A 288,358-nucleotide genomic window follows, 5' to 3' on the forward strand; every position below is an offset into this window, starting at 1 on the left:
GGACCCACGGCTTTGAGAGTAAAAAAAACCCATACACAGACAAAACCAAATTAAACCCAGCGGCTCGTGGCGATACATTGAGGTATTAAGACATGAAACAATTGGTCTGTCATACAGCGACTAGCTGTAGTTTCCAGTCACGTGTAAGTAGTTAATCTGTTTTCTCAGCTCTATTTTCTTTTTAGGTAGTGTGAAGTAACCAAACGCAAAATGAATCTGTTTTACATTTCAGGCATCATTTCTCTCAAGCGAACCGATTCATTTGAGTCAGTTGATTCATTGAAAAGTGTTCACAGAAAGTTTTCTTTTTATACTATAAATTATGATTAGTTAAACACATCTTTTTTTTTTTTTTATACTGTAAATTAAGTTTAAGTTTATTTGTTTACAGGGGCAATGCACATTAATAAACATCACTGTAAATGTGCCAGAATTAGCCAAAAAGGCTATTTTACGTCTGTAGACCCTTGACAGAATGTTAAAAGGTCATCCTAAAAACAAAGACACAGCATCATTACACATATACACAACATATGGAGAGAAAAATAAATAAATAAAAAATTACAGAAACATAAAAAAAAAAATTGCTACTAAAATACAACATATAAGTGAATTATCTAGACAAAGTAAACATACGAGGGAAAGGAGAGAGAGAGAAGGCAACAAAGCCAAGAGCAATTAGTACAAGGAAGTCTATTGTCAAGAATACAATACTAATGTTGACAGTGCCGAGTTGTCAATAACCGTTTTTTGAGATGAGACTGAAAAGAACCAAAAGTATCTTCTAATTGTTGATGGGATGGAGTTCCATTCCTTTGCAGCTTTGACTGAAAATACAGACTGACTGAATTTACTTCTTTTGAGAGGAATAATACAGTCCCCTCTTCCCCCACCCCTTGTAGATCGGTGAGCAGTTGTTCTAATATTCACAAACTGTTTTAGTGGTAAACAGTAAGTAATATGAGAAATAATCATGGAATGCATATACATCAAAGCGGCCTCAGACGACATATAGTCACAAATAAATATAAAATTTGCTAGACTAAATCTGACCCGGTTACAGATCTTTACAGAACCTGCACCTTATATGAAAGTTTGGAATCAATCAGAACACCGAGGTACTTACTGTATATTCAGATATAACTTGTAATCTTTCCCCTGATACAAATACATCTGGCACTACACTTAAACTATTAGTTTTGGTAACGGACATACACACTGTTCTAGAGATGTTTAACTGTAAGCAGGATTGTTCTAGCCAAGCTGTAACATGAACCAGGGATTCAAGTGACAAACTACTTGCGTGTATATAAATAACAGTGTCATCTGCATGCATTTGAATGTTAGTGTTAGGACGGACGAATGGAAGATCATTGATGTACAACGTAAAAAGTAAAGGACCCAGAATAGATCCTTGTGGAACACCAGTGGATATACTTAGGGGAGCTGACTTATAATTCTGTATACTAACATACTGTGTGCGACCTGACAAGTATGATTCAATCCATCTTAAAGTATGTGGAGAGAAATTAAAACTTAATAATTTAGACATAAGAATTCTGTGGTTTACAGTGTCAAAGGTCTTCCTGAGGTCAAGAAACTCAGTGCCGACGACCCTCCTTTATCTAATAGAGACTTGACTTTTTCAGTGAAGTAGCAATTTGCCATCTCGGTTGAATAGTTTGCTCTGAAGCCAAACTGCATTGGATGTAAAACAAAAGAACTATTGTTTAAATAATTAGTGATTTGTGCAGCCATCAATTTCTCTGCAACCTTTGAGACTATAGGTAAAATACTAATAGGTCTGTAATTACTAGCAGAGTGAGGATCGCCACTTTTGAATATAGGCACAATAACAGATGACTTCCAAGCACATGGGAACATCCCCTGAAAAACTGAAAGATTGATCATTTTAGTGATAGGATTAACTAACGACTCACTAAGCTCTTTAAGCATTACCACATCCATACCAAATATATCCTTTGCTCTGGATGGTTTAAGAGATGTAATTGTTCTTCTGACGTCTAATTCAGAGACTGCCCTTAGAATCAGGGCTTGTTCCACTGTATTAACTGGATAAACTTCTGTATATGTAGGGGAGAAACATTGTGCAATTGTGACTGACGAGTCAACAAAGTAATAATTAAGTGCTTCGGCTACATCAGCTGAATTGTTAGTCAGCTTCCCGTTTACCATCAATTCAAGTGATGACCTATCTTTCCTTTAATCACCTTTTAAGTAGTTCAGCTGATTCCAGCTTGATTTAGATTTATCTCTTGCCTCATTAATTATTCTCAGGAAAAAATCAGCCTTTGCTTTTCTCAGGGTCTTTACCTTGTTCTGTAACGTAACAAAATGTTGTCTATCATGACTAAACTTTGATCTATTTGCAGTTTTTAAAGCAAGATTCCGTTTTTTCATTAGTTCTAAAATATCTGAATTCATCCAAGAATGTTTTTATTTTTAGGATTAAATTTACAACTGAAATCTTTAATAGTACTCTCTAATTTTTTGGAGAATATATCTTCCTCCTGATCTTTTCCAGTTAATAAATCATCCCATTTAATCTGATGGACCGCCCTTCTGAAGTCATCTAGTTTGCGTTTTTGAATGCCATAAGAATCATATTTCCTTACAAATGAACTGAATCTCTTACTAGATCATTTTCTGGCCACTTAAATCAAATTGTGGTCAGAAAGGCCTGTTAACATATTAAAAGTTTTTAAAATTCTCTCTGCTTGGTTACTAAAAAATAAATCAATTTGAGACCTTGTTGAATTAGTTATTCTTGTAGGCCCATTAATCATTTGCTTCAGATCGAAGTGATCAGTTATCTGTTTGAGATTCTTTCTAAATGTTTCATCGTCCCAATTAATATTAAAATCTCCCATAATAATAATAACTTCTTTGTTGAACTCACACTGTTTCAGTAATTGTTTCAAGTTTTCATAAAAACTAATATTTGAAGATGGTGGACGATACATTACAATTAATACAAAAGACATCTGTGATGATAGTATAAGGTTCAGAATGTATTAATGCTTGATGTTTGATGCTTTCACCTATGAATTTTGTGCCGGATAAATACTGCTCTAATTATTCAATTTGATTATGTAATCAGATACTTATATAACAACATATAGACAAACCTTTACTAGCGACCCCATGATTAATATATATATATATATATATATATATATATATACTTTTAAATGTATTTCAAAATATACAAAAAGTGACCAAAAATATATTTATGTAAATATACATTTTGTCTGAAATAAAAAAAAAGTAAATATTGTTTTTAAAAAACATTTAAAAATATATTTTCCCTCCATATATTTCAATTCAAGTAAATGTATTCACATATGTCACATTTGAAGAAAAAGTATGATTTTAAATTTATTTTCTTGCCTCTGAAATACAGTTTGAAATATATTTTGGTATATAAAGGTTTAAACTAAATATATTTTCAATTTCAAAAATATATTTTATTGGGCTGGAATATTTACAGCATATATTTAGCATGTATTTAAAATATAGTTTGTTTGTTTATTTATTTATTGCTGACTGTATGGAATGGAGGACCAAAATAATGAGTGTTTCTACACAGTACTACTTGTTTTCTCTTTCAAGGTTCAGGTGATTGATTATAGTTACTTAGTTATCATGACTAGCTTGTGTAGTTGTGACTATAATCTTATGATTTATGACTATAATCTTGTTTTTTCTTCACCAGAGTCATTGATGGAAACAGAGCGATGACGTCTTCATGGACACAAAAGACAGGCTGTGTCTGGAATAGCATACTACTGTACTGTTCGTACTGTTTCTGCAGTATATATTATGCATACTGAGCGCAGTGTGTGAATTTTATATATGCATGAATTATAAGAATGACTTGATCTTCATCCATTTGCAGTGTGACGAATGAACTGTAAATAATATCGACTGTACTTTCAACTTCTTTCATGACTCATTATTTAACCAGGCAACCAAAAATAACTAAGCACAAACTGAATTAAACATACAATATAATGAGGTCATGTAACAGAATGTACTGTAGCATAATAAAACTTATTGCATCATGTGTTGTTTCACATATATTTCAAAAGACTGAACTGCACAATATATGTATATGCTAGTTTTCTATTGTGAACACAGCCAGAAAACTAGATCATCAGATCTCTGGGACCTTCAGGACGAGAGAAAATCACAGGTACACTTTTTTATTGTCCTTTAACTTTTATAAACGAGCTTCAGAAGAATGTGCGCTTGTGTTTATGTTCTGCCACAAACTGCGAGTAACTGGATTGAGCCGCTGCTGATTTCTGCTGTTATTGTGGGATTTTCTCTAGAGCCTGTGATGATTTTACAACAATATCTATCTTTACTGAGAAGCTTGTGCTGAAATTGATCGCTTTATCAAAAAACAACAGTTTCTGCTTTAAGAAACACACCTAGAGTTCACATTTGTCATAGTCATACATTTATAGAGTACAGAGCTATTAAATTAATGAAGAGAGTGGCTCGGATAATTCGTTCTTGAGAGAATGTGATGAGAAATGTTTTAGTTCATATCAGGGTTATTATAGTTAACTAAAACCATAAAAAGGATATTTGTTACTTGAAATAAAGTTATCATTTATAACATAAAATAAAATAAATGCATTTTATTTCAGCTCATTATCAAAGCAACATTTCAAGCAAGTTTAGCTTGATGTGCTAAAATCAAAACCATAAAAAAGATTGTTGTTACTTGAAATAAAATAAACGTTAATAAAAACAAAATAAAATGTAAAATAAAATATATAGAAAATGTTTTTCATTTCAGCTTGTCAAAAAGATAAAAAGATGTTTGTTACTTGAAATAAAATAGACATTAATAAAATATATAGAAAACTTATTTTATTTCAGTTTGTTGCCAGATCAACATTTCCCAAAAAGATGTTGTTTGTTACTTGAAATAAACGTTAATAAAATGCAGTAATATTTTTTTCAAACTTATTAAAATTTATTATAAAACATATTTTATCTCAGCTCATTACCAAAGCATCATTTCTCATTTAGTTTATACTTGTACTAAAATTAAAACCATATTAAAAGATTTTTGTTACTTGAAATAAAATAGACATTAATAAAATAAAATAAAATAAAATAAAATATAAATATAAATATAAATATAAATATAAATATAAATATAAATATAAATATAAATATAAATATAAATATAAATAAATATTTCAGCTCATTGCCAAAGTAAAATTTCTCATTTAGTTTAGCTTGATGTACTAAAATTAAAACCATAAAAAAATTGTTGTTACTTGAAATAAAGTAAACGTTAATAAAAACAAAATAAAATGTAAAATAAAATAATAAAATATATAGAAAACTTATTTTATTTCAGCTTGTAAAAAGATTTGAAATAAAATAAATGTTAATAAAATAAAAATATATAAAATAAAATGTAATAAACTTATTAAAATTTATTATAAAACTTTTTACTTCAGCTCATTACCAAAGCAACATTTCTCATTTTTTTAGTTTAACTTGATGAACTAAAATAACTAAAACTGAAATAAAAATAAAAAATAAACATATGACACACAAACAAACAAACACACAAACAAAACAAATAAAATGACAAAAACACAAAAATAAACATAGAAATTTTCTAAAACTTTAACTAAAATAAAATTAAATGAAATAAAATGAAACACTGACAAATCTGAGAACAGTTTGAGACATTGTTGAGATCTCCTCTGAAATTCTAAACAAGACACGTGAGATTACTGTGGGGTTTTTCCTCAGGACGTGAAGATAGTTCAGTGTTTTTTTTTTTTTTTTCTGTGTGCAAAGTCACATTTTTGTTAGTGCACTTTAGGTTTTGTTGCTGCATGCATGTAATTCTTCAATAATGAATTTTTGTTCAAAGGACCTTGAACTTTGCATTTGTTTGGTGTGCGGATTCCTTTTTCTTGTTGTATTTTTTCCTCAGGACAGACATCTGAGACTTTAGCGGAACTTAATTTGTTCTCCATTTAATCTCACATGCTGTCTAGAAGAAGAAATTGACATTTCATTGGTGGTATTTGCTCTCTGTGAGACGTGTGACCCTGACGTATCAAAACGTCCAAATGCATTTCGTGATATTCGTCAGGTTTAAAACTCAGTTTGTCAGAGATTGCTTGAGGTTTTGCTGAGTAAAAGTCCACCTGCTGAAGAAAATCACCCAGTTGTCAGATCTTAAAAGGTTAGAAGGTCCATAAACAGCCTCAAATCTGTCCGTCACATTTCTGCAGCTCTGACTTTTACATGCACGCTTAAAATCACTACTACAAAGCTTTCGTGAAAGCAGCTTTTGGGTCTGTTTGAGAACTTTATAATCTTTTATTGTTTATCTAAGAAAAACACTGCAGGTGATTCAGGTTTATGTGTGCTTCTAGAGGAATGAAAATGCATTTGAGAGAGCATTATAAAACATGTTTGTTGCATGAATTCAATCACAATATTAATAAGCAGTATATTAAAAAATGTAATCTATTATGCTCACTAAGGCTTTTATTTTTCATTTTTATGTTTTTTTTTATTTTTCATAAAAATAAAATAATATAAATATAAAACAAATATGTGAATATGAACAGTATATTGAAAGTCTATTATGCTTACCAAGGATTTTATTTATTGCATTTATCATCAAAAATAGCATAAATATACAATAATAGAAATATAAAACAGATATGTGAATATAAACCATATATTGAATAAAAAATAAGTCTCTTATGCTCACTAAGGCTTTTATTTTTCATTTTTATGTTTTTTTTTATCATTAAAAATAGCAATCTAAATATGAAACAAATATGTGAATTGATAAACTTTTATCAATTAAAATACTCTAAATAATATTATTACATTGATAATACAGTATGTATTCACTTATTTGTTTGATATTTATATTATTTATAATAATAATAATAATAATATACAAATAAAATTGTAAAATATTTTTAAAATATATTACATGTAATAGTGTAAATATATATTATATAATATTACAATATAAAATACTATTTTTGTTTGTAATCAGCAAGATTTTTAATGTTTTTGAAAGAAGTCTATTCTGCTCATCAAGGCTGTGTTTCTTTGATTAAAAATACAGTAAAAACTGTAAAAATCTCAAATATTATTACAATTTAAAATAGCTGATTTCTATGTGAACATATGTTAAAATATAATTTATTCTTGTGATCAAAGCATCATTACTGCAGTCTTCAGTGTCACATGATCTTCAGAAATCATTCTAATATGCTGATTTGCTGCTCAAGAAACATTTCTGATTATTATCAATGCTGAAAACAGCCGTGCTATTCTTTAAAGGTGCAAAAGTGGAAGGAGGTGAGCTGCTGCTCCTCAGATTGATGTTCTTCGGGTGTTTCACACATTCAGGAATCCGGTCAGAAGAACAGCGGCTTGTGTTCCTCGAGCTCCAGAAACAGGTGCGATGCGAAGCAACACGCGTCACGCCTCCAGAAACGTGTCATCAGCACATCAGTAAACACACACTCCATCTGTCACACGCAGAACAGAACAGGAAGCGGCTGAGCTCCTCACTTCCTGTGGCCAAACACACAGCTGCCTGACCACACACACTGAAGTGAATGCAGGGGATTTTCTGTACGATATACGCTGACAGAGCGTGTTTGCAGAGATAATACTGGCCTCTGACTAGATGTGTGTGTGTGTGTGTGTGTGTGTTTCTGTGCAGTTGCATTTACAGCATAGTGCCATTAGGAGGCAGAGCAGAACAACAGATGACTTTCAACACACACACACACACACACACACACACACACACAAAGAGGAGTGTATATCTGCTTTTATCTTTATTTTTCTTATTTACATCTGTGATAGATAGATAGTCTGAATATAATTAAATAATATAATGTATAATAATATAAATATAAAACAAATATAAGAGTGTGAATATATTACACATTTAAATATATTGTATTTTAAAATAGAATAAATATAATAGTGTGAAAATATTATGCATAAATATTATACATTTAAAATATTTAATGTTCTAATAGAATAAATGTAATAGTGTGAATTTAATAATATAAATTAAATAATAGGCCTATTGTAATGTATAATAATATAAATATAATGCAAAAATAATAGCTTGAAAATATTACAAACGACATAAATATTATACATTTAAAAATGTTATAATATTTTAATATAGAATAGATATAATTGTGTTGACACATAATAAATTAAATAATATTATGATATATTATAAAATAAACACTTTTTGTGTAGCGTTCACAATTTCTGATTATTATGTTTTATGTTGAAAACAGCTGCTTCATATTTTTGTGGAAACTGTGATGCATTTTATTTTTCAGGATTCACAGATGAATAGAATTATTTGAAATAGAAATCTTTTGTAACATTATAAGTGTCTTCACTGTCACTTTAATGCATCCTGCATGACCCCAAACTTTTGAATGGTATTGTAAATATAAATATCATTATCAAGCAGATGATTTAATATTTTAATATTTTCATGCATGTCTGTTGTTGTCCTCCTCCGTTCTCCTGTTTGATTTTTGTTGTTGTTCATAGACAGCATTATTAGTGTTTGCATCAGCGTTATGAGCAGCTGACGGCCCACCAGTGGCTTCTCTTTGCATTCATAAAATAAAGCAATAACAAAGCGGAAATGAACTTGATGAAAACGGCGTGTTACAGAAGTCAGCACATGTTTAACTGAGTGCAGTTTGGTGCTGTGAAGGACAAATATTTGCCACTCTGTTATTTAAACACAATTATGATTCTGAGACGCGATAAAAGCTGAGAACACCAGGGAGTTTTCGCATAAAAGAAAACATGAAACGTTAGATTGCAGCTGAGAGTGGATGTGGAGGAGATGTAGGTGATTTAAAAGCCGGTCGGTGTGCTGTTTAACAGCGGGTGAATGTGCTCGCTCATATGGAGTTATGAATGATTCGTCTCAGCCGTGAGGTCAAAGCAGGATAGAGGAGAGCATATAACAGTAAAGCTTGTTTAACCCTTGTGCTGCTGAAAATCTTTGATGCTCTTGGTAAAAAAAAAAAAGGCTTTTAAAAATTGCTTGTAAATTTCTCATTATGCTATACATGTATTATCACTAAATCCTGGATTCTATCTTTTTGTCAACTTGTTTTCTTTCAATTAGCACAGGTTTTGTATTTCTTTTTCAGCTCATGCACATCAGTTTTTGAGTGATTATTTGAGCATTATTTGAAATTGTGGACAATTTTGGCAACGTTCGCTCATAAAATAAATTGCATTTTGTGATTTTCAAAAAAAAAAAAAATAATAATTATGCATACGTAAACAAATAACAATGAAATGTAAAATCCAATATAACAAAATAATAATTTAAAAAATAAATAAATAAAGGTTAGGTCAGTTAAATAAGCACTTTTTTTGTACATTTTTTCACCGGATATAAAATGTAAAATACCTCATGCTTAAAATATACCAAAAAAAAAAAAAAAAACATTTTTCATTTTTTTACAATTTTGTTTAAAATCATAAAAAAGTTATGTTACTTGAAAATAAATAAATAAATGCATACATACATATACAGACACACAGACAGACATGCATGCATGCATACATAAAAAAAAAATACATAAACAAATAAAAGTAAAATATCAAATAAAATATTACAATTTTAATTCAAAAACTGAGGTGCAGATCTGTTAAATCCAGTGCTTGGCAATAATATAATGAGAAATGTATTAGCATTTTATTTGTAATTGTTGACCAGATATAAAACGTAAAATACTTAATATTTACACAAGTGAAAAAGGGGGAAAAAATCTTAAAAAGTACAGAAAGTATCCTATTTTTCATTATCAGTAAGATTTAGTCCAATCACGCAATAACATTAACTAGCATTTTCAAATGACCAGAATATAGGGTTAACATAGACAATTATTCAAATATAATAATTCTGCTTCTGATTCCATTAGTGCTTGTTTTAGTACTTTTAAGGAAGTTGTGTGAATTAGTTTCTTTAGGTTTTAGGTTCTCGTAATGGAGGAAAAACTGTCCGACTACTTTATTTAATGAGATGTTATAGGAATAAAATATGATTTTGATTCTGAATGATTGTGTGTTTGTGATCTAGAGTGAGAACTTTTTGTTTCTGTGTGTTTATGGAGTCTGCAGCAGCTGTGATAGTCTTTGTTGGCCATCAGCAGGTTTCAATGATAACCCTCTAAAGCACGTAATGAAACACGCAGCTCACCTCGCTGTCTGGCCTGAATGCTATTTTCTGTCTTCAAAACTAGGACAGAAGCGCACTGATAGACCCACGGAGGGCCGTATTCACAGAAGCTCTCCTTATTCCTGCAGTTGTTCAGATTGTGTTCGCTTGATTACGTGGCGGAGGGATTTGCTCCTGATTCTCCGTGACTCGGAGGCCCGAGTTCATCTCCGTCTGGGTGAAATGAAGTGGGATTTTCGTACAAGTGCTGTTTGCCACACAGAAAATAATTACTGTGAGTGAGCCATCCAGGAAAACACTGAAAATATATGTGATATGACTTGAAATGATCCAGAAATAAAGCAGAGCAGCAACAGGAGGCCAATGCAAACACACTGTACGGATGTGTTACGGCCGCTTTAATGTAAAAACTTGCATTCTAAATGGACCTTGACATATTGATATGATTATATCAATGTTATACATGTTATTTATGTTAAAGGAATAGTTCAGCCAAAAATGAATATTCACTGAAAATGTGCTCACCCTCAGGCCGTCCAAGATTAAGATGAGTTTGTTTCTTCATCAGGTTTGTAGAAATGTGTCTCAGCAATGGATGCTCTGCAGTGAATGGGTGCCGTCAGAATGAGAGTCTGATAAAAACATCACAATAATACACATCACTCCAGTCCATCAGTTAACATCTGTAGAAGACAAAAGCTGAAACAAATCCAGCATTGAGACTTTTTTATCTAAAATACCATAGAGTCCATAATCCATATTAACGCTTCCTCCAGTGAAAAAGTGTTCTGGTCTGAATCAGGAGAGAAATCTGCACAGATCAAAAAAATGTCTAGATGGATTTGTTTCAGCTTTTGTCTTCTCCAGATGTTAACTGATGGACTGGAGTGGTGTGGATTATTGTGATGTTTTTATCAGCTGTTTGTATTTATTTATTTTTTGCACTAGGCTACAGAGAAATATAACTTTAACTTCATGTTTTGGACGAGGTTCTTGCTTATTTTGGACGATTCCTCTGCATCTGTCTCTAACGTGATTTGTTCAAATCCACAATGCAACCCAGTATAAGAAAGCAAGTTATTGTTATGAGAAATTAGAGAAAGAAAAAAAAAGCAACACAAAGATGGAAAGGAAAACAGTTTAATTTTTTGACTATTTTAACCAGACATTGATAAACAAAAGGACATTGTTTTCCCCCCGCAGGGACAAGAAAACAAAGAATGGACTCTAACAAGGCTGTAATTTTTCCCCTTCGTTGCAATTGCGAAGCTGATTTCTGAAGAGCTGTTGTGTCACACATTGTCTGTGCGAGTTTCGGCGTATCAGAACAAAACACATCATCGAGTCTGAAATCCCGCACGAGTCTGCCAGGCTTTTATTTGCGCGGCGGCGATTGACAGGCTGTCTTTGGGACTTGGCAGCGGCGCTCGATTGTCTAGGCCGGGCGATCCGGGCGAGGAGGAGGCGGCTCGAGGCGTTTTCCCATTACACCTTTGCATTAGATGACAGGCAAAAAAGCCTGTCAGATTGCAACCCTCCCACATGGAGCAAAAAGTGCTGAATTAAAGCAGACGGGGCATTGACAGACGGGGCTCGCTGTCTCTCTCTCTCTCTCATCCCCAAATCAATCCGCTGATCTGATGCTGAGATGGGACTGCAGCTCACTATTGAATCCAGAGGTCAGTGGATAAGACCGCTGAGCAAAGTCCCTTATCGTATCTGCCCAAGGACTTTGCTGTGACCTTCACAAACATTCATACAGGAGCGGATGGCTTTAAACTCCACTGTAGGTCAGGCAGACGGCGGACAGACCAGACAAACGCTGCCGAGGCTCATTGTGCCTCCTGTTTGTTGTGTTAGACAATAGAATTCTGGTAGCTGTCAGTTATTGTTTGGTAGTTTTGTGTTGTGAAAGCATGTTCAGCACGTGTTGTATTGCATTGTAGTGCATCTGATTCTTTCTCAGAAAATGATGTCCTTTATGTGCTTTTAATGTATTTAACAAAATACTGAGTCAGGGTTATTATAGTTAATACCATAAAAACAGTTTTGTTATTTAAAATAATATAAATGTTAACTGAAATACAAAAAAAAAAAAAAAAAAAAATATATATATATATATATATATATATATATCTTTCTAATTAATTTTCTGCATCATGTTTTTTCAGCGTTCTAAAATAACTAAAACTGAAGTAAAAATTTATAAAATCAAATAGACATAAAAAAATTTGAATACAGAAACAACAAAATAACTAAAACTTTTATTAAATTAAATGTTAAATTAAACTAATAAAATTTTTAAATTACATTACAAATGGAAAGTACAAAAATGAAAACTAATTCAAAATATAAAAAAACTACAGTAATATATCAGTGATACTAAAATAACATTTACTTTTATTTGATAGATTTAATTCTGTTCAGTGTGTAATGCATTGCATTCAATTTATTTGAAATTTTAAAAAGAAAGAAAGAAAAATAAATAAATAAATGAGGAATTAAAAATAATAATTTTCCTGGTATTCAAATAGCACAATTTCATGAGAATGACCAATCCACATTTGTGAATATGAAATCTTATCATCTTAAGACAACTGCAATCTTATTTTAAGTGCATGAATTCATGTACATTCATTAAAATGTTGATATAAACCAAAAAATAATGAACTAGAACCAAATAACCTGCTACATTTGACATTTTCTGTAGAATATTTGAGGGGTTTCGCTCATGCAATAATCACAACTTGTTTGGTAAAGTGTTGTGGATGGTTGCTAGAGCGTTTCTATGCAGGTGTTTTGACTTTTTGTTCATTGCTAAGTGGTTGCTATGCATTTCTAGATGGTTTCTAGGTAGTCTGTACTAAAACTACAGTGGAAAACAATATATAGATCATGTGAAGTCTTCAAGTGTCAAATGAGTCACAGATAAATGATGAAGAGCTTTGAGCTGGATAAATGCATCGGTCTGGAGCAGCAGGAGGCACAGACCGCTGTGTTTGCGCGCTCGCGTCCGCTGATGCGCGGGTTTGAGCCGCTTTGACTGGCAGCAGCAGGTGGATCTGACGGTTTGCAGGCTTCTTTCCTTTGGCTGTTGGAGCTCTTTTTTTTGATGACAATTACAGACGTGGACTTCATCCCATTTGGAGCGGCATGTCAGAGCTGTCCACCTGTCCTCCTGCACAAAGAGCTTTACAGTGCCATACGCAGACGCTGAATGTTGGCCGCCGATGCTGATGGAAACAGCAGGCATGACAGGACTATCCGAATAAAACCAGCGCCTCTTCATTTTATTACATACAAATGAACACCGTCTGTCGCTCGCACTGCTTTTAGGGTTTATGTACTGTGCGCTTTTGTCTTAGTGCTAAACTTAAAGCGTTAGCTCCAAAAAAAGAGTTTTCTTGTGTGGCTTTACTAGACTAATTAAAAGGGTGCCATTTTTGTATTTTTTTCCATTTAAATCTGGAAATAAACAGTTACTTATATATAAGTAAGTTGAGAAAAAAAGATTCTGTCCTATTTCTTGTGTAACTAATCAATCGTGGTGTTATTTTAGTATCGCTGACATAGCCTACTATTATAGTTTTTAAATAAATATTTTTTAATAAAAGTTTTTATTTTTATATTTTCTTTTTTCATTGTCAGTTTAGTTAGTTTTATTGATTTTGTTGTCATTTTATTAGTTTTTTATAAATACATCTATATAGTATTTATAAATATAAATAAATGTAATTTTTTTCTATTTTCATTTTAGTTACTTTTTGTAATATTGTTGTGTTTACATCAGTTATTAGTTTATTTAAATATATCTATGTAGTTTTAATTAATATTTAAAATAAATTTTTTCTTAATTTTCTGTTTTCATTATAATTTTAAAGTTTTAGTAATTTTGTTTTGTTTTTACTATTTTTATATACATATATAGTTTATATTACCATTTTAAATTAATTTTTACATTTTATTTATATTTTCTGTTTTAATTTTAAAGTTTTAGAAATGTTTTAATTTTTTCTTTTCTTAAAAAATATGTAGTTTTTATTAATATTATTTCAGTTTTAGTTACTTTAGCACATCAAGTTAAACTAAATAAAAATGGTGCCTGCGACCTAGCTGAAATATATATATATATATATGTGTGTGTGTGTGTGTGTGTGTATATATTTATTTATTTATTTTTTTACATTTTATTTTAGTTAAGGTTTATTTTAGTTCAAGTAACACTTTTTTGTAAGTTAATGTCATTTATCATGTTACTATTTGTACAGATGGTCAGTTTTTTTTGCTTTCACTGAAGCATTAAATTAAAATAGAATCGGTAATCTAATAAAATACCTATAATAATAAATATTGCAAAATCTCAGCACCTTCACTAATGCTTTCAGACTTTGATGTTCATGGTGATTTCTCCTGGGTTTCTTCCATTGACTGTAGTTCTCAAGTCACTAAATGAGAGAACGGTATCCCATGTTGCACTTCTTCTTCTCCATAAATCAATGCCGAATGTGCTGCAGCTCTCAGCATGACGTGTGTGTTTGCGTTGCAGATCATCAATATCCAAACTAATCAATGCTTTTCTTTCTCCTTATTCTCGTGGTCATCGGAGACATTTAGCAGTGCCTTCTTGTTTGGAGATGAGTTTCAGGTTGTGCAATGTGTAGTTGTAATGCAAATATTGTTACAGAAACAGCCAGGAATTCATATGATCTGGCTGAACTCAGCAGCTGAGTCATTAAAGCTCTGCTATTATTACTGCGGTGCAACATCTGTTTACCGCGGTTCTTTAGATGTGTGTATCAGCAGAAGGATCATTATGGCCAGTGTTGTTTTCAAGCCACATTTACTCGCTCTCAGGTCATTCAAAGCTGTGTGATTTTCTTTCTAGCCGAATGTCCAGGCTGCTCTTCTCCGCCAAATGAGAGTGACGGCATGTTATTGGTTTTTGTGACCGATCATGACCCTTATGTTTTGAACATGCACCAGTGTGTCTTTTTGTGCTGCAGAAGAAAGAAAATCATCTTTTGAGTGAAAAAAAAAAAATTATGTATCTTATCAAAATGATGTTGCTGTGCTGTTCATTCTGTCGTTGAAACAAACTATTCAAGTTACATTAAGCACTAATGTTCAAAGAAACGGCTTTTTAAGAAAGAAATTAACAGTTTTGTTCATCAAGGATGTTTTAAATTGATCTAAAGTGACAGTAAAGACATTAATAACGTTACAAAAGATTTCGAATTCAAATAAATGTTGTTCTTTTCAACTTTCTATTCATCAGATAATCCTGAAAAATAAAATGGATCAGTTTACACAAAAAATATGAACAGTTTTCAGCATTGATAATAATCAGAAATGTTTGTTGAGCAGCAAATCAGCATATTAGAATGATTTCTGAAGATCATGTGACACTGAAGACTGCAGTAATGATGCTGAAAATACAGCTGCGCATCACAGAAATAAATTACAGTTTAACAGATATTCACATAGAAAACAGCTGTTCTGAATTCTATAATATTTTACATTTTTACTGTATTTTAAATCAAATAAATGCTGTGTTGGTGAGCAGAAGAGACTTCTTACAAAAACATTACAAACATACTTTTGAACAGCGGTGTATAAAACACAAATATATATTAAAAATACATTTATATCAGGTGTGCCTGATTGTTTTTGAAGGCTTTGTAAAAGTAGTTACATTAACCCAACTACTGGTTACTCTTATATTACTAGGTCCAAAAACAACTACAACTGAAATTGATTATTTTTATTTTTTTAAATAAATATGTTTAAATATTTCACAGTATTAGCAAAAACATCTGGTTTACCACTCTAAATATTTCTAAAAATATTTCCAAAACATGTTCACTGTAAAATTTTTTACAGATTTCTTTTTAGTGATGAGAAGCAAATTGCATAAGATATTAAACCTTGTTTCCAGAGAATGTCTCTTATAAGTGTAACCTGTCATGTTTCAAACATAAACCTTAAACAGCATTAAACTCTCTCTCTAACCGTTGTACGGTAGTGTAAATGCAATAGTAGTTTTAATGCATTAGTTGTAAACATGAGCTGTCTGTGCATAAGACTTTCCATCAGTGTGTGAAACACAAAGCTAAACGCAGTATGACAGCGAGCCGTCTCACATTACAGTATTAGAAAGCTCCGTGCTCTCGGGTTTGGCTGAATCATCTGCTGGTCATTTATCACCTCGGCGGGACCCTCTCCTGGCCCCGATTCACATCTAAATCACCACGGCCGACTGCTCTCATCACCAGCATATGTGAGCCGCTCCTCCTGACTGGCAAATTCAGCTGTGATTGAGGAGATTTGCTTTACCCCTGCGGTGTTAAGTAGTTCTCTGCGGCGATATGACACCGGGCTGACCCTCAGCCAACATTAGAACGACCTTGAAGAGCTTCTCGGGACTGAGAAGATAAGGCATCATCAGATTCAAGTATGAAAGAGACTTTACTCCCGGCATGAAAATGCTCACGAACACAAATAATAGTATGGATATCAGCACAAAACACCAGGAAAAAAATCTTTGACAGATGCCTCTCTGTGGATATTTATTTGTTTAATTTAGACGATGTAACTTAAGAAGACTTGAATGAACATCATGATGTAATGTCTATTACTTCATAATGTAGTAATTATTATGAAGTAATAATTATATATATATATGCATATGTATGTATGTATGTGTATATATATATATATATATATATTTGATTTAAAACATATATTTTATTTAATTTTTTAAAGATATTTTTTATATGTGTAGCCTGACTGTAAGTCGCTTTGGATAAAAGTGTCTGCTAAATGCATAAATGTAATAAGTTGTAGTCATTTTGTTGTGATTTTACACAGTAAAGTAGTGAATATTAGTTAATGCACTATGAAATAACATGAATAAACAATGAACAATTGTATTTTCATTAATTAACGTTAACAAAGATTAATAAAGATGAATAAATAGTGTAATAAATGCATTGTTCATTGTTTGTTCATGTTAGTTAATACATTAACTAATGTTAACAAATTACACATTGTAAAGTGTTACTGTTTTTTTTATATATCTTTTTAAATATCTTGTTATATATTTTTTATTTTAATATATCAAGTTAAACTAAATAAAAGTGAGATTTATTTATTTATTTATTTACATTTTATGTATTTTATTTCAAGTAACTTTTTTTTTTTGGTTTTAGTTAACTATAATAGCCCTGATCAAATATAAGGAAATGAGCATCTTTGGTCATGTGACTTTTTGTGACAGATTTTATTTTATTTTATTTTATTTTTGCATCCATTCAAGCATTAAATTCAAATTAATTTTTTTATTTTTTATTTTTATTATTTAGAGTTAATAATATAAATAAAAATAAACAAATGTGAGTTGCAGAATGATACTAAAGCTCTTGGGCCTAAACAGTGTTTGCAATTGACTGCTATTGTTTAGGAGGAGTTTCATAAACGATATAATGCTGAACGTAATAATACAACTCATTTTCAGTAAAAACAGTCCATCACCTGTTGTCTCTCACATCAAAATCCAGCCACATATTTGTTTAGAGCTGTTTTGGCTTGTAAACGCTGCTTAATCTGTGCAGATTTCTCTCCTGATTCAGACCAGACCACTTTTTCACTGGAGGAAGCATTATTATGGATTATGGACTGGTTAAAAACCTCTCAATGCTGGATTTGTTTCAGCTTTTGTCTTCTCCAGATGTTAACTGATGGACTGGAGTGGTGTGGATTATTGTGATGTTTTTATCAGCTCTCATTCTGACGGCACCCATTCACTGCAGAGCATCCATTGCTGAGACACTGATGCAGAGAAACATTTATACAAACCTGATGAAGAAACAAACTCATCTTGCACGGCCTGAGGGTCCTTTAAGAGAGTATGGCATCGTTATCTTACCCTTTTGGAGTCAATGAGGAGCGTGAGGAGTGCTGTTTACTGTATGCACGTGACTTTAAAGCCTATGTAGAATGAACAATCACTTATGAGGTTAGATTTCAGTGAGAATGCTGCCTCTGTAGACAGCAGGGTTTGGAACAGAGCTCCAGTGAGGCTGGATCGGTCCAGCTCTGTCCCTCATCCGTTGTCAGGGAAACGTCCCCTGGATGGCACACTGCTTCATCCTGATGAGGAGATTGAACGGCTCCGATAAGCAGCGATCCAGACCAGGACCAGAGCACTGGAACCAATTCAATGACAGTCCTGCGTCAGCTGAAATGATGCTGTAATCCTGATAAAATCATTTCTGTTGGACTCACTTCTGAAATAAGAGAGATTTAATGTCACGCTGCATCTGGAATGAGAACAGATGAACACCAGAGTATTCAAATCACTGAACAATATCATAAAGGGTGACAATTTACAATAAGGCCTTATTAGTGAATTAGCTGACATGAACTAACAATAAACAATGCTACTTTTACATCATTTATTAATTGTTGTTAATTACACTGAACAAAATTATAAACGCAACACTTTTGTTTTTGCCCCCATTTATTCACGAGCTGAACTCAAAGATCTAAGACTTTTTCTATGTACACAAAAGGCCTATTTCTCTCAAATATTGTTCACAAATCTGTCTAAATCTGTGTTAGTGAGCACTTCTTTGCCGAGATACTCCATCCACCTCACAGGTGTGGCATATCAAGATGCTGATTAGACAGCATGATTATTGCACAGGTGTGCCTTAGGCTGGCCACAATAAAAGGCCACTCTAAAATGTGCAGTTTTACTGTATTGGGGGAGTCTGACCACCATTTGCCTCACGCAGTGCAACACATCTCCTTCGCATAGAGTTGATCAGGTGGTTGATTGTGGCCTGTTGAATGTTGGTCCACTCCTCTTCAATGGCTGTGTGAAGTTGCTGGATATTGGCAGGAACTGGAGCACGCTGTCGTATATACCAATCCAGAGCATCCCAAACATGCTCAATGGGTGACATGTCCAGTGAGTATGCTGGCCATGCAAGAACTGGGATGTTTTCAGCTTCCAGGAATTGTGTACAGATCCTTGCAACATGGGGCCATGCATTATCATGCAGCAACATGAGGTGATGGTCGTGGATGAATGGCACAGCAATGGGCCTCAGGATTTCGTCACGGTATCTCTGTGCATTCAAAATGCCATCAATAAAATGCACCTGCGTTCGTTGTCCATAACATACGCCTGCCCATACCATAACCCCACCGCCACCATGGGCCACTCGATCCACAACGTTGACATCAGCAAAGCGCTCACCCACACGGCGCCATACACGCTGTCTGCCATCTGCCCTGTACAGTGAAAACCAGGATTAATCCGTGAAGAGAACACCTCTCCAAAGTGCCAGACACCATCGAATGTGAGCATTTGCCCACTCAAGTCGGTTACTACGACGAACTGCAGTCAGGTCAAGACCCCGATGAGGATGACGAGCATGCAGATGAGCTTCCCTGAGACGGTTTCTGACAGTTTTGGAGATGGCTTATGGTAGAGAAATGAACATTCAATTCACGGTGGACATTCCTGCAGTTAGCATACCAATTGCACGCTCCCTCAAAACTTGCGACATCTGTGGCATTGAGCTGTGTGATAAAACTGCACATTTTAGAGTGGCCTTTTATTGTGGACAGCCTAAGGCACACCTGTGCAATAATCATGCTGTCTAATCAGCATCTTGATATGCCACACCTGTGAGGTGGATGGAGTATCTCGGCAAAGAAGTGCTCACTAACACAGATTTAGACAGATTTGTGAACAATATTTGAGAGAAATAGGCCTTTTGTGTACATAGAAAAAGGCTTAGGGCATCAGGGTTTTTATAGTTAATGAAAACTGAAACTAAAACTAAAACCATAAAACACATTTTTATTACTTGAAATAAAGTAAATGTTAACTGAAATATAATATAAAAAGCAGCATTTCTCATTTTCATTTAGTTTAACTTGATGTACTAAAATGAAAAGAAAAAACTATAAAAAACTATATGGACATATTTTTAAAAACAAAAATGCTAAATATGTACATTGTGAAAAAAAAATCTATAACTAAAATTAAAATTAAACAAAATAAAATGGAAAAATAAAAATCATCAATCAACAATATTAATATAAAGAACTTTTGATTTTAAAAAAGTATTATTAAATGTTAAAATTAACTGACAAAGATTATTACATACTGTTACATACTGTACATATTGTTGTTAGTTCTCTGTAATTAATCATTATATCACTTGTTTTTCTCACCAGTTTTGTAGTATGGTTGTAGGATGGAGATACTATTATAGTTTTTTTATATTTTGAGTCAGTTTAAATTTTTTTTATTTTATACTTTCTTTTTAGCTTTAGTAATTTTGTTTTAGTCATTTTAGTATATATATATATATATATATATATATATATATATATATTTTTTTTTATTAATTAATTTTATTTCAGTCTTAGTTTTAGTTATTTTAAAAATAACTACAAAGTTATATAACAAAAAAAAAAAGAAGAAGTTAGAAATGGAAATGTTACCTTGGCAACTAGCTGAAATAAATATTTTTTTATTAATATTTTTTAATATTTTATTTTATTTTATTTCAGTTTACGTTTATTTTGCTTCAAGTAACCAAAATTTAAATTTTTTTGGTTTTAGGTTTATTATCAGTTTTAGGTTTTAGTTAACCCTGTTTCTCACAATTTACTTTGAAGAATCATTCACAAACACCGCATATAGACTTACTGTTAGAGATTTGATCAAACTAACCCTAATATGAGCGATAATTGTATTATTTAATTTCTAAAATGTACCCTATTTATTGTCTCATAACATTTTCTAATAGGATATGAAGTAAAGCAGCAGAGGTTATTCTCTCAGCCTACTTCACTCGCATGAACGGAAATTCATGTGAATTCACTTGTATACCATCGAGGGTCATCAGAGTGAATTGAAACGGCCGGGCCATTGTCATGTCTGACCGCTTGTATTATATTCCCAGGAACAAAGACCTCCAGCAGTGCCGTACCGTGTTTTGTACAGTAAATGAATTGATTGGACATTCCCACATCGCCGGGCCGAGTGCAAACAAAAGCCTGTGTCCTGAAGTAGTTCCTGCGTCCCGGTGCTGCTCTGCATTCATGCGACGCTCGAGAGCTCAACAGGCCAATTACAGCAGATGGGAAGGAGATTGTGTTCGAACTGGAGACTGTAAATTCACTAAAGCTTCCCGGAGTCTCTGCCGCCAGTCTATACTGAGACAAATACTCGATTTTACTCTCACACACAAAATAGTAAATCCAGTGGTCGCATTTACTGCATACAAACTCAGTCTTTGTTTGTTTGGAATAGGGCTGGTTTAACACAGCGGACCTCAGCTGATCTTGTCATAACCACTTTTTGGGTTGTATTTTCCTTTACCTTGTGTAGTTTTTGAGGATGAGGGCATCAGACAAATCTGTTCATGTTGCATTTTTTTTTCTTTTTATGAGATTCAACCAAGAGCTTTACTAATCTGAGTTTGATTAAACACATGAATTTTAATATCAACAACAAGCACTTTCTCCTGGCTTGGTAAATTTGCTCAGTCTATTTATTGGTAAAACTGCAGTGAGGTTCCATTTGTTAACGATAGTTAATATAAACAATAAAAATGCTTCTTAAACAATTATCATTCTTGGTTGATGTTCATTTCAACCAGGGTTATTATAGTAAAACTAAAATTGAAACTAAAATAAAAAACATTTTTGTTACTTCAAATAAAATAGACATTAACTGAAATGAAAAATAAATAAATAAATTCATTCAGCTAGTTGCCAAGGCAACATGTCTCATTTTAACTTGATGTATGAAAATAAAAATCTAAAAAATAATATATATATATATATAGACTTAAAACAAACAAACAAAAACTACTAAAAAAATGGCAAAACTGCATAACAAAATAAAATTAAAATTAAATGAAGATATGAACAATTATGTAGTTAGTTGCATTTTATTATTTGTATTTGACTGCTGTCAGATCAGACCAGCTGACCACTTATTTATTTCGCAGATGTTTTTAACACAATATCAGAGGTCTAACACTGTTATGTAACTGTTATTGTACCATAATTGTTCATTTTTAGTCCATAAATATTCATGGATGCAAACAGGGAGGTTCAGAAGGCAAACAGCCCTAATGAGTTACTGCAGTGTTTTACCCTGATCTCAAAGCCACAATTAAACTAATTACAGGGCAGAAAGCAGCATAATATTAAGTCTATTTTAGGCGATTATCGAATTATTCATTAGACGCCTCCAAAGTGCACAGAGGAGTTCGATTCAAGGAGTTAATGCAGTAATGCTCCAGAAAATCACATGCAGATCCTGATTTGATTCGTTTATAGCAGATTGTTTTATTCGCCCACTTTTTCAGCAGCTTTTGTTCTGCATTGTTTCTGTTAATTTTCTCCATTGGGATTTAAAAAAAATAAAGCAATAATAATAATAATGATATAAAAATAAATCCCCAATAAAGCCTTCAACCAAACCAACCAGCTCTAAACAGGCTGAGAGTAAAACCATAAATACTATAAAACCACTGGGGAAAAATTGTCAGTTAAAATAAAATAAATGTCAAATGAAAATAATAAATAATAATAACAACAACAACAACAACATCAAAATCTCATTACCAAGGCAACATTTATCAGTTCTTATTTCTATTTAGTTTAACTTGATAGACTAAAATAACTAGAACGAAAATAAAAATGTATAAAAACTATATAGACATATTAATAATAATAATAATAATAATAATGACAAAACATTAACCTTTAACTAAAATGAAAATGAAAATAGCAAATAAAAAAAACAAAACAACATAATTTAAAATCTTAGTGAAAACTAAAAACTAACTAATATTATAATAATGTATTTAAAATTTTCAGTTATAGTTTAGGTATTTTATTACATCAAGTTCAACAAAATTAGTATAATAATATATTCTTATTTTTAATCTATGAATAAATTTAATAATATTTAATATAAAATATACATTTTGTATAACATATTTTTAAAGAATTCATTGCAAATATATTATTACATTTATTGAACATTTTTAAACAGTGTATAGTGAGAAAATAGACAGGATTTTTTCTTTTTTCTTTTTTTTTTCTGGACATGGGAAACAAAAGCAATATTTTATTTAATTAAATTCCACTCTGTATACTCTCTGCTCCTTATGATTGCAGACACAGTAACCCATGACACAAACACATGAAAATACTCTCTGAGATCTTTCCTGTGAATTTCTGTTTTACGATAATCTGTTTCTGTTCAAATAAAGAACTAAATTATTCATCTCTACTGCCTTCAGCGCCGTGATGAATGTGACGTCACGCTTAGTAGCAGGGCTTTTAACAAAAATTTCCTGTGGAAATGAAGGACAGATGGTTACTTGATTATGAGGCCAGTAGAATAATGACATTAAGGCATTATTTACTCATCCTCATGTTACTATGGGTTACTTTTATGCTGCTTTTATAGCTTTTGATTTGAATTTATTCTTGTGTGCTCCACAGAACAGCATATGGGTTTGCAGCAGCATGAATTCAGCTGAACTTCAGTCAAATTGTCCTGCGAGGTCAGTTCATTTCATATGTGAGACTTTTTACTGCATCAGTGCATCATAATGCAGAGCTTTCATGACCTGTATTACATGTAAACATAATCAAGCTTACAAAAATCAAGTACTCGTAAATAGATTACATTATATTACACTTTAAAATTCTCTTAATTAGGTTACAGTTACTTTTTTATGGATTACTTGATTGCATATTATTCACACAATGGCAGTAAATGATAATTTCCCTTATTTTTATTTTATTTTTCGTGTTTGTTCATGTAATGCAGGGATTTACAAACCTTTTTTTCAACCAATAAAATATTTACTTAAAATATCCCTGAGGAAGTTAATATTTAAAAAATGTATCAAGCAATGTTGGGGAAAGTTACTTTTAAAAGTTATGCATTATATTGCGTTACTCCCTAAAAAAGTAACGGATTACCTTATTTAGTTACTTTTTATAAAAAGTAATGCGTTAAGTTACTTTTGCTTAACTTTTTAAATCTGGGCAGTGCTTGTTTGTTTTTTAATACAAAACATTATATTTTTGGCAAATGTAAAAGCGCTTTCACACCAAAAGTGAAATGAATAAGCGTCAGGCTGAAGCAAATGTAAATTCACTTCTGTACAGTAGAGGGTGCAGCTCAAACCAACCCTAATCTAAAAAGTAGTCAGAATACATTACCTTAAAATGAGTAACCTAGATTACATTACTAACTACAATTTTCAACTGTAATCAGTAACAGATTACAATTTGTAAGTAATCTACCCAGCAGTGGCTGTATTCAGAGGATCTGCTCTGTTGTGACGGCATGCGTTTAACGACGTCTTAAAGTCTCACTTAGCCTGTGATCGCTCCATCTGTCCTGTTATGTCATATGCAGCGAACGCCGATGGACCCAAAATGTGATTTCATACAAATTTGCTCCTCTCAGGCAGGTCAGTGCCAGGGTCCAGAAATAAATTGCTTCTGAAAGCTGTGTTTGCAGATGGAGGCCGTCTTGCTCAGCATCGCAGGGGTTCTGATCGGTTTTCTAGCTTGGGTTCTGGTCGGTAGCGACCCGACGGCCACTGTCTGATTGACCACAGGTGCAACGGTCGATTTACAGTCTCACCGGCCCACATTACCCCACAGATCTGCGCTGAAATAGTTATCACTGATGACACCCAATGTAATAGCTAATTACACGCCTCGGCAAACACGTTTTCTCCCTCTCCACCCTCTTCTCTTCTGTTTTCTGAGGCGAAATCTTCAAGGGTTATTTATTTCTCCCTTTTGGATTCTGAGACTTGTGTCATTTGGAAATAAAAGCGTCTGTAATTTCTCTCAATGTAAAACACTCTCCCAGTTTGAGCAAATTCAATTTCCAACTTGATAAATGTGGGAATGTCGTGCAGCTTTTGGTGGAAATATGAATTCATTGCAGCTGCTGGGAGAAAATATTGTGTAAGTGGAGTTGGCAAGACTGTGATCATAATTGTGGTGTGTTGAAACAAATCAATGTATTTTATTATATCTAGGGGTTTGTATCTCAGTATGAGAGTATAAAATTATCCCCACACGAACATGTTTTTAAAGGATTGAGTTAGCAAGAAAATTAATGTTTCATAAGTGGAAAAAATAAATACATGTGTAGGAGTTTTGTATATGAGGCATGCATTTTAATGGATTTATTTAATTAAAAGTTAAAGGTTAATCATGTTCTGTGATTGTTAATATTCTTGATAAACAAGAACAGTCTGATAATTAGCAGATTGCACTCGTTAAATAAAGAATACTGACTTCAAAATATAATATGGCTTTAATTTGCCATTTTACCCTATGAAATCACTAAAACTTTCCATTTAATAGAGTTTTATGTGATATGGCCTTGATCATAATTAGCATTGGATTGAACAGAAAAGTGGTATTGTCCATCCCCCAAAAGGGAATAAAATTTTATAAAATATTTAATAGGGAATATTCAATGATTTCAAAGATGAATATGTGCAGTTTTTATTGATTGGGCTTATATTAATTTAGAAACCTGAAGTTCTTCTGCACTTTCTATTCATCTGTGAATCCTGAAAAATAAAATGTATCACGGTTTTCAGCATTGATAATAATCAGAAATGTTTCTTGAGCAGCAAATCAGCATATTAGAATGATTTCTGAAGGATCATGTGACTCTGAAGACTGGAGTAATGATGCTGAAAATTCAGCTGCGCATCACAGAAATAAATTACATCTCAACAGATATTCACATAGAAAACAGTTGTTTTGAATTGTAATAATATATTGCAATATTTCTGTTTTTACTGCATTTTTAATAAAACAAATGTAGCCTTGGTGAGCCGAAGAGACTATCAAAAACATTAAAATTTAGTTCATTCAGTTCATAAGTATATGCAAACTTGTATAGCACTAAAAAAAGTCAAGGTAAGATGCTTCAGTTTACTTGACTCTATCATTAACTGCTTTATGAATATTCAGTAATTGAGATTCTGAAGTTTATCTTAACAATTACTTTGAACGATGACTTTTATAATTGCCTTAATATTCAAGATATTAATATCTTAATATCTCCCACATTGCCAAGTTGAAATGACACATAATTAGATTCATAATGAAAGTGAAAATGCCACTGGTTAATTAAGCACAAAGGGACGTGAGAAAGGTAACATGTATCTGTAAACAAGCGCAGCCGTGATAAACTCTTCACTGTTGATTAATCTGCTGGAAAATTACTTTAAGATGCAGATCTCAGAAAGGTCGGCGTTCACGTTACACACGGATATTAACTTGAAATTCATTTCCAGTCCCATTTGGTCTGAAAGTAAAAGCCTGTATATTGATTATTTTTGGCGTTTAAAACATCTTATTATGTGCGTCACTTTGCAACTTCATAAATGTCTTTGACGAATTTAATGCATCCTTGCTAAATAAAAATCTGAATTTCTTGCAAAAAAGGTATCACCTTAACACCCTAGTAGGCACCATGCAGCTATCTCGTTACCACTCTAAACACCTTAGAAACTCCTTAGCAACCACTCTAAACACCATAGCAACTGCCTAGCAACCACTCCAAACACCATAGCAACTCCCTAGCAACTACCCTGAAAAACTGAGCGAATGATCACCTGACAACTCCCTACCAACAACTCCAAACACCATAGCAACTCCCTAGAAACCACTCTAAACACCATAGCAACTGCCTAGCAACCACTCCAAACACCATAGCAACTCCCTAGCAACTACCCTGAAAACCTGAGTGAATGATCACCTGAGCAACTCCCTGCCAACAACTCCAAACACCATATCAACTCCCTAGTAACCACTCTAAACACCATAGCAACTCCCTAGCAACTATGGAAAAACTGAGCGAATGATCATCTGAGCAACTCCCCACTAACAGCTCCAAACACCATAGCAACTCCCTAGCAACTACTCTGAAAAACTGAGCGAATGATCACCTGAGCAACTCCCTACCAACCACTTCAAACACCAAATGCAACTCCCTAGCAACCACTCCAAACACCATAAGAACTCTCTAACAACTGTTTTGAATAACTGAGCAACGAATGTCTGAGCAACTCCCTAGCAACAACTACAAACACCATAGCAACTCCTTAGCAACCACTATGAATGCCTTAGCAGCTCCCTAGCAACCAGTCTGAACAACAGAACAATTACCTGCAAACTACTGTGCTCTGAATAACTGAGCAACTGAATACCTGAGCAACTCCCTAGCAACCATTCCAAACACATTAACAACTCCCCAGCAATGTATCCGTAAACAAACACAGCCGTGATAAACGCATTGACTCCCTCAAGCTTCACTGTTGATTAATCTGCTGGAAAATGACTTCAAGATGCAGATCTCAGAAAGGTCAGCATTCACGTTACATACGGATAAGAACATGATATTCACAATGCAGTCCAGTCCCATTTGGGCTGTGAGTAAATGCCTATATATTGATTATTTTGGCGTTTGAAACATCTTATATGTGCATTTAATATCACAATTGGGGTTTGTTTTACAGATCACATTGTAATCTTTAACTTTTCAACACATCTGGAAGAGGAAGAAAGTCTCAATGCTATATTTACGGGAAGTCTGGATGTGTTTATACTGGGTGTGTTTGCTATTATCTTTACGCTTGGTTTCAGTCTGCAGGGCGTCACGGGTGGGTCATTCTCAAGGTCAAAGGTCGGTGGCAGACGAACTTGTCACAGTGGCAGAGAGAGGGTGAACACGAGGTCTTCTCCCGTGGATGATTCTTCTGAGACGGGTGCAGACAGACGGCTGGTCCTCGGGGGTTTTTGCGTGGATGTGTCTGGCAGATGTTGTGCTCTTCTGGGGCAGCCGGGTTCTTCCTCCCTCCCGGATCGTCTCCTGTGACCTGTGATGCTCCTCCTGGACCACCATCATGCGGCCTGTGAAGACAGGCTTGCATTATGGATGAGGTATGTAATAGTTTAAAGGGATAGTTCACCCAAAAATGAATATTTGCTGCTAATTTACTCATCCTCGGGCCATTCAAGATGTAGGTGACTTTTTTTCTTCAATAGAGCAGTAAAGAAGATTTTTAGCTAAAACCATGAAAAAGCATATCAATGAACACTAAATTAATCCCCATGGCCTCTGATGATATATTGAGGTTTTATGAAGTGTGATGAATGGTCTGTGCAAGTAACTGAAAATTATTTACAACATTATTACAAGGGCTGCCCCCTAATAGTCGACTAACCGTTAGTCGACCAGAAAAGGCTTGGTCAACAAAAATGTATTAGTTGCTTAGTGGAAGAAAAAAAAGAATAATAAATCTTTCGAATCTGTAAAGACTCAACGTTTATTTGTGTGCACTCTCAATAACAACAAAACATTGCGCTTTTGTAAAATAATGAAAGCAAACAGGATGCGCTTTCTGCCGTCTCGGTCTCCGTGAGCTTAGGTGCAAAACTTAGGGTGCGTCCGAAATCGCATACTTCCCTACTATATAGTATGCGAAAAACAGTACGCGAGGCGAGTAGTATGTCCGAATTCATAGTATTAGAAAAACGGCAGGCGAGAAGTACCCGGATGATCTACTGCTTCTGCCTGAATTCTGTAGTAGGCAAACGATGGACACTTTACTATTCCATGAGGCCGCGGGAGAGGCGGCGTCATATTCGAAAAAATGTCGGAAAGCCGCGACGCGGCTGTCTTCAAGTGTAAGTACCTCAGGGAAAAACATTGTTGATGCTCATTGTGGTTAACTTGTACTTGTTTAACATCATCCAAGTAAATGACTGACTTGTTGAGGGTTTAACAAACAGATGAAACGATTTTGTGAATTGGGTGTAAAAAGATCTCTAATCATTACCGGTTAGATGGAGTTACGTTAACCTCAATGTAGTACATCAGCTTGTTAACGCTGCTTTCTTTAAATAGACGGTTCGTTAAGCGGTAAGAATTTAAATCATTAACGATGTTCACGCAGTGAAGTGGGCTCTTTAAATTTTCGCGCTGTTGTGAAGACGCATGACACGTGACAACATCAAGATGGCGGATGCAGTATGTCCGAATTCCATTCATACTACCCTCATTCATACTATATAGAACGTACTTTTTTAACAGTCAAGTAGTACGTTCGAATTCAAATGAAGTACCTACACAAGTAGTATGTGATTTCGGACGCAGCCTTAGTGTATACTTGCCTTACAGATATGAAAAACATATCTATAGAGAGCGAAATGTCTACTTTCAAATAAACCAATTCAAATGGAAAACAAATATTCTCAGATCATGTAATCCGTATGAAACATGCATACAGGCGCATCCACTACTGCGGAGACGACGAGTTGCAGACTTCATCTCTTATGCTGAAAACAAAGAAAGCACTAGTGTATCAATACATTATTAAAATGTTAATGCAGCCTCCTTAATGTTTTTCCCTGACACATTCATAATCATTAGCTTCTGCAGTGCGCCATGGCAAGCTTTATGTGTGTGTTTGAGCGCTTATAGGCTATGTAGGCAATTAAAGGCTCATTATAATGATTTAAATGGTTTATAATAAATGTGCGATTAGTCGACTAATGCTTAAAATGAACGACTACTAGTCGACCAGAAAAATCTTTAGTCGAGGGCAGCCCTAATTATTACCTGTAATCCAGAGCCTCAGGTAAACGGGCCAGAGTGCTGTTCGGTTCTTGAATGAATCATCTTGAACCGTTTCTTTTTGTAAACTGGATGAATATGTTCATCAAATCGGACTGAAGCATCTGAATCCGTTTGCGGCTCGAGCAGAACAGCCCTTCCCCTCGGCCGTTAGACTTTTAAACAGGTAGCCAGTGGACACAGACTAGTCTCATCTATCTCATAGAATAGTTGGACTGAATTGCTACAGCTCAATTTGCACATTGTTAATGTTACTGCTGCTATTATTATCATAAGTTGCACTCAATTTGCTACGTTACTGTACTGTTGTTTTGCACATAAGTCAATATTGCACACTCGCACATACAGATGTACATAGTCTATATTTCTATATCTACATAGTCTATATTTTTACATCTGCAACATAGATTTACTTTTACTGTGTGTGTGTGTGTGTGTGTGTGTGTGTTTTTTTTTTTACATAGTTTGCACTTGTCTTGACATTCACTGTGGACACAAAAGAAAGAATTTCATTGTACAGGGAAACTTATTTTCCTCACTGTGCACATGACAATAAATGCTTTGAATCCTGAATCCTTGAATCAAAACTCAATTTCAGAAGCGTGACAGTCACGCCAACTCAAAATGAGCCAAAATAGAAGCATATCTGATCCTATGATGAACTCATTCAGTACTCCAGTTCCTACAACAGTCACTGAACTGAGGAAACAGTTCAACTCGGACCAAAGAGCTTCTGATATGCGCATGCGTGAACCGAGAACTGGAATCATGTGGTGAAATGCTCCTTTTTATGGGTTTTCATTGTTTATGTAAAAGGTGAGCTGATAAAGACTAGTTTATTCACTTTATATTCATTAGACATATAATCCATGCAAGTATCACATCATTATTGTGTGCTTTAATAAAATAATTGCATATATGTTAAATCATTGAGATGATTACGTAAACGAACTAGTGAATTGAACCAGTTAATTGAAACAAACTGTCTGAAAGAATCAGTTCACAGAAAAGAATCAGATTTCCTCATTTGCCTGAGGCTCTGGATTACATGTACAAATGCTGTAAATAATGTTCAGTTTCTTGCACAGACCAATCATTTCGCTTCATAAGACCTCAATATATTGTCAAGAGCCACAGGTATTAATTTTGCGTTCCTTCATACAGTATGCTTTTTTATTCTCAAAAACGGGCAGCTGCTGACATGCACTTTGTGAATCACCAAGGATTACGGTTTCAGCTAAAACTCTTCTACATCTTGGCCTGTGGGTGTGTAAATTAACAGCAAATGTTCATTTTTGGGTGAACTATCCCTTTAATACAGCTTTGGGAACACCATGCATTTTCATTTGAATACGAAGGCAAGTGAAAATGTATCTGCAGACTCTCTTTGTCTTTCCCATGACAGTTTGGTTCAGTTTTTGTTGGGAAAGAGTTTTAGTTTTATAAGAATTGATGTGTGTGTCTTTGTACAGCGATTACATTCCTGCACTGTTGATCTATGATCGCTTGATAAAACCGTCACATGGAGTTCTGTTCAATAAGAGAGATACTGAAAAACACAAGCGAATCATTTAGAGGATTCCTGTCACAGAAATGGATGAGATGCTGAAAATCATTGCGTTCGCTTGCCAAAGTACTGTTATGTTTCTGTTATATGACTATTTATCTACACTGCTGTTTGAAAGTTTGGGCTTGGTTTATTTTTTTAATGTTCTTGATGTCTCTTCTGCTCAGCAGTGCTGCGTTTATTTGTTAAAAAATACAGTAAAATTGTGAAATATTCTTACAATTTCAAATAGCTGTTTTCTATGTAAATATATATTAAAATGCAATTTATTGCTGTGATCAAAGCTGAATTTTCAGCATCATTACTCCAGTCTTCAGTGTCACATGATCGTTCAGAAATCATTCTAATATGATGATTTGCAGCTCAAGAAACATTCTGATTATTATCAATGTTAAACCAGCTGGGCTTTGTCAAGCCAAGATTCAGAGCTGACAGACTTTCCTTTTCTAGTTTTCTTTGCTGATCCACCTCAAGTGATTTTATGTCACATTTGAAGTGAAATGAGATTTAGCTTTTTCAGTGATATGAAGCGATTGAAGTTTTTGGATGCGATTGTTCCAAGTGGCACTTTGTCAGTCATTTCTCACATTAGTAAATCCCAGATCATCCTAATGTGCCAGCTAACACACGTTCCTGCTCAGACACTGATGCAATGAATATGTATGATGAGCTACAGCAGACCATGAAACTTCAATGTGCATTAGCAATGAAAGAAGGAAGGTTGGATTAAACCGCTTTTGAATATGCATATTTCTCTCGTCATTAAAGCAGCCTGATGTTGGTGTTTGCTTATGAGGGATTAGATCTGAGTCCGATCATTATATGTGGAGCTCAATAATGTATATGCAGCGAGAACACTGTGATGTATTAAACCCGTCCGATACATGCATGTCGTTATAGAAGCAGAAACGGATGAACCCGCGAGGACGTGCAATAAGTCACCGGCTTACATGAAAAACTCGTTTTGAATTATTTAACTGCGGCTCATTATTGCAAAGTCTACAAATCTTAGAGGTGCAGCTTTAAAAAAGATGACAGTAGCCATTATCCTATTTACACAGCTGCAGGGAGCCATACATTATAACTGTGACACAAACTCATTCGTTTTACTCTTTCATCAGGTTATCAAACCATCAGACCTCTTTGTGCCCTGGATTTGTGGTGCTGGACGGAGAAGAATCCTCACTGAATTCATATTGCGCTTCATCATTTCTTTAAGCAGAAACCACCTCCACATAAGTGGGATTTGCTCTTATTTTCCCAGGGAATATTCTGCACGGATAGGGCCTGCTTGGGAAAACCGAGCAAGCGGTGCAGTTCAGGTGGGAAGGAAGGGAGATCTGTCTTGGGAAGGCCTTGGCAGATCCTCCCGATCGGATGGAGCATGTTTGGTTCACGTGCAGCGACTGAATGCCTTCCAATGTTTGCAGACACTGATGGATGAGAACATAACGACGTGCCGACGGACAGACCACATCTCTGAGAAAAAAAACTGTGAATATGGCAATTAATCTTGAAGCTGGAAAGCTTGGAAGCGGTTGGAGCTGCAGTGTTGGGCGTCTGAAACGCACAAATGTTTGGTTTCGGTTTACACTTGAGTTTTTTTGCGTTTCCGCTCACTGTCGTTTCATCTGTGAGAGCAGTTTGCTGTTCTCTGTTTTATTTAAGAGCTTATAAGATTACAGTTCTGCTCGGTTTCTGCTTTTTCTCAAGGATTTTGCGACGGGCAACAGTGATGATGGTTTTATGACCGAGTTTAGTGAGGTTTATGCATGAAACACGACAGGTTGTAAGATACTGTACATTCTGTGAAAACAAGATTTAATATTAAATGCAATTTGCTTCTCGGGTAAATGTAGGCCTGTCACGTTTTAGAAACATTTCGAGTGGTGAATAAGAACAAAATACAGGATTTTTTCTTTGCTGTGAACTGATGCTTATATGTTTTGAACATATTTGTATTTTAGTTGTAGCTGGTTAGTTTAACAGTAAAAAAAAAACACTATAATGTTGAAAAATGCTCACCAAAGCTGCATTTATTTTTACAAAAATGTGAAATATTAATAGCGGTTTCCTTTGTGAATATATGCTAAAATATAATTTATTGCTGTGATCAAAGCTGAATTTTCAGCATCATTACTCCAGTCTTCAGTGTCACATGATCCTTCAGAAATCATTCTAATATACTGATTTGCTGCTCAAGAAACATTTCTGATTATTATCAATGCTGAAAATGGTTCAAATTTTGTGTAAACCATGATACATTTTATTTTTCAGGATTATTTGATGAATAGAAAGTTAAAAAAAACAGCATTTATTTGAAATGCCTTTACTGTTACTATTGATCAATTTAATGCATACTTAATGGATAAAAGTATTAACTTCTTCTCTAAACCGTGACCCTGAAAACAACATGCGACCTATGACCCTTGGGCAGTATAATATATTGGGCCATCAAGGTTCAAGTTCTTATCATCTGAAACAAAACTTCATTTCAAACTTGCAGAAAAATCTTCATGAACTCCTGGCAGCTTGACGGCGCGTCCGGTTGATTTACACTGATTATGACAGTAAATATTCTGCGCACAATCAGCAGAGCAAAGCTGTAATGTATGTGTGTATGTAGAGGAGCTGGCAGACTCATGAATCACGGCTGTTGATTTGGGTGTAATGATGCCGCAGCAGAGATGAGTCTGACAGAGATGGAGACGCCGAGACCTTATTTACACCAACTGCACGAATCATTAAATGTTCACCGATTCGTCTCTGAGCTATTGTATGAATCATTCCTTTGACTCGGCTGGAATATGAACTCTGATCAGAGATTTCAGTGAAGAAAAAACATGATGATTTATGTGACTTGAGCAGCGCTTGTCACTGCCATCGCTTCAGTTTATTTCTGTTGCTACCGATGCTGGGCAATTTGGATTCATTTCTGTTTGGAACTAATTATGAACATTACAGATGGTCTGTAATAGTTTTTCCAGAATCTGCTGTGTGCGTTTGCCAGCGAACAGTGTAATGTGCTAGTGTTTTCTTTGGGCTGAAAACAGCAGAACTCTAGCAGCGTAGTGTTTGAAGAACATGCTGCCGTCAATAAAGCAAGAGAGACATCATCAAGTTAATAAAAAAGTATAATTAAAAATCTTAATTGTTATGCTAATAATATAATTTTTAATGAAAAAAAAAAAACATTAGAAAAATGCCAATTTGATGCATGGACCTCTGCAGTCTATTAAAATAAATGTAAACAGACCTCAGCTAACAGGAAACGTTCTTAGAATGTTCTGGCAAGGTTCTCTCAAAGTTATAAACAAACATTCTTCCAGTAACATGCATAGAACATGTTTCAGAAAACTAAAAAAAAGTATCTTTCCCATGATTTTCCATTTAAAAAAAAAAAAAAAAAAAAAAGGTTTTAAAACATTTTAAAAACAGGATGGTTTTCTCATGCTTATGAGCAAACATTCTTCCAGTAACGTTAATAGAATGTTCATTTAGAGTTTTTGGTCTTTAACGATGTTCAAGACATTACCAAAAAAAAAAAAATATATATATATATTTTATATATATATATATATATATATATATATATTTTTTTTTTTTTTTTTTAATGTTACTAGTTTCAGAAAATTCAGAAAAGATTCAAAAGTAACATTACCATAATGTTTACAAAAATATAAAATGATTGCATAAGCCCCCCCCCCCCCAATTTTCTTTTTTAAAACACTGAAAAAACTGGATAGTTTTCTCAAAGCTGTAATCAAATGTTCTTCTAGCAATGTTAATAGAACATTAATTGAGACTTATGTGGTCTTTAATAATGTTTAGCGCAAAACCAAAAAAATAAATAAATAAATAACTTTTTATTTCTGAAATATTTAATTTGTTTTTTTAAATGTTACTACTTGTTTCAGAATGTTTGGAGATAACGTAAAAAAATAATGTTTCCATAAAATTAGCAAAATTGTAAAATAGAATGTTCCATTAATGTTCACATAACCGAAAAAGTTTTAAATAATTTTTAAAAACTAGATGGTTCTCTCAAGCTTATGATCAAATGTTCTTCTAGGCACAAAAAAAGTACTTTTTATTTCACAAATATCTTATTTGGATGGTTGTCTAACATTTTTAAATGTTACAACATGTTTCAAACAACTTTCAAGGAACATTCAAAAGTAACATTCTCATAATGTTTTCAAAAATGAAATGTCTGCGTAACCAATTCTTTAAAAAACTAAAAAAACAACGTTCCCATAATGTTTCCAAAATAGAGTGTTCACTTAGCATTCGCATATATTGGGGAAAAAATAAGTTTTTAGATCGTTTTAAACACTGGATGTTTTGAACATTTAGAGAACATTCAGAAATAACATTTTCATCACTTATTTGGAACACTAGCGAAACGTTCTTAGAATATATGTTTGTTCGCTGGGATCCTCCTGTCTGTGTTATTCGACTCGCATCCATGGCACAGGAAGGGAATTGTACAAAAAGCCTTTTCTCACTCTTGAGGAAAAACATTACACGGAAAGTTAAGTTACCCTGCGCTGTGAAATGATTCCTGTTCTTGCTCACACACGCGCTCGTCTGTCAGAAAGAGGCCAATTTCGGAGAGGTAAAATGAAGACGGCCGAGTGCCGCGTCTGTACGCTGCCAGGTCAATTGAAATTGTGTACTTACCCTTGTGGTGCTGGAAAAAATGAACTACTGCTGCACGTCTGGGGACGTGAAGGACTCGGGTTAATGGGGAGACTTGGCTCGCCGTCCACATGACTGATGCCGCCTTCTGTGACAATGTTGTTTTCCAGTGAAATGTATGACATTATAAAGATGAGGGAGTTGGATGGAGATATTGGAATCTGGCCAGGTCAATTTCAGACATCTCTCTCTCTCTCTCTCTCTCTGTCTCTCTCGAGACGATCGCTGATGATGATTTCTGTGACATTTCGGTGGAGAGCCACGCTGTAACATTAAAGTACCTCGCTGAGACGGATCTGTGCAGCCGCTGGGCCAAATTCCATTTTGTTCAGAGAGAATGACAGTCATTCCCGGAAGACTGACGCTTGAGTTGGACTCGGGTTAGAGAAACTGACAGGAGTGTTTCCAAAAAAGTGATTTCAGGAGTGTATGTTGGTCTCTCCGCCTCGATAGAGTTATCAGAAACGTCCAAAGCGTTTCTCAGCAGCGTTTCTGCTCTCTGTCCTGAGTTTCAGTCCTGGCTCTGCTGAGAGGCCATTAGTAAAACCTGAGAATTCAAATGATTTTCTTCATGGGCTGCTTGAGAAATCTGGGAGAGATCTTGCTTTCCTTGACCTTTTCACACACAAAAATGACGTTATGTGTTTTGGCCACGTACAGTGGTAATATCATGGCATGTTTAAATGCTTTGATGTTGGACCGTGATGCTTTAAACAGCAAAGTCCCAATTCATAAAATGTTGATTAAAAATAATAATAATAAATCAGAGCTGCATTTTCAGCATCATTACTGCAGTCTTCAGTGTCACATGAACGTTGTGCTGCTAAATATTTTTGGTTGAAACTGTGATTTTTAGTTTTCAGGATTCACAGGTAAGCATTTATTTGAAATAGAAGTATTCATTTCTTAAATATATATATATATATATATATTAATGATCTCAAATGTATTTAGTTTATATATTAAACATAAAGAATATCCATTTAAAATAAATCCAAATTACTATCTATCTATCTATTGTTCTATCTATTTATTTATTGTTCTATTGTTTTACAGTATCTGTCTGTCTCTGAGGCCTATAAACCTTCAAGCTTTTAAATGTTTTTCAAAACTTTCAGGTTGTGTCTAGTCCATGTGTAAAGTTTGTCTTGACTTGCATTTCCTGATAACAAAAAGATAGTTATATGAATTCCTTTGAATTCCAGTTCACTTTAATTCTACATTTACAGTTTTTCTCAGTCGCTTCGGTGCATTTCTCGAATCGTCCTTAATATTTGCAAAGAAGTATGTGCATTTCTCAAAACAATTCATACAAACAGCACCGCACACAATGGATTTCCTGCAAAAGCCTGCAACTTACTCAAAATCTTTAGCTCATCTCTCAAAAGTAAGTATTTATGTCAAGGAACATATCAGTGCCATCAGAATGAAAAGTCCTTGTGTCATTGTTCACAAACAAGTCAAAATGCTTAGTCATATTGTCAATATAACAGTGCACTCTGTTAGTGTTACCTGATGTAAACTATGACAACAGTTTGGATGACAGTCACTGTGCTGAAATGCAGAAGCCTGTGCTTCTTATGTATGCCATATATATCCATTTCAAAAGTACAAATTTACACATTACTGTATGTTGGATATTGATAGAAAGAGACTGTTTCGAAATGTTTGAATTATGGAGGATATAGTTGATCTCCCAATATTTATCTGCACCCTTCAGCCATTGTAAGGCCATTGATACATGGTCCACAACAGTGGCCATTATTTAATCTGATATGCGCCTCTGTCCTTGGACTCTTCCTCTGTTTTGCCTCTGTACCCTTCCATCATGCATTCTCACTCCTCTTCTTCCTCTCGGCTGTTGACCCTGATCATTTTCTGGATGTTCATCCATCGTCAGAATTTGTAACTCTTGTGTTGTCCTCTGTTTATATAATCTTTCCAATTGAAGGTTCATGAGATGCACCTTTGAGCTATTTCAGAGAACTGGTTTGTCATTGGTTGATCTATATTCTCTTCATTAGTGAAAGTCAAGAATCACTTGCACAGTTCATGGCAAATTTACAAAAAGTCTAATAGAAATGTGTAGAGAATATGTTTATGAAAACTAGATCAATCATTTTGTATTTAATGACTTATACGATGAACTAATGACTAGATGTTTCGAGGGGTAAGACTATAGCACAGAGAACTAGATAATACATTTTGAGCAACATGACAATAGCAGCTGATAATGTAGGAAACTGCAGACAAATGTGCATAATCAGTTGCATGAATACCAAAGCAATCGCAACTTGTTCAAAAGAATGAGAAACTGCTTTTATGATGTGCACAAGTGACTATGTGGGGGTTGAACAAGTAGTTTTGAGAATTTCATTTCTGATCTGAGAAATGCACCAAAGCGACTGAGAAAAACTGTAAATTCAAATTGCAATTCTGCATCTAATTCATTTAAATGCAGGACTTCTCAGTTTGATTCTGAATGGTGATGTAAATGCTGTGAGTGTGTACGACTGTGTTCTCCTCTCAGGTGACACCCGATCAGACGTCTGGAGCACATGTGTCTCGTTGAGGTAGATATTGTGGCCGCTGAAGGCTAAACAGGATATCTTTATACTTGTCTCTTTCTTCCCCGGGGCCGAATAGTGGATGTCAATCACAAACTCCACCAACCAAATCCTGTGAACCGCACATGTCACCGGGGGCCATTCAGGAGCTCCGGCTCTTATTGGCTTTTCTTATCTCTGCAGTCCAGTGAGGAATCACCTTTCATTTGTCGTGGGGTTTTTCCCCCCTCCTGAATGCAGTAAGCAGCTGATACAGTTTCTGCTTGGTAATGACGATCCAAACACATCACATGTGTTGCACGGGTGGAGGAAATGGAAATAAATGAAATTATGTTGATGAATTCTGACACACACGCAGCAATCAGTCTTCATTTGGTCACCAGATACGAGTTTTCTTGGTTCTCCTGAGTGAAATCTCCATGATGATGATGATGATGATGATGATGTGCAGGACTCTCCCAAACATCTCGTCATCTCCAGCGATGGATATCAGGGGATCGGATATCCTACAGGCCCATTTGCCGAAGAAGCCTGAACATTGCATTCTTAATTTCCTTAAATTCTTACTCGTGATAAATGTGGGTCATATTTCTGGTGTTTCATGTCCTCTCTGGACGCATAAACTAGATTTCGGCAGAAACCCGATGCTGGACTCTGAGGAACCCGATAGGAAATTCTCCAGGATATTGATGAGTTGAATTGGATGCTCGCATCTGAAGGCATCAGTCCTGATTACAGGCTCCAGGACTCTCATTACGGCTCGTGTGAACGGATGCTGGAGGCTACAGCCATTAATCCCGATGTATTCGAAAATGGTGTTTTCTTTTTTCTAAATCGCTCATCATCCGCAATAGCACTTTCCAAAAGTTGCTCATTCACACTGAAACATCTGAAAACAATTCGACTATGAAAGTGACAACAATGCCCGGTATAACCATAGATGTCTATGGGTAAATGTGCAACTCGTAATTAACATGATATGCCATTGCTTTTGAATACCTCCATTTTCACAGTCCACAAAAAAAGCATTTTCATATTTACTAGGGGTAGGTTTGATTTTGCCCATCCAACTACCCCAGCATTTTTGCATTTATCATAGACTTTATTTACAGCTATAGTAGCCAACATATTCATAATTCATAAAGAGAGCTTTTTATTTTAGCATATTCATCAGACAATAATACACAATAAAATATAAATATATAAAGTCAGTCATTGAAGTGAGTTGCTGTTTTTGTCTCTTCTGAGGAAGATTCATTCACTTGTTTTGGCAATGAACCTACACAGAGAATTTCTGGTCAGATTTTTTAATGTTCATCTGATCTCATTTTGTAAGTGACTTTTCTTTCCATTTTAGACATGTTTTCTTTGGATTGTTTGAGTACTCGAAAGAGAATATAGGAAAATATAACTTAATTAATTTGTGTTTCCTGCTAGCTAAATTTCAATTTCATTTCATACTTAAACACAAATCTGTCTCTAAATCTCTCTTTTCTTTACTCAAAGTTGATCTAGACAAGTACACGGGAACTATCTTAATCCTAATTCAGTGAAAACTGCATCTCTATATTTATTCTGTGTCCTCTTAAGGTGTACATTTATTTATTTATTTGTTAACCTGGCAACATCCCTTATGAAAATAAAAGGGATAGATGTCGAGATCACGAGAAAAATAAGTTGTGATAACGAGAAAACAACTTTTATTATGTCGAGATCACAAGAAAGTTAAATTGTGATACGAGAAAACAATTTTTGTTATGTTGAGATCACAAGAAAGTTAAGTTGTGATAACGAGAAAACAATTTTTATTATGTCGAGATCATGAAAAAAAAAGTTGTGATATCGAGAAAATTATTTTTGTTATGTCGAGATCACAAGAAAGTTAAATTGTGATAACGAGAAAACAATTTTTATGTCAAGATCATGAGAAAATTAAGTTGTGATGATGAGAAAACAATTTTTATTATGTTGAGATCACAAGAAAGTTAAGTTGTGATAACGAAAACAATTTTTATTATGTTGAGATCACAACAAAATTAAGTTGTGATAACGAGAAAACAATTTTTATTATGTCGAGATCACAAGAAACTTAAGTTGTGATAACGAGAAAACAATGTTTGTTATGTTGAGATCACTAGAAAGTTAAGTTGTGATAACGAGAAAACTATTTTTTTATGTTGAGATCACAAAAAAATTAAGTTGTGATAACGAGAAAACAATTTTTGTTATGTCGAGATCACAAGAAAGTTAAGTTGTGATAACGAGAAAACAATTTTTATGTCAAGATCATGAGAAAATTAAGATGTGATGACGAGAAAACAATTTTTATTATGTCGAGATCACAAAAAATTAAGTTGTGATAACGAGAAAACAATTTTTATGATGTCGAGATCACAAGAAAGTTAAATTGTGATAACGAGAAAACAATTTTTATGTCAAGATTACGAGAAAATTTATTTGTGATAACGGGAAAACAACTTTTTTTAAGTCGAAATCACAAGAAAATTAAGTTGTGATAACGAGAAAACTATTTTTATGTCAAGATCATGAGAAAATGAAGTTGTGATAACGAGAAAACTATTTTTATGTCAAGATCACGAGAAAATTAAGTTGTGATAACGAGAAAACAACTTTTTTATGTCGAGATCACAACAAAAATAAGTTGTGATAACGAGAAAACAATTTTTATTATGTCGAGATCACAAGAAAGTTAAGTTGTGATAACGAGAAAACAATTTTTATTATGTTGAGATCACGAGAAAATTAAGTCTTGATAACGAGAAAACAGTTCTTGTTATGTCAAGATCATGAGAAAACAAGAAGGAAAAAAAATACATGGTCTCTTAGAACTTTCGTATTCATTAATGTCAGCGAGCTGTTTCTCTCAGGCTACATCCACATTAATCCGGATAAATCTGAAAGTGCATCTTTTTCTCTACGTTTTCGGGTCCTTTATTACATGTGTTTACTGAGTTTGGTCTTTTAAAAACAATGTCTTAACGCATTAAGCCACGTTAGTGTTGTCCGTATGGTATTCTATGGGAGGAAAATGCTTAACGTGGAATTAAACGCGTTGCACTCTTATTATGGGCTCATCTTCTTGTCTGTACATAGTATGAATTACTAATAATGTGTATACTGAGTTTGGTCTTTTAAAAACACTCTCAATTAACGAATTAAGCCAAGTTAAGCATCTTAGAATGTCTTAGGTTGCGTTCGTTACTACAGCAACAGTAGACTCACGATGCACTGTGTTATAAAAATCAAATAATCTTTGTTATGTCGAAATCACGAGAAAACAACTCCTGTTAGGCTATGTCGAGAAAATTAAGTCATGATCACGAGAAAACAAAAAACAATAATGCATGACCTCTTAGAACTTGCATGAATGAACCTGCACAAAGTGCCAAATAAAGGCTTTGTGCACTCCAAAATGAAAATTGCCCTCATTTACTCGTCCTTTTGTCGTTTTAAACCCCTTTGACTTTCACAAACACAAAGTGTTCAGCAGAATGTTTCCATTTTCATATGATGAAAGCAGACAGTGTGAAAGGGTCGTCAAGCTCAAAAAGCACATAAAATCAGTGTCATACGGGCGTGAAACAACATGAGGGAGACTAAATGATGACGGTTTTCAGTTTTGCCTGAACTATTCCTGTAAATTGCGCTGGAAAAATCAACAACTCTCAACATGTGATGGTTTGCTGTAATTATTCCCATATTCTGAAGCTTTCAGATCTTCTTTCAGATGCGAGTTCTTCAGTGACGGCTTGTTGTTTTCTATATCTGGGAGGTTTCTGACGCTCTTATCTCACAGATTGTGTTTTTGGCAGCTTGAGCTTTTCTGAAGACTTTAAAAGCGCTTTGTGTTCGGGTCTGTGTTGATTTATAGTTTGGAGATCTCCATTCGAAGCAGGATGTGTTATCAAAGACGAGAAGGCCGTCGACATTCTGATATTCCTGTCTGTCCAAGATAAACATTCTGCTGATTGAGCCGCTAAGATCTAATTGGCTGAATAATATTTGTGCTTTTGAAAGGCAGCATGTGAACCGGCTCGTCTCGGATGGGGGTCTGTGACCCGCTTCGGGTTCCTCACGTAAGATCCATTTATCAGCACAAACAATAGTCTGCAGTGAAGACGCTCTGTCTCGATCCCGATGCATATTCTACAGCTGTTCTCAAACCGCGTGACCTCCTTCGTCTCCGTGTGCCAAATGCCCACGTCCAGGTTCAGCATCTGAATGTGTGCCAGGACCTGGAGCACAAACCAGAGGGAAACAGATAACAGAGCTCTGCTACCATGACATTTACAAAGTGTTCTTGAACTAGAGTCTAGATATGAGACGAGCTGTGAGAGAAGCGAATCAAAACAAGCACTCAGTTGCTATCATTTTACATTTGGCTTTTCCTCGAGTAAAACTAACACTAAATGTTTCCACTTGGACACACACACACTCACATTTATTATTTATTTATTTATTTATCTATCTATTTATTTATTTATTTATTTTTTGCTATTAATCTTCAATATATACGTTTCTACCAAAACTTGAAATTGATAAAGCTCTTGAAATAATTAATATTGTTAATTCAAAATTCATGTTGTTTAATAAAAACATGCACACACACACACACGCACAAATATGTATTATGTATTAAATATTAATTAAATATGAAATGTTAATTAATCACACACACACTAATTTACTTATTGCTATTAATATTCAATATACCAAAATTTGACATACTGTAGATAAAGCTGTTGAAATAAAATATTGTTTACTTAAAATTCATCTTGTTCAATGAAAAAAAAAAAACTAAAAAAAAAAAAAAAAAATATATATATATATATATATATATATATATATATATATATTCATTGCATTTAATTATAGACTGATATCCACAGTAACTTTAAAGTTTTACTTTTAAGTAATCAGAAATCATTGTAGTGCTGTATGACAAAGTTATACTTGTTATATATTTAGATACACACACACACACACACACACACACAGATATTTAGTTATTACATTTATGCTATATATATATATATATATATATATATATATAATAGCATAAATGTAATAATTTACTTGTACTAATGCTGGCTTAATGTTAAATCCTGAATCTTGCCTAACTCTGCTCGTGGAGCCATTCTGATGCCGTGATTTAATTTAAATGCTTCTGAATTGAATCAAACGACTCCTGCAGGTCACTGATCTGCGTCTGCTCTGTGGATTCTAGCTGAAAATGTTCTCTTGATCCCAACATTTCATTTGCAATCCAGCATTATAATGTGATTTATATGAACAATATCAGATAGCAAATGCAGGAGATTGAAAACAAAAAAATAACAAACAGCCCCAAACACCTTAATCAGCATGCTGGAGGAAACACATGCTCCTGGAGGAAGCGCAGCGTTTCATTGCCAGCGGCGGAGAGGTTTGTGACGGCGCTCGGACCACCAACAGAGACGCTGACATTGTTAGCAGAAGCTGAGCGGTGTTTACTGCATCCAGACACATGAAGTCATGAGCCAGATGAAGAAGAAACCAACTGTTCCTAATGAAGCTTGAGACGCTGGACGGCACGAGGGAGACTGCGCTCGCTTCCTCTGGAAGGTCAAAGCCATAAATGACTCTGGTGGATTTAAGCTCTTTCATTTGGCTTTTTCCCCACATCTCTTTCAAGTTTTTAATACATTTATCAAAGCATAACAATCGTGTCCTTGAAACCGTGTGTTGCAGCACACATGGGTAGTTTTGAATAAGGCACATTACTCACTGAACTCTTTGATTTGTTTTTGATTTATTCTGTGCATAAAAATGTTTAACAGCTCTTTGCCTTCATTTATGATCGGTTCAAGGGAAAGCTTATGGGAATTTCCCAGGTGACAAATGAAGGTTATAAAAACGTTGTGGGAATGTTGTTTTGAGATGTTTCTAAAATGCTGAAATGTCCACTTGTTGTTATTGGAACATTATTTAAAGGTTACAAAAATGTTTCTTACAACATTCCGCAAATGTTATTTTTACCCCCAAAACAATGTTATTTGAATGTTTATTTTTAATATTTTAAGAATTTTAAGATGTCCAAGTTTCTTGTCATGATTAGAACATTATTTAAAGGTGACTAAAACTTTCTCAAATGTTCTGTCAGTTTTATTTTTCACCCAAAAATATATTGTTATTTGAACGTTTATTTTTAATGTTCTAACATGCATAGAAAACAGTTATTTGAAATTGTAATAATATGTGACAATGGACCACAAAAAAATAAAAAATATTGAGAAAATCACGTTTAAAGTTGTCCAAAGGAAGTTCTTAGCAATGCATATTACTAATCAAAAATTAAGTTTTTATATATTTACGGTAGGAAATTTACAAAATATCTTCATGGAATATGATCTTTATTTAATATCCTAATGATTTTTGGCATAAAAGAAAAATCGATGATTTTAACCCATTCAATGTATTGTTGGCTATTGCTACAAATATACCTGTGCTGCTTATGACTGCTTTTGTGCTCCAGAGTCACATATTTCAGAATATTCCTGTTTATTAAATGTGGTTAAACAAAATGAGGAAAATTATTACTTCTGCAGAACTACACTTGAATTGCTAGTAAATTTCATAATTTAAAAAAAAAAATGGCAAGTAACATTGAAATAAATACAAAATTAGAAAGACTTAAATAGTATTTTCCTGTAAAACACAGATTTTTACAGTGTATTTGCAGAAATGTAATATCAAGATTGTACAACACAAGATTTATGTATAAACATGAACAGTATGTTTATTTTTAAAATGTAAAAATGTCCAGTTTTCTTGTCACGATTATAGCTTCGTTTAAAGATTACTAAATCATTTCTTAGACGTTTGTTTTTCACCCAAAATATAACGTAATTTGAAAGTTAAGTTTTAATATTCTGTTACAATATCCAGTTTTCTTGTGATTATAACTAAACGTTTCTTACATTCTACTGTTTTCACCCAAAATATAATGTTATTTGAACATTTAATTTTAATATTCTAAAAACGTTAAAATTAGGGTTAGGGTTAACGCTTCTTAGAATGTTTATCAAGCATAAATAACATTCATGAGAACGTTTTCTCTCGACGTTAAAAGAACGTTCATCATGTAAAAATAACATCATGAGAACATTCCAAGAATGTTGTTTTAAGAACATTTTCTCTCAATGTTATGAGAATGTATATCAAATATTAATAAAGTTTTAAGAACATTCCATAAACCTTAAGAACATTTTGTCTTATAATTTAAAAAACAACATTAGTAAAACTTGTGAGATTGTTCCCTGATAGCTAGGTTCCCGAAAGCGTGAAGGTCCTGTAAAGGTCAGCGTCATCCAGCATATACTGCAGATTATTGATGTTCCTGTAGAAGTGCTGCTTTGCTCCTTACTCATTCAGAAAGTGCTGTTTATATCTGAAGTGTCACACTGTGCTAAGCTCTGCGAGTGTGGAAGCTGTTTGCAGGCAGACGCCGGCCGCAGCGGGACACAGATGAAAGCATCAGCACTGCTGGCGTCTGGGTCAGCAGTCCTGTCACAGCGGGTCACGGTGACTGGACATCCCGGCCTGATTTCAGACCAAAAGCTGCAAGCCTGCATTCACGTCCTTCTCCAGGGAAAAATCGTTTGAGGGAAAATGTCACCAAATACCGAGCAAACACGTCAGATATCAGCTACTGGTAAACACTGAAACATTCAGAGGTTCTTGACTTCATTCGATCAAATCATATTTGCGTTTGCTACCGTGTTCAGAGGTTTGGGGATGGTGAGATTTGAATATGTTTACATATTAAACTGATCAAAAGTGACAGTGAAGACATTTATAATGCTACAAAAGATTTCTGTTTCAAATAAATGCTCTTCTTTTGAACTGTCTATTCATCTGTGAATCCTGAAAAATAAAATGTTTCCACAAAAATATTGAATTTTATTGATTTTTAATCAGATCATGCTAGTGAATTTCACAATTAATTTCAAAGAAATGGCAAGTAGTAATATTGAATTAAATGTGAAATTTTGAATTAGAAAGACTTAAGTAGTATTTTCTTGTAAAAAGTAGTCCAGCAATCTTTGTTTACTTTTATTTATATTGTGTATATATAAATACTTTTATGTACAACGTTGAGTTTTATTATTATTTTTATTGTTATTTTTTTAACAGTGTATTTATAGGAATTTAATATCAATATTGAACATGAATAGCAGGCACAACAATGCTGGTACAATATATATTTATTGAATATATAAAATATTTAATCATTTAAATTGTGAAAATAAATTTATATATATATATATATATATATATATACGTTGCCGCTCAAAAGTCTTACTGATCCCAAACTTTTGAGCGGCAGTGTATATATTCATCATTTTAATTGTTAAATATATTACATATTCAATAAGTATATATTGTCTCAGCATTGCTTTTATATATATATATATATATATATATATATATATATATATATACACAGTTGTGCACAAAACTATTCATACCCTTGGTAAATATGATCAAAGAAGGCTGTGAAAATAAGTCTGCATTGTTTATCCATTTGATCTTTCATTTAAAAATTTAAAAACCTTTAATTGAAGTAAATAAATGATTCTCCTCACTCATCCAAAAACAAACTCCAGCATATTCAGTTATCAGACACGACTGGAACTTCAAATGGGACTGGCTTCTATGGTCAGATCAAACTAAAAAATGAGCTTTTTAGCAGCAAACACTCAAGATGGGTTTGGTGAACACAGGGATAAAAAGTACCCCATGTGTACAATGAAATATACTGATGTATTTTTGATGTTGTGGGCCTATATTTCTGCTGGAGGTCCTGGACATCTTGTTTAGACGCATGGCATCATGGATTCTATCAAATACCAACAGATAAAAACCAATAAGTGACTGACTCTGTTAGAAATCTTATAATGGGTCATGTTTGGATCTTCCAACCGTACAATAATCCAAACACAAACCTCAAAAACAATACAAAGATGGGTCACTGAGCACAAAACCAAGCTTCTGCTGGTCATTCCAGTCCTCTGACCTGAACCCTGTAGAACATGAGTGACCTGAAGAGAAGAAGCTGTGAATCTAAAGGGTCTGGAGTGATTCTGGATGAAGGAATGGTCTCTGATCTCTTGTCAGGTGTCTCTAACCTCATCAGGCATTATAGGAGAACATTTAGAGCTGTTAAACTGGCAAATGGAGGTTTCAAAAAGTATTGAATAAAAGGGTGCCGTTAATTGTGGCCAATGTGTATTAGAGAAAAACATTTATTTCATAATGAAATTTCTCTCCCATTTTAAATTCTTATTATCCAATGAAATGTAAATGTAAATTTTTTAAATAAAATATCAAAAGGATTAATGATACAGATTTATTTTCACAGCTGCCTTTGATCATATTTACCATGGGTATGAATAATTATGGGGCTTCTATATTTTATACTTTTATATTTATCTCTTGCACATTAAACATTGAGTCAAAATCCTCTGAACTCAGGCCTGTGAACTTACTGTAAAGATCAAATTGACAGGCCTTCGAGGTGTTTCCCGTGACGTGACGTTCTGTATATTTCTCTAGTGTCCCAGGTCTCAACACAGCAGAGGAAACGAAGGCCGTAATGAACGAGCTGTTTAACAGGCTGTCATCAGATCTGGAATCAGCGGCCGTGAACCCGTCACCTTCACGTCTACAGCAAACGGTCGCGGGAACGGCGTCAGTGTTTTGCTTCCATATGTCTAAACACCTACAGCTGGCCATATCACGCCTCTCAGTCCTGCTTCAGCGCTGGATTCAGACGGAGCAGATGGTGATGTGAAGAGCAGAATTGGACCAGCCTGCCCAAATATGCAGCACCTCATGTACTTTCATTTAGAGCGGGTCATAATTTGCTGTTTCAGGCATCCGGGCGTTTGTAAACATGCCGTCGCGGATGAGACAGACTGATGTTATTCTACACATGACATGCTTTCCATCCGGCATGAACCTCTGACCTTCATGTGTTTATTCACGAGAGCATTTGGACAGCAGGAATGAGGCTTAATTGGGCAGATGTGTTTGCTTTCAGCGAGTATCCAACATGCACACGAGAGAACCGCTTCCCAGCTATCAGGAAACGTTCTCACAACTTTCACTAATGTTTTTTAAGTTACATAAATGTTAGGACAAAACGTTCTTTAAATCATGTTTGTTCTTATGACTATTAATATTTGACGTTTTCATAACGTTCTTAGAACAACATTCTCAAAACGTCCTTATTTTGATGTTTATTGTATCTCATTAATGTTCTTAGAAACGTTTATGTAACCTTTAAATAACGTTCTAATCACGACAAGGAAACTGGACATTTTAACATACTTAGAATATATTTTGAGTGAAAACAAAGTAAGTAGAACATTAAAGAAATGTTTTTGTAACCTTTAAATAACATTCTAACGCAACAAGGAAACTGAAAATTTTGACGTTTTTAGAATTTTTAAAATAAACATTAAAAATGTTACATTTTGGGTGAAAATAAAATTAGTACAATATTGTTTAAAAAGTTTGTTGTTATCTAACGACAAGAAAACTGGGCATTTTAATGTGAATATTAGAAATAAACGTTAAAAGCATGTTATATTTTGGGTAAAAATAATGTTAGTAGAATGAAACGTTTTTGTAACCTTTAAATAACGTTATAAATAATCGACAAGAAAATTTGACATTTCAACATTCTTAGAATATTAAAAAATAAATGTTCAAATGATGTTATATTTTGGGTGAAAGTTTGTAGAATGTTGTAAGAGACGTTTTTGTAACCTTCAAATATCATGACAAGGAAACTGAAAAATGTTACATTCTTAAAATTAAAAAAAAAAAAAAAAAAGTTAAAGAAAACTTTTTATTTTAGGTAAAAATGAAGTCAGTAGAATGTTGTAAAAATGTTTTTTTTTTTTGTAGAATTTAGATAACATTCTAGTCATGACAAGAAAATTGGACATTTTAAAATTCTTAGAATATGAGAAATAAACTGTAAAAATGTTACAAATGTTACAAAGTAAATTTAGCAGAATGTTGTAAAAAAAAAAAAAATAAAAAATTGTAACCTTTAAATAATGTTATGAAATAATGTAAATTTCAACATTTTAGAAACATTTCTAAACAATGTTTCCACAACATTTTTCTAACCAAAATTTGTTAGCTGGTTCTGACTTGGTTTGACTGAACTCTGCAGTTCTGAGTTTGATGCAAACACGTAAACAAACAGACTTTTGTTTACTAACATCTCTTTGCGTTCACAGACGTGTGGCACATGAAGGGCATCTGTTTTCATAACAAGGTGCTCCTCGTAAAGTGTGCACTAAACATTTTCAATCATACAGATGTGTGTTTACAGCACAGTATAAACGCGTTTATCTGACTGGACGCCACCAGCAGCCTGCGGACTTCAGACAGCAGTGAAAATGAGCCTCCCACTGAATGTTACTTAATATGGGATGCTGGTGTTTTCTGATAAGAAAATACATTCAAACCACGCAGTCTGTTGAAATAAACATGCTGATTCAATTACCTGCATTGCATTGCATCGTCTTACAGCAGGGTTTCCCAGATAGGGGTTTGTGAGTTGATCTCTTGAATTGTAATTTAAAACAATAATTTATTTCTGTACTTTGTTTAATTCCAATAATAGTGCTAATAATAATAATAATTATTAGGATTAGTATTAATATCACATACGATTCATACTACTACTACTACTACTACTAATAATAATAATAATAATAAATATTGTATAATTGGTATTATTATTAATAATATTAATGATTAGCATTATTATTATTATTAATAACAATTACATACTATTCATTCCAATAATAGTAGTAATAATAATAATAATAATAATTATTATTATTATTATTATTAATAATATCACATACTATTCATACTACTACTACTACTACTAATAAAAATAATAAACTTTGTATAATTGGTATTATTATTATTACTACTACTACTACTAATAATAATAATAATAATTATTATTATTATTAATAACAATTACATACTATTCATTACAATAATAGTAATAATAATAGTAATAATAATAATAATAGTATTTATTAATACCACATACTATTCATACTACTACTACTACTACTACTACTACTAATAATAATAATAATAATAATAATATGGTTTAATTGGTATTAATAATAATAATAATAATAATTATTATTATTATTATTACTATTATTATTCAATTTGATTGGGTTCCTTAAACACCAGTGAGAAAGTAATGTGGACTGTGGCACTTTCACAAAGTCAAAATAAAAAAAAATATATTTTTGTATACGATTTTTAATCTATTTATTTATATACTTTACTACTAACTCAGATTAACTTTTGCCTGATTATCTTAGTTTTGTTTTCTGTAGTTTTAATAGTAGTCTTTGACATGTTCATTCATTTAATTTGTTTTATTGTTTATTATATTGTTTATATTTATTTATTTATTTTTATTTTATTTATTCATTCATTTATTTAGTTAGTTAGTTTAGTTATTTAATTTTATTCTTATATTCTTTTCCCTGTGTAAAGCGACTTGAGAAGCTGCTTTTAAATGTCTTAGATAAAACAAAGTTTATTGTTGTTGTTATTATTATTATTATTATTATTAAAATCTTAGGGGGACTTATATTTTATGTCTAAGGGCTTCAACTGACAAAAAAGTTTGGGAACTCCTGTCTTATAATATGTGTTTTTAACTTATAATATGTGTTTTGTTCATGGATTGGATCTGTTTATTGAGGAATGTCTATAAATCCTTATGTAGAAAAAATCAGAAAGGACATATACATCCAAACCCAGAGCTGTAAATGTGCGCAGCTGAGCTTTACTGAGGTGACATTAGCACTGCTTCGGCTGTTTCCCCTCCATTCTCTCATTTTTCACCGCAAAGAAATAAGCTATAAATAAGAAACAAATTAAAGGAGAGAAAATCAATAGGAGGACATTAGAGCTCTAATTTGGTGTCTTAAAGGGGTGTCCTCTCGCTGAATGTATTGAGAAATTGGCTAAAGCGCTGATTCATGGAGGATGAGTCCACTGCTTGAAGACATCACCATAAAGATGCGCACATTAAAAAGCATTAACAAGCCATTCAGAATGAATAAAGATCATCCTAGACCTGCTCTTAATAACCCTCAAACATGCTGATTTGAGCTCAAATAAAAGCATTCCTCAGGCCTCACACACACAGGACGATGTTTAATGCTGTTAGATGAAGGATTTAGGACGCTTGTTTAATGCAGAAGCTCTTAAAATACAGAGCCAACGCAGAACAGCATGTGCACTGATTGGTAAGATTAATAGAAATAAAAGAGTAAACTCTCTCAAGAACTCAAGTCTGCCTCAGCCCAAAATCAAGATGCAGAATTCAAAGTAATATTATATATATATATATATATATATATATATATATATATATATATATATATATATTATTCATCACACTAATATTTACTTTAATTTATGCTGATTTAATTACTTATTCTCTTAAGAATTCAAGAAAAAATAAGCAAGCAAATAAACAAACAAATAAATAAATTTCTTAAAAATGTAAAAACAATTTTTAATCGATTGACAGCACTAATATATATTAGAATGCATATGTGTACTTATATTTATACGTCATGCTAATGTTTACTTTAATTTATACTGATTTAATTACACATTCTCTCAAGAACACAAGCCTGCCTCAAAACCAAGAAAATAAAAATCTAAATTATATTTAAAATAAATTTTATGACCTTATTAATTAATTAATTTTTATTTATTTATTTATTTATTTATTTATTTATTTATTTATTTATTTATTTATTTATTTATTTATTTATTTATTTATTTATTTGTTTGTTTGTTTGTTTGTTTGTTTGTTTGTTTGTTTGTTTGTTTGTTTGTTTATAGTTATTGCCAATGTTTTAGTTAAAACATTGTTTTTATGACCATTATTAATTATAAAAATAAGAAGAATTATTTAATTAATTATTATTTAATTATTTAATAAATTATTAAATAATAAATAATTATTTATATAATAATTAAATAATATATAATATTATATATTATATAATAATTAAATAATAAATAATTATTTAATTAATTATTTAATTAATTAATAATGAATTAATTAATTTGTATTTATTTATTTATAGTTATTGCCAATGTTTTAGTTAAAACATTGTTTTCATGACCATTATGAATTATAAAAATAAGAAGAATGATTTATATTCTAAAGCAGAATAATATTGCTAATAGTATTGTTGTTGCTTTTTCATGCTGATTTATGCTAATTTAATTAAAAAGTCATTGAATTACAGTACTGAGACTCTAATGAAAATGACCTTTGAGAATAATGAAAAATGAAAATGTCTGGATGCATCAAACTAATGAGAATATGAGATCATGCTTATTTGTTTAATTGTCAAATGCAAAAACTATTAAAGGTCCTAAACAGGCTGAATTTTATTTGGCCAAAATATATATTTTTCCCTTTATTTTGCAGTCAAATACAGCTGCTGAATAGAAACAACTGCATTGAAAGGTGATGAGTATTTCTTGGGATGCACCGATTTATTCTGGCGTGGTGTTTTCAAGGTCATTTTTCAGGACTGATGAGCAGCTTCTGTATGTTCATAATGAAACCAGCTCTGACTTTCTGAAAGGTGCTTCTCCATCCGTGAGAGACTCACTGAGACAAAACCTCTTAGTAAAGATGTAGGCAGAAACAAAGGTCACTTCTGTGATGTTAAAGCCACATTTGTTGGACTAACGACATAAATTCTGCTCATTAAGGCCTTTAGCATTTGTCTTAATCACAATCATTTGTAGCTCAGTATAATAAAGAGCCGTTTTTTGGCAGGAACACAGAGAGTTGATAAACGTGTGGCTCGCTCCCTCATTTTATCATTATTATCATTTCATGCCACAGTGAAAAACAAACTCATTTCAGCGGTACAATAATAACAAATGAGTTTAATGTGGACTTTTCATTTTGCGGTTTCAGGCTTTTTGTTTGATTGCCGTAAAAACTTGAGGAAACATTAGGAAACGCTTGAATATGAGTTTTAGACGGGTCATGTTAAACATTTAAGCAAACTGTATTCTTTTTTATTTAGCAAAATATATTACTTCCTTACGTGGAGGACCAAACCTACAAAACTGAAAAATAAGAAAGTAAGTATAATAAATAAATAACTTGATAAAAATGTAATTAATTTTTTTAAAGGTATTGCTTTTTTTCCTCACTTTTATTGATTTTTCCTTTATTAATTATTTCCAGTTTTTTATTGATTGATTGATTGCAGGTTAGGTCCTCCATACCTTCACTTACTATTTTGATTTGATCAAAATAGCCATAAATTAATATTTGCATATATTTAAATGTGGAAGGAAGTATGTATTAAATTCTTAAACTGATCAAAAGTTTCAAATAAATATTGATCTTTTAAACTTCCTATTATTTCTATTCCAAATAATCACTTTTTCCACTAAAATTTGAACTGTTTTCAACAATAATAAGAAAGATAACAACATGCGAATCAGCATATTAGAATGATTTCTGAAGGTAATGATGCTGAAAATTCAGCTTTGATCGCAGAAATAAATTACATTTTAACATAAATTACAATAGAAAACTGTTATATTAAATTGTAATAATATTTTTTTAAAAATCAATATTTTTGATCAAATAAATGCAGCCTTGATTAGCATAAAAACCGACCCTAAATGTTTAAACAGTGAGATATAAATATATTTACAGTCAAATGTGCTGTTTTTAATTTAGCTTTCTGCTGCTTTGCACGGCTCTATCACAGTCCTTCATTATTCAATTAGACACACTTTAATTTGTTCATGGGGCCAAGGCTCTTAGAGTTTAGTGGCTTATTAACTGTTCTACATGCTCCTTTATGCCTCTGATGCAGCCTCCATCCATCAGCAGTATATAAAATTACATTTGTTGCTATCGTTTCTATCAGACATAACTTACCGACCACAACTCCTTCCCCACAGCCGTATTATCTGATGTCTTTCCAAAAGCATGCTTTGTAAGCAGTCGCTGTGGCAGGAATCGGGATCAAATGTATTTCAGACATTCGAGTCCATGAGCGATTGCATTATGAAACATAATTCACCTTTGTGACAGTGTTAGTCCATTCCTGCCATGGGTTTGTGTTTTGTTCTTCTTATCTCTCTGGTCTGAAGCAAAATAAAGAAAGCACTTTACCCAGCTAACAAATTTAGGCTAGAAAAACATGTGGGAACTTTGTTTTGAAATGTTTTCTTGTTGTGATTATAACTTTAAAGGTTACAAAAGTGTTTCTTACAATGTTCCACTAACTTTATTTTCACTCAAAACATAACGATACTTGAATGTTTATTTCAATATTCTTAAAACGTTAAAATGTCCAGTTTTCTTCTTGTGATTGGAATATTATTTAAAGGTTAAAAAAGCGTTTCTTAAACATTTTACCATTTTTTTTTTTTTTTACTCAAAATATAACATTATTGGAATATTTATTTTTAATATTCTAAGAATGTTAAAATGCTGTTTTCTTCTTGTGATTAGAATGTTATTTAAAAGTTACAAAAACATTTCTTTAATGTTCTACTGTTATTTTGACCCAAAAATAATGTTATTTGATATATATATATATAACAGTAAAAAATCCAGTTTTCTTATTGTGATTAGAACGTTATTTAAATGTTACAAAAACGTTTCTTAAACGTTCTACAATTTATTTATTTATTTATTTTACTGAAACTATAATGTGATTTGAACATTTGTTTTAAATATTCTAAGATTGTTTTCTTGTCAAGATTAGAACATTATTTAAAGGTTACAAAAACCTTTCTTACAAGATTCTACCAAAAAAAAAAAACATTATTTGAATGTTCATTTTAGAACATTAAAATGTCCAGTTTTCTTGTCGCAAATAGAACGTTATTTAAATGTTACAAAAAACTCAAACATTTCTTAGAACATTCAACAAATAACATCATGAAGACGTTCTGAGAATGTTTTCTCTCAACGTTATGAGAACGCATCTCATATATTAATACAGTTCAAAGAACATTCCATAAACATTACTAATATTTATATAACTTTTAAAGTGAAAGTTGTGGGAGCGTTTCCTGACAGCTGGGTAAAAATCCCAGGTATTTTTTGTGAAACGTCAGCTTTGATTTATAACCTCCAGCGCGTTTCCGTTCCTCTACAGGACGGGAAATAGTTTGGCTGAGAAGCCGGCCAAAAATCCTGGCTGTCATAGCGTATAGAAATATGATATTAAAATGTAGTAGTGCTCTTTAGAAAGACAACACGCTTGACCGGACACTTCAACCTGGGCTTATGCACGCATGAACATGTTGAACTGGGTGTCATCCATTTACAGCAAGGACTAAAAGTTAGGGATTTATATGAAAAGCAATAAGATAAATGTCCACCCTCAGTAGGGTGCAAACATCTCCCCTCCTCTAGGGGGCGCCGAAGTGCTCTGAAAATACAGGAAGCTCAAAACTGAACCAAACAAACCATTGCATCCATCCAAACATCACTGGAAACTGATGGAAAGATGACCTTCTGTTAACAAATGCCAGTATCAACAGGTGTGTTTTGTCGAGTTGCACAAAATAATGTCCTTGACTTGGATGGAGAGAGTTACCGACCGCAGCATATATTTCAGTCCCTCAGTGGTCAAAAGCAACAAATCTGATCTTAAAATAATGAAGGAGTTTATGTTTTCAGCCTGAGGAACAGCAGGACCCCTGGATGTCTTGTTTTTCATGGAAACACCTTGGAATAACATATTTCTTTTGCTCTGTTTTTCTTCTCGTGTGTCTTCTGCTTCCCGTTCACATTTGTGCGCTGATGTTTGTAATGATCAGGAGGTCAGACGCTCTCGGTGTGATGGATGAGGAGGCCTGTCTTCCGCCTCGGCCGTTATCAGTGTGTGTAAAGCACATCGCTCTGGCACTGATGCTGCATTTTTACTCACCGTCGACCTTCTCACTATCGGCGCTGAGCTCTAATGTGACTTTATAGAGAAAGAGAGAGACGGCGATCTTGCAGTTTGACAGGAGTGTTAGAGAAAAGCATCTTTTGACGGTTTTTTTAACTGCGCTTTTGGATCTAAGAACATATTCAGGGTTGCTTTGGTGAGAATGAAAGCTGATTTTCCAAACAAATTAATTTTGCATGCTTCCATTCGAGCACATATGAAAAGATGCTGAAAATGAAATGAGCTTTGAAAACGTTTTCACACAGAAATGGCTAGTAGATTTTACAAATAGCAATTACAGCAAGTAACATTCAATTAAACCTGAAGCTGTTGAGTAGAAAGACTGAAATAGTATTTTCTTGTAAAGCATCTTTATTTACAGGATTTATTTTTAAATCATTTTCACTCAGAAATTGCTACATTTTACAAATAATTACACAGAAACTGCATGGAATGCATTGAATTAAACATGAAATTTTGAAGTAGAAAGACTATTATATATATTTTTTTTTTTTTTTTTTTTGTAAAATGTACTCTAATAATCTATTTACAACTTCAAAAAATCAATTTTTTTGTCAGATTTTTTAAATATAGTTTTCACTCAAAAATTGCTAGTAAATTTCACAAATAACTACAAACAAATGTTAAATTCGGAAGTAGAAAAATTGTAATAGTATTTTATACTAGACAATCTTTATTTTATTTACAATTTCGAAAAATAATTTTGTACTGTGTTGGATTTACCTTTAAACATTTTGGATTCAGAATTTTGTAGTAAATTTCATAAATATTCTGTTCGATAGAAACAGCATAACATGAGATTTTTAAGTAAAATGACTGAAATAATATTTTACAGTGTAGGATTTACTTTGAAACTATTTTCGCTTACAAGTAAATTACTAGTTTAGTAATTTGACTAATTACTAGTAAATTAAAAACAAACAAAAAAACACACAAAAATAAAGCAAGGCAAGTAACATTATATATAAGAATTACATGTGAGATTTTGAAGTAAAACGAATAAAATAGTATTTTCTTGAAAAACATACCTCAGTAATCTTACAGCTTCAAAAAATATGTTTTTACTGTCTAACTAGAAATGATTTGGCACAGTTAAAGTGTTTTAGTTTTTCTGTTTGCATGACCTTTTCAAAGCATAATTAATCAAAATTAATTATGCAGTCCTGGAGAAACAGAGTTTCATAGAAATCACTCACAATATATTTATCATAAAATCATTCATATAGCATATGAACACACTGTGTCTTAGACTTGAGGCTTTTTTCTTGAGGCTTCAGGTGAAAAAGAAAAAGAATGGGAATTAGGTCAACCCTGCAAAAAATTATATTTCCGTCATGTTTTCCAGTACAAATAATTTGAGAGGCAAAATGACTTAAGAAGTCTTGTTTCTGAGAAATTCATTAGAATGAAGTGAGATTTCAAAAGAATGAATATCTGCCAATGGAGTCAGAAAAAAATGAATTCAAAGCAAAAACTCGCTTCATTTTGATACATTCTTTAGAAAACAAGACTTAATATCTTTAGTCGTTTTACTGCTTAAGTAAACATCTCTTGATTTAAGAATGTTTATATATTTGTACTGGAAAACAAGACAAAAATGCAAAGTTTGAACATATATATATATATATATATTATTATTTATTTATTTTTTTTGCAGTGATATTCTGCCCGATTCGTCAGTCAGTATAATAATGAGATTGTCCTAAATCTCCTGTTGACACACTGAGCAGTGAAGGATCTCATATTGCATACAGTAATCCCCTCATTATTGAACAGATACGCGCGATCCTTTAAAACAGCTTCAAGGGCACAAACACACACTGGCACGATTGTTTCTGCTGGCCAGAACATCTACTGTACCTGCAGCTGAACTTTCTCCAGCCTAGTGTGGAAATCTCAATTCTACACAGCTGTTTCAGCTCAGAGTTTCTGAGGCCGCCTCACGATAACAGAGCGGCTCGAATACGCTGGGACTGGATCCACGGCCAGATGTGTTGCGACTCTGCTAATGAAAATTTGTCGTTTAGATCAGGTCTGTGGTTTTGGACGGTCGATGGGCTGCTCCTGAAGGCACACGGGAGTTTAGTGCAAGCAAACTGTCAGTGTTTTGCTGTGTCCAGATTTATAATGGTTCAACTTGCACTATCATGCTTAACATTTACAGTGCATTCAGGCTATACATTTTTATTTATCAGTATGTGTGTTCCCTGGGAATTGAACCCACAACCTTTTGCGCTGCTAATGCAATGCTCTACCACTAAGCCACAGGAACACAGGAGCGCTTTAAAGGAGTAGTTCATCCAAAAATGGAAATTTGCTGAAAATGCCTCAGGCAACCCAAGATTAGGATGAGTTTGTTTCTTCATCAGATTTGGAGAAATGTAGGATTGCATCAGTGTCTCAGTAATGGATGCTCTGCAGTGAATGGGTGCCGTCAGAATGAGAGTCCAAACAGCTGATAAAAACATCACAATAATCTGTTGCTTCATAATCCATAATTTAGCTTCCTCCAGTGAAAAAGTCCATCTGCTGTTGTTTCTCACATCAAAATTCATCCATATATTTGTTTAGAGCTGTTTTGGCTTGTAAACACTGCTTGATCTGTGCAGATTTCTCTCCTGATTCAGACCAGACCCCTTTTTAACGGGAGGAAGCGTTATTATGGATTATGGACTCCTATTTGAATTATTTAGCACATTTATTTTATTTTATTTTTTTACATGCAATAAGCCATATTTTGCTATTTCATTTGTTACCACTTGGGGCAATGACACGCTTTATCTTTAACTCAGTGTTGCTTCTGTTTGCTTTTTTTTTTTTCTTCCATACAGCAATAGAAAGAATTATCATAGTTGCTCTCAATAATTAACACCTCATAATTCATGCACATTTCAATTGTAGATTAAATGAACCATGACAGGGTTTCTGTGGGGCTTAAAAAGTCTTAATTTGCCTTTACACAAATTAAGGTCTTAAATCAGAGCAAGTCATGGCATTACATGTTCCAGTATAAATATCTAAACATCCTTAAATTGAGACACATTTACTTGAGATGTAAATTGAAGATATGAAGTCTGATTTTCTGAGAAACTGAACAAAATGAAATGAGCTTATGTTTAAAACAAGAGCAAATATGTGGGGAGTGAAAACTTGTTTTCCTTTTGAATTAAGTAGATTTTTGAGACCATTGGCAGATATTTGTTATTGTTTTAATCATGCTTTAATCAAGTCTTCATATTTTGTCATTTTGCTTTTCAAGGAAATGTGTCTTGATTTAAGAATCTGGAAACATTTGCACTGGAAACAAGACAAAAATACTGATGAAGAACATGCACTAATGCACTATTTTTAGGATTCATATATATATATATATACAGTTTATATCAAATGTTTTTCTTAATATTTTGAATCTGACTTTATTATTGTATGATGTGTTTTAATTTTAATTTAAGTTGTATTTTGTGTTTTTGCCATTTTTATTTATTTTATTCTTTTTTAAATCTATATCTATGTAAGTTTTAGTTTTAGTTATTTTAGTGCTTCAATTTGAACTAAATGAAAAAGGAAAATGTTGAAATAAAGCATTACATTTTTTTATATCGGTTAATGTTAATTTGATTTTTTTTATTATTATTTGTTTTTTTGGTAAAAATGTTGTATTTTCAAACTTGAAAGTGTTGCAAGACATTTACATTTAGAGACCATATTGACACATTGTATCCCACTCAATTGATTCCCTACATTGACATTACTTGGTCTGAATAAGCTCTTTAAAAATTGTACCATCACAAAAGCTGCAGAAAGCCAGCACGATAAAAACATGAACCTGCTGAATGTGATTTCCATGTGGTTCCTGTGATCCTCCCATTGTCATTCCAACAAGGTAACGCAAATGCCAGAAGAACACAAACTAAATCCATCAAACAGCGAATGAATAAATGCTTCATATCTTACTGGATTCACATGTCTGTGGTTATTTTTAGCCAGCGGCACCGCAGGGCAATGCAGATGTCTTGGCCAATGACCCGAGTCTTCATTAATATGTATGTTGACAATGGGCCCAAGAATAAAAACCTCTCTCCTCTATTTTTCCTCTCCTGTCCCAGTGGGCCACTGATTACCCACAATCCCTCCCCTCAATGCAGCGAATGTGCTGAGTGTTTTAAACAAGTGCATCTCTTCTGTTTTAATGCTCCATAGTATAAATGTGATGGACGGATGCGTTGAAAGATCAGACGATCGCTCTAATGTGTAGAGACGCCCTCTCTCTTCCTGTATCTTACTCGTTAGCCTCTTTAATTAAGAGCGCATTGTTCTGTGGGAAAGAATTGAGCAGGAAAAGCTTCCTGACTCTCTGCCAAGTTAGATTGGGTTTCTCTGTTAAGCTCTGGGCCAGTAATGGAAGCAAGTCAAGCTTGTCAACAGATGCTGTGCTGCAGGATACGTGTCTTGTCTGTTGAAGCACAAAAGCCATTTCCTGTGGCTTATGGAGGATAAGGTAAAGATACAGGCTTTTTTTTTTTTTTTTTTAGGAACATATGCTTGGGTGCACGAACAAATCTGGAAATTAGCTATTAATTTGGGGAAATGTATTAAAATAGAGCAATGCACGGTGAAAAATAATAAAAGTTAAAAGTTTTTTTTTTTTTAAATCAAATTTTCCATTAAAATGATCTAAACATGACTTTACTTGATAAGCAACACTAGATAAGATTTTACGATTTCAAATATTGTATTTTTATATTTTATATGTAGTTTTTCTCACTGTACTAGCAGTACCCAGTAAGTAAAAGTAAAACGAGTGCAAATTCAGTGCAATAAGACAAAGTATATCTATATTCAATGTATTATTTTTCTGTGAAAACAAGATCTTTTTATTTATAGATGTTTTAACTGGAGGTTAAAATTGCTATTTTAGTATCTTTGATACTGCTATAGTAATATTTTGAACTGAATTTTAGAATTTTATTTTTATATTTTATATTTTCCTTTTAATTTTAGTAAAAGTTTTAGTAATTTTGTCGTGCATTTTTATTATTTATTTATTTTTAAAGAATATGTCTATATTTTTTACTATAAAATTTTTGTATTTTAGTACTTAAACTTGAAATAAATGCAAATTAAATAAATGAAAATGCTGCCCTGGCAAATAGTCGACGTAAAATAAGTTTAAGTATTTTTTTAGTCTATATCAGTTAATGTTAATTTTATTTCAAGTTTTTTTTTTTTTTTTTTTGTTAACGCTGTAGTTTTAGTTAACACTAATAATGCTGGTTATAAAGACTAAATAAAAACTCAAGTAATTTTTTTTTTTTTTTTCATAAAAACTATATACAGTATACATATATATATTCGTATATATTTCTTTGAATCTCGGAATTTAGCAACAGGATGTAACATAATTGCAGGAAATAGAGATTTTGTAACTTGTTAAATCTGTTTAAGTGAATTACTGTGTGTTATAGAGGAGCTGCTGGGATGAGAATGACTTCATGTTTTCCTTTTCATTTCACTCACTGTCCAAAAATGTTCACCAGGCGCAGTTTCTAGGCCCAGTGTGTCAATTTGCACCATAGAAGCTCTATATGGAAGGTTTTGATCATGGCAGAATTACCTCACAGCCTGAACCTGGACTCCAGTCCTGCCCTCATTAGATGTTGTGTGTCTTTGCGGTGGGTTTCATGGAGGCTCCGATGGGAATAGCTCATGTTCACCATTAAGATCCAGCGAGCCAAAGGTGTCGCCTCCCCTCACCTTTACTCTATTAATCATGGGTCGCACTGAGCCCCACACAGATGTCCTTCCTCCCTGAGCGCTCGAGAGCCTCTCGTCATCCTCTCGCCCAGACGGTGCTGGATAAGAGCATCTGGAGATCCGGTTTCTCACTGAGCTGAATGGGAGACCCAGACTAATGAAGGTGTGGTACGAGGTCTGTTTTGATGTGTTTCTCAGAATAAAAACCTCAAAAAATGTCCCGGAAACAATAGCACCTCCTCACTGAACCCCAGCTGCACTTCATTATTTGTGCTCTTTCCATATTTAGATCCGTCCCGATCCGAAAAGCAGCTCACCGCATATTTGTGGCTCGCCAGTCATAGTGCACTTCTTAAGGACTTCCTGTGCCATTTTTCAAGTGCACTAAAAAATTGGACACAGATCCTGCAGATGAGGGGAAAATCCATTGTATTAAGTAGGTGTCATGAAAGATTTTTCCAGCCCAATGCTAATGGCTAGATATTTTCTGTGCTGTGAGATCAAGCGGTTGAGCTCGGATCTGACTGCTTGTTATATATTAGTAATGAAAGGTTTAAATATGGTCGAATGTGCTACTTTAATGTAATTGGATGCTACCTGTTTTATATGGAAGCTTGTTTCCACCACAGGATGAAAAAATAAAAAGGCAATTGAGAGTTTATCGCACAATAAACTATTGTGAGATCCAATTCCAGAATTATGAGATATCAACTCCAAATTGTGAGATAAAGTCTGAACTGCTCAGAATTGCGAGATACTCTGAATTATGGGAAATAAACTCTGAATTGCAAGTTATAAACTCTGAATTGTGAGATATAAACTTGCAATTCTAAAAAAAAGTTGGAATTGTGAGATTTAAACTCCAAATTGCAAGATATAAACTCTGAATGGCAAGGTATAATCTTGCAATTTTGAAGATATTCTGCAATTGTGAGATATAAACTTGCAATTCTGAGAAAAAGAAAAATTTTAATTGCGATTTATAAATTTAGAATTGCAAGATATAAACTTGTAATTTTTTTTTTTAAGTTGGAATTGTGAGATATAAACTAAGAATTGCGATATAAACTCTGAACTGCAAGAAATAACTCAGAATTTTGAGAAAAAAAAATTAAATTGCGAGATACAAACTCCAAATTGCAAAAAAAGTCTGAACTATGAGGTCTAATTGTGAGATATAAACTTACATTTTTGAGAAAAAAGTTGGAATTGTGAGATAAAAACTCTGAATTGCAAGATATAAACGCCAATGTTCTGTGAAATGTTTGTTCCATTTTTGTAAGCTGTTCTTTGATTCCTTTAAGAGGTTCGTATGTGACATCTTGTGTTCTGCGTTTTGGATGCACGTTATTGTTTGCCGTCTAATCCTTGGAGTAGATACGACCGTATATTAGAGATTTTAGAGATTTGTTTAGAGATTGATGTTTGATTCTGAAACTGGCACAAGCTAACGGCTAACATGCTAACGGAGCTGTGCAATCCCTTTTAATGCAAGCGAACATTGTTAATATACATTGGTTGTTTATTAGGACATTTGAATGCCTAAGCAAATGTTTATGTATGTGAAAATTTTGACAATACTTTGTGAATCTCTTAATGTACTTTGTATTTTGTGTGTGTGTGTGTTTAGTTTCTTAGTTAGATATAAACTCAGAATTGAGATATAAACTCACAATTCTGAGAAGTCACGATTACCTTTTTAATATTTTTATTCCTTGGTGGAAACAAGCAAACAAGATAAAACAAAAACAAAGAAAAACAATTATAAACTCATGAGATGAAAACTCAGAATTCTGATAAAAAAGGTGCAATTACCTTTTTATTTTATTTATTTATTTTTTTATCTCGTGTTGGAAACAAGCTTCCATTGTTGTGCCCTACTTTTAATGCTGTCTGAAACTCAACAGTGAGTTTTTAGGCTGAAAATGTATTTGCTAAATGTTAAACAACTGCTGCCATGAACGTGGAAAACTTGGCATTTATCTAATGAAATATTTATGAGAGGACTGACATTTATAAGAGCTCTAATGGTGCATAAAATATAGCATATTTGCAATTTTATAATGTGAATTAAGTTGATCGTTCACACATTTAAGTGCCTTAATGACAGCTTGGTATGATCTGTCTATAAATGCAAATGATGGGATCCATCCATCTGTGGTTCCAAATCATCAATGAAAGTCATTAGCCTCAAATACACTGTAAAAAAATGACAAAATTTTATGAATAAATGCAAAGATGCAAAGCCGGAATGGAGTTTTGGCTTCTATATTGGAGCTTTATCCAAATCCACGTGTTTGTGTCCAGGCTACTGTCCAAAAATCCATGGAAATCAAGCAGTATTATTTGTCTTAATGTTCACCTCCAGAATCATGACTAGTTTGTTCCTTTGCATGGCCTAATATTCAGCAGAAATCAGCTAGAATGATTACTGTGATGGCAGGTCATGTAGTTTGTGTTATTAATAGGCATCAGTCTCAGCGGAAACACACTTTGCTTCAGTCCGCTCTGTTCTTTCTCATTGTTGGAAAAGGAAAGTAATCACTCATAGGACTGTTTGCTTTGTTTCAGAAGTCTTGGATCTGTGTGCTGGTACTGTATTGTTCTGCTTGAACCTTGGGTTGGAAAGATGCTCTAATTTGTCCCGCTGCTTTGGCACCGTTGCCTGGATACCGCATCCACCTGGAGCAGCATATGGCCACAGCATGTTGTGCTCCGTGAGAAATGAGCGGAACGCCAAAACATCCCAGTGTGGTGATGTAATGCGCCTTACAAGAGTTTTGCAAGGTGAGATTCAGTCTACTGTGTCTCTTCACAGACGCCGCAGGAGAGCACGACAAATGAGCGGCTACGAGCGAGACAAAGACATCATCAAACGCCACTGTGTTCCAACAGCAGTGAGAAACGTTTGGTGAAAACTTGTTTTCTCGTTTAGTTACTTTTATTTATGTAATGCATTTAAGCATCAAAAGCCAAACGTCACACTTAAAAATGTCATTGCATTAGATAACAAAATGTCAAAGCAAATGACATTTATTTGAAAGACGCCACAAACACTCTTGAAAAGTGATGCAAAACTTTGTTCGATGTGAAAAGATAAACCGGCTTTATACTTATGCATTCAGCAGACACTTCTGTCGAAAGTGAGTTACATTGCATTCAAGGTTTATATTTGATCAGTTCATGCTTGCTCTGGGAATCGAACCCATGACCTTGGTGTTGCAAGTGCGGTGCTCACACTGAAAGTAGCTCAAAATAATTATGCAAATTTTATTTCACACACACAACACTGTATATAGTATGGCATGCGGTGAAATTCTTTTATCAACTCTGCACACACAGAATATATATATATATATATATATATATATATACACACACACACACACATATATGTGTGTGTGTGTGTGTGTGTGAAAATAACTTATTTTAAGTGAAATTAGTAAAACTAAAATGAAAATAAAAATAAATTTAAGCTAAATAGGAGTATTTGCAAAAAAAAACAAAAACGAATAAAAATGTCAAAAATACATAAATTAAAAAATAATTCAATTCAATTCGATTCAAGTTTATTTGTATATCACTTTTCACGACACAAATTGTTGCAAAGCAGCTTTACAGAAAATTTATAATTCTACAATATATTAGTAGTAGCTTCTCAGTGGTGACTAAGTCAAGTTGATGTACATATGGCAGAAATGTACAGTAAAAATCAGTTAATGACGTAATCAAACAGACGATGAACACTATTAACAGCAAGGATTATATGTTGCAATCAAACTTATGGCAATATTTGGTAGTTCTATGTGTTGTTTCAGGGTTGGCATCATCTCTTCTCAGGTGTTCTGGATCCAGACTGAAGCTTGTGTAATTCCTAGTTACCACGGGATGTCAATGATGATCCCATGGCAGAAACAGAAACAAATAGAGACAAAATTAGCGTAGCTGCTATTCCAACCAAGCAAAAAATTATTTGTTCAACCCAAGCTAAAGAATAATAATGTGTAGTTGATCAGATATAAATGCAGTACAAGATTATGAGATGCATTATGTGAATGCTTGGCTAAAGAGATGTGCCTTTAATCTAGATTTAAACAGAGAGAGTGTGTCTGAACCCCGAACGTTATCAGGAAGGCTATTCCAGAGTTTGGGAGCCAAGTGTGAAAAAGCTGTACCTCCTTTAGTGGACTTTGCTATCCTAGGTACTACCAAAAGTCCAGAGTTTTGTGACCTTAGGGAGCGTGATGGATCGTAGCGTGATAGAAGACTAGTTAGGTACGCAGGAGATAAACCATTAAGGGCCTTATAGGTAAGTAGTAATATTTTGTAACTGATATGGAACTTAATAGGTAGCCAGTGCAGAGACTGTAAAATTGGGGTAATATGATCATATTTTCTTGACCTGGTAAGGACTCTAGCTGCTGCATTTTGGACTACCTGTAACTTGTTTATTGAAGATGCAGGACAACCACCTAGCAGTGCATTACAATAGTCCAGTCTAGAGGTCATGAATGCATAAACTAGCTTTTCTGCATCGGAACCAGGTAAAATGTTTCGGAGCTTGGCAATGTTTCTAAGGTGAAATAATGCTGTTTTTGTAAAATGGGAAATATGATTTTCAAAAGACAAGTTGCTGTTTAATATAACACCCAGATTTTTTGCTGTAGAGGAAGTAACAGTACATCCGTCTAGTTGCAAATTGTAATCCAAGAGATTCTGTGTACTGTTTTTTAGTCCAATAAGTAATATCTCTGTCTTACCTGAATTTAATAGAAGAAAATTATTGGTCATCCAATCTTTTACATTTATAACACACTCTGTTAGATAATTTAGAAGTTTCATCTGGTCTTGTTGAGATATATAGTTGAATATCATCAGCATAACAATGGAAACTAATCCCGTATTTTCTAATAATATTACCAAGGGGCAACATGTATATTGAAAATAGCAGAGGACCTAGGACAGAACCTTGTGGCACTCCATACTTTACTGGTGAAATTGAGATTACTCCCCGTTTAAATAAACAAAGTGGTACCAATCGGACAGGTAGTATCTAAACCATCTTAAAGCCTGCCCTTGAATACCCGTATAGTTTTGTAATCGATCTATGAGTATGTCATGGTCTATAGTGTCGAACACAGCACTAAGATCAAGTAAAACTAGCAATGAGATGCAGCCTTGGTCTGATGCAAGAAGCAAGTCATTTGTAATCTTAACAAGTGCAGTTTCTGTGCTATGGTGGGGCCTGAAACCTGATTGAAATTCTTCATAGATATCATTTTTTTGCAAGAAGGAGCACAATTGAGCAGACACAACATAAGAACAGACATAAACTGAAGATTTTAAATGGGTCTGTGATTTGCCAGTTCACTAGGATCTAGTTGTGGTTTCTTAATAAGAGGCTTAATAACTGCCAGATTGAATGGTTTTGAGACGTGACCAAAAGATAACGATGAGTTAATAATATTGAGAAGCGCTTCTTCTGCTACAGGTAACAACTCTTTGTAGTTTAGTGGGTACAGGATCTAATAAACATGTTGTTGGTTTAGATGCAGTGATAAGTTTATTTAGCTCTTCCTGTCCTATAGTTGTAAAGCACTGCAGTTTTTCTTCGGGTGCGATGAGTGAAGCAGAAGTGCTAGACAGAATCTACATTTGTTATTGTATTTCTGATGCTGTCTATTTTATCAGTGAAGAAATTCATAAAGTCATTACTATTAAACTGTGAGGGAATATTTAGATCCAGCGGCGTCTGGTTATTTGTTAATCTACAATTACTATATTAATAATTACTAATTACTAAAGCTTAAAAAAAAAAATGGGAAAGTGGAAATATAAAAATAACAGCTAATTCAAATTATTATTAAATGCTATAATAGTATATAAATAATAATAAAATAACACAAGAAACAGCAGCTCTTGAAAGGCAGCAAAAACATAGCAGTCGGTCAAACAGATTGTCCCAAACTCACTCACATTGGTCAGACAAACAGATCAGTGTTTCTACACCTGTGTTTCCACTGCTGGGACACTGTGAACTTGACTTCAGGAAAACTGATTTTACATTTATGCATTTAGCAGATGCTTTTATCCAAAGAGACTTAAATTACATTTAACACGAGCATATATTAATAGTAGATCTGATGTAAATCTACACTCATTTAATTAGTGCCAGCATCATGCCGACTGCAAACCCTGGTGTATTCTTCGCTCTCTTGCCCCGTGGCAGGTCGTTTGGTGTGAAAGCGAGGTCAGGGATGAGTGTGTTCCCAGCATTCATCCATCAGCCGGCCTCTCGTGGGTCACAGCCTCGCACAACGGTCCTGTGGTCAGAGCCTCCCTTCTGAAAACAGTGTCATATTTCCTAATAAATCTTCCAAAAGACCACCTGGGTTATTCTGTCATAGACGCTCACTTTTGCTATTTAATTATTTATTCATTTAGTTTATTTTAAAATTAATTTGATTCTCTGCTTTGGCTGCAAGTAAGTTGATTTGAGCTTTATCATCCAAACACATGGGATCTGGTTCTCAGGAGTGTTTGCTATGGTTTTCTGCTTCTGTTTCCAAAAACAGACAGCAGTTTCTAAAATAACAACTGACAAGATGACAAAGTCTTTCTGAAGATGAGGATGTTCAGATCTGTTTCTGGTGTGTCAGTTTCGTGTTTAGAGACACTGGTAGTTTAATCATGACTCTGATTATATTTTCGGTTTAAATATGTTTATTTTTAGTAATTTTATGGGCTTTTGTCATTTGTGACACTGGACCACAAAACCAGTCTTAATTGTCAATTTTTCGAAATTGAGATTTATACATCATCTGAAAGCTGAATAAATACTTTCCATTGATGTTTGGTTTGTCAGGATAGAACAATATTTGTCTGAGATGCAACTATTTGAAAATCTGGAATCTGAGGGTGCAGAAAAATCAAAATATTGAGAAAATCGCCTTTAAAGTTGTTCAAATGAAGTTCTTAGCAATGCATATTACTAATCAAAAATGTTTTGTTTTCAAAAATGTTTAAAAAGTTTTGATATATTTACGGTAAGAAATTGACAAAATATCTTCATGGAACATGATCTTTACTTAATATCCTAATTATTTTTGGCATAAAAGAAAAATCAATAATTTTGACCCATACAATGTATTTTGGCTATTGCTACAAATATACCCCAGCGACTTAAGACTGGTTTTGTGGTCCAGGGTCACATTTTTACTTTACATTTTAAATATTTCTATTTAGCTTGAAATTATTTTAGTAATATTTTAGTAATTTTAGTACTTCCATATTTCAATTGCAGCAGTTTCAAATTTGTATTTTTTTTAAACATTAGCTTTTAATAAAAAAAACCAAACATAAAATATATAATAAAATAAATATAATGTATAAAAATATCATGTATATTATAATGTAATATAGCCTAAATTGAAACTATGTAATGAAATGAATAAAACATATTATTTCAGCTTTATTTCAATTACTGAAAATGCTTTTTAATTATTTTTACTTTTATTTTTGTATTCATTATTTTTATTTTTTATTTAATTCTTTGATCATTTTTTTCAGTACTTCTATAAGATGAATATATAGTTATTTTAGTTATAGGATATATAGTTCTGTGTGTGTGTGTGTGTGCTGGTTTTTGTGGTTTACGGGGACAAAATTTGTATAATAACATGGGTATGACAGAGGTATTACAATTTGAAGGTGGTTTATGAGGACACTGCCTATGTCCCCGTTAAACAAAAGGCTTAAAAAACATACTAAATGGTGTTTTTTGTTTTTTTTAATCTAAAAATGCAGACAGTCTCCTGTAAGGGGTAGGTTTAGGTGTAGGGTTGGTGTAGGGCAATAGCACATACAGTAAGTACAGTATAAAAACCATTACGCCTATGGAGAGTCCCCGTAAACCATTAAAACAAACATGAGCGTGTGTGTGTGTGTGTGTGTGTGTGTGTGTGCAATAACACACACTGGACTGTTTCCTTCTGGAAATGCAAATCTAGTTATTTTCTGTAATTCTGTTTAGGTGACACTTGAAACTTCATCTTTAAGGTCAACTCTGCTTTTATCTTTCAAAGTTTTGCTCTCTCTTGCCTCAGACTTTCCTCATCTTCGTCCCAGACAGGCGTCTTCAATCAAAGCACTCTCATTTAAGTCTTGGCCTCTGAGGTAAAATGAGCTTATAAAAAATAGACACTCACAAACAAACACTTCTTGGCCCCTGAAAACACTGATTCATTCCCTGATCACTTTGTGAACCCGGCGTAAGTTCGTTTGAAGGGTGATGCGTGCATCAGAATTCAGAGAACATGACGTCTCATCTGGATTCGACCTCGCTAAATGAGCTGGAAAGCTCTCAATTCAATTCTGTCACGGATCACTCAAGACTTGATGCGTCGTCTATTTGAGTTGAAGGATGAACTCGTGACAGGCTAAATAGATGCTCAACCTCGGGTTATTTAATATGAGGATAGGGATTGGTTACCTGAGGTTGGCTTTGAGTTTGCATGCCAGTGTTTGAATGTTGTTTCTTGTAAATGCATGAGACTGTTGACCCTCAGACGTAAGACTCTCTCATGTGTGTTTTCTCTGTAGATAGTCATGTTCGTTAGACTTGCATCGCTGATCTCACAGTCTCCTGGGCTTCAGATGTCCTTATGATGGAACAACGCATTTCTCATACTCAACTGGAGTAATTAGTGCTAAAATTAGAGTAGCTGCAATTAGCTAATTGTATGAGAGTGGCACAGTTAGCTCTAAAAACAAATGCAACATCAGCCGACTGTCACTCAGCCTTCAACTCGTGTATAAACAAAGGATTAGCCTATATATATATATATATCATTTTTCTTTTCATTATTTGAAAATAAAAACATTAAATTAAATAAATTATATAAAACTTTCAGCTTGTTGCCAAGGCAACAGTTCTAATTTTCGTTTAGTTTACATTGAAGTACTACAATAACTAAAACTAAATAAACTAAAACTAATAATGAAAACTTGATTAAAATGATATAGACATATTTAAAAAGCAAACAGACAATGACAAGAACAAGCAGCAAAATTACAAGCCGACATTTCTCATTGTTTAAGTTGAAGTATTAAAGTAACTAAAACTTAATAAAAACAATATAGACATTAAAACAAACAAAGACATACAATAAAAATGACAAAAACTTATTTTATTTCAGCTAATTGCCAAGGCAACATTACTCATTTCTGTTACTAAGTACTAAAATAACTAAAACAAAATAAACTAAAATGTAATAAAACTATATAGACATATTTAAAATTTTAAATATATTTTTAAAAACTAATAAAAATATAACAAAATTACAAAACCTCAATTTCACATTTTTTGTTTAGTTTAAGATGAGATAAATACAAAAACTGAAAATTGAAATATATAAACGAAATATTAACAAAAATATAACAAATCTAATTCAAAATATTAACAAAACCTATAATAGTGTTTATAAAACGGTTAGTTCCAGTCATTCATTCTGATTGGTCAACAGCTGTGTTTAAAAACTAAAGACGGAAAACAGCCGTTTTCTAGTGCTGAGAGATAAGCAGATGTATGTGTGTGAGAGAATTTCATAAAATCACTATCAAACTATAAATAACATTAAAAGAACATGACAAGTGTTTTCTCAGCTATTTTTCGGAATCGATATCTTAAGATCCTTATGACAAGATAAATTCACCTGTAATTTGTCTTGTTGCACTGGTGGATTTCTCCACAAGACTAAATGCATTTACACAGTATATTTTCTTTGAAAATAAGCGTCTTGTCTGATGCCGTTTAAACTTTCAGCTCAATTTGTCTTGTTTTAAGGATGTGTGGATGTTTTTTCTGGCAAACAAGATAAATATACTCTTTGAGAATGATATTTTTACACTGTTTACACATCAAGCGAAGCTCAATAAACCTTCTGTCTGCCCGCCGCACAATTAGACATAATTACGCCCAGAAAATGGATTAAACAATTGTCTTTGCATGAATAATGTAAATCGAAGCTCTTTCTGTGGCAGTCTTCTCGTATCGATTTCTGTCTCGTCCTGACCGCTGCCTCTCGTGTCTCAGATCGCCAGCTTCCTGTCATGTATCCATTTCCTCTTCACTGGTCTGTCCTGTTCACTCTCAGCTTCGCTCCATCAGCGCAACCATCAAGACCTCAATATTTATCACCTCAAAGTTCAGAATTGCAAAGTATTATCGTGGGCGTTTCCTTGTGCTTCACTGTCGAAAAGGAAGTTCTTATTCAGTATTTTTGTTTTGAAATATCTAAATATGGTAACACTTTATTTTAAGGTGTCCTTGTTACATATGTTACATGTACTTAGTATTATAATAACAATAAATTATGCGTAATTACATGCAAGTAACCCTAAACCAAACCCTAACCATATATGTGACCCTGGAGCACAAAACCAGTCTTAAGTATTAGTCACCGGGGTATATTTGTAGCAATAGCCAAAAATGCATTGTGTGGGTCAAAATTATTGATTTTTCTTTTATGCCAAAAATCATTAGGACGTTAAGATCATGTTCCATGAAGATATTTTGTAAATTTCTTATCATAAATATATCAAAACTTGATTTTTGATTAGTAATATGCATTGCTAAGAACTTCATTTGGACAACTTTAAAGGTGATTTTCTCAATATTTAGATTTTTTTGCTCCCTCAGATTCCAGATTTTCAAATAGTTGTATCTCAGCCAAATATTGTCCGATCCTAACAAACCATACATCAATGGAAAGCTTATTTATCCAACTTTCAGGTGATGTAGAAATCTCAATTTAAAAAAATTGACCCTTATGACTGGTCTTGTGGTCCAGGGTCATATATTAAGTACATGTAGTTAATTAATATCACTCAGTACCTAAATGTATAATTACACTGTAACACGGACACCTTAAAATAAAGTATAACCAAAGAGTTTTTGCATAAAACAAGAAAATAACTCCTTAATCTTGTTTTCCCTTTGAATTGTTTATTTTTTTTACCCCATTGGCAGATTTTATTTTTTATTTTTTCATGTTTTAGGCTTAAACTCACTTCATTTTGATGCAATTTTCAGAAACAAGACTAAATGTAAATTTGCTTCTCAAGTAAATGTATCTTGATTAGATAATTGTATTGGAAAACAAGGCAAAATTGCTTAGCAAGAGTATATTTTGCAGTGCAAATGAAAGCAAAGTGTATGCTTAATGTCATATGAGTTTCGGTTATGAGACGTACACATTTAACATTTGCATTTCTGTGCTTAACAACCACTTTCTTACAGAAGCAGAAATGGTGTGTTGACTGAGAATGCATGACATATGAACCTAAAGGCCTCAAACAGCAAGAAGAACCACAGCAATTGGAAGGATCTGGAATTACAGCAGAGGAGGGTTGTTAAAACAAAAGGTTTGCGGGTCTTTTGTATTATAAGTTTCAACAGCTCATGTTTAATGACTAAAAATAATTGTGAGTTTGGAGGTCATGTTACAATTTTGGGGTTAATAAGAATGTTTTTCAAAGAAGTGCGCCAAGGTTTCATTTATTTGATGTTATTAATGTGTGTGTATAATCAATTTTATAATATTTTATTAATATTTTATATTTTATAATAATAGTGTGAATTTATTATAAATTAAATAATATTTTATAAGATACTTATAAGATTCATACTCAGGTTTTATTTATTTATTAATTTTTTGCTCACCATGGCGGCATTTATTTGATGGAAAATACAGTAAAATCAGTAAAATTGTGAAATATTATTACAATTTCAAACAACCATTTTCTATATGAATATATAGTCAAATATAATTTATTTCTGTGATGCAGTGCTGTATTTTCAGCATCATTACTCCAGTCTTCAGTGTCACATGATTCTTCAGAAATCATTCTAATATACCGATTTGCTGCTCAAGAAACATTTCTGATTATTATCAATGTTGAAAACAGTTGTGCTGCACAAAATTTTTGTGAAAACCGTGATGCATTTTGTTCTTCAGGATTCACAGATGAATAGAAAGTTCAAAAGAGCAGCATTTATCTGAAATTGAAACCTTTTTATAACTTTATTAATGTCTTTACTGTCACTTTACTCCAATTTAATGCATCCTTGCTGCATAAAAGCATTTATTTCTTTCAAAAAAATAAATAAAAAATACTGATCCCCAAACTCTGTCTATTTTAAGAAAATGAAATTCATAACAAAACGTGTAGCCTGTACTACTAACATCAGCCACCAGGGGCCCTGCCTAAACACAACATAGTTTCAGTCCTGGCTTCTGATTGGTCGATGCAGTATGACAGAAAGACAAGGCGCTAAATGAACCAGTGGAAGTACAAATGATTATAATACTCTGCCTTAATCTGATTTCCATGTAATGTGCGAGTTCTCAAATTCACATCTGTGTTCATTCTGACGCTTTTAGCCGCTCTGAGATGAATCTGCCGTGTATCAGATTCTCTGCTCATTATTCCTCTCTCTCTCTGTGTTCACTTTGGCTCTCGTTTTGAATTCAAACAGTATGGCAGATAAATATATTCATGCGAGGAAGCCAAACATCTGGATTTCCTCTTTCCTACTAGAACGCCATCCCGTCTCATTCCTGCCACATGTTGAATGATATGAGGTTGGGAACATATTACCATCTCCTTTATTAATATGAGGCTGTAGATGTTATGAACTTCACCTTAAATGTCTGTTATCCACACAGCCTGTGTAGTTGCATAAAGAAAAAGAGCAGCTCGAGACACAAGGACAAACTGTTGGGAGAGAAAATTGTATGTATTTAGAGGCTGAGTGAAACAGAAATGGCAACAGTTTCACAATCGATGTTGTTTGCACACTTTAGACTGTGACTTTATGAATGTTTGTGACATGAAGCAAAGAAACAGACAGTAAAATACAGTGTTTGCTCCACTGTAATCTGTGGTTAACCTGTTGGGGACGTTGGAGGGGAAGAAAATGATTTCTGAGATAGTAATAGCGGTTATTTGTTGCTAGGTTACTGCATCGTGACAAAAGCCCCTCTTGAGATTAATCAAGATCAGCGCTCTGGTTGGTTGAGTTCGGAGACGGACACACAAATGACTGAGATTGTCTAGGATCAATTTTGATAATGTTGCTTGTTTTCTTGCACAGAACAGGCACAGGATGTACACGAGCCCATAAAAATGCCAAAAACATTAGTCAGAATTAAAGTCTGGGAAATGCATGTAATATTAAGGTTAATCTTAAACCTGTAAAGCCTGATATAGGAAATAATAGACAAAATATAAAAAGAAATCTAAAAAAGGTTTGAATATGTGATCAATCAGGCTTTAATGGCTCATATAATCTGATAGAGTGAGGACAAAAACAGAGACAGAGACAATTTGCTGCAGATGCTTATATTTATATATGGACAAAAAGTAAATTCTGATTGTATGAATGTACATCAATGAGATTTTTATAACAGTATAGCAGATACTTGCATAAAATGATATAAATATCAGTTGTCACTTTATATCTCCAATAATATTTATTTGTAAGATGATATTTAAATGCTTACACTGCAAAATATGATTTTCTTATTTAATATTTTTGTCTTGTTTTCTAGTACAAATATCTAAACATTTCTAAATCAAATTTACTTGAGAAGGAAAATGACTTGAAAATGTATCTATATATTGTTTTTGCTTTAAATAAGAGAAAATATCTTTCGATTAGGTCAGAAAAAAAAAAAAAAGAAATTTCAAGCAAAAACTCAATTAAAATTATGTAAGTCATTTTGCTTATGAATGTTTAGATAATTAGTACTGGTAAACAAGACTAAAAGGCTAAGTAAGAAAATCATTTTTTGCAGTATGATCAAAGCTCTGCAATTTCAAAACATATAATGCAATGCAATGCTGATTGAGAGATGAAGAAATAAACGCTCCTCAGAAGATGTGAGATGAAGATCATTCCTCCGCTGAGGAACAGTGAAAGTAAAGCTTCTGGAAACAAACGCTCCTCAGAAGATCCTGATGATCAGATTTGAGACGCACTGATTTTACTAAAAAATGATTGACGGAGAATCAAGTAAAGCTGAGCCGCTTCAGTCCAGCAATAACTGCAGTTATTCTGACGTTTACTCGATAAAAATCAGTCAAGATTTGACACGAGAAGCTGAAGCTGGACGCTTGTACAATTACACTAAACAAGCTTTTACTGGATAAACACTCTACACTATCAATCAGACGACAGAAGACATACAGTAGATTGTGTGTGACAGCAAAGTTTTGATCATGTCGATCATTTAGAGGCCCGAAATTTGTGCATCATATAATGAGGCAGTAATATTTTCCATTGCAGCATCATTAATTAGTTTTAATTGGTCTCAAAGGATCAGTGCAGTGCATCCTCCTTAAAACAAAACTTGAGCAACTTGTAATAAAAGTGTGCTAGGTGTATTTGCATGTAAAGCAGCACATGGAGGGAATCATCAGGGCGGAGCTGATATGTGCTGCGCAGTGATTTACTGTGTTCTTACAATGCATTAGCATGATCACCACCGCAGCGTAAATCTCACTCTGCTGATGCAGATGCGCGAATGCATTTGTGTGATTCATGGACGGCATCTCCACACGCAGGTCTGCAAATCATTAGCGTGCAGACGTCATATTTCTGCGGTGGAAATGACAGCTCTAATGCATCTCGGGGAAGGGAAGCATGCAGTTTCTGTGGAGAACAAACGGATGCAGCTTATTACTGCTGTAAGTGGCCACAGACTGCCACATAAAGCTCAACCTTTACAGCTACAGGGGTCTGAATGTGGAGAAACTACTACCGTGAATTTACACTGATGCACACGCTGCTCTTTTAGACCAATCATCTTTATGGCTTTGTAGGGTTGTGTTTGTTGCTTTAGGGGAAATCCCAGCTAACGGAACGTTGTCACGATGTTTTTTTAAAAGTTATATAAATGTTATAACAAAAAGTTCTTAAAGTAATGTTTATGGAACATCCTTACAACTTTATTAATATTTTATTTAAGTTAGGACAACAGTCTTGAAATGTCCTTATGATGTTAATTGTACACTGTAAAAAACGATCGTGATTTAACGGTAAAAAACTGTGAAAATGCTACAGTAAAAACCTGTTAAATGGTTAACGGTAAGTTCCTGTAAAATTTACAGGGAAAAACCGCAAACTGACCCCTCTCGCGTTGCATTTCAAATTGTTTGAATTTGATGTGTTTTCTTTGAAATAACTGTTTCTTCTTAGTTTTTTCTTATCAGTTATGTTTATTAGGGTTGTATGTTACATCTAATGTTGTTAAATTAATGTTTATTGCATATTTCAGTTTAATGAGTCTCACCGTGATATTGTTTAGTGTTTGTGTGAATGACACTGTGCACCTTCTATATATGTTATTATTTTAAAGCTGTTTGTGATGGGTTTTGGTTCATCGTGTGACTTTCTCATCAACACCTGCATTTGGTGGTTATCAGTGTACTTCAAAGGTACAAAACAGATTTCAGTACTGTAGGTTGGTATATTAACATTATATCAGTTAATGAAATTACGGTATTTAACTGTAAATTTAAGTTAAAACCGAAAAACCTAAAATATTTTTACCAAATTTTTTACGGTAGAATTCCGGCAACCACAGCTGCCGGTTTTTACCGTAAATTTTATGGAATTTGGAACAGTGTACTTGGTAAATGTTCTCATAATGTTGGGAAAACCTTTTAAGAATATTTAAAATAAACGTTCAAATAACATTAGTAGAACATTTAAGAAACGTTTTTGTAACATTCTAATCAAGACAAGAAAAATTGGGCATATTTTTAAGATATTAAAATAACATTTTATTTTGAGTGAAAATAAAGTTAGCAGGATACTTTTTTGCAAACTTTAAACAATTTTAGAATCACAAGACATTTTAATGTAACTAATTAGGGTATTAAAAATAAATGTTTAAATTACATTTGATTTTGTGTAAAAATAAAGTTAATAGAATGTATGAACATTTGTTTAACCTTTAAATAAAGTTAGAATCGCAACAAGAAAACTGGCCATGTCAACGTTTTACAAACATTTTAAAATAATGTTTCCACAGCATTTTTATAACCTAAATTTGTTACCTGAGATTGAGGAAAGGTTCTTTAGGAACGGCAGACAATCTGAAAAATATCTGCAGTTTTATATTTAGTTCTTAGGTTCTTCATGTTTTTTTTTTTTTTAATATTAAGAACTTTTAAGGAACTTTCACAGGTCAATGCATATTTGAATTTTTAATTAATTGAAGTTCTGGAATTCAGATAACGTTCATATGCAAACACAACCTTACGTGACATGAAAGTTCACTACCATTCAAAAAAGCAAGATTTATTTGTTTTTATTTGTTTATTTGTTATTTGTTTTTGCTCACCAAGGCTGCATTTATTTGATCAAAAAAAATGCAGTAAAAATGTGAAATATTAATAGCTGTTTTCTATGTAAATATCTGTTAAAATGTCATTTATTTCTGTGATGCAGTGCTGAATTTTGTGTGGGACACTTTTTTTTTTCAGGATTCACAGATGAATAGAAAAGTTCAAAAGAACAGCATTTTTTTAATAGAAATTTTTTGTTACATTATAAATGTCTTTACTGTCACTTTTCATCAGTTTAAGGCATCCTTGATGAATAAAAGTATTAATTAAAAATAAATAAATAAATCTTACCGAACCCAAACTTTGGAACAGTAATGAAAGTCTTATGAAGTTAGTGTGATTTGGGATGCTGTGAATGTTGTCATGAGTTGAATCACCTTCATTTCATGTCCTTCTGCATCAAACACAACTTTACAATTCCAGCATTGGGACAAAAGGTTAATTACAGATGTAAATCAATCGTCCCGTTATGATGAAAATCTCATCAGAGTTGTGGAGCTCATTAGAGAAATAACGTGATTTGTGTTGCTGCTTTCAGATCTCTGCATTTATTCGGTGACTATGGAAATCAAACCAATTTTCATCCATTGTATTTATATTTGCATAAATATTGTTTCAATGTAATTAAGGATAACTTTTCTACAGTTCTAATTGGAAGCAGATAATTTTTCTGTTTAGCTTTTTCCAATGATAAAAAGGCATAAATCACTTTTTGTTTGTCCTTGATCCTTCGATAACTGGAATATGAAAGTTTTATTAGAAGTTGGTTTGTTTTCTCGGCTAAATTCTATCATCTAATTCAATACAGAATCTTGTCACAAGGAATTTTCCATTTCTGCCTTCTCATCTGCAGCACAGAGGTTTTTACTGAACGCTTCATATTTCAGCGGATGATTTAAAACATTTTCCTCTGCATCTGCCGTTATAGACTGGAATGAAATCAAGTTGCCAAACTCTTGCGGCCTGTTTTAAACGAATGACTAGTGTCATTAGATTCGTTCACACAGTCGGTGATTTACAAGGTAATTACAGTCATCTGCAAAAATACGGATCATCTGCATAATCAGACATTAGGGTAATTATTACCGTGCACTTACTTAAAATGATGATTAAATAACGATAAACATAATGGCGCTAATCTCGACTAATGCTACTATAAACTTTCTCTCAGATTCACGCTGCGTCTGAAGCTCTTGGCAGAGCTGATCCTGATTCTGCAGGCCGTGACAGACTCCTGAGGACAAATATATCGATCAGAAGTTACTCAGATGACTGAGTGTTCCTGCAGCTGATATATTTTCTTAATCTCAGAGCTCAGCCTGTCTTAAAATGATCTGAGATAAAAAAAAAAATAAAAAAAACCCCGATCTTCAGAGATAAGAGTTCATTGTACTATGAAACATGCTGTAACTTCATAATCTACCCAGCGAACAGGGAACGTTCTCAGAACAAACGTTCTTCTAATAACAATAATAAAATTAGCTTATCTGTCTTTAACGTTCTCAAAATGTTAGCACAAAAACATTATTTGTAAATCTTTCAGTTGGACACTTTTCTAATGTTGTTTAAATGTTACTCTTTGATTTAGAATGTTCAGAGAATATTCAAAAGTAACGCTCTCATAAAGTTAGCAAAATTCTAAAATGGAATGTTCCCCTAACATTCATGTAACCAAAAAAAATAATAAAAATGTTTTGAATGTTTTGAATCGGAACATAGCATTGTTGTCATTCTCTATGAGACCCATAAACCATCAAACTATAGGGCTTTTTAATTTTTTTCAGAACAACATTTAGAATTTGTCTTGACAGACTTTGCTTTTCTTGTTTTTTTTTTTTGTTTTTTTTGTTTTTCAAATTTCTTTTTCATTTTACTTCCTTACATTCAAATTCAAATTACAATTCTGCATCCTCAGTTGAAAATAATTTGTTTTCAGGAATCAATGTGGCATTTTAATTGAGAATCAACAAGATAAGACTTTATAGATTGATTTGACATCAGTTTTCACACTCTGTTTTCTATGAATCTGATCATATTCTGCAAAGAAAAATTTCTTACTCAGTGTTATTGTCTTGTTTTCCATTACAAACATTCTTAAATCAAGTTACAAGCTAAATTACATAAGATAATAACGTTTATTTTTTCTGACCCCATCGACCCCATTTTTATTCTTTTAATCATGAACTCAATTTTTATTAAAAATAAAAAAATAAATAAATAAAAAAAATAAAAATTGAGTTCATGATTAAAAGAATAAAAATATTTTTTTCCAGAAAACAAGATTTTATATATTTTGCCATTTTTCTTTTTAAGTTGAAGTATCTTGATTTAAGGATATATAGATATTTAAGATAATTTATTTATTTATTTTTTTTTTTTAAAACCTGTCAGTCTAACAGACCTGATTTCACTCATAACTTTGACTTGAGTGTGTATTTACTGTCTTTTGTTTTTAAATGAAATACTAGTTCAGTCTAATATAATCATGTCTGTCAATGTATTAAATATACAGAGCTGCTAATAAAACCTATTTTAGAGTACAGTACAGGTTCTCTAGATAGAGCATCTCTGGCCTGTGATATCATGTAATATCTGAAAGACCCTCAGCATCTGCTCTCTCGGTTGTTTCCACTCTCTCAGAAAACAATCACATCTCTGTTGTTCTGCTCTGGAGAGGCTCCTTGAGCCGCGTGTCGCAGCATTCGCTGATTGCTCTCTTATGCTGCTTTATGTCAAATCTAATATTTCGAGGCTCATTGGAATGATCCTGCATCTGATATCACACAGCATAATAAGCCAAAGATGAGATGGCCAGTCTGAGGACATGCAACTCATCTCTTTAAATTGGATTTGGCATTATTAATATGAACACGCTGATTGTGAGTTTATTGGCCAATTGTGTTGCAGAATCACACAAGCTATTATCATAAATCTATTCATCCAGTGTCACACTCTGAGTCTGTACTTCATGCAGAATGTTAGTATTTGTTCCGTTTATTTGTTTAATACTTTTACTTATGTCTTTGACGTCGATATTTGACGTTGATGTTGGCTTTTCTCGTCAGTTCATGGCAGCCGCAAAGCATTCTTTGGGAAATATGATTCTGAAAATCATCGTGAGATACTGCCAGACGAAAGAGGTTTGGCTGTCCAGACAAGAGCCAGCCATTCCAAAATACACAGCTTTTCAGAAAACTAAAAGCTGAACATGAGAAGGAATTAGTCTTTTCAGAACCATGATTTTAGAACTGAAGTTCTTTTAGGAATAAGTATTTACAGGAAAACTATCAAAACACATACAGTATTCTGGGCATCTTTTTGATGCATTGTTAAAAGACATAAAGACACAAATAGCATAATGGTAAAACTATAGATTGCTTGGAAATCTCTTACGATATTATCAGCAAATCTTAGATTCAATATTTTAGCAACTTGTTTTCAGTTTTTGTTTTTTTGTTTCTGTTTGACTCTGATTGATCGTAGGCCTCTTTGATCTTGGTTTATGAGTGTACGTAGCCAAAATTATCCACAGACAATGTTTTTTCATTCAAAAACTGAGGCCTGACCAGAGTCAAAAAGAGATGCAAAACCTGTGCTAAGTTGACAAAAAGATTGAATCCAAGATTTGCTGATAATATAGCATAAAAAAGCTATTTTTTTATAAGCTTGTTATTTATTTATTTATTTATTATTGGTAAGATTAATTGGTTCCAGGGCCAATACTCAAATATGTTGAAATTAGTTAAAATATATTCTTTTTTTTCTTTTCTTTTTTGAGTAATGAATTTAAAAATTAGTTTATGCATGAAATTAAGTACATTGTAGTTTGTTGGTTGAAGATCATTATAAGTAACTCAAAAAGATTTATATAAATTGTTATTTATTTATTTTTATTATTTTTATTTATTTATTTTCATTTATTATTTATTAGAGCCACAACATTTGTTTTTAGGCTGTTTTAACCCTTTTGCATGAACAAATATCGGATTGTTATCAAAAAAGTTTCAAAATTTTAGTCAATTGTTCAATTCTGAATTTTGCGCAACCCCCGTATCTGTGTGTTTTTTGTTTGAGGATATTATTAACGTTTTCTACAGGTCAAATTTAGCATTCGCATTACAAAAACAAATCTAGTTCTTGCTCAGTATTTCTTAGTCTTGTTTTCCTGTACAAATATCTATACATTCCTAAATCAAGATACATTTCCTTAAGAAGCAAAGTGACGTAAGATATTAATTTTGGTTTTTTGAAAAATGTATCAAGCTAAATTATCCTTAAAATAATATATATATTTTTTTTAATATTTCAGAAAAATAAATTTCCCCTTTGAATTGTTTCTTTTTCTGACCCAATTAGCAATTTTTTTTTTTTTTTTTGCAAGCATAAATTTGATTTTGATAAATTTTTCAGAAAACATAACTTAATATTAGAAGTCATTTTGCTTCTCAAATAAATGTATGTTGATTTAAGGATGCTTAGATATTTTTACTGGAAAACTAGACAAAAATATTGAGCAGGACTATAATTTTTGCAATGCATACTGTACATTTTCTGAACTAAACTAATACTTCATGTGGAGTTTGTGAACTAAACTAATCTTCTGTTGGCATGTTTCCACAGCTGAGCGTCTCGCTCACAGCAGCGTCCCTGTGCCAGGTGAACAGAATGGGCTTGGGTGGGTTTGTGTCGATCTGCCAGCTTCCTCCTCGCCATCGCGCTGAAAGCAACAGAATGCTGCAGAATCTGCTGTGATGATTAGCGCTGCGTCTCACACAGGCTTCAGATCGCCGCAGACGTGACAGGTACACTAACGGAACCAACCTCAAACTCATTTGCTTTACTGCTTCATTAAAAGTCAAGCTGGAGGTGTCATGTTTTAATATCGTTTACCAGCTGTTTTCTTGTAAGCGGTGTTGGAAACTGCTTTGAGACGTACTGTACCTTGTCTGCTCATAATAGCAACAAGCTACTCATAATTAGTTTTTAAGTTGGTTTGCTGAAGTACGAGTTACTAACAAAACAGAGTTACGTATTTTTAAGCTACACTGAAACGTTTTAATTTAATTAATTTAAGTTTACGAGAAGTTAGCAGCAGTTAGTTTAAAGTGTAGGATTTACTTTAAAATAGATTTCGCTCAGAAATTGCTAGTAAATTTCACTAATATTGACAAAGAATCAGCAAGTAACACGGAATTAAACGTTAAGTTTAATCTTTGTTTTATTTACTACTTCAAAACTTTTTTTTTTTTACATTATACTTATGACATTATCTTTTTAAATAGATAACTTTATTTATCATTTAATTACGGACATATTTTCTGGCACAAAACGATTTTGAATTAATAAATCTCAGTTAGGGTGACAGCATTAAACTTGAGCAGATAAATTAAACTAACTAAATTAACTAACTAAAATGCAGCTTTTAAGTGAATATTTTCTTAAAAGTGGCATACATACTGAATCAGTGAATCTGTTCATTGACATGAACCATACAAATGAACTGATTCACTGAACTGGTGACAGCAATAAACTTGAGCAGATCAATTAAACTATATTAAAAAACTAAAGCAATTAGAATATGTCCTTTTTTTTTAAAGCAAGGTAAAACAGCAGTGTTTCATTAAATATTTGTTATAAAAAAAGCCCTAAAAGTGTGAAGTATTGAATTGAATCGGTGAATCTGTTCATTCACGTGAACCATCCAAACGAACTAACTCAATGAACTTATTTTTCAAAGATTTTTTTTTAAATTCTGAAAAAAATATTTTAACACATACTGTTGATGTTCTTTGGCTAACGTTCTGGCAAGGTTCTCTCAAAGTTCTGAACAAACGTTCTTCCAGTAATTTCATTAATACAATGTTCATTCAAAGTTATATGGTCTTTTACAATGTTCTCAAAACGTTAAACCAAAAACATTGTTTCATCATTCATTGAACGTTTTTCTTCTAAAATGTTTTAGTTGGGTTTTAAATGTAGTAGCATTTAAAAAATGTAGTAACTTTTTTTTTTAAACATTTAAGCTTATCAAACATTCTTCCAGTAACATTAATAGAATTTGTTCAGAGTTATCTGGTTTTTAGTAATGTTCTCAAAATGTTAGCACAAAAAATTAATGAAGAAAAGGAACTTTTTAATTCGGAAATATTTTATTTGGTCGTCTGTATAATATTTTTAAATATAACTACATGTTTCAAAACATTCAAAGAACATTAAAGGGATAGTTCACCCAAAAATGAAATATCTGTCATCATTTACTCACTCAATTTGGTTCAAACCTGTTTGTTTCAGCTGTTGAACACAAAAGTAGGTATTTTGGAGAATGTTGGTAGCCAAACGGTTCAAGATAACCATTGACTTCCATTGTATATGGAAAAAAAAAAAAAAAAAACTATGGAAGTCAATGGCTACCGTCAACATTTTCAACATTCTTTAAAATATCTTCTTTTGTGTTCATTTTTCATTTTGGGGTGAACTGTCCCTTTAAAAAGTAACATTTCCATATTGATTCCGAAATGATAAAAAGTAATGTCCCCTAAACATTCCAACAACAACAAAAAAAAAAAAACATTTTAAAAACTGGACTTCAGAGAACATACAGAAATAACGTTTTCATAACTTGTATTCATAAGAATGGGAATGTTCTTATAAGGGAGCTGGGATTGTCCCACGTGTGCAGCGTTTCTCATCACCTCGTGTTGATTCAGTATACAGTGTATTTCTGAGTTTTCTGAAGAGCTGCACCTTCTACTCTCTCGTTTCTTTGCGCCTGAGGTTTTGGCTTCCCTCCATCAATTTTACCGCCAAACCCTTCTGTAGATCACTTCAGCTGCGGTGGAAATAATGAGTCCTAAAGGAAACCATACTGTCGACGGTTTCAGGCCAAAAGATAATTACGAAAAGAATTAAGATTTTCCAAACGCTTATAATCCTCTCGTCTTGTCATTACAGCATGGCTGAAAGTCACAGCATCAAAGAAAGCGATATTAATGCTGAAGGTCAGAACATCAATTCAGGCTGTTCTGCAAAATTCCCAGTGAAGGACAGAGGCGCGGGTGTGTGTCAGGTGAACGGGATCGTGTTCTTAATGAAAGACTCAGAAGACGCACTGCAGGGAGAGTGTGCTCGCTTTCTAGGTCATTACTCAAACCCGACGTGAGATCAGTTCACTCTTAAAGTAGCTGTGTTCACGCTGAAGTATCACGTAATCCTGTTTCAAGGCCCATTTACAAGAAACGACTTTATGAATGAAAAAAAAAATCACATATGCACTAGTGTTCAAAGGCTTGGGGTCAGTGAGATTTTTGGAAAAAAGTCTCTTCTGCTCACTGAGACTGCATTTATTTAACTAAAAATACAATAAAAATTGTGAAATATTATTAGAATTTAAAATAGTGGGTTTCAATGTGAATATCTGTTAAACTGTAATTTATTTCTGTGATCAAAGCTGAATTTTCAGCATCATTACTCCAGTCTTCAGTGTCACATGATCTTCAGAAATCATTCTAAGATGCTGATTTGCAGCTCAAGAAACATTTCTGATTATCATCAGTGATTATCAAACTACGCAAGCCCATTTACTTCATGGAAAAACAATTTAAAAAGGTAATTGCAACTTTTTATTTCACAATTCTGATAGAAAAAATTATATATTGTGAGATATAAACTTGGTAATGTGAGAAAGGTCAGAATTGTGGGAGAAAAATTGCAATTACCTTTTTATTTTTTATTCTGAGGTGGAAACAAAGAAACTGAATTGGGAGAAATAAAGTCGGAATTCTAGGTTTGCATATCGCAATTCTGAAATTTTTACCCTCAGAATTGCAAGTTTATATCAGAATTGCGAAGAAAGTTCCAAATTGCGAGATAAAAACTCAACTGAATTGTGAGATTAAACTATATTGAGATGTAACCTCAGAATTGCGAGAAAAAGTCCAAATTGTTGGATATAAGTTCAGAATTAAGAGACAAAAAAAAAAAAGTCTGAATTTTGAGATATAAACTCACAATTGAAGCCTGAACCTTGAGATAAAAAGTCGCAATTACCTTTTTTTAAGTTTTAGGAAACATATTTCTTAATATTTTTGTGGAAACTGTGATTTTTTTTGTTTGTTTGTTTCAGGATTTTTTGATGGATAGAAAATTCGAAAGATGTGACTTTAATGCATCTTTGCTGAATAAATCTATTATTAATCTGTCAAACGATTAATCGCGATTAATCATGTCCAAAATAAAAGTTTTTTTTACATAATATATGTGTGTGTACTGTGTATATTTATTATGTATATATAAATACACACACATACAGTATTTATCTTGAAAATATCTACATGTATTTACATTTATATTATTTATATTACAGATAAATATATTTAATATATAAACATAACATATTTTTCTTAAATACTGTATATGTGTATTTATATAGACATAATAAATATACACAGCACACACACATATATTATGTAAACAAAACTTTTCTTTTGGATGCGATTAATCGCGATTAATCGTTTGACAGCATTAAAATCTATTAATTTTTTGAAAAAAATAAAAATCTTTTAAACAGTAGTGTGTAACTGGAAGGTTTTCACGCCAGTAACCACGATGTTTACCTGCCTGTGTTTGCATTTACTCAAGCAACATTAGAAATTAACACATGGGCTTTGGGTCATTTGCGAGTCCCTGAGTCAAACAGAAAAAGCGCAAATGGAAGAACCAGCGGTCTGATACAGAACTCAACACCTTAATGAGCACAAAAGCTGTGCATCCCAAGCCTACGAGCTTTTGTCTGGGATCAAGATCACAGCCGACCCTCGAGTCTCCCATCTCATTCCATTACAACCGTGATTCAGCAAGCTTCTGGCACAGACCGGCGGACCAAAGTTAGGCCGGTTTTGAAAGAACGCGGTCTGGGGTTTGAGACCAACTGTCTTTCTTGGCCCGGATGCCATCTGTAATATTCAGCACATTTCATACACGGTTAATTTCAGCTGGACAGCTTCGGTGCCAATGAAAATACATTCATTCTCTTTGCCTTCGACACTGGGAGCGATCCAGGCCTCCCTCTCGATTCATGGAAAGTGCACAGGAAGAGAAGGAGAGAAAGATTTAATTGCAAAGTGAGCCATTCATTTAAAATCGTGGAAAGACAGCATCTAACCTTTCGGTGTTATAAATCACAGGATTGATGAGGGGAATGGCTGGGAAAGGCTGAATCTATTGTCCATATATGTTGGCTTCAGGAATATGGAGTCTTGCTTTACAGACGACTGTTATTTGATGACTCAATGGAACCGAGGAACATTTTTTGCTTTGAGCGAAAGAATTATGACGGGGGAAAACAACCGCATACTCAGATAAAACACTCTGCCAGGGACTTTTATGAATACCGTTATATCTCCTGCTTGATTTATACGTCTGCTTTCCTGAGACCAAATCATGCATTTTCTCAAGGTAACATCCTAATTAAGCCAAATCAAGAGAACTAAAGTGTCATTCGTGTTTTATAATAAACGATTTCAATTGAGCGCGCCCTGTTTATATTGCAATCGAAATCTGTTCCGAAAAAATGTATCTGAATTTGCATGAATTAAAATCGTCAAATAAAGTTATAGAAGAGAACAAGAAAACACAGTCTGGTTTTGATCAATGTTAAAATCACGGCCAGGCAAAATAAATTACGCTGGCATCATTGGTTGATTTCTCTTGAATTATTTACCGTAACATTTTCTCATTCTGGAAAGCTTTGTTCTTGGAATAATACTTTGTTTAATAATATTTATTTATTTGGAATTCACTTTGTTTTTAATATTCACTGCATTTATTTATTTGTTTATTTATTTATTAGCTATTCAGCTCATTTATTTCTTTATTAGGCATCATTCATTTTTTTTTTTTTTTTTTTTTTACATTAACTGCATTTATTTATTTGCTTGCCTGTTTTGTTACATTTATTTATTTATTTGGCATTCACTGCATTATTTATTTTAGGCATTCTGTGCATTTGTTTATTTGGAATTCATTCATTTAGTATTCAGTACATTATTTATTTATTTATTTATTAGGCATTATGTGCATTTATTTATCATTATTATTTTTTGAATATTGTAAATTTTATTTATTTAGATTTATTTTCTGACCAGTAAGTGGACGCAGTCATCTTCCGTCTTTCATTTGTTAGGCATTCTGTGCATTTATTTATTTGGAATTCACTTTTCAGTATATCAATTTATCAGTTCAATTTATTTATTTATTTTTTATTTATTTGTTTGTTTGTTGTTTTTAGTTTGCTTTTTAAATCATTCATGGATTTTTTTTTACAATTTTTTTTCCCCCAAAAGCAGTTAAAGAAGAGACCAATTAATTATTTTTTTTTTTTTATTCTACATTTTATTAGATTTATTTTCTGACCAGTAGGTGGCGCAGTCATCATCCATCTTTTCCCGACCCCTAAATAGTCCTGATTAAATGAAGAGGTACATGTCCTCGGGATCATACTGTAGTTTCTTCCGATGATAGAAATCTTTCACTGGATCTCCACAGCCGTTCTGAAGTTTAGTTTTGCACCAGAGACCGAAGCAGGTTTCAATCCCTCATCCGCTGTTAATGACGATTGACATATTCTGGGAAAGTATGAGGCTGAAGTGGAAAAAAATTTCTGCAAAAACCCCCAGTAATGTCTAGGGATCACAGACCTCCTTTTCTTGCTGTCCAGTTTCCATGAGTTCATGTCCTGTCCTGCCCACAGCGTACCATGCTGCTGTCAGCTCACATTCAGTCCTGTCTCACTTCTTGCCATCCTGCTGGATATTTTGTAAGGCAATGAATGTGAGACGCATAAACATTATGATAGATAGAACAGACTTTTCACTTGTTGATAAGGAATCAAAAAGCATATTTTGCTCATTCTGGAAGGCATATAAATTTGTACAGTCCCCTGCGAACAAAATGGCATCAATATATAACGTATCATTAGCATTCACATTTGAGGAGAACTTTGTAAGAAAATGCTTCTTCATCTTAAGGAGATGCACTGAATGAATGACTCACTTGAACTTCATTGACTCTGTGACCCTCGACACGTGTGAACAGACTGCCCTCGTCTCACTCCAAATGCATTTGTGCCCATATCCACTTTCAGACTTTTAAAACGTCCACTTGAGACGTCTTGTGACACATCCATTCCCCTGTTACTCTGAACCCCAGGCCTTTGCCAAATAACCTGCACTACACAAGCTGAAGGCATCTTATTTCTCTGAGTGGTTGCTGTGGTTTGGGAGGTGCAGTATTATCTATAATGAATAACACATTTCAACAATTAGGCTCTGCTGAAAAACATGACGTGGGTGGCGAGTCTCTGGGCATGTACTTGTTAACTGTCAAACACACTTTATTCCCAACCAGAACGTCATTGTAGGAGTTTTTCTGCATTTTGAAACAAAAGCTTATTTGTCTACGACTTGGCATCGGAGGAAAGAAAATATAATAAAAGAGAAAATAATTATGGCAAGTAATTTGTTTGAATAAAAACATTAAAGTGAGTCAACATTAAAGGAATAGTTCACCTAAAAAATTGTATTTGCTGAAAATGTATTCAGTCTTAGGCCAACCATTATGTAGATGAGTTTGTTTCTTCATCAGGTTTGTAGAAATGCATCGCTGCATCAGTGTCTCAGCAATGGATGCTCTGCAGTGAATGGGTGCCGTCAGAATGAGAGTCTGATAAAAGCATCACAATAATACACATCACTCCAGTCCATCAGTTAACATCTGGAGAAGACAAAAGCTGAAACTAATCCAGCATTAAGACGTTTATAACTAAAATACATCAGTATAAGTAAATATTAAAGTGTTAGTAACGGCTTCCACATACCACAGTCAGCGCAAGTGAGAAAAAAAAAGGGTTAATTACGTTTGAAATATGGATTTTTTTTTTTTTAATTTTAAATGCATGGATTCGCTATAGGAGGGCTTTATTCATGCCCTGGAGCCGTGTGAGGCATGTTTTATTACGGATGCGTGCGCTTTATTTAACGTCTCTTGGACTGCAATGATAGAGCTTGGAAGAGCCAGGACAATTTTGAATATAACTCCGATTGGATTCGTCTGAAAGAAGAAAGTCATGTACACCTTGAGGGTGAGTAAAACACAGGCTATTTTAAATTTTTGGGTGAACTAACCCTTTAAGTCCATAACCAATAATAACGCTTCCTCCAGTGAAAAAGTGTTCTGGTCTGAATCAGGAGAGAAATCTGCACAGATCAAAACAGCTCTAAACAAATATGTGGCTGGATTTTGATGTGAGAGATGACAAGAGATGCACTTTTTCACAGGAGGAAGCGTTATTATGGATTATAGACTCGTATATTTTATAACAACGGTTTGAGATTAATATATCTTAATGCTGGATTTGTTTCAGCTATTGTCTTCTCCAGATGTTAACTGTGTGGATTATTGTGATGTTTTTATCAGCTGTTTGGACTCTCATTCTGACGGCACCCATTCACTGCAGAGCATCCATTGCTGAGACACTGATGCAATCCTACATTTTTCCAAATGTGACCCTGGACCACAAAACCAGTCATAAGTGTCAATTCTTTCAAAATTCATGAATAAGCTGAATAAATAAGCTTTCCATTGATGTATGGTTTGTTGGACAATATTTGTCTGAGATACAACTATTTGAAAATCTGGAATCTGAGGCTGCAAAAAAATCTAAATACTGAGAAAATCACCTTTAAAGTTGTCAAATGAAGTTCTTAGCAATGCATATTACTGATCAAATATAAAGTTTTGATATATTTACGATAGGAAATTCACTACATATCTTCATGGAACATTAATGATTTTTGGCATAAAATAAAAATGGATAATTTTGACCCATACAATGCATTTTTGGCTATTGCTACAAATATACCCCAGCGACTTAAGACTGGTTTTGTGCTCCAGGGTCACAAATCTGATGAAGAAACAAACTCAAATCTCAAATCGATCTTTATTTGCTGTTATTGCCGCAATCTTTTTAGCCTTAACCAGCATTAAATTATTGCATTACCTATTGGCAAGATTCACAAAAGACTGTAGTATCTACAACAGTGGTTTAAAACAACTAAACAGATACAGTATTTGACTAGATTGGGTTACTCTGGTTTCATTGCTTCTGTTGATCACTACAAGATGACAACAAAGTTAAAACAAATCTAATATCTAATATCAGATCAAGTAAAAATAGTCGCATAAATCACATTTTCACTTTTTACAGTCTACATTTTTTCTGTTTCATAAGCCATTTCTTCCAGAGAGCAAAACCATATTCCTTATGTTTTACTCTATGACAACACTATCCATTTCCACTTCTGGAGGAAATTGAAAAATTGCATTTCACAGTTTCAATTACTCACGTTTGACCACCTGCAGCAATGTCACACAATCCCTCCATAATCAGACGAGTTCACCTTGATTGCACTTATAAAACCAAACATCTGTAGGCCTGAGGACATTATTCTTCTGAGACGAATCCATTCCAGGCATTAATGTCGCTTTAATATGTGAAATGTGACAAAGTGTATTTGTCGAGAAACGGACGTCTCTGAAATACAGGTTATAGAGCTGGACGTGCAGTCATCGGACATGTTAAAGAGCCTGTGAAATCTGAAATACAGATGTCTGGAGCTTGGAGCTCATCTGTGTGCTAGTGGATGGATGGATACGATTGAGAAAGAAAGAAAGAAAGAAAGAATGAATGCAGTGGATGTCTAATAAAACAAATTAAGTAATAATTTTAATTAATTAATGAACACGTTGGATACCAAATAAATGAATACAATAAATGCCTAATAAATAAACACAATAACTGCTTGATAAATATATTAATAAATATTAATAAAATAAAAATAAAGTGATTGCCAAATAAATAAATGAATGCTTAAAACAAAAATAAATAAAATAAATGAATATACTTCCTTAAATTTATATTTCTTTAACAATAACAACAGTATTTATTATTTTATTATATTTTATATTATCTTATTCTTGCATAAAAAAACATGAGGCCTATTTGTAGGTCCGTTAAAACTTTTGAGTTGCATTTTTAAGCAAATTATTATTTTAATTGAGAAATAAAACCTTGATTACCATGAAACTATTATGAAAATGTTCTTGTTTGTTAATTATGAAAATAATATCAAACTTAAGCAAAAAAACTTAATTCTGAAATATACTTTTATTTTCTTTATGAATGAATGAATGAAAGAAATAATTGTTTTCTTTTAATTTGGAAAAAAGTGAAATTGATTTTTTTTTTAGATTCACTAATTTATTTTGTACTATAAAACATTCACCATAAAATGCCAGCAGCACAAGATAAAACCGAACTGTTGATGAATGCATCTGATAATCAGCACATCTACATTCTGTAATTAGAGTTTTTCCTGGAAATCAGAGAGCATTGCTTCCTTCCGTGCTGTTCTGTCCAAAAACAGACAGAAAAATTAGGAAGTTTGAGAGGAAGTTAACCATGTACAAGATAAGAAACCCATTGAGAGCTAACTGCTTAAATGATGCAGTCTGTGACTTTAGTTTTAAGTCTATTTGTGGATGCAGGATTCTGTTATTTCATCTCTCTTATTCAGCTAAATTGTTGAAATGTATATGTAAATGACAATAATTGGATTAGATCCCCTCAACCCACAACATCATGACATTTGCAGCGAGCGCTGAATTGGCAGAACTGCTAATCAAGAGGAAAGGCCATCTAGCTGGACGTGTATCGCAGGTGTCCGGTCCAGCCAACACCTGATCAAACTAATTACATCGCCGCTCTGGCTCCAGGCATTGATTCATCATGGACGGAGTGTAATGCATTCCTACAAATTTAAATACAGAGCTGATGAATGAGTGGGAGTGTTTGCTGCACATCTCGTTATGATCGCTAGAAAAACATCGAGTCATTTTATAATGAGATTTCAATTTTAACAGTAACTTCTGCCATGTCTGTGCTGTTGTGCAAAATTTAATCCACACTTTCCGTCGGATTGATAGTTTAGACTTTAGTTTTAAAACACATTTAAATTTCTTAAACGTTCCCTGAACATTTAAAGCATCCAGTTTTTAAATGTTTCTAGATTATACAAACATTCCATTTTAGTGTTTTGCACCCTAGTAAAAAAAAAAAAATTATAATAAAAACTAAAAAAATATTTAAAATACAGTAGTCAACATTTGCAGTGGAAGTGTTAGTTGTCTTAAGACGAAAAAACATTTTAGTTTTAGGACAACTTTGATGAAAGGTTTTGATCCACTTCAAATGTTGACTGTGCATTTATTTCATGCCAGGTATAGTTCAAATCTATTAACGTTTACTGATATATTGCTTCACTGTAAAAAGTGAAAGTTGACTTAACTTAAAAAAATTGAGGAAACCCGTTGCCTTAAAATTATTAAGTACATAATAATTAAAAAAAAAAAAAAAGTTAAGTGAACTTGACAATTCAATTAACTTATTTTTTAAATTATCATTTACTTAAAAATTTTAAGGCAACGGGTTTCCTCAATTTTTTTAAGTTAAGTCAACTTATCACTTTTTACAGTGTTGAGACTTACTGATATAAAAATGATAATTAAACTTTATTTAGAGCACTACTTGTGCACGATGCACATTTCTTAATATTAAGCCTGTGTGTTTTAATGTCGAGGATTGTATGATCTTTGAATAATATCGGTCTTTAAATGCAAGATATTTAAAGTATACTTGCAATAGTTCCACGTTAGCACAATCAAATATACTTCAATATGTCTTTAATTGGACTTCAGCACTACTTTCACACAATTAAAGTGCATTAAGTACAAAATTAGTTGTTCCAGTTTAGCAGATTTTTAAGTATACCAGTTTAATATACTAAAAGTACAATTGCAGGGTATTTGTACATGAATATGTAAATATATTTGTAGTATACTTAGCATGAAATAAATGTATTTCAAATACATTTTAGTAAATGTATTTTTCACTAGGGCAAACTTTATGGTCTGTAAACCATCTTAGATGAACATCAAACTAAAAACATTCCATGCTCACTGTAAAAAAAAATTGTTCCAAAAAGTTGTTTCAACTTAAAATAATTTGTTACCCCGCTGACTTAAAATTTTTAGTTTAGTCAACTTGAAATTTTAAGTTACTCAATGTTAATTTAAGGGACAACTGGAATATTTTAGTTGCATAAACTAAAAATTTTAAGTCAGCAGGGTAGCAAATTATTTTAAGTTGAAACAACTATTTTATAAATAATGTTTTTTGCTAATGTTTTGAGAATGATACTTTGAATTAATGCTTTATTAACGTTACTGGAAGAACCTTTGTAACCTTAATAACTTTGAGAGAACCTTGCTAGAACGTTATAAGAACGTTTCTTGTTTGTGGGATATATGAGCCATAAAAGCCTGCATGCATCAAATATGACCAGCAAAAAACACATATGCGTACGTCTGAAGGTTCAATAAACTGTTCCATTTCAAAAAATGTGATTTTATATGTCAGGCTTTATGTGGTTGAAACTTTTTGGACACTGAATCGGTGACACACGTGACTCTGAAATGCAATTAGCAGCAGCTTCGTGTGAGAAAGCGGCATAAATCGTGAGTCGGTGTCTCTCGCTCGGTTCTCCAGTGTTTCTGGAGAGGGTTTGTTGGCACTGACTGTTTTTCCAGCTCTGCAGTCATTTGTATTCACTCTCTCTGTGTGTCCTTTAAGTCTGGCTGCCTGTTCTGGCCCCTTTATAGTGTGTTGTCTCCTTTATCAATTCCTTCTTGTTCCTTCTGCCCCGAGGGTCTTTTCCCTCAGTGCGTTGGGCGTCTTTTGAAGTTGACCCGTGTTGCGCTGGGGGCCGGCGAGAGTGTGTGAAGAATGGTGTGTAAGATGTTGTGTGGAAGCCAGCGGAATGAGACTCGGACTCAAACCTCAAAACACCAAATTGGCTGTTTAGTGAAGACGGATGAAGGGAGAGGAGAGGCTCTTATAAAGACCCATGAATAAAGAACAAAAGGAGAGTTTCTGCAGAGTTTCACATGTTCTCAAAGGCCTTGCACAGCTACTCGTGTTTACTAGTCGCCTCGCTAGTGTTTATTATGCACATGCAAATGTAACATCAGAGGTCTTTGCTTTTTTTGGCAGGTCCGGACAGTGTGTGAGTGGAGAAACGTCCATGTTGAGATGAAGCTTCATGTTTCCAGATTCATGTGACCATAAACAGTGCAAAAACTGTTTTGATAAGCCTCTGGATTACTTTCAGAGCAAGTTTTGTGGATTGGACAGTATGTAAACACTTTGTGATGTTTTGTGGGAGGTTGCCATAGCGTTGCTATGTGGTTGCTCGAATGTTACTAAGATGGAAAGGTGTTCTAAAAATATTGTAGTGTGTTGCTATGGTGTTGTTGGTGGTTACTAGGTGATGTATTGCTGCCTGTTTGTTACTGTCTCAAGTTTATAAAATATTTATAAGGTGCTGGCCAAAACTATTAGAACAGTAGTATTTTCAGCAGCTAAAAAATGGTTTTAAGTCAGTTATTTTTATCTTTTGCTGTAGTGTGTCAGTAGGAAATATCAGTTTACATTTCCAAACATTCATTTTGCCATTAATTGTAATAATCCAGTGAGATTATATGTTTGCACTCCACACAGAGACCTGATCTGATCATTATCAGTCTGTCTGGAATGACATGAAGAAACAGAACAAACTGAGACTAAATCCAGAAGAACTGTGGCAACGTCAGCATTGATAATAATCAGAAATGTTTCTTGAGCAGCAAATCAGCATCAGGGTTATTAAATAGTTAAGTAAAACCATAAAAATCCTAATTTACTTAAAAATAAAACTTAAAGAAAAAAAACTTCTTTAAAAAGCTAAAACAGAAATAAAAATTCATATATACCCATGTAACAAATATTTTTTATTAAAAAACTCATTATTTAAACATTGTAGACACATTGTTTTGAAATGTTTCTAAAATATTAAATCCTGGTTTTTAGTTGTTGTTTTTGTGTGATTAAAACATTATTTAAAGATTACAAAAACATTTCTTATGTTATTCTAGTGAGTTTATTTTTGAATGAATTGTTATGATTTTATGAGAATGTGGTTCTAAGAACATTTTATCAATGTTATGAGAATGTACTGTATATATCAAATGTTAATACAGTTATAAGAACATTCCATATACTATAAGACAGTTTTGTCCTAAAATATATATAACTTAAAAAAACAAACAAACAAACAAAAACTTGCTGGGTAAACATTACAAACACAATAAAATGACTGTGTGTGTGTGTGTGTGTGTGTGTGTGTGTGTGTGTGTGTGTGTGTGTGTGTGTGTGTGTGTGTGTGTGTGTGTGTGTGTGTGTGTGTGTGTGTGTGTGTGTGTGTGTGTGTGTGTGTGTGTGTGTGTGTGTGTGTGTGTGTGTGTGTGTGTGTGTGTGTGTGTGTGTGTGTGTGTGTGTGTGTGTGTGTGTGTGTGTGTGTGTGTGTGTGTGTGTGTGTGTGTGTGTGTGTGTGTGTGTGTGTGTGTGTGTGTGTGTGTGTGTGTGTGTGTGTGTGTGTGTGTGTGTGTGTGTGTGTGTGTGTGTGTGTGTGTGTGTGTGTGTGTGTGTGTGTGTGTGTGTGTGTGTTTGTTTGTGTGTGTGTGTGTGTGTGTGTGTGTGTGTGTGTGTGTGTGTGTGTGTGTGTGTGTGTGTGTGTGTGAAAACAAATACATAATAGAGTATCTCAGTGATACTAAAATAATGCTGTTCAGCATATTAGAATGATTTCTGAAGATCATGTGACACTGAAGACTGCAGTAATGATGCTGAAAATTCAGCTGCGCATCACAGAAATAAATTACAGTTTAACAGATATTCACATAGAAAAGAGCCATTTTAAATTGTAATAATATTTCACAATTTTTTACTGATCAATTTTTTTCACAATTTTTAATCAAATAAATACAGCCTTGGTGAGCAGCAGAGACTTCACTACAACATTAAAAACCCTACTGACCCCCAAACCTTTGAGGGTTGAACCTGCACAAATACTACAGTATCACTAGTAATAGTGTTGTCTACTTAAGAAAACACTTCCAGATCTTTACATTTTTATTGGTTTTAGGAATACAGTTCACTGTGATGTTGCGACTACAGGTTCTCACTGGCTTTGATTTTGCCCTGAAGCTCCATCGGCTGTGAGATGAAGTGGATGGAAATCTTTTCCCTGCACTCCACAGGTACATGCACAGATGAAAGGAGGGAAACTATTTAAAAAACACTCTAAAATTCATTAGCAGCCATTCAGAGAGCTCAGCGGAGAGCGAGCGCACAAGAGCACCTTAAGTGCTTCACCTCGTGCTGCAATAATAAGACATGAGAGACATTAGGAGCTCCAGGACACAACAATATGTTTTCTGACCACTGAATCATGTGGAATAGAGAAAAGCACATTCCTATTCATTATAGCTCGGGCCGTCGGTAATCAGACACACATTACTGCCATGACAACAGATGAACAAATAGCTGGAAAGGGTGGGCTCTGAATTTACTGCCATTCATGTGGCCTGTCAGAGCTTTTTCATTATCTAATGGAAGATTTGGTCAGGAAAATGCTCTGTTTTTTCCTCTTTCCTTTGCTTTTCCTTCTTTCTTATCTGATGAAGTCGAGTCGCCCTTTGGGAGCGTTAGTGTGTTGATCCCATGCCATTCGTCTAGTTACACTGCAAAAAAATGACGTTTCTCGTATTTTTGTCTTTTTTTTTTAGTTAACTATAATAACCCTGGTGTCAATATACATATACACTGCAAGTTATTTCTTACTTTGTATTTTTGTCTTGTTTTGTCTTTACAAAATGATGTAATATAATAAAACTGGTCAAAATTAAGTGAGTTTATACTTAAAACAACTTTTTTATGAAAAAAATATTATTTAAAAAATAATTGTTACTTTATGCTTAAATCAATAACAAAAATCTGCCAGTGGGGTCAGGAAAACTTTTTGTTTGTTTGTTTATCTTTCTAAGACTTTTTAAGTATAAAATTACTTCATTTTGATCATTTTTTCCTCAGAAAATGAGACTTAATACTTTAATTTTGCATCTCAACTAAATGTGTCTTGTTTTAAGAATATTAAAATATTTGCACTTTAAAACAAGTAAAAATTGAGTCATAAATTCACAAATTCTTCAGAAAACAAGATCTAATATATCTGCCTAATATCATTTTGCATCTGAAGTAAATGTGTCTTGGTTTAAGAATGTTTAGACATTTGTGCTGGAAAACAAGACAAAAATATGAAATAAGAAAGTATTTTTTGCAAACAACAACAACTCTTCTGAAACTACAGGACATTTACTCTGTGCTTCAGTCTGTTCACGTGTTAGTTCGCATACTGAAATAACTCTATACTGCAGACGAGCATTTAATTGCATTAAACAGCGCACAAATAAAGTGTTGAAAAAGAGAAGGAGCTGTGTTTGCATTAATTGCAGTGAGATCCAGCAGTGAATGAAGGTGACCCAGAGCTGCTGGTCAGTTAAACCCATGCAGGTCACAGCTCTGTCTCATTGCCAAGAGTCGCTGCTGCTCACGTCGCCTGCGATCACCAGCTCGCTCTGAAAATGAACGAGCGTTTCACACTGACAGCCATTTACAGTGACAAAGCGACTGGAAGTCATTCATTTTCAATCAGAGCTGGAGATTTCAGGAGGCGGCTGGTGGCAGTGCAGCCAAGTTGCAAAAAAAAGTAGGTAACATAGTGTTATAGTGTTACATGAACAAATCATTAACAAACATTATATAATGCTTAACAGATCATTAGTTAACACAAATTAAAATGCTTACAAATTTCACTATAAAACACCATAAAAAACATTTGGATTGAATTTGATGTACTGAAATAACTAAAACTGAATAGACATAACTATATAGACATAAAAAACCTAATAAAAATTACCCCCCAAAAAATAATTCTATTAAAAATGTTATAGATTACAGGGTTATTATAACTAATAATAGCCCTGTAATCTATAACATTTTTTAATATAATTATTTTTTTTCTATAACACTAAAATTAAATTAAATTAAAATAATAAATAATAATAAAAAAGTTTTGTTATTTAAAATAAAATTAAACTGAAATAAAATCTAAAAAACCTTAATCTTATTTTAGCTAGTTGCCAACATTTCTCATTTTTATTGTTTAACGTTATGCAGTAACGAAAACAAAACATAATTTTTTTAACTAAAAGTTTAAAAAATAAAATGACAATAGAATATACAAAAATGAAAATTCATTCAAAATTAATTTTATTCAGTTATACTAAAATAACTCTGTTAGATTCATTTAATGAATTTTAATTCATTTTTAATTTCATTCTGTTTTTCTTAGCATTGAGCATTGAATCTATGTGCGTTTATTACAATCCCCAACAATCAGAGGTTTTTTGTTTATTGCATTTTTTAAAGTGACATGCAGTCATTTTGAATTAAAATTCAAATTAATTAATTAAAAATAATTGCATATCACTTTTTTAATGCAATCATTTCAATAAACACATAATTGCAATAAACTGAATATTTGGGATTGGAATTAACGCAGAGCGACTGAATATTCAGTGCTGAGAAAAATGGAGAAACATAAAAAACTCTTTATAAGGTACTCTAATGGTTTCCAGTCATTTTTCTATTTCTCTTGTATTCATTGTGGATTAGGACTCTGTAAATGGAGGCTGTTTTTCATTATACCACACACAGCTCATGCTCCAGCACTCAATGAAAAATCATCGTCACCCGCCGCAGCCTTCAGTAAAACATCACGACTCGTGTTTTATCAGGATTTGCTGGATTCGTCGTCTCGTGAGAAGGCAGTGTGTGTTTCAGGCCTCACGCTGGCAAAGCAGACAAACTTTACGCAGTTACAGACGTGCGCTAGTGACTGATGAGCAGTTCGGTGCTTTACAATTAGTGGGTCTGATTTTAGAAGATGTTTAATGACTGTGCCACATTTATAATGACTGTCGAGCTTCATTCTGATCATGGACAAGAGTGTAGGTTAGAGACGTATGGATGGAAAACACCACCGTTTTTCTCTTTGTTTAAGAGGGCAGCACAAAAACTAGAGGAGAAACATTCAGTTTGAATGATGACTTTACAAAGCCTTGTCTAATGGGTTATTTAGATGTTATGTAATCTGAAAACGTGCAGTTTGAAGAGAGATTCATAGTTGCTTATGAGTTATACTATATGATGGAGTAAAAACAAAAATGAAATAAAATAAAATAAAATAAAATATAAAACTTTTTATTTCAGCTTGTTGCCAAAGCAACATTTTCTCATTTATTTGAAATTAATTGATTTGAATAAATTTTAGGTTTGGAAGCTATAGTTGCTATAGATGTGTGTATATTGTTTGTTTATATCAGGGTTATTATAGTAACTAAAACAATAAAATAAAAAATAATAAAAGATATATATATATATATATATATTATATGAAATAAAATAAATGTTAACTAAACTAAGTAAAAACAAAAAAAATATATATGTATTTTATATATATATAAATAGTTAGTTGACAAAGCAGCATTTAAACAACCAAAATACAATAAAATAAAATGAAATAGAAATAAAATAAAGTAAAATAAAAATAAAACATACTTTTTCAGCTAGATGCCAAAATAACATTTGTACAATTAAAATACAATAAAATAAAAGAATGAAGTGAAATATAAATAAAATCAAATGAATGAGTAAAATAACAAATAAGATAAAATAAAAAATATATTACACTATTTTGTTCAGTTAGTGGCAATAAAACAGCATCTACAGGATTATTTGGAGAATTCTGCAGGTAATTCATTTGTAGGAAAATAGAACTGACCCAAAAATGTGTTATTAAGGTCATGATTAAACTCTAATCGCTATTCCAGATCTTTTTCCCTACGCTTTCCTGTAAAGCCTCGAGACATTTCGATTTCATTGATGGCATTTCATAGGATTTGGAAAAACCTGAAAAGCCTTCCCAAGATTTGATTTCTATAAATTAAGAAATCCGTACGTCCGCGCCAGACACAAGTATGAGCACAAGTCAGGGTGGAAAGTTTCATGTAAAATTTGGTTTGATGCCTTGATATGATGATATGCTTGATAAGGGTGTTTGAGATGGAGTTGCTCTTTGAAAAAGTAAAGCTAATAAATGTTGTAATCTGCTGTAATCTCCCGAAGCCTTTCGCAGCAGCTCACCGATGCTTTAGTCACACAATTATGCTTTTATCTCACATTAGTTCTTGAAGGGCTCTCCTTGTATCCTGAAGGTGAAATTCAAAACCGCAGACTCGCTGAATCAGCAGGACACTTCAATCTTCACCTCACCGCTGCTGTCATCCGTGACCTTCTGAACCTCTGACCTCTCCGAGGTCGGTCACAAATAAGGTATGTGGCACAAAAACATTTTAGAAACTTCCTAGCACTTGGTTTTAAAGGGATAGTTCACCCCAAAATGAAAACTCACCCTCATGATGTTCCAAACCCGTAAGACCTTCGTTCATCTTCGGAACACAAATTAAGATATTTTTGATTAAATCTGAGAGCTTTCTGACCCTGCATAGACAGCAACGCAACTGAAATGTTCCCAGAAACGTAAATCAGTAAAACAGTCCATGTGACATCAATGGCTCAACTTCAATTTCACGAAGCTACGAGAATACTTTTTGTGCGCAAAGAAAACAAAAATAACATAATTTATTCAACAATTCTTCTCCCTGAGTTACGGAGAGTACCACTCAGAACGTAATCAGCGTTGTTTATGTTTGATGCTACAGTAATCTAATAAATATTGGCTGCTTTTGTAAACCCAATTATTAATTAATTTCATGTTTGCATATGTGTTTTATTGGAAGTTGTGTACAGTAATTAACAGTATTGCTTTGCACTTTAATTGTATCGATTTGCATTAGCTTATTTGCCTTTATATTTTACCTTGTGTGTATGTTTGGACTTGTCTTTCTTTTTAGTCCATATATGTTTAATGATGTAAATAAATAATAAAAGAACTATAAATAACCTTTATCGTTGTTTGTTGTACATTGTTGTTGTATTTCATTTGATGATTTGTTAATGCTTTGAGGGGTCCTAACTCATTATTAGCTACACATAAACTAACATCTACTAATGGATTGTGAATGCATTATTTTGTCATGACTTTACTTGAGAGGGCCCATAATAATTAACTCGTGATTAACTACCCATTAACTAACATCTACTAATGGCTTGTTAAAGGGATAGTTCACCCAAAAATGAAAATTCTGTCATTTAATTATTCACCCTCATGTTGTTCAAACCCGTAAGACCTTCGTTAATCTTCTGAACACTAAGATATTTTTGATGAAATCCGAGAGCTCTCTGACCCTCTATAGACAGCAAGGGTATTAACACAATCAAGGCTCAGAAACGCAGCAAGGACATCGGTAAAATAGTCCAAAGCGATATTCTTTCTAAAAGTTAAGACTCGTCCATGCCTTCCTTAAAAAACCTCCTCTAAAGATGCCCCATATATCTACATCACCACAAAGAAAAATGGCCTAACTTTTATTCTTGCTGTAGTATTGTTGTCATGGAGACGCTGTGTGCTTCCAAATACGGTAAGGGGCGTAACATTTACATCACCGCTTGAGGTGTTCGGCCAATCACAACGCACTGAATAGCTGGCCAATCAGAGCACAGTGCGCTTGAGCTTGAACAATGAGCTTTGTAAAAATCGACACGTTTCAGAAAGGCGGGGCAATAATAGAAACAATAATGTACAGTATGTGGAAAATAATGTTTTTTAACCTTAAACCACGTAAACACATTGCATTACACCAAATACACAAAATTTTTATTTTTAGCATCGTCATATGACCCCTTTAAACACTTTTTATATGATAGAAAATAATGGGGAATTCATACTGATAAATGAAATAAAAATATTTATTTGTAATTTTTAATTTATTTTTTAATGTGTCATATTACAAAAGTACAGACTCTGGCTCTCAATTAAGTTTAATAGTACATTTGTATTGTCAAAGCATTTGCAAGATCAGAAAAAAAAAACTAATAATAATAAAATATCACCAAGAAACAAGAGAAAATACAAGAAAAATAAAAATTAAGTAATAAATCAGTTCTCTGTTCTCATCTTTTCATTACAGTGAAACTCCTGGCTGGTGTTTTCTTATGCTCCCAACACAGAAGAAGGAGAACCACTCCATGTGACAGACTTTTGGGTAAGATTCACGTTACGTAAAATCCCCGCCATAACTCACATCTCTCCATCTGCGCTGAATTTGTGCTGATGAAAGCGGCCAAGATCAGCTGGCGTTTGATGAACCGCTCGCATTGCTGCTTTATTTGCCCGAATGATCTAATCTCAGCATTAACATTACTGCTTTTGTCTCCATAAAGGTTTATGTTTCACCATGATATTGTGTGTTGCTGTTGTTGAGTTGTTTAGCTCCAGAAGTGTAGTGTTGGTGTAGTCATGTTCAGTATTGTTACAGCTTGTTACGAACTCTATTAAACCCACTTACAAAATGATGTTACAACCAGGGTTATTTTTAGTATCATTGATACTATTATAGGTCTTAATTAATATTTTATTAATACAGTTTTTATTTTTACATTTTGTGTTTTCATTTTAGCTGCTTTTGTCTTTTTATCAGCATTTGTCTAATATAGCTTTTATTCATTTTTATTTTAGTTATTTAAAGTTAAACAAAATGACAATGAGAAATGTTGCCTTGGCCTATTTTATTTATTTATTTATTTATTTATTTATTTTTATTATTATTATTTCAGTTAAAGATTATTTTATTACAAAAATTGTTTTATGGTTTACATAACTATAATAACCCTGGGTACAACAATATTAAAAAAGTCTCAACGTCTAAAGTATAATTTCACAAATTATGGATTTGTATGATTGTGATTTTGGGAACAAAATTAGTTCTGTTGACATGATTGCATTATTTAATTTATTTTTACATAAAGTTAATAATTTTAAATGAGAGGTCATTTAGACAATTATCTAATTAATTTTTAAAATATGACGGTGAAGGTTCGAGGCTCGGTATAAAATATAACAAGCCTAAGAATATGATTAAGGTTATGAAGGGCTCATGAATAATTCAAACATTTATTTCACAGGAAACCAACTATAAAACATATTTCTCTCAATACGTTCTGCTCCGCCATATATTCCTCATATATATCTCCACAATGCTGACGGATAGCGTTATAAAATAAACTAATTAAATCTGAAAAATGAATTGTGCCAATATTTCATTCCCCGCATCATTACGGAGTGGAGTTAAACTATTTTTGCCATCAAAGTATTAAAGGCATAAATCAATGGTCAAATAAAAGCGTGTGCTGGAGAGTTATTGTTTGAATGGAATGACAAAATCATTAGAATCAAATTTATGACCCGCGGTCATAGAGCCCGAGAGACGCTCACGCTCGCCTCGCTACCTAATGATGTCTTCAGACTAAACTGATAAACCCTGTTCATCTTTACCAGTCCATCAGCATTAACCTTCTCAAGTGTCCAGTGTGTATGTTGACTGCTGATGCATTACTTTAGGGAATAGAGCTAAAAACACATGCCGATGGGTCATTCTGTGTCAACTCAACCAGAAGGCCCCGGCTCAAATTTTTGATTTTGCTAATATTTATTCTGAAGAAAGATAAACATGTATAGTGATGAAAGCCAAAATATTAAATGTCGTGGATGAATATTTACTGAGTTATCCACTATTTTGTAGAGGGGGGTCAAAATGGCAATTTTCACCTGAGATTCAAAGCCAAATTACAGGGGGTTTAAAATGACTTCAGAAAGATGGCAGCATCATAATGTTATTTTTACACCGAGATTGGTAGCTCTATTAGTAAAATCTGTTGACTTTAGCAATCTTTGTTGCATTATGTGCCAATGGTGACCATTCAAAAATGGGGAAAGAGCACTTTTCAAGTTTTTTCACCAAAGTTTGCAGGCCTGTTACTCAAAAAGTATTAAAGATATCTTAATGCCCTTTTAGATGTTGGGTCTTAACAAACTTCTCTTTTGGCATCTTCATTTTTAAGGCCTTAAATGGTTCAGTTCCAGAGATAATGGAATTTCAATATGGCTTCAGGATTAAATACACATTTTCAGTGGTCAAAAACCAAATGTGGGTCACTTTGTATACAAGTATTTAAAGTGGAATGTGTGAAGAATAAGTAATGTTGAAACTAGAAACGCATCTTGTTTCCCTCTTAGTATAGGACATACCTGCACTATACAAATGTACTATGCTTCATCACATTGAAAGATTAATGAGCAGCAGCAAACTATCTCTTCTGAACATGCAAAATTCAGCATAGCATTTTCTCTATCAAACATGTTAAGGTGAAACACCCCAGGTGAAAACTTTCAGTTAATGAGATTACATTTTTGTATTACAAGTTTTTCTGAAATGTTGTTTAAATGCAAATAAGGCGTTATCTAATTAAATATGCCAAGATGAATGAATGATATATGAACAAACCCTTCTGTAAAAATCTTTGTAAATTTTGGTGTATGTAAGTGCTGCTGAAGTGGAGAAACAAACTCATTTTGAGAAAGGGACGTTTAATGTAATTGAAATCTATAGACGCAAATAGATAAAGTGCATTGAAATAGATTTATAAATGTGTCTTTTGGATGTTTTCTTTCCCCTAGTCTGAAACATGTTATGAAAAGCCAAATAGCTCAACATTTCAAAACTGACCAATGCATGAAAAAAAACTTTTTGCCTTAAATATAGCATTAGATGGTATGTGGCTTTATCAACTTTGCAGCGGCCTGATGATTGCAATGTATCAATTTATTATTGAATTTTTAAAGAACAAATCTTTTTTATAACTATGTACCTTTTATACTATGAATTGTTTAATCACTTTTATGTAATGCACTTTGAATGATCTTTGTGCTATATGAATGCAATTGCCTTGCCTACTTTAATACCTTTTGTGTGTACCATAATAACTTTAACAAAGCATGAATTTATTTGTAGCTTTTTTTTTTTTCTTGAAATTTCGGACATTTTCATGTCCCCATTATTACATTTTAATGAGCTTCAGTAAAATCAGTTCTACTTTATTTTGCTTTTGTTAAAATCAATATGCATGCTTACTTTGCAGTTTTTCTTCATGCTTTTGACTAAATGATTCCAGCGGGAGCATTTCTTTTTGTCTTTATCAGTACCCATTGTTCACATTGTATACAGGCCTCATCAAAATGAACTCACGATTCATTTTAAAATGGTTCAACTTTTCAAATGAAATGAGAAAATGTTTAAAAAAGACATTTACTTGAAAGCGTGGCATATATGGAGCATGAACCAAATAGTCTATCTTGCATGTCATGAAAAGTATTGAGAACGTATTTAGACAATTCAGAGCTTTCATTCATATAATCCATTAATAAGATGATTTGTGATCTTTTCATTGAGCTGAAGTGACTCAAAGTGAATCACTTGAATCTGTCAGTCAGTCTAAGTGTCCTAATGGAGATCATTATAGCACTCTTTATGTTATATATAGCACTCCTGCTTTGAGTACTTCAAGTCCTGCTTTGCTATTTTATACATTTCATTGATAGATAGTTTTATGTCACTCCACTGAGGTCAATGTATTTTTTCATGGTCATTAATGTAATACAAATATTCAAAAGCTAGTTTGTAGTCAACATTTTAATGTTTGTGTCTACACCAAAAATATAAACAATTATAAATCTACCCTGAGAAATATTCATAGGAGTGTGACAACTTGCCCCGACTAAACAAGCACAATAAACCAGCCAAGCAATGCATTTTTTTTTTTTCTTTAATTATTATTTATAGTTGTTCAGACACGTGTATATACAAATACAGACCTTAGATTTTTTTCTTTCTTTTTTCCCAAAAGTTTGTTCCTGTTTGTACAGTGGGGAAAATCAAGTACAGCACCCAGAGATGCAGAAGAGAAAATGGAAAGAGCAGAACCAGTGTCATCAGAAGTACAGGAGTGAGTGAGATCTGAATCAACACACACACACACTCACACACACACACACACACCGGGAGGATCTCTTGTGTTCGTTAGGAGTGTGTTGACTAAGGCATGTGTAAAACTCCATCACTAAGACTAGAATGACTGTAGTCTGTAGAGAGTCGAGCAGAATTCAGAATAGAAGTGGAACTGAGCTGCAAACAGGACGATGAATTAACATTTAAAGCAAAAAAAAAAAAAATTAAGTACATTTTAAAGTAAATAATACACTTCATTTTTCAATATGAATTACCCATACACATTTTATATTATAGAAAACGTATACAACAAAAATATATTTGGATGTATTAATAAAATGTTATTAAAATCATTAAAAATAATTGCATGGTATGAGCTACAAATTTGTGTATTAATAATAAGCAGAAAACATGATGCATTGATTTTAAACGGCATTGATCCATTTCATGGTTCATAAAAGTAAAAAAAATAAAACTACTATAAAACGCTATAAAATACTGGACTATATTTTAAAACTAAATGTAACTATGAATCAAATATTACAATAAACATTATCTAAAGTTTGAATTTTTTGTAGTTTTATGGACCATAAAATGAATTAAAGCCAGTTTTCTGACACAAGCGTATTATTAGTACACAAGGTTGTAGCTCATCCCATACAAATTTCAAATTTTATTAACAGATCTTACCAAAAAAAGGGTGTTTTTTTTGTTGTTGTTGTTGTTTTTTAGTGGAATTCAGAAATGTCCTCCTCCGGTGATTAAAATTTCAATTCAACATCCTGTTTCAGTTCAGCTCAAATTCCCACACAAACTGAACAGATTCCCACTCTTAAACTCTGAATGTTTTTCGACGCTGACAGATGATTGATGATTTATTCTCAAAATCGTTGAAAACAAACAAATAAACAAACACCTCTAGAAACATTCTAAAGCAGTGCCGGACGCTGTTAGCCGAAGCGCTTTGTGCAAAACTACAGCACTCTCCTGCGTAACCTTCTCATTTCAGTGGAACTACAGCACACACAAACGTGTCGAGAAAAGAAGAGGTGAAAACAGCCAAAAGAACACTTTATTTAACATGTTTTTTCATTATCAAGTCCATGCACATGCCACGTTATGAAACCAGCAAGTTCCTTCCGTTAAAATCACAGACAGTCCGGCAAACACAGCATCATCTGAACAAACGTTGCACCTTTGAACTCCATCCATCTGATCCGTCGGATCCTCATGAAAAACCCAAAACCTTTCAAAACGGATGAAGCGTTCCTATTGGCTCAGGGCTTCAGACTTTCAGTTCAAAGGTGGCCTCTGATTGGCTGTGTATGTTTGTCATATGCAAACATCCCAACGTTTCATTTTTTGCACTCATTTAAATTTTTTTTTTTTTTTTTAGAAAAGACATGTGAATCAAATTAATACCTTAATATCAAACATTATGTACAACACATTTTGATCATAACATTTAATGTGGTATCCATAATAACAAATAACAGTGATGCTGAATTATAATAATTAATGTTTTATGACGTGTCTATTTTTCCTCGTCCTCCAGAAAGGTACAAAAAACAAGTATTATTCTAACACTATAATGTTATATTTTTGACTACTTTAGGATACACAGTATCCATTTAATAAGCTGATTCTGTTTCCCAGTTCAAAGTGTGTACAAAGCGTGGTATTAATGGTAATAATTGGAGTACAAATGATACAAATACTACTGAAGCTGATTTTTTCAAAAGTTTCTCTCATGGTTTCTAATGTAAACCATGAAACGGAGCACATATGGTGTGTTTCCTCGAGTCCTGATGTGGTAAAGCCGAGCTTCTGACAAAAACAAACAGGACTAGCAGAACCAAACAGGCTTATGAGAGTCAGAAAGGCAGAAACGATTATCCAATTTGCAACTGTTTGAAAGTCCACAGTATTGTTTATTTTCAGGAATAAGACTTCTCCCGTCAGAAATCTTCTGTCTCTCGACGCGAGCTCGTGTTGAAGCTCATTACGGCTCTTGAACGGAAACAGTGACGGAGCGAGTAACCAGGCAAACTACAGTTTGGGTGAATCTCACAAAAACACGTCCGGATCGCATTTCGCTGCACAAAATTATATTTTCAGAAAGAAAATGAAGCCTTTTGCATGTTTTGTTCTGTAATTTCCATTATCCTTAACGTACTTTACTTTACAATCAGGGTTGCATTTATTAACAATCACTTACAGTATAAATGTGTCTGCTAAATGAAGAAATATAAATGTCTTCGATAATGTTCATTTCAACATAACTTGACCTAATATGAACATAACTAACACGAACAACTGTATTTAACATTAACAGATTTATAAATGCTGTAAGAAATGCAATGCATTGTATTTTTTGTTAGCTCTTTTTAGCCAACATTAACGAATGAGACGTTATTGTAACCGATTTACTGATATTTTTATATCTTTAAAAGGTAATGCAACTGATACTATGATAAATAAATACATCATTTAATGGTGAAGTGTGTGATTTTGTGACACTGAACAAAATTTTAATTTAAAATGTAATCATTTAAAGATGTAATGTAATCGTTTTATATATATATATATATATATATATATATATATATACTTCATATGTAATTATATATTACATTTTTAAAAATTATTACATCACATTTTTAAATTATTATTATGTACACACAATGCATTATGTATTTATTTTGCATAATATACTTTTTTGACACGCACACATAATTCCTGTATGTTATGTCTAATCATATCCCTAGCTGTATCACAATTAATGGCTGAGAGACGTAGCAATGATTAAAATAAAATAGAACAGAATAGAAAAACATTCTATTTACATTATAATTACAAACATTTAAAATTGAATTTTATATATATTTATATATATAAACAATGCAAAAAAAAAATTAGCACATTAGTTCTAAAATATGCTTCATTTTGTTTGTGCAAAATATAAAATCTTTTTTTTTTTTTCTGTGATTCTATGGTGAAATGCGAGTCAGGTTTGGTGAGATTCACCCATCGGTTCCTCTATCGTATAAGGCTTCGGGAGGAGAAAAATGCCCATGTTCTAATGTCTTGCGTATGTCGCATCAGCATATTAAACGAGTCAGAACTGCACCGATTAACAGCTACAGAACAAACAAATGCATTAATGAAATCAACAAATGAAACTAAACTTTATTTCCCCGATGGAAATGCTGAACTCGAAGCACTTCCAGGAGATATTAGTATAGTGTACAGTATAAGGCCTATTCAAACAAACGCTTATTTTGTCCACCCATGTAAAAGGGGGAAACATCATGCGGAGCCCCTTTCCTTATTTGGTTCCTAATAGAGTCGGACACACAGTTATGACAAGAAAAGAATTTCCATGATCCGTTAATGTTGATATCTCATATCAATTGATAAAAGGTCATAGGAAAAATATAGATATTTATGTTGCAGTTAAGTTTATCTTACAAAATACAAAATCATTGTTTTTAGTGGTGTGGTCTACTAAGACAAGTCCCTCGAATTGCAGTAGAGAATCAAATCCAAATTCTGACTAACCAAGACTAACCAACGTCTTCCTGCGATTGGGAAAGATCCTGCGGCGAGACGCATTACAGACCGTTTCCTCTGATGGATTCTGCAATTTGTTAAGGGAAGGCAGACGAAGGACGAAAGGCAAGAGTCTTTGTGTGTGTATATATAGTATCGCTAACAGCAGAGTTGATGTTTATGTCTGTTTTATGTGAAACCCACCTAAAAACCTTCAGTTCTCACAGAGCGTTTCTTAACGCATTCTCTAATTACCCACAAAAGAGCAACTCGCTCCCAATGGACCCAAATCAAATTGGAGACTCCGCCCCCTTCCTCCCAGCAGCCAATCCCCAGCGACCAGCCGCCAGTCGATTGGTTAAACAGGCGATCTGCATTTCTTCATTGCACGGCTAATCGACTTTTCTTAATCAAAGACAGCAAAGGACCACTTAAATATTGGAAAACAAAACAAAAGCGCAGCAGAAGTGTTCCTGGTGGATCTCAAGACGCGTGGGGTTTCCCGAGGGCTGCTTGAGGGGCCGGTGAGGGGCTATAAGGTGAGGAACACAGAGATGCAGAGCAGCAGCAGGGCCAGCAGGGGCCCCGACGTTTGGTGCCGCAGGCCTGAAGTCGACACGTCGCTCCGGGACGGTTCGGCCTCGTGACTGGTGTCATCTGGAAGTGAGGAGACCAAAAAAACATTAGCCACTTCTATATAGAATTTTGGAAATTTTTGGAAATGATTTCAACATTAACATTTTTCCCCTTTATATTTTCATTTTTATGGATTGCATTTCTTCCCCCTATTAATATGTAACATTTTATATACCGTATTGACCCGAATATAAGACGATGTTTTTTTCTTGGAAATACATCTGAAAAAACACGGTCGTCTTATATTCAGGGTCTAGACTTTGACATGACAATAATACACCCACAACAATAGGTGGCGCCAAAAACACATTAAACGAGTGTGCCATGAAATATATATTGTAATGTGTGTTGTAAAGATCGCGAGTGAAAACAAAAGAAAAAGAAAAGCTTACAGCAGCATGAGTCGTGACTGTCATGTTAGCCTGATGGGACCAAACTTCCTCTGTAAGTGATTTTAAACAAGACTGTACCCAGATTTGAAGACTACAATAATATTTCATGATAATACAATTTTGGTAGGCTACTATGATGGATAGACTAAATGTTATATAATTCAGATGGGCTACCTGTTATTTTTATGGTATATCAAAAAGTCTATATTTTTCAATGTCATTGTTGGTACATTTTACCAGTATTTACCATACTTTCAAAACAAAAATTAAAATAGGAAAAACATGCAATATGAAAATAATTTAAGAAAAAATGTGTTTTACAGAGAGAGAGAAAAAAAACAAAACAAGATTTGGTTTTCAAAAAGCCTTTTTCCAAAAGGTACATCTGGAAAGGGGGGGGGGGGGGGTCATCTTATATTCGGATCAATACGGTATTACATTTTTAAAAATGATTACGTTATTACATTATTACAATTATTATATATAAAATAATTGATTAATGTTAATGATCAAAATCATGTATAATCAATTGAATTCATAAAACATTTAACAATAATGGTGTCAAAAGTGTTTAACTAAAACCATAAAAAACATGAAATGCTTGAAATAAAATAAACTTTAAACGTTTATTTCAGCTAGTTGAAAGGCAACATTTCTCATTTTCATTTAGTTTAACTTGATGTGTTAATTTTATAAAAATTAAAATGACAAAAATGTGTAAAAACTACATAGACATTAAAAAAAAAAAAATACTAAAACTTTAACTAAAAATTTAAATGAAAACATGAAAATATAAAATAATACAAACTGTAACAGTAACAGTGGTGATACTAAAATAATGTTTTGTAGAGCAGGTTGTAGGGCCCTAAGCCCTACTTTACCCATTTTAAATTTATTATTGTTTTCCATTTAATTCTTTATGGATTGCATTTTAATGGTTTAATTAAAATTTAATTACAATAATAATGCCAAATTTGTGTTTTTTTTTTTTTTTCAGTTTCAGTTTTTCAATTTTCAGTTTTTTTTTTTTTTAGTTAGTACATTGTGACCACAGTTTACAAATGAATAAGAATGAATTATTTAAATATTTTTAAAAACATTATATATATATATATATATATATATATATATAACACATTTTCCCCAGACTGTAATTTGAAGGACTTCATACATTTATAATCAAAAACCATGGTAATTTATAGTTTAAAAAAATAAAAAAATAAATAATAAAAATGTCAAAAACACAACAAAATTACTAAAATGAAAACTGAAACTCAAAATATTAATAAAAACTATAATATCAAAGATACTAAAATAACACTAGTGCCATCTAAACTTAAAGCAGCAAATAACCCCAGAATCCTCAGTAATAACGGAGGCAGGGCTGTTTGGAGTCTCAGTTCAGTTCTGCTGGTTTATTGGTGCAGACACACAGACTGCAGTTATCATCAGTGAGCGTGATATGGCTTTGGAAAGCACGGCATCTCTCGGAGGACGTCAGCGGGGAAACGGACAGGTGTGGCGCTAAAGGAGACAGATAAATATGCTTGGGAGGGGAGGACAGAGCAGTTTGCTGGCTCATTCAGGCGGGCAGACAGACACCTCCAGCCTCTCAGTGGGGAGCTGGACTAATAAATCAATGCCTCCATCATGACACGGCGCCTGCCAGGAACCCAGGCCTGGGTGGGTGTGTGTTGGCGAGGTGAAAATGCATGAGAAAACAATACTGTGTTCAGCTACACTGACACTATCTGCAGTGTTAATTGATATAAGCGTGCGTTTTCAACAGCTTTTCACCATGATCGCCCACTGAACTGAAACTGCCTATGCACTTGGTTTTCTGAATATGTGAAATGTTAACACTTTTCTATAGTTCACTTCAGACATTCTACTAACTAGAGCTGCACGATTAATCGAATGCGAAAGCCGGTTCTGTAATCAGTAGTAAATCTCCATCACATGCTTTCAGATGGAGAAAAAAGTGCAAATAAGTTACTTATAGTTTGTAGAATGTCTAAAGCAGACTATAGAAATAAAGTGTAACCTGTGAAATAATCTGTCAATCTACAGGTTAGAAAGTCTAGCTGGTGGTAGGTTCTTATGAAACGTGTTTTATTTTTTTTCCCAAATTCTGTTAATATTTAATTTAATTTAATTTAATTTAATTTAATTTAATTTAATTTAATTTAATTTAATTTAATTTCATTTCATTTCATTTCATTTCATTTCATTTCATAGTTTAATTATATTGTAATAATCAAAAAGCATGTTTAATAAATTGAATTAATAAAAATGTAATTTATTTAAATTGTAACAATAATAAAATAATAAAATAATTAAATGCTGATTTCCCCCCCCCCACCCCAAAAAAAATTTGTTGTTGTCTTTTTAAATTATTCTGTGATTTATTCTGCATAATTTTCATTCTTTATGATTTAATACAAATTTATCATCATAAACTGGTATTTAAATCAATGGAAAAAAAAACCTTTTTTTAAAGAATTAATCTTTAACAAAAATAAATTGAACAATTGCTTTTATTTTCTGTCAAACAGTGTTTTCCATTTTAATTTAATATTTAATTAAATTTTAATAATTAAAAAGCATATCTAATGAATTGAATTCATAAAACTTTAATAAGATAAATGTCTATTTTTCCAGAAATGTTGTTGTCTGTTCTTAATTGTTCTGTTTTATGATTTATTACAAATTTATTGTCAAAAATTGTATTCAAATTAATGCATACGACTTTAACAATTTAATTCATATTTTAAAAATGCATACAAATTAAATTTCAACAATTCCTTTAATCTTTTGGCAAACAAAGTGCTGCAAAAGGTTTACACTTTAAATTAAAATGTGAATGAAAAAATTGAGATATTCCTTAAAATATCTCAATTGCCATTACTGTTATTACCATTATTATTTTGAGGAGAACATTTTGTTGTACAGAAGTAATATGTTTCTGTCATAATTTCTTCAAGTTTAAACGAACTTTTAACCAGAGTAATTTTGGCTGTGTGTATTTTAAGAGTTTTCTTAAATTAAATGGTGAATTGCTGACAAAGTGACAGTCAGAATTCTTAATTTAATAGTCTTTTTGTGTTTTAATATACTATTCCAAATTGTGATTTTATTAAATGTACAGCACTACTTTCCAAATTGTGCCATATTTGTGACATTCTACATTTTTTATGACTGGATTCATATGGTTATGGACAGATTTGCCGTTAAACGCCACATAAAACAAAGCAAACAGTGGTTGGTCACGGTCAGACGGTCATTTCATGTCACAGTGGGTGGTTGAGATTTTAGACCAATAGTCAACATTCAGATTTTTCCCTTTGTCTATTTCATTACATCTTGAATTTGAATGCAGCACCAATGTTTGATCATGACACCATGAAAGTCAAAGCTGGCGTGACAGAAATGGCAATAAATATTTCGAGCCGAGAGTGGTGCATATGTTAGTAAGTGCCATGTGTTTGGATGTAATAGGTTTCATCAGGGAGAAGCCAAAGCAAGCTTGGCATCGTCCCACGTGACACTGCTAATTTGGCACAAAACCTTCATGCATATCCAAGTTTTGGATCTCAGTTCTTCCCGCAGTCAACGTGCATGCATATATTGTGAGTATAATCCATGCATTTCAGCTGGAAGGCACGATAGACACTGACTGACTGAAGCTTTTGGCTCGCTGAAAGGTCACATGGCTAATTTCTGGTCACTTAATTGCTTGTGCACAGGGTGGAGATGTTGACAGACAGCCCTCAGCTATTACAAGAGAATGCATTATTAATACGATGTGTACCTCATGCATAAATAAAACAGTCTTTGTGGTTCGAAGTGTCAGAGAAGCCGCAGGCGCAACTCAATTCGAGGTGCATTAATACACAAGCACAGAGTGATTAGAGGAACTAAAGCACACAGACTGAACAAAGCGAAGGTGATTTCAAGCCATACTGACCTCTTGGTTCTAATGCATTGTCTACTTTGTCATCGACAAAAACGCGGTCATGAACGCCTATGGTTTTCTCGCAGCCATCTACAAAAACAGAAGAAATGAAAAAGATACTGTAAGCCAATCATGTTAGTGGTAATTCAGCAGCCCGACCCACCTGCCAATCAGAGGAAAGCACACAGAAGCAGTCACCTGTCGTTAATGTCCATTAAAGTGTGTTGCATTGAAAGGCATGGGAGTTTCCAAACCAAATGTCTCCGACAGAATCATACGTGTGTGTTTTGTAATCAGTGACACTTACTTGGTGGTCTCACGAATACTTTCAGCTTGAGACACGACCTTCTCCCGGTTTCTGTGATCATGGATGCTGTAAAACACAAAGAAGAGATAAGAGAAGGTGAGTACACAAATGCACAAACACCTGAGAAAGATATCGTCTTGGTCTCACACCACACACACACACACACACACTATCCTATAAAGCTGCGGCTTGCGGGTGTATTTTGTGGTCCGAAGTAGGAAATTGCTCCTTTCCTGTGGAATCTAAAGGGCGTGTGCACACACACACACACACACACGCACAAACACACGGCGCCTGCGGGGTGAAGAGAGGAACGTCACGCTGTCATTTGTGGTTTTCTGTCACTAGCAGTCTGCTGGTTTATCAGCCGCTTTGGGCCCCGAGAGTTTTGAACACAAATACACTGGACGAAATTCAAAAGTGGAAAATCGCAGCTGAAATTATAGAGTGACTTCATCTCAAGTTTATTTTTAGGCAAAGTATGACATGTGCTTCTTGAATGCGACATTTAAGGTCCAGTAGGGAAGACAATTCACACAAAGATCTCCCTAGAATCTCAATTGTTTCTGCTAGACAGAAACAGAATTAAATGGAGATCTGACTGAAGTATCCTACGGAGCCTCTAAAAAGACAAGGTGTTGAAAAAATTATATTTAAGTGCTTTTTCTAAGAGAAACCATGTTTGCTCACACAAAACCTGCTGTGTTCCAAAACTTTTCCAAATGCATTGCAAGCAAAAACATTTCTCAGAGAACGCTTGAGAATTTTTCAAGCGAGCACAATTGTTTTGCAAGTGAACAGTTTCTCGGGAAATACCAAAATTTTGCAACCGAACACAAATGTTTTACAAGCGAAAACAAAGTTTCTTGGGGAACGCAATAATTTTGCAAGCAAACAAATGCTTTGCAAGTGAAAACAACATTTCTCAGAGAACACAAAACTTTTGTGAGAGAATACAAATGTTTTGCAAGTGAACAGTTTCTCGGAAATACCAAAATTTTGCAAGCGAACAAATGTTTTGCAAGTGAAAGTTTCTTGTGGAATGCAAAATTTTGCAAGCAAATAAATGTTTTATAAGTAAAAAAAAAAAAGGTTTTGCAAGTGAAAAAGTTTCTCAAGGAATAAAACTTTTGGAAGCAAACATGTTTTGCAAGTAAAAAAAAAAATGTTTTGCAAGTGAAAGTTTCTTGTGGAATGCAAAAATTTTGCAAGCAAACATGTTTTGTGAGTGAACAGTTTCTGAGGGAACACAAATGTTTTGCAAGTAAACAAATGTTTTGCAAGCAAAAACAGTTTCTCGAGCAAAAACATTTCTTGGGTAATGCAAAAATTTTGCAAGCGAAAACAACATTTCTCAGGGAACAAAAATTCCGGGAGCAAACAAATGTTTTGCAGGCGAAAACAATCTTTCTCTGTGAATGCACAATTTTTACAAGCAAACAAATATTTTGTAAGTCAACAGTTTCTCGGGGAATGCAAAATTTTTTGCAAGCGAACAAATGTTTTGCAAATAAATGTTTTGCAAGTGAAAACAAAATTTCTCAGAAAATGCAAATATTTTGCAAGTGAACAAACGCAAAGCTCCTCAGTGGAATGCAAACATTTAAAGAGAGAATTACAATTGTTTTGTAAATTAAAGCAAAAGTTTCCTGGGGAGTGCAATAGTTTTGCAAGCAAACGTAAAGTTTCTCGGTGGAAAGCAAAAGTATTTTTCTTTTGGAAAAAAAGAAGAAGAATTGAACAGTGTCTGAGAAATTAGCCAACATGCCAAAGATCTCAGTATGAACTCAAAACACAACTCTCCCAAGACTAAATGATCTGTGCTTTGCATCTGTCAACATTTGACTTATTAATGTCTATTTTTACTTAGCAATTTTAGGAGAAACGGCAAGCAATCAGCTCTTTCAATGAGTCATAAATGTGAAGTTTCTTAAGCCGTGAAAGAGAAAACTCTGAGGAATTCTATGTTCATTTGAGGTTATTCTGTGAGCTTTATTAAGACGGACAGCACAGTGCAAGTTCAACGCTTAGACTAATTAAGGCTAATTACTCTCAACAGGGGATTTTATTCTGTGATCTTTGGTGGGAATGTGCTGTGGTGTGTGTGGGATGTGTAGAGTTCCTATATTATAATCCACACTGTCTTTTAACACTTCAGAGTCAACAATCACAAGCCGTTTACCTCCATAATGTGATGCATTCTGAATGAAACAGATGGACAATAAATGTAGGCCAGGACTTGATTTTATCTATAGGGAATTGATTTCAGAGACAGCCACAATGACACCATTATGAAAGTAAATAGGGTCAGTTTTGATTTCCATGCATCAAAATTGCATCAGTATACTGATGTTTCACTTAAAATGTGATTATTATTTCTCATGCTTTTAAATGCAAAATGTTACACCGATATCTAACGGTGGCTCAAAATCGTTCATTTAGCATTTCAATCTGCTATGAAACATACTGAATATCTTAAAATCATCACATATTGACAGTTTAATAGTGACATCTGTATGTGTAATGCACATTTATGAAGTGAAACACAATCCTGATCAGTATTCTGTGCCGCTCGAGTTTATTAATGGAATAAAACAAACACCTGAAGCATGTCATGAATCCAAATGATAGTTTCACAAAGCAAGAGCCAAATAAACCCAACAAACAGAAACACATAACTGTCAGTGTATTCCTGCTTGCTAAACTGGATTGCATTTGCGGCAACATGTTATGGTACATCACTTACAGAAAGTTTTTGGACTTTGTAATACCATGTTTCTCTTTTTTTAACCATGGTATTCTTTGAAGAACATTTAATTATATTTTAGATATTTATAATAAATGTTTTTTTGGTTTGAGGTCAGTATTTTTTTTTTTAAATAAATGCTCATCGAGGATGTATTAAATTGATCAAAAGTGACAATAAAGACATTTATAATGTTACAAAAGATTTGTATTTCAAATAAATGCTGTTCTTTTGAACTTTCAATTCATCTGTGAATCCTGAAAGATAAAATGTATCACAGTTTCCACAAAAATATTGGGCAGCACAAGAATGATTTCTGAAGATCATGTGACACTGAAGACTGGAGTAATGATGCTGAAAATTCAGCTTTGATCACAGAAATAAATTACATTTTGTAGAAATATTTCATATTATTACTGTTTTTACTATATTTTTAAACAAATAACTGCAGCCTTGATGAGCATATGAGAATTCTTTCAAAAACATAACTTTTTTTTTTTTACTGGCCCCAAACCTTTAAGCACCAACTACCCGAACAATGTACAATTTGTAGACAGAAACAAGTTTGCCACGTGTGCTGTAATGAGATGAACACATTTCCAGGAACTCTGCCTCCTGCACTTCTCCTGAATGCGGCTTAATAATCAAACAAATTTTCCGATTGGAAATCTGGCAAGCGTGTGCTCCTGTCAGAGTCAGCCCACCCTTTGGGCAAGTATGCTAATCAGCATTTATTTCATTTGACAAAGACAACATACGAATGCAGAACTATTAAATATACAGCGCTCTCTTTTGAGCACCGTAGCCAGCGGCAGAGCTTTCTCAATTTGTCCTCATGCATAAAGAGCCTCGACTAATAGCATCAGCAGAGATGAAGAGTATTTCTCACAGCCCTCATCTGACTCTCCGCTTTAGTGCTGCTGTCTCTCTCATCATGTACATGCAAATGAAAGACAAAGAGAAAGAGTGTGTGTGTGTGTGAGAGAGAGAGCGAGAGAGAGAGAGAGAGCAAGAGAGAGATTGAAGTGTTACAGGTTCACAGGTGTATGTACACACCTGTGATCCCTATATAAGACAAAACATCATACATAATATGCAATTCACTTGTGTAACCTAAAGTTCAATGAAAATATAAAAAATTTTGACACATATAAAATAAGTTGCTAAAAAGGCAATTACAAAGACATGCATAGCAACACCCTGGTAACCACTCAGAATAACTTAGCATCTGCAGAGCAATAGCCTAGCAACAATAGCACCCTGGAAACTACACAGAACACCCTTGCAACCACATAGCAACAACCCGGTAACCACACAGAATACTCTAGCATCTGTAGAGCAATACCCTAGCAACTGAAACACCCTTGCAACCCCTTGGCAACTACACACCCTAGCAATCCCATAGCAACACCCTGACAACCACACAAAACACCCTAGCAATCACATAGTAACACTCTGGCAACCACACCCTAACAACCACAATGTAACACCCTAGTAACTTCATAGCAAGACCTTGCTAACCAGCCAGAACACCCTAGAAACCACAATAGGAACACCTTGACTACCACACAGAACATTCTAGCAATCACATAGAAACACCCTGGCAACCAAACAAAGAAACTGTATAGCAACATCTTAGTAACTGCATAGCAACATCTTGGCAACCACCCAGAACATCCTTGCAACAACCAACCAAACTAAATAGAACACCCTAGAAACGGTATAGCAACACCTTGGCATCCACCTTGAATCCTCTAGTTAGTTTAGCGAGTTTTGCATTACTCACATTCATCAATGTAAAAAACTAGTTATTGAAATAGTGCCTGAAAAGTGTGAAACTGAATAAGGGATGTTGACATATTTCCATCTCTCTGCCATCTCAGTATGATAGTAAGACTTTCAGAGGAGACGACACAGACTCATTCACACCATGCAGTGGATCAGCAGCAGGTGCTCATCATGTGTTTAAACATGTTCTCATTACTGCCAATTCAGCTCAACTGCACTGTTAATCTGGAGGGAACACATTGTAATTTAATGTGCTTTTAATTTCTACAAGACACCAGAGACTTCCATCATTGTGGCAATAACACAAATTCACAATTTTAAAAGCCTCCAAAAACATCTCCTGTAATATAATGAAATATTAGCAATACACATGTTGCAAAAGATATTTTCCCAATCAGAATACACTGATATTTAAAGGCCATCAATGGAAAAAGAGGGCCATGAAACAAATATTACAGATGGACCTCAGACAGGTCTTCTACACTGAAGAGTCTCTTCCTGCTGTAAACATGTTATTACTGATACATCTGCGTTCACATTCATCAGAAGATTTGCAGGCAGGAAACATGGATTCCACTTCATACAGACCATACAGAACACCCTAGCAACCACATAGCAACACCTTGGCAACCACTGTAAAGATGGTTTTTTTACCAATGCATAGCAACACCCTAGCAACTGCAACCTCCTGGAAACACACATGCAGGCAACTAAACAGAACACCCTAGCAACTGCAAAGCAACACCCTGGCAACTGCTACCCCCTGGAAATACCCAGGCAACTAGACAGAACACCCTAGCAACTGCATAGAACACCCTAGCTTCTGCATAGCAACACCCGAACAACTGCAAAACCTGCCAACACCCTGGCAACTAGACAAAACACCCTAGCTATCACAAGGCAACAGTCTGGCAACCACTGTAAACATGTTTTTTACTAATGCATAGCAACAACCTAGCAACTGCAACCCCCTTTTAAGACTCAGGCAATAGACCAATTTCCTGTTAGTAAACATTGTGACGTTTTTCTGTGGGCGGAGCTTCGGTGATGGCAGAAAGATCCCCCTGACCTGGTCTGTTAGCTTGTTTTTTTAACAATAACTTGAGAAATTCCGATTTTACCTGCATATGTAAGGGCTGCATACCTGCATACTGTACGGGACTGCGTTATTTGAAAAGGTTAACTTTAACGGACGAAATTGGCCGACCTGTACTCACTCAAAGCATGGACGATCTGACAGGATTACCTCCGCTTGAGTGATCACAACTAACGTGTATCGTAAAGACAAACTCACCGTGTATCTATGAAGATGTAATATATATTTCAATTTCAGCAGGCAACTATTTTTACAGCTACATTATTATTCCAGCCACAATTACTCATAACAATGTATATACAATTACACATGATTAAGCATATAAATCGTCAGTTTGTTGTTTTACTCACATGCACGCAGACATTATTTCATACACGACATAGTACTGAGATCCATAAGAAATCTTTAGATGCGCTCATAACAACAAAAGACAATACTTTATTGAATCTTTTCCGATAAGAAATGTGCGCCTGCAAACGTGAGCTTTTCTGATGATTGTTTCTGTCCAGTCCGCTCTTTATCTCGTTTATCCACAGCTGTCGTCGTTTATTTATTTTTTTTATTTATTATTTATTTTTTTATTTTGTCTGGCAGTGGCAGCAGCGTTCAAATTTAAATTTCAATATTTCAAAATTCTGACTTTATTCTTGCAATTCCGAGATTATATCGCGCAAGTCTGATAAGAAAAATCAACTGGTCATTCTCTCTTTTGAGTTATATCCCACACATCTGGCTTTTTTCCCCTCAGAATGGACAAACTCGCTATTGTTGAGTTAAATTGAGTTATAAAGTCCGAAATACGAAATATAAAGTTGAAAAAAAAAAAGTCTCAAAAAGAATTGTGGGATAAAATAGGTAACGTGATGTAAATTGGTATAGGTTTAAATACTATTTCATGCTGTAAATGTAGGACAAATATAATATATTCCCTATGAACTGTATATGTGAATATTATGTTGACCAATTGTTTAAATCAAATTTATGCTTTAAAAGTAGAGTAATCATAGCAGGTTTCATTCATTAGTCTGTCCGTTTAAACGTCTGCGTTTAGCTTCAAATGGGGTTTTTGACGACAGTATTCTATAAAAAATTATTTGCATTCCGATTCTGACATCCAAAGGCACAACAGTACATTTTATCTCTTATTTATCTCTTATTCTCTTATTCGGATTTTCCCCGTTTCACTCCGCTTGTTACCATGTGTTTCTGCCACCACAATGCGCGCGCAGCTGTGACTGACGTAACTGTGACGTCTACATGAAATTGGTCTATTAGACAGAACACCCTAGCATCTGTACTGTATAACAACATCCTAACAACTCCAAAATCCTGGCAACAAGACAAAACACCCTAGCAACTGCAAAGCAACACCCTGACAACAGCAACACCTTGGCAACTAGGCAGAACACTCTAGAAATCACACAGAACACCCTAGAAACTGCACAGCAACACCCTGACAACCACTGTAAATGTTTTTTTTTTTTTAACTGATGCATAACGACACACTAACTGCAAACTCCTGGAAACACCCAGGCAACCAGACAGAACACCCTAGCAATCACATGGCAATACCCTGGCAACCACTGTAAACATGGTATTTACTAATGCGTAGCAACACCCTAACAACTGTAAAACCCTATCAACACCCTGGCACCTAAACAGAATGCACAGAATTTTAGTACTTTTAAATCTTATTTAAAATAAGCAGTTTTTTAGGTCATCTTTTTCTTCAATTTTTCTAAAATGTTATAATCTAGTCTGTTCTTTTAATTTGCTTTTTTCCCCCCTGGATGTGTTGCATTTTTACCTGTTTGTTTTATTATGTGAAGTGCCTTGAGAAGCTGCTTTAAAGGCGCTACATAAAAATAAAGTTCATTATTATTATAGTTTATTAGACAGAACATCCTAGCAACCACATTGCAACACCCTAGCAACTAAAACCCCTTGGAAACAACCAGGCAAACAAGCAGAACAACCTAGCTATTGCATAGCAACGCCATGGAAACCACTGTAAACACCTGTTTTACTGAGGCATAGCAACACCCTAACAACTGCAACCCCTTGGAAACACCCAGGCAACTAGGCAGAACACCCTAGCCATCACATAGAACACACTAGCAACTGCAAAGAAACACCCTGGCAACCACTGTAAACATGTATTTTTTTCTTTTGTTTACTGATGCATAGCAACCCCCTTACAACTGCAACCCCTTGGAAACATCCAGGCAACTAGGCAGAACACCCTAGCAATCACATAGCAACACCATGGAAACCACAGTAGACACGTTTTTTTTACTGAGGCATAGCGCCACCCTAAAAACTGCAACCCCTTGGAAACACCCAGGCAATAGGCAGAACACCTTAGCAATCACATAGAACACACTAGCAACTGCAAAGAAACACCTTGGCAACCACTCTAAACATGTTTTTTAATTTTTTTTACTGATGCATAGCAACACCCTAACAACTGCAACCCCTTGGAAACACAGAGGCAACTAGGCAGAACACCCTAGCAACTGCAAAGCAACACCCTGGCAATTAGGCAGAACATCACACAGAACACCCAATCAACTGCATAGCAACACACTGGCAACAACAGTAAACATGTTATTTACTGATGCAGTTCATATTCATTTACAGATCTGCAGGCACACGGATCGCACTTCAATCTAAAGTGAAAACACATTGGGAGAATTCATACAGATGCCATTCACAGACATGGTCTCCGGAAGTGCATAGCCTCTGGCGAGCGAGTGTGTGTGTGTGTGTGTGTGTGTGTGAGTGTGTGATGATCCGCTCACAGACGCTCTTTGGCAGCGTCTTTCAGTAAGTGTAAGATGCTGTCTGGCAGGCGGGCAGGCAGGTCCGGGCTGTGTGCCACCGAATGTTACAGTCACACACACAGGAAGAGGAAAACAGCAGGACGCCGGGAAGTGTTGCGACCCAGAGGATGCAGAAGGGAATCAGACGAAACAAAACAAAGAGAAGGAGAAGGTTCCATTCATCAAAGGCATGATAATGGCTGACGTGCTCCTTCACACCGCAGGAGAGGCGATGAAACGCCAGGAGTCTTCATGAACGTGAGAGATGTGCTGGCTCCGTCTGCGGCTCATGCACAGAAATATAATAAACTGAGTTTGTCTGTCATTAAACTGATCTACATCACTGCGCTCATGCAAATGGCTCACCGTTACCATGACAACCAGGGTCAGGCAAAATACAGAATTTAAGAATGGGCTTCCTTTGTGTGAGTTTAAATTGAATTGACCACAACATGCAGGATGCTGAATTGGAATGAAAGGAAGAGGAAATTACTGAATTGCACATTTGGATTAATTACTTATTAATTTAAAATAATGTTACAAATAAAAATTACACTTATAATATTAACAAATAAATTCAGCCTTGGTAAGCAGAAAAGTACTGACCCCAAATGTTTGAATTATATATATATATATATATATATCGGAATCCTGTTCATTGTTCTTATTCAAATCCAGCAATTTAAAAGTCACTACAATTGTAATTCTGAACGGCACCAACTCTGATAGCGACTGCATCCCTTACAGCATTTATCAAACCTGCGGCAGTTGCTAGACAGTCGCCAGAGAGGGTAAAGCGTGATTTAATATGCGTCCGTGAGGTCATAAACCCCCCGCGCCGTTCCTGACACTCCAAACTGCATCAAGATTTTCCAATTCCACTCGTGTCAGACAAAAAATGTGATTCATTCTCCTCTCATCCACTGACTCCCTCCTGTAATATTGGATTTGGAGACCTTGAGAGATTAAAATCCATCCTTAACAATATTCACAATATTAGAAAAAGATGCTGTCTCAAGCATTTCGAGGTGGGGGGGTCAGCAGTGCGCCCTGACCTTTGACCTCAGAGGGACATGCTCACATGGCTCACACTGTATTCAGCTCAATAGGCTGCAGATGTGAACGTCACTAAACAGCTTCCTGCATTTTCCATTTTCAGCATCACTTTCTACAGCAGCGCAGAAAGAAAAACAGCGTTTGTCTCAGATAAGAAATCCCTCCTGATGGACACCGTCTCCTCTCTGAGACAAAAAACATGATGAATTACATCCTTGTTTGATTTCACCTCATGTCTCGATTAACCTGCTCAACTGGATAACAGCATAAAAACACAAAACCTCACTGACCGCACTGAAAGAACACAAGACGGGGACTTTTTCATCTTGCAAACAGCAATTTGTCATTTTAATCCACATTTCAAATAAGCTGTAATACCGTGATCACAATACAAATCTCTGACTAATGAAAATCACAGGCACATTTGTAAAACAACACACTGCTGCTGAACGCATGCCCACATGTGTCACAGCGAGCTGTTTTATTGATGTAGAAAAAAGAATTGGAGCTTTTGATGTTATATTGTTTGCAGACTGTGTTACACACACTGGTATTACTGGCACCCTTAAACATAAAACAACCTAGCAACCCTATATCAACACCCCTGTGACCACACAGAACACCTAAGCAACTGCATAGCAACACCATGGTGACTGCACAGAACACACTAACAAACAGCAAAACCATGGCAACCATACACAACACCCTGGTAACCACACAGACATAGCACCACATAGCAACACCCAGGTGACCACACAGAATGCCCTAGCAATCACAAAGCAACACCGTAGCAAATGCATAGCAACACCTTGGTGAAAAACACCCACCCCCCACACCCTAGCCAACACATACAATAGCATCAACCTGGCAACCACACAGAACAAGCTAGCAACTGTATAGCATCAACACAGAACACCCTAGCAACTGCTTAGCAACACCCTGGTGATCACACAGAACATCCTAGCTATCACATAGCAACAGCCTGGAAACCACACAGACCAACCTAGCAAACACATAAAGTAGCAGCACCCTGGAAACCACAGAGAACACTCCAGCAACTGCATAGCAACACCCAGGTGACCACACAGAACACCCTAGAAATCACATATTAACATCTTAGCAACTGCATAGCTACACCCTGGAAACCACACAGAACACTCTATCAACTGCATAGCAACACCCTGGTGACTGCACAGAACACATTAACAATCAAACAGCAACAACATGGCAACCATACACAACACCCTAACAACTACATACAGTAGCAACACCCTGGCAACCAAACAGGCCACCCTAGCGACCACAAAGCAACACCCTGCAAACCACACAGAACACTCTAGCAATACCTAGGTGACCACACAGAACACCCTAGCAATCACATAGCAACACCCTGGCAACCATACAGAACACCCTAGCAATCACATATTAACACCTTAGCAACTGCATAGCTACACCCTGGAAACCACACAGAACACCCTAGCAACCACATAGCAACACCTTGGCAACCATACAGAATACCCTAGCAATCACATATTAATACCTTAGCAACTGCATAGCAACACCCAAAAGCTGGTTTCTTTACCATCTACATCTACCATCTTTGCTTCTCAGGTAAATTTATCTTGATTTAAGAATCTTTAGATATTTTTAATGGAAAACAAGACAAAAATACAAAATACTATTTTTTTTTTTTTTTTTGCAGTGTATAAACAGGTAAGAGTGCCATTAAAAATCCGGCAGACTTTTCTCAGCTGCTGCTATTAGAGAGAGACGTGACAGTCTGGAGTGATAATGTCAGTCAGTGAGGAACAGACGCAATCAGAGCGAGCGATAACATTTCTACTGAGCGCCACCTTCACGACTGCTCCAGACGCGCCGTGTCTCTTCAAACATTGATTTAGAGAAATGTCACGGATAACCACCATCTGAAAGCATCAGTAACGACACTATAATGATCTTCTGTAGTTCACGTGAAAATTCAATCAACAACAATCCATGAAAACAGACATTTAAAATTTGCTAAGCTAGCGAGCTGTGATCAACACTATAAAAATTTAACATCACATAAATACTGGGTAAAACGTAGTTAGACTGAACTAGTGTCCATACCTTTTGTTATTGCATGACTGATGAACTTGACACTGTTATTGAACTGAATTGAATCAACACTGAACTGATTTGAGCTGAATAATGACACAGCTTTATAGTTGAAAAGACATTTAAAATATTATGGAATTTTGCAACATTCACACTATTTTTCCGTTTATTACTGTGAAGCTGCTTTGAAACAATCTGTGTTGTATGAAGCACAATCTAAATAAATTGTATAAATGCAATTTACATAAATAATAAATATTAATAAATAACTTGACCAACTATTTTGCAAATCCTGAGCCTGAAAAAAAACAATTAATTAATTAATAATAAAAAAAAAGCCAAAATATAACATAATTAAAAAAAAGAGTGAAATAGAATACAAATAAAACAATTATAACATAATTAATAATATAATTCATATAAAATTAAATTAAATTTAAAAAAAAATTATAAAAATAAACACTGGCTAAGTATTTACAATATTTTCTTACAAATTTAATAAGTATAATATTTCTATTTTGCTTACAACATATACATTTTGAATGTCTGTCAATGGAGAAAGATGCGTTTCGCAGTCTAACCAGCTAACCACTAGTTCGGTCTAGTTTTAGTCTCTGACCTTAAAGGTCAAGGTCACCGTCGGCAGATATGACCAAATAAACATTCAGTGAACATCAGCATAATCAATCAGTTGAATAATATAATTAAGAAATGTGCAATGATATGGACGTCAGCATGATATAAAACGCTATTAAAAAGGAGTTTGACAGTTTTCATTATACTTGAAATGAAGGCTTGACGGATGAACTAGAAAGGAAGTTTTAATTGAACATTTGCTTAAATATTCCTGCCAGAGAAAGCTGACGTCTTTAACCGTCCCTAATTGCGAAATCATCTTTCTTAATACAGATATTAATAATACCGTCGACTCTTTCAGTGTCTGCGAAACGAGTCGTTGTAAAATATGGCAGCTAAAAATGGGACTTCAGCTTCAGCTCTGACTTTCTGTTTGGAATTATGTTCAACATGATTGTCGTGATGTATATTAATTATGATGTTCGCCAGAGAGACAGAAGCTGCCAAGATCTATCTGGCAGGAGCTGAATAAAGACTGCGGCGCGAGACGTACGGATCCGTGCAGTGAGACAGAACAATCAGTCAGAGAGGGCAAACGTATTTCACAGATGTTCGCTTTAGACCGCGAGCGAGGATGATGGGACTCGTGAGAAGAGCGATATGCTGGATGATTTTCCTGTCCTCAGCAGCACCAGCTAGTCAAGCACATAATAACGACTCTCCGTGTAACGATATGAAGGTCCTGCAGGAGGCCGCGCTCCACATTATGAATGAAAACTAATGAGGTTTGCCTGTGTTTTCATCTCAGCTTGTCGACAGGTGTCCTTCAGCGAAACCCTCGAATCACATTTTCTTCCCAAAGAATATTGATTCATATTGATTTCTGCCCTGCCTGGATTTCATATGCGTTCGTCCTTGGGAGCGAATCTCAAAATTTACAGCCTCGACCCAGTGAGAGAAAACATTGCATTTTCTTATAGTCTCCATGCAGTTGAGAATTATGTGCAAATGGCTTTGTCACTGACATACAGTGAGGGAAATAAACTTTTATTACGCTTGAAATGAAACAACCTGCGGCCCTAAACACATCAAACTCCATCAGAAATGAGAGAAGTTGAAAAAAACAAAACACACCTGGATGAACTGGTATTTCTGGTTTCTGACTGATATTTCACCTAATAATGAAACTCTACAGTATGACGTCATGTTTATATCTCATTTAGCTTGCTTAAACAAGCCAATCTTATAACAAACTTTAAAATCTACCCTCATGGTATTTACATTTATGCATTTGGCAGTTGCTTTTATGCAAAGAAATTTACACTGCATAGATGTTGTACATATATATATATATATATATATATATATATATATAAACGATAAAATAATAATAATAAAATTAATATTACTATATATATATATATATATATATATGAGACTATATGTACATAATTTGAAACCTATAAATAATAATTTTAATACAGTTTTAATAATCATAAGTTCTTATGTTTTTTAATTGTATATAATGTTAAAGGTTTACTGTTTTTCTGTATGTTTGTTTTTTACAGTCTGATTTTTGGAGAATTACATTGAACCCACCCCATAACAATCATACCCTGAATACGAACAACCATGAGTTAATGATGAGTATGTTATAAAAAAAATATTAAAATATACCTGCATCCATCCATCCTTTCTCCTTCACTTATCTGCAGTGGTTGCTATTGTACGTTACTAAATAAATAAATCTAAAATAAATCAAATATAAATCTATATTTATTTATTTAATAGTTTTAATACAGTTTATATGTTCTTTATTTTATTTTTAAATAATTGGTAAAGGTTTACTGTGTTAACTCTTAAAATGCCAAACTGCTATATTCTCTCTATTTAAAGATGCAACCATAACTTCATGACTGACATGTTTGATTTTAAAGGGGTCATCGGATGCAAAATTCACTTTTACATGTTGTTTGAACATAAATGTGTGTTGGCAGTGTTTGTACACAACCACCCTATAATGATAAAAGTCCACCCAGTGTTTTTTTAAAATCCCGATATATAATAACCCCTTTCTCAAATCAAGCCGTTCTGAAGATGCAGTGGATTAGCTTTGTTTTCGAAGGGAATGCACCCCCCGATCTACCTAAATGCGTTTATGTTTGCTCGTGATTCAGCTTCACCTACAGAAGAAGTCAGTATAAGTTATATGAAACTAATAACATGCAAGTTCCTCGACGAATGCTGCTAAAGTTTACAGTCTCATGAGAACTGCTCGAGCCCATGGAAGAGAGCAGAGCTCATTAGCATTTAAAGGGACATGCACCAAAACAGCTCGCTGTGAACAGACAGGGTAAAAGGGGTGTTGTTTTACACTACCATTGAGAAATTTTAAACAAAGTATGATATACACTTTTAATTAAGACCCTAAAGAATCATATCAACTTGTGAAAAATGGGCATCCGATGACCCCTTTAAATCGGCCTATGGTCTTTAGTCGGACTTCTCCTGTAAAGCTGATCTGCGCTCTCATACTCACAGATGTAGTAATACTCTCGGCCCGGCCGGAACTCGAAGCCCAGCGAGAAAGGTGTGAAGAGCTGGAACTTCTCGGAGAACTTGAGCGGGCCGTTGGGCGAGTGCGGCCGGTTGCACTCCCAGCGCTTGAAGCCTTTGGCCGTGTGGTCACACGTGCTGTAGCCGTCGTAGTTGACCATGTAGAGCACATAGCGCTCAGTTCTCTCCTCAGGGACCGAGTCCTCATAGTGCGGACAGTACACATCCAGGTAGTCGTTTATACAGACGTCGATGTGATAGTCTCCACGGTGAAACCTGCAGGATACAGAGAGCCAGATGCATTAGAAAACAATCCTACGCTTCTCCTACCGAGTGCTTCATGCATCCGAAAGACTGTTCGATTCCAGAGAGAAATGTGTGATGGATTGCACAAGCAAATATTTGCTTAATTTTTCAAAGCGACGGGAACACGAGACTGAAACCGCTTCTTTGCTTTGAAATGAATGCTCTTCTAAGCCAAAACGATCTTCCAGTAAATATGAGATGATGCTCTTAAATCACTCAGTATTTTGAGGCAGTGAGTTTTAGTATCACTGATATACTATTTCAGTTTTTTTTATATTTTGAATTATATTTGAATTTAAATTTTTGCTTTTATTTTAATTTGTTGTCATTTTTATTAATATATCTACACAGTTTTTATCAAATTTATTAGTTGTAGTTGTAACATTTTAGAATAAGGTTCCATTTGTTACCATTAGGTAATTATATTAGTTAATATGAACTAACAATAAAAAATACTTCTAAAGTATTTATTAACCTTAGTTAATGTGAATTTCAACATTTCCTTATAGAGTATTTATCTATTAATATCAGTGAACAGTTGTATTTTTATAAACTAAGGCTAACAAAGATTAATAAATATTTTAACTAATATATTGCGCATTGTTAGCTAATGTTAGTTACTAAAGTATTACTGTTTTAGTTCATTTAGTTAGCGACTGAAGTACTTTGAGTTAATCTAAACGAAAACGAGAAATTTTCCCTTTGCAACTATCTGAAATAAAATAAGATTTATTCAAAATATAATAATTTTATTCATTTTATATTTTATTTTAGTTTAGTTTTATTAAATTTTTAAAATTTTTAAAATGTAATTTTATTCTGTTTTTATTTTATTTATATTTAATTTTAGTTTACTTTTGTAAGTTAAAAAAAAGTATTTTATGTTAGTTACATTGACTAATGGAAACTTATTGTAAAGTGTTACCATTTTATTTTATTTAGTCTTAGTGATTGTAGTACTTCAAGTTAAACTAAATGAAAATGAGAAATGTTGAAATAAACAAGCTGAAATAAAATGTTCAAATTAAAAAATATATATATATATATTTTGTTTTTTTTTATTTTAGTATATTAAAAATATATCTTTTGTATTTATATATATATATATACTGTATTTTTTTTTTTAAATTAACATTCATTTTGTTTATTTATTTATTTTTAGTTTGTTACCGCTAATAACCTTAGGTTGAGATACGATACATATTACTGAGATGAGTGCTGGTTTGCTTCCAAACTCTCCTCTGACTTGTTTGCCAAGCATCTTGAAACAACTCCAACGTGCAACACAAGGAATGATCTCATTAATCACAAAAGAGACTAACATGTCCAAATGCGTGCCTGATGTGTTTACGGATGGCAAGCGAATCTGCTATCATCTCACCGATGAAATGCATAATGTGCCCTTATTTGGTTCTCAAAACATTACAAAGTATGTGAAAATGAGCAGCGGTAAGCGTTAAAGAGAATGACCTCTGACTGACTCTAAACGAATGTTCGTCAAAGTGACAGTATTTCTCCCTTTGGGCCGCTGACCCTCGTGTACATGCATCACCTGTAAATACTCTCCACCTCGTTCTCTAAACTTTCAACGAATGACTAAACAACCTCATTCCTGTCGCTAAACAGCCATTTCTCAGGCAGGTCAAAGTTTTAATTGAGAATCAGTTAGAGAAATGGCCTGACAGAAGCTTGTGGAAACTTTTAATTGAAATTCTCCATCCTTGAATTCCACCGAAACAGAGTTAAAAACCATTCTATAGCTGCTTTAAATCAGAAATCAAAGCGTGCTGCGAACAGCGATGCTGCTGACAGTCTAGAGCTAAAATAAATCACAGGGTCAAATGGGCAGAGAGCGATCCAGGCCAAATATATTCAAGAGCACACAGAAAACCTCTCTTCGTTCAATCTGCATCCGCACACACAGTCAACTCAATTAACAAAGTTAATAATCCTCTTCTCAATGATGGCACGCTTCATTAGCGCCCCTCTCTCACCCGCAGCAGGAGCCGCTGATGTTCTGGAGGTGTAAACAGCGAGGACAGACAATTAACACACACCACAGTTCATCAACACCAGACCGTCAGAGTATTCACATCTGGAATAAATACATTCTATATGCAAGAAACTGAAAAGTGATTAATGCATATCCAGCTAATGGTTATTAAGGTTCTGACAAGGTTCTTTCAATGTTATAAACAAACGTCTTCCGATAATGTTTATAGAACGTTCATTAAACGTTATCTGGTAACATTACCAAAATGTTACTTTACGTTGTTCATGGAACGTTCAGCTTTTAAAAGTTGTATCTAATAATTTTATTTAATGGACCTGAGTTGATATGAACTAACAAACTAATAAATACTAAAAAACACTGTGACACATAACTTGCTCATTGTTAGTTAATGTTAGTTACTAAAATTAACTTTGTAACCATGTTACATAGTAAAATGTTACCATTTGTTACAAACGGTAAATGGTATGTTACAGCTGTAAAATCTTTTTGTGGATTTGGTTTTAGCGATTTAGTATTTCAAGCTAAACTAATCAAAAATTAGAAATGTTGCTTTGTTAACTGGCTGAAGAAAAAAAATGATTTAAAACTTTTTATTTTATTTTTATAAGATTTAAAATATATATTTTTATTTTTTTTATTTTTATATATTCTTTATTTATATATTGATCATGGAACATTTTTGTGAATCATTTCAGTTATTTTTTTTTAACTACTTACTATTTATTTCAGATGGTTAACTTTTTTATTAACTTGATATGAGCAAAATGTTCTTAGCACTTTATTTAAGCGCATATTGCATCTTCAATACAAACATGAGCTATAAAGTCTCTAAATAGTCTACTTTTCTAGATGGTTTTATCATATCAGTCCAAATAATAATAACAATAATAATAACAACAACAATAATAATAATAATAATAATAATAATAATAATATACTTATTTATTTATTTAAACAATTATTCTGTATAATTTATATAGTAATAATAAAACAAATATATATATATATTTTGCAATATATAAATATTTTATTATACACACACACATTATATATTATATATTCCTATAATATTAGCAAAATTATAAAATTGAAAATTTCCTTAATGGTTTCTCTAACATTCACATAATCAAGAAAACCTTTTTTCTTTTTTTTTTTTATGTTAAAAAAAAAAAAAAAAAATCTGTATGTTTTGTTTGTGCTGAGAACTTTAAGAAATAACGTTTTCATAATTGAATGGGAACATTAGCAAAACATTCTTAGGACTTATTTTTATTATGGTTAATTGATTTTATTGCTGCTGAAAGATCATTAAACTTAAGTGTATTCTAGCTTAAATGCACTATGTAAATATCATGGTAAATAAATACAGTAAATGTGGCTACTAAAAACTCATTCAGTACTACAGTACTATATTTTTTTGCTTTCGGAGGGAAATGCCGAGATTTATTGTAAGAGCAGAGGTTTGGAAATATCTGCTCTTATCCATAAAATATAAATTCATAGACACATACTTCAGAGCTGAAGGAGCGTGTGGTCTTTTGAACTTTCATAAACAATATTTCAATAGACACAAATGAATATCACAAGCTTTTTCTCTCATCTTGAGCTCCGTATGAAGAACGGCGGTTCTAATTGGTTACAAAACAAATATTCAGTAGACGCTGCTTCTGAAGATCTCACGCCAAGAACTGCAGAAATACAGACAGATTGTTGAAAATGAATATTACGTTTCTCTGGATGAGAGAGAATAGAGTTGCAATATTTCTTTTGAATCCCCAGGATCCTGAATATTATTCATTTGAGGAATGTCCCTGTAAAGTCTAGCAAGGTTTTAATCTGTTTTTATTTGTTACTGATATCACGTCGTCTGCACATAAATTCTCGGATTTCCAGGAACCTCTTGGCAATCTATTTTAAATTCAATTCTATTGCTGTCTTTCAAAAAAATACAGTCAGACACAAACATCCTGTGTTCAGTTGTGTGTGTAACAGGACCTAATTTAGCAAAAATAATTTCAACAAGCTCGAAGCACATTTACAGTAATGGAAGTCTATGGGCAAGACATTCAGGAGGGTTGAGAGCAGAAATGTGCCGTTTGTGTTTTAATTACAGCACATATTAAATCCTGAAAATGAGCTTAAATACAAAAATAAGATGTTAAGTCTCTAATTAGGACACTTTTCAAGGTGATTATTTTCACAACAGTCAAACAACAACTACTACTACTACAACAATAATATAAACTACTGTTAATAAAATTGTTATACAATATATACTTATTTAATAAAAGCAATTATATATACAGTATACATACAGTATGTATGTGTGTCTATGTGTATATATAACAACAATAATAATAACTACTACTATAAATAAAAATGTTGTGCAATATATACTTAATAAAAACTATTATATATACTGCATATATACAGTATCTATCTATCTGTAAGATTAATATATCACAAAATATATATTATTATAATTGTTAATGAGCTGTAAAGTCTCAGTCTAAATAGCAACAACCATAATAATAATAATATTAATAACTACTATTAATAATAATGTTATACAATTTACTTATTTAATAAAACTTATAACTTATAATATAATAATAATAATATATTTTGCAATATTCTATTAATGTATATATTCATATATATAAATATATTGCAAAATATATTAACAATTATATATATATATATATATATATATATATATATATTATGTTATGGTATATGTACAAATATTATTATTATTATTATTATTATTATTATTTGCAATTTTGATTATGTTAATGTGTAATTGTTATGCCTTTACTTTCAAAACAGTGTGTATTTAAATGTTTATCCGGTGAAATATCAAACCCCACTGACTTCCACTGTAAGTGCATTACTGTAAATGCAATTTTCCTTTGTTTTTACAAAGTGGAAATGATTTTCTGTGTTAATGGACCGGATGTCACAGATGCCGGATCTTGTATTGATCCCACACATTTTCTTTAATTTCATTCATCCGGGTGATTTTTTCCACTGCGATTTTCTCGACCTCCACTGAAAAACAAGTATTGAGAAACTCAGTTCTGCTGCTCCTGCAGGAAAACTCCTCCATGCTCCGGTCATACGAAAGGCAGTAATTAAAAACTGGGAATGGATGGCAAGCTAATTGTCAAATTATGATAATTACACGTCTTTGTTATGCTCCAGCTGTCTGGGAGAGAAGCTGAGGTCAAACGCAGCTCTGGCCGGCCGCACTCTGTAATCAGAGAGGAGGATCGGCCAACTTTAGAACATTTATTACAAGCTGATTATAAACCCGAGGAGCTTGCAACGCTTTCTGTCTTTGACTCTGTACTGGATCTGTTTGGGACTGAGGCGGCCTTCCATACGGCCTGCTGATTGGTCTATATCCATGACAATTACACAGCTCACTGAAAACGGCCGAGCACTCAATGAAGTGCCGTCTGACGGCACAATGATTACGCTGCTCCGACCGCCGACAGACAGAAAGAAAAACCATTCTCTGTGATAAGACCTGCAGGTGTGACTGCCCACTGCGCTTGACTGAGAGAACACACACGTTCACTGAGCATCTGAATGAAGACACAACATAGACTTTTGTTTTTATATATAGACTATATATATATATACCTAACCCTGTTTTGCACTATTCTGGAGAGTAAATGCATGTCCAGGATGAGGATGTAATAGATTCTGGCATATTTCTGCACACTGTACATCTGTTTCCACACATCTCAATACCCGTCGGCTGTACACAGAATCATTCTACTTTACATCCACGGCGTGTGTTTCTCCTGTGTTTTACCACGCTGGAGCTGACAGCTGCATTTACCTCTCACTGTTCACTGTGCAAAGCTCACATAAACATGCATAGCTGTACTGTATTTACAGTGATGCTGTCATCAGCATAAACAAACTACAACAAATACTAATATGATGCATTAACAACTTGACCCTCTAACACCCTCTAGCATTATCTATTCTATTTCATCTACTCGTTTTCTTTTGTTTATTAAAAACAATCGACCCTCTAACACTAGCGTTCTCTATTCTATCTACTTGTTTTCTTTTTATTTATTATTAATAAATGAATAAATAAATACAATAAAAAACCTTACTAAAGTGAGGAAAAGTCTGTGTTAGACTAACCAGGACCACTAACAGTGGAGTAGAGTATTATGAGAGACAGACTGACTGAGCAATTGTGGTTACCTGCATCAGATACAACATTCATTCTTAAGATCAATCTCATATTCACAATAAAACATTAGTTTGAATGTCCGCTGAGGAAAGCGATATCTTTGTCATACTATCCTTTCATCTGTTAAGGGTGATTTCTAATGACAGCACTGCATCTTACAAGGGGTTACTGAAAGTAAAAATAACTTTCTTGTTTACAACCGCGTTTCAGGCTTTCAATATAAAAGTCTTTACTGCTGAATCACTCATAAAAACATGTCGCCATCTAATGGCGGAACAATGTATCTAAACGCAGACTAGGCTTGCTGCGATAGACGGTGATACTGGCACCGTCCCCCACCGTCGTTTTGATTTTTTATAGTAATAAAATTCATTTAGTTCAGTTAGAGAACAGACACTACAATTAAAATCTGAACACGGTTGCTCAATACAGCATCCTCCATAACGCGGTGGCTATTTACACCTGATATCATATGTAAACACTTGTGTTACCACAGCAACGACTGACGCATCTGAATTGCATTCCAAAGAGATCCGTTATCAGCCCCGCAGTGGAAAACGAAATCATAACTGTACCGGCCAACTCAGATCTGCACGGAAAGAGAACCGTTCAGTGCGATGGTGAAAAAGCGGCTATAGATTAGATTTCATTCACGTGAGGAGAGTCGAGCTGACTGACAAGAAGAGTGGGGTGAGACAGACAAGATGATAGCGGAAGATTTAGTTTCAAAACGAAATACAAAAGCAATATTTAGCATTTTGAAAAGCCTGTTGACTTTTGCTGTTTATGTAAGGTGATTTTGGAAGTTATTTTTAAACATTTGTTTCTTATTTAATTGGTTGCACAGTGTTTGCTGATTTTCAGTTTTGTATAGGCCTACCTATAGGCTATTTAAACTTTGTGTAAGTTATTTGTTATTTTATATTAGGCATAGCTTATAGAACGGTGTATTTTGATTCATTTTGTTAATAAAAGTTCTATGATTTATATATAGGTTAAGTTGAATTTGAAGTTTTGTTGATGCTTGAATTGACGCCGAATTGACGCTAGTTTGAAAGTGAAAGTAAAATGCGCACATCGCTTTTAAGCTGTTTAGAAGCGAAGGAAAGTGAGGAAAAGAGGGAAACCTCAAACGAACTAGTGCTTTATGCCTAATTGCCGCTAATTTGAAAGTGAAAGTAAAATGCACACCCCGCTTTTACAAGCTATTTAAAAGTGAAGGAAAGTGTGAAAAAAGGGGAACCCCATCCACCCCACCACCCCCACGGTGATACCGGTACTACCGGTGTTGTCACACGTCGATTAACCGGTGGGGAAATTTCCTCAGCGTCACAACCCTAACACAGAGCACTTCTCAATACCAAATATTACTATTATTTATTGAATAATAATATTTACTAAACAACAGCAGCCACCATAAAGGTTGCTAGGCAATTCAGTCAAAAGCACAAAGGCAGTACTCTGATATACAGCATTGAAGTTAGACGAAGAAGACTTTGCCCTCAGCCAAAACTATTTGCTCTGGAACAAATAATAGATTAATGAGACCAAAGTCTGCCCGCTAGATTTACCCAAAATGAATTATATGTTTAACCACTATAGAGACATCAGAGCCAGTGGTAAATTCCAGAAAATCTGGCCGAGGTGAGGCTGCTCTCTGTGGGTTTATGAGCACTGAATGCCTGTTGACGCCCTGGAGCTCACATCTCCGAAAACGTTGAAGCAAATTTTTAAACAGACATTATCTTTATTAACAAACCGCATAATTGAATTCTAAACAACTACATTCTCACCTAAAAAAACTCTTAAAACTACATTCCGTGACACAAAAACAGCATTATTTATAAAAATTATAGTGGATTGTCCGCCATGAGACTTGCTGTGAGAAATACTGCAAACGGAGTGATAATAGTAACTGTTGTGTGTGTGTGTGTGTGTGTGTGTGTGTGTATATATATATATAAAACAATATTTCGCAGACTTTCCGATGAGATTAATAAAATGTGTGTGTGTATATACTGTATATATATATATATATATATATTTACATAATATCTGTGTATATAAAATGATGCCAATCATGTAACTGTCAAATGACATGAACATACAAGTCGCTGTGATTATGATCAGAAATTAAGTTCCTCATTTGTTATTGAATCATCATCAATCCACACTACATGTGTTCTTGGCCCGTTCCCAGAGGACCGTTAGCGACCAGGAATTCGGAAGTCGATCGTGAGCCCTTTTCCCGTGTAAAGCAGTGGGATGCGTGACAGGAGGCGTCAACAGCCTGTCTTTATATCAGATCTCCACCTGCTCCTGTAGCCCTGCCGAATACCAGCAACAGCTGCCTTCAATAAATCCTGACGCTGCTGCAGCGCAGGTAATATCTGTAACTGTAGAGGCCTGATCGTAAGTCCTTCTGCAGTCGAGCGGGACGCTATTTAGGAGGTTAGGCATGTGGCGCTCGCCCAGTGCGCGTCTAGAGTTCTCATACGAGCCGAGATGGAAACAGCAGCCGTATTTCCATCATTGCGAGAATGTGGAGGGAAGTTGTGCTGATGGTTTGATGGGCTGCTGGTTGGACCATCTCACCTGCTTCTGGCTAAAAACACCAGTCAACACATACTGGACACATGTTTGACTTCCTCTGTCTGGCTTGCAAACATCCTCGCCAAAACCCACAAGGAGATTCTGGTTTAGAAAGACACGCGTATGAACTTGAAGTGCCTGAGATCCCACAAGAAACAAGAGAGGAGAAAATCAAACAGACCAAACAGAAAATGGGCATCAATCCCTACTGTTAGCATGCAAAATTAGGACTATTCTGTCCCAAATTATATATATATATATATATATATATAAGCATATTATATAATTATATATATAAGCATATATTATATATAGCCTATAAACCTATATATTATGCACATTTGTGTGTAGAAATTGTGTTAAAAGATGTTAAAAACTGTGGATTAGAATATCCCAAATTATATATATATATAAATTAATGTTTTATTTATATATTATATTTTTATATTTACCTAATATTAACTTGTATATACAATTAATTAAGGCAGTTAATAATTATATTTGCACAATTAACAAACACAATCAACAAACAAATTTCTATAAATTTCTATAACAAATAAATACAATTAATTTTTCAGGGTAATTTGCATATATACATATATATATAGGCCTATATACACATACTGTATATATGCACACACACACACTGTATATGTGCATGTGTGTGTGTGTGTGTGTGTGTAAAATATTATTCTTTATATGATGATGAATACTATCATTATTTATTATTATTATTATTATTAATAATACTGTTTTATTTATATAGTATATAATATTTTTTATATTTACATATAATTTATGTGCATATAAATGTAGGCCTTATATGTCATCTTATATGCATGATTAACAAACCATTTCTTCATGATTCATTTTTCTGGTTATTTTGGATTTATAATTGCATTTGTGTGTGAAAAACTGTGGATGAAGATGATCTTTCATAAAGTAACAGTGTGTCCTAAAACAGGCCTACTGTTTTCTAAATATGTTGAAGTATGTACTTTCCCATCACAAGTACACAGTAAAAGTATGCACGTCGGGATGCGTATGCAGTTCATCTGGAGGCTAGTTTCTGCTGTGATTTTGGGCGGTCATGAGGACTCGAGGAGGGCCGATCGGACAGAAACAGCCTCTCGTCATCCGTCATTACGCTGGTTTGGTAGCGAGGTTCATGCATCAGATTTCATAAGCAGCGCACATGTTGATCAGAATCACCGCCACAAGCAAACATCTGCAATTATGAATCGTCAGTAACGAGGTTAGGCAGGGTCTGGTCTGAGCGCTCCTCTGCGGGTCAGAGCGAGTTCAGCTCCCTGTGGCGCTGCACATTTACTGACGATTAAATCATGAAAACGCCGCTCTCCTCCAGCTTCTTAAAGAAGACAAACGGACGATGTCAGTGTAAACCGCGCTCCATCTTTATTAAAATGTTTATCAAATATCCTCATTATGCCCTGCAGGAGAACTGTGTGGAAAGTCAACTTGAAATCACAAATTCGTACATTCGTTTGCCGATACGGTTTCCTGGCTTAAGGATTTACATAATATCATGTAAATTGAGGCTGCTTGAGTTTACTTCACTCAGTAAAGATGAATATTTCCATTTACACATCGCTTGAAGCTATCAATCAACTCGTGTGTCACCTGACAAACACATTCAGAGAAATAAAACCAATCTGGACCTGCTGCCTTCAGATCCTCCTTATTCTATGTATTAAAATTTATGTAGTAATAAATGTAAATAATAATAATAATAACACTGTATATTTAAATAGTATTTATGTTTTCTGTTGATATCATTCACTAAAACTTAAACCAGAATTAAAATGATTAAAACATTTTTTTAAATTTTTTTAAATGTTTTGATTAATTTATTTAAATAGTTTTTTAATTGAAATAAAGCTGAAACAAAATATAAATGCTTAAATGTAAAAAAAAGCTAAATAGAAATATTTAAAAAATGAATAAAAATGACAAAAGCACATAGAATTACTGAAACTAAAAACTGAATATTAAAATAAAAGCTAATTCAAAATATTAATAAATACCACAATACTAAAACAATAATTTCTTATTAGCCTACTTATTTTTAAGTGATAAAAATACAGTCATTACGTCTGAAATTCATACTGTGGATATGTGATGAACATTTCCTACCACATAATAACTAATAAAAATATCTACAGTATAAAGATTCCGCTGGAATTGGTTTGCTTAGCTGGGAATCACAGAGCAAAACATCCAGCATATGTGAATGATTTTATTGAACAGAGCCGTGTAAAAGCCTCGTGTGTAAACTGAACACATGTCGGGATATTCTTCTATTTGTTCTTGTATTTTCATTTAATTCCAGCTGATTTCTTCTTCCAATGTGATCAGAGACAATTCATGCTAAGATATCAGAGAATCACAGCGTCTCTCCCGAACACACATCTCTATCACTGCCTTTATCTGCCTCTGTGACTCTACACACACACACACACACACACACACACACACACAGCAATCACAGTTTCCAAGGACTCTTGGTGGATAATTACTTTGCCTGCTGCATCTTCTGAGTAAAGGTAAATTAAGACTGTCACCTAAAAAACAGAAGAAACACAAAGCAGCTAATGAATGGATCCCACGCTGTCCTCTTTCTCGCGTAACGTGAGAGACTGGAGAATTATATATACAGTTATATTATATTTACAGTTTTTTTCAACTGCTTACACACATATTCAAAACTTTACCTCTTTTTTCAAAACTTTACACACAAATCCAAGAATTGCACACAAAATGCGAAATGCCTCGCATCTCTTGCAAAATGAAGCACTGCGTTCAAAATATCACAAACACATCTCGAAAGCAAACATTTGCAAATATATTTGCCATAATATTAATTCCTGTTAGATTTTTGTGTGTTACATAGAGAATTGTGTGTTGTGTTTTGCAATAAGTGTTTTATGAAATTGAAAACTGAATCAAAGACTGATAATTAGTGAATGGTTTTCTCAGATTTGAGTGTCAGCTTTCAGAAATTGTGTTACAAGTAAAGATTTTGTGTGTAAGCAACTGTAATATATTAAAAATAATATTTATATAACATTTTGGTAATAAATGTAAATGATAATATGTAAATAATAAGAACATGTTTAAGTTAAAATACTAAAATTATCAAAAGAAAACTAATAAAAATCACTTTCATTAATTAAAATGAAATAATATAAAAACATAGAATAGAAATAGAAATAAAACGACTCAAACTTAAAATTATAACACAATATTTGTTGTAATAAATACTATTTACTGTAATATTTAATATTCATAATAATAATGTCATTATAAATAATATTATTTATTAGATGAAGTAGTAAAAAGGCTAACAATAAACATATAAATCTATATATATATGTACACACACACACACACACACACACACAAGCAAATTACTAAAACAAATTAAAAATAAAAAAAATTAAAATTGAAATACTGAAAATATAAAGCATTCAAAATATTGAGAAATACTGTAATAGTACATAAATAATGTTAAAATACCACTGACATTGATCAGTAATTCTCTACAATGTGAAGGTGTTACCAAGTGAAGGTGAGAGTGTGCTACGATATCAACACCTTCATCAAAAACAAAACTGCCACGAACAGAAGTGTCTGTTATTTCCGGAGGAGGAGAGAAACTTTGCTGTCCTGCAGAGTGTTTGTGCTCCAGGACTCTCTCTGTGGTCTGTCGCTGGACCGCCGCCACACTCGCCTCTAATGAGGCTTCAGGCTTCGGGTTTGAGGCCAAAATGCCTGCGGATGATCTGGATGATTTGTGTACGAGATGGCGTGAAATGTCTGGCGGAGTGCACGAACACAAACCTGGATCTGAGAAAACACAAACCCACACGGAATGACGCAACGAGAGGCGCATCAAACGCAATGCAATACGTGTAACGCGATCGCTGCATGCCGTGTCATGCCTCGTATTTTTGGACTCTGCACTAACAGTAATAATATCTCTCAAAGCATCGCATTGCACCCAAGATAGCAACATTTGAGTGCTTATTACAGATGATTATTCACAAAGCTCTCTAATCAGGGCTGATATTAGCAGGGCTCTTCACACAACTCTGAAAGCAGATGGACTCTCACTCAGTGTGGTTTATGGGTTAGTTAATCGAATACTAGTCTGTGTAACGCCCACAATCTGTTCACACACTCCTCATGCAGACCACATAACAAGCACCGACTGGAAAACTGCAGTCAGTTTGCTTACGATGTGCCAGGTTAAATACACTTGATACACTTAACAAGGTTTGCATGGTTAATTAACAAAGTTCATGTATTTTTTTATCATGAAAAAATGCAAGATTTCACCCACAATAATATAATAAATATAAATAATAATATGTAAAAAAAAAAAAGTTTTTGGAATTTTTAAAAATATTTATATGTATATTTTGAAATCTATTTAAAAATATATATGCATTTAATAAATGATATCTAAATTATGCAATTTATATTTGCATTTATTATTTATATCTGACAACAGCCAGTGCTCCACACAGAGATCTGATCTTTCCCTTCAAGAAACCTGAGATGAAAGAGTATAATAAATAAAATATTTATTGTAACTAGTGCTGTCAAACGATTCATTGCGATTAATCACATCCAAAATAAAAGTTTTTGTTTACATAATATATGTTTGTATATGTGTATATTTATTATGTACACTGTATATAAATACAAACACATGCATGTATATATTTAAGTTTATAAGTGTAAGTTTATATATTAAACATTTTATATATAATATAAAATATAAGAATATGAATGTTAGTGCTGGGCAGCGATTAATCGCGATTAATCGCATCCAAAATAAAAGTTTTTGTTTATATAATATATCTGTGTGTACTGTGTATATTTATTATGTGTATATAAAGACACACACATACAGTATATATTTTGAAAAGATTTACATGTATATATTTATTAATATAATTTATATGATATATAAATATATTTAATATATAATCATAACACATTTTTCTTAAATATATACATACATGGGTGTGTATTCATATATACATAATAAATACACACAATACACACACATATATTATGTACACAAAAACTTTTATTTTGGATGCGATTAATCGCGAATAAGCACTAATTGTAACATTTAATATATTAGGAATAATATTTATATAACATTTTTTTTTTTGGCAATAAATATAAACAACAATATGTAAATAATAATAATATGTTTAAGTACTAAATTAATAAAAATCACTTTCATTAATTAAAATGAAATATAAATAAAAAGACTCAAACTTAAAATTATAATAGTCAGTGCTCCACACAGATATCTGATCTGTCTCTTCAAGAAACCTACCTGAAATGAAAGACTTAAAAGTATAATTATGAAATAAAATGATAAAATATTGACTTAGAGTTCATGTCATTAAATCTACAACAGATATTGAATGTTTTGTGTGAGAGCGACTAGAAAACCCAAGCGATCAGAGATGATGAACTGTAGGAGACTAATCTAATGCTGGATGTCTCTCTCTCGAGCCGGTTTGATCCCAACACGCATAAGAATTCAAATCAATAGCAGTCAATTAAGATAAGTGAACATCCGCAGGTGAGCCGATAGAGAAAACACGCGCTCCACCGACTCAAGGACATGTCCACCTTTCACACCAGACAAAAACAACTCAAGCAGGAGATTTACAGCCCAAAGAGCCTGTTTCCTCAGGATTCGCACAGCGCCATGATTTACTGCCCTGAAGATTCACACAGAGAGCAGCTGCAGCTCCTGCGTTACAGAGGAAGAAATCCAGTCTTGTCAATTAGGATTTGACACCTGGGGCAGGTCTGTGAACTCTGACCCCGCCGGGCCGCTCCACGCTCATTCAGGAGCAGCTAAATGAAGAATCAACTCTGAACGGGAGGTCAGACCCCCGCGGAGGAGCTGCAAGGTCATGAGAGTCGACAGAATTATGTGATCTGAGACTGAGCCTGTTACACAGGTCTCTACTGCTCACCAAGACTGTTTATTTGATCAAAATACTGGAAAAACTGTGAATTATTTTTAGAATTTAAAACAGCTGTTTTCTATGTGAATATCTGTTGAACTGTAATTTATTTCTGTGATGCGCAGCTGTATTTTCAGCATCATTACTGCAGTCTTCAGTGTCACATGATCTTCAGAAATCATTCTAATATGCTGATTTGCTGCTCAAGAAACATTTCTGATTATTATCAATGTTGAAAACAGTTCATATTTTTGTGGAAAACATGATCCATTTGATTTTTCATGATTCTTTCAAAAAAAGTTGAAAAGAACAGCATTTATTTGAAATAGATTTTTTTTTTGTAAAATTATAAATATTTTTACTGTCACTTTTTTATATGTCCTTGATGAATAAAAGTACTAATTTCTTTAAAAAAAAAAAAAAAAAATTAAAATTAATTAAAATAATAATGAAATAAATATAAATATATAGTGTATGCTTTTTTGCAATTTATAAAACGACTGATATAAAGCAAATTTTTTATTAATTAATTACTTTTAGGGGTAGTCATTATAATTAACAAAAAAGGGTAACACTTTACAATAAGGTTCATTAGTTAACTACATTAGTTAACATGAACTAATAATGAACTGCACTTATACAGCGTTTATTAATCTTTGTTAATGTTAATTTCAACATTTACTAATACATTATTAAAATCTTGTTAACATTAGGTAATGCACTGTGAACTAACATGAACTAACAATGAACATCTGTATTTTTATTAACTAACGTTAGCGAAGATTAGTAAATCCAGTAACAAATGTATTGCTCATGGTTAGTTCATGTTAGTTAATACATTAACTAATGTTTAACTAATGAACCTTATTGTAAAGTGTTACCCAAAAAAGAGATAAGCCCTCAATACAGTTGTCTTTATTTACATATATAAACATAAACGAGAGCAGTAGCTTCTCTTAATGCTGTCCATGAATACTGTGATTAGACTCGGATTTCTTTATTTTTATATAAATACATTTGTTATTTTATTGTATTTGATTATTGATTTTAATGATATGCTGCAGACTGGATTGCGCCACTGATAATTCCATTGGAACTCTGTTACAATGACAATAAAGTAAAGTCAATGCAATGACCCTAAAATTAGCAAAATATAATTTTAAACATAAAATGTAAAGCTTGAAATATGAGCTGGAAAAGGTTTTTTCTCCATCACGTTTATTTAATCACGTTTATTTAATCATCCTGACTGTAAGTACGTGATGTTGTTTTGTTATTGTCACACATTCAGAGATTCGTCTAAGCAAGTCATAAACCCCCATAATTCCACAGTGCTAGTGATGTGCTCAGTTCACCCTCATCTGCACATGATCAGACACGCATTCTCCAGAAAAGTCCATCAGTCCCAGCTCACTTTGCACTTGGCCTATTTCAAGAGATGAGCAGCAGAAATGAAAGGAGGATGGAGGACTGCTGTAGGTCAGGTCAGGGTGGAGTCGACCGAGAGCTGAAGACAGCGATGATGAAGAAACAGCAACATTGTGTCATCGTTTACTCAACCTGCAGGATATTTTATGCATATGATATTTTGCCTATTTCAGCTGCTTTTGCCCATGCAGTAAAAGTCAGTGAGGTCCGAAATAACACGGAGCACTGTATGGACCCCTTCAAGACATAAAAAAAAAAAAAATTAAAAATGTTTTTCAAAGAAGTCTCTTCTGCTCCTCAAGGCTGCATTTAATTGATCAAAATTACAGTAAAATCATTCAAACAGCTGTTTTCTATGTGAATATGTGTTAAACTGTAATTTATTTCTGTGACGCAGTGCTGAATTTTCAGCATCATTACTGCAGTCTTCAGTGTCACATGATCTTCAGAAATCACTCTAATATGCTGATTTGCTGCTCAACAAACATTTCTGATTATTATCAATGTTGAAAACAGTTGCGCTGCCCGATATTTTGTGGAAAATCAGATACACTATCTTTTAAAAATTTGGAGTGAGATAAAATAATAAATAAATAAATAAATAAATAAATAAATAAATAAATAAATAAATAAATAAATAAATAAATAAATAAATAAATAAATAAATAAATAAATAAATAATTAATTAATTAATTAATTAAAATAAATACATATTTCCAAGTAATGATGTATTAAATTGATGAAAAGTGACAGTAAAGACATTTATAAAGAAAAATAAAAAAATGTATCACAGTTTCTACAAAATGTAATGCCTGTTTAGTATTTTTTATTTTTTATTTCAGTTTTAGTTTATTTATTCTCTGTTTTAGTCATTTTAGTACATCAACATCAACAAAAATAAAATTACATTTTGCCTTCAATTAGCTTAAATGTTTTTAATATTTTTAGTTAATGATAATAACACTGAGGTAATGGTAAGATGTAAAATAAATAAATTAACACTTAATCAGCTATAACGTATTAAATTGATCAAAAGTGACAATAAAGACATTTATAATTTTACAAAAGTTTTATATTTGTAAGTACGTGATGTTGTTTTGTTATTGTCACACATTCAGAGATTCGTCTAAGCAAGTCATAAACCCCATAATTCCACAGTGCTAGTGATGTGCTCAGTTCACCCTCATCTGCACATGATCAGACACGCATTCTCCAGAAAAGTCCATCAGTCCCAGCTCACTTTGCACTTGGCCTATTTCAAGAGATGAGCAGCAGAAATGAAAGGAGGATGGAGGACTGCTGTAGGTCAGGTCAGGGTGGAGTCGACCGAGAGCTGAAGACAGCGATGATGAAGAAACAGCAACATTGTGTCATCGTTTACTCAACCTGCAGGATATTTTATGCATATGATATTTTGCCTATTTCAGCTGCTTTTGCCCATGCAGTAAAAGTCAGTGAGGTCCGAAATAACACGGGAGCACTGTATGGACCCCTTCAAGACATAAAAAAAAAAAAAAAATTAAAAATGTTTTTCAAAGAAGTCTCTTCTGCTCCTCAAGGCTGCATTTAATTGATCAAAATTACAGTAAAATCATTCAAACAGCTGTTTTCTATGTGAATATGTGTTAAACTGTAATTTATTTCTGTGACGCAGTGCTGAATTTTCAGCATCATTACTGCAGTCTTCAGTGTCACATGATCTTCAGAAATCACTCTAATATGCTGATTTGCTGCTCAACAAACATTTCTGATTATTATCAATGTTGAAAACAGTTGCGCTGCCCGATATTTTGTGGAAAATCAGATACACTATCTTTTAAAAATTTGGAGTGAGATAAAATAATAAATAAATAAATAAATAAATAAATAAATAAATAAATAAATAAATAAATAAATAAATAAATAAATAAATAAATAAATAAATAAATAAATAAATAATTAATTAATTAATTAATTAAAATAAATACATATTTCCAAGTAATGATGTATTAAATTGATGAAAAGTGACAGTAAAGACATTTATAAAGAAAAATAAAAAAAATGTATCACAGTTTCTACAAAAATGTAATGCCTGTTTAGTATTTTTTTATTTTTTTATTTCAGTTTTAGTTTATTTATTCTCTGTTTTAGTCATTTTAGTACATCAACATCAACAAAAATAAAATTACATTTTGCCTTCAATTAGCTTAAATGTTTTTAATATTTTTAGTTAATGATAATAACACTGAGGTAATGGTAAGATGTAAAATAAATAAATTAACACTTAATCAGCTATAACGTATTAAATTGATCAAAAGTGACAATAAAGACATTTATAATTTTACAAAAGTTTTATATTTCTAAATAAATGCTGTTCTTTTGAACTTTTTAGTCATTTGTGTCCTGAAAAATCCTGAAAAATTTAACGTATCACAGTTTTCACAAAAATATTGTGCAGCACGACTGTTTTCAACATTGATAATAATCAGAAATGTTTCTTGAGCAGCAAATCAGCATATTAGAATGATTTCTGAAGATCATGTGACACTGAAGACTGCAGTAATGATGCTGAAAATACAGCTGCGCATCACAGAAATAAATTACAGTTTAACACAAATTCACATAGAAAACATCTATTTTAAAATTCTATTTCACAATCTGTCCTGTATTTTTGATCAAATAAATGCAGCCTTGGTGAAAAGCTATGTTTGTGATGACATGAGTGTGAGAACATGATGCCACAATGTTGATTTCTGAATGATCTCTCCTTTAAAATGAACTACTGGAATATGCATTGGCTCGGATGAAAGCGGGAAGGACAGAGGGAATATTCAGAGGCGCGAGAGGAGACTCTAAACATAGCGGGCGCTGACAGCATGCCGAGCGTCTCGTTGTCCGAACCCCTGCAGCTGTTGCCTAAATCTCCCGTCGTGTCTTGGCAGGTCTGTCAGAGCCTCCGGGCCGAGCGTCCGCTCGCAGCAGGCCTGGAGAAACAGCCCAAACGCACTCCAGCTGACCCACGCCGCGCCAAAGCTTGACACGCTCGTTCCCGCTCACATTACAGCCCAGCGGTGACCGAGTCATGTGACCCTGGACCACAAAACCAGTCATAAGGGTCACTTTTTTGAAATTGAACATCATCTGAAAGCTGAATAAATAAGCTTTCCATTGATGTATGGTTTGTTAGGCTAAAATAATCTGGAATCTGAGGGTGCAAAATATATCTAAATACTGAGAAAATCACCTTTAAAGTTGTCCAAATGAAGTTCTTAGCAATGCATATTACTAATCAAAAATGAAGTTTTGATATATTTACGGTAGGAAATTTACAAAATATCTTCATGGAACATGATCTTTACTTAATATCCTAATGATTTTTGACATAAAAGAAAAATGGATAATTTTGACCCATACAATGTATTTTTGGCTATTGCTACAAATATAACTCTGCTACTTATGACTGCTTTTGTGCTCCAGGGTCACATATAGAGCGGCACATTGACTCAACGAGCCTGACTTATGGGAGCTTGGTTTACCTGCAGGTGTTTCTGCTTCAGATGGACGTAAATCTGAGCGCTGCTCGTCTAATCAGAGGAAGATTTATCTGGATTCGGCTGACAGGGAGCGGGTGGCGCTTAATTCTCCAGTTCTCATAAATATCAGTCAGAAATCCACTCGCTGAAGTTTGTGAGCAGGTTAATGTGGCGTTAAAATATTAGACAAAAATATCAAAGCCTTTGCTATAAATCTGATCATTTCTGCACCGATACATCCTTCAGATGGCACTTAAATTTGCCTTTGCTTCAGGTCATTAGCATCAACTAAAACTTTAAGAAATAAAATAAATGTTAGCTAAAATGACATAAAACTTTCAGTTATACTTTCAGTAAATATTTTAGTTAGTTGCAAAAGGTAAAATTTCACATTTTTTAGTTTAAGTGTTTTTTTTCTTTTCTATTACTAAACTAAAACTGATATTAAAAACAAATACATAAATAAACAAATAAGCTAAATAGACATATAAAAACAAACAAATCAAAGCAAAACAAAACAAAACAGATAAAACCAACAAAAACACTCCGGGAAAAACTTAAACTAAAATTAAAATCAAAATAGAAAATATAAAAATAACAAGTAATAAAAAATTAAATACAATAATACTAATTAATTTACTGAAATTAAGCAGAGAGAAAAAAATATATATAAAAACTAATAAAACCAACAAAAAGACAAAATTACTAAAGCTTAAAATAAAACTAAAATAAAAACAGAAAATCTAAAAATAAAAAATAATTCAAAATATTAAAAACCATAATATTATATTAATAATACTAAAATAACACTGTTTTTACTGGGGGGAAAAAAACATAAAAAATAAAAACAATTACTATAACTTAAATTAAAATTAAAATATAAAAACATTAAAAAATAAATATTATATAAAAATATTATGAAATGCCATATAATTAATAGTAAAAATAAATAAATAAAACACTGGTTTAATTTACTCAGTTCACTTGTACAATGCAAGCAGGTGAATTCTTTACCATTGTAAAGTCGGCATGTACTCAGAACTGACTTTATTTGTTTATCGTCTGCTCCTGATCTGACAATGAATGATTCACATTATTCTGGAGAAGGAAGTTTTTCTTCATAATCCTGAGAGATCAAATCAAGTCCTGCTCTACATGTTTTTTCTTGTTGAATACCCTGTTTCAATTACAAATACGTCATAAAAGTACAAACTGCATTTCATGTCGACTTTAAATCAATGCCAATAAAGCTTTACGACACGTTCACTGACTCACAAAGAAAGAAAAAAGAAAGAAAGAAAGAAAGGAATCTTTAAATCCAGCTCAATATCACTGAGATTTAAACATCTTAATAACAACGATCAGATTTCTGCTTGAAGTAAAATAAGACTGTTCATACAATCGATTCTTCATTTACATTCAAATAAGAGGATACAAATCAAAGAAGGAAAGCAGTGGTTGGAAAATGTCATTTGTCGGCTCAAGAGTTCCTTTGATTTAGTGTTTGAGACGATGAGGAATATCTCATCCATATCTCTGTGGAAGTCATGGATGGCCAGGATTAAATTGAATTGGTCCCATCATCATCCTCCCTCTCTCTCTCTGGCTGTTGTGAAATGATAAATGTGAATGATAGAGTCTCCATATGGCTTCTCTGAGCAAATCTGAGAGTCTGACTGCGTCCGGATCACAAACACCAGCTGCTGCACCGTCCAGCACACACACACACACACACACACACACACACCTGATCGTGGGAATATACAAACGATGACACAAACGATGATGAAAAGTCAGACTGATTTCACCAGTTCAGGGATTCCCAAACTTTTTTCTTCAGCTGAAACCCTTTGAGCTACAATATTTACTTACTGCCTAAGATTTAATATTTTTATATATAGTTGTATATATATATATATATATAAAGTTAATATTTAATTAAGTTAACAACATTTTTGCATATTCATGGTTCTCAGATGTTGGTTGATGGTCACATGACATGCAGCTAAATTAAATATTTCAGCTTTTTAGTAAGTTTTATTAAATTAGAATTTATTAAATTATCAAATTGTAATTAATGTTATTATTATTATTATTATTAACATTTTAAATGTTTAAAATTAAATAATTACATTTTTAAATTGTATTTAAAATTATGATTTTTATTTTATTTTTAACTTATTATTTATCTATATTTTAAATTTTTATTATTTAAATAATAATCTGACTTCAATAATATTTTCAGATATTTCATTCATACTTTCACATATTTTGGTTCGTTGGCAGGGCAAAATTCTAATTTTTGGTTAGTTTAAGCTGATAACTAAGCTAAAACTAAAATAATAAATAATAATATTTAAAAAAAAAACATTTATTAAGTGTTTTAAGTGTTTATATTTTAATGTTTTTAAAAAATGTACTATTTATTTTTAAGCATTTGTATTTTAATGTTTTTAAAATTGTTATTAGAAATTGTCATTTTTATAATTATTATTAATATTAATATTAAATATTAAATGTTTTAATTGTATTTAACATTTTCTTTTTTTATTTTAATTTATTTGTCATTTATTTATAGCCTATTTAGTATTCTAATAGTAGTGGCAGGTTTACTTTTTATGATTTAAATAATAACTAGACTTTCAACTCACAAACCCCGGTTTGTGAAACCCTACTAGCACATTTAGTGATGTTGGTTACTAGTTGGTCTCTATGCACTCTCAGAAATAAAGGTACAAAAGCTGTCACTGGGGCGGTACCTTTTCAAAAGGTACACTTTTGTACCTATTAGGTTCACTTTAAGTACTAATATGTTCCTTTAAGGTACCAAAATGGACTCTTTAGGTACAAACATGTACCTTTTGAAAAGGTACCGCCCCAGAGACAGCTTTTGTACCTTTATTTCTGAGAGTGTGTGTGCGGTGAACAACTGTTACAAGATCACCACTGAAACCCTGGATTGACCATTTAGACATAAACACAGCTATATACAGTATATTTCAAAATATGTCCAGACAGCCAGCAGATGAAATAACAAGAGATTCAATGCCTGGGAAGATCCTCAGACTGCTTGACCTCTGCCGACCTCTTCTGACCCATGCATTTCCAGCTGATATGAGATGCATTTATATAACTACTCCAGAACTGAATGGCATTTTACTGAGAAAGAAAGATCAGCTCACATAAAGCGTGTTTTTATACATCTACAGGAGAGCCCATCATCGGATCGATGAACAAGCTTGTTAAGTTAATACGCTGGATACGACAGAAGCAGAGCGCTGTAAAAGACGCGTGTACAAACACACGCTAAAAAAAAGATTTTCCAGTTTACAGGACCTTCTGAGTCACAAAAGTTGAAATGATACAAACATTATTGCAGTACGTTTTATAAGAAAATACTATTTCACTTCTAAAAAGCTCACATTTAACACTCTATGGTATGCATTATGTTCTATAACCATGAAATGTTTTTTTTTTTTTTTCAACTAAGCTTTTATTAAATGAAATAGCTTCAATTATAGCTTCAGTTGGGTATTTAGGAAAACGCTGCCATATGGCAACAGTGTACCACAATGGAAAATGGCCAAAAAAGTAGTTTTTCTATTAAATTATGATTTTCTTTTCAATTTAAATGCACATTTCTTTTAGAAATTGATGCATCCAATCTTAATTTCCATTCAAATCTGACACACACATGTAACAGGTGTCCTCCATATGTGAGGGTGACAGTGGGATAAATGTGTTATGGAAGACCATTCAAATGTCATTTGACTTAAAAACAGCACATCATTGACTACCCTAAGGCCGGCCCTTTTAATTACCATATTGCAATATATTTACATATATATATATATATATATATTAACTGAATTACAAATGTTGTTCAAACTAGTAAAGTGAATGTTGAGAGTGGCTGTGCTCCAAACCCTAGTGAGCTGCACACCTAGAAGTTTCTACTTTTTCATAGACATGAATAGTGTTATTTATTGTAAATTTGCTGAACAATAACCTCAATAAATTTATTGACTGAATGAGGCATTTTGCATTTAGTGAACAAACAAATTCAAATTGACAAAATGGAAAAAAATTTAAAGAGTTTGTGAGTTAATGAATGTATTATTATTATTTAAATAATAAAAAACCATAAAAATCTTTTTAAAAATGTATAATAATTTATCAAATATAAATAAGTAATTGAAAACTAACATAAAATTGCTAAATATATATATATATATATATATATATATATATTTTTTTATTTTTTTTTATTAAATTATTATTTTTAATTGCATTTTTGTATTTGTTTAGTAATTTATATATATATATATATATATATATATATATATATATACACACAAAAAATGCAATTAAAAATAATAATTTAATTTAAAAGGGGGTTGAATATGTGAAAATATGAAATAATAACTTAAAATATCAACAATCTCTTTTTTTTGCAGTGCAGTCTACATAGGCAGCTCCCTTTATAGGCAGCAGACAACATTCTGATATCATCTTATCTGTGAAGCAAGAAGTTGTTGGGCAAAAGAAGGAGTCTAAGAAGGCAGCATCAGGTGTTGTCTAGGTAGGCAGCTCACTAGGGTTTGGAACACAGCCACATTCGTTACTGGTAATGATGAGAGACCGTTGGAAATAAAGTCTAATTAGCTTTCACAAAATTCATCCAGCGAAATGATTATTACTGAAGAACTGACAGTATTCAGCTATATGATGATTAAGAAGATAACGACGGCGTGAATGAGAAACACAAAGAGCAGACATGTGAGTCAGACTGGGTCATGAAGGGCAGCGGGTCTCATTTCTGTCTGTTTTACACATTCTAATTGAAGCTGAAGGGTCTTCTGTGAAGTAAATGTCTCTGTGAACTGATTCTCTCAGACTTACATCAGACAGTAAAACTCACAGCTAAAATGCATTAAAAATAATATCAATAAAATATTTAAATAAAAAATCTGTATACTGGGTCTGTTTGGACCCAAAGAATCATTGTTTTATAAAACAGTCATAACTTCATAGTTTTCTAAAATCTTCTTCGTATTGTATACTTTTAGCGCTTTTACAATTTTTTTAAATTAATTTTAAAATTGAGAAATTTTTGAAATTTCAAATTACACATAAACCTCCACCAAAAAAAAAAAAAAAAAAAAAAAATTATGCAAAAAATCCTTCAGGATTGCACAAAAACAGTCCAAATTTATAAAACCTACATATTTATTTCTAAAAAAAAAAAAAAAAAAATATTACTCTAAAAAGTTTTCAAACTAAATAAATTCAATTTACTTGCATTACTTACATTTTACTTAATTTCACATTAAAAAATGATCAATGTTTTATGATGCAGTGGTTCATCAAAAGACATACATATTCATGTTTATAAACAAAATTCAGTCTGTGATTCTCAAACCCAAAACATTTTATCTCACCGCTAAGAGTTCTCCTAAATAGCAGTAAAAGTTTTTAGCAAAGAGTTTTCTCTTAAAACCTGTTCACAAAGCTGCCGAGACACACTTGTACTCAGGAACAGAGAGCAGTCTTAAGCTCAGAGTAAGGGGGCGGAGTTTACCTCGTTGCTATGGGTGATGTCAGAGTGCTTATTAACTACGTACACAGTGATTGGCTGACAGTCTCTGTCAGAGATTTATTCATAGAAATATTGTAAAGCGCGATATTATGATGCCACATTCAAATAAAGATTTTAAAATGCAGGCTAAGTGTCACTAATTAAACAAGTATATGTTCAGCTAATAGTCAGCCTCTTACATGTGTGCTTCTCAAGCAATTCGTGAATATGCATATAAACAGCCTTTTAATTAACAGAGTAGAATAATCACAGCTGATAGTAAGACATGCAAACGTAAAATAAAACCAAACTGGACGCAAGAACATCTGTTACTTCTTGTCCGGCTGATTAATCAAAACAAGGATATAATCAAAGGAAAATTTAGAGTAGGGATAACCTCCAAAACCGATACCTTTTTAAAAGCTCATTATCGTCAAATGTTTCTAAAATGTGTTTACGTTCCGAGGCAGATTTCCAGATAGTTTGTGACTTAGGTCTCCTCTTCACTGCTCCTAACCTTTCACAGATTTAGGAGCTAGATTTAGCACTAAAACACTTTATGAAATACTCTTAGAGCAAAAAATTAGGAGTCCTAAATTTAGATTATCTCCTAAATCGGCAAGTTATGAGCTACTTTTAGCCTTAAGATGTTTTGATATATATTTTTGAGTCTTGACCTGTAGAATATTCCTCTCTAGATTTCCCCCCACTTCAAGTCTTTCCTTGTCAAAATCTGAAAAATGTCATTCTTCCTGTGGAAGGGTTACAGAGCCTAACCTGGAGACGTCTGGAGTAATCAAGCAATTAACCTCTGCTGGAGAGGAGGAAAAGAAAAACAGACACGGATAGAGAGAAAGAGAGAGAAACTCCCAGGGATTTCAGACTAATCCAGCAGCGCTTTAACCCAACACTCTCACAGTCATACAGCACTACAAATCCCACAATTAATCTGAATTAATCCTCCACGAACGCACTCGTCCCATAAGATCACACACCTCTGGGTTCCCGCTGTTTTCTGAGGAATGGCTCCAGCAGCTCGTTATTTAAGCACAGTAACGAAGCGGTTGTTTCTGTTCATCAGCACTGACGCACACAATCACAGCGCAGACGGCCACCGTGCTTCGTTGTTGTTTTATCATCACGTTCATTAGCGTTTGGCTTTATTTAATCTACTTGGGATTGCAACAGTCTAAAATCGTCCCGTTTCATCCGAGCGCCAAAAATGTGGCGATAAACACTGATGTTTGAAGAACAACAGCTGAACAAACATCACGCTAACTCTCCTCGTCAATGAACGCGCCAGTTCTCACTTATGTCCCACACTTTCAGTCTGTCTCTCACACACACACACACACAGACACACTCACACACACACACACACACACACAGACACACACACAGACACACAGACACACACACACTCACACACACACACACACACACACACACACACACACACACACACACACACACACACACTCACACACACACACACACACAGACACACACACAGACACACTCTCACACACACACACACACACACACACACACACACACAGACACACACACACACACACACACACACACACTCACACACACACACACACACACACATACACACACACACACACACACACACACACACACACTCACACACACACACACACACACACACACACTCACACACACACACACACACACACACACACACACACTCACACACACACACACACACACACACACACACACACACACACACACACACACACACACACACACACACTCAAAGCCCTAAAAGACAAAGAAAAGCATTATTTACTTGTTTTATGAATTGTTTTTATCTCTGAAGACACGAGCGGGGGGGTTTGTCAGATTGAACTCACAGTTTTATCGCTGAAGTGTAGCTCAGTAAACACACACACACACACTAATGTGCAGACTCGTAATTAAATGTCTTAATTAAATCTCTGCTGAGCCTTTGCTGTCGCTGTGAGGGTCTTTTCTTTGGTCTCTTTTTAGTCTCAGATGAAGCGCTTATGGACTGTCTGATACTCAAAATAAAAATGGCGACGAGAGCTTTCTAAACATTGCTAGATTTAATATGAATGGCTTTACACTTTGGGGTCAGTAGGATATTTTTTTAAAGAAACGAATGCTTTTATTCAGAAAGGATGCATTAAATTAATCAAACGTGAGTGTAAAGATATTTATAATGTTATAAAAGATTCAAATTAATGCTGTCCTTTTGAACTTTCTATTCATCAAAGATTCATGAAAAAAATAATGTATCACAGTTTACACAAAAATATGAATTGTTTTTAACATTAATAATAATCAGAAATGTTTCTTGAGCAGCAAATCAGCATATTAGAATGATTTCTGAAGGATCATGTGACACTGGAGTAATGGCGCTGAAAATTCAGCTTTGAATCAAAGGAATAAATTATATTTCACTATATATTCACATTGAATTCCAGTTATTTTAAATTGTAAAAATATTTCAAAATATTCCTGTTTTTACTGTATTTTTAACAGCTTTCTAGCATCTCAAGCTCCGATCTCAGAGACGAGTGTGACGGAGGATTTTATTAGAGCGGTGAAGAGCGTCAGAGAGACACTGAGTTATCTAACAGAGAGAGACGGAGACAGGGACGATCACTGCTGGATCTCCAGAGCTGTGATGAAGTTCACTGCAGTGTGTCTCTCCATCATCACGAGACCTCATCTGCTGTCTGTCGTCTCCCTGAGAGCATATTTATACCTCTCTGATCCTGAACGCACAGCAAAAGAGTTAAAAATGAGATCTTACACACTCGAGAAAACCTACTGCTTCTTCCTGTCTGGTGTGAATAAAATCAGAGAGACATTTATCTGATCTGTAGCTGTGGCTCAATCCCTCATTTAATGCAACTCTGGGAGATTTTCAAACTGTTTTATCATCTACCATCGGTCTGAGCTGAGAGCAGGTCTTTGAATACTAATAATAATAACGTTCAACATCAGCGTTTGGTTTGAGTGACGCTGTTTCTGTGTAACTCAGGTGTGAACATCAGTGAAACGCACCTGAGTCCGCTTGAAAAGCAGGCTTTGAATGGTGTGAAAGATCCAGACTCATTTGTGGAAATGAAGCGCTATTGATGAAATATAATTAGCTCATTAGAGTATAATGCGTTTCTCATTGCCGCCCGTCTCGTATTCTTCACATCTCCTTGAATCCATAGACAGATGCAAGTGTCGTTCTGTGCATGTTAATTTTGGTAGAGAAGATTCAAAAACGTGAATGAATAACTCAAGTTTTTTTGTTAAATATCCAACTGTTATAGTGTCATCCTCAAAAAGCGTTGGAGACCCTTAAAAGCTGATGGTAAGTATTTATTATCGATTTGACATTATTATCATTCATAAAGTGCATAAAGTGAATTTTCTTCCTTGTTTGTATTATTTTAATTCTATTTCACTAGTGACAAATACTCATGCAAAAATAAAAAAATAAAAATACGAAGATAGGTTCTTTGATGAATGCTCAAACTAAAATCCTACTATTCTTATTATTTCTGCATATAAAGATTTAGAACTACACTGTAAAAAAAAAAAGAAAGTTGAGCCAACTTAAAATTTTAAGGCAACAAGATTTTTGAGTTTTCTCAACTTGTCATTTTAAGTTTATACAACAAAAATGTGAGAATCTCGCACAAAAATAAGTTGAGCAAACTCAAAAATCTGCTGAAGCTGGTAAAAAATTTTTTTTTTAAGTTCGCTCAACTTTTTTTTCTTTTTTTTTTACAGTGTAGTCAACTAGTCTCTTTGTACTCTAAACTTCAGAAAAAACAAGGGTCAAGCGTTCTTTTACAATTATTTTGTGTTGCTTTTCTGCACACTTGCAATAGCAATCAGCAATAAATGAATAACTGAGTCAAACTATTCCAAATTAGCAGATAATATGATATATGGGTCAAAGACGAAAAGGGGCTTTTCAAAACAATACAAATTTAATACAGCTTTAATTAAAAAATTTTTTTTTTTTTTTTTGGTTTAGAATATGTTTAAAAAAACATGATTTAGAGAAGACACTGACTAAAATGTCACTTTAACAAAAATTTTTTTTTTAAAGTTGACATTAAAGACTCTATTTAAGGATCACAGTTCAGCCCCAAAAACTAACTAATAACTATCTGTCATTTAAATCTTTACCAATCTTTTACCAACCACTGGGTTTCACCTATTTGTCAGCAAGACGTTTTTAATAATTTGAAATATAATACAATTTTGTATGATCACTTATTCTTTTGTATATTTTAGTAAGCACAGGTCAGAATAAGTATGTTGTTTAATTGTTACATAAATATATCTGTTATTTATGGATGTGCGTTTCCACCACTGAATAAAAAAAATACATTTTTTTCTCTAAATTTTTCTCAGTATCGTGAGATATAAACTCGCAAGTTATAAAGTCAGAATTACAAGATATAAACACAATTCTGAGAAATATATCTCGTGAGTTTATATCTCGCAATTCTGATTTAATTTCTTAGAATTGCAACTTTATTTCACGCAATTGCGAGTTATAAAGTCAGAAATGTGAGATGTAAACCTCCAATTGTAAGACAATAGGCCTAGTCTTTTTCCCTCAGAATTGGTTTTTATAACTTTTTATAAAAAAGTTTACATCATCAAGTCAGAATTACAAGAAAAAAGTCGTAATTACTTTTTAAACTTTATTATTCAGTGACGGAAACAGGCTTCTCTTATAGTTCCATTTTCACAAAAGCTATTTGAAACATTAAAGTAGACACTTTACTTGCATTTAATAAGGGTTCTATACCCATCTAGTGTCTAGTCTTACCCATATACAGTAGTAAATGAATAAATATACTGAAAAGGCACCAACAGTTGATCAAACCTGGAAACTATTTCCTGACTATTTTAATAATTTTCTAATGTTTTTTTTTTCAGTACAGAGTGTTCAAGTAACCGTATTTTGAGAACGAAGCGACGAGCGAAATAAAATCTGGAAAAGCTGTGCGAACGTGGACCGCTGATGGTGATGACAGAAGGTTTTTGTCTGAATTAAACTGATGAATGTACAGAGCGCAGCCGCAGGTGAGCCGAATAGAGTTCAGATCGACTTACACAGACGTCTGCGCTCCCTAACGACCCTCAAACCACTGCATAAGCGCAATGAAACACAGCCGCCCAAATGAGGAAACACCATCAACATTCATTTTCCGTGAAATAACATTAAGCGAAGGCTAAATCCACCTTGACCTTGTTTGCAGTGCTTTCACGCTGATGCAATGGTGAGTAATCAGTTTGGACGGAGCAGGACCGTTTTGGCAGGTGTTGAAATGACGCTCGAGTCCCAAAATACGAGAACACGGCGGACTTTTACAGGCAAACCTATAAACCTCCACCCAGCTGTCCGACTGCTGCTTCACCCGACTAATAAAACAGCAGATTCTGTCCCACAATCCTCTCTGGCTGGGTGTGTGCGAGATCAAGCCGAGCGTGAAGGAGCCACTGTTCTCCACGCATCCATCCAACACGACAACCTCAAAATATCTGCTGCATATCTGACCCATCATTTACTGACAACATGAAACACGTTCTGCTTCAGGAACAAGTGTTGTTTACCATTTTCATTTAGAAATAATAATAATAATAATAATAATAATTTATTATTAATAACTTAACATTTAAATAAATATAATTATTAATAATATTTTGTTTTGTAATATTTTATTCATTTATGCAATATACCTGCTGTTATCAGGCTTTTTAAAGTGTAAATTTTTTAATGTATCTTTATTGGGTAATGTGAAATTTATTTATTTATTTATATTTATTTTTATTTTTATTTTTAATGTGTATTTAGGTAGATATGTCTGTGTGCATGGATTGAATTGTGGTTGCTGTTGTAACAATATAATTTCCAGTAAAGGATTAATGAAGTATTTAATAATAATAATATTTTAATTTAGAGATGATAATAATAATAATAATAATAATAATTATTATTATTATTAACAACTTGCAAAAAAATCTACAAAACTGACAGATAATTTACATTGAACATAAAATGGTATCTGGGACATATTTTGCTTCAATATTATTTACATGTTTTGTTTAATATTTTAATTCATAGATGATGATCATAATTAATAATAATAATTTTTACTTTTTAATTTTACATTATTATTAACTTGATATTTAACAACATATAATCATTAGTAACTTTAAATTTTAATTGAGAGATGATGATGATGATAATAATAATTTTATTTTACGTTTGTATTTATTTATTTATTTATTCTTATTAACTTTTTTTGTGCAGCCCTAGTAAACCCAGATATACCTGTATATATATATATATATATATATATATATATATATATATATATATATATATATATATATTATCACAATTTGTATCATGTATCATGCAAATATCATGCAATTTTTAAGAATATATGAATATTGTTGGCTCTTTGACATCTTTTGTCGCTTTGGATACAAGCATCTGCTAAATGCATAAATGTAAATGAAAATAGAGGTTTGCAATATAATAATCGCACTAAGCTTTATAGCGATTTCACAACTCGTTCGGTGAGTGAAAGAGGATATTCAGTGAGAAAAACGAGTCTCAAACTGTGCTCGGCTTTACCGAGATAACGAGCTCAAACATTTCTCAGCAAATGATCTGAGCCTCATGAGCAACACAACTGTCCTTGTTTCACACATGCGTATCTCCTCCTTAACAACCTGCCAAAAACACTGTGAATCAGACGTGATTGTGAGAGACGCGAGCGTCTCACGAGAGCAAATAACAGCAGAGCAGATGTGTGTCCTGCGCTGAGTTTGGGTTCAGTGTGATTGTGTGAGAGTCAAACAGACACGCGTCTATTAACACTGAACACATCTACTGACAATAAAACACACATTACAGCGCTTGTATTACATCTAGAGGATCTGTTCCTCTCCTGTTTCAATTACAGACCCGACTGAGCTGCGTGCAGGTTATATTATACCATTTAAACTACCATAGACATAACTGCACAGCTATCAGTGGGCACGAATGCTTTGTTTTATAGAAAAGAATATAAGATAAGATATAAGATGATAATAATATATGAATTTGGACACTTTTGGACACTTAAGTCACACTTGATCTCATTGCATTAGATACAAAATATCAAACCTAGCATCTGCATCTACAAATAATGTTAGAGCTTAGAGACACTTTTTTAATTATTGTTATAGTTCATCATAGTAACATTTTTCACATAGTTTGACAGGAAGCATTTTTGTTTATTATTAAATTATTATATTGTGATATTTCAGTATATATATATATATTATAATTTTATATTTTTATATATTTTATTTTACATATATATTATAATATATAATCAATAATAATAAGAGATGTCATAAAATTCTATAACATTAGATATTTCTATATGTGTCTTTCAAAAATATGTAATAAAATGTTATAAAAATATATAATAAATAATACAAAAAAATATGCAAGAATAAAATATATGACATTTATAGTCAATATAAAATACAATTTTATCGTATATTATATATATAATCAAATATAATGAAATAACAATAAAACTGTATGTGAGTGTGTGTGTGAGAGAGAGAGAGAGAGAGAGAAATACTGTATGTCTGAAACACGTAATAAAATATAATAATATATAAAATGTCAAAATTATGTAACAATAAAATATATAACAATCAAATATAATAAAATACATAATTAAATAAAATTGTGTGTGTGTGTGAGTGTGTGTATATATATATATATATATATATATATATATATATATAAATTATTTTAATATTTAAATATTTAATATTCTAATATAATATAATATAATATAATATAATATAATATAATATAATATAATATAATATAATATAATATAATATAGAAAAAAATATATATTTTTATATTATTTTTATTTATAAAAAAATTACATTTATATATAAATAAATCAAATAAAATGTAAAAAAGACTTGTGTAATACTGGTCATATTTTCACCCAGCAGCACGTTTAACATATTTACGGGCCGGCGTCGTGTTGTTTGGAGGTCGTTGTGTTTGAGTCCGGCACATTCCGTCACGCATTCTCGTTCCCATCACTCCACACTCCCATATTACTGCCACTCCAGTGATTTAGAGCCAGCAGAAGAGGCTCGTTAGCAGGACATGTCAGCTGACGATGTCCGAGCCTCAGAGCTCCAGCAAACCAGGAGGGAATTCTGGGTAAACATGAGCCGTTCTCCTGTTATCTCCTGCGGCGGACGTCTGATCACAGATGCCCTGCTAAGCACAAGATAAGCATCGTCTGGCCGCGAGGAACGCAGAGCTTCAGCTTCTGTAGAGTTACTCAGGAACCTGATTCAACTCAATACAGCACAGCTCCAGTCTGAAATAACTCACAAACACTGCGATCGGCTCATTATGACACCCAGATGTTGAGAGCATGTATGAGGACAGCTCAACACTTCTCAACAATAGCTCATCTATGCAGCTGTTACAGTAAAAATGCAGTGAATGTTTTCAAGAGAGTTCCAAATGTAAAGCTCATTTCATATGCAAAGGTGTCAGCCAATCAGATCAGTGGGCGTTTCCATTGAGTCTCACAGAAGACACGCCCCTTCAAACAGAGCGTTCAAATCAGAGGCTAAAATCAGGGGAGAAAATGACCATTTTTGTCAAAATTATGACCATTTTTGATGAAAAAAGCTTAGTAAGATTAGGAAACACTCCTTTAAAGATAAGCCTTCCTAGAGACTCGTGGTGCAAATTAGCATGTGCTATATTCTGTATGTACAATGTATGTTTTTCAATTCTTTGCTTGGAATCTGTTTTTTTTTTAAAATCTAAATAAACCAATAATAATAGCTTTAAAAATAAATAAATAAATAATAGTAAGTCCTTAAGTTTCAGACATTCTATACAGTCTTATTTTTTTATATTACATTATATTTGGCAACAGTTTACTTAAAAGCTTTATGTATAATGCATTATAAAGGTATTCATAATGTAGCTTGTAATGCATTATACCATTTCATAATTAACTGTAAGCAAATGCAAAATGCATCATAATATTTAAAGGTTTATTTGTCTTGTATTTTAATGCATTATTCTTTCTATAGGTGTAACAATGAAAAGATAAATATAATGTATTATATTTGTGGTAACAATTATTCATGAGACCATACAATGCATTACAAGCAGAATGAATGCATTTAAACTGCTTTTATAATGCATTACATATAAAGGCTTTAAATGTTACCAATATTTTAATTTTGTAATATATATATATATATATAATTTTTATTTTACAGTATTATTATTATTATTACAGTAACTTTTTGCCAAAATTGTCCAGCCCTACAGACAAGTACAGCAAAGCATGAGCATTTAAAAAAGGCATTTAAAATTGCAAATTGTAAAAAACAAACAACAACAAAAAACTTCTCCATCCTCAGCCATCCTCTAAAGTAAATCGTGTTTTGCCAACAGAAATGACTCTAGAAATGACTGAATTACTACACTTTAATCTTTACTCAAAGAAAGTCAGATCTCTTTTAGTGAACCAGTTATGAACTGAGTGAAACAAGAGCCCAGTTCACTTTGCATTCCCATTATAACTTTTTGCAATCTAATAATTGCAGTAGTTTCTATTGTAATTTAGATCAGAGTAAAATCACACTCCTTTAGATGTACTGCCACGTCCAAATAACACTGGAAGTACTATGGACATTTTTGCTACTTGTTTGTAAGTGTTCACACTCACAAGACAAAACTTCACCATCTGAAAGCCAGAGATTTGTGCTGAGAGGAGAGAAGCAGAGAGCAGATCTTCACATGAGCCGTCCAAACGCTCTCAGACCAGCAGAACGTGAGCGGCATGAGACAAACACAGCTTACTGAATGCTCTCGATCCCTCTGCAGTGTCCGGAGAGTTTCCAGACGCCAATTACAGGCTGCTCGGTGCAAAAAAGCCTTTGATTCACATGAAATTAATTTCTCCATCTTTCCTTTAGCACTCAAACTCCAGAGTCTGAAGTATTACTGAGACTGAAGCTGCTGTCATTGCTTCTCGATGGTAGCGCATTATGACCAAAGCAACACGGATTCAGTCTTCAGTGTGAGATCTGTTTGCTCAACCAGTGCTTGATGGGGAATCTTGATTGATTGATTGATTGCAAAATGTGCTCGTTATTATAACAAAAATCTCAGATATTAGGGCCTGATTTCCGAGTAAAATAATAATAATAATAATATATATATATATATATATATATATATATATATATATACACACACACACACACACAGCATAGAATAGAACAAACAAAATAAAGAATATAGAATATATCAAATATATATAGAAAGAATAGAATATTATATATATATATATATATATATATATATATATGTAAACCTTTAAAATTATTGTTAAATTGTTTCACAATTTTAATTAGACATGATTTTGACAACTAAAATTTAATTTAACAATATAGTTAAAATGAAGAGGAAAAAAAAGAAGAAAAAAAAGATAAATCCAATTGTTACATTTTTAATAAATTGCTGTTACATTGTATAAATTTCATGATTTCAATTAATTAGACATGCTTTTTGGTTACTAAAATTTTATTTAACCACTAAGATGGAATCCATAAAAAGCAAAATGGAAAAAATCTGAATCCATAAAAATTAAATCGGAAAATATGAATTTTTGTTAAACTTTGTTTTGCCATATTGGCATATTCAGTAATGCCATATTCCCACCCTGAACTCTCTCACACACTCACTACCTTTTTTCTGTCCAGTTCTTTACCTATTTACAGCAAATACAAGAGCACTTGCGACAATCCGGAGACTGAAAGCTCACGTTCATTATGCAGGAATTCTTTTGTTCGTTTAAACTCATTTAGCGCTGGCATAACTCCCACAGGTTAATCAAGCGCCACAATTAAACTCAAGAGAACCTTCGCCCGAGATTTCTTTGAGTCCGAGCCATTCACTTCCAGGGACCTTTACAGAAAAGGAGCCACAAATCTCAAAAGCGTCCCAAACAAATGTTTAGGGGATTTCTGGGGAACAGGAGGAGCGAGAGAGAGCGACGCTCGCTGAATGCCAGCATGGAAACCCTCGGCCTAATGCTGCAAAACGCCATCAGATTCAAGAGAGCCATTCATATTTATAATGCTAGGCACATGGAAAAGAACAGAATTCACTCCAAATATTAGCAAGTGGCCAAAAGAGAGAGTTAAAAAGGAAATGATCATAAAGAAAATAGCCAGAGTCCTTATTTGTTCCTTATAACTCACACTTTTGCTGTTCTCTTTTTAATTACTGAAATTTAATTTAAGCATTCAAATGGAATCCAGTACAATTAAAACAGAAAAAAAACAGAACCCAGAAAAATTCAAATGTAAAAATTTATTTTTTTACTTGTTGATTTAAATTAATTAGACATGCTTTTTCATTCCGAACAGTTAACCATTAAAATGGAAAAAAAATAACAAAAACAAAAACAAAAAAATAAGTAAAATGGGGAAAAAATTTCTTAAACTTTCAATAAATTGTTGTTAAATTTATTTTAATTAAATGTTTTTGACTTTTTTGACAGCTGAAATTTAATTTAACAATTAAAATGGAATTTTCAAAAAAATGGATTAAATTTATGTTAAACTTTTAATAAATTGGGTTGAGTTGTATTGGTTTCATTAATTCAATTCATTTGAAATGTTTGACTACTGAAATTTAATTTAACCATTAAAATGGAATCCAAAAATAAAATAAATAAAAATACATTTTAAAAAAATAGAACACGAAAAACACAAAATCCAGAAGAATTTTTTTTTTCAAACTTTTAATAAATTGTTGTTACGTTGTATCAGTTTCATGATTTCAATTAATTAGACATTTTTGACTACTCAAACTAATTTAACCATTAAACTGGAACTAAAAATAAAAGAAAACAGAATAAAAAAATTACAAAAATATTAATAGAATTAAATGTAAACAAATTCATATAAAAAAGTCAACCTTTTAATAAATTGTTGTTGCACTGTATAGGTTTCATGACTTCAGTTAATTAGACATGCTTTAACTTTAACTTTAAAAATGGAATCCAGAAATTTAAATAAAATAAAATATATATATATATATATACAATACAAAAACCCTAAATCTAAAATTATACGTTATCTGCACCTGGAGATCCATTAATATTTATAATGTCAGGTGCATGGAAAAGAAAATAGTTCACTCTAGCAAAAGTCTACAAAAAAAGTTAAACCCCGAAAAAAAAAAAAAAAGATCATAAAGAAACTAGCCACAGTCCTAATATGTTCCTAATAACTCACACTTTTGCTTTTCTCCTGAGAACCAATTACCAGCAGCGCTTTTCCATAAAGCGCTTTGATTGGCCGTAGACGTTTAACAGTCTATAAACACCAGCGGATGATCTGTAACTCCACAGGTCTGAGATCAGCGTGACGTCACGCGTCTGAGGCGCACAAAGCAGCAGCTAATTGGAAATTGGATGATATTAAAGTCTCCAGCTGAGTTCAGCTCTGCATTCGGCTCGCGACCTCAGGACCGCGTGTTTCTCCAGCACCGCGCTCACAGGTGTGTGTGAGGAATACTGATGCACACACACACACACACACACACACACAGACTCTCTCAAAGCAAACGCAGCTCTCTGGATTTCATACGCTGGTCATTCTGATACATATTAGATGCTGCTGGGTTTCTGATTTGTCTTTGTTTGTCACAGAAGAGGCTCAGAGGCTTCCATCGCAGCAGTGAGTTTATGCAGGCAATCCAACACTACAGCTGTTTATTCAGAAAACATGTAAAGCAACATAAAGCTGGATTTGACACAAATACTCTATGCATGTTCAAACTAACGCAATATAGTGCATAATACAATGTGAAAGTCTGCTGTATACTATATCAAACAACAGTATGCAGAATTTTTCTGCATATATACATGTGGTGTCAAACAATTAATTGCAATTAATCGCATCCAAAATAAAAGTTTTTGTTTACATAGTGTATGTGTGTGTTTTTATTATGTATATATAAATATACACACCCATGCATTTATATATTTAAGAAAAATATGTTGTTTATACACTGTATTAAATATAATTATGTATAAGTTATATTAATATTAATATATACATGTACATACATGTAAATATTTTCCAAATATATACTGTATGTGTGTGTTTTATATATAAATAATAAATATACACAGTACACATATATTATGATGTAAAGAAAAACTTTCATTTTGGACGTGATTAATCGCGATTAATCATTTGACAGCACCTAATATATATATATAGTCAATCAAAAAATGTCTTATTAATTCAAACATTTATTTTTTATTTAAAACTTACAAATTTTTATTTTATTTAAAATGTAACAGAAATGAAATTGTTTATTTTAATTAAAATGTATTTAATATTTTAAATAAATAAATATCACAGTGTGCTCTGGTTGCACTGCATATGTGACCGTGGAGCACAAAAGTGTCAATATATTAAAAAAAATGATTTATTCATCATCAGAAAGCTGAATAAATAAGCTTTGCATTGATGTATGGTTTGTTGGACAATATTTGTCTGAGATACAACTATTTGAAAATCTAAATATTGAGAAAATCACCTTTAAAGTTGTCGAAATGAAGTTCTTAGCAATGCATATTACTAATCAAAAATTAAATTTTAATATATTTACGGTAGGAAATTTACTAAATATCTTCATGGAACATGATCTTTATTTAATATCCTAATGATTTTTGGCATAATAGAATCTTAAGACTGGTACTGTGGTCCAGGGTCACATATATTGGCAAATTTAATTCATGCTTACATGAAAAATGACATACTATGCAAAGTATACATACTGCAGAAGTACATTAGGCTGTTATTCTGAGCATTTCTGATCTTGCTCGCTTGCTGCGTTCTGTTTTCCTCAGAAAGAAATGTCCAACTTGTGCAACAGAATGACACTGAAAAATGAGATTTCATCAAAATGCAGTCATTACATGAACACGTCTGTGCTGTAATGACAAACATTCACTTTAAAGCAAATGAAATGCATCAAGTGAGTCGTCGCACGACAGTAAAAGCTCTTAAGCACACATTTGCTGAAAAAACACTCAGTAAATAATCTTCTCTATTGATAATCATACACCTGCAGAACAAATGCTAGCATTAGCATCGCTCATCCTCAATATTGGGTTGCTAAGAGACGTCTTTACTGACAATTGAACACCTGCGAAGCTAAAATTACCACACGTTAACCTCTTCTGTACAGCGTGAAGCTGGAGAAATTCAGTAAAAACATCCATCATGAATGTCTGCCGTACTCTTAAAATTCATGAAAAAAAGTTCATGATAAAATGAAAATTATATCTATTTTTTTCTATATATTTTAATATATTTTAAACTATATATCAAATAATATAAAATTTTTAGCAGTTATTATAACAATTAATAGCATGTGTGTGTATATAATTACAAAAAAAAATTGTATTTAATTATCTGAAAAATTCATGATTATTATAATCTAAATTTTGTATTGATTGATTGATATATTATAATAATGTAATTTAGATCTGAATTTTCATTATTATACTGTATTATACACATTCAAAATAATTAAATCAATAATTTAATATTATTATTATTATTATTATTTTAGCATGTTAAAATATTACAAATAATTATTTCATTATATTCTTTTTTCATTATATTAAATTATATAAAAATAATGTGCATGTATATATATATATAATGTGTGTGTGAGTGTACACATTTATATTATAATAATGATACACATTCCAAATAATTAAATATAAATATAATATGGTATCAATATAATGAATATAATTACATTTAATATAATTGTAACCTTATGGCATATTTAAAAATAGTTATGATTGTGACTTCACAGGTGGTTTATCAGCTATGGAGACGTTTCAGTCCAGGGATTCAAATCTAATTAACGAGGCTTCGTTCACCTCCGGGACAGCGAGGAAACATATGAAGCGTAATTGGCTACAACGTCCCTCCCTTTCCTCCTACAGCCCGCTGAATGACAGGGGAGCTAATTACAATCTGATTCGGCCGTTAAATGATACAAAAAGAGCCGGAGAATAGACGGCATGCGGGCAACACTCGCTCTGAGGCCGCTTTTAATTATATTTATGTATAATGGGCCTGACCTGAGGACAGCGGAGTGGAACTGAATGGCCGGTCTGAGTCCAAATGTGATCGGTGTAATGAGAGAAACACACGATTACAGACACATGAGCTGAAAACCAGCAACCCAACTTGGTTTTTCATTCAATTCATATTCTATTTTAAAGTCAAATTATTCTAAAATGCCACCCAAGAGCTCTGTCTCCTCACAGATATCTCTTAAATTCACAATTGGCGCTATTTGAGTCAGTTCAGTGTCATATTTGAGTACAACGTAAGTGCGTATTTTGCACATGATTTGAGAGCGTTGACTTACACTGTCATATTTTTCATTCAAATCGCTTTGGGTTTCATCTGAGATGAAGCGTCCCGGAGGGTTAAAGTGTCTAAAATTGCCACTTATTTTTTCAGCTCTTCAAACACATTCTCTCATCTACGGTAACGCTGTGCGTCTGAAAGCAGCTCCTGTCTTGCATGCTCTTGTTTCCTCTAAAGGTTTCATCCGTTCTTAACCTCCTCATGTCACTCCATTAACTCGGTAATGTCAAACCACTGCCCTAATTTCCACAGCACACTTCAGTCTGGGAGATTCTTTCTCAAACATGCAGTGAAAGAGTAAACTTTCACCAAAAACGGACATTCAGCTTTCTTTCCCTGTGGACGTTATTAATGATTTCTGCTTTAAAGTGAAGAAGAAGAAGTGTGTTTCAGACGCAGGTGGCAATTTATCTTGTCCCACAATCCTTAGGAAAACAAAGAGGCGGTGTAATTAGTTTATAAAGTTTAATCAGCTTGATGTGGCTCCTTTATCTTGTCCTGTTTTTTAAGTTTTTCTTCATTACAGGCTTGCTCTGTGCTTATTTCATTTGCTCAGTCTCCCTCATTCATTACCGCAGAGGTGTCCTTGTGCTTAAATAAACACTAAATTACAACTTAGTTGAAAGAAGTCTCTTCTGCTCACCAAGGCTGCATTTATTTGATTAAAAATACAGTAAAAACAGTAAAATTGTGAAATATAATTAGAATTTCAAATAGCCGTTTTCTATGTGAATATGTGTTAAACTGTAATTTATTTCTGTGATGCAGCGCTGAATTTTCAGCATCATTACTGCAGTCTTCAGTGTCACATGATCTTCAGAAATCATTCTAATATGCTGATTTGCTGATCAACAAACATTTCTGATTATTATCAATGTTGAAAACAGTTGTGCTGCACAATATTTTTTTTGCAAACTGTGATGGATTTTATTTTTCAGGATTCACAGATGAATAGGAAGTTCAAAATAACAGCATTTATTTGAAATAGAAATATTCTGTATCATTATAAAATTGTTTGAAAAAAAGTCATAATTATGGGATTAACTCTGTTTACATTTCACAATTTTGCGTTTATATCTTGCTATTTTTTTGTTTCCATCACAGAATAAAAAAATAAAAAAGATAATTATACTTTTATCCCACAATTATGACTTTTTTCTTTTCTTTTTTTCTCTAAATTCTATCTTGTACTTCTGTTTTGTTTTTTTCTCATCCATGGAATAAAAAAAAATTGCTACTTCTTATCTTACAATTCTGACTTTTTCTTGAGATTATATATTCTTCTCAGAATTGCAAGTTAACATCTCTCAATTTTATTTTTAGTTCATATCATGTAATTCTGAGTTCATATTTTGCAAAAAATATTTTATTTACAGAATTGTGAGAATAAAAAGCCAGAATTGTGAGATGCAAAGTCAAAATTGCAATAAAATTTGCAATGACCATTTTGGTTACAGTTTATTTTAAGGTGTCCTTGTTACAGTGTAATCACACATTTAAGTACTAAATAATATTAATGAACAACATGTACTTACTATATGGTTAGATGTTAGGATTGGGGTTTGGTTTAGGCTTACTTGCATGCAATTATGCATAATTGATTGTTATTATAATAGTAAGTACATGTGTAACAAGGACACCTTAAAATAAAGTGTTACCAAACATTTTTATATTTTTATCCGTAAGTTTCCATACGGCTCCCTCAATAAAAACCTAAGTTCAACAGTGTCAGTGTGTATATCTTGTATATCTCACAAATCTTTTTTGATTCAGCTCTGAACTAAGGAGCGACTCCAGGAACGCACACCGAGGAAGCATTAGACGAGCTCCACTCCAGAAGCGTGTTTGCTGTATGAGTATGAGCTTCCTGATAGGGTTATTCTCCTGGGTCTGCTCCAAACCTCACGCAGGCTTTTGATCAGGGATCTCAGCCGCTGTAACACAATGCCAACGGCCCATTAGCTCAGCAAACATGAAGGGAAGCCTGCTGGGCGAGGAGTGTCCGACTCTCTCTAGGTCACTCTCCACAGCGCCGTGAAAATCTCTGCACGCTTGCAGATTGATAAACACAATCTTCCTGCGCCATGCTACGATACGCTGCCTTATCGAATATGAAGTCAAGGTGACTGCGCTGATCTGCTGTGGACAGAGACGGAGCACAGGGCTTGGGTCTGCTGTAACCGGCCGAGAGAACAGAGACACCGGAGCCGCTGTTTTACCCGTCACTGTCTGGATCATCAGAACCACGTCACGTCATCCTGATGAAACACACCGTCTGTGTGTCACGGGGAGGGTCAGGAACAATGCATCGTTCACAATCACTTTCAGGTCATGAGTGTGAATCCTGACTTTATAAGTGAGTAATTTAGAACTCGGTTTTACTAAATATTAAATACGGTGAAAAAACTATATCCATCTATATAAAACACACACATGTGTTTCCATATTTTATGGGGACATTCCATAGGTGTAATGGTTTTTATACTGTACAAACCATATTTTCTATCGCCCTACACCAACCCTACCCCTTACAGGAAACTTTCTGCATTTTTACTTCCTCAAAAAACTCATTATGTATGATTAATAAGCTTGTTTCCTCATGGGGACCTAAAAAATGTCCCCACAAGGTCAAAATTTACTGGTGTTATTATCCTTGTGGGGACATTTGGGGACATCTATCCATCCATAAATACACAATCACAAATAACATACACAAACTATAACTATATATTGTATCACAGAATTATTTCTTAGATTATGTCTTGCAATTCTGAGTTTATGTCTCTCAGTAATGCGAGAAAAAAGCAAGAATTGTGAGAAATAAACTATTAAATATGAATATATTAGCCTATATATTAATATTATTTGTAACATGTTTATATATATATATTTCTTTTGAACTTTTTAAATTTTAAGCAATTTAAAGTTTGTCTAGACAAAGCCTTTTATTTCTAATAAAAATAAAAAAACTCTTAAAAAATTAAATAACACTGCATTTGCATGAATATCTTTGAATTTCTGTTCTATTTCTTTCATTCAAAGACAATTCTGCATCCTGTATGCAATCTCGCTTCAAACTGAAATAAAACTCCAGCATTGAATTCGAATGTAAAGAGCGTTTTCAATTCAGCCGTGATTGACACACAGCCCTGGTCACGGGGTTAAACAGATCTGCTTCACAGTAATGCAGCCGGAGACAGATCATCATATTCTCAGCCGTCTCTGTGCATTCACAGGAGCGAGGCCATTTACTGAGAGCGGCTGGCAGATTCGCACCCGGCCTTCTGGTTAGAGAGCGGGGCTGAACGTGCGCGTGTCGAATGGATAAACCCCTTGTTTAGCATAAACAGCCTCACGCCACTCATCTCAGGCATCTGCAATCCCGCTCTCGCCTCGGGACGCTAACTTGGCCTCAGAATGCGTCTGTGAGAAGGATCTTCAGGATCTGCCCGCGGCGCTGTCATTCTCTGCCCAGGTGCGCAGGAAGACGAGCCTCACCTGAGCGCCGCGAGCGATGCCACCCTGCTCAAGAGAGCATCGCTTCTGAAGAGCACGGCGTTTGTGTGTTATTGCATCCGGCGCTGGAGAGTCTCTCAGAAACACTCGTGGACGTTTTCAAAGTGATTGCGAGCGTGTTTTTACAGCTGCGCTCTGCCTCGGGGTGACGTGCTCTTCAGAAAGCGACAGGCGATGGTTTGGCCTGCAGCTCGCGCTCGTCTGTTTGATCTGTGCTGGAGTGACCAAACCTTAATGAGGCATAAGTCAACATTTAACACAGACGTCTGAGAGCCAGCCATTCTTACTTCCCTCAGGCGGAGACGTGCAGCAAATGAGCTGAGAAAATGCTTGGAATTATACAACATGCATTCACGCAACAGTTCTTTGCTGTTGTTTTCTAATGATAAACCTTGCCCACTTGGAAAAAAAAAATGGCATAATGCCATAAACTGAGAAGAAAAGAAAAAGAAATCATCTACCACAGCCTTCAAAAACATACAATATATTTAATGCAACGTTTAATTCATCTGACTGAAACATTGCATTAAATATACTGTTTGTTTTGCAAATACGGCAGTGTTTTTTTTTCTTCTCTATGCATGATGCAATTTGCATTTCATTTATAAGTTCAGGGGTTGTTATTTAACATCTTGAAGCTTTGAGAGTCTCTGCAATCATACTCAAGAATGATAGCAATGCACAAAAAGAGATGTGTGCTTTGAATTTATAAAGAACTGCAATTCAAAGAAATTCATTGAACGCCAATAAGTGTGATTAAAAACCAAGAACTTCATTTCCCAGAATGCATTGCCTGTTGAATTGAAAACTGAACTGCATCGACACTATCAGAACAGAATTTGAACTGAATTTTGAACTGCAAATGGACACTGTTTCTGAACTGAATTGCAACGCATTCTTGCAACAATTCTTTACATCTGTTGTTCATTGTGATAATAAACCTTGCACAAAAGGCAAATGCATAATGTCATAAACTAAGAAGAAAAACAAGCAGCAAATCATGCACTCTACTATAGCTTGCAAAAAGAAACAATATATTTAATGCAACATTTAATTCATCTGACAACATTGCATTAAATATACTGTGTTTTGCAAGCTGTTTATGATGTGGTCTCATTTATAAATTCAGGGGTTGTTATTTAACATCTTAAAGCTGAGAGTCTCTGCAAACATGCACAAGGATGTGCATTTACTGTAATGAAATAATGCAAAAAAGAGATGCATGCTTTGAATTTAACTTCAACAAGTTTGATTAAAAACCAAGTTTGAAAAGTCTTGAAATGTAAAGGTTTTATACAGACAAATTTAAGGATCAGGGTGGAAGAACTTCATTTCCCAGAATGCACTGCACATTAAATTGAGAATTCAAATGCACTGACACTATCGAATGAAGATGTACGCGAGTCAATTCTTACTTTCTGAATTTTGCACAACTCTTCTGTTGGTTGGTATTTACTATGGTACACCAATGTATTTCAAACAAACCCATGCATGGAACAGCATGGTCATTTTTCTAAAAATTCTGTAAGGCCAGAGATGATATTCATGAGGCCTTGACTTTCACGAGCACTACATACTGTAGAAAGCACACAGGCCGTATGAAGACGTCTCACTCGATAACCTTGAGAAACAGGACAGACTCAGACCTTTGGCCAAATCAAAAGGTCAGACTTCTAGCTGCTGGGACGGAGAGACGTTTCATTTCTGATTCACTTCGTGTTGGCCGTGTCTCGCTGATGGACAGCTGGCTCCGGGCCGCTCTGGTCCTCCGCCCCATTGGCCATTCAGCACCACCTCCTGCACAATAACAGCGTTTGTCAAAGCTGATGAGGAAATAACAGTTTGAAGGGAACAAATTGGTCCGTCTCGACTGAGCCTTGTAAGCAGGATGCTAACAGCCAAATGTGCTTTACGTGAAGAGGAAGGTGATTTTGGGAAGCATGGAGGGATGCAAAAAGATGGGGAACGGGACATGGCCCAGTTCATTTAATCACACATATCACTTGAACGGCTAGCTGAGGGTCCAAACACACACACACACACACACACACTGCACACTGCTTTTATATACAGTGAGTTATAAGTACCAGAACCTAACATTAACCCTAACAGAAATCTTCCTGCATTTTTACAATGAAAAATGTTATTTACTTTATTTTTATAGTAGTTTTACAAATGAGTGTTTCCATAAAATGAGGTTTTGAGAATTTCTGTCAGATTTACACTCTTTAAAATAAAGGTGCTTAAAAGGTTCTTCACAGCGATGCCATAGAAGAACCATATTTGGTTCCACAAAGAACCATTCAGTCTCTTTCTTACCTTTTTATAATCTGAAGATGTTAAAGGTTCAACCATTTAGAAAAATGTGAAGCACCTTTATTTTTAAGAGTGTAGCTCACTTCTGGATACAAGTTTGTCCCCCAAAATATCATAATTGTTGATTATTACGCTTGATATCATAAGGGCAAACCATTATTCTTAATGTAGAACCACATCCAAAACAAGCTGAGAAATGTATGAATTATTATTATTATTTTATCATTTGTTTTGCTGTTTTATTGGCAAAAAAACTTTATATTAGTCTCAAAATGAACAACAAAACTTTATAATTTTAAAAACAATATACAGCTGTTTCAGCCCTGCAGATATTAGTTCTGGTACTTGAATTTGTGCAAAGTTGGGGATTTTGCAGTGACTCTTTCTGCGAGTCAGTGAATCATTGGTTCAGCCGATTCATTCAAAACACTGATTCATTCAGGAATGAACAAGTGACTGTCTTTATGAATGAAGCATTGAATCATTCTTTCAAACAATTTGTTTAAAACACTGAATTAACAACTGGCTGCCTTTATAAGTGAATCACTGAAATACTCATTCAATCGATTCCTTCAAAACACTCATTCAGGAACTATGATTGAATCACTCATTCAACTGATTGGTTCAAACCACTAATTCATTCTGAAAGAATCAGTGAATCATCCGTTCAAAACACCGATTTGCTCAAAACATTGATTCATTCACAAACAGTCACTGAATCATTCCTTCAACCAATTTGTTCAAAACACTGATTAATTCAGGAACGAACATTGACTGTCATTATAAGTGAATCTTTGAATCATTTGTTCAACCAGTTCAGTTCAAGACTGAGTTATTAAATTATTCATTCAAAACAATTAAATCTACAGTGGCAAAAAATAAAAAATAAAATCTTGTAATATTTTGTTTAAAATGCAAGTTACTCAATATTAACTTATTGTTTACTGAAATGTATAATCTTGTTGTTTGTCGTCGTCGCTGATTTGAACTCCAATTGTGGCTGACTTTACAAATAAAAAACGCTGTAATAAGCACTTTTCACAATCATGACTGCTGTGATCATAATCAGTTATTTACTGTATTAATTGTGCAGTTCTGTTGAAACGCACTGAGCGATGTCTCCAGCTCGGAGGTTTCTGTGTGTTAACGTCTGACCTAAATTCTTCAACTCTTAGACAGTTTTCCTGAAGTGAGCCGAGCGAGAGATTTCTCCAAGGATTTCCGCGCTCCCCTCCTAATAATGATATTTTGATGAGGTCACTGGAGATAAAACACACACACACACACACACACAGAATGACCTTTAAAACAGCACAAATTCGTCGAAACAGTGACTAAAGACGATGATGCTCGTGTTAACCACACAATACGGCACAAGCTCCGGGCAAAATGACAACGTGCCAAACGCTCAACACAGCTGCGTTCCGATCATCCAGCAAAAAACACAACGTTCTGACAACTTCACTGAATTAATAGATCGTCTGACAGCCGCTCTTGTGTAAAAGTCTGCTTTCTACATCTATTGTCCGTGTTCCTCCTACAGGCCCGAGGACAGACAGAGGCCGCTCTTTAAGAGTTTATTAAACAGCACTTACAGCCCTTCCCTCTTCAGCAGACTGCTTTTCTCCTCAGTCCTTTCAAAAGGGACAAAACACACACATACGGTTGGGAAAGAGTCTCGGACAACAGGAGACGCTTGGATGAGGCTCTTGGCCTGTTGCTACGAGACGCCATGTCCGTCTCGAACCCTCCTCCTCCGTCCGCTAACGAGCCGCAGCCTGATAAATAACAGGTAGAGTCCTGCATTGGTCATTACATGAATGCAAATAGAGTTTTAAAGTCTCTGAGGCTGAGAAATAAACCCGTGTGTTTGTGTTCAGCATTCAGCGGCAGTGAATAGCGTTCAGACCGAAACAACAGCAGCCGTGTTCAATGAGACGCACATCTGATCTGGAGACAGGCTTTAACAGGAATGTTTTGATGGTTGAGGTTGGCAGGGGGTTCGGGAAACTCAGATACTGATGTTTGGTTTGAGAGAATCACACAAAGACATGAGGGAGGAGAGGAAAAGCCCTGATCTGAGATCTCATCACACCATCAGCATCCAGGTCACACAGGAACAAAGCCATAATAGTGTTTCTTAAAGGTGGTTTAGACATGTAGTCTCAAGAAAAGTCTGTAAAAATATTAATATAAAAAAAAAATTCTGTACTGATTTTTCACGTGTTTTACTTGTATTTTGAGTTAGGCATTGCATTTGTTATTTTTATTTTTTTTTTTTTTAGGTTTAAAGGAAATGTTCGTAAACCTAATGGAAAATGTCCTGGCAAAACAATTACCAGTACTTTTCCCATTTTTCCCAGAGATTTTTGGAACAGTTTAGCATTGTGCAACATTCAGAATTGAATTGAGAATACATTAAATACTTTTTAAATACTTTAAATTACAATTAAATTACTTCATTTGAACCGAAAAGCAATTGAAATGGAAAGAAATGTATTTACCCCAATAAGTTTTTATGTTAGTGTACAGTAAAAATTGAATTTAGCATTTAAATTATATGAAATTCAGAGAAATGAATTTACTTCAATTAGTGTTTTTAATTATTATTAAAATAATTTAAATCTAACAATAAAATGAACTGAAATTCAAATAAATTAATTCAAATAAATTATTTAAAGTAAATTTAAATGTTTTTATTTATGAAATTTAACATTAAAATTAGCTGAGATTCAAATAAATTAATTTACCTTTAAGTGCTTTTAATTATTATTTAAAGTATTTTTTATTTAAGTGTTTTTATTTAAATGTAGAATTGAAATTTAAAATGAACTCAGAATGAATTCAAAATAAATCAATTTACCTCAATAAGTGTTTTTATTATTAAAGTATATTTTAATTAAATTTGTATTTAAAATGTAATATTTAGCTTTAGAAATGAACTGGAATTCAAAGAAATTCATTTACCTAAATAAGTGTTTTCATTATTATTTAAAGTACATTTTTATTTATTTTTGATTTTTTTATTATTAAATTTAGCACTAAAATTAAATTTTTTATTTATAAAAGACTTTTTTATTATTTTATTATACATTTTGGCTTGAAAAAGTCTAGTTTGAAAATAAAAAAAATAAAAAAAGAAGTAAGAATTTTAAGATTTATAGGTCTTATACAGATCAGGGGATCCATACAATTAATTTCCCAGAATGTATCACCTGCATTGAACTTGTTTTGAATTGCAGTAAATTCAGTAAATTGTGGCATAAAATTCCAATGCATAAAAAAATACAAAGTAAGCAGCAGAAGCGGCTTACTTTGTAAGACTAACAAGCGCTAATGAATGGTGCACAATAACAGCAGTCACATTTATTAGTAAAGAAAAAAGGGTCAGTTTGAGTCGATTTCATGTCGTCTTAAACGGGCAAACATAAAGCTGCCGGTGGAAAGCTTGCGGCGTGATGAACTGCACAGACTCGCTGAGCTCATGCATCTGTTTACTGGCATCACATTGTGAATCACGGTGGCTTCCAACCACCTCTGGCTTCCAGCAAGTCAACCATCCATAGCTTCATCAGCAGATGGACAGCGCCGGAGGAGGCCGCTAATAAAGCCCGTTCACAGACAGACTCGAATTATCATCTCCACACCTGCCAAACACGGCCGGATAAACAGATAAACAGTCCCGCAAACGTATATTCACATGACAAACTGCATTTATTTGCTGAACGGAGCCCGCGGACCCTCATCCATCACAGCCTGCTCGCAAGACCGTCCCTGGCCGGCAGCAATAAAAATGCTTTTCTTCCATACGCAACACAGTGAATGCAATCTAAACCGCTGCCTGTTCCTGCCGGCTGCATTTTCTATTGCTGTATCTCGCAGTCAGCTGTTAGTCTGTGAAATGACACCTGCAGACGATGGCGGGAACGAATAAACATCCTCAAAACACCCTAAAAAAGGAACATTTCCACTGGCTGTTATTAAATTTAATAAAATGTACAAAAATTCTGTTAAATAGTAACACAAAATAATAAATAGTATAAAATAAAATAAAAAATTAATTAATACATATATTTTTTTCTTATATATAATAATGGAATGCATTTTCAAATTTAATTTATTAATGTTGAGGTAGTCTTAGTTAACTTAATTATATAATATTTATTAAATACAGCGCTGGGCAATGATTAATCGTGCTTAATCGCATCTAAAATAAAAAAATTTGTTTATATAATATATGTGTGTGTACTGTGTATATTTATTATGTATATATAAAGACACACACATAAGAGTATATATTTTGAAAATATTTACATGTATTTACATGTATATATTAATGTTATATATATATATATATATATATAAATATATTCAATATATAAACATAACATATTTCTTCTTAAATATATACATGCATGTGTGTGTATTTATATATATATATATATATATATATATATATATATATATATACAGGTGCATCTCAATGAATTAGAATGTCGTGGAAAAGTTCATTTATTTCAGTAATTCAACTCAAATTGTGAAACTCGTGTATTAAATAAATTCAGTGCACACAGACTGAAGTAGTTTAGGTCTTTGGTTCTTTTAATTGTGATGATTTTGGCTCACATTTAACAAAAACCCACCAATTCACTCTCAACAAATTATAATACTTCAAAAGACCAATAAAAAAAAACATTTTTAGTGAATTGTTGGCCTTCTGGAAAGTATGTTCATTTACTGTATATGTACTCAATACTTGGTAGGGGCTCCTTTTGCTTTAATTACTGCCTCGATCCGGCGTGGCATGGAGGTGATCAGTTTGTGGCACTGCTGAGGTGGTATGGAAGCCCAGGTTTCTTTGACAGTGGCCTTCAGCTCATCTGCATTTTTTGGTCTCTTGTTTCTCATTTTCCTCTTGACAATACCCCATAGATTCTCTCCGGGGTTCAGGTCTGGTGAGTTTGCTGGCCAGTCAAGCACACCAACACCGTGGTCATTTAACCAACTTTTGGTGCTTTTGGCAGTGTGGGCAGGTGCCAAATCCTGCTGGAAAATGAAATCAGCATCTTTAAAAAGCTGGTCAGCAGAAGGAAGCATGAAGTGCTCAAAATTTCTTGGTAAAGGGTGCAGTGACTTTGGTTTCAAAAACACAATGGAGCAACACCAGCAGATGACATTGCACCCCAAATCATCACAGACTGTGGAAACTTAACACTGGACTTCAAGCAACTCGGGCTGTGAGCTTCTCCACCCTTCCTCCAGACTCTAGGGCCTTGGTTTCCAAATGAAATACAAAACTTGCTCTCATCTGAATAGAGAACTTTGGACCACTGGGCAACAGTCCAGTTCTTCTTCTGCTTAGCCCAGGTAAGACGCCTCTGATGTTGTCTGTGGTTCAGGAGTGGCTTAACGAGAGGAATACGACAACTGTAGCCAAATTCCTCGACACGTCTGTGTGTGGTGGCTCTTGATGCCTTGACCCCAGCCTCAGTCCATTCCTTGTGAAGTTCACCCAAATTCTTGAATGGATTTTGCTTGACAATCCTCATAAGGCTGCGGTTCTCTCGGTTGGTTGTGCATCGTTTTCTTCCACACTTTTTCCTTCCACTCAACTTTCTGTTAACATGCTTTGATACAGCACTCTGTGAACAGCCAGCTTCTTTGGCAATGAATGTTTGTGGCTTACCCTCCTTGTGAAGGGTGTCAATGATTGTCTTCTGGACAACTGTCAGATCAGCAGTCTTCCCCATGATTGTGTAGCCTAGTGAACCAAACTGAGAGACCATTTTGAAGGCTCAGGAAACCTTTGCAGGTGTTTTGAGTTGATTAGCTGATTGGCATGTCACCATATTCTGATTTGTTGAGTTGGGTTTTTGTTAAATGTGAGCCAAAATCATCACAATTAAAAGAACCAAAGACTTAAACTACTTCAGTCTGTGTGCATTGAATTTAATACACGAGTTTCACAATTTGAGTTGAATTACTGAAATAAATCAACTTTTCCACGACAATCGAATTTATTGAGATGCGCCTGTACATACATAATAAATATACATAGTACACACACAACTTTTTTTTTTGTTTACTTTTTTTTTAAATGCAATTAATCACGATTGCCCCGCACTATTAAATAGATTAAAATATTTGCAAAATACAAAATTAGCAGTGTCACATCTTTTACTTATTTACATCCCTGGTTTCAGAGCATAAGCTAATATATAAAAAATATATATTAATGTTTAATAAGATAAAAATATTATTGAATTATTTAAATTTACTTTTAATTATTTTATTTTATATTATTTATTATTGTGTGTTTTTATTGCTTAATTTCATTAAATTTAACAATGGACTTTAACAAGATGATTTTTTAAATGAATCCGGATTAACGTGCATGTCGGCAGTGTCACTTCTTTTACTCCGCTGCATTCAGAGCATAAGCGCGCTTGTGTTTTAAGCTTTGACTGATAGCAGCATCTGCAGTGTGTCGCTCGTAATGATTTTGCAGGCGTGTTATCAGAGAGCAGATCTTCACAGGACGGTTCTTTGTGCGCGGCCTCACAGGGCCGCATTGTGTTTCAGGAACAGGTGTCCTTTCTGTCCAGGCTTGTAGTGCGCTGCTCTCCGCTTACAGTGGAACCCAAACCAGACGCAGCTCCTCCACTTCCACTGACAAGTTCAGCTCTTTCATGATGTGACGCCCATCAAAGATTAATGCCGTGTCCTCCGGCTAATCACAGTCACTCAATGAAGCCCAGAGGAGCGAAGAACCGCTGCTTTTATGTCATTGTGGTTTTTTATTTGAACAGGCAGTTTCGTCTCTGTGGTCAGATGCTCTTTTATGCTCAGGTGAGGCGGACTCGCATGACAATTACAGCCGCAACAGACAGATTTGACAATGCAAAAGTCCTTTATTAAATTTATTGAAGTTATATATAATAATAAAACACAAAATAATAAATTATTTTAAATATTATTATATATTAGGGGTGTAACGGTACACAAACATGATGCTTCAGTACGTACCTCGGTTTTGACGTCACGGTTCGGTACGGTACAGGAGGGAAAAAAACATAAATTGCTTTTTTATTATTAAAAATCAAAAATCACAAATACATATAATAAAATGAGTAAATTAAAAATGAAAATATAAAATAAAAGCTAATTCAAAATAATAATAAATACTATAATATATATATATATATATATATATATATATATAAAATAAATAATATCTGTCCATCCATCATTCTCTCTGTTAATAAGGCCTATAAACCTTCAAACATAAAGACTTTAAAACTATTTTTTAAACTTTCAAACACAGCTTTTGCCAAGTCAGCATTCAAGGTTTGTCTTGCTTTTCTAGTTTTCTATGAATTGTTTTGAATGCTCAATGTAATTCTTTATACATTCGTATATTTTTATTTTCTGGATCACATTCACTACCTCAGTGCAAACTGAACTCAAAGGCTCTGAATGATGAGCAACCTGCAAAAGAGTTTAACCGTTTCCACAAAACACTACAGGATTTGCTCTGTTTGTGTCTCATGCAAGGCCCTAAAATCTTATTATTTTTCAATATACAAAAATCACATGCGCAGCTGGTGGTTTTATCAGTCTAAACAGGCGATACTTGGTCGGGAATACACTATAAAGCTGACTTTCTTCAGTCTGTCTTCAAGGAGCATCTGGTGTCTTTCCTCAGATCTCCGTTTCCTGTTTCCTGTGTCTGATTTCCTGTTATATTCACCTCCGCCCTCCACGTCGGTGTCGTGAATCTCTGTTCGCCGCGGGTGAGCGAGAGTCAAACCAACCTGCCAAAACTCACTATCACTTACCCGCTAACAGGCTTTATCTACGAGTTCAGTTCCTGATGCATCACAGAACAAGCTGTTTAATAAAGAAAAACTTTTCCGAACGCTGACAGCAGCTTCACGCGTGTGTTTACTTCATGCAAACGTCTGCAGGGATCCGTGTCACAGAAGAGGAAGAGAAAACGTCAAGGAGCATCCGATGAGTGCAAACACACCTTCATCACTATCGTTATCAAAACACAAACGCAAAACCTGACAGACTGTCATGCATCTCTAAACCAGAACATACAAAATCAGACTTGTTTGCAATAACAATAAAGCATCCAGGTAAATATACCGTAGTAAAACCCCTCAAAGGTTCCTTCAGAGAATCAAAGAAGGAGATCGCAGTGTCTTCGTGACGGTGGAACAATAAAAGCGAGCCGGAGGAGAGCGAATCAAACGTCCAGCATGAGTTCTGTGAGTTCAAAGAGCCGAGGGTCTGCGGAGATCAGACGCCACGCCGAGATTTCACAATCATTTGGGCAACCTGTGAACATATGCAGACGCGCACACACGAGGAGAACCTTTCAAACCTCCTCAAGCACGCGAGGAAACCATAGCAAACGATAACTCGCCGTCACAACACCAGCATGTTTCAGAGTCGTTTCCGTCTCAGAGGGCTGCGAGTTTTGGTGAAAAACAGATTTTTCCGATAAAAATAGCTCTTTTGATTTAATATGTGTTTTTCCAGGTTTTTTCAAGATTCAGGTTTGCTGTGCTTGTTTTTTTGGCCCAAAATTATGTGATACTAATAATAATAACAATAATAATAATAATTTAGAGTGAAATATTGAAATTGTCATATTTATTATTTTGTTTAAATATTTTTCATAATAATAATAATATGACATAAATATTTAAACAAAATAATAAATATTACAATTTCAATATTTCACTCTAAATTATTATTAGTCGTAGTATTATCACAATTTTGGGTCAAATTGTACAGCCCTACAAACAAGCACAGCAAACCTGAATTATTATTATTAATTATAATAATACTAATAATACATAACTGATTATTACATAACTATTAGAATTCTTTAATAATAATAATAATAATAATATTAAGTATTATTATTGGTATTATTAAATATAAATATTTAAACAAAATAATAAATATTACTATTTTAATATTTCACTTTAAATGAAAAAATAAATATATTATTGTTAATTTATTATTAAAAGTATTATAATTAAATTTTATAGTACTACTAAATTACAACGATATATAAAAATAAGTAATATTACAATTCTGATATTTCTCTGTAAAAAGTAAATAAATAACTTCATTTTACAGAACTGTAAAACTGCAATACACATATATAAAAATACTATTGTATTAAAAATACTAATTCTAATATTTCTCTGTAAAAGAGTATTTAAGAAAAAACAATCATTTTAAAGTACAACTGTAAAATTGCAATAGTAATTTATAAAAATATTTAAATTGTAATATTTCTCTGTGAAAAATTGTAAATAATAATAATAATTATTATTATTATTATTAATGTTGTTGTTGCTATTATTTTACAGTACAGCTGTAAAATCACAATAATAATATCTATTAATGTCTTAATTTCTTTAAAAGTTTTGGCAGAAAATCACAGGAAGGCGTTAAAGCTTCGCTCTGAAACATATTTATTTAGTTGAATCACAGCCTATTATTTGGATGAACTGTGCAGCCCTACTGTCTTCAGTGAAATGTTTTTAAAAATCACATTTTTTCACCTGTTTTCTGAAAATGCTGGATGACTCACATCTTCATCACGTCACTAACTGTAACTGAGTGAACACTAAGCATGCCGCTCGCGCTCATTTGGGAGGATGAACAGATGTTATTCTATCTGGCCTCTGAACAAGCAAGTTAAATGTCTTTCTGTGCAGTGTTGTAATTCACTTAACGCTGGAAAAGCCCTGAATGTATTAGATAATGAAGAGGGCTTTGGCCCCGTCCACTTAACTCTACAACTGCAGTTATGATTGCATTGTCCATTATCCAAATGGACAGCACTCTGCTGTATTGATCTTCTCCCCTTTCCAGTCGCGCTCGTCTGCATCGCTGCAAACGGCGCCTCGGCCGCGATCCGGCGTGATAAATCAGCGCTCAGCGATTATCGCCGTCCTCCGCCGGAGTCGTCCGCAGACCTCCAGGGGAACACACAGGCTCGTTAAGGAAGATTAATGAGCGCTCCGGCCGGATATGTGACCCCACATCTGAACTTCATGCCTTAACAGGGACAATCGCAAACAGCGGGATGCTTTACTAACAAGAGAGGACGAGACCAGGGCCATTAGCTGCTTTTGACCCGTAAAGAGAGAGACCAGGCCAGATGAATTTCAGACGTTAAGGACAAACTCTCAAAAAGTCTCCCAATTTCCAACTATGTCTGTATATAGCTAAGAATTGTGCAGGAAAATGTCCCAGAACATGCTTTAATGTAAAACTAACTAAATAAATAAATTAAATGAAGTAATAATAATAATAATTATTATTATTACCCTCAAACTGTTGACATTAAAGAAAATATTTTCAAAAGTCTCTATTTAGCTACAAACTGTGGAGTAAAATGTCCCAGAACATGCTTTAATGTAATAAATAAATAAATGAAGTAATAATAATAATAATATTATTATTATTATTAATGTTGTTGTTGCTATTATTTTACAGTACAGCTGTAAAATCACAATAATAATATCTATTAATGTCTTAATTTCTTTAAAAGTTTTGGCAGAAAATCACAGGAAGGCGTTAAAGCTTCGCTCTGAAACATATTTATTTAGTTGAATCACAGCCTATTATTTGGATGAACTGTGCAGCCCTACTGTCTTCAGTGAAATGTTTTAAAAATCACATTTTTTCACCTGTTTTCTGAAAATGCTGGATGACTCACATCTTCATCACGTCACTAACTGTAACTGAGTGAACACTAAGCATGCCGCTCGCGCTCATTTGGGAGGATGAACAGATGTTATTCTATCTGGCCTCTGAACAAGCAAGTTAAATGTCTTTCTGTGCAGTGTTGTAATTCACTTAACGCTGGAAAAGCCCTGAATGTATTAGATAATGAAGAGGGCTTTGGCCCCGTCCACTTAACTCTACAACTGCAGTTATGATTGCATTGTCCATTATCCAAATGGACAGCACTCTGCTGTATTGATCTTCTCCCCTTTCCAGTCGCGCTCGTCTGCATCGCTGCAAACGGCGCCTCGGCCGCGATCCGGCGTGATAAATCAGCGCTCAGCGATTATCGCCGTCCTCCGCCGGAGTCGTCCGCAGACCTCCAGGGGAACACACAGGCTCGTTAAGGAAGATTAATGAGCGCTCCGGCCGGATATGTGACCCCACATCTGAACTTCATGCCTTAACAGGGACAATCGCAAACAGCGGGATGCTTTACTAACAAGAGAGGACGAGACCAGGGCCATTAGCTGCTTTTGACCCGTAAAGAGAGAGACCAGGCCAGATGAATTTCAGACGTTAAGGACAAACTCTCAAAAAGTCTCCCAATTTCCAACTATGTCTGTATATAGCTAAGAATTGTGCAGGAAAATGTCCCAGAACATGCTTTAATGTAAAACTAACTAAATAAATAAATTAAATGAAGTAATAATAATAATAATTATTATTATTATTACCCTCAAACTGTTGACATTAAAGAAAATATTTTCAAAAAGTCTCTATTTAGCTACAAACTGTGGAGTAAAATGTCCCAGAACATGCTTTAATGTAATAAATAAATAAATAAATGAAGTAATAATAATAATTATTATTATTATTATTATTACCATCAAACAGTTGACATTAAAGAAAACACTTTCAAAAAGTCTCTGTCTAGCTACAAACTGTGCAGTAAATATCTCAGAATATGCTTTAATGTTAAAAATAACAACAACAGCAACAATACTAAACAATAACTTTCTTCTTCTTCTCACACACACACACAAACATACATTGCATAGTGTTCTTTTCCATAATATGGAGGAAAATGACCATAAAAGCCCATCCATACATCTAGTGCACTATATTCCACATCTTCTGAAGTCTATGATGCTCTGACTGAAATGTAATACATTATTTGCTGAGAATCCCTTCGGTCACACTACGGCAGACAGAGAACTGTTCCTCTCAGAGCTTCTGTGTGACTTCAGAGTCCAGCATATGAGATCTGTGGATGTCTATTATTGTACTTTCCTGAGCTGACGGCCCTGCTGCACATTATGAAGAACACACTCCGGAACCTGCGTTCCTCAGAAGAAAGACTGACAAACCATGACAGGATTTTCATTTGTGGCTGAACTATTGCTTTTTCTTCTGGAGCGAGTCGGTCAGACAGCGAGTGTAGGTTTACACGTGTAAGAGCAAAGCCCTCAGAGATTATGCACGAGACGATGAAGATATTTGCCGTCTCAACACCTCATGAGCTCCACGAACCCAAACCTGCGGGGCACGGGAGGCTTTTCAGCGGATAAAACGCAGTTTCATGCTTTGAATACGAGAGAGGAGATGAAGTTTAAATCAGAAACATGTGAACTGAAGCCGCTTGTTTAGGATCCTCATAAAGAGCTTGAAAAACAGGTGAATCACATCCAGAATAAAGCATATGAATAATAACTTCAGCCTTCCTCTGCCAAAAGCTTTTTTGGTTTTAAACATTTATTTATTTTTATTAGCATTTTTTACATTTCTATTTAGCTTTATTTCAGTTTTAGTAATTTCAGTGCTCCAACTTAAACTTATTTACTTCAGTTTATCATTTTCATTTAAGTTTTTTTAATCATAGTTTTCAAATTCTTCATGTATTTTATTTTATTTCAGCTTTATTTCGATTACTGAAAATTATTTTATAATTTATTTCAGTTAGCTGCCAAGGCAACATGTATAATTTTCATTTACGTTTTTTAATAATTAAAAATATTCTACATTTTCACAATTGTAATCTGATTTTTTTTAAATTTTATTAGTGTATTTTATATCAGCTTCATTTAAATTTCTGAAAATTATTTAAACAGTTTTTAATTAATATAATAATATTACTCTATTTTGAATTAGCTTATATATTTATACATATGTATATATATATATATATATATATGTTACTTTCATTTTGGCAATTTAGTCATTTTAGTTTTAGTAATTGTTGTTGCGTACTGTGTCTTTGTTTTTGTATTTCTATTTCTACATTTTCAAAATTTTCATCTAATATTTATATTTTATTTTATTTCAGATTTATTTACATTAAATTCATTTATTTAATTTATTTTGTATAGTTTTTAATTAGTATAGTAATATTATACTAACATTTTGAATTAGATATTCATATTTATTTATTTTTATATATATATTATTATTTATTTATTTTTATTTTTTAATTTCTAGTTTTAGTAATTGAAGTACTCAAATTTAAATTTATTCTAATGAAAAACAACAGGTGAATTTCATCCAGAGTGAACATCACGTGAAGAATCGCCTCGTCTTCTTCTTATCAGCTGGATGGAGATGGAGTGGAATCAGAAGTGTTTATCCTTGGCTTTAGAAACGAATAAACTCAGTCAGATGAAACACAAACAGGCCTTCACTTCCACCAGCAGACGAGCCATGGCTTCACAAACACACCCGTGTGGTCTGGATCTGATTGTCCCGCTTCAGCCCAACACGCATCTACATTATGGAAAAATGGACTTATGAATATCCCACAAGAAACAGAGATGTTCAGACGCAGAGGATTCCAGATGTGCTGATTTCACTGCTTTACAAGAGCGAGGAAACCTTGGCAGGCGTCTCGATCCACGCGGCACCTTTGAGGCTTGACCGTTTCGAAAACATGAGAAATTATAAACACCAGTTTATTGCTAATGGAAAGAAATGTGAGACTCTGCAGTTCTGCACGATCCTGCTCACATAAAATGACTTCTATTCTTAGTCTGACATCAGAAAGGCAGCAGAATTCACTGTATAAACATGCAACGCTGCTCTGGATCTCAAAACTCAGCAGCGCTGCTTTAGAGGGATGAGTTCACAGATGCATCTTTTCTCAAAAATAATTAAGTGCTCCGCATGCAAAAAAAATATTAGTGCTATTACACCTCACTTCTGAGATGAAGTTGCATTTCCAACTTCATTCCTTTTAAAGCAGTGCTAAAGTCCACTACACTGTAAAAAAAATAAAAAAATAAAAAAATAAAAAGTTGAGCGAACTTAAAAAAAATTTTTTTACCAGCTTCAGCAGATTTTTGAGTTTGCTCAACTTGTTTTTGTGGGAGATTCTCAAATTTTTGTTGTATAAACTTGTATAAAGTTGAGAAAACTCAAAAATCTGCAGAAGCTGGTTGCCTTAAAATTTTAAGTTGGTAGTAAGTTGTAGCTAATGAACAGATTCTTTGTTCAGATTAACCACAGACTAGTTTATTTACGTCCTCTGATTCGAGCCTGTCCTCCAACAAAAAACGACCCTATAGGTCATTTGTGCAAGCGCCTTATTACGACCTATATTTATGTTTTAAAGTTATGCGCCCTCTAGCGCGCGTAAAAATAATGACGGGGTCGTGTTGCGTCTGTCGTCATGAAATGACGTATGACTGTCGTTACCAATCAAAATGTGTTTATTTAAATGCAATGTGTGGGCTTTTTACACCGATCTCACGGTAACTCGTACATATTTTACTAGGTGGCTAATTCGTACGAATGAACACACCTAACCCCACCTCTAAACCTACCCCTTACAGAAATCGTGCAAAATCATGATTTTTAGTGCACATTTTATGAGCGCGTGCGTTCTCTAGGATCGAATGATTACATATCGTCATATAACGCAATGCTCTACCAGCTGAGCTACACGAAACCCGAATTATAACGCAGATAAAAGTGTACAAAACATTAATATTACATATAATATCATTTTAATTAGACTTTTATATTTATATTTATTTTTATATTTTATTATTTTAATTTTACTTTTAGCAATTTAGTAACATGTTTTAGTAATTCTGTAACGTTTCGTAAATTTCAAGTTTTTTAAGAATTGTCATTTCTTACATTTTTCAGTTTTTCACATTTTTCATCTAATATTTATATTTTATTTTATTGTTACTTTAATTACTGAAAATGATTACTTTTGTTTTTAGGTTTTTTTATATTTCTATAAAATAGCTTTAATTTTTTTTAAATATAATTTGTTTAAGTAATTTCAACTTATTTATTTCAGTTAGTTGCCAATGCAACATTTCTAATTTTCATTATCCAATATTTATATTTTAATTTATTTCAGCTTTTTTAATTATCAAAATGTTTATTTTTTATTTGAATAATTAAGTGTCAATATTCAAATATTGAGAAATTGCTTTTATTTATTTTTATATATTTATTATCTTAATATTAGTTTTAGCAATTTAGAAATTTAGCAGTTTTATTATTTATGTACTTTTGTCTTACATTTCTATATTTAGCTTTCATTTAATTTAATTTTAGTAACTTTTTAGTTAGTTGTCAATGTAACATTTCACATTTTAATTTAATTTATATATATATATATATATATATATATATTTAATTCTTCATCTAATATTTAGATTACATTTTATTTCAGCTTGATTTCAATTACTACAAATGCTATACTAAACAATAAATACTCTGCCCGTGTCCCATCTCTAGACCTTGTACAGAAGGTTTTACATATGTAGTGAAACACACATACTGTACAATAATGCTCTGTGAGGATCAGCGTATGACAGCATCGCATGAACGCCTCTGAAACAGATCGGAGAGAACAGAAACAGCCTGAAAATCCCATTACTGCTGGAAAGGTCATAGCAGAGAGCAGCGTTCCTGAGAGACCGTGCACTCACACACACACACACACACTCGCCGCTGCTCTTTCTACACACACACGGCCGCATCACAGCAAACACGGCTGGTGATAATACCTGCTAGAATTGATTTAGGCTGTGATTGGAATAAAATCAGTTTTGGAGGTGAAGTTCAAGGTTTTGCCCCCGTTCCCGAGCCCCATTTCCTGCTGAATCGGCAAATATTTGCCTCCGGAGGGCCGCCGCAATCACAGAGCTCATAAAACAATCCGCCCCTGCAATAGTTTGAAAAATACAGCCTGCCGAAATGTGTTTTATATTCCCTTTCCTAATTATAGCTCTTTCCCTCTCGCCGTCACATCACATGACTAATATTGACGGGAAAGGCCAAAAATGAAAAGTCTGTCACCATTTATTTATTCATGTCATTTCTTTCTTTCTTTCTTCTTTTGTGCTCATTTTTGGTGCTTTTTTAAGTCGTATTTATTCACAGATTTTGTTTTGGCTGACAGAGAACCTCCAGAATCCTGAAATAGCAGACCTCTGACACGAAGTGAGAATTCATAATGAGCCAGTCTGGAAAATAAGAGGAACGGGAAAGAGTTTTATCTCCCAGACGGCTGCGTGACCCCGTGACAGACACTGGGAGGAACATCCAGCGGGATTCGCACTCTTCCAGCTGCTGCTACAGTGCACTGAGACCAATGCAGTGTATTTCTGTGCTGATGCATCAAATATTAATAATAAACAGAGCTATCCTTTGAGAATTTAGCATTATACAGTTCAAAGTGTTTTAAGGAAATACAGTATTGCAATGCATAACACTGACATCACATGCATGCTGTTATATGCATAAAGAAATGTGCACTACTGTTCAAAAGATGTATCTACTCACTGTAAAAATACAGTAAAATTGTGAAATATTATTAGAATTTCAAATACCTATTTTCTTTTGCATTATATACTAAAATGTAATTTATTTCTGTGATGCGCAGCTGTATTTTCAGCATCATTACTGCAGTCTTCAGCGTCACATGATCCTTCAGAAATCATAATAATATGCTGATTTGCTGCTCAAGAAACATTTCTGATTATTATAAACGTTGAAAACAGTTGTGCTGCACAATATTTTTGTGGACAATTACAAAACTGTATGTGTGTGTATTTATATATACATAATAAATATACACACACTGTAAAAAGTGATAAGTTGACTTAACTTAAAAAAAATTGAGGAAACCCGTTACCTTAAAATTATTAAGTAAATAATAATAAATAAATAAATAAAGTTAAGTGAACTTGACAATTCACAACTTCATCATTTACTTAAAAATTTTAAGGCAACGGGTTTCCTCAGTTTTTTTTAAGTTAAGTCAACTTATCACTTTTTACAGTGCAGTACATTATTATTATGTAAACAAAAACTTTTATTTTGGATGCGATTAATCGTGATTAATTGTTTGACAGCACTAATATAGATATGTAGATACACACACACACACACAATCTAGGAACCAAACCAAATTCTCCAAAAACGTTCTTTCAGCCAATAAAATCATTTAGGTCTGGTTTTGGCACGACAGCACTTTCTCACGAGCTGATCTCCAGATATCACAACTCAGAGCCGCTGAGCGCGAGACGTGGCTAATACACACTCATCCGCTGGAATGTTTGCGGACGTCTGGAGAAGAAAGCAGGAAAAACACAGTTCTGCTGCAAGCGTTGCATTTCTCGCCTGTAATCAGGGTTTCGTGCTCGTTTGGTCACATCGAAGCTCTGCCTTGTTTTGATCTGCTGCAGTCGCGCCTAATATCACCATTAAAAGACTAGCGCTTAAATCCACAAAAGTAATGCAACAGCCACTCGATCCTTGTTTTGTGAAAATGGGAAATCTCCCGAGGAGCGTTCTTGGACGGACACGAGATCCGAGCGTCTTAAAGGCTTATTTACATTGTGGCAAAGGTATGATTAACTTGTTAATGTTGCACATAACTCCGCTCAGCCAATGTCAGCAAACGGGTGGATTTGTAATCAAAACTAAACGATTCTCAAGGAGAAAACGTATCCCGAAACCACAGCTGCGTTCCCAGCATTCGTTTGTCTCTTTCTGAGCATCTAAACCGTGTGGTTTGTCAGCTCTGAGAGACGCGGCTTGTGTTTCTCTATCATAAACGGCTTTTAAAGCGACACGGGTTTGATGCAAGCCTCTATTACGGAAACAGACGTGTAATCGAAGCCTGCACAGACTTTCACAGCCTTTGAAATGTCAACAAGACACAAAGCAACAAACAAACCTCGTCTATTTGCATAAAGCGCTACATTAGACCTCCAGAGGTCACGGCGTTTGACCCTTGAAACCGAAGCCCGACGCAACCCTTCAAAACCTCAAACACGCTTCACGTCAGCTGGAAAACAAAACACGATGATTGAGCACATACTGAAGCAAATAAACAAAGCCATGAATGAAGAAAGAGATAAAATACTGCGGTACTGAAACGGATACAGCACTGAGCCAACAGCAAATCAAAACGGACCTTATTTACTTTCCTGATGGGCTTCGTGTTCTTGTAAAAGTATTTAAAAACATATTTTGCCCTCTATATATATTCCAATCCAAGAAAATAAACTCACATCACATTTGAAGAAAAACGTTTTTTTTAATTTTATTAAAAATAAGTAATGAATAATTTTCTTGCCCCTGAAATATATTTTGGTGCATGAAGGTTGAAACTAAATATATTTTCAATTTCAAAAATATATTTCAATGAGCTTCACATATATTTAGCATATATTTAAAATATATATATTTTTTTATGTATTTATTTATTTGGTTAGTTATTTATTATTTTAAATGAAAAAATTCTGCACTGAAAAAAAAATTGGTGTAGGATGTACTTTGAAACAAATTTCACTCAGACGTTGCTAGTAAAGTTCACAAATAATTATAAAGAAACGGCAATAACACACTGAATTAAAAGTGAAATGTATTTGCTTGTAAATGTACACCAATAATTGCAACTTTGAAAAATGGTTTTACAGTGTGGTTTCGTTCTGAAATACAGCACATAACAGACATAAATGGTTTGTGAATTTCATGCTGACTTGACCCTACACCCTTCAAATATATTAATAAAGTTATGCTTTAAGTATATCACAGTTTGTCCATGAGAAAGCCATGTGTGCATTAGATATAAAGGGAATTATGACAGAATAAAACCGGTCTGCAGGACTCGGAGAGAAAGAGGCTTTTCCAATAACATCTGATGTGGAGGATCTTTGTTTTTCTTCTCTCATCCGCTGCTAACCGCAGAACGGAGGAAAGAAAACATTGGGAAATCAATAAATAAAAGGTTTATATTCCTCGGAGGTGAAATCACCCCGGGGTGACGCTTCCCATGCGCACTCGATACGGGAGTTTATCAGCTCAGCGCGTGGACAGAGTGAGGAAACACCAATGAAGTCCGTCAATCGTTCTCATCACTACATCTGGATGAACAAACAAACACACACTGATTTCATCACAGCTCCTGTGCTTCAACTGGTAAAGTGTGTTTTTATTGCTTTTTTATGGTAATCTGTAGATAAGGAGTGACCCGTTTAAACACCCTCAGATTTCATAAAACACAAACGTGTGCGACTGAAACTCTCATGTTCTGTGGATCATGGTGAGCCGTTGGTAAAAAATGACTGTGTAAAAATGATGGATGACTAATTCCAACCAGATTAAACGCACACAAGAGAAAAATGTTCATTGAGAGCTATAAATTATCTGATGAGAAAGGAAAAAGAAGCATCCAGACCATTACAAAAACCTCAACGCCCAAATGATTCACCAGTGTTTTTGGACTAAACTCCACTTTTCTTCAACAAAAAAGGTATTAACATGTAAGGAAACTACCATGATGCTAATACCATAACACCACTTTAAGTACTAGTTGTCGACCGATGCAGGTTTTATATATATATATATATATATATATATGTGTGTGTGTGTGTGTGTGTGGGATGTAAATTTTATATATATATATATACTCTATTATATATTTTATATTATATTATATATCAATTATATATACAGTTAGAATATATTATTTTAATTATAATTTTGTAATAATGCATATATGTATTTAATCATATAATAAATAACAATCATTTCAATTGCTGAAATTACATTTATATTTATAAATATATATAATATACATTTTATTAAATACATTTCAATATAAAATCATAAATTTGTGCTAAATATATATAATTTATATCTCATATACATATAAATACGTATATATATATATATATATATATATATATATATATACACATATACACACACACACACACACACACACACACACACACACATATATATATATATATATATATATATAACAGATTTATACTTGTAATCCTATCATGGCATTTTCATGAATATACTGTAGTTAAGAAAAAACATAAATAAAAAAAGAAAGTAAACACTTTAACCAATATTGCTCTTAATAATCTGAGACTGAATAATACAATAAAAACAATACAATGTAAGTCAAATAAAGCAAAAGCGATGAAAGATGCTTTTTTTTAGATCCTGTCTAAAAACAAACACACCGTATTTTATGTAAAATGAAAGAGACCTTCTCTAAACTGGTTGAGTTTGAGTCGTTCAGCTAATAAAGTCAGTGCTGACAGAAATCTAATCCATCTATTTGTTTTAAAGGGGCTTCTGAGTTTTACGGTCCCCTGATGTTACGTTACACCAGTGCTGCTTTTCCCTTCATTTTACAAGCACACGAGTAACGTCGTCGCCGCTTTAAACCTCTCGGGCGCTGAAAACAGCATTTAGGCCTTGACCTTGTCACGTTTGGAGGGTCGGGGCTGATTTTACACCGGGGGGGTCACGCTAAGGGTCCGCAAAGACAAAAAGTGAGCTTGTCTCGGGTCCCTAGCTGCTAAACACTGCTGCTAATGCTCTTTGTACAGGAAGCCAGAGGAACAATGAGCTTTTCTACCCACAATTAGCCGTGCTAGAGACGCATACTAATCAGAACGCAGCGGGTCACAAATAGGAGGAAGCGCTGCAGAAACGTCTCTCATTACCGGCTAACTATCGGCGATGAATAATTAGAAACTTAAAGTATGAAAACAGAGCGGCATTGCGTAATGTCAGGGGAGACGGTGATATTTGGTGTCCTCTGTGCAGATCACCCGTCTGCATATTCAATGAGAAACCAGCAGCTGCTGCAACAACCTGACCTTTGACCTCAGACTCGGCCGGAACGTTCATTCACGATTCCAGCGACATCCAGCCGAGCGCAGACGGAGAACAACTGCCCATTTACATGAGACTTTGATCTCCATATATAACTCTACATTACAAACGATCCTCTACTGAATAAAATGAAGGCTGCCATCAGTGGAACTTGTTTTACTGACTGTTTAATTATTATTTACTGAAAGCAATAGGGTTTTATGCAGGTTGCAGCATATATATTTACTGGACAAACAAACTGCATGCAAAATCATGATCTGAAAAACCTGAGGTGGTCCAAGTTCAAATTTAGATCATTAATCAAAGTACATCACTTAACCAGTAGGTGTCGACAAATTTAGCTTTATGAGTGAATCACTGAATCATCTATTAAACGATCTGTTCAAATCACTGATTCATTCAGACAAACAAACAAAGACAATTCAAACAAATGAATGTCTTTGTAAACAAGTCATAGAATCATTTACTCAATTCATTAAAAAGCAAAGATTCATTCATGAGCGAATCAAATGGCTGTTTTTATGAATGAGTCATTGAATGATTTACTCAACTGATTCGTTCAACATCACTGATTCATTTGTGAACGAAACAAACGGCTATCTTTATTAACGAGTCATTGAATCATTTACTCAACTGATTTGTTCAAAATCACTGATTCATTTGTGAGCAAAACAAACGGCTATCTTTATTAACGAGTCATTGAATCATTTACTCAACTGATTTGTTCAAAATCACTGATTCATTTGTGAGCAAAACAAACGGCTATCTTTATTAACGAGTCATTGAATCATTTACTCAACTGATTTGTTCAAAATCACTGATTCATTTGTGAGCAAAACAAACGGCTATCTTTATTAATGAGTCATTGAATCATTTACTCAACTGATTTGTTCAACGTCACTGATTCATTTGTGAACTAAACAAATGGCTGTCTTTGTGAATGAGTCATTGAATCATTTAATCATCCAATTCATTCAACAATGTTGATTCACTCGTGAGCAAAACAAACAGCTGTTTTTATGAACAAGTCATTGAATGATTTACTTAACTGATTCATTCAACAACACTGATTCATTGTGGATTGCAGTTACTGTGTCGGAAATGTGCAATATTAAATTCTGCTGTGGCTTTGTTTGGAAATATATTAATTGGCAAAGCATAAACAGAAAGTAATTGGCAGTACTGTGTTTAAAATGTACTTTACTCAATATTAACTTGTATATTGAACTGTTGTTGAATACAAGCAAATGCACACATGCTTTCAGACTAAATATCAGTCACATGATCAGCTGCAGCATGATGACATTCAGAACAGCACTGATGCTACTGTAATATTGTTTTAAAACCTAATAATTCAAAAGAACAGCCTGGAATCGTGCAGATGTACATGAGCAGATGTATAAAATACACATGTGTGGTTGTAGGAAATAGATTTCCCTCTCTTTAACCGTTTCTCCTGTAAAAGTCAGCAGCGTGTGCACCCTACGGACCCGTGACCAGCTCCCCGCGACTCATTAATCTCATTCAGCCAAATATAAAGAGTAATATTTGTGTTAACTAGCCATTACCAAAGACAGGTGATAATTGAATTACTGCCGTAACAGCGGGACTGTCTGTGAGCCTGGCCGATTTTTTCTCTCCCATTTCCCAAATAATGTTGTTGGAGTTTATTGGACCCAGGAGTATGCGCTATGACCACGCCATAATTAGCCCTGACTGATGGCGCGTACTTAACATCAAACAATTAGTGCACATTGCCGTTTTCAGCATAAAAGCTCAAGACTGAGAGCTCAGGCCCGCTGGCTTGATGAAAAACAGTTCTGGCATGGCCACCGAATCAATTATGAAGCAAAAGTGAGCAGTGTCTTCTGGGTAACTGTCACTCATTTGTGCAAGGGCTAATTAATGTGTTTCCAAAACGGAGCTTTTCTTTGTAAACGGAGCAGATTTCAGCCAAAGCCTTGTGTCTAGCCAAGTTGTTATTAATTTATTCTACAGTGACTCTATGATTTATGACTGTAAAATCCACATCCATCGACAGCCTTCTACAAAATCCACAACCATCTAATTGAACGCTGGTGATGCTGACAGCACAAAGAGTCATTCAAACAAATAAAGGCTACAAGAAACAGCATTAACTCGCTTTACGTGATGCATTTCTGGCTGATTTCAAACTTCAGTCTATAAAAAAGTTCAAAGAAGTGATTAGAATCCATTATCAACACTCAGGGGTTTTGTACACGACTGTTTTCAACTAAAAACAGAAAACTTTCATGCATTTTGGCCGTTCATTTACACATCAACGGCGCTTTGGGAGCCTTTTGAAAACAGATTTCAAAGTGCGAGTTTTTGAAAACGATACTGTTATCATCTCCGTGTAAACTATAAAAACACAGATTTGTGAAAACAGTGACATCATGCACATGCATAATGCGTGTTCGCTCTATAGGAATGCATATGTGTGCACGAGTGCGTAGTGTTTCTTTACAAAGTAACATCGCCAACTAGTGGCCTGGCATGCATAATGCAGTGCTTTTAGTCATTTTCACATATCCGATTGAATGAGGAACGTTGTCTTCTGTACACAAAACTTTTCAAAAACTTAAAAGAAAAACGTTTTATGCGTTTTGGTGGTTCGTTTACACAAGCATGAAAATGCAAACTTTTAAAAATGGGTTTCAAAGTGCAAGTTTTTGAAAACAATACGTTTATGTGTCTATGTAAACTACAAAAACACGAATTTGTGAAAACGGTGACGTCATATACATGTGTAGTGTTTCTTTACAAAGTAACATCGCCAACTAGTGGCCTGGCATGCATATTGCAGTGTTTTCAGTCATTATTGTGAATCCATGTGAAGGGAGATCATTTTGACAACATTGTCATCTGTACACAAAACTTTTTAAAAGCAAAGGACAAACCGTTTTCAACTAAAAACACAAGCCTAAAAAGGTTTCAAAGTGCAAACCTTTGAAAACAGTACCGTTATCGTCTCGGTGTAAACTATAAGAACATGAATTTGTCGAAATGGTGACGTCATACACGTGTATTATGTGTTCGCTCTATAGGAATGCATATGTGCGCAGGCGCTCAGTGCTTCTTTACAAAGTAACATCGCCAACTACTGATGCATAATGCAGAGTTTTTAGTTGTTTTTGCGGATCCATGTGAACAGGGCTTGTTTTGACAACATTGTAAGCAAAACTTTTCAAAAATGCAAAGGAAAAACCTTTCTGTTTTAATACAATCGTTGACGTGTAAATGTACCCTCGAAATGCACATCTGTATGATCGGAGGCATTTGACACTGGCAGCCAATCAGACGTGACGGCACAAAAAAACGCCCAAATACAGCATGGCGGTTCCAGTCGACGGTCTCCAGAGAGACTCTTTTGAGGCCGCAAGAGCACAAAGAGGGTTTAATTATCTTGCTTTGTTATTCGCACAACAGATCTGCTTCATCCCCTTAAAAGAAGATTCCACTGTGAGCTGCTCGCCTGGTGTCCCTCCTCAAACGGACCACTGGCCACTTTGAAGCCCATTCTTTTAGCCTCTTCGTGGGGCATTTGTTTTTTGGCCTGGAGCCGGGAATCACGGGGGTCTCTCAGTTGGTGCGGTGGGTTTCATAGAGCCGGTGTGATAGACAGACCGCTCTACTGAAGAAGAGAGGCTTTGAAATACTTGACGGAGACAGAACCCTGCGGGGAACGACACTGCGCTGGGAAATCTGAGCGGTTCTGTTTCCTTTAGTCTGTGACTGTAAACGAGATTCAGAACCACAGCAGAGCAAGAACTATTACAAAAACTCCAGGAAGAAAGAAACAACCACCCAAATGGGGGGAAAAGCTGGTCTTCGCTAACAAATAAGTACCATGGCATTATTTGACACATCAGCAATACTTTTCTGTAAGGCTTCCAGGTCTGAGTGGAATTACAGTACACTACTAGAATATAAAAATATGAAATAAAATAAAAAAATTAAATAGTGAAGCAATTCCTGAGACTTAATAAATATCTGTCGGTTCAAACTAGGCAGCTGAGTAGAGATGGTTTGAGTTCTGTTGTGTCAAATTATAAACATCTAGTGATCACAAACAACTAAAACTAGAAAACATGCTAGAAAAACCAAACGGAGTAAAAGAGAACAAATTAAATTAAATCGAATTAACTCTCAAACAAACAAACAAATAAATAATGTTAAAAAGAAAAGAAAAGAAATTCCTGAATCTCATAAATAAATATCTGTTTAAACTAGGTAGCTAAGCAGAGATGGTTTGAGTTCTGGTGTGTCAGGTTATACTTTTACTTTTTTACTTCTACTGCATTACTTCTAGCAACAGGAACTAAACGGGAAAACCGCAATTACTGTGCAAATGTCATGCTTGTCTGAATTAGGCTCAAAAAACACTGAATAAATCGTTTTGTTAACTGTTGTGCTTGAGATCTACATCGAAAGTGTAGACGAGATGTTGCCACACCTTGAGTTTTTCCATCATTATGAATATTGAGCTCATAAAGAGAACTACTGTTGCTTCTGAAGGAGACAAAAACATCTTTAACATAGCAAAGCACAATGGCGTTTATTCTCATTTCTTAAGGGACGTGAAATAAGTCTCGGCCTCCAGTGGCCCTTTAGGCTTGACCTTGTGTACAAACCTCCACGGGCATTAATGCGATACGCCATTAGTGTGAAAAGGAATTTGTTCCGTTTACATAAGGGACGCAACCTCCGTGCCAGCGGGACGAGAGCTCAGCGTTTTTCCAGATGGCATCGGATTAAGATCCGACCCTGGCTCCGTTTTCCGCCGTCAGGAAAGTGGCTTTCTCCTAATATATGACTCCTCTGAGAAAAAGACAGAAACGATGAAAACTGAGCTGTTTTACAAGTGTCGATGAAGTTTTGCTTGTTGAAGAATGCAGATAAGAAATAAAGCTCAAAGAGTCAGTGGACTAGAAGGGCAGCGCATTTTATGCTTTATTGTGTTTGCTATTGCAATAAAAGTTTCTACTGTATAAAGTTGTTTTATTTGTGTGTTTCCCGCAAGCTTGAGCCACAGAGCACGAGTAATATTTGTTTTATAATCATCGCTTCGCCCTGAGCTGTAAAATCTGAAACTAAATGGAATCCGGCACAATATTCAGCACTTAATAACAGCAAACAGAGCGCAGCGGGACAAAAGCATCCGCTCGTAATATTATTAATGACCCCGCTGCACTTCACATGGTGCTTTTCCTTGTTTTTCCTTTTGGTTTTCTATTTTCCACTGCCGTACAGACAGACAGCATGTCCGGTCTCTAAAGGATGCATTCGCCATCGATTACTTCAGACCTTTAACAGAAATTGCAAATGCAGCCCGAAGCTTGAAAGCATCGTCTCTGCCTTCATGCTTCCATTTCAATAATTGCAGGTATGAAATGGTTCAATTTTCCTGCAAAGTGCAGGTATTCCTTTTCCTGTGACAATAATGGAAAATGCTACAGCTTCAATCAAACCATCATGAGAAAAACCCCTGAATTAATTATTGTGCTATTTGACAACTGCACCATGTTAAAGTGTGCTAAATCCATCACTTAAATGCAGCTTTCTTCAGCCAAGCACAATAATCTTCCCCTAAAGCCCGACTAGCACTTCAATCCATCTGTGGCTCGTATTAGCATTCAGAGACTCTATGATGTTTCGCTCCGGAGCGACACCAGCGGCAGACGTCCACTCCCCGCAAATGATAGATTCCCCAAAACCAAACAGCGCCAAAGAAAGCTCGTCCGGATTCCAAGAGAGCCTTTCCCATGAAAGCGTGTCGAAAACTACCGGGTCCTATCACACGGGGGCAAAAGGGTGGCTGGAAAACGGCCTCGTGACTCATTAGTGGGGGATTTAGACGCATGACCTGTGATTGGACATCTGGAGAAACACAGCGCTGCTGATTGGCTGGGACAGATTTAGAAATGCTGGTGAACATAAGAGAGAAAAATCACACATGAGATCTCTATTCTACACAGCTGTGAGACCAAACTCTCAGATGTCTGTCCAACACTCTCAGGCAAATAGGTACAAAAGCTCTTACTGGGACAGGACTTTTTCAAAAGGTAAACTTTTGTACCTTATTTACATATAAATACTTCAAGGTTCCACTTAAGTGCCTAAAATGTACATTTTAGTACCTAAAGTATGCATATTAGCACTTAAACGGTAGTCTACATAATAGTACCTTTCGAAAGAGTAACTCCCCAGTAACAGCTTTTGTACATTTTTTCTCTTGATAGTCAAAGAAAAAATTCCCAGTAATCAAACATTTTTTTTTTTTTTTTTTTTTTTACATGCACTGATTTCTGTCAATAAGAACGACTGCAATCTGATTTCAGATTCTGAAAGTTTGTTTATATGTACCCTGAAGAGTGCAATTTGATTCACACATTCATTTGCATGTGCATTATATGCATCATGAACAAAGTTCAGCTCTTTTAGCAAATATTTAATAAACAATCAGGTGTTTGCAGAGCTGCATAACAATTGTAAAATGGGTAATCAATGATTATTTACTCATTAAATTTATTACGTCATGATTATTATTTATTAAATGGATAATCATGATTATTTTGCTCAAAAAAATAATCATGATTATTAATCACAATTATTATAGAGCACATGCAAAGTTCATGGTTGCCAAGTTTGAGAAGAGTAAGTAAACCAATGGGCAGAAAATGTATAATTTGATGAGAAAAGCTCTGATTGGGGATTTAAACTCTTGAAATCTGGCAACGGCAACCATGAAAGCTTGTTAGCAATGCAACATAAAGCAAATTCCAAATTAAAATGTAATGTTTTCAGGATAAAGAGGTTTTCAGAGGGCAAATAACGCAGATGAAAAAAAAAAAAAAACATTTGAGAGAAGCAGAAATTGTGACTGCGATTAAAATATGATTAATCGTGCAGCCCTATCAATGAATCAATTGCATGAAAGTATTTCAGTCTGACTGAGCCATCAATCTGATTATAAATGGATCATTTGGGTGCATGTAAACATAGCTAATGTCTCAAAATGTGCTCAGATTTACTAAAAGACCAAAGTGTGCATTCGAAAGTCTCAGTATGAACTCAAATGCTTCTCATTAGATGATCAGAACTGCTTACTGCATTCGTTTTATCGCTCTATACTCTTACTGCATGCCTGTTTTTATTTCTCCAAAGGGATCTCACTCCAAAAACAAAATGAAACATCACTCAAAATGCAAATTTGTCCATGAAACAGCAACATCTGTGCAATAAAACTACATTCAGGGTGACGAACAATTAATGATTCACAAGCAGCCTGATCTGAAACACATTTTCACGCACATACTCATTTTAGCCTTGCTTTAATTTATGGCACTTATTGTCTTTTTTAAGAATCTTGTGCTAGACAAAACAGCATCACAAGACAACCATCACAAGGAAACAATCTATGACGGCCATCAAGGCTTGAAGCATTGAGAAGATGCGCTCTGATTCACGTTTAAGATTATTCTGCTCATCACTGAAAATCAAAATGCCACATCACACAGAACAATCAACTATTCAAGTCAAATAAAGCTCCTATTTAGTGCAGAAGCCACTACAATAACGCCGGCTAATAGTTCACTGTACACTCCAGGTCGCTGGGTGCATGTGATCCGCTTCTAGAGGCCAAAATAACTCGATGTTCTGTCTATTCTCGACTCTATAAGTGTCTGGAGAAACACACTTGTGACCTTTTCTTGATGAAAATGAAGGTATTAATGAGCCATGTTCTAGGAGGTACAAACATAATCCATAACCTATGACGCACAGACACTTACGAGGAACTGAATTAGATGATGTGTGTGGTGCAACTAAACATAAAACAAAAGGATGTTTTAATATTCTGCGCACATAAAACAGCAGATTTGCTGCGTGTTGCATTTGCATACTGTGACTCAGAGTATTGCAAGGAGACTGTTAAAAATGCTCCCAAATAATTCATGTTATATCATTTATAAGAGCGCTCAGTCCTGGTTATAAAACCCTGATTTATTAACCTACACCCCGTCTGACCTTTGACCTTACGACATACTGTGATGCTCATCTACAAGCCGTCTATTAAAGAGATAGTTCACCCAAAAAATTCCTCATCCTCAGGCCATCCACGATGTAGATGACTCTTTTTCTTCAGTAGAACTGTAAAGATTATTTTTTTAAGCAGAAACCGTGGTCCTTGGCGATTCATAAAATGAGGTTAATGGGACTTAAGAGGCGAAAAAAGCATATGAATGAATACCCGTGGCTCTTGATGATATATTGAGGTCTTATGAAGCGAAATGATCGGTCTGTGCAAGAAACTGAACATTATTTACAGCATTATTACCTGTAATCCAGAGCCTCAGGGAAATGAGGAAATCTGATTCTTCTCTGTGAACTGATTCTTTTGGATAGTTCGAATCACCAGTTCGTTTATGTAATTATGCAATCATATACTCCACTATTTTGGCTCATTTCCAGTCAGAGTGACTGTCAAGCCTCTAAAAGTGAGTTTTGATTGAGTAACTTGTAGATCTGTGCTGCTCGAACCGTGAACTGAATCGTTTCAGACGATTCAGTTCGATTTGGTGAACTGGTTCTACTAGTTCATCAAAAATAACCAGTTCAAAAGAATGATTTGTTCGTGAACTGGACATCACTCCAGACTGTTAATAATGTTGTAAATAATGTTTCGTTTCTTCATAAGAGCTCAGTTTATCGTCAGGAGCGATGGATATTAATTTTATGTTGCCTATATATGCTTTTTTGACTCTTAAAGTGACAGTACCCATTTACTAACATTTGCGCTTGTCAAATGACTGGTATTTGCACTATTATCTAACGCCCAAAAAAAGTATGTCTAAAAGCAGACGGTAATTTGCGCTGCTCCTGGTAGATTGCGCTGGTCATTATGGAAATGATCTGGCTGCATCTGTGTTCTTTAATGTGTGCATTGTCAGTAAATGACTCATCCCATCTGCGCTTTAATGATAATTTGTTTAGTAAACATTTTTCAAAATATGTTGTTTTGTTTTGCACAATGTTTTGTTCATACAATAAAAGTTGTTTTCATACCACACTGACATTCATCGTATAAACAAAAACTTATTTTCTTTATCTTTATTTTATTTTTGTTTATTTCTTGCAAGAAAAATCGAGAATATGCATTCAGTTTACAGCATGAGAACAGTTAAACTTGATAAGTTTACTAAAAAATGCAAAGCACTGCACTCCTCACGTTCAGTCAGAACCAGATCCAGCTGGACCAGAACTAGAGTCCAGATGAGGTGTTTGCCCATCTGCTGTCCGGACGGACTCACAGCTGTGGGCCGAAACAGCAGAACAACACACACTTACCCTCCATCCAAAACCACACTGACCGACAGTTTTCTGCAGTAAATCAAACACTAATAAACCAGAGCAACAGTGCAGATGAAACTGAAGCATTTTAAGATTATCGGCGTCACCAGACAACCATACGGCATGAAAAATGTTGGAGTTTTGACAACATTTTTACAGTAAAGTCAGATTTCTGGTCTGTGTTTGCTCCTTCAGTGAATCAGCCACAAATCATTCATGGGCTCGCAGCCGCCAAAATATCAGGACATAAAATCCCGTCTATCTCTCTGTCCTCGACAAACACAGCCTGACCGCTGAGACTCAAGGTTGTTCCAGTAAGTGAGAGACAACGGTTCTTCAGCAGAGATGAATACAGTACTGTGTCACTGAGAGGATTCAACACGAGAGGAGTCAGAAACGAGAGCGAGAACAGAAGGACAGTGAACAGATCAGTGTTGAAGAGCAGCTGTATTCACACAGGAAACTACTGCCACAGACACACGCAGTCAAGGACTCAAATTGTCTTGTGATCTTAACGATCGATCTAAAAGTTTAAGACTTTTAAATTTCCTTTTTAATGTTTGTCTTTTCTTTTTCCTTCTAGACAGATATTAATGTAATACAGTAGATTACTACAGTATATGCATATAAAATGTAATTTGTTATTTTTTATAATATACACTGTATATGTAATGCATACATATAATTTGATAATAAAATAGAATTATAAACATTATCAAACAGCAATATATATATATATATATATATATATATAATATTTATACATGTGTATGTGTGTGTGTGTGTGTGTGTGTGTTTATATATATATATATATATATATATATATATATATATATATATAATTTTATATATTATTATTCATATATATTTTTTTAAATAGAATAGAATATACTTTGTACATAAAATTCATATATATAATATTATATACAACATAATTCTTAAAATATATTTACAAATATTATTTTAAGCCATTTAAGTTATGCAAACATTTGCATAACTTAATATATATATATATATACATATTTTTAATTTTTAATATATTGAATATAATTCATACATAAAATTTTATTTAAAAATAAAATTATCAAAAAGCTTTATTTTTAAGGTTTAAGTTATGCAAACGTACTGTAATTTATATACATATGTATATATATGTGTGTGTGTGTGTATATATATATATATATTCACATTCAGTCATATTAAATCTTACTTTTGAGTTGAATAATACTAGTTAATTCAGTTAATGCACTTTTTTAGTGTACCCCTCTATTCATATTTATGATGGAGTTTATGATATGAACTATATATATATATACAGTATATATATATAAGCGTCATTAATTTACTACAGAAAGGTGCTCCATAAAGTATAGCTGAGAGCCATCAAATGAATTACAGTAACATTTGCATGAATTAAAAGTCTATTTTGGTGTAATTTTGATGTAAAAATCCTTTTATTGACACGAAGCATCGCTGCACTTTTACACTTGAGACAACAAAGAGCAGCAAGGAAAGTGTGTGTGTGCTGTAGGGATGATCCCTGGACAAACACTGACCTTGAAAGAAGATTTGAGAGACGTGAACGACAGACACTCGCCCCCCGTGAGCCCAACAGGGCACTAATGTGGCCCTCTCTCAGAGATAATTACTCACAGCGGGGAAAAAGGGGAATTTCCGTAATGACAAGCCTTTAAAACACTACAAGAGATATCATGGGCAGGACACGGGCAAAACGCCACGCCATCCAGCAGATGGGGTCTAATCTGAGAGAGAGAGGAAGAAAAACAGCCCTCAGACGGACCACACCCCGATAAAACCCACGCCAGACGCTTCACGCCCATCAACAGTGACAGAAAAGACATTAATGTTACAAAAGATTTCCATTTCAAATAAATGCTGTTCTTTTCAACTTTCTATGTATCTGTGAATCCTGAAACATAAAATGCATCACAGTTTCCACAAAAATATGAACAGTTTTCAACATTGATAATGATAATAATGTTTCTTGAGCAGCAAATCAGCATATTAGAATGATTTCTGAAGATCATGTGACACTGAAGACTGCAGTAATGATGCTGAAAATACAGCTGCACATCACAGAAATAAATTACAGTTTAACACATATCCACATAGAAATATGGAAGCCCGTTTCTGCCACTGAATAAAAAATAAAAAAGGTAATTGCGACTTTATATCCCGCAATTCTGACTTTATAACTTGCCATTGTGAGTTTATACACCACAGTTTTGAGAAAAAAAGTCAGAATTGTGAGCTAAAAAGTTGCAATTACCTTTTTTATTTTTATTCAGTGGCGGAAACAGGCTTCCAGCTATTTTAAATTGTAATAATTTTTCACAATTTTACTGATTTTACTGCATTTTAATGAAATAAATTCAGTCATTAAATTTAATAAACCTTACCAACCCCAAACCTTTCCCGTTCTTCAGTGTAATGCTGAAGTCAACAAGAAATCCTAATGATTTTAAGCTGACATCATTTCAGCCTTTCTAAAGTCTTATAAAGACGTAATGTAATGCTATTAACGTTAATGTAATATGAACTCACATTCAGCTCTGATACACCCACTATTCATCATCCAATAAGCTCCTCATGATAAAATCAATTCACGCCCTACATATGTTTTCACATTGACTTTAATAACAATAATATCTATCATATCATGCACTCAGTGAGCTCTGCTGTAACGGGACACTGATTTCAGTTGGTGTGGTCTGTTGTGGACGTCCTGAGTCAGCAGGACTCATCGTGAGCTGTTTTGGTTTGGATCAGAGCGTTCAGACGGGGTTGACTTTAACAAAAGAAACGTGTGCATATGACGGAGAGCCCAACATGAAGAGCAGAGACTCAATCTGAGCACATTCCACATCTATTGTGCTTCCTGCCAGACAGTAAAGAGAGAGACAGAGAAAAACTCTTTTCATCCGTGCAAACATGTTTAAGACAGCGATTTACACAAGTCAAGCCAAAAAAATATAAATTCATTCATTGCTGATTTAGAAAAAATATTTTTAAAAAATTTAAATCTGCCTAAATGCATCTAACACGTGGAGGCTCTAATATTTGTTTAAATTTACCCCATATCAAGAATGATGTTACCTATAAAGCGATATATAATTTTCAGTGTGTAGATGAAGATATAAGTTTAAAATCCACATAATAAAATCTGTAATCTATATGTCAACTATATACAGTATGTATGTATAGGTATATTTGTGTATCATATATATATATATATATATATATATATATATATACACATACATACATATATGCATATACACACATACATATACATACATTTTGGGATGGATATACATGTACATCACATATACTTTATGTCCAAAAATGAATTACACGTACATAAACATACATATTTGCATGGGCTAGATATAATATATGAAATTGTTCCAATTTCTAATAGGTTTCATATGCATTTTTTCTTAGTATGACTATATATTTCATACATTAAAAATAATATGTACATATATCACATTTGGGTCTTATTTACTTTGAAAAATATTCAAATTATTATATTGAAAGATTTTAGATTGAAACTTGAACTAATAGTTTTCATTTATGATTTTACTTTATATGACGTTATATTCCATATACAGACATTTAATGTATTGCATTAGCATATATATATATATATATTTGTATTTACAACTTTGAAAAAAAAATTTTTTTACAGTGCAGTATAAATTTTAGATTGAACCTTGAACCTGCTGGTCTCAGAAATACAAAGAGAGAGAAATACAAACATTTGAAAAACACTCACTCAAAATGTTAAAAGTTCTCAAACAAGAAAAGGCAAACTGTCTCCACGTCTGTGTCTGATCGATCTCACTTTAATTAAAGACGACATGGTCTGAGTTTATCTGGAAATGCGATCGTAGTGAGTTGCTTTCTCAATCCCTGTGTGTTATATACAGTGACGCCGCCTCCTGCACGACCCTTTCTCTGCCCTTTTATCACAATGCAGATGTGATATTGATTGGCTATTTTGTGAGTCAGGTAATGGCACCAGGATATTAAAAAAGGGAAAGAGAGAGGGGAAAAAAATCAATGTGCTCTGTGCTTTAATTCTGCAGACCGGTTTCACGGGACGCTGAAACCTTCCCATCTCAGCCTGTGATCAGCAAACCCTCAGGAGGACTGGGTGAGAATGAATCGCATCCGCTGATAGCGCTGTTTATTTGCACACAGCCTGAGTTTGAACACACAGGAATTATGCAAATCAGGAAACGGCACAAACGAACCCGTGAAAAGGTGCCAGCAGCTCTTTGCACTAAGTGTAAAGTGTAAATATGCTGGACCTTCTGCCAGCTTCATTTTACAGGTTTTTTTTCTTTTTTTTTTTCTTCAGTAGCTGGGTGAGTATTCCAGGAAATAGCCTGAAATAAATAAAGCAGCTCTGAAATAAAGCCAGAATTTTTTTTTTTTTTTTTAAGTAAATTATTTTATTTACATTTTTTATTTCCTTATTTTATTTTTATAAGCATTGTTTATGCACACACTTCGAAGTTACATCTTCTATAAAAAATATATATTTTTAAATATTAAAAATATATTTAAAAACTATAGTAGTAATTTAATATTTTTAATAATTACAATAATATATTATATATTATTATTAATATTATTAATGTTATTAATATTACAAATTTTACACATTTAACAATTAATATTTTGTAATAATTATTACAAATATACAATTATTTACACACTTATTTTTGTCAAAGAACAAGTTACATTTTATTTAAATGAAATAATAATAATAACAACAACAACAGACCCACAAAAACGTAATACAATTATATCTAAAAAATAAAATAAAAGCACTAAGTGAAAAAATATGAGGGTATAAATAGTGATAAAACTGTTTGTATGAAGTATAAATAGACACAAACAGCATGTTGTTTACAGCATGCAAATATTGATGCTGTTCATGCATAATATGTTTAAATGACAAATGCATGAATGTAAATGTGCTATTAGTACTGAAGATAATATATCAGAGCAATGGTGGATGGAGTTTGCAAACTTCACTGTGTATGTAGTGTAAATAGACTTGCACGGCTTAATTCAACATCTTTCAGCAGACTGAATTTGCTCTTTAAAATATTTTTCTAGATGAACTGCGGTCATGATTTCTAAAACAAATACACACAAATGTCTCTTTTTCACACAAACAGTGAATTTTTTCCTACGTGCAAAAAGGATCTGGCAGAAAACAGCAGCACTTTTTGGCGAGTGAAAAGAGCCACATGAAGGAAAACCCCAAACTAATAATCTCATTAAAGAGAAAGTGCTCTTTGAAGCGCGCCGTCGCTCACTACAACATGACCCAGATCATATTCACTCTGGTAAGCGCTAGATCAAGGCGACACAAGTCAGATTTAACAAAGCATTTCCTCTTTGTGCATAGCAACGCATAGCGATGCAGCCCGTCTTTCCTCATTGGCTCATTTGTGCTTCACGTCTTTGGACGGCGTTTCTGGAGCCGCTGGTTGGTCGATCAGAGCTCCAGCATTGCGTGCCAAAAGCCATCAGGGAAAAACTCAAACGCAAAGCCACGTGATGGAGTCGACCCAGACGCGAGACGCCGGGCACTTATCGACACGCCACGGCCCTCCACCTCCAGATCACCAAACTACAGCAGACATCAACAAACCACAGCTCAACCTTCATGAAAAGAGATATTTAATAAGAGAGGTCATCATCCACACACATACAATGAGTTTACTCCCCTAGCCACACAATAAGGACACGAAAACATTATTTAGACCTACTGAAACATCTGTTATAAAGCATCCAATCCATAAACTTGAAGGTTGTAGGACAAATTTATATAATTCTCAACAAAAATAGCAATATGTCAAAAATTTAGGGGAGAAAAAAAAACGCTAGGAATGAAGGAAAGCCACGAGGAGATTTATATAAGCGTACAAAAAAATATGATATGAAATCATTATTATCCAGATTAAATTAAAAAATACATAAAAAATAAAAATGAGTAATTACTTGATTAAATAATGTATAAAAATATAGTGTATAAAAAGAATTTAAAAAAAAAAAGAAATAAAATAATGTAATGATCATGTTTTTCCTCAGAATTTCAAAAACTACTAATTTGATTGTAAATAAATAAATAAATAAACCAGCTTTATTTTACTGTATCTGGGTCAGTCGCTGGAAAAATAGCCTGAAATAAAATAAAGCAGCTCTATATAATATAAAACCAGAATTGATCAAAAATAAATAAATAAATGAATATTTTAGCCATGTTATTTTTTTTAATTGGTGTTAAGTTACTGGTTAAAGTTGCAATAAAAATGTAAAAAAAACTGCACACACTTTACAAGTCACATTTTTTGTCAAGGAATAAGACAAAAGAAAAGAATATTATCTCATATATAAAATATAAAAGTAATACTTTTTAATAAATAATTAAAATTGAAGCCTAATAATGTAATATAATTAACAACTAAAAAAAATAAAATAAGACAGATTGAATAAATTATGGCTAATACATTTTAAAAAATCTTTTTCAGATAAATCAAGCACTACAAAGTAAAGAATGAAATATGATTTGTATACAGACAAAATAAAAAGACTATTAGAAGAGAAAAGTAGCATGTATTAACTAACTAAACTACCCTCTTCATACGACTTGACGTGCAGATCATTGTGCTGATAAAAGCTCATTTAAGTGCTGATACTTACAATCATTTAAAACAAACACTCCAAAAAGAGTTCATTAGGAGAAACGGCCAGGCAGCGAATGCAATTACTGTTTTCATAATTGACAGTTACATCTTTTTAATTACAAGATGGCTCAAGCTATAATGAGGCGAATGAATGATGCAAATAACAAAAAGTCAAGAAAATAATTATCAGTGGGTTTTATCAGCAGGGTACGATCGTTTCCACAGCGTCTTGTGTGTGTGTGAATCCTTAACGAGCAGAGAACTCAATTAACACCGCAGCCAGAGCGCCACGAGCGCCTGGAGCGGCACGAGTCTGTGGTTAAAAATATGATGTTCATATCATACGATATCGATATTTATCACAATATTTATTTACCTTGAGAATGAATGTAAACATAAATTGTTTGTTCACAATTAAAGTCATCTTTTAATTTATGGCTCAATGAAATCCATTCACTTTTTCCCTATATTCTGTTTTTTCCATTTTATTTTTATTCTATTTTATGATTGAATACAAATTTCTCATCAAAAATTGTATGAAACTTAACAATCAATATTTTAAAATGTAATATATAATGTAATTTTATTTTTATAATGTAATATAAAAACATAATAAATATAAACATGAATAAACAAAACATTTTATTTTTCTAGGTTGTTTTTTTAACATTCTCATATTCATAGTTTTCTGAAGTCGGTTAATGGTCACATGTATGTATGTATTTATTTATTCATCCATTCATTCATTCATTCAATGAAGTAATGAATAAATGACTAAATATGACAATTAACGGTCACATTTATTTATTTATTTATTTTTGTTTATTTATTTATGAAATAATAATTAATGAATAATTGACTAAATAAATTATAAAAAAATAAATTGTGTTAAATAAACAACTTCATAAATAAAAATGCATTAATTTTTATAAAAGTTTATACATTTATTTAAATGTAATCAAATAAAAAATACAATTAATTTACCAAAAAAACACTAGATTTCTTTTTGTCATATAAGATGCTGCACAATAGAACTACATAAATGAAACCATGGATGAAAAATATCTTGGTTGTATGATATTCCTTAAAAATTATAACATTATTATTATTATTATTATTATTATTTTGAGAAGTACATCTTAGTATACAACAGTAACACATTTCTGTCATAATTTCTTCAAGTTAAATAAAACTTTTATTTTGGCGGGTTGTCATGAAGATCTTTTTTTTCTACATTTATTTATATTATAAATTTATTTCAATTGATCATTTATAGCCCAGCCCGACTACAATGCAGTTTGTGCAACACGATATGCTGATTTCACAATATCATCAAAAAACCCCAAAACTGATGGGATCAAAATTGCATGTTACAAATATTTTGACGTTGTTTTGGTGATGACTCTATGCACACATAAATAACTCCTGTCTCTGTTGTGGATCTGACGGGATGCGATCCGCATCTTCTGAAGGTGCTCTCACCGAGAAAGCGCTCATAAATTCTCTTTATATGTTTCCTGGACATCCAGCGACTAATGCGTCTATCAGATGCTTTATGACTACATTGTAGCTGCTCATACATGCCATAAAAGCATTGTAAAGTCTGCTTGGATGGAGTGCTTTCTCTACACCGCTAATTGCTCATGCAGCAAGACACATTTTTACAGGCGTATTACCTCATTTCTTTATGGAAATATTTATGTTTCTGTCCAGAAAGTACGTTTTATTATTGCTAGTTGATTTTTGGATGGACGCATGTCTTTTACTGGCAGAAGTGTCTGGTTTTGGCTGGAGATTGCATGGTTTGATCAGCCGTTAGAGTAAATCAAAGCAAGCAAAACGGCAGTTTTAGAATTAAAGCGCATGTGGGATGTGTGTGTTATCGCCATCCGTGAGTCATCGTAAACATGCCCTCATGCATTTGTTTCTCAGGTGTCGTGTTCACCTGAAGATTAAGAATTTCCCACAAGCTTCTTTGTAGCCGTTGTGTTCGGTTGCTTCTTAAGCTTTCGGGCTAGTAACCGAATCCCGCCGCTCTTTGTTCACAAACACAAAAGACGTGCTCTCTGTGGAAGGGAGTTGGGCGACTGAGGGTTGGTAAGGTGTAAAACAAACTCGAGCTACAGCCATGTGTGCACTGCTCATCTGAGATGGCCAGGTAAATCAGCGCTGCACAAAAGGAGAAACCAATGAGGCTTAATTAGAGGCTGCTAACTAATGACACGGTTTAGGCTTTCGCTTTAACACGTTCACTGGAATGTGAGCGACACAGTATTGTTCTGTCATGTCAATCTGTGATGGTTTATGAAACGATTCGCTTCAACTGTACTTTTCTGCATTGTTGCAACACTACTGGGAAGGGAAATATATGCTGATGGTTTAAGGTTTGAAATTTGAGTTGTTTTTTTAATGCATCCAAATGTGCCCTTCTGCTTACAAAATTACAGTAATATTTTGAAAAGAGTTTTTTTCTATTTGATTATATGTGACCCAGGAGCACAAAACCAGTCATAAGGGTCAATTTTTCGAAATTGAGATTTATACATCTGAAAGTTGGATAAATAAGCTTTCCATTAATGTATGGTTTGTTAGGATCGGACAATATTTGGCTGAGATACAACTATTTGAAAATCTGGAATCTGAGCGTGCAAAAAAAAAAATCTAAATATTGAGAAAATCACCTTTAAAGTTGTCCAAATGAAGTTCTTAGCAATGCATATTACTAATCAAAAATTAAGTTTTGATATATTTACGGTAGGAAATTTACAAAATATCTTCATGGAACATGGAATGATTTTTGGCATAAAAGAAAAATCAATAATTTTGACCCATACAATGTATTTTTGGATATTGCTACAAACATACCCCAGCGACTTAAGACTGCTTTTATGCTCCAGCGTCACATTTTTAAAAATGTTATTTATTCCTGTTAATTCTAAGCTGAATTTTCACATGGTCAAAAGTTTGGAATAATTGATTTTTTATTTTTTTTATGTCTTTATTGCTCACCAAGGCTGCATATATTTGATTAAAAATATGATAAAAACAGTAACAATTGTGAAATGTTATTACAATTCAACAGTTTTCTATGTGAATACTGTATATTGTAAAAAGGCAGAATTTTCAGCATCATTACTTGTGATACATTGCCATTCAAAAGTTATTTTTAATTATTAAAAATAATAATAATATTTTTATTCAGTAAGAATGCATTGAATTAATCAAAAGTGACGATAAAGACATTTATAATGTTACAAAAGATTTCCATTTCAAATAAATGCTGTTCTTTTGAACTTTCTATTCATCTGTGAATCCTGAAAAATAAAATGTATGACGGTTTCCACAAAACATATTGAACAGCAAAACTGTTTTCAACATTGATAATAATCAGAAATGTTTCTTGAGCAGCAAATCAGCATATTAGAATGATTTCTGAAGATCATGTGACACTGAAGACTGCAGTAATGAAGCTGAAAATTCAGAAATAAATTACAGTTTAACACATACTCACATAGAAAACAGCTATTTCAAATTCTAATAATATTTCACAATTTTTACTGCATTTTTGATTAAATAAATGCAGCCGTGATGAGCAGAAGAGACTTCTTTTCAAAAAACATCAAAAATCACAATTATTCCAAACTCTTGACAGGTTAGTGTAAAATCAGCATTTCCAATGACGCATAAAGCGAGCTCTATAAACACCTCAACGCTGGATCATCACTGTAATTAATTTAGCATGTAAATCTGATCCTGATTACCACAGACCAAATACAGCTGGTGAAAAAACAAAAATGTATTTTTCCAATTACTATTACACCAGATCAGCCCAAGAATGCTTTGAAACAAAATGCAAAGCCACAATTAATGCCAGCCATTTTTTTCTCTCTCCATAAATCTTCAGAGAGTGGATATTCCGGCTCAGCTCAATGTCGGCGCTCGTTACGCCGGACGCGGCCCGGGATTGAGTCTGACCCCCTCGCCTCCTCCGCCAGCGCTTTCCCTTCACATTACTTCTGCTATTCTAACTTTTCCACTTCTGAGCAGCATCAATTATGCACTAGAATAACACGGGCCCCAGCAGCGGCAGATGACATAAAGGCCGATTATGGGCGTGAATAATTCAGCCATCGCCATGCCGTGTAGCTCTCACCGGCGATACGGCGACAGGCTCGCGTGAAGAACACTGCTGGAGGGAAAGCTGGATTATTAAGAAACTCTGCTGCTGCTACTTCTTTCAACACTTGGCTTAGAGCGACACGAGAATTTCTGTGGCGAGTTGCATGGAAAATATTTGAGGGAGAAAACGGCCTGTCTTTGCAATCCACTGGTATACAATAAAAGATTCAACTAAGACGTCTCATAGAGTTCGATGGATGTTTAACCACATAAAAGCAGCACTCGAACCCTCAGGTTTCACCTTTGCCGTTTCAACATGGCCGCCTTGACCTGGTTTCTTCAGGATTGCGTGCGAAGGATTGCCAGCGCAGCTCGACTGCGAGATCACAAACAGCTCTTAATATTTCATACTCTCGCCAGCATCACGCTCAGTTTCACCGTCTGAGCCAATCAGACGACAGGAAACGCTGCGCTCCCATTGGCTGATCGACAGCCCCAAAACATCACAGGCCTCCTGCAGGTCTGTTGAGAAGATTTTTACACATTCAAAGAGGGGGAATAAAAAGAGACATGTCAAAACACGGTTATTAAAACTATTATGAATATGGAAACAAATGCATTTAAAGTAATATACATATATATATTTGAAAATTAAATATAGATATCATATAAAGTAAACATAAAATTAAAAATATAAATGTTGCTAAATCTAGAGTTTAAACCAGTGTTATCATTGAAATACTATTAAAGTTTTTATTTTTCCATTTTCCATTTTCATTTTCATTTTAGTTAATGTTTTAGTAATTGTGCATTTCTGTACTTATATATTATTATTTTTTACATATCTATAAAATTTTTATTCACCTTTATTTCAGTTAACGTTTATTTTATTTCAAGTAATGAAAATGTCTTTTAATGGTTTTAATTTTAGTTTAACTAAAGTATCAAATGTATTTAAAGACCGAGAAACATTATTATATTTTTATAAAAAAGAAAAATAATTTAAAAATATTTGTATATAAACAATTGTATATATATTTAATAAACTTCTGACTAATTATTATTATTATTATAAAAGGTGTTTTACATCTCATCAATTAAAAAAAGAGAGCTGATTTCTAAGTAATTGTCTAAATTACATCTGATGTCTAAATAATTTCTGCTTGAATATTTTATTTTATAGCAATTAATGATGTATTTATTCAAACCGGCAATTCATTATATTTTCTAATTTATTATTTTATTATCTCAGTAAAATTATTAGAGGATCACTGATGGTCAATACAAATTGTTCCACAAACTTTTAATCTCACAATCTAAAAATGCTTTCTGTGTAACACACATATTCCTTGCTTCTAGATATTTCTCTTAGTATGTAGCTCAAAACAGTGGAGTGTTTTATATTTATACAGCATCTGCCACGAGCTGTGAACTTTTAGATTAGATCCCAGTCTTCAGTCAGTGAATCCACCTTCACCATCTGGATGTTCGTGACCCGTCGGCATTAACTAACCATCGGTCAGCCGCAGTAGCCACAACACTGGGCCTAAATCAAACACAGGAGCGCAGGAGACACCCCAACAGCCCCAAAGCCCAGAGCCTATTACACCCAAAGTAAAGGGCCAGTAATCCCCGATTAGTCCAGAGAGAGAGAAGCTGCCCCAGATGGCCTCTTCCGTGCGGACCGGACCATTGAGCGCTGAGAGGGCAAAAAAAAAAAAACACAGCTTGAGGTTTGGGAAGCAGAGAGATCAGCAGCCAAACAAACACGGCTTTAGAAACAGATGCTAAATATCCTGGCGGGACGCTGTAAACTCAACATTTTCAATTTCTCAGTTAAACGCAATGGCAAGACAGAACAGAAGAGGACAATTAAACTTTCTCAGGCTCTGAAAGCAACTGTCCGGGGCGATATTTATAACTTAACTGTTTCTGCAGACTTCCAAAGACACTCCAGGGTTCCTCTTAAGTCTTATTTATCTCATTAGGCCTTTAACACTGATTAATATGAATGCCGAATGTGAGCAGGAAGGTTTCTATGGAGGAGAGGAAGAGGGATTAAAGAGGAAAGGGTTTTGTGTCAGTAGACAATGAGTCGATGGCTTTTTAAGCCCTTTAGTGACTCCACGCCATTAGCTCATGAATGAGAGGACGCCGAGGAGACCTCGAGTCACTTCAGTCCCACAGACGCTAAACAAACACACCTCTGTCAGACCCACAACACCGCACGCATTTCCAGGTGAGCCGAGATTTACAGCAAACCTCAAAATCTATGAGAATAACATCAACAAACTTTAAGCTGCAAGCTGTCAAACATACTTGACCGCATACTTAAGACAAAGGAAGCCGTTTTATAAACCGAAGGATTTTCTTTTTACACAGACAGCCAAAAGTTTGTCACATCTACTCGTTCTGTTTTATATCTTCCACATTTTACAAGAAAAAACTATGAAATTATGCCAAATTAACTACTGAAGTAAATATATTAGCTTATCCATTCATTCATCCATTACTAAAAATAAACGTAATAAGTAAATATAAATAAGATTAAAATGAAAATAAATGAAAAATATATATAGTTAATTTTGTTATTTATAAATATTATATATATATATATATATATATATATATACATATAAAACAAAACTATTCATATGTAGACAGAACTTGTATATTCTCTACAAAATTAAAGTGGAAAAAGTGAAGCATTTAAGCAGAAACCTTCAGATCAAAAGGTCCTTTTATTTTGTGAAACATAAACACAGTCAAGTGTATCAAATAAAATAAATAAAAACTAAAACATTTAATGATATGGAATAAAATAAAAATGAATGTGAAAAGATTTGAAGAACCTTGCAGATCAAAAGTTCTTTAGATCTTTTAGTCAAATTTATCAAATTCGAATGAAATATGAAATATTATAAATTCTATTTTTTTAAATTAAAAAATTATATAATTAAAAAAGAATTTGTTTAGAAAATGTTTAAATCAATAAAATAAAAATTATTTTAATTTTGTAAAGAATTCCTATGTGTGCTGAACTTTTGTCTGCAAACTTGATTTGAAGCATTTAAGCAGAAACCTTCAGATCAAAAGCTCTTTAGATCTTGAAAACCATAAATTCAGTCAAGCGTATCTGCACTTCACGCAGGGGACCCCGAGTGTTTTGGGAAAGCGAAGGCAAATCACGTTCCTTTGTGCACGGCTCCAACATCTTTACAACAACACCGAGGCCTGATACTGTATCTCGAGTGCAACAAAACCCCTCGACCCATCGCAAACCCCTCCGCCCCCGGAGGACTTCAAGAAGGACAAAGGCTGGTTCTGGGGTTAATCCTGTCGGCTTAGGGCTTGTCTCAGACCCCGAGCTCCCAAATGTCACCTGCATTGTTCGAGGGCCAGTAGAAGCGGCCAGACACTTGCGTCTGTGAAACCCCGCTTGGCGTGGGAGAAATGGCCTCTGCGCTCCATTGTGGCCCGTTCACTGCGTCCCTGTAAACGCAGAGAGTATTACAAGCAGCACCGTGAAGCGCTCTCCATTCACCCCCCTTCATCCTCTCCTGCTCTCCTTTTCTCTAAATGCATGCATACTTTCGGCCCGGGTTGTGGAGAGGCGACAGCGAGGGGAAACAATAGTGGCCTTTCAGAGCGGCCGAGGCCTGGCCGTGAGGAAGAGAGAGAGGAACCGGCCGCTCAATATTTGCAGCGGGCGGTCGGGAGAGCAGCGAGAGCTCGGTTTGTTTGTTTGTGCATGCAAGGAGCCGCTCGCCGGAGTAAACAGTGCACATTAAAAATAATCAAATGATGCACGCTCACTCCACACACTCTCTGCACTTATGAAATCTTACGGCACGTTACCTGGCTGCCGGGTCTCGCCAGACCCCTTTCAATTGCTGGAGAATTTGCCCGCAGCTGGAGACTGATTTATTTTCCTTAAACGGAGGTGTGAATGTGGAATGGCACGGGTGAAGCAGGCATGACCGATGCGCCAGCCACACGGGCGTCATGCCACATTTAGACCAATGCAGCGTTACAAATAAAGCATTCCAACAGTCACAAACACTGTTTGCGCCAAATATTAATTCACACTAAATGAATAAAATCAAGTCTTGTTCAGTAAAAGGATCCTGCTTCAAATGTTCTTCTATTGCTACCAGACCATGCATTTGCTTATTTTAACTATTATTTGCTGGGTAAGGCTCTCAAACTTCAAATATAAGTGTATCGTAAACATGCATTATGAATAAAAGCAAATTTAAAAAACTTCACAACAGTCTTCTTCAGTAGAAGGATCTTGCTTCAAACATTGCTCTATTACTGAAATGTTGTATTACTACAACATCTACCTTGTGCATATGCATATTTTTACCATTTTTTCTGGATGAGGCTCTCAACCATTAAATATAATTCTATATTGCATATAACAAGCGGCACTACCCTTTCAAAATGTATTAATATGTACCATTTAAGCAATCATTTAGGTACAAGTATGTACTTTTAAGGTAATAAAATGCACACTTTTAAGGGTAAAGAGGTACAAAGGTGTATCTTTTGAAAGGGTAATGTCCCAGTGACAGATTTTTTTTTTTTTAATAGTGCATTTGCTTATTTTAACCATTATTTGCTGGATGAGGCTCTCAAGCTTCAAGTATTAATTCATACTAAACATGTATTATGAATAAAACATAAATAAAAATAATTGCACATACTCCACATCAGTCTCATACAGTAAAAATCTCTATTACTACTAAAGATCTCTCTTGTGCACACTTTCAGAAAAAAGGTGCAAAAGCTGTCACTGGGACAGTACCCTCTCAAAAAGTACTGATATATACATTTTTGGGGTAAATAAGGTACAAAGTTGTAACATTTGAAAGGGTATCGTCCCAGTGACAGTGAATTTATATTGAATATGCATTTTGAATAAAACCAAATAAAATAAATGGCACTAACTTCACAACAGGAAGGTTCTAGCTTCAAATGTTCCTCTACCAGATGATGCACAAACATCTATATTGTGGATTTGCTTATTGTAACCATTACTTGCTAGATAAGGTTCTCAACCTTCAAATATTTATTCATATTACATATGCATTATGAATAAAAGCTAATAAAATGAATTGCATTACTTTACAGCAGTCTTGTTCAGTAAAAGGATCTTGTTCTACGAGCTCTATTATTACCAGATGATGCAAAAACATGAATAAATAGCAATTTAGATACTAATTTTAGGTAATAATTTAGGCAAAAGTATGTACCTTTAAGGTACTAAAATGCACCTTTTGGGGATAAATAAGGTACAAAAGCGTACCTTTTGAAAGGCATCATCCCAATGACAACTTTTTTGACTTATTTTGCTTATTTTAAACATCATTTGCTGGAGGAGGCTCTCAGATTTCAAATATTAAAAATGCATTCTGAATAAAACCAAATAAAATAAATTGCATTACGTTACAACAGTCTTGTTCGGGGAAAGGATCTTGCTTTACAAGCTCTTTTAATGCACAAACATCTGTCTTGCGCATACTCTCAGAAAAAAGGTACAAAAGCTGTCGCTGGGGCGTTACCCTTTCAAAAGATACTAATTTGTACCATTTAGGTACTAATTTAAGTACAAACATGTGCCTTTAAGGTACTAAAATGCACCTTTTTGGGATAAATAAGTTGCAAAGGTGTACCTTTTGAAAGGGTATCCATCCCAATGAGAGCTTTTGTACCTTTTTGCTAATTGCATTTGCATATTTTAAACAATTTTTACTGGATGAGGTTTTCAAATGTCAAATATTAATTTATATTGTTTATGCATCATGAATAAAAGCAAATAAAATAAACTGCACTAACTTCACAACAGTCTTGTTCAGTAGATGATCTTGCTTCAAACGTTCCTCTATTACTACCAGACGATGCACAAACATCTGTCTTGTGCATTTGCTTATTTTAACCATCATAATCATGCTGATGCACAAAACATGTACAACAAAACCAAAACCTGCAGCACAGGCGTATTTGACTCACATTCCTCTGCTGCATATTAAAAGTGGACCAGAACATTAAGACATGTGGCTTTAGATTAAACGCACAACCCAATAAGAGTCTGCACTAAATTAATTACATAAATCTAATTACACGAGAGAATCAGCTAGAATGTTGCTGATAATAAATTTGTCCTGCATGCAGATTCTGAAGTGAAGTGCACGGAAAAAGCAGCTGCAGCTGCGTCGCTCCAGCGTTCGCTCATGTACGTCTAATCCAGAGCAGAATCCACCGTCAGAATCCCAGCAGATCGACACCAACGCAATGCCATCAAAGTTTACAAAGCCTTATCCTGAAAAAGCTTTTATCCAGAAACTGTATCCAAAAACAACAGACAGTAAATCCCTGGCTCTTTTTCTCTTATTAAATAAAAAACTGTTGCATTGCACAAACGTCCCGCTGCTTTCTCAAGCACCTAATGAGCTGTTGCAGGGTAAACGTGAAGTTATTTATTTATTTATTTTTTGCCTAACGTTAATCCACTGTCATACTGGTCTCTGATTTTTTTGTTTTTTAAAAATCTGTTGTCCTTTATGGCATCGTCTGTTCTTTAAAATCATCACAATAATTCTCCAGACCGGGTTTCTCATGGACCTGCTGAACTCATCTTTGAGAATGAATTTCGACAGCGAAAAGGCACGGCACATTTTACATACCGCGGGAGAAGTTTTACAAGGCTAAAAGAGGAAAATAGGCAGTGTCAAAACTAGTCAAGTCAGTCTGAATTGCAGCAGGATCTGTTTAAGGCTGAAGAATAAGAGGCTCTGTTCGTATTTGGAGCAGCAGTCATATATGGCCACATGCATGAGAAACGCATCGTGTTTAACATTTCTCAGCTGAGCTGGATCATGTATTACTGTACTTTTTTAATCTCCCACAGAAGAGGGAGATTTAAGAGGTGCTAAAATGCACATAAAATACATGCAAGTGCATGTGGAGGTCAGAAAGGTTCAACTCAATATGGTTAAACAACGGTGGGAACTTCTCTTTTAAAATTCATCTGGGCTAAACCATGTAAAGCAGCAGTAGAAATATGCAAAATAGTTTTTTGCAACTTTAATAGAAAGTCATTTAAAAAATGTATAACAATTTTATTATAACAATTAATTTTATTTAATAAATAATTATTAGGAATATTTAATAAACAATTATTATTTATTAGAAGTGTTTAATTTTCTTTATTTAGCAAACTAATTTTAATAATGAAATTTTTATTTTATATTTTATATATTTTTGTATAATTTTTCTTATAAAAATATTGTGACCTGCAAACAAAAAATTAAAATAATAATTGTATTAAATTTTAATAAATAATTATGAATATTTAATTTTGTAAAAATTATTATAAATGTAGAGTAATTTTTTTTTTTTTTTGCAAACAACATTTTAATAAACTAATAAAAATATTTGAATAAAAATATTTTTTCCATATTTAATCATTATTTTTAAAAATAATATACATTTTAATATATATATATATATATATATATATATATAGATTTGTTTTGAGGAGTTTTATGGGAAATGCTGCCGTATACACAGTCGTCCCATAAACACCGGATGGTCCTGCACGTTTAAGTCAAGTGGGAACACATTTCTGACTGGTTCATCATGGAACATTTTCACGAGCAACCCAACTATCGTGTTACAGCTGAATGTATGTGGGGTTTCCGTTCGGAGAGCGCGTGACCCTTACGCCCGGGTCTCCAGTGGAGGAGCCACACAGCCGGAATGAAGCTCCTGAAATATCTAATTGTATTCATTCATTTTCTCTGCTCAGCATGGCACTGAGAAATAAAGAGAGTCACAGCTAAAGGGGAAGGAAGTCAGAGGGAAATCTGGCTAGTGCGGTTTCATGAGCATGGGAAACGGTACGCGTCCTCATTACGGCTGTTTAGTGTGCCAAAGGTGCAGCGAGTAATTAACCAATTAACAATTCATACTCAGAAAGGAGGTGTGGACAGCCAACAGACGGCCCGAGTCAATCTATCTGCCCTTCTGATATTCAGTCAGAGCTCATGAGATGAATACAAACAGAGCGGACGCACTACTAAAATTTCCAGATATAGACCGTTCATATCATGTTTTGTATACACGCACTTCTTTTCAGATCATTCTGATGCTGTACAAGTCAAACAAACAAGATTATTGCACATCAAAATGAGTTACTGGACACAAAACATGCTTTCTATGAGTCTATCTGCTTCCCTCCAGCAAAAACAAGACAATAAAAGACTTTGGAAACCACTGGATTCTTACAGGCCTTGACGTGAATCACTGCAAACCATCTGTGATTCTGGGAACTAGGGTTATTTCCCCAAAAACATGGAGGAGAAAAAATACAGGACTTCATATTGTGAAATATTTCTTTTTTTGTGCACAGCAACCGGCAATTAAACTTTTTTTTGTTAATTATGAAACAGAATGCTCATCTGGCTTGCAAACCGTGCGACCAAATGAAACCGTGGCTTTTCAGTGTCACATATCAAATGAAACCTGACTTTGCGATTTTCTGTTTAAACAAAGTGTCACATAAATAAACGGCGCTCTCGACGCAGGAGAGTAATTCTGACCGCAAAACTTCTAATCAGCAGAGATCTATTCACTCTGACGGCAGGTTTCAAAACTGTCTGCTGCTTTCAAACAAGTTTTAAATATGATATGCAACCTATTCTTTTCGCTGTACTGGAGATGCATTGAAAAAATAGACTTCAATGCTTTTATGAAAGGTGTAGATGTGTGAATATCCAATCACACTTACAGATTATAAATAACAAACAGGTTATGCAAAAAAAAAAAAAAAAAAAGTGACTGATATACAAATAAATAAATAAACTAAACATGAATGGTCATGTAGACTGGAGTTATATTCTGTAGCACATTTTAACTTGTTTTCTTAATTAGAAAAAGCACATTCATCTGCATTACTAAATGCATTATTGTTTGTTTGGTCTAGAAATATAAAAACTGTGCTCTCATGTAAATAATCTTTAAATGCATACACCACATCTTAACATGGTAAGATATTTTAACATGTATTTATTTATTTATTTTTGAACTGAGAATTGCACAGTCATTTACAGTTGTGTTCATTCCTGAGAAACAGATCCTTCCCTTCACCGTGCGGCCCTTGTAATATACCTGCTTTTTAATTAATGTATCAGTTCAAATAATTTCAGCATAATGAACAGCATTTATGGGTTAATTCATATATTACACACAGTTTTTATTTTAGAGTCTCGCTGTAAGTGAATCGACGCTTCAAAGCCACACGAATTCATTTACAGTGCAACCTTCGTCTCGTAAGAAGCGTTCGATTAATTATAGATTTTTGTGGATCGGTGATTTAAATATGTATCATACTGGAAAAATGCACCACGCCTTAAGAAACCACGAGACTGCCACTGAAACCACCTGAATGAGAATTAAATACAGTACGGAACCAAACACTAAAGTAAACTTTACAATATAAAGTCCGATCGGCACCCGTAGCGACGGAACGGGCCGAGACGCGTTCGCGACAAAACTGTGACGATTTGTCAATAAATGCGTGCCATCCAATATAATTCAAAAAAAGAAAATCCGCGGTTTTTTTTTTTTTTAACAGTGAGTGTTTCATCTCTTACTGACTTTTGTTTATGATACAACATGTGCATCCATAAGAATATAGCCTACGGAATTAGATATTATCCTACTGTTCTGATTAAAAAAAAAAAAAAACACGATTCATAATTTAACAAATCACGAATAATCGCAGAAACGCTTTAATGTAGCGACATCGATAAAGTGTCTACATTTAGACAAATAACGCCACATCTATCGTTGTGTTTATTTCATCTTAATAATTATATTTTTAATTATCTATTACCGCACTTTAAACCCGCATATACATGTTAATATCGCTCTATAAATGTAAATGCAAAGTGAAAGTGTCGCGTATACAAAGTTCGCGCAAAGCAGCGGCGAATATAAACACACCGATCCGCTCACCTGGGGTTGGTTCGGTTCCAGTAGACAGCGTATCGATCAGCCATCACCTTTGAGCTGGGCTCTTGACTAAATACACACATCCACAGAATCACACCCACGAATATGATCATTTCCACTTGCAGCATCACTACAGCACACTTGGACACGTATATTCCTCTTGCTTTAGTCGACTTTGATTCGCATCTGTGGCTCGGCTGATGGCAGACAGTGGAGCAAGTGTTGAGATGTCCGAGATCTTCTGTCAGTGGTGTGAATGTCCGCACTACGGTCAATAATTGTGGACTGCGCCGCCGGAGAGACAAAAATCACCCGCTCAGTGTTTAGAGTTCATTCTAACACGCGTCACTTTAGTTTTAGAAAACACGCGCATATCAATCAAAGACCGAGTCTGCAGAAGCGCTTCTCATCCGCACATGCGACTACGAAGCAGGAGCGCGGTGTTACTCCGAGAGAGAGATTTGAAGAAGTTGCCTGAGGAGACAGAAGCTCAGACTGATCTCAGCGCAGAAGTCCGTTCAGATAAACGCAGAGCTTGACAAACACATCCGCGTCACTCTCCGTCATTCTATTGCGGGAGAGATGGAGGAGCGCGGGGGTCATCTGTTAGTTCATGCGCTCGCTCTCGGTTCGGCGGGAGGTGTGATGATGTGAACCCAGCACCGCTCGCTGGGAATGACTGTGTGCTCGGTTACAGCGGGACGCAGGGGAAGCCCATTGGTCCGAACTCGGGTGGGCGGAGCGCTGACAACACAAACCCCGCCCCTCATCTAACCATTTACTTCACCCACTTCATCAATATAAACTATAGAGAGAGAACGATAGACAGAACGATAGATAGATAGATAGATAGATAGATAGATAGATAGATAGATAGATAGATAGATAGATAGATAGATAGATAGATAGATAGATAGATAGTATATTCAAACTAAATATTATGTTTTAAATTAAATATTATAAATAAATATAATAGATAGATAGATATATAGTAATTAAAATATAAAATAACTAATAATTAAATAACATCAGACTATACATTACAAAATAAGCAGTACTATCAATCTAAAAGATAAGTATAAATATAATAAAACTGTAACACAAAAATAATATGGAGAGACAGACAACAATCTATTTAAATGAACTATTCATCATCAAATTGTTGGTTAAAAAGAATAGTGTATTTTAAAACACTTTTTCAAAAGTATTTACTCGCGGTATTGAATAATGTATAACTGTGCTGAGCTGATGTCAGTGTGCACTTGTTGCAGTGTGTGTGTGTGTGTGTGTGTGTTTTTGTGACATATGATGACACAAATTTGTATAATGACATGGGTATGACAGGCATTACAAGGAGAAGGTGTTTTATGAGGACATTTCCCCATGTCCCCATATTTCACAAGGCTTGTAAATCATACAGAATGAGTTTTTTGAGAAAGTAAAAATGCAGAAAGTTTCCTATAAGGGGTAGGTTTAGGGCAATAGAAAATTTGTACAGTATAAAAACCATTACGCCTATGGAGAGTCCCCACAATTCACAAAAACAAAACATGTGTGTGTTTGTGTGTGTGTCGTCCTGCAGTCTAAGCGGAGCAAAGTATGGTACAAATGCACCTAATCTACGCCCAGAGGCACAAACACATGAGAAAATAGCTGCGAGCGACGCCGGAAAATACACAGCGGCTAAATATTTACTCAATTACAGGAATTATGTAAATGTCAACCGATCCTCGACCTCCGTGTCATCAGAACACTAAATATTAGATCCACTCTGAGACTTTGGGAAACATCGAGCCTCTCAACCTGTTGCTTTAAAGAATTCCGATGACCTTCAAAAACAGCCTGTTTGTGGAGCGAGTGCTTTCGGATGTACTCGGCCTTCAGACGCAGCGAAAGGGGCGCCGCTCCAAATTACACAGCTCCTCCGGCGGTGGAGGCCAGTTGTCCCCTATATTCTGGTCACATCGAGCAGCAGGAGGGTGGCTCGGGGGGATGAGGTCATCGCATCAGCAGCAGCGTTTCTGCAATCTCTCCTCGCCGAACAGCCGCGTTCTCCCGCTGAGCTGCGTACAGACCGCATGTTGCCTCCATCTGATTTCAAAGCGAAAGATGATATTCCTCACGCTCGCCTTTCACCCAGGTCTCGGCATCACAATAGGCATTTCGATTACTTGTTATGCCATATAATTTTCCATCGAAGGCAGAGCTGTCAAAGAAACAGACAACTTTGAACCTCATCCCAGAGACAAATTTATCGTGATTGATTGTTATTGTATATGGAGGTGCAGAAAGCGATTCTATCATGCCGGGAAAAAAATACTCTTGTGTGAGATGGAAAATCATCCTCCTCGCTGATAAAAAGTTCGCAGAGATATGAGTTTTCCAAGAGTAAGTGCCAATAAATAACTACACACAAATAATTAATGACCTTCGAGATAAATGATGTTCAGCATCTAATGGCCGTGAGACTGAAACCCAAGAAAAGCATCAGAGAACTGCTTACTGATGCTGATATATTGAACACAAGGCTGTCTGGATGAAGCACTTTACTGTTTTTAGACATGTGTACTTTGTGTTGATTCAGTGGATGTTTTAAAACGCCTACCTTTTTCAGTTAAAGGGATAGTTCACCCAAAAATGAAAACGTGCTGTTAATTTGCTCACCCTCAGGCCATCCAAGATGTAGGTCACTTTTTCTTCAGTAGAAGAGTAAAGAAGATTTTTAGCTGAAACTTTGGTCCTTGGTGATTCGTAAAATGCAAGTCAGCAGCTACCGGCACTTCAAGAGTCAAAATAGCATATCAAGGAACACAAAATTAATACCATTTTTTCCTGACGATATATTGAGGCCTTATGAAGCGAAAAGATCAGTCTGTGCAAGAAACTGATCATTATTCACAACATTATTACCTGTAATCCAGAACCTCAGGCAAACAGGGAAATACGATTCTTTTCCTCAAACTGATTATTTCGGACAGTTTGTTTCAATGAACTGGTTCAATTCACTAGTTCATTTACCTGAATGACTCATTCATCACAGGATCATATATGCCACTATTTTGGCTCATTTCGAGTCGGAGTGACTGTCAGGTGTATGAAAGTGAGTTTTGATTGAGTGGATTGAACTTGTAGATCTGTGCTGCTCGAGCCGCGAGCTGTTTCAGATGTTCAGTCCGATTTGATGAACTGCTTCAACTAGTTCACTCAAAAGAACCAGTTCAAAAGAATGATTCCTTCATGAACTGAACATCACTCTTGACCGTTTGCCTGAGGCTCTGCATTACAGTTACATAATGCTGTAAATAATGTTCAGTTTCTTGCACAGACCAATCATTCCTCTTCATAAGATCTCAATATAGCACCAGGAGCCACAGGAATTAATTTAGTGTTCATTGATACACTTTTTTATTCTGAAAAATGGGCAGTCACTGACTTGCATGATATGAGTCACAAAGGACCAGAATTTCAGCTAAAAATCTTCTATAGTGTTCTGCTCAATAAAAAAGTCACCTACATCTTGGATGGCCTGAGGGTGAGTAAATTAACAGCAATTTTTTTTTTTGGGGTGAAGTATTCCTTCAATCTTGGATGTAATGCTTTTTTTGCGTGCTTCTAATCTCAACACAGATGCATTAGTTATAATGTGCAACCATAAAGGACAATTGCACATAATCCCTGATGAGCCCACACTCTGTTTACCAAGTTGGAAAAGCAGAGAGTGTTGGATGCGGTTCAAATCGCTGTCTCGTTCAATCCCCACTGCGTCAGTCAGAGTTGAACGCTGTATGCCAACAGCGGAGCAGCACTTGCCATTCTGATGGCCGAAGTCAAATATGCTGGATCTCATTTGTATACAGATCACAGGCCGTGCTGTAATACTCCCGCGTTCATCCAGACAATGGAGCCATTGTGAATTAGGATCAGTTGCACATGTCGCGCTGCTATACGGACATGCAGCACGCGTGTACACCGCGTCATGGGCTGGATCACAACCCAACAATACTGCAAACAAACTGCTCTAGTGGACCTCAGTGTGGAAATGCATTCATGAGGATTAGAGTTGCTGTAATTGCAGATATCCGGGAACAGGCCAGATTGCATGCATTTAAAAAAGGCGATTTAGATTTGTCATGTAATGCTGTTGTCGCTATTGTGTCAGAAAGATCATCAGATTCCATCCCATAATTATTTGCAACGCTTACAGTGGTGCACATAATTATCTAAAAAAAATCAATATTGCTTGCTCTAGATATCTGCTAATCCAAAGCACTCGCAATCCAAATATCAGCAAACAATCATTTAGCTGCTAATTGCACAGCTAAACAAATAGGATCCCTGTAGCTCTGGGTTGTACAAGTGGTGTTCACAACAAGTTAAGCATTCACTAAGGAGAGGTGTGTTAGTTTAACAAGTGATCAGACTTATACTTTTTACCTGCTGGACGATAAAACTGATGAAAAAATATCATAGACACAGATTAAGGTATGAGGGTGGACTTTTCACAAAAGACAGTAATAAAAACACCCTAGCAACCACCCAAAACATCCTAGTAAGCAAAGACAACACCCTAGCAACCACCTAGAACACCCTAGAAATCCCCAAGAACACCATAGTAGCCACCCAGGATGCCATAGCAACCTCCCAGAATGACCTTGTAACTTCCTAGCAATGCTCTAGCAACCACCTAGAAAGCCCTAAGAACCACCTAGGATTCCACAGCAACCATCCGGAACACCTTAGTAACCACCCAGAATGCCCAAGTAACCACATAGAACACCCTAGAAACCACTCAGAAGACCCTTACAACCACCCAGAATGCCCTAGCAACCACCCACAACATCATAACAACAACCCAGAATGTCCTAGCAACCAGCCACAACACCTTAATGACAATCAAGAATGCCCTAGCAACCACCCAGAACACCCTAACAATGTCCTAGCAACCACCCAGAAGACCCTTACAACCACCCAGAATTGCCCTAGCAACCACCTGGAACACACTGGAAACAACCCAGAGCACTCTACTGTAGCAACAGCCCATAACACTAAGGCAACCACACAAGACATGCCAGTAACCACCCAGAATACCCTAGCAACCACCCACATTCTTACATCAATCAAAAACACTTTAGCAACCACAAAGCGACATATTAAAAAGCACCCGTTGTCTGCCACATGTAATGTTCCTAACTGAGCTCGTCCAGTTCATTGTTTACCTTCACTTATTGTCATTTCATTCATCACGTATCGGCTTTGAGATTTTACCGTCGGGCTAAATGTACTTCAATCCGTCGCTAATCAAATCAGCCTGTTGTGTTCCGCTACAGGAAAGATGGCCTGACTCGAGCATGTTGCAAACACAGGCAGAGATCGATCGGAGTGATCTAATTGGATATATTTCCTCTGACGCTTCCCTCGGCTGAATGCTGATGATGGAGAGTCTCACAGGCAGGCTGGGAGCAGAAGACCTCGCCTGGCCAATAAGATGTGTTAAGGAGTTTTTCCAAAGCCTTGCCAGCAAAGAAGTGCACGTCAATTTATCTTCCAGCCCTTTTTAAAAGTCTTGTCTGAGTTAAAGGGATAGTTCACCCAGAAATGAAAATGTACTCACCCTCAGGCCATCCAAGATGTAGGTGATTTTTTCTTCAGCAGAACAGTAAAGAAGATTTTTAGCTGCAACTGTGGTCCTCTGTGATTCATAAGATGCAAGTCAATGGCTCCCGTTACTTTGAAAGTCAAAAAAAGTATATCAAGGTGTGTAAAACTAATATCCATGGCTCCTGATGATATATTGAGGTCTCATGAAGTTAAACGATCAGTCTGTGCAAGAAACTGAACATTATTTACAACATTATTACCTGTAATCCAGAGCCTCAGGGAAATGGTCTGCAGTGATGTCCAGTTTGCGAATGAATCATTCTTTTGAACTGGTTCTTTGTGGCGAATCAGTTCAACCAAATCAGACGGAACGTCTGAAACAGTTCATGGTTCGAGCAGCACAGATCTACAAGTTACTCAATCATCCGCGTTTCACATCATTAGTCAAAGTCAAAGTCAGCTTTGTTGTCAATTCTGCCACATGTCCAGCACACATGGAGAATTGAAATTGCATTACTCTCAGACCCTTGGTGCATACAGATAACACTAAAAATACAAATAAATACTGATTAAAATATAATATAATATACAACTATACAAATAAGGACATGCCAAAAAAAGGATAGATAAAGTAGCACAAAGCACATAGCAGATAGAGTGCAAAACCAGTGAAATAAACAAACAGATATAATGGCAGTATAGTGCAGAAAGAGCTTATCAGACTGTTTAAAGTCACAGAGCATTCTTTTATGTCTTATTTTTTTATATAGTTTAATAGTTTAGTTGTGTTCAGTTTATTAGTGAACTGAACCAGTTAATTTAAACAAACTGTCCGAAAGAACCAGTTCACGGAAAATAATCAGGCTTCCTTGTTGCCTGAGGCTCTGGATTACAGGTAATAAAGCAGTAAATAATGTTCAGTTTCTTGCACAGACCGATCGTTGCGCTTCATAAGACCTCAATATATCGTCAGGAGCCACAGGTATTCATTTTATATACCTTGATATGCTATTTTGACTCTCAAAGTAAATTTTTATTGCATTTTCTGAATCACCAAGCACTACAGTTTCAGCTAAAAATCGTCTTTACTGTTCTACTAGCCTAAAGAAAAAGAGTCATCTACATCTCAGATGGCCTGAGGGTGAGTAAATTATCAGCAAATTTTCTTTTTCGGGTGAACTATCCCTTTAAGGAGTTTTCCAAAACCTTTGCCAGCAATGAAGCGCATGTCAATTTATCTTCCGGTCAATTTTTAAAAGTCTTGTCTGAGTTGAGGCCCACAAACACAATATCTCAGCATTAATCTTCCTGCAAGAATATTTCCTTCACTTCACTACAACAAACCTACTCTTTTCCACATGGCCATTTGAGGGTTTATGAACTTGTTTATGTGTCTGCTAATTCAGTTTACATAACACATATTACGTTAGCATTAGTGAGCATTACCGGCAGGCTAAGAGTATTACATGTTACTGTATCCTTATTTCCTCAATCCGCTTTCACAAATTACTCAACATTCAGGGGCGTCATGCACCGATTTTTTCTCCCGGCTCACTTGGTACGAGATGACAGAGAACTAAAGCAGAAGAAAACTGTAGCAACTATGTGTAAGACGGTCTGGTGGCAGTGTTTTGAATTTGAATGTATGCTTTTTTAAAAACCAGGCTTGTGTGCTATTCAGATTTGAATGGAGAATGAATTTAAATTCCCAAATTCCTTTGTGAATTTAAGTTGAATTTGAATTGAGACAGCAAAATTTAAAAGTAAGAAAAAAATAATAATAATTTCCCAGAATGCATCACCATCACAATTTTCAATCTGCAATTCAGCTAATTCCTCTTCCTGTTGTGGCCGATTCCGTTCATATTAACTGGACAGAGCTCTGGTTAACATTTACCTTATGACTTTACTCAGGCACAGCTCGCTGCATGCAGCACATCCACAAACACACTGAGGCCGGAGCATTTGTGTCTCTGTTAGGCGCTAAATGAAAATGAATTCATTTCCTGGATCTCCAGCTGCTCTGTATCACTGACACTCTATATCTCAGCAGAACAGATAACGCTTACGCTATTTAATACATCTTCACTAATGCTTTTCCCAAACACATCCCGCATGCACCCACAATCAGGTCCCTCTGCAATCACACTATTTATTTGGTCTGAAATAAAGCGTTTGTTTCTTTATGTCGGCGTGTGATGCATTGAGAAGAATGATCAGTGAACATAGCAATGATGCTGAGAAACACCAGCTGCTGAAGCTCTGAGAACAGCTGGAAATCAAAGCTGTGCTTCTCAACCCCAAAATGACACAAAAAATAAAATGCAACTGGTGTATTATTAGGATTGCAAAATAAAATAAATAGACGTATCAACTTTTACATGAAGAAAACATCTCACATGTGAAGAACTTATTTTAACAGTAAAGATAAAAAATAATAATCCTCATTAGAGGATTGCTATGGAAGCCTGTTTCTGCCACAGAATTTGTTTTGAATTGCGAGTTTATATCTCACAATTCTGAGTTTATATCTCGCAATTCTGAGTTTATATCTCGCAATTCTGAGTTTATATCGTGTAATTCTGAGTTTGTTTCACAATTATGAGTTTATATCTCGCAATTCTTAGTTTATGTGTCGCAATTCAGGATTTATGTCTCACAATTCGAAGTTTATGTCTCATAATTCAAATTTTATAGCTCACAATTCAGAGTTTGTCTCGCAATTCGGCTTTATGTCTCGCAATTCAGAGTTTGTATCGAATTTTGAAGTTTATATCTTGCAATTCTGAGTTTATATCTCGCAATTCTGAGTTTATATCTTGCAATTCTGAGTTTTATATCTCACAATTCTGAGTTTATATCTCAATTCTAAGTTTATATCTTGTAATTATAAGTTTATATCTCAATTCTGAGTTTATATCTCAATTCTGAGTTTATATCTCAATTCTGAGTTGATATCTTGTAATTCTAAGTTGATATCTCGCAATTCTGAGTTTATATCTTGTAATTCTGTTCATATCTCACAATTCTGAGTTTATATCTCAATTCTGAGTTTATATCTCAATTCTGAGTTTATATCTTGTAATTCTAAGTTTATATCTCGCAATTTGGAGTTTATATCTCAATTCTGAGTTTATATCTTGTAATTCTGTTTATATCTCACAATTCTGAGTTATCTCAATTCTGAGTTTATATCTCAATTCTGAGTTGATATCTTGTAATTCTAAGTTTATACCTCACAATTCTGAGTTTATATCGTGTAATTCTGAGTTTGTTTCACAATTATGAGTTTATATCTCGCAATTCTTAGTTTATGTGTCGCAATTCAGGATTTATGTCTCACAATTCTGAGTTTATGTCTCATAATTCAAAGTTTATAGCTCACAATTCTAAGTTTATGTTTGTAATTCTGAGTTTAAATCTCACAATTCAGAGTTTGTCTCATAATTCAGAGTTTGTATCAATTTTGAAGTTTATATCTTGCAATTCTGAGTTTATATCTCGCAATTCTGAGTTTATATCTTGCAATTCTGAGTTTTATATCTCACAATTCTGAGTTTATATCTCAATTCTAAGTTTATATCTTGTAATTATAAGTTTATATCTCAATTCTGAGTTTATATCTCAATTCTGAGTTTATATCTCAATTCTGAGTTGATATCTTGTAATTCTAAGTTGATATCTCGCAATTCTGAGTTTATATCTTGTAATTCTGTTCATATCTCACAATTCTGAGTTTATATCTCAATTCTGAGTTTATATCTCAATTCTGAGTTTATATCTTGTAATTCTAAGTTTATATCTCGCAATTTGGAGTTTATATCTCAATTCTGAGTTTATATCTTGTAATTCTGTTTATATCTCACAATTCTGAGTTATCTCAATTCTGAGTTTATATCTCAATTCTGAGTTGATATCTTGTAATTCTAAGTTTATACCTCACAATTCTGAGTTTATATCGTGTAATTCTGAGTTTGTTTCACAATTATGAGTTTATATCTCGCAATTCTTAGTTTATGTGTCGCAATTCAGGATTTATGTCTCACAATTCTGAGTTTATGTCTCATAATTCAAAGTTTATAGCTCACAATTCTAAGTTTATGTTTGTAATTCTGAGTTTAAATCTCACAATTCAGAGTTTGTCTCATAATTCAGAGTTTGTATCGAATTTTGAAGATTATATCTTGCAATTCTGAGTTTATATCTCACAATTCTGAGTTTATGTCTTGCAATTCTGCGTTTTATATCTCACAGTTCTGAGTTTATATCTCAATTCTGAGTTGATATCTTGTAATTCTAAGTTTATATCATGCAATTCTGAGTTTATATCTTGTAATTCTGTTCATATCTCACAATTCTGAGTTTATATCTCAATTCTGAGTTTATATCTCAATTCTGAGTTGATATCTTGTAATTCTGAGTTTATATCTTGTAATTCTGTTTATATCTCACAATTCTGAGTTTATATCTCAATTCTGAGTTTATATCTTGCAATTCTGTTTATATCTCACAATTCTGAGTTTATATCTCAATTCTGAGTTTATATCTTGCAATTCTGAGTTTATATCTCAATTCTGGGTTTATATCTCAATTCTGAGTTTATATCTTGTAATTCTAAGTTTATATCTCTCAATTCTGAGTTTATATCTCAATTCTGGGTTTATATCTTGTAATAAAAAAGTCCAAATTGTGAGATATAATCTCAGAATTACAAGAAAAAAAAATCTGAATTGTGAAAAGTCCCAATTACCTTTTTTATTTTTTATCCAGTGGCGGAAACAAGCTTCCATAGATTGGCCCTTTGTCGTCCATCACAAACATTTCCACAAACAAGATCTACTGTCTCAAGGTTTAATGTATTCAGAAAAGAGCTTTCATGGGAATGACCGCCGTTTATCCAGCCGCCCTGGGCAAAGAAACGAACAAATCCAGTCCTGTGAACAATTCATTCTCTTTATCATCACTGCAATGAAACCAGAGGCCATTTGGTCTGAACTTACAGATATCACAACATCACTGGCCTATAAAAAATAATTGAGCTATCATTGAGACAAATAAAAAGTGAATAAAAGGATATTCATTATATGGCAGTTCTTCTAAAAGAAAATGAATAGACAATTAAAAGTGGCTAGTGTCTTGTGATAAAGCGTTTCGTCTGAATGGAGTCAGAACTAAATGACCAAACACAATGGTCTGAGAATGAGACGTAATTGCTCATTCAGCAGACATTTTTAAAGGAAGTGACAGCAGAATATCAATTTCTGTGCCATTTCAGGGCACTCGATCAGACTGTGCTGGTCTGTGCTAAAGGTTTATGAGCATACGGTTATGAAAAAGAGATCCAAACATCACAGATTTTGACGCATATGTCAAGGATTATGTCAAGGCAAGGATTTCTGGATTTAATTAACATTTCTATCAACCCTTATGATGTGATCTCTCAATATCAGCCTCTCCTTTAATTCCTGCCTGTTAATGTGGGAAAGTTAAAATGCTTTTGCGAGGCCAGACCAAACATCCTCTCACAGATATCACACTTGACACTGATAGCGCTCTCCGCCTGACTTTATTTTGCTCATTTTTCATGGACGCCGGCTTTTCTAGGTTACCAGATTGCTGGAGAAAAGGTGCACTAATATCTTAGAAATGTTTTTGTATCTGAGTTTATATCTTTTCTCTCGCAATTGCAAAAAACTCAGAATTGCTCACAGTTCAGTTTTTTTCTCACAATTCTAAATTTCTCTTTCTCTCTCTTTTGTTTTTTTTTTTTTGCCATGAAATTTGCAAGAAAAAATGTTTTTGGATTGTTCTTGGAAATGATCTTGTGGTTAAAAATCGAATGCAACTATAAAACTAATGCAGCTTCACAAACAATTACAGATAATTCACTTGAGGTTGTGTTATACTGTGAATACAGTCAGTCTAATTGTGACTATAATTGTCATAAACAATCTGCTTCCAGAGGTAAAAATTTTCTCTATACATGAACTGATTTTTAATGATAATGCACAAACCTTCCAAGACAGACCTAGCACCAAACTTAGGTTTGAAACACACTATTTGAGCTTAGTAGCCTGTGTACTTTAATAGTTTTATGAAAAAAAGCCTGTGTACTTTAATAGTTTTATGAATCTTGTAAAGCTTTGCAAATGAGACAATTTAATAAATAAAAAATAAAAAATGACAATATGGTACAAAGGTCAAATAAAATATATAATATAAAAATATATTCAAATAAAACAAATATAATACAGTATATAATATATAAACACAGAGACATACACACACACACACATATATGGCACAAAAGTACAGTAAAATAAAACTAGATAAAAAAAGTTTGCCAACACAAATTTGAAGTTGGCTTGAGAGAAAGCCAGACCAGAAAGTTTGAAAAAAGTTGTAAAAGTTTTCAGTTTGAAGTAGTTTGAAGTTGAAAGTAGTTTTAAAGATTAAAGTTTGAATGTTTTCAAAGCAATACAGTCTATTAGAAAAATAGATTAATTTAGTCTCATAATAATACTACTAATAATAATATCTAATCATAATAATAATAATAAGCTTAAATAGTAGATCAGTAAGTTAAATATATATATATATATAGAAATATATAATAAATGTATGTACATTCATTCAAATATGTCTATTATTATATAGCTTTGTGAATTTAGTATTTTTCCATGTCATTACATTGCTTAGAGCATAAGAAAAAAAATGGAAAAATAACATTTTTGAAAAATTATATTTTATTCATATTTTAGGACACAAGGATAAAATGTCATGAATAGACATAAAAAAGGCAAAAAAAATAAAAAGGGATTTTTTTTTAATCACCAATCAATTTTTAGGTTTCAGTATTTTTTTATACCAAACCTTGTTTAAGGATGATTCTCAACTATGTTATAAAATATATAACAAAATGATTTGATATACCATTCTGTTTTATGCAGTATGTATGTAAAAATTCCCATAAACTGGTTTTCCCATTAAACACAGTGCATCTATACGCTGTATCTAATTTGCATATTAATGTGTTGCTGTTGGGAATGTTGAAAAAGGAATTGTCATAATGGGAGTAATAATTGTCCAGATTTTCATAATAATATCTAATATTTCATAAGAATATTTATTTTCCTATTCAAACTGTTATGTCTACCAAAATACATAATAAACATGCTTTTAGTCCCGGTGTCCTCTACAGCGGACATGTATGAAATGATGTCCTGTTTCATAACAGGAAGTCATATTTGGATTTGAAAACCCATAACATTTTCCTGAGATGTTGCTTTATGACAAACATTTTGAAAATTATTCAGATTTAAATGACAATTACAAAATATAATAATATTTCCATAAGGATGTACAATTTTACACTAAATTAATTTTAGCCAACCAAAAACTCCATAGCTGGGTCTCAGGAATATATATATATATATATATACATATATATATATATATATATATATATCTGTGAGTAGTTTAATGTCCTTGTAAAAGATTGAAAGCTTTTGTTTTTTTTCAGATTCAAATACTGTACTTGGAGATTGTAGCTGTGACTGTACATGAATTAGAGTTATGCAGATTGCATTAAATAATCTGCTTCATAAACAAAGCACAACAGCATCTCATCCTAAAACGCTCTCTCAGTCTCAGTTTGAGTGTTAAATCAGGCCAGTCATCTCTATATAGTATATTTTTGAAGTATTTAGTTTCCCTTTTTAACTCGGCCTGCTGCTAGCCTTAATGGTAATTAAAATTGGGATTCAAGCATCACAACTGGTATGATCGGCGTGAACTATCGCTGGAGAACGGCGAGTGTTAATTGTCGCCCCAGGAGAGACTCTTTAACCGCACAGCATGCCTTCAAATCCTTAACATCTCCTTGTTTTGATCAAAGAAGGCGAGCGCTGCGGGTAAACGCACAAATCAGATGGAGGACAAGCGTGAGCTTTAATTTCTGGAGAGTGGTGAGATGATTAGCTGAAGGATGTGATTGAGTGACGTTACGCCGTACGATTCAAACTGCAGAAGAACACAAACGAGGGTTTTATTGAACTCAGGATGGTTTTCAGACAGCCCTCCCTCCTCTACGGTTCACACATGAGATGTTTTGAAATATGGGTGTTATAAAGCCATAGCCAGAGGCCAGCGGTCCAGACAGTGGCCCACCTGCTATTGGTACTGTAAAAACACAGTGAGCGATGACAGCTTTCCAATAGATGTGATGCTGAATAGGCCCAGGAGCACTGAGAGAATTAACCCGTTACACTCATCGCATTTAACACGGAGACGTGAAATACAGCAGCAGATCTCATAACATGCTTCTCATGCACCGCATTTCACAGTTACAGTTAATAAACGTTTACTTAAATTCACAATATATTTGTTTTTGTATAAATATAAGTATAATATAAATATAATATTTTGATTATTAATGTTACGGCTTATATTTAAAAATTTGTAGAATTTAAATATATAAGCATGACATAAAGTCATTAATCTATCTATATTAAATATAATACATTAGCGTATTATAGTACAGTGTAGTACAGATTCCAGATTTTCAAATAGTTGTATCTCGGCCAAATATTGTCATATCCTAACAAACCATACATCAATGCAAAGCTTATTTATTCAGCTCTCAGATGATGCATAAATCTCAATTTTTAAAAAAATTATCCTTTTTTTTTTTGTGGTCCAGGCTCACATATAATCAATATTAAATATATGATTGTATTTTATATATAACACATTTAAACTGTATATTTTTACATAATCCATCCATATATATAAATATATATATTTTACTAGTAGTATTTTTATTCTAAAATATTAATATTATCAAATTAATTTATTACATATTAAAATAATTTTATTATACTATAAGTACAAAATATTAATAATTTTGTAATAATATTTTGATTCAAGAAAAAAATATGACAACAACAACAACAACAAAAAATATTAACCTTTCAAATGTGACTCCAGCTCGCCATTCTTCCTAAAAACTAAAAGCACTCAAATAAATCATCACGAACAGAGGAGTATTTTTCCTTGGGAAACTTTGGTGAGTTGCGAAGCTCAGCCAGTATTGTGCTTTTCAGAGTAATGCGTTATGATTTTTCAGCTTCAGGTGGGATTTCTCTCGACACGTCGCGCTCTTGTGATGTAGACAGCGGCCGGGATGAATGAAAACGCAGGAGGGAATACATATGGCGAAGGAATGTCGGACTTCATTCCCAGACAGCTGATCCCCTTTGAACGTCCTGGATCATAAATTAAACATATGCATTTTAATAAAGCTGCGCTGGGAACACGTATCCTCACGCTTCCGGCTCGTTTTTATGAATGATTCTGCTCGATTTGTTTCAGCATGTGAATGGAGGCGATGAGAGCTGCATCCAGAAAGTGCAAGAGTAACGAGGAACAGTTAACATGAAGGTCACTAAAGTGGCAGGTTCACAGACGCCGCAGAAAGGTCAAGCCCTAGGAACCGCTTCATTAGCAGGAAAAACCGACCCGAGGTGGGAAAACACAAAATGTGACGCTTGGCTTTCAAATGTCAGAGAATACATTTGCATTTATCATGCTTTGTACTGGTGGCTTTGATTTTTATTTTAAACTTTTTTTCTGGATTTTCTAAACCAATATGGAAAAAAATTACATTTTTGATGGACAAAATATACTTTAAATATACGGTAACTATATGTTGTAAACCGTAAAGCTAAATTAAATACATTTTTGAAATTGAATACTGTATATTCATTTCTTGATGTGTTTTTCTGGATTGAAATATATAGAGGGAAAAATACATTTTTAAATGCTTTTATAAATACATGGATATTTTTTAAATCTATTTTCAAAAATGTACAAAACATGGCTAAAAATATATTACATAAATATATTTTGAATATTTTTTTATTGTTAATTAAAATTTTTCTCAGTGAAGCGTGGCAATGTGTTCATTTACATGCTTTAAAGGATACCTGCAGTTTTTTCTGTTAAAATAAAAGTTTTATGGTTTAATGTTTGAAAATGAAGAAATTGAGACAGCCATAATATTATCATCATTGTAATTTTACAGTTATAATGTAAAACAAAATTATTAGTATCACTTTTCTTAAATTCTCATTTTTTATTTTACTATGAAATATTTTGTTTTATTTAGTATTTTTATATTATTTTTATTATTATTTTTTTTTTTTTTTTTTTTTTTTATAGCCATATTGATATACAGTAATCATAAAATTTTGGACAAATTGTCTTAGTCCAATAGTAATGATTTTTTTTTTGTTTTGTTATTTTAACACTTTTATTTAATAATAATAATAATAATAATAATATATTTGAAATGTATTCATACTTATATTTATGAAATATATACATTTATAAAATATTTAATTTTGTATTAATATATATTTATTTATTTATAGATATTTGGAATACTTTTTTTGGCTGCATGGAAACAACTGCTTCTATTGTGCATCTCGAGGGTGACGTGAAAGGAGTGAAAGCTAAAGAAGTTAAAGTTGTTTCGAAAAGAAAAAAAACTTCAGACGCCAGTGGCTTCAAACCTCTGGAAGGTCTCAGAAGCACCGAGCGTTAATTAAGCAAAGAAATAAAAACTGCCCCAGCTGGTGTAGCCCCAATCAAACCATGTTTGTCGGCGCGCCGGGAAAAGCATAAACGATCGTCGTGTGTGCAGAGCGTTTACTGCGTAAGTGCTTGGAAATTGCTCAGAGCTGCACGAAGCAACAAAGAAAAGATGCAGTTTTCTGTAGCAGGTTGATATTCCACACAGCAAACCCACACAAGACACCTTGAAACGCATTCTGCATGGCTGATCCTGCGCTTCATATCTGCGCCGCATTCATCACGCCGCCGCAGTGGCTTCGGTCCCACACATAAAGTTAAATCGCTTGTTTAGATTGGCCGTCTCGGAGAAAATCCCGGGCCGCTCCAGTGCGATGAGGTCATTGAGGAGCCGTCAATACGGATTACGGCAAATTGCTCGGCTGTCTGTGGGAGCTCAGGACGAACGGCTCGGCTACGACTGTGAGAGAATTGTGTGCAATTTAAAGGTGAGTTTTCCCTGCTGACAAGCCCCTAATTGAGGATAAAGGCTCTTTTCAGTTGCCCACAGCTGTCGAGTCATTACAGCTTTGATTTGAATGCGATTTCTTCTGCTAAAACCGACCTGGATCGAATTATCCAAGACGTTTCTGAGAACGTGTCGCTCTCGAAGCCTTTCAAGAGCCATCAGGAAGAAATCACGGGTGTAAAAATCAATGTTACTGATTCACACGTTCAGGCAAAACCTCTTATAAACACATCGGCTAAATGAGCAACATGTGCTGACACACTTCTAGCTTTTTGGGAAGAGATCGCTTCTTTAAAATAGTCAAATGTTGAAACTCAGCGCCTGTTAACTAAATAAGCAGTGTCACTCGCTCTCTTTATCTTGAGGTAACCCAAAACCTCTTAGCAGATACAGACTCCGGATTGGATTCACACATGAATCATTTCATATAAATGAATGTCATTCAAAATGTCAAGAGTTAAAGGGATAGTTTAGCCAGAAATGAAAACTATTCATTTACAAAAGCACATATTTTGAAGGTCAATGCTGTTGGACGCCAGTGTTTTTATACAGAAGAAAGAAAGTAATAGAACGACATAAGGAGTAAATGAAGATTTTTTTTTAATTATTTCTGGCTGAATTGAACAGCTCACAGGTTTGGGGTTGGTGATATTTTTCATGAATTGTTTGCTCTCCGAGGCTGCATTTATTTGATTAAAAATGCAGTAAAATCAGCAAAAATGTGAAATATTTTTACAATTTAAAACAGTTGTTTTCTGTGTGAATATCTGTTAAACTGTAATTTATTTCTGTGATGCGCAGCTGTATTTTCAGCATCATTACTGCAGTCTTCAGTGTCACATGATCTTCAGAAATCATTCTAATATGCTGATATGCTGCTCAAGAAACATTTCTGATTATTATCAATGTTGAAAAGAGATCAATTTTTTTGTGGAAATCGTGATATATTTTATTTTTCAGGATCTTTGATGAATAGAAAGTTCAAAAGAACAGCATTTATTTGAAATAGAAATCTTTTGAAACATTATGTCTTTACTGTCACTTTTGATCAATTGAATGCATCCTTGCTGAATAAAGCCTAAGTATTAATTTCTTTAAAAAAACTTAAACTTTTGAGTGGCGTGACAGGAAACATAATCACATTCGCTTAAATGTTGATTCAGACAGAATACAAGACATTCACTAACCACAGCTAATTTATATTTATGTTTCGTTGGCTGATCTCAACCAGTGTTCAATCTGCTGGCAGTCTGTTTATGAAACGGTTAGTTAAAAACCCTAAATTCTGAGTGAATGAGCCGCATCCAAATCCACTGTAAACACCTGTGAAGGACATTCTATAGAGCGCAAGTAGTAAAAACTCCGTTCATTTTCCTCTTATTTTTAATGTTAACTCATAAACTTTTAAAGACAGACCGACTATGAGCTCTGAGGTTGTCAATCGATTGTAGAAGCTTTTGTTAAATCCATCAGTGCACATTATTTCAACGTGTGTTTTAAATAAATGTGACTAGCACTTAGCCCCGCCCACTAATGATGAGTCCTGCCCTCTAGCACTGAGCCCCACCCCTCTATCGCTTAGCCCCACCCACTAGCATGCAGTCCTGCCCTCTAGTGCTAAACCCCGCCCACTCCCCCACACTCTCAAAATACTTGTACCTGTGTGTGTGTATTTTGCAATGAAGTTAAATAAAGTTTAAATGAATAGTTTTATATATTTCTCATTCATTTTTAATTTATGTCATTCACACTGGTTCATGGGACTGTAGTTTTTCCCTCAAGAAAGTTAAGTTCACAGTATCTTTGTCTTTTTGTCAAATTTTGTAAACCGGTTTTTCTTCAAATCAGTTTGTGATGTTGTGATTCTCCTCGTAGCTGGTAGGTTTGGTTCACGGCTTATAATGGTCTGACAAAGACTTTTTTTTAAATCCCTATGGGCAAAATTAATGGAAAATTACTTCTGGAACAAGCACTGCTAAAAAAGTGGCCGTCCACTAATGCACTCTATAAAAATGCACTATGTTATTAATGTAATATATTAATGTCTATATTAATGGAATAGCATTTCCTAATAAAACATTCTTTGTTTTATTGACAGCTACCGCTATGAAACCTCACAAGGAGGAGAATGAAACTGATATATGAGAAAGTACTTCACATTTCACACTTAAACGTCACCGTCCGCTGAACTTTAAACAGCAATAGCATCGTCACTTTGTCAGTCTTTGCATTGAGCACGTTTGATCAGTGTTTCTAAAGGACGTTTGTCCAGCGTCTGAGTGCAGAATCCATTATCATCAGCCCTCGGCCTTCCATCCGCAGGACGGCCCAAATGAAACCATCTGTTTTTGCCATCTGTACTCTATTTGTTAATTATTCCTGGGCCAACACTGTGTCTTTCTTCCTCTCTCTCTCGCTCGCTCAAATACTTCACATTTTTCCTTTTTTCTGCATTTTCCTTTCTTGCTCTCCGGTTAGGAAAAGCCGTGTGGTCACATCGCCGGGCCGCGCCGCAGAGCTTTCAACATCTTAATAAAGATGGAGATTGCATCATGTCTGGAGTTATTAATCAAGCGTCGCTGATTTTGTCAGATTTTACGAGGGGGCGGCGCCTGCTGCATTAAACCTCATAACCGAGAGCCCTTATCTGATGAAATGATTAGGATCTGATTAATCAAACTGGAAATCATTAAAAGCCGCTCCTTAAAAAAGCTACAGAAGCACATCTGTGCGATCATACGACCTCTGTTTGTCACCGCTAACTAGTAAAGTTTGATTGTTGAAGCTCGTCACGGTTCTTTGATTAGTTTTGTTTGTATACACTATAACGATGAGAAATAATCCTTGCAAATGCAGGTTTAATTGTGATTTTGTGTTAGCTCTGTGTTCATTATTCAGTATCATAAATCAAAGGCCAGAACTGCATTTTTGAATCTGCATTCATTTGCTTGATTGCGGTTTAAAACATTCGGGAAATTCATATGGCTTTGATGGGAATTGCATGCTATCATACTACTCATACTATTTATGCAATATTTTAAATGGAATACATGAATGACAAATGCACTTGCCAAAATGTGCAGCACACAACAGGTTTATTATGGATAACTATAATTAGAAAAAAAAAAAATGTCTTACTTTATATTGTTTATATTGTTTTATTTTAATTAGTTGTCAAAGCAACATTTATTTTGTTTAGTTTAAGGTGTAGTACTCCACTAACTAAAACTAATTAATAAAATTTTAAAAAGCTATATAGACATTTTAAAAATATTAGTTTTCAAAAACTAATAAAAATGATGTACCAAACTAAAACTAAATTAAAACTAATTAATGGATTATTTAAAAATAATAATTAAAAAGCTATCTAGGCTTTTTTTTTTTTTAAGTTTTAGTAATAAAATTGTTACTAAAAATTGTTATAAAAATGATTTACTAAACTAACTAAAACTAAATTAAAACGAATTAATAGATTAATAAAAAAAAATGTAAAAAGCTAAATAGACATATTTGTAAAAAATAGTAAAGAAATAAAATAAAATAAATGAGAAATGACAAAACAACTAAATTGCTAAAACTAATTCAAATTAAATTAAAAATAGAAAATTTACTAATTTAAACAAGTAAATTTATCCTTAAAACAAGAAAATATATAACCCTATATCATTTAAAAATAACTATAAATAAAGTTAATTTAAAGGGGAAAGATTATTTATTTTCACCTTGTATTTATGACATATATAACACCTCAAACACACAAAGAATATGAATGAAATCATGGTTACGTCACAGTGGACAGAAGTTCAGTTCTCTTGAATACGGTTCTGATTCCATAATGATATTACACAGATTACTGCTGGACATACAAACATCACATGTTTTTTTCATGCTCTTTTGCCCCTTGTTTTGCATCACCAAGCAGGAAAATAATTCACATGACTATCTGTTTCTGTCAAATATACAAAAAAATAAGTGATTCATTATTTTTTTGCACATAAACAACAAAACTGACCTCAAACAAGCAGATACTGTATCTCTCACTCACATAGAAAAGCTCATAGCCACAAAATGATATATTTACTGAATATATTTGTCTTGTGTTCCAGTACAAATACCTAAACATTTCTAAATCAAGATACATTTACATAAAAAGGAAAATGACTGAAAATAACAAGTCTTGTTTTCTGAATAATGTAAAGGGAGAAAAACTATCTGCAAATTTACAAAATTAATTTACAGGGAAAACAAGATTGTTTTTATAACACTATTGGCAGATATTTGTTCTTGTTTTAAGCATAAATTTGTTTACTTTTATCACAGAACTGAGAGGAAAGGCTTATTACTGAGGCATAATAACATCTCAAAAGCCCTGAACTGACCAAACTGACCGTCTGAAACTGAACTCTTGATGCTCAACCTCATTTACTGACCCACTAGACACTCAGAGGTACTTTGGATTTGTTCTGGAAAAACCTAGATGCCTTTTCTAGTCTGTTTTAGGGATAAACACAATATAAAAGAACATACATGTTTCTCATTTGAAGAGGCATTTGCAGCACAAAACAACTTGATTAATTAGAGAGAGCATTTCAAATAGCCATGAAAAATATAAAATTCAATTAAATAATTAACTAAAATAATATATATATATATTATAAGTTTTCCTGTCTCTTTGGAGTGTTACAAGCTGTTTGTTCATAGATAAGATCCCTGAAGTTGCAAAGACTAAAGTCTCAAAACCAAAGCAATATTCTTTATAAAAGTTAAGACTCGACCACGCCCTCCTAAAACGGCTTGTTCAAACATGCCTCCACATGTCTACGTCACGGTGTGGGGAGATTTGCAAAACACCGCCCAAATGTACACGCAATGAAAGAGGGCGGGACTTTTATTCTCGCTGTAGTATTGTTGCTGCCGCCGCACCATGTCCTGGAGACGCTGTGTGTTTCGTTGTGAAAGTGAAACTACTTTGTTTGGGCTTCCAAAAGAGGACACAACTAGAAATCAGTGATTAAGTTGTATTTACAGCACTGTTCCAGAACAGTTCAACCCAAATATTAGAGTGTGTGTAGCGCAATTTACGGAGGACTATTTCCTGAACCTGGGAGTAGCTGCCAGCTGTCCTCAAAGACTGTTTCTATAAAGTGGGGCAATTACTTTGCAAGGACAGTCTGGCGCTTCTGACTCACAGCCTGTAAGTATGTTTTCATATTTAAAGAATTTGCCACTGACTATTCAAACGTGAGTTTTGAGCTGTGTAGAGTAGTGTTTGTTGTTTGTCGTTTCTCCGATCACAAATGCAGACATGGTCAGTTTTACGTGGCTCGATGTAACACAACATGTAAAAAGACAGTACAAGTCATTATAATCAGTAATTATGTCCTCACTGGATGCAACAAATGCTTTGTTTATAATGGGTTTTATTGTTTTTGTTTTTGACACGGCATCACAATACGGAGAGGGGCATTCGGCCAATCAGAGCACGCCTCGCTTCTCAGAACGATGAGCTTTTGTAAAAATCGACGCGGTTCAGAAAGGCAGGACATAGAGGAGCAACAATAATGTACAGTATGTGGAAAATAATGTGTTTTTTGAACCTTAAACCGCATATATATAAAATTATAAATAATTGATAATAAAATAATACATTTGGTTTAAAACAACCTTACAGCGATTAAATGTCCCTAAAGATTAAAACATTCAATCTTTTAGAGGAGAGTAAAGAGAGTTCTTCAGTCGACACCATGGACAGACTGAATGAAATGTTGAGAAGCGCTAATGCCTGACCAACAGCATACAGAAACCACAGAGAAACACTGTCAGGAGCTGTTTGACCATCACAACTATAGCAGCATCTGCTTATGAAGCCATGCATCTCTTCTCACTCTCACTGTATTACAGTATGAAGTACTTTAGACAAGTTCATGATAAAGGATGACATTATCTGACATCACAGCAAAACAGCTCATTGATGTTGTTTACTAAGTCAATCATCACTATACTTGTGCTAGTTGGTGATGTGACGAAACCTCTACCATGCTAGAGTTTGTGCTCCAGGCATGAATGATGCATCAAATCATGTGTCTTAAGAAGACAGCCTAGCAACTGCATATGTCAAGAACAACCTGAACATAACAACACTCTAAAAATTCTCAGAACAACCACATAGCAACATCCTTAAAATGTTCAGAACAACCTAATAACCCTTTAACAACAGTCTAAAAACACTCATAACAACATAGCAACTGCATAGCAACACTCTAAAATGCTCTGAATAACCTAGCAACCACATAACAACACTCCAAAAACATTCAGAATAACCTAGCAACCACATAGCAACACTTCACAACACTCAGAACAACCTAATGACCACAGAGCAACACTCCAAAACTCTCAGAACAACCTAGCGACTGCATAGCAACACTTGAAACAACCTCACGACCACATAGCAACACTCCAAAACACTCAAAACAACCTTGCGACCACATAGCAACACTCCAAAACACTCAAAACAACCTAGCGACCACATAACAACACTCCAAAAATGTTCAGAATAACCTAGCAACAACATAACAACACTCAAAAACACTCAAAACAACCTCGCAACCACATAGTAACATTTCAAAACAACCTAGCGACCACATAACAACACTCCAAAAATGTTCAGAATAACCTAGCAACAACATAACAACACTCAAAAACACTCAAAACAACCTAGCGACCACATAGCAACACTCCAAATCAGTCAGAACAACCTCGCAAACGCATAGCAAAACTCCAAAACATTTAAAACAACCTACACTCTCAGACATAAAGGTACAAAAGCTGTCACTGGGGTGGTACCTTTTCAAAAGGTACATGTTTGTACCTAAGTTAGTACTTAATGAGTACATATTTGAACCTAATAGGTACAAAAGTGTACCTTTTGAAAAGGTACCGCCCGAGTGACAGCTTTTGTACCTTTATTTCTGAGAGTGTAGCGACCACAAAGCAACACTCCAAAACAGTCAAAACAACCTCGCGACCACATAGCAACACTCCACAACACTCAGAACAACCTAGCAAATGCATAGCAACATTAAGTACAACCTAGCGACCACAAAACAACACTCCAAAACAGTCAAAACAATCTCGTGACCACACAGTAACACTCCAAAACACATTTAGAACAACATAGCGACTGCATAGCAACAGTCCAAAACAGTCAAAACAACCTAGCAACTGCATAGCAACATTCTAAAACACTCAGAACACCTTAGCAACGACATAGTAACACCCTAGCAACCACCCACAACACACTAGTATGGACAAGAATAACCCACATTATCCTAAAAAATAAATATGAATATCTAGTCTTAGTTTAAGTTAAATGTTCTGTTTGCTTCTTGATTTACAGTTTAAAAGAAAGAAAGAAATGAAGTATTCAGGAAGTTACAAGCAAATCGACAAACTATAAACTCAAGATAATATTTGATATTAAAAGTTGGGATTGGAGCCACCTGGACATTACGGCCTGTCACACAGCACTTTTATGAATCCCAATAATTATTTGTAGAGCCATGAACAACAAGGCAAGAAATATATGTGTTCCCTCGTCGCTGAAGTTTATTTAGACCGTATTGATTTTGTGTCACATATGGTGTAAATGTGAGATGAGTACTTACCACAGTAAACCATTTTCAAATGGTGTACACCTGATTAAAAACTCAAACGGCTTGCAGTCCGCGCCGACTCTTGATGTATTTTCATTTTCAATTGAAATAAAAGCATGATTGTAAATTGTCCATATGACATTTAATACGCAAGTGTATAGATTTTGCAGCAGTGAAGGTGCGCTGAGGTAAACTCTGGGGTGGAGATCATTTACAAATGGTGTTAAACACACTGTATATCTGTCTTTTAAGGAGACCATGAGTGATGGTTGGATCTCTGAGTTCTTCTACACTGTAAATCACCTTTATATCCATGACCTATACATCTCAATTTCATTAAAACAACCAGAAACTTTGAAACAAACACCAGAATTTTTTCCATTATCCCACAATGCACCAAACAAACGAGGTCACAGGCTTTTACTGTACAGTATTCCTGAAGAAAGCCCCAGTTTCTGTCTGTAAGGTGAGTCTCAGCGGATCACGACTACAGAGCTGCTCTTCTGAAGTCTGATTTTGGGACAGAGAGCTTCATTACTTAAGCCTCCTGTTCCAATTAATTAAGTCACAGAGGATTCCGCAGTGAAAATTACAGAAGAGCTGCTAAAATAGCGCTGGTTCTTGAACCACCTTCCCTGTGCTGTTAACACTCTTGTTCCAATTACACTGCTGTTGTTCCAGCATCATTTATCTGAACACAGCTGGATCCTTCTGCGTCCAAGTGCCTGCAGGATACAAGCACAGAGATTTAGTCTGTCTAGTAAAGTCTAGTCCACACCGCAGCTCATTCTAGACAAAAACACCAGCGCAGACAGGAAGAGACCTCTTGACTGATGTGAACAGGGTTATTAAACTAAAACTAAAATTAAAACCATTAAAAAACATTTTTTAACCTGAAATAAAATAGACATTAACTGAAACATATATATATACAGTATATAACTTAAAATAATTTTATTTGATTTATTTTATTTGCCAGTTGCCAATGCAATATATCTCATTTTCATTTAGTTTAAACAGATGGTTCACCCAAAAATTATAATTCTGTCATTAATTACTCACCCTCATGTCATTCCAAACATCATCAATATCATCAATATGTGTGTGTGTGTGTCTGCTTTACTCTGCTGCTGTCAGATCACGGAGGTTTGCAGGAGAGTTCAGTGACGGTCTCTTGGTTTGTCATGTGATCTGTCCATGTTAGTGTCTGTGCTGATGGGAAGGTTTGATCCTGGAATAAATCCCGGTCTGTAGGTCTGAGGATCTCATGGGTTTCTCTGTATGTGTGAGGATATTCCTCTTCTGCGTGAGTGTGTCTGTCTGTATACTGTAGGACTGGATGTCAGTGGCTCAGGGTCGTTCTTGATGTTTCCCATTCTGTGTTTTATTATAATGAAGCTCATTGTCGCATTCTGGACATTTAGCTAAACCTCTCCTTTTGCTTCAAAGAAGATAATATATATCTCCAGCATGGAATAAGAATCGAAAGATATAAACTTGGAATTGTGAGAATACAGTCCAAGTTTATATTTTGCAATTCTCTTTTTTTCTCTCTCTCTGAATTGTAATGAAAAAAAAAAGTCTGAATTGTGAAATAAAAGTCACAGTTACATTTTTTTATTTTGTGAAAAATAAAAAAGAGGTTTGAGTACAGGTTTGAGTAAAAGTAAATGATCGTTTACACTTCAAATTCATAATACACTCAACAAATTATTTTGAAGTAAATATCTCGACCACTAATAAACCAGTGATACTTATGCTAGCTGGAAATAGTTGTGAAACATATTTTTGTTTTGTTTGGTTTCACAGAAGATGAAAGGGAAGTTTATTTCCACAACATAATAAAAAAATAGAAAAAAATCTGAGAAAAAAGGGAAATGCGAGAAATAATATTAGAATTGTGATATATAAACTCTGAATTGGGAGAAGAAAAAAAAATACAATTTGGAGTTTATCTCGCAATTGTCTTTTTTTTCTCAGAACTGCAAGGAAAGATTATGAATTGTGAGATTTAAACAAAATCTGGATTGTGCAATAAAAGCTCACAGTTACCTTTTTTTATTCTGTTGCAGAAATTTTACAATCATTTTGTTTCATCTTATATATATATAAGATTCATTGATTACAGCAGAATTTTGTGAGATGAACTGAAATTTGTGATTTATCTACTTATGCCATTCACTCTCGAAATTGCAATGATAGTGATAGCCATAACAACGGACAGGGCAAAAATATGTCAAAATAGACGTGCATTAAGGCTAGAGCACCTCACTTTCAGAAGCACCCTCAGTGAACTGTGACCCTGGAGCACAAAAGCAGTCATAAGCAGCACAGCTATATTTGTAGCAACAGCCAACAATACATTGTATGGGTCAAAATTATCCATTTTTCTTTTATGCCAAAAATCATTAGGATATGAAGTAAAGATCATGTTCCATGAAGATATTTTGTAAATTTCCTACCGTAAATATATCAAAACTTAATTTTTGATTAGTAATATGCATTGCTAAGAACTTCATTTGGACAATTTTAAAGGACCCTTATGACTGGTTTTGTGGTCGAGGGTCACATTTGATTCTGGAACTGGGCCTGAAAAGCATGTGCAACACGGGAGTGAAACGCTAATTTGGCTTCATTTTCACACAAACTCCCATTATTCACAGATGGAGCCTGTGAGATCTGGACTCTGGTCAGTGGTGCAGGACGCCGCTCAACCACACCTGCAGCTGCGCTGATCAGAATCACACTCACCTGTGCATGAGAAGATCTTCTGTTTCACAGACGCTTGCGCTGCCTGCTATTGTTTATTTATATGACATTTTCAAAAGCAATATTAATGGAACAGATCATCCATACATGAAAACCTTGTAATCATTTACTCCTCCTATGTGCTTGTGTAGTTCCAAACTTGTATGACTTACTTTCTACTGTAGAAAACAAAAGAAGATGATTAAACATGAACGACATTAAACACCAATGGCTTTGAAGAAAAAACTCTAAAGGTATGTATGCGAGGCCAATATGAGAGAATTTAATTTTTTTGGAGTGAAATATCCCTTTAAATGGATGTTTTTCAGGTAACTCAGTTTATTCAAGATTGATTAATTTATTATTATTGATTAATAGATTTATTTCGTATTCCTAATGTTAGAAAAGAACTTTAAAACTGATTCCTGAAAGAGACTTACAATTAGAATAATTATATTATTTATATATTTTTTGCACTCTAGTAAATAAATAATATTACATTAGTCTTATTTAAGGCAAACAAATCAAAAATATGTTTCCAACTAGCAAGTAATATTGTTTATTACTGGTCGAGTTTATTAAAATCTTCAAAATGATTTGTTGAGTGTGTTCTAAAATGAAACAAAATGATTGTAAAATTTCTGCAACAGAATAAAAAAAGGTAACTGTGAGCTTTTATTGCACAATCCAGATTTTGTTTAAATCTCACAATTCATAATCTTTCCTTGCAGTTCTGAGAAAAAAAAGACAATTGCGAGATAAACTCCAAATTGTATTTTTTTTTTTCCTCCCAATTCAGAGTTTATATATCACAATTCTAATATTATTTCTCGCATTTCCCTTTTTTCTCAGATTTTTTTCTATTTTTTTATTATGTTGTGGAAATAAACTTCCCTTTCATCTTCTGTGAAACCAAACAAAACAAAAATATGTTTCACAACTATTTCCAGCTAGCATAAGTATCACTGGTTTATTAGTGGTCGAGATATTTACTTCAAAATAATTTGTTGAGTGTATTATGAATTTGAAGTGTAAACGATCATTTACTTTTACTCAAACCTGTACTCAAACCTCTTTTTTATTTTTCACAAAATAAAAAAATGTAACTGTGACTTTTATTTCACAATTCAGACTTTTTTTTTCATTACAATTCAGAGAGAGAGAAAAAAAGAGAATTGCAAAATATAAACTTGGACTGTATTCTCACAATTCCAAGTTTATATCTTTCGATTCTTATTCCATGCTGGAGATATATATTATCTTCTTTGAAGCAAAAGGAGAGGTTTAGCTAAATGTCCAGAATGCGACAATGAGCTTCATTATAATAAAACACAGAATGGGAAACATCAAGAACGACCCTGAGCCACTGACATCCAGTCCTACAGTATACAGACAGACACACTCACGCAGAAGAGGAATATCCTCACACATACAGAGAAACCCATGAGATCCTCAGACCTACAGACCGGGATTTATTCCAGGATCAAACCTTCCCATCAGCACAGACACTAACATGGACAGATCACATGACAAACCAAGAGACCGTCACTGAACTCTCCTGCAAACCTCCGTGATCTGACAGCAGCAGAGTAAAGCGAACAGCGTTCTCTGTTGTCAAACCGTCACCGTCTGTCTGGACTCGCCGCAGTCGCCATCTCCATGTTACTGTGTGAAGAATAGAGCAGAGCAGGCAGAGATGACAGCAGAGGAGACGCGGAGGAACTAAAGGAGCCGTGGAGGTTTTTATGTGGACGCTTTGGAAGCTGACATGAGGAGAAGAGCTGTAGGACAACACAGACTTCCTACACTGATCTATACAGAAGCGTTAAAGCTCAGGAAGAATAAAAGCATTCTGAAATACTGTACAGTGACAGGAACATCATCCACTAACACTGTCACACAATTCTTCTCTTCATTTCTATTATTATAGCTTTGCTCCAAAACAATGAGCTGCATTTTAAGACATCATACGGTTCTTCAGACACAATTTGCTAATTGTTTCAAAGGCTTAAACTGTGCTTAATTATGTTGAATTAAGATTCCTTTGGCAAACACTCATAATGGTGGCTAATGCAAGAGAAACATATATTATCAATTAATATTGAAAGGTATTCATAAAAAAAAAAAAACATTATTTAGAATTGGAGAAATGGCTCCCTATTCAATTCATGAATGTGAATGTGAACTGAATTGACCAAAACAAACAGACTAATGACCAAAATTGAGTTTAATAAATAAATAAATATTTATGCGCTTTAGAACTTTGGAATAATCAGAGGAGCAAAACACTTGTGCAATTTTACTTGATTACTGTACTTAAGTATTATTTTGGGGTATTTGTACTTTAATCAAGTACAATTTAAACTGACTACTGGTACTTTCATTTTGGCTTGAAAAGCACTCGTTACATTTTTGCATTTTATTTTCTTCCATCTTATGCACATTAAATATGGTAAACAGAAGCTCAAACATTTGTGCTTATATACATTTGAATTACAGTGCAAATACTTATAGTATGCACACATAATTTGAATTATAATGACAGGAAGAGAAATTTACAGAATCACAGTTCTTAGAAATTTAACACAGGAGATGCATTTTGGCAAATGTTCTTCAACTCTGATCCACAAAAAAATCCTTTATTAAATATGTTAATATAAATATGATGAAAGTCTTTTTTAAACTTTTTATGAAAAATTTCAACAATGTTTTATCTGTTTGCAAAAATTGTTTTTGTAGTTAAAAATCAGCTTCACAAATTTCTTTTAATTTAAATCCATTAAAACACACACACACACATACATTCAATTGCATTTCCTATATGGTTGCGTTTCCTATGCACAATATCTACATTTCGACATTTCGACATTTCAATGCAGACAGTGAATGTGATTAGTTGTCAGTTGCCAGCATGTTTCCCACACAGTCTCTCCATGTCACGCACCTCACATTACATGAGGGTTGATGCATTGTGAAAATACAGAGTTACTGTAATCCCTACATCATCTGGTGAGCGTGTTTCACAAGGTGCAGTTCACAAGGTGCTCGATTATATTTGGGCAAGAGATCCACAGGTCCGAGATCAGCCGAGACTCCTCCGGCGGACTCTCTGAGGATTTCCTATCGCTTGCAATTAAGCGTGGCACTTTTATGGCTTTTATGGGCTGCTTCACACTGCAGAGGAAAGAGGTGAGACTCTTCTGCTTGCTCTCTCTCTTTCTCAATTAGCCTGGCAGACGTATAGATCACCGTGCTATAAAGGCAGAATGCTTAATTGACCTCATCTCTACAGAAGTGTTTGGTCTCCGTCGAAGGCAAGGCCACTGGACTGATGCCATTGATCGCAGTGCTAAAGGCTGCAAGGACAGGTATTCATTTGCAGTCGCTGGTGGAAGAATAGAGCTGGCTCTGTGCATGCTCAAAATGATTATTGCCTTGTGTTATTATTTTTGCCTCAAGGGCATTGATCGGGAATCAATGCTGGGGTTCGAAATATGCATTTACATTGAACTTAAATGACACAAGTCGAACTATGAAAGAGCAACAGCCTTGAGTTTCAGGAACGTAATGACAACATCAGACAAAAGCTGAGCTTTCACTTCTAACCGCAGCTCTAAAAAAGTACAGAGTATGATTTATATGAATAACAGCCATAAACTATTAAACGGTTATCAAATTTCATCACCAAAAAAATCTAATTTACAATAAGGAGAGATGTCACATTTATAGCACATCTAAATGGCAATTAATCTAAACAGGACACAATAAACCTGCTAAAACTAAATCTATAAATCATCTGCATTCTGTCAAATTTACTGAATAGAAAGCAGCTTATAGCAATAGTTCACTCCAACATGTTGTTTCATAAAAATATATATTGAAAAGATGTTTGTGCAATTTTGGGCATGTTTAGATAAATGTAAAAATATAAAAAAGATATATGGTTGACAAAACAAACATACTGAATTTTTGGCTTAATTTAATCTTGAATTTATTTTGATATTACTTTTTCTTTCATTCATTCATTATTTTCAGTTTATTTTTAAATTATTTGTATTCTTTTGAACTTGTTTCATTTATTTTATATTTAATAATTTGTCATTTCTTATTGTTATTGCTAACTAAAATTTAAACTCATTGTTTTTTAGTAACTGAAATAGTGCTAAAAATATATAAATATTAGATGAAAAATTTAATAAAAATGAGAAATATTGCCTTGGCAATTAACTGAAATAATAATAATAATAATACTATTTAATAATAACAATACATATTTTATACATTATATAATAATAATAATATGTTTATAGAATTATTCAAACTAAAACTTAAATAAAAATAAAGCTATATAGATATATTAAAAATGACAAAACAATGTCTGAAAATGTAAAAAATTTAATTGTTAATAATTCTAGTACATGAATAACAATAAAATAACACTTACACAGATACTGAATTAAATACGCCCACTTACGTGTAACATGCCTATATATAACTAATGCCATCAGAAATGGCTAATTAGAGAAATATACACATCAATGCACGGTAAGAGTTTCACTAACTAGCAGAAACTATTTGATGCTCTGAGGCTGTGTTGACTAGTTTTCTCTTAATCACAGGACTTCAAGAGAAAAAGCTCTTTGTTCACAAACTGCATCCCAGTGTACCTGTGTGAGATCTGATTTTAAAGTAAAATACAACGGACAAATATATTTGTAATTTCACAAAAGTAAGAATAAAGTGGACCTAGAGGGGTTATCATTCATATATCATTCGTATGGATTCTTCACATATAAGCCCTGAAACAGTTTTTCACCTTTCATGACAATGAAATCAGTGCATCATCTCAGCTGCGTGGGACACAAACTCTCTCCAGCTGGACTTCAGAGCGCTGATGCTGCGCCGCGGGTCATTTACATAAACACTGACTCACCAGCTGAACCGTAACAAGACTACACAGATACTGGCTCAAACAATCTCAATTTCATCTCAAAGTCCATTCAGAGAAGTTCAAATTCTCACGTAGGAGCAAAAAAATATCTCAGGAACTCAAACCTGAAATTCACCCCTGTGTCGATGTAAACACATGTCAGCAGAACCACTGTGTAACCATATTTGACAGATACAACAGATGTTATCAATCACTTCCTGTTCCTGTGATCCACAGCGATATCACAGTTGTGCAGCACGGCATCTTTAGTAACAGCTTTAAAGGATTCTCTGATGATTAAAGTCCTTGAATATGTAAATATGGACAACAGCGATATGGCACAATATTGTGCACTACAGCACTGAATGATAGAATTGTCAGTGATTATTCTGTACATGGCTTAATGCAGCACATAAACAAACCTGATGAAAGATGAATTATGTGATACACTTTTTAGAAGGAAATTAATACTTTTATTCAGCAATGACGCATTAAACGGATTGAAAGTGAAAGTGACATTATAATTTCTGTTTCAAATAAATGCTCTTCTTTTGAGCGTTCTAATCATCAAAGAATCATGAAAAATAAAATGCATGACAGTTTCCACAAAAATACTGGGCAGCACAACTGTTTTCAACTTTGATAATAATCAGAAAGAAAATCAGCATATTAGAATGATTTCTGAAGGATCATGTGACACTGAAGACTGGAGTAATGATGCTGAAAATTCAGCTTTGATCACAGAAATAAAATAGAGTTTAACAGATATTCACATAGAAAGCAGTTATTCTAAATTCTAAAAATATTTCAAATTTTTTACTGTATTATTGATTAAATAATTGCAGCCTTGGTGAGCAGAAAAGACTTCCAAAAACATTACAAATCTTACCAACCCCAAAATTTTGAATGGCAGTGATATGTCAATGGTCATTTATAAAATAGTACAGCATGTTAATTAGAAGAAACTTTAATACTCATTTCTCATGGAAATAAATATTTTAAAAAATTGGGGGGAAATACTGCTGAAATCATACCAGCAAAGCAAAGACATCCAAATTAACTGAGGCTTTACGTAATTCTAAAACAAGGTTTGAGGAAACCAAGACTTCATGGATTCCCCCGAAATGAGCTAAAAGCATCAGTAGTGGGATGTTTCATTGAGCTAATACGAGTCTGTTTTTCAGCCAGATCCTGTCTGATCTCCACAGCTTCATTTCACACTGATGCTCGAGGCTTTTACTGTGAGTTACTCTATATGTGACAACAGCGTCCACGCATCATGCCATTTAACATAAAATTGCCATTTTTCTTTTTCTTTTTTTTTGGAGAGGTTCAAATAAATGCTTGGCTTGAATGTTAAATGCCAGTGCTTTCCCTCAGGGAGCTTGTGTGGGTTTTAATGGCCATTTTGTTTTATAATACAATAAAAAAAAGAGGAAAAATGCATGCAAAAGGCATGAAAAGGCTATTTTCAGTGGTAGAAAATAAAACTCCCATCATAAATGCAATATGATTGCAATTTGCACATCACACACAGACTGACCAAACAAACAGAAGAGCTCTGAGCAAAAGGCTGATTGTGTTTTATCAGCATTCAGCATCTCAGATGTCATTATGAGGAGCTCTCTCTCTCTCTCTCTCTCTCTCACACACACACACACACAGTATATACAGGCCTGGAGAGAAATGAGTGGGCTCGGGCAAAAGGTGAAGAGTTATTGCCTCATAGGCATCTTAACGGTGCTTTTTCATTTAGCAGAGATACCGACCCGATCCTACAGACAGAGCTGGTGATAAATCAGACGTGGACGGCACATGGTGGACATTACAAACCAGCCTCGAGGTACAAGAACATCTCAACAATCCAGTCCAACTAAACATCACTGTGCTGTTTGTTCAGTTGATTGTAGTGCTGCTATTAAAAACACCAAATACAAACAGAATCACTGTTTAAATGAGAGCGAACAGAAAAAAGGCTTTTAACAGAAGGTCAGAACAGAAAGAAAACCATCACATCCCTAATACAAACTCAGACTGATGTACAAAACGGGCCAAATGTTACAGTTTAGTCATACAAAACCACACTAACCTGCTCTGTACAGTGACATGAACATATCTAGAGATCAGAACATCGTATTTCTATGGAACTGAGCTATGTTTGCATATAGCACAGAACAAGTATATCAGATTACATCTGTTTTTGTAGATACATTTATGTGGTCATGTGTAAACATTGTGTAACGTGTAACAAAATTGCATAGCCACATCTTAACAACCACCCACAACACCCTAGTCGCTGCCTAGCAATGACCTAACAACCACCCACAACACCCTAGTTGCTGCATAGCAACTCCTAACAACCACCCACAACACCCAAGTGGCTGCATAGCAACAACCTAAAAACCACCCACAATATTCTGGTGACTGCATAGCAACACCCTAACAGCCACCCACAACATTCTAGTGGCTGCATAGCAATGGCCCTGACAACCACCCATAACAAGCTAGCAAATGTATAGCAACGCCCTAAAAATAAACCACAATATCCAACCGACTGAACAGCAACACCCTTACAACTACTTTAATGAATGCATAGCAACACCCTAACAACCACCCACAACACCCTAGCGGAGTGCATAGCTATGCCCAAGCAACCAACCACAACTCCCTAGTGACTGCATAGCAACACGCAAACAACCACCCACAGCATCCAAGCAACTGCCTAGTAACACTTACCCAAGTAACACTTATTCATGGTCAAATATTCACGAATCAAGCTTATCATCCTGTTGCACACGAAAAATCACTGAAATAAAAGTGTGATTTCACTTATAACACATGAGCCATAAAAACATAATTATTTTTAATGAAATCCCATCACATCTGCTAATGAAAGAAGAACAGAGTAAATGTAAAGAGAGACATAATAATGTGTGTGAATTTAGCTGCCAATTAGAAACCACAAAACATTTAACACTATGATGGCAACACTGTAAACGTACAGTCAAAACACACTCGCGAATAAATCTGCTGCACACACAACATCTGTTCAAACACTTGAACGTCAGAGGAACACAAAGACTCCAAACAGACCGTCTCTTTCTAAACTGTTTTCCTCATAACCTCACTGCTGTCAAACGGGCAGCAGATACTGAAGCTGTTGTGTCAGTAAATCCAGGAATTTTAAACCCCGTCCTCATCGATCAGGGTTTATCAGTGTGTTTGTCATGATTACAACGTCCCGTCAGTATCAGTGAGCTGCAAATGGACAAAACACACAGACATTCAGACTGCTTTCATTCACTGAGCATTTCTGATCCAGTCAAGTGGACAGTTTAGCTGAAATCTGGATATTATGTCCTAATTGAGCTGTTAAGAGTGCAAACATTTAACACAGTCAAAATGATGTTTTAGTTGAGAGTTTAGCCAAGGGAACACACGCAACTTAAGATTGTCATGTGATGCTGTAAATGCACTTTCATTTACAGATTCAGATGAGGGAAAAAAAACTCAGGGTTTGTTTTAAGCTAAATACTAAACTATTGAAAAGAATTCAACCTGAACCTGAAAATAGAACAGTGAAGTCATACAAAAATACCTTCACCTGCTCGGTACAGTGACATGAACATACTGTATCTAGAGATCAGAATATCATATTTACACAGAACAGAACTATATTTGCATATAGAACAGAAGTAGTAGATCAGATTATATCTGTTTTGAGGTGGCATATTTATGTGGTCTTGTGTAAAAGGAATATTCACCCTAGCAACTGCATAGCAACGCCCTAACAACCACCCACAACACGATAATGATTGAAGAGGAACACCTTAACAACCAACCATAATACACAAGAGACTGCATAGCAATGCCGTAACAATCACTCTTGTGAATAGATAGCAATGCCCTAACAACAACTCTACTGAATGCATAGCAACATCCTAACAACCCCCCACAACACCCTAATGACTGAATAGCAACACTCTTAACTATCAACCATAACACGCAACCATAACCACTCTAGTGACTGCATAGCAATACCCTAACAACAACTCTACAAAATGCATAGCAACACCATAACAACACCCTAATGACTGAATAGCAACACACTAACTATCAACCATAACATGCTAGTAACTGCATAGCAACTCCCTAACAACCACCCAAAACACCTTAATGACTGAATAGCAATGCCCTAACAACCAACCATAATATCCTAGTGACTGCACAGCACCACACTAACAACAACCCACAACATGTAACACCCTAGCATCTAAATACAGTAGCAATGCCCTAAAAACCACTCGAGTGAATGCATAGCAACACCCTAACAACCAACCATAATATCCTAGTGACTGCATAGCACCACACTAACAACAACCCACAACATGTAACACCCTAGCATCTAAATACAGTAACAATGCCCTAAAACCACTCGGTGAATGCATAGCAACACCCTAACAACCAACCATAATATCCTAGTGACTGCATAGCACCACACTAACAACAACCCACAACATGTAACACCCTAGCATCTAAATACAGTAGCAATGCCCTAAAACCACTCGAGTGAATGCATAGCAACACCCTAACAACCAACCATAATATCCTAGTGACTACATAGCAACACCTTAACAGCCAACCATAACACCAGATAGCAATGCCCGAACAAAATAGCGTGCCTCAAACCATAGTGTATGGTGCTAGCAACACCATGGCCATGGGTTTGATTTCCAGGGAATGCATGAACTGATCATTTGTATACCTTAAATGCAATGGATAAAAGCATCTAGCACATGTATAAATGTTAATGTAAGCTTCCGTTCATCTTAAACATCTGACCTGACATTGACCGGTGCGCTCAATGCGACACTCCAGCGCTCTCAGACAAGCATTGTGTGCTGTTTGATGAAAAGTTAATGACCCCAAAGACCCGAGAAAGTCATGAGAACACGTTTTAGCGAGTGCTGAAGTTGTGTCAGCGAGCTCTCAGGCTGCGTTTGTCAGGGCTGGAGGTCAGGTCAGAGCATTCGCAGCCATCTAAAACACCGGCTGAATTCTGATAGACAGACCCTCCACACCCCGAACGCTCTCCCTGAGGAACCACGAATGAGTCTGGAGGAGGACAACAGCAATCGATGCACCAAAACAGAGGAGCAGCTCATTTACAAGGACACTTAAATCTTCTTGTCCTGATGTGGTGAGCAGGTCCAGAATGGGTAAGTCCATTTATAAAGTACATTTTTGTATCGGAATATACTGGATGAAATATTAAATTAACATTTAAAAAAAAAAAAAAAAAAGATGGAACTTTAGTTCTCTTTCATTCTGTTCAATTTCTTTTAACAATTTTTTTTTTAAAGTGCCCCTAGATTTTTGAAAATTACCTTTCATGCAGTGTGTAACACAGCTCTAAGTGAATGAAAACATCCTGCAAAGTTTTAAATCTGAAAGTGCACCGTGTATAAAGTTATTGTCTCTTAAAAGAAAGAGTCGACTCTGAATCATTGAAACGAGCCGTTTTTTAAACGTATCTTAAGCCGTTTGATGTTGACCTCAAAATGAAACATTAGCATATTGCCCTTGTTGCTTGTTGCTACTAGGTGCCGCTTTTGGGGTATTAAAAATAGCCGTTTCCCCGGTAACTGCTCACAATCACTGCTTTAAATGAAATCGACCAATCGGACCAATCACCGCAGATTAGTGTCACGCAAAGAAGGAATCATTGAGCGAATCGTTTGGGAGTCGTTGAGCAAATAAGGTAAAAAATAAATGCATATTATAAGAAAATGAAAGTGTTTTTTGACCTTGCATGCATGTCAACCTGTTGTTTGGGACTCCCAAAACCAAAAAAGAACCCATTATAGGCGCACTTTAATGGAACAGCTTATTGAACCTTTAGTTAAAATCTTTTTTTTTTAAGTTTGCATGTGTGTTTTATGTTTTGTATCATATCATCATACATCATATGTATCATATTTGATCCATCAGGCTTTTATGGCTCATATAGTCTGATATAGTGAGAATATGGAGGAAAAACAGCTCAATTCTTCATCAATCATTTTTTAGAAAAATCAGTGCGTCTCAAATCTGATCATCAGGATCTTTTGAGGAGCATTTGTTTCCAAAAACTTTACTTTCACTGTTCCTCAGCGAAGGAATGATCTTCACAAGCCTCCAAAACATCTCACATCTTCTGAGGAGCATTTATTTCTTCATCTGTCCATCAGCATTGGATTGCATTGCGTTATATATTTGAATCATTTCCATCTCATCTTACAGAGACATGTTATTGGAGATATAGAGCGACCACTGATATTTAGATCATTTTATGTCAGTATCTGCTGTACTATTATAAAGATCTCATTGATTGACATTACAACCAGAATTTCATACTTTTTGGCTATATTAAATATCAGCTGCATATTATTTTGCTCAGTTTGAGTCTTGGAATAAAATCAAGTAAAGCTGAGCTGCTTCAGTCCAGTAAGTGTTCATCTGGAAATATGACTACAGTTATTCTGACGCTTACTTGAGAAAAATCAGTCAAGATTTGACACGAGAAGCAGCAGCTGAAGCTGAATGCTTGTACAATTACACTAAAAGAGCTTTTACTGGATAAAGAAACGACAGAAGGCATGGAGGAGATTGTGTGCAACAGGTTATTCAGCACATTTCATGTTGATAATTTGCATATAAAATATGAGACTATAGCTTTACAGGGTTAATAAAAATAATAGTTATAGTTAACCTTATAAGAGTTCAAAATGTGCTGCAGAACAGGAACGACCCGGGCAAAACACACACACACACACACACATCTTCCAGTCGTCTCTGAGGACACATTTGCGTATCTCATGACATCTGGCTTCAGCTAAAATGTTTCAGATGGCAACAACACAAATAAACAGAAAACTGAACCCTGACTGTACCTGAAAGACAAGGGTAAATACACAATGATTGCCCGCACTGATATTTACTTTCAGCCGCTCCAATCCCTCATAAATGATTACAGGGGAAGCATTTGAAAAGATCTCTCGAGTTTCACGAGGAACCTGCCAAGGAACACAGGCGATTTAACGCAGGTCAAACGCTTGGAGCTGTTTCTGCACTCAGAACTAATGGCCCTCCAACAATGGAAACAATATCTGCTCCGAGTAAGAATCCAAGTTTTATAGTCAATATTTAGCACAAGTTTTTCTCCCTGCCTGAATGTCACAGGCGGTTAGTGTGCCGTTAAAGCCTATTGATCGTTTGTGAGTACGAGCAAAATTCCCTGGAAGGACTGAGATAATGGGAAATCACAAACCTGATCTGGTGTGTTCATTTCCCATCAGCCGCGGTCGCTCCGTCTTTAAGAGTTTCTGGCCTCAGAGTTGAGCTGAAGATCTTCACTGGCTCGTGATCCGACCCTGGGAATATCTTGTGTTTCCCTGTGCAGATATGAGATTCACTTCAGTCTCTTATCAATAAAAATGCAACATCTCTGATGTATAGCAACCGTTGAAAACTACTTAGTCTGTTTATCTGTGAGCTGCAGCTCTAAAACAGCTAAAGTGATTCAGCTAAAGTGACTGTACCTACGGCTGTCATCTCATTTCTATTGGAAAATATAAGATTAATATATTATAGAAAAACACTGAAAAGAAAATTGGTGCAGGAAACTTAAATTGCTAGTAAATTTTACAAATAAATGGCAAATAACACATTGAATTAAATGCTAAATATTTAAGTAAAACGACCGAAATTGTATTTTCTTGTAAAACACACTTCCATAATCTTTGTTTTATTTACAATTTCGAAATCTTTTTACAGTGAACTAAACTAAAAATGAATTAAAACAAGTGCAAACTAAATAGTAAAAAAAGTAAAAAATAATAATACTGAAATAAGCACATAACAAAGTGACTCAAATTAATCTAAAACATTTAAATGAAAACTGAAAATATAAAAATATTTAAAATATGAATAGTGTATAAATAATACTAAAATAACACTGATTTGAACAAACTCTCAGTATTAACCAAATTATAGCACATTACTCGTTCTTCACAAGTATTTACTTGTAAAATGTACATTTATATAATCCATATTTGTATAATAATTTTATTATTGTTTCTAATCACAAAAAACATTTGTAAGTGGATCTAAATACAAACATGCACAGTATGATTTGACTGCTTTAATTTATTTTTAAATAAGTAAATATTTTTCTAAATATTAAAAATGAAACAATTTATTTAAATATTAATGATTTTTTTTCAGAACTTCTATACAGTATAGAATAACAATAAATATATCAAGTTTAGAAGATGCCACAGTTTTTTTGTATTAACATTGTGATGATTTGTCAGAAACTATGATCACATGGTAAATGTTAGTAAGGAATGTACTCAATAAATATGTTTTGAGTATTTATTTGTAGGTACATGGCGTGTCTATACGTCACACATGTATCTCTCAGACTGATGGTTTGTGAGCGAATCAGCAGTTTTCTCAGCTCATAAAGCATCAGACTGCAGAAGGCTGAAGGTCAAACCTGTGGATTATCGTTCTTTCTCGTTATCTGCAGTCATCTCATCGTCTTTCCATCCTCATTTCTCTTGTTATTCATCCCGTCTTGCTGCTTCTTAACCTCTGGTCATGTCACGACCGGCATGTTTCCCCACATTAATCTTCAGGCGGTTCTGTCTAAAAAACATTACTAAATTTACAGTTTACAAAACTACAAAACCTTTAACTAAAATGAAAAAAAAAAAAAAATATATATATATATATATATATATATATATATATATATATATATATTAAAACTAATTCAAAGTATTAAATCAAATATTAATCAACTACATAAATACATACAAATATAAATAAAAATATTTCTGCTAGTTGCCAAGGCAACATTTCTCATTTTCATTTAGTTTAACTTGATGTACTAATAAAATAACTACAAAAATAAAATTAATAAAAAAAAAAAAACTATATAGACATACTTAAAATTTAAAATTATTTTAAATTTAAATTAATTTAAAATATGAACTCAAATGTTAATAAAATATTATTATTATTTCTTATGTTTGTATTATTTTACCATATTTATCTACTCTTTATTTATATTCAAAGCACAGCATTACTTAACGTTATTTATCCCCAGTTTAGCTCGTACTTATTTGATCAATGCCTGAAGCTTCCTGTGTCTATTTGCCTCTTTAAGAAGAACTGCTTGATGTATTCTCCAATAGTAAGTCGCTTTGGATAAAAGCGTCTGCTGAATGAATTAATGTAAATGTAAACTATCTACAGTTGTATGCAGTGTAAAATACCTTAATTTTTTACCTTAAATCTTGAAATGGTTCCATTTTGACCGACAGCATCGTGGGTAGTGAGGTTTCCTTTTTTATAACTTTGAACAATATAATAAGTTCTGAGGGCTCAGTGTTTTTTTCTGAACGCTATAAACATGATCTTGCCCATCGCTGTGTGACTGTGTGTGATTTGCCTGTAATGGAGATGCAGTCAGAGGTGAAACGCAGTGAAGTTCTCCATCATGCAGTGGCCACCTCCTCCTCTTCCAGCTCTGGACACACAAATTGGCCTTTAACTGCTCTGTCTCTCAGCGATATTGCATTTCTCTCCTCATCATGTCTCTCTGTCTCTCGGCAGTGACAGTTTCAGTCGCTCTCATCGATGAGATTACAGCCGGACTACGAGTCACTAAACTCCATTATCTGAGCCTGAGCTGCAGTCCACCGCTGCTAGGAACGCTTTTACAGACACATTCAAGAAAACCTGTGAGTTTAATGCATTAGAATCAGGGCTCATTTAATATAATAAAATATACATTCAAAAATCTGATATTAATATATATTCTATTATTTTTATTATTTTTATTTTTTTTAATGTGCAGTTCACTGCTGCAAAGAACAGCTTTTACAGAGAGATTTATTAAAGCCTGTGTATATAATGCATTACAATCAAGATTAAATCAGTTAAAATATTTCATTGGAATTTTTAATAATAATAATAATGATTTAAAATGATAAAATATTATACATTTTAGAATTGATATTATATCAATTTATTTATTCATTTATTTATTTAAGACCAACACATTCACTCCTATTGAAGGAAAGACAACAAAATAATGTGAAATTAATGTGACAATAATAGTACAGCCAGACCAATAATAGACTTCAGAGGACTGAATTTGAGTCATGATTTCCATGTTTAGGTGAACTGCTCAGTGTTAGTACAGTGCACAGAACCGAGTCTGTGGACTGAATCGATGGACATCACCATCTCAACAATAACTTCTCAAATATTTATTACAATACTGATAAATATAACATTCACTTCAATGCTAAGAGATGACTGGATGCTTTCAACTGATTTCCAGTTGAACTGTCACCAACTGAACTGCTGCTCAAACTATTTAAAATATAGTTAATTAAGCTACAAACTTGAGATCACAATACACAATGTTTTCATCTGACATGTATTAGATACATGTACATATTAACAGAGTGTTTTCACTCACCTGATGAAAGATGGTTCGCGAATCATTATTCAGATCGGAACAGAGCGCGTATCGCAAATCATTTGATTTAGATCTGGACTTCGGAGCGCATATTACAAATCATTTGCTTCAGATTTCAACAATGACAAACCATGGTTCACTGCAAAACTCAGACAGCTCCGTCAGGCCAAAGAAGATGCTCGCAGGAATGGGGACAGATTCTTGTATAAACAGGCCAAATACACACTGGAAAAGGAGATCAGAGTGGCAAAGAGGAATTATTCTGGAAAGCTAAGGAACCAATTACAAGACACCATCCCCCAGCACTGTGGCCCCCATCTTCACACAGATCTTCAACAGATTACTGGAGCTGTGCGAAGTCCCTTCATGCTTCAAACGCTCCACCATCATCTCCATCCCAAAGAAACCCAAAATGACTGGACTTAATGACTACAGACCTGTGGCTCTAACGTCTGTGGCCATGAAATCATTTGAAAGACTGGTTTTGGCTTATCTGAAGGACATCAATGGATCCTCTTCAGTTTGCCTACAGAGCAAACAGGTCTGTGGATGATGCAGTCAACATGGGACTGCACTACATCCTGCAACATCTAGACAGACCAGGGACTTACAGTATGTGAGGATCCTGTATGTAGACTTCAGCTCCGCTTTTAACACCATCATCCCATCACTCCTCCATCCCAAATTAACTCAGCTCTCCGCGCCCACCTCCGTCTGTCAGTGGATCACCAGCTTCCTGACAGACAGGCAGCAGCTAAATTCTCATCCAGCACCCATACGATCAGCACTGGTGTCCCCCAGGGCTGTGTCCTCTCCCCACTGCTCTTCTCCCTCTACACCAACGACTGCACATCTAAAGACCCCACTGTCAAGCTCCAGAAGTTTGCAGATGACACCACACTGATTGGCCTCATTCAGGACGGTGACGAGTCTGCTTACAGACAGGAGGTTAAGGAGCTGGCTGTCTGGTGCAGTCTTAACAACCTGGAGCTCAACACGCTCAAAACTGTGGAGATGATCGTGGACTTTAAGAGAAACCCCCCTGCTCTCCCCACAATCACCATCATGAACAGCACTGTGACTGCAGTGGAGTCATTCAGATTCCTGGGCACCACCATCTCTCAGGACCTGGAACAATCACATTGAGTCCATTGTTAAAAAGGCCCAGCAGAGGTTGTACTTCCTTCGGCAGCTGAGGAAGTTCAACCTGCCACAGGAGCTGCTGAAACAGTTCTACTCCGCCATCATTGAATCCGTCCTCTGCACTTCAATAACTGTCTGGTTCAGCTCAGCTACCAAATCTGACCTCAGAAGACTACAGAGGGTAGTCCGGACTGCTGAGCGAATCATTGGTACAACCCTCCCTCTCCAAGAACTGTACTCATCCAGAGTGAGCAAAAGGGCTGAAATCACTCTGGACCCTCACATCCAGCACACTCCCTCTGAACTGCTGCCGTCTGGTCGACGCTACAGAGCTCTGAGCACCAGAACGACCAGCACAGGAACAGTTTCTTCCCTCACGCAATCCATCTCATGAATATTATTTTGTACATTTTTTATATTTGCAGGTATAGTAAATCTTTTTTCAGATTTTTTTTTAAACAGTACAAAACATCAAACCAAAAAAAAAAAACAGAAAGAAAGGAATAAAGAAAGAAAAAGTATACAAAGATAAAAATGTGTTGCCAGGTTAACCAGGTTTAAAAAAAAAAGAAAAAGTAGCCTAATAAATCCCTCACTTTTAGAGGACACGGGATGAATATAGAGTTTTCACTGCTTTAGTATTAAAAGAATTTTAGATTTGGTTTCTATTTAATTAAATTAATAAATAAATAAATAATAAATTTAGCCAGCAAAAATGAAACACATATTAATTAAGTTAGCCTATTTCCTACACTCTAAAAATCATTTGGTTGTTTACTGTAACCAATACCTACGTTAAACATATTGGATCACTTGTTGGGTTATTTTTTAACTATTGGGTTATTTCTATAACAACACAGCCAGTTGGGTTAAAATTACATATTGTAACAATTTACTACATACAATTTTCACAAGCACTGTGAGGTACTATTTTTGTTTAGCCTATTTCATTTGTGTTCTATTGTATTTATTTGTGCAATTGCTTGTCATTTGTTCTTATTTTATTATTGACTGTATACTTGTCTTTATGTTTTAACTTTTTATTTGTTAGGCTAATATTAGTTGTTGCTGTGATTGTAAATTGAATGGAGAATTGTGCAATTTCACTGCTAAAATGTTGGTATCATATAGGTTACAGGTAAACAATACATAAATAAATAAAAATAACAAAAAAATTGAAATGGCTTGACCAGTAGATCAGATGAAATGTAGCCTGCTATAGAAAGACTGCTATCATTAGGCTCATATCATTTATAACATGCAACGTGGTCACTACAGTGGACAGCTATTTGGAAGCCATTTTGAACCATTTAGGTGTAGCATCATGTCCCAACCACCAACTGGCGAACCCCCAAAGTGTTGTCTACAATTCCATTTAATTGTTGTATATTTTTTGTTTTGAGATATTGCATAGTATATTCAAGATGGCGACAGGAAAAGGGGATGCACCATGTACCTTGGGAATAAGTGTTAAATACTTTTATTCTCAGAAAACCAGACAGGTACAAAAAATATTTTTCAGTTAAATAGGATGTCAGAAATAGATTCATCCAGATTTTAACAATATTTTTCTTGTACATTTTTTTCTGTGACAGAAAATATATCGGTCCCCTACAGTGGACGTCATGCACCAAAGGGTATAATTAGGTTCTGCCTTATTTATATGTTTTATTAAAATTATGATATAATTTACACCTGAATGGTTTTATTGAACAGAAATATGAAATAGTCTTCAGATTTGATCATTTATTTAAATGCGTACAGTCTATATTTATTAGGTCATATAAAACTGTATATAGGCATGTATACATATATACTGTATGAGTGCAGATATATGTGTTCATGATTGTGTTCGAGTGTGTGTGGTGGGAGGGTGTGTATTCTTGTGTGTGTTTGTAGTTGTGCTCGCATGTGCATGAATAGCCCACCATCCCTACCCTCCCCCCACAGCCCCACGCACCCCTGTCCCATAGACACTTACTCTTACGTTTTGTTTGTTACACTTCACATTTCTGTGCCGTCGTAACATAGCTTGTTCTTACTGAATGTTCTTATGTGTATTAAAATTTTCACATAGTAAATATTTTAAAAACATGTTTTTTTAAGACCACACATTTAGTTCTATTGATTCACTTTTTATACCTTTGATGCATGGTGTCCACTACAGTGGACATATATGTAACTCCCTCAAAATATAATATTTTGACAAAAAAAAAAAAAATTGGCATGATTTTTCACTTGTTTAAAAGTAAAAACAAACAGGTAAAAAAATGATTACGTTGTGATTTAATAATTCATGCGTCAGAGGGATATAGTAATATAGTGGTTGAGTAGCTGATTTACATCACTTGGTCTCTTGGTACATATTCTCACTGAGGATGAAATGCTAGAACCAGATCTTCTGAACTCCAGGTCCTCCTTGTGAAACGCCCAAATCTGCCACCAAACCCAGCACAGTTTGACCGCAACGCTCTCATCCAGCAGATCCACCTTCACCAGCAGCGGTTTGTCTTCTATTACTGGCAGTCTAGACGCAAACATTGTTCCATTTGAGTTTTTGATGGTGTGTGTGGAGAAATTAAATATGTATGTACTTTGGAGGACGGTCTGATCCTCTCTCAATCACTTTATAATGTCTCTAATTGAATTGCTTGGGTCAGAGGCAGCTTTCCAGCAGCAGCTCGGCGGCCGCAGGGCAAACAGTGTTAGCTGAGAGCTGAAGGGTGCGAAAGGAAAAAGGTTACAGAAAAGAAACTCTGACAGAAGTGATGTGAATTTAGAACAGCGCTGATCTAGATCACCAGTGACAAAAAAAATTCTTCATTTTTCTTTATCTTTTCTTCCTTTATAATATTTCTATATATCAAGCAACATACTAAATCATGCTAGAAACATGTTGGCAATGTACTAAATTGTGCTAGCAATGTGCTAAATCATGCTTGCAACATGTAAGAAATGTGATAAAACATGCTAGCTATGTGCTCAATCTTGGTAGCAACATTTTGAAATATGCTAACAATTTGCTAAATCATGCAACATGCTAGTAATGTTAGAAATGTGTTAAATCATGTTAGCAACAAGAAATGTGATAAAACATGCTAACAATGTGCTAAATCATGCAACATGCTAGTAGTGTGTTAAATCATGCAAGCTATGTGTGAAATCATGCTAACAGCATGTTAAATTATACTAGCAACATGTTAAGACATGCTAGCAATGTGCTAAATTATGCTAGAAGCATGTCAACAATGTGCTAAATCATGCTAACATGTTAAAAAAATGCTAGCAATGTGTTAAATCATGCTAGCAACATGCTAAAACATACTACCAATGCGCTAAATAAAATTGTAAAATTAAAATGAATAATTTAAAATAACAAATAAACAATCAAACACTTAGCCTATGTAATAACGGTCATGGACTTTTGTGTTTTTCCCTGTTCCTGATCTCCTGTCTTTTGTTCCTTTGATAGTTTTCCTGAGTTGCCCTGATTAGTTATTCTGTTCACCTGTGTTCATTCAATTATTTCATTAGTCTCTCTCTTGCTTTTGTATAAATTCTCCCCATTTCTGTTTTGTCCTCGTTGGTTATTATTTGTCAATGTGTTGTGCTACCCTAGAGTCTAGATGGTCCTTGTGTTCTCTCTGTGGATTATAATTAAAAGGCTGTTCTTGAAGTTTTTCCTTCGTCGTGTGCCTTGTGAGACAGCATCATGTTACAGCCTACTAAAAAGATGAAATATTTAATTTGTTTACCTGCATGTCATGTTAACTATTAACCAAAGTCAAAGAACCAGGCAAATGTGTTAGACTGATGATGCACGGTCCAACTTTTTGAGCAATTTTGCTGGGCAACTTTTTTGAGCAATGTTGCTTGGGCACTTTCCCATTGAGAATGGGTAACAAATTTCTATATGGATTGGACATGGGATCTGTGTCTCACCCAGTTGCCCGTTGATGGCAATATAGCCCAAGTTGCCCCGTGTATCATCAGACTTACTTCATTATTAACTTATTAACTTAAAGTCTCATGGGGACTTCAAGTAAATATATTAGGTGAACAAGGTTCGGCTGACAAAAACGTTTGTGAATCGCATTACAAAAAAAAGAAAAGCCTTCCAAAGACCTACTACTGAGTGATATAATTCAAACAAAAATTTATGTGTAGTTGATGCAGTGTTGAAATGGTGAGAAAACACAACTGCAGTGATTTTTGCAAATCCAAATGCTCTCTTCTTAACTGAATCAGCAAGGCTTCATTTGTGTCAGAACAAGCTGGATCCGTATCTGCTCCTATTTTATCAGATCTCTCCCCTCATACACCTCTGAAATAAATGTATGACCTGTGAAAAATCAATATAAATATAGCCACAGGCTATAGATGGGCAAGGCATGACCTACATTTTAGTAAACACAATGGAAAGAATTTAAAGGTCAACTGAGGGACATTATGATGTAGGTGAAAATAAAATAATACCAAGCAGCAGAGTGTGTTTGGTGGCAGTTTATTTTGTGCTTTTAGCAGAAATATTCATCCTCCTTCATTTTTGATTTCTATCAATTTAGGAAATTCATCATCATCAGACAGCAGGAGTGAAAGGAGCGACCGGAGAACAGGGGGGAGATTTTTGTGACAGTATTATTTATATATATATATATATATATATATATATATATATAATGAAATAAATATTCATTTAAAAAATAAATGAAAATTAGACATTTAAAAAGCAGAAGTTGAAGTACTAAAATTAAATACAAATAAATTAAAGTGACAAATATAAAAAACAACATTACTAAAATGACTAAAAACTGAAAATTTTAAAAATACTGTATAGTCATTCAAAATATGAATAAATACAGATACAGATACCATTAGTTTAGTTTTCTTAAGGAAAAACAATCAATCCCAACTAATGCCATATAAACTATACAGGGAACCCTCTCATTTGGTACATAATATTACAGGTTAAAATTAACAACAAAACTACTCAATTCTATTTATTTTCAGATATAATCACACTCAAGTCAAATATTTGTATACAACTCAGTTGCACATAAGGTAGTTTTCATAAAAAATTGTCTTTATGACAGATTTATTCAAACATACACATTTAATTAACAGTAATTAGGCTCCCTCTAGTGTTTTTAGAGCTAACTAACCAACTGTGAACACTGGATAACTTTCCTGAGGTAAATGCAATGTTAAGTGACATTGTTCACTTAATTTTTCATATTGTTATTGGTGTCTTTCCGTGGTTGAAGCGCTGATTGAGCTTTTATATGAGACATTATCCTAGTTGTACTATATCTTTCAACACCTTCTGATGTTCATTCATGTTTATTTGGTGCTATAACTTGTATTAAAGAGAAAGAGACTTGCTGAAATTAACTGGAGCTGCTACAGTGATATGTCACACCACATTTAAGAGCATCACAATGGCATTTATTGTTTGATTTTTGTAACAAAATGTACAGGATTTGCTATCTGAGACTTTTTTTCTTACCAAACGTAAAATAAAAAACAAAAAAACACAAAGCTCTTTGCAATTATTGGATGTTTGGTGCAAAGAAAAAATGCAGTTCTGGCAACTCTGGCTTAAACCCATGTTAGTCTCAGTCTCAGACATCACGAACGTCTGATGCATATCACACACAAAATTGGAAACACTTCAGGAGTTTCAAAGTCGTCATCAGATTGGTTAAATTATACAGGATTTCCAGGAGACGTGTGTATTGTGTTATTTAATGTTCTGCATGGACACAAAGATGCTGTGATGCCAAACCCCCTCATGGAAGAAGAAAGCTGTCATGTTTACGTGATGTCACTGTGACGAATGAGCATTTATCAGGATCGACTAAACGCTGGATTTTCAAATGTATGTTAAATATTTAAAGTTTGCGTCATAGACTCTCTAAAATATGTCCAAGAGATTTACACACCGGTCTGTTATTGTGGGGACAAATCCACGCCCTTAAACATGACACGGCACAAAACAAAACGTGATTGGTTGCTTTACCTGTTAATCATATAGCCTCTTGGGCGGGCCTTGACCTTTCAAAGCGCCCAAGGTTCCCAGACGTTCTGCTGTCAGTCTGAAGGTCTGGCTACACGAGACTAAATCCACGTTAACTTCGACAGCGCTAAATTCAACACAAGAAACATTTTCTGCACGCAAGTTGCTGTCAGACATGTTTTCCCTCCCCCTGTTGATTGACAGGATATAATCTGCTCTGTTCATCGACTGTTTTTAAACAATTGGCTGATGGCAGATGTGAAGATAATTGCTTTTATCAGCCGATACCGATTATTCCCTAACAAAAATGAATGATGGTTTTACCATGTTTAAAAAAATGGTGAATTTAGTTGTGAAGTTCATGTGCTTTTTCTGAAAGGGTCTAACCACAGTTTTACTACAAATACCATAATTAAACTATGCTTAGTGATGCAAAACCATAATTTGTGGTTACCATGAACTTCACATGTGCAATCACATGTTAAAATTACATGTGAAACATGTGAAACACGTGATCACATAGTGCACGTGTCCAAATTTGTTCACATCTGATCACATGGGTTTCACACATTTATACCATGAACATTTTTCAAAACCATGTTTCATGTTTTTTTATATGTTGTTTCACAAATTTCACATGTAATTTTAACATATGATTGGACATGTGAAGTTCATGTGCTTTTTTTGTGAGAGTAATAAACATGCCAAAAAAAAAAAGGTTACTACACTTTAACTATAATAAAAACATGGTTAAGTTTCATAAGAGTTGGGCAATACATCGGTGCATCCCTAATAAAACTATCCTAGTATATAAATAATACTAAAATGTTTTTTAAAAATAATTTTTATATGCAAAATGACACACGACCGCCTCACATTCTGCTGCTGTGCCTCAAACTTCTTTCCAAGACATTCAAACTCTGTGAGTCAGACAGAAACACAGATCTTCTGAAGAATGTGAGCTCGACATGTTAAACGACACTCTGTTTGGGCGTCTTAGATGATGCCTTTAGCACAAAGCGCCGCGATCATAAACACAGCTGTGCGTCTGTCCTGCGAAGACAATCAAAGAGTCTTTGTGCGTCGGTTTGATTTGAGCTCCTGCATATCAGAGAACAAAACCACTGCGAGATGTTTCCAGAGCTCGATCGCCTCCGAGGCCTTTCATGCCACAAACAAAACCACATTTCATTTGTTTGAGTCTTTTTCGGTGAAGCGAATGCACCTCCTGCTGTGAGGAGAGACAAAATAAGTGTTTATCCTGATGGCATTATCTATGAGGACGGTACGTTTGCATATAAACAGAGGAGAAAGATCAGGACTGTGATGATGATGATGATGGTTGGTTATAGCTCAGATGCTGCAGGACAGCAGAGGGGGGGGAAGGAAACAGCAGGAACAGAAAATCACATTACAGCTAAAATATGGAATTGGCGTTCGCCTCAAGCTGTTGTCGAATTAGAGTCGTGAAGGGCACGGCTGCAGGTTTCGCCGGCGGAAAATTGCCACACAATTGACTGCGGCTCGACCCGCCGCTCCGTCCTCCATAAAAGCCGGAGAGTATTTTCTTGTGTACAATGATTGGATCAAATGACATAAAACCACATCAGAAATAAGGCCTAGGACTCTACTTTATAGGACAAAGTGCTCGTCCACTTACTGAACTAAAAGCTGCCATCCATTTCCCACTTGCCTTTATCTTTACGGGACACTTTAGACATCAAACTGAGTCTACAGCCTATATAGGTTTACTGGAACACATTATTGTTAACTAAAACTAAAGATAAAACCATTAAAAACTATTGCTTTTGGTACTGGGAATTAAAGCCGAAATAAAATTAAATCAAATATAAATATTGATTGAATGAAAACTTGAATGAAAATGACAAATGTTGCCTTGGGAGTTAATTGAAATAAGTTTAAAACAAATAAAAATAAATGAAAGCTATGGAGAATTTTTTTTTTTAATAATAAAAATTACAAAAACACATAACAAAATTACTAAAACTTAGTTCATAAATATTTATATTTATATAAAAATATATTAGATTAAAAACATGTAAAAAAAATTAAATGTTGAAATATGTAGAAGTATTAAAATGAAATAAAAATAAATAAAAGCTATAGAGAAATACTGTATTTACAAAGATAAAAATGACAAAATCACATTACTAAATTATTTTATAAATATTTATATAAAAATATAAATATTACATTTAAAAAACTTAAATGACAATTGGAAATGTTGCTTTGGCAGTTAACTGAAAGACGTTTAAGTACTAAAATCACTAAAACTGAAATCAAAATAAATTTAAGCTATAGAGAAATATAAAAAAAATAATACAATTACAAACACAATTACAAAAACAACAAAATCACTGAATTTTACTAAAATTAAAAGTAAAAGAATATAAAAATAACAGTTATTCAAAATATTAATAAATACTATAATAGTATAAGGTCACACTTTATTTTAAGAACCAATTCTCACTATTAAGTAACTTTTAACTACAACTTTTGCTTCAATAAACTCCAATTTTGCAGCTTATTAATAGTAAGGTAGTTGTTAAGTTTAGGTATGGGGTTGGATTAATGGATCTAAAATACGCGGTCATGTAGAATAAGGCATTAATATGTGCTTTATAAGTACTAATAAACAGCCAATATGCTAGTAATACGTATGCTAATAAGCAACTGGAGAATTGGTCCTTGCAATCTGCTGCTGTGAGAAACTCCGTCTCAAACTCCCTTCCAAGACATCGAACTGAAAGCTGCCATCCTTTTTCTTTACGGGGACACTTTAGACATCAAACCGGGTCTACAGCTAGGTTTACTGGAACTCAAAATTGAATCAAATAGCTTCCCGGTGCTCAATCCGAGTGTTTGAGAAAGTATTGAGAAAGCTCTCTTTCATTAGCCAGATCAGACGATTCTCTGGTGGACGCTTATTTCATGTTTTGATGGCTTGAGATTTGACGGCACCCGTAATTCACTGATTGAAATAATGTGGCTTTGGCTTTCAGATCAATAGCTCTGTCAGATAAGAACGCATTGATCGTGTTTTGCATTGAACAGATAAATAATGTATTGACGGGCTTTTCATTCGCAGCATCACGTTCTGTTTAACTGTTTATCCTCAATGTGAGCATCTGATGGGTGGAACACACACTGGAACACACAGAGATGTGTGTGTTTGAACAAAAGCTTTAACATGAAACCGTTTGAGACACAAACCTGAGCTTTTTCACGGGGCTTAGGATGAAAACGAGCGTTTCTGTGCAGCAGGACGATCAGAAAGAGACAGACGCAGGGTCTTCAAGACCTCCACAATGCGCTGGTTTGATGTTCACCATCTGCTCTGATAGATCCAGGTCTGTCTCTTTCACACACAAACACACATTTTTCTTTTTCAAATGGTCACAAAGTCACATTGAGTTGTGTTCACAGGCTACAAACAAACAAAGAAGAATAAGGAAACTACACTGTAAAAACATCTGTAACTATAGGACACAATGTACCGTTAATTTGAAGAAATGTGTTTTTGTATTAAGTTTCTTTTCTTTTTTAACAGGTGTTTTACCTATATTATGTACATTATGTACATATACCAGTATATGTTCCTTTTCTTTTCTTTTCTTAAGCTGATTGTCTTTTTCAGAAGAAATGTTTGAACATTCAGAGCCATACTGTAAATAAATGATCATAACTTTAATGGTAAAGAACTGTAAAAAGGCTACGGTAAAAACCTATTCATTGTTTAGTGATTAATTATCTTAGTATAGACAGTGAAAAACTGTAATGGAACATTTCATGTAATTTTACTGTAATATACTGTTAAATGTTTTTGGAATTGAAAAAGAACAAGTCATTATTCTGTTTCAGTGAAAAACTGTAAACTGACTTTCCCAAAATAAGAAATAATCTTTTTACCTGTTTCCCGACCCACTGGCAGATCATTTTTCTTGTTTTAGGGATAAACATGCTTAATTTTGCACAATTAAATGCACAATTTCCCCTGAAAACAAGACTAAATATCTTAAGTCATTTTGCATTTAAAGTACATGCATCTTGATTTAAGTATATTTAGATATTTGTACAGGAAAACAAGACAAAAATATTTTATATTATATTATGTATTTGTTATTTATTTATTTTAACAGTAAAAATCCATAAAGTACTAAACAAATGTTCATTCAAAACTAATGGAGATATATTGCTATTAAGGATAAGTTATGTGTATGCAATTAGTTTCTATTAACAGGAATTCTACAGTAAAACACATTTGAATGCACAATTTATGGAAGTGAAAAACAAGTCATCTTATAATTTGCAGTGAAAAACCATAAATTGACTTTCCCAGAATTCCCTGACGTTTCACATTTAATGGTTTTTCATTGAAATAACAGTTTCTTCTCAGTTTGTTATGTACATTAGGGACTTATGTTACATATTAAGCTGTTTATTTCATTACTTTAGTATCATGTGTTTTACCGGGATGGTGTTTTGTGTTTGTGTTTATGATATTGTGCAACGTACACATATTAGTATTTACTTCAGCTTGTAGAAAAACCACTTGTGATGAACTTTGATTCATGATTTTATAATTCTTAAAGTGGATGTCTGATAAAGGTAAAAAAATAGTAATTGTGATGCATTAGCATTATTTCAGTTAATAAAATATACATTATTTTTTACTGTAAATTAATAATTAATCTGTCAAATTTAGCATGTTGCTATGAGTGCGCCCTGAAGTCTCTGATGTTCAGATTGAGCTGATATTTAATACTTTGTTGTGAGAAAGCAACAACAGAACTGATGACAATATGAGAATCTCATGAAGAAAACATCCATTTCACCCCAAAATTAAATGATAAATATTAAACATAAAGAAACTGAAGTCTGACGTTTTTAAGATATTTGCGTGGAGAAACAAGCACATCTATCCTCCATTTCCATTACTATAAAACGCTAAATCTCATTCTCATCACTGTGCTAGAGCTCAGTCTGGACACAGACGCTTGTTTTGAAGCGATTAAAAGTCTCATCCTTTCATGACATCCACCTGAATATTAATGCAGCACATATTAAAAGTGCTTTCTTCTGTATAAATGAGTTCAGATGAGCATTTAGAAAACAAAACAATCATGAGAAAATCTGAGACTGACAGCAACATGAGCAAGAGTGAAAAACCTCGACAGCTGCATAAAAACGTTGATATGAGGTTTAATGCTAAATAACATTTCTATGTGACCCTGGACCACAAAACCAGTCTTAAGTGTCAATTTTTCGAAATTGAGATGTGTACATCATCTGACAGCTGAATAGATAAGCTTTCCATTGATGTATGGTTTCTCAAAAATATTGAGAAAATCACCTTTAAAGTTGTTCAAATGAAGTTCTTAGCAATGCATATTACTAATCAAAAATGAAGTTTTGATATATTTACAGTAAGAAATTTACTAAATATTTTCATGGAACATGATCTTTACTTAATATCCTAATGATTTTTGGCATAAAAGAAAAATGTATAATTTTGACCCATACAATGTATTTTTGGCTATTGCTACAAATATACCCCAGCGACTTAAGACTGCTTTTGTGGTCCAGGGTCACATATTTAAGTGATGCCTAGTTCTGACCCGTGTTTGAGGCCCACAGGCCTGATGTTAAACCACGACCTGCTTCGGAAGACGTCTTGAGTGCATTTCACAGCTTCTTGTTTTATTCCGCTGATAAAGTAGTTTAATGGACGCGGCAAGTCACTGAGCCTCATTATCAAACTATTAACACGGTTAAAAGTGCTTCATTAATGACATTCACCCTCAGCGTTCACAAACACTCACAGCCACAAATGGACTCCAAACCCAATCTGTGTTATGAAACGATTCATCTCGCTGAGGGCCAAATGCGATTATTTCTTCTCAGACGTCACTGGACGAGTGTGCGAAGGCTAATTAAATTGATCTGAATGTGAAGCAGATATTGAGCTCATATTTCAGCCTGTGCGACGAACACGTGCGTGTGGTGTGTGTTCGTATAAAACACTATATGAACACATCCAAAGCCATCCATCTCAGAAGGAGCTTCGTGAGCGTGAATCAGTGAAGCTTCAGAGAAATATTCAGCTGTTCACAGTTCAGTCAGATCCCTGATCCCTGGTCTGACCTCATGGAGCTTGAGAAAAAGAACCAGAAATAGGTCAAAAGAGATGCGCTTCTTTCTAAAAATGGGTCATAAACACTGCAAAAATGGGTTTCTTAGTATTTTTGTCTTTTTTTTTTTCTAGTACAAAAATCTAAACATTTTTAATCCAAGATACATAAATACATAAACAATAAATAAATAAATTTTGAAAATCTGCCAATGTTTATAAAAAATCTTGTTTTCCCAGTTTCCTTAGTTTATAAATAATTTATTTTTCTTGTTTTAAGCTCACTTTACTCGCTTAATTTTGATTGAATTTTGACTCAATGTATCTTGATTTAAGATTGTTTTGATATTTGCACTGGAAAACAAGACAAAAACACTAAGTATTTATTTTATTTATTTATTTTTAATTAATTAATTAATGTATTGTATTGCATTCTGTATATGTATTCTATATTTTTATACAATAAAACATAAATAATATATAAAAATATATAAGTATAACAATATATTAACATTTATATAATATATAAAGAATTTGAAATGGAAGAAATGTGAAGTAAAATGATTAAGAAATCTTTCATACTGTTATTTTTTTTTATGTGACTAATCAAGTAAGTAAATGAGTTTTATTGATCAAGAGACCTTTTGTTCATGTTCTCAAAGCTTTTTTTAACATCATAATTATCAGCTTATGTTCATGTTAAATTGTTTAACTCACATTTCAATTCAGCTTCCTAGTCAATTAATGATGATAATATGCTTTTGTAATGAAAGAAAATAGATGCATTATTGACTCCTCTGTATGCCCATAATTATGTAGGTATTTTTTATTGAAACTACATTTGCAAATTGTCATTCACAGTCAGAGAAGCTACTGTGAGTTTGAACATGAGAACATTTTTGTTGTTTGAGTTTATACAGAAACTGACCTTCATGAATAAAGCCACCCTGATGAATCATTACCTGTGACAACATGCCCCGCTCTCCCCTTTAGATTCACGTCTCATGGCACTCGACACACAAATTTGAGCGTTTTAGAGAAACTAAATGACTTTTCACCCAGCATCTTCTCATGATGTGTTTTTTTTTTGTCATTTTTGAAGATGATATTTCAATATGAAAGCCTGATGATTGAGCAGCGATTACGCGTGTCGTTCTCGAGAGGCTTCAGGTGGAGATGATACTTCAGCTCTATTGTGAACTGATGCTCATTATGACGACACTGAATGATATCTCCTTCCTCTCACAGGACGATTTAATGCTCATTTAGTGACTGGCAGAAGAAAAGCTGTAAAGATGCTGTTTGTGCCTTAAAATCACTTGACATTTATCTAAGACACATCAGGCAGGTTATTATCATTACTAAAATTATTAACATTTTTAAATTAAATAAAGCTAAAATAATAATAATTTATATGAAATAAATACATTTTAGATAAACAATTTGCATAAATATGTACATTATTTTTGCCTTGGCAACTAACTGAAGTAAATTTAGGTTGAAGCACTAAAATTACTAACTGTAAACAAATAAAGGGTAATAAGTGAAATAAAAACTAAATAAACCCTACGTAGTAACATTTTAAAAAAGAACAAAATCTAATAAAAATAACAAAAGCACATAGCAAAAATACAAAAACATTAACTAAAATTGAAATGAAAGTAAACTGAACCCAAATAGTAATATTTTAAAAAGAACAAAAATGAATAAAAATAACAAAAGCCCTTTTTATGTGCAAAATTATTAAAACATTAACTTAAACGGGAATACATTAATTAATTAAACCTAAATAGTAATATTAAAAAAATAATTAAAACTAATAAAAATGACCAAATAAATTATACCTAAATAATAATATTAAAAACAGAACAAAAACTAATAAAACTGACAAAAGCTCCAAACAAAATTACTAAAACATTTCAAATATAAATTAAACTTAAATAGTAATATTAAAAAAGAACAGAAACTAATAAAAGCACATAAAGTGACAAAAAACAACCAAAATTAACCAAACTGAAAATATAAAAATAAAAGCTAAATCAAAACATTACTAAAAAAACAATATATATATACAGTATATACTAAAATAACACTGATAAATATATCACAAATCATAAAGTACCTTGATGTGATTATTTTACTTTGACATGGACATCAGTCAGATCAAAAATTGATTGTTTTTATATATAGCTAGCTATAAAACCAGAAACAGAAAATATGTATTTTTACAATCATATAAAAAATTATTCACTTTATTTTTGTTCAGTTGCTACAATTCTGGACGTCTGCAAAATATATAGCTTACATCTTGGTACAAACTTGTCCCCTAAACATGGTTCACACACATCCCACACCCAAACAGAAAACTGTCTGCATCCATCTGTCCCCAAAAGTTGTTTTAGTGTGGTTTAAATCACTTCTGGGTGCAAATTCCTACCCAAAATATGCTGCACACACACGTACTGTAACTACACA

At 34.1% G+C, this 288,358-nt stretch overlaps 1 protein-coding gene across 2 annotated transcripts; it reads right to left on the reverse strand.

Annotated features, from left to right (window-relative positions):
• Nucleotides 1-107,990: 107,990 nt before the first annotated feature.
• On the reverse strand, nucleotides 107,991-230,673 carry efna5b (ephrin-A5b). Of its 2 annotated transcripts, XM_058784605.1 has the most exons (5): nucleotides 230,011-230,673; nucleotides 131,753-132,045; nucleotides 117,033-117,098; nucleotides 116,738-116,815; nucleotides 107,991-112,399 (listed from the first exon to the last, which is right to left on the reverse strand). In XM_058784605.1, exons 1-5 carry the CDS (start codon nucleotides 230,133-230,135, stop codon nucleotides 112,275-112,277), a joined length of 687 nt encoding a protein of 228 aa, XP_058640588.1. In that variant the 5' UTR covers nucleotides 230,136-230,673; the 3' UTR covers nucleotides 107,991-112,274. The 2 variants fall into 2 exon arrangements, with proteins under 2 accessions (XP_058640588.1, XP_058640590.1); XM_058784607.1 differs by lacking the exon at nucleotides 116,738-116,815.
• Between the last annotated feature and the right edge of the window lie 57,685 nt (nucleotides 230,674-288,358).

The sequence above is a fragment of the Onychostoma macrolepis genome, chromosome 08 (genome assembly GCF_012432095.1).
Source record: "Onychostoma macrolepis isolate SWU-2019 chromosome 08, ASM1243209v1, whole genome shotgun sequence".
Taxonomy (NCBI): Eukaryota; Metazoa; Chordata; class Actinopteri; order Cypriniformes; family Cyprinidae; genus Onychostoma; species Onychostoma macrolepis.

Bases quoted from the DNA above. Each gene is read 5' to 3' on its own strand.
- efna5b (XM_058784605.1), bottom strand. From the start codon at position 230,135: ATGCTGCAAGTGGAAATGATCATATTCGTGGGTGTGATTCTGTGGATG. The intron at 132,046-230,010 runs GTGAGCGGATCG...TGTATCCTGCAG, and splicing joins TGGAACCGAACCAACCCCAG to GTTTCACCGTGGAGACTATC. The intron at 116,816-117,032 runs GTAAGTGTCACT...CTGTTTTTGTAG, and splicing joins AGTATTCGTGAGACCACCAA to ATGGCTGCGAGAAAACCATA.